Source organism: Lepidochelys kempii, chromosome 12, assembly GCF_965140285.1.
Source record: "Lepidochelys kempii isolate rLepKem1 chromosome 12, rLepKem1.hap1, whole genome shotgun sequence".
Classification (NCBI taxonomy): Eukaryota; Metazoa; Chordata; order Testudines; family Cheloniidae; genus Lepidochelys; species Lepidochelys kempii.
The window spans coordinates 37,704,580-37,921,035 of NC_136391.1; the positions used below are offsets into that span (position 1 = coordinate 37,704,580).

General features: G+C 48.8%; 5 protein-coding genes and 1 non-coding gene across 20 annotated transcripts; all 6 read right to left on the minus strand.

Annotated features, from left to right (window-relative positions):
* Positions 1 to 3,195: 3,195 nt before the first annotated feature.
* Positions 3,196 to 8,264, minus strand: LOC144929054 (meckelin-like). The gene is made up of 4 exons (XM_078848055.1): positions 8,111 to 8,264; positions 6,679 to 6,778; positions 5,157 to 5,299; positions 3,196 to 4,683 (listed from the first exon to the last, which is right to left on the minus strand). Exons 2-4 carry the CDS (start codon positions 6,764 to 6,766, stop codon positions 4,603 to 4,605), a joined length of 312 nt encoding a protein of 103 aa, XP_078704181.1. The 5' UTR covers positions 6,767 to 6,778; positions 8,111 to 8,264; the 3' UTR covers positions 3,196 to 4,602.
* A 1,664-nt stretch (positions 8,265 to 9,928) lies between these two features.
* On the minus strand, positions 9,929 to 23,013 carry LOC140896394 (meckelin). Of its 4 annotated transcripts, none has more exons than XR_013634500.1 (6): positions 17,823 to 23,013; positions 16,846 to 17,302; positions 16,057 to 16,159; positions 12,914 to 13,044; positions 11,120 to 11,857; positions 9,929 to 10,160 (listed from the first exon to the last, which is right to left on the minus strand). XR_013634500.1 is itself a non-coding variant. In XM_073308132.2 (6 exons), the coding sequence occupies exons 3-6, from the start codon at positions 16,915 to 16,917 to the stop codon at positions 11,663 to 11,665; spliced, it is 501 nt and encodes a 166-aa protein (XP_073164233.1). In that variant the 5' UTR covers positions 16,918 to 17,302; positions 17,823 to 17,921; positions 19,150 to 23,013; the 3' UTR covers positions 10,934 to 11,662. The 4 variants fall into 4 exon arrangements, 3 of the variants coding, with proteins under 3 accessions (XP_073164233.1, XP_073164234.1, XP_073164232.1); XM_073308132.2 differs by lacking the exon at positions 9,929 to 10,160 and having other exon boundaries at positions 10,934 to 11,857; positions 17,823 to 17,921; positions 19,150 to 23,013; XM_073308133.2 differs by lacking the exon at positions 9,929 to 10,160 and having other exon boundaries at positions 10,934 to 11,857; positions 16,846 to 16,944; positions 17,144 to 17,302.
* Positions 23,014 to 37,203: 14,190 nt separating this feature from the next.
* Positions 37,204 to 43,832, minus strand: LOC140896556 (extracellular calcium-sensing receptor). Of its 2 annotated transcripts, none has more exons than XM_078848056.1 (3): positions 43,390 to 43,832; positions 39,757 to 40,572; positions 37,204 to 38,847 (listed from the first exon to the last, which is right to left on the minus strand). In XM_078848056.1, exons 2-3 carry the CDS (start codon positions 39,950 to 39,952, stop codon positions 37,871 to 37,873), a joined length of 1,173 nt encoding a protein of 390 aa, XP_078704182.1. In that variant the 5' UTR covers positions 39,953 to 40,572; positions 43,390 to 43,832; the 3' UTR covers positions 37,204 to 37,870. The 2 variants fall into 2 exon arrangements, with proteins under 2 accessions (XP_078704182.1, XP_078704183.1); XM_078848057.1 differs by lacking the exon at positions 43,390 to 43,832 and adding an exon at positions 42,202 to 42,975.
* A 19,927-nt stretch (positions 43,833 to 63,759) lies between these two features.
* On the minus strand, positions 63,760 to 156,215 carry KIAA0513 (KIAA0513 ortholog). 8 transcript variants are annotated; one of them, XM_073308139.2, is made up of 14 exons: positions 156,121 to 156,209; positions 121,280 to 121,502; positions 96,530 to 97,069; positions 89,649 to 89,748; positions 89,107 to 89,180; positions 88,435 to 88,505; positions 85,794 to 86,001; positions 84,327 to 84,367; positions 83,649 to 83,736; positions 83,087 to 83,164; positions 75,317 to 75,346; positions 71,045 to 71,125; positions 69,971 to 70,065; positions 63,760 to 69,223 (listed from the first exon to the last, which is right to left on the minus strand). In XM_073308139.2, exons 3-14 carry the CDS (start codon positions 96,880 to 96,882, stop codon positions 69,174 to 69,176), a joined length of 1,269 nt encoding a protein of 422 aa, XP_073164240.1. In that variant the 5' UTR covers positions 96,883 to 97,069; positions 121,280 to 121,502; positions 156,121 to 156,209; the 3' UTR covers positions 63,760 to 69,173. The 8 variants fall into 8 exon arrangements, with proteins under 8 accessions (XP_073164240.1, XP_073164239.1, XP_073164237.1 ...); XM_073308138.2 differs by lacking the exon at positions 121,280 to 121,502 and adding an exon at positions 153,408 to 153,451 and having other exon boundaries at positions 156,121 to 156,206; XM_073308136.2 differs by lacking the exon at positions 121,280 to 121,502 and adding an exon at positions 153,403 to 153,451 and having other exon boundaries at positions 156,121 to 156,206.
* An 11,793-nt stretch (positions 156,216 to 168,008) lies between these two features.
* On the minus strand, positions 168,009 to 208,187 carry FBXO31 (F-box protein 31). 4 transcript variants are annotated; one of them, XM_078848132.1, is made up of 10 exons: positions 207,781 to 208,184; positions 199,309 to 199,380; positions 195,412 to 195,498; positions 188,934 to 189,010; positions 187,277 to 187,444; positions 186,008 to 186,082; positions 183,968 to 184,077; positions 178,296 to 178,449; positions 176,797 to 177,173; positions 168,009 to 175,422 (listed from the first exon to the last, which is right to left on the minus strand). In XM_078848132.1, the coding sequence occupies exons 1-10, from the start codon at positions 208,112 to 208,114 to the stop codon at positions 175,200 to 175,202; spliced, it is 1,677 nt and encodes a 558-aa protein (XP_078704258.1). In that variant the 5' UTR covers positions 208,115 to 208,184; the 3' UTR covers positions 168,009 to 175,199. The 4 variants fall into 4 exon arrangements, with proteins under 4 accessions (XP_078704258.1, XP_078704260.1, XP_078704259.1 ...); XM_078848134.1 differs by lacking the exon at positions 187,277 to 187,444 and having other exon boundaries at positions 207,781 to 208,187; XM_078848133.1 differs by lacking the exon at positions 195,412 to 195,498 and having other exon boundaries at positions 207,781 to 208,183.
* A 3,449-nt stretch (positions 208,188 to 211,636) lies between these two features.
* TRNAM-CAU (transfer RNA methionine (anticodon CAU)) lies at positions 211,637 to 211,709 on the minus strand. The gene has a single exon. It is a non-coding gene; the product is annotated as a tRNA-Met (tRNA).
* Positions 211,710 to 216,456: the final 4,747 nt, after the last annotated feature.

The window sequence follows — 216,456 nt, forward strand, 5'->3', positions numbered from 1 at the left end:
GTGGGCTCCAAGAATGGTAAGAGCTGACTGCACACAACAGCTAGGACCCATTAACACACAAACACCCCACCAAAAGACTTAACTAAGATCTAAGGAAACAGAGAGTCACCCTCCATGTTACCTCAGCTTGCAAGAGTAACACTACAGGTCCTCCACCCAGTAAAAGGGGCCTGCATTATAGAGGGTCTTAGACCACACGCTTGCCCAATTAGCTTGGGAACTGCCCAGAGAAAGGTGGAGTCTCCTGTATGCTGCATGGCAAATACAATCCCCAGAATGCATGGATGACAACTCCCAGCATCCCCTGGGAGCGTGCAATATAAAAAGAGTGCAGGATAATGGTAAGAAGGGTAGAGGGCCTCAACTTGGCCATCCTCATGTGTGCTAACCTTCCCCTGCCCCAAGCAGTAGGGTTGGAGCTCACAGGGTACTGAGCTGTTTGTAGCAGGCTGGCTGTGTGTCTGCATCAGTGGCATTTCCCTGCTGTTACTGTGCTGAAGTTTAGCCCTACTTTCCCTCTTTTAATATGTCCTCTCTTGTAATAAATCCCAGTTGTCATTTGTTACGTACCTCCACCCACGCTGAGCATGGTCTGAGGCATGAGATCCCTGCCCCAGGATAAAATTCAGGCTGTTCCCTTCAGCAGCCCCCACCCACCTCTGCCAAGTGAGAACAGCTGCTATTTGATGGGAGAGCAAGAGCTCTGTTTGCAGCAGCTCTGATTGGTTGTTCAGCCTCAGGAGGCAGGGAGCTGGGGCAGACAGCCAATCAGAGGGCTTAATTTTCTAGCGGGCTGGAGCGTTCTTAGGAGCCCCTTTCAGAACCCAGTCACGTGGAACAGCCTCCCTGAGCACTGGAAGCACAATAGGTGGTGCCCAAGGTGCCAGTGTGGCCAAGTGGCTAGAACACTAGACTAGGACTTGGGAGTCCTGGCTTCTATTCTTGGCCCTGCCACTGGTTTGCTGAGTGACCTCGGCAAACCACAGCCCTACTCTGTGCCTCAGTTTCCCCATTTGTAAAACAGGGATAAAGCTTTCCTTTGTAAAGCCCTTTGAGATTCACAGACAAAAAGCAGGGCGGGCTGTGCCCATCTGACATCTGAGCAACCTCCAGAGGGGCATTAAGTGCTGTGACTATCTCCTGCCATTCATTGCATTAGCCTCCTGAACTGGGTTCTGTGTCTGTCTATAATGGGGACTCCCCTTTCTCCACTTGCTGGGTGGGTGTTTGTTTTGCCCTGCGTTGTTAGTTGTGGCCAAACAGCCTTTTCGTCATGGGAGAGCCAGACTCAGCCAGCTGGGGGGTTTATGCGTCTTATGAAACCTGTTATGCAGGGCACAGCGCTGTGCAGCGCAATGGGCTTCCTGAGCAACAGGAAGCAGGAATTCTGACCGGGGTGCTGCTCCGCACAGCCACCAAGCTTTATGGAGTACATCAGAATGGCCTCGTTGGGTCAGACCAATGGTCCATGTAACCCAGGATCCTGTCTTGTGACTGTGGCCAGTGCCAGATGCTTCAGAGAGAATGAATAGAACAGGACAATTATCGGTGAGCCATCCCCATCACCCAGTCCCAGCTTCTGGCAGTCAGAGATTTAGGGACACCCGGATCATGGGGTTGTGTCCCTGATGATCTTGGCTAACAGCCATTGATTGATCTATCCTCCATCAACTTATCTAGTTGTTTGGTTTTTTTTTTAACCCAGTTAGACATTTGGCCTTCACAACATCCTATGGCAAGAAGCATGGGCAGCGCATGAATGCCCCATGTGGGGAGGCTAGTCCTCCAGCCCCCCCGTTTCTGTCCAAGGCCCTGCTCTTACCCTGCCCCTTCTCCCCCCCTTGCCTGCCAGAGCCTGAGGCCCCCACACCCAATAGCCAGAGGAGCCCTAGTTGAGCCACCCCAAGAACTGGCCCATCTGCCCGCCCCAGCTGCTCCAAAGCCCGGGCCACTGGCCCAAGCTGAGCTCCTGCGGCTTCGGGTGGTGAGGGGGAGAGAGGGTGTGGTCTCAAGGTGGAGCAGCGGTGGGGCCACAGCCTGGGTTAGGGGAGGCTTAGCTTTCCCTGACCTATTATATCCATCACCCATGGCAACAAGTTCCACAGGTTGCTATGCACTGGGTGAAGATGTGCTTCCTTAAGTTTGTTTTCAACCTGCTTTGTTTTAAAATGTTGTCAAGCTCCCTGGAAGTGGACAGGGGACATAGGGCTACACACCAGCCCATTTATTTACTGATTGTTATTTGCTTGTTTAGACCGCATTAGCAATAGAAAGCACCAGAACGGGTTTGAGGAGACCTGGGAGCGATCCCCAGCTCTGCCATTGACTCACTGAATGGCCTTGAGCACATCACCACTCCTGTCTGTCTCCATTTCCCCATGTAAAATGGAAGGCACCTAGGCTCCCTATACAATGCATGGGGCGAGATAGGTGCTTCAGAACAGGATCCACCATATTTACATCTCGGGGGTGTTTCTGAGGGGCTTTCACATGCTTGGCTGGAAGGTGACAGACATGCACAGCCCTAGAGTATGGTTCTGTAATTAATGGGTTCTCCCTAGAATGACTGTTGGAAAGAATAAAGCAACCTTGAGAGGAAAACTTTAAGGTCATATTATGAAATCAAGTGATTTGAAGGAGGTGAGCAGATTAGTGCCAGTTCACTCCTTCAGGAGCCTAGGGTTGTCTACACAGGGCCATCCAGGAAAGTTAATCTGAATTAACTAAAGAGGTGAATTTGAAGTGAATTAGTTATACCTCACTAAACCCCATATGAACACCCTCTTTCAGAATTAGCGTGGCCTTAATGCAGCATAGCTGAATTCACTGCCAGAGTGATTTAAATTAAACTGCATTAAAGCCACTTTAAATCTGAACAACAGAATCCACAAAGGGATTTAATGCAGTTTAATTAATCCACTTCAGATTCACCCCTTTAGTTAATTCGGATAAATTTTCCTGGATGTGGCTGTGTAGACAAGCCCTTATTAGTAAGAGCTCTAATGTGGAGACCTGCTGAGCTTTTACTCTGTTGATGTGACCTTCATAAATTGGGGACTATCTCATTCTGTACCCGTGAAATGGTGGTGGTGTTTTGAGACCATCAGTGAAGTTGGTGGTTTTTGTATTTTTTATTAAATGTAGTCACTGATTTAGAGAAAATTAAAACAGGCTTAAACCCAACACGTGGTTGTTTTAAAAAATAAATGTTCCTAGCAGCAAACACACTAAATCTTCATATATTCAAACCAAAACAAAGTGAAACAAGCACGGATCCTTTGCAGGAGGCTGTTTGCTATAGCCATGGGAGTCTCTGCCAATTTCAGCACTTGGTCACTCGTCCAGTTCTCTTTGTCCTAGAAACAGACAACACTTGCATCACAGCCCAAGTTGCTCTGGGATGGGCTGTTTCCTTCAGAAGTTTGGCTCCAGTGTAGGAAAGTGTCCCTATTCAGAAAAACACTTAAGCCCGTGCTTAATTTTAAGTGTGCCAGACTGTGTCCCTCCGAACTTGGGCCTGTTGATGGGTTGCCACTGGAATCCATGCTGTCAGTGCAAAACCAGCTGGAATTCCTGCATTTTGGCTGTGAATCCTGAGGCTCAGTCCAACCCTGGAATCAGAGCATGCGCTCCAGGTGGATCCCAGAGACAACGGCTGTGTGAAGTGAAATCAAAGCCCTGGCTTTAGCCTCAATCCTGCCCTGGAGGAATACAGGCTGTGTAACATAGCTGCTCTGTCTAATGCAGCTGCCCCTCTTCGTTTAAAGAAACAGCGCTATGTAGAATACAAATGAAAGGAATAGAAAAGCCCAGAATGATGCTGGACACACATCTGCCGGACACGCATCTGCCTGTGATTTACCTCCATTGGAGGTCAATAAACTATATTCTGCATAAGACTCGTGCCTAGTGAAGGAAAGGACTGAGCTGGTGTTTGAATTAGGTAGGGAGAGAGGATGTGTGAGGTGGTCTGTCCTCGGTATATCAGACCCCACTGAGCCCTTCTTGTAAATTACATTTGGGTTACCCTGCAGATTGCATCCATTGCCTGAGCTAAGCAGAACCCACCAGAGAGCTGTGCAGCTCAGATGCATTGTGTAGACAGCACATGGATTGCCATTCCCCTGCTCCTTTCAGATGTTTTCTGCTTCCTATTAAGAAACAAACAAAGCTGCTCCATAAAACCAGGGTCAGCGTCAGAGGGTGGCCTTTTGTCTCCCAATTAAAAATATACAAGCACCAAAAATCCCGTGGGCGTGGGTGTCTTATTCTGATGGCTAAATAACAGAGCAGGGTTTGATCAGCAGAAAGGAATCTTTCGGCTGTGAAATCAAAATACGCCTGGGAAACAACTTAAAGTGAGAAATAATAACAGTAGGGCTGCATGTTTCCTGGGCTGGTAGGAAGCACAGAGCTTTACCCATAGTAACTAGAGTGGAAAACTGCAGTGATCGTTCCATTCTCCCTTCACAGGCCAAGGACCGAGAAGGATCAAGGCTGCAAAGTCCTCGCTTCTAAAATTAGTTGTAGGGTCCTGGCATTCTTGCTTTGATGCTGGCACTGGGAAGAGGGGAGTAAGTGGCCACGGCTTCCTATTCACCTCTAGATCAGAAACTGCTTCTCTACTAGCGTTTTTGCTGCCAGATTTCTCCTTCCAAGCGCATGCCGCAGCATCTTCACCAACTGAAAGCAGAACAGAGCGTGTGGACAGCTGCAGACTCGGGCTAGCCAGAACCTGCCCTGGCAGCACCATAAAACCCCCACAGGCAGACCAAGCACTCTGAAGGATGCTGTTACACCACAGCCCTCACGGAAATGAACAATCTGATCAGAAGCTATGTTTTGCCACGGATTCCCAGTGTGAAGCGATTCTGACTATTCAACATGGCTGAACTCAGCCAAGCAGGGGATACACAGCAATAGTGGAGGGGCGTTTCAGCTGGGATGGGTTTCTGAGCCACTTTTAGAGACGGGTCTAAAAACGGAGGTGCATAAATGCCTATGATGTAATTATCTTGATTGTCGGCACTTGTTGGATCACTGTGCAGGCAAATCACTAGCTGTGATTAGCCTATTTGCAAATGAGGGCAGCATTTGGACACCTACTCGTTGTAGAAAACCTAGCACTTGGCATTAGCGCCTGCCGCAGGCTTTACCTTCTGCACAACAAAGGTGATGATTGTGGCCAGCATGAAATTCTGCGTTCCCAGGTCGACGACCGAGAAGAGCAGGGTGTCGAAGAGAAGCAAGGCCAGCTCGTTGTTGTAGAAGAGAGTCCTGCTGAACAAGGCACTGGCATCTGGGGGCAGGAAGAAGCTGCTTAGAGCATGGACGTCATGGACGACAGACGTCATGCCCCACAGGCGGGTGCATGAGGCCACGGTAGAGCCGTTAAACTCTGCTGAAGATACTGCTGTGGAGGGCACGACAGGCATGGCCCTATATACAGAGCCTGCAGGCATGATCCCAGCCCTAGCAACAGCACAGGGCTAAATCCGCCCCACCATGCTGCTCCTTCTGGACTGGGGAATACTTGATTTTTCCTGGGTGCATCCGGGGTGAAAGGAAGGCGGGGCAGGGTGGGGAGCACAGCTCCTGTGCTAAAAACAGGCTTGGTGCTGTCCATGGCTCTCCTTCCCCTTGGCTGGGGCAGGGAGAGTGCCCCCTCTTGTCTCAATGGGATGGGAGCCCCCAGCTCCTGCCAGGGCAGCATCCATTCCAGCAGGAGGTGAGAATGTTACAAAAATGCTTGCGGTGTCTGAACCCACAGGCAGCTGGGGCAGGTCCTCCTCAAGCTGGGCAGCCCTTGGGCATAGCTGGGGGTCACGGCCTCATGCATGGAAGACCAGGGCAGGTGGCTGAGTCAGCGACAGTGGGCTCTGGCACTGCACAAAGGGAGCAGAATCTGACCAAGAGAGCCCAGCCCCTATGTTGGCAGGAAGGTTTAAAGGCCCCTGTACCCTTGCAGGGCTCAAGTCCTACCTCTCAGATTCAGCTAGTAGAGAGCAGAGGACTCAGTCAGGTAGAATGAGAGATGCTCAGACCTGGCAGCTGCAGGAGGAAGGGGGAGCTGAGTGATCCTGGGTAGTGAGGTCTCGGGGATCTTAGAAGCCAATATCGTCCCTCCACTTGGGAACAAACGTTGGAAGTCTACAGTGGGGCACGCTCTGCCCACCCCTTCCCAACAGGTTGAGGTCTGTCACCCCATCTCCACCCCGGGCCAGCACTACCTGAATCAGCATGTGATGGATCCCAGTAGCTGTGACCGAATGGCACGAGTGACTGCAAGGCCTAGGTCAGGGGTTCTCAAACTGGAGTTCGGGTCCCCTCAGGGGGTCACGAGGTCATTACATGGGGGGTTGTGAGCTCTCAACCTCCGCCCCAAACCATGCTTGCCTCCAGCATTTATAATGGTGTTAAATATATGAAAAAGGGTGTTTAATTTTTGTTAGGGGGGTTGCACTCAGAGGTTTGTTATGTGAAAGGGGTCGCCAGTAAAAAAGTTTGAGACCCACTGGCTTAGGTGATTAACTCAGGACATTTCCAGTTTGCACAGAGCAGCTAACCCCTGAGCATCCCAGCCTGCAGCCACGCCTTGCTGATGTCTGCCAGCAATTAGAGGACCAGGAGGATTCACATCTGAGTAAATAAGCTCCCAAGAAGAGTGCAGCGAGCTACCTGTGTACAGAATGGACATGTCTACCGCTTCCTGGAACTCCATGTCCATGATGCCCTCCAAGAACTTGTCCTTCACGATGTAGTCCATATCTCTGTATGCCTGGGGGAGAAATGCCAGTGCTGTCAGTGGGGTTAGGAGAAGTAGTGATGCACATGGCAGCCTCACCATGGTGTCCAAATAGCTCAGTGGGCCAGAGAGAAGAACATAAGAATGGCCATACTGGGTCAGACCAATGGTCCATCTAGCTCAGAGCTCACCATCTTCCCAGAGAGCAGGGTTCCATTATGCTAGGCGCTGTATATGCAAACACTCAGCAAGAGAAACAGTTCTGGCCCCCCGAAAGGTTACAGTCTCCCTAGACAGGGCAACAGAAGCATTCACCCCATTTTACAGGTGGGCAACTGGGACCACTGATCAAAGGTATTTAGGCTCCTAACCTCCTTTGAAATCAAGGGGAGTTAGGAGCCTAAACACCTTGGAGGATCTGGCCCTAAGTGACTTGGCCAAGGTCACACAGGGAGTCCGTGACAAAGCTGGGAACTGAACCCCAGAACTCCTGGTCAACGCCTCATCGCTGACAGCATCCTCCTTCCCCCATTCGGGAAGTAGTGGTTCTGGGTAGATATCAGGAGGGGATTCTTTGTCATTCCAAGAGTGACTGGGATCAGGAGCCATCTGCAGGGAAGGCAGCAGGGTGCTAGGGAATGGGCACTCCACCGTGTTTGGAGTTATCGTGTACAAAGTACACTGGGGCAGTTCCTACCGTCAGGTCCATGCATGCAATGCCCGCGGGCTGCAGTGGGAGGCATAGTTGAGGTTGGGGTTTGGCCCCTGAACTGCAGATTTGAACAGATACTACCGACAAACCTCGTGGCTGCACCCCCTGATCTGCTGCATGTGACTTGCTTCACAGCCAGCCGGGGACGGGGGGGTCAGCTGAGCAAGAGGTTCCTTGGAGAGGTAGGCCCAACCTGGAGTCATTTAACCAACCCCCACCCCAGCTCTTTGGGCATTGGGACCTAAATCGGAGCCATGACCTCCAATTCAACCCTTGTTGGGGATGAGCAAGCTGCTGGCCTCGGTATCAGACACCAGACCTGGTGCTATGCCTGGTGTCCAGAGCACCTATAAAACTTTTTGCTCTCCTAAAGTGCCGTTTATCGGATAATTTCAAAGCCCTTCATGAATATCAACTAATTAAGCCTCAGAACTCGCCTGTGAGAAAGGGACGATCATCCTTATTTTACAGCTGGGGAAACTGAGGCACAGAGCGGGGCAGCGACTTACTGAAGGTCACACAGTGAGTCAGCGACAGAGACTAAATGAACCCAGGAGTCCCAGTTCCCAGTCTCTTACTCCAACCACTAGTTCCCACTAAAATCTTAGGGTGGACACAACCAGACCTTTGGAAAAGGCAAATAATGGGCTCACGTGTTCAAGGAATGAGCTGAGAAATCGATTCAAGGCGTAATAACTCCTTAGTCTTTGCTCATGTAGGTCGACCCTGACTCTCACGCCTCTCGGGCCCTGCAAAGAAGGTTCCCAGAAGCACTTTCAGTTCACAGTGGGAGCCCAGGGAGCTCAGCTCTCTGCTTCTGAGGAAAAATAATTTGTTTTCATTCAAATTTTCACTTTGGCAGCAGGGATATTGGCTCAATTTTCACCTGCTGCTTTGGAGCCTTTGGTTTGCATGGCAGACACCCACAACTGGGGAGTTTTCAGTTATGACCCACATATGCCAAGATGTAGTTACAAGCAGCTGGGCAGCCTGTAGTCCTTAAAGAAATGGAATCAAAGGGACTTTGCAAGCATGCACCTCAACTCAGGTGAGAGTGAGTGATGCTGGTGACAGGTGGAGCTGTGCAAAACTCATCCAATTGGGATCACGGAAGTTTGGGCAATTGTATTTGCTCATTTGATTTGAATTCAAACAAACACAAACCTCAGCTCAGCTAGCCAAGTTCTAGTGGTTTTGAGCATCAGAACCTGACTTGGGCAAGAACTTATCTGTCCCAAAGGTTCCTGCATCTGTGCAGACTTTCCAGTGTGTAACAGAGCATGACACCAGTGACACTTGCCTCATTTGGGGTTTCCTTTAGAAAGGGTCCCAAGTCACAATTGTCGAGTCTGGAATGGATGGCTTTGGATAAGGGGCGTTGTTGCTTCAGATCATTACAGAGAGATGGGTCAGCTGCAGGATTCAGATCTGAACCATGGTTTGGATTCCAGCCTCCACCTAGGAAGTTCAGCTGTGTTTGGATCTGGCTGTAATGAACCATGGACGAATCCGGGACCTCCAGCATCAAAATCACAAAACCCTACCCCACTTGGATTACAGGAATAAGGGACAGATCCTCAAAGGTATTTAGACTCCTAATTTCCATTGAAATCAACTGGATGTGAAGAAGGGTTCCGCCATAAGGAAGATATGACCAGTTACCAATGCAGTGGCCAGTTATTAATGTGTTACAAAGGGTTTAGGTTTAGACCATCTCCCGTTGTGCTTTGAAAGTTGTGCACCGTTCTCTGTTAGGGTGTCTCCTGGAGCAGGGAGTTCAGAAATGGGGATGGAGAGATGAAGAGCAGTAAGAAGGTAAAATGCATTTGACAGCTGGAGACACAGTTAGGGTTCCAGGCTACTCCAACTATTCTCTAGCATCATCACTAAGGAAGGGCTGGATTTATCGTCATCCTTTTTTTAAGGTGTGACTGTGCTGGAAAGGGTTCTGATTTTTTTCCAACACCAGCCTTCACAACGGTTCTGGTAATAACACTCACAGAACTCAACATCACTGCAGGTTTCTTCTGCTCCTGTCTGAGAAATCTCGAGAGCAGAGGATTGAAAACCAACCCATGTAAAGAAAAGCATGAAAAAGCCAACAGTAAGAAGCCTAGCTAGCCCTGCAAAGGGCAAAATACCTCTGTCAAGGGCTGCGTTATCTTGTCATACAGCTGCCTGGCTCTGTCAGTGAGAAGCACCTCGAAGGTCTGAATGTCAGAGTTGGCCTCCAGACCTCTTAGAGGACACAGGTTCTCCTGCCAAGGGAGACAACTAAAGTGTAATCAGGGAAAGGCAATAATACTGTCTGGCATCTCCATAGGGCCGTAGGTCCCAAGATCCCACAGTCCTCTGCAGAGTGATTCCAGAATCTGTGCACAAGGATCACGTCACCCACTGCTAAAGGCAAAGACGAAGGCCTCTGCATTAAAGAAAACATAAATGAGGCAAGTACTGCCTACCTCCTGTGCCTTGTGGTAAACCCTGCACTGGCCCCCCTACGGATGGCAGCCCTCCAGATGCAGAGACCAGCAGGTTCGAGAAGGAGTGACTAGGAAGTAAGGCCGAACAAGGTGGCTGGATTACCTCCTCTTTCCTGAGGCAGGCATGCATGGCATCCATGCCCACATCTGCATGGCCATGCACGCTCCGCCCATGGATGTAGAAGCCGTAGCATCCGTGCATCAGGATGAAGACAGACACCTGCAGGGATGGAGAATAGGACGTGGAGGATGAGAAGCTCATGACATTTCTGGAGGTCAAGCGCAGAAACGTGCAGTGTGCACCAGCCTCCTATGCTTCATGATGCCATGTCCCCCCTCTTCCAAACACGCTTTGTCTGTGGTGGACACACTGAGCTGCTGGCAATCTATGGAGTAGACTTGGGTTACATCCAGTGCTTATACACTCAGAGCAGCTCTTCATGGTAGTAAATCAACCCGGAGCAAGGGGAGTTGTGGCAGCAAAGGGAAGGAGAGCTGTTACTCACTCGTTTCCTCCTCAACCTCAGACCTGTTCCAAATCGCTCGTTTTCATAGACCATTAGTATAAAGAAACCAAAAAGGCTTTCTGGGCGCATGGGAAATCCAAGAGTGGATGAAGATGCAGAGTGGGTTCCTAGCCACGCCACCAGCGCAGGGAGGAAGCACAGTGACCAGGCATAAGAAGAAAGCTGATACGTAGTATAAAGTACCTGGTGGATGGGAGACTTTACCCGGCACTGCCCCCAGCCCTTTAGGGTCAGGCTGTCAGCTGGCCTCTGCTTTGTGCCAGCATGAAATTCGTATGCACACCACTGAGCATGCACACCTGCATCCACAGGCCTAACTGCCCAATGTGTGTGCACAGTGCGGGTTGCAAGGTGTGCAAATGTAAGGTTTGTGTGCACAGAGTGGTGCATGTCCAGATTTTGCGCACACCCCCAAGGGGAGTCTGGCTGGAAATTGAGCCCTTTCCTAGTCCGGTGGAAAGTAAATTAGAATCTTAGAGTTCCCCTGTTTTAGTTAACGAGGGTGTTATTAGGGAGACAAAGAAACAAAATCATTTTACAATATAATTTGCATCTTAACAGCACCTCTTTACATGTTCACTTGGTGTAAATTTGGTGCAGCTCCATTGACTTTAGTGCATGTGATCCATCGCTAACCCAGGGCAAGACTCACATTGCTCATAGAACAGAGATCTACGAACTGATGAATCTTGTCTTCCACAAACCGCTCGTAGATGCCTATGAAAAACACCACCTGCAGAAACAGCAACACACAGCTGCACTGTTGTGACTTAGCAGAAGTTTCACATAACATGTCCCGGGAAGCAAGACAATACAAAGTTTCCTTTCCTCCCACCTTTTCGGGAGCACTCATTTTTGTCCATCACCGTGGCTCACGGGGGTAACACTTTTGCCACCAGGCCACAAGTTCAAGTCCCACACAAGTACATAGGCTCAAAGCCAGTGCTGACAGATGTTCCAGGGTTTCAGGCATTAATGCTAGATTGGATGATGACCCAAAAGTCTTTTCCTTTTCTAATCTCCATCATTCGTGCCGTAGTAGAGGAGTGAAAGGATGAAATGCTAAACTCTTTCTTCTGCCCATCTTTGGGCTGCCTAGGTGGAGATTAAACCCACACCCTTAGGAAAACTTTGATATCTGGCTGTGCCTCCCCTATCTCAAAAAGGGTCTGATCCTGAGTGCTCTTGGCTTCTTTCACACCCTAAATTTCCCCAAAGCACTTTTCCAACATGACAGGCAGAGCATAACCTGTGCAATTCCCAGTGCCAGCCAGAGAGAAGCAGCAATCCCAAATCTAAGGACTGGGCTCCAGGCAGCCAGGTAAGTGTCAGTGCCGGGGTGCAGATCCAGGTTCAGGTCTCGTGATGCGATGTTTTTCAAGCCCACAACCTGAAATAAAAACAGGTGAAGTAAATCAGAACCCCTACGTGAGATGAGTTCTCCAGGGGCCGCGAGGCCCCTAAGCCCATTGTAGGTATGAATAAACAACAACTGGCCATGGCAAATCCTGGAAGGTTACAGCAAACCTGGACTGTTCCCTGAATTCCTAACCCTTCTGCAAAAGTCTCCAGCATATAAGGCTTTCAGGTCCCAGGGTGATGGACAGGGCATAGAAAGGTTCCTGCTTCCTGAGCTCTTGGGACCAAATTTTCAACCAGCCTCTAAATCAGTGCCCACAATCTCATGCCCACAATTTTTTTTCCACATACAAAAACTCCCACATTGATCTGTGCAAATGGTGTGCATAATTAACTGCCTAATTTGCAAGTGTAAAATGCTGTTTGGGTGCACAAATACAAGTCACTGCAGAGGCAAGAAATTGGAGGTGCAAAGGTAGAGATTGCTTCTGGAAAAGGACTTAACCAAGAAACGGGATTCTTCTCTCACTTCCCAAATTTTGCCAGGCTCTGAACGGTCCATACCCAGAGTACCATGCTACATAGGCTCTCAGTCCTTAAAAGGAGGCATTTAATAAACGACTATACACAACAGACACAATTAACCAGGCTTCCACAAAGCCTAAATTCTGGCTTTGTCTCCTTTCTTCACCAGTGACCATAACCTGGTTGACTCACTCTCTCCACAGCACACAGAGACATCTGGTGGCTGCGTGCTATAACTGCAAGCCCATCTCATTCCACAGAGGGCCAGTCACTGAGATGCCGCCTCATTACAGATGCTCAGACTGGTTGGGATTAAAATACAAAACATGTCTCATTCTCCCTGAACCCTTGCCCAAAGCTCAGTCGAAACCTCAAACAAGCCTCCGGTTCCCCTCCGTGATCAGAGCTGCAGACTGACACACAGAATGGTGGCAGTGCTTTTCCATGGTGTCACGTCCGGAATTATATCTGCAGAGCGCGCCAGGGACTATGGATGGGTTGGTGCCAGATCCCAGAGGTTACTTACTTCCTCCAGGTGTCTCTCTCCCCACCTCCCACGTACCTCCAGGAGCAGTAACACTGCGAACAGCTGAAGCGATGGATTCAATTTCCTATGAGTCTGGATCTCATTCCACTCATTGGCTATCAGGAAAGTTCTCCAAATACTCACAGAGGAAGTGGCCCTCTGCCCTCCTAAGGGGAAAACAACACACTGATTTCAATTTGCTTTATTTTAAAAACCGGCACAGGCTCCTAGGACACAAAGCTCCACACAGTTGGGTTTCCCTGAGCCTCACTTCCATTAATTTACCACTCTCGATATGAAATCGTTACTATCAGAGGTGAGCTAGCTCCCAAAATAGCCGCCTGCCAAGCTGCCACTGATTTCCCAGAAGTGCAGAGGATCTGGAAGTGCTTTATAAACACTAATTAGCCAAGTCAGCAGCAACGCAGTCCTGTGCTGTACAGCAGGGATTATCATCATGTTCTTCAAAAAAGGGCCTCTCTTTCTGGGCTTTCGACACCTCGGGTGGGGGGGATTTTCAGAAGTCCTCAAGTCACTTAGGCACAAGTTAGTGGGATTGTGCTTCTAAATCCCTTCTGCCCAGATATTAAAAAGTATTTAGCCATTGCTGCAGACAGGGCTGCTCAGCCCCACAGAGGAATCAGGCTCCTTAATCTCTTTAGAAAATGAGACTTCAACATTGCAATGCTGAGTACAGCTTAGCATGGGGAGTGTGGGGGTGAAATCCTGGCTGTGGAAGTCAATGGAAAAAGTCTCATTGGCTTTGGTAGGGTCAAGATTTCACCCAAGCTGAAACTGAGCACCTAAAAATGGAGGTAACCCCAAAGCAATTTCTGAAAATCTGACCCTAAGGGGACGTCCACACTGCAGTCAGACAAAAAGCTAGCTTTGCTGTAGCTAGCTCAAGTAACACTGGCCATGAAGCTGTAACAGCATGGGCAAGGTGCTCAGCACATACCTGGGGTCACAGAATCATAGAATATCAGGGTTGGAAGGGACCTCAGGAGGTCATCTAGTCCAACCCCCTGCTCAAAGCAGGACCAATCCCCAACTAAATCATCCCAGCCAGAGCTTTGTCAAGCCTGACTTAAAAACTTCTAAGGAAGGAGATTCCACCACCTCCCTAGGTAACGCATTCCAGTGTTTCACCACCCTCCTAGTGAAAAAGTTTTTCCTAATATCCAACCTAAACCTCCCCCACTGCAACTTGAGACCATTACTCCTTGTTCTGTCATCTGCTACCACTGAGAACAGTCTAGATCCATCCTCTTGGAACCCCCCTTTCAGGTAGTTGAAAGCAGCTATCAAATCCCCCCTCATTCTTCTGCAGACTAAACAATCCCAGTTCCCTCAACGTCTCCTCATAAGTCCTGTGTTCCAGTCCCCTAATCATTTTTGTTGCCCTCTGCTGGATGCTTTCCAATTTTTCCACAGCCTTCTTGTAGTGTGGGGCCCAAAACTGGACACAGTACTCCAGATGAGGCCTCACCAATGTCAAATAGATGGGAAGGATCACGTTCCCTCGATCTGCTGGCAATGCCCCTATTTATACAGCCCAAAATGCCATTAGCCTTCTTGGCAACAAGGGCACACTGCTGACTCATATCCAGCTTCTCGTCCACTGTAGCTCCTAGGTCCTTTTCTGCAAAACTGCTGCCGAGCCATTTGGTCCCTAGTCTGTAGCGGTGCATGGGATTCTTCCGTCCTAAGTGCAGGACTCTGCCCTTGTCCTTGTCGAACCTCATCAGATTTCTTTTGGCCCAATCATCTAATTTGTCTAGGTTCCTCTGTATCCTATCCCTACCCTCCCACGTATCTACCTCTCCTCCCAGTTTAGTGTCATCTGCAAACTTGCTAAGGGTGCAATCCACGCCATCCTGCAGATCATTAATGAAGCTATCGAACAAAACCGGCCCGAGGACCGACCCTTGGGGCACTCCGCTTGATACCGGCTGCCAACTAGACATGGAGCCATTGTTCCAGGCCGGCTTGGACAGCCCGTGCTGCCAGGCTGTGATGGCGCAACTTCACTGCTATTGTTTTTGGAGCTATTTAAATCAAAGCCATACCTCTGACTGCAATGTAGACGCACCCTGAGTGACTTCACTGAGGCGGCACAGTTAGTCACCCACCCAGTCAGGAATCGAACCCAGGAGCCCTGACCCCTCTCCCCCCAGGCTCAGTCGACCACGTTGCCCTCCCCTGCTTGCTAAGTGAAGGGGAGCCAATGAGCATTCCATTGATATTTCTGCAACACTGATGTTTGATAATATCCTTCAGCACTGAATCCTCAAGAGAGAAGTGGAAAGGGCACATGTGCAGGGCTGGCCCTCTGTGTGCGCGCATCAGGGTGGCTGGTCCCTGTGCCAGCTCGTGCCAGAACAGATGCTCCCAATTTGGTCAGTTAAGAGGGTGGGGCAGCACCTGGGGGCGGGGGTTATAAAGGAGCAGGGGAATCAGAGAGGGGAAGTCCTGATGAGAATCAGCGAGGAAAGGTCGGGGACTGCAGGGGGTCTCTGGGGAAAGCTGCCAGGAGCTCTCTGCAGGCCCCCTCTGAAAGGAGGAGGAATGATCAGGAAGCCAGTGGAGGGGCTAGCCAGCTGTCCATCCTGAGCCGGAGAGCCAAGGCCAGAGAAGGCTGAAGGCGGCAGAGAAGGATAGCGATGACTGCCGGCTCTCAGAGCCGGGGCGAGCGAGGGGCGCCAGGGACGCCGGGTGGAGCCCAGGTGCCGGGGGCTGTAGTTGGTGTATTGCCTGGGTTATTATGGTGTTGGGACTTCTTATGTGCCTGGGGCTTTTTTCTATCATAATTAACCCCACAAGGGCCATTTGCACAAAGAAAGACTGTATGGACTATTTCCGGGGACTCAGTAGGAGAGAAACGGAGGCAGGTTTTCAACCGAACACCTGGTCGAAAAGGGACCCTCTCCAGCCCAGTGAAAATGAGCGAGTGAGTGAGGGTGGGGGAGAGCGAACGACAGAGGGAGGGGGGGATGGAGTGAAAGGGGCGGGGCCTTGGAGACGGGGCGGGGCAAGGGCATTCGGTTTCGTTTGGTCAGAAAATTGGCAGCCCTAATTCATGCCGTGGCGTGCTGCAGGAGGTAGCTCCAGTCAGGGCTGCTCTATGACAGGGTGGTTTATAAACACAGAGGGCACAGAGAGTGAAAGGTTGAATTGACCTGCCGGTGCTTTAAATGCTGGTTTCTCCTTTGGCTTTTCCCAGGCTATCAGGAAGATGGAGACTGTTAGCTGGGTGATCAGGAGATGAAGCAAGTCCACAGCCTGAAATGAGAGCAACCAGAAAGGTTTAGCTCATTACCACACAGCCAGTCAGCATCGCAGTCTCACTCTAGCCAGGGCCGGTTCAGCCAAACCTGGGGACCCTCTGTGAAGCCATTTCTTTGGGGGGGGGGGGCTGCAAAAGCCCAGACCTTCTCCCACCTGCCCCAAACTGCAAACTGCTCATGAAGGAGAAGCAATCCCTGGGGCAGAGAGAGGTGCAGGCAGCTCAGATTAGGCAGGTAACTACTACAATGCTGTGGGAGGGTGTGTGGGGATGGAGCTCCGCATACGCTGACCCATACACCAAAACGCAAGCCACCGGGAGCACCAGAACTTCAACCAGCTGCGAAGCTCCGTGGCTGCAGGGCCAACAGCCTGTCTGAGCTGGCCCTGGCTTTAGCAAAGGGACCCCAGGAGCTGCCCAGAATCCCAAGCCAAAGGCCACAGCTAACTTACAGATAAGCTATGAGAACCTATGAGATCTCCTGAGAAGAGGCTGTTTCCAGGACTGTGGGCTTCAGACAGGCTGGAACTGCAAAGAAAACGGCATTTCCCCAGTATTTTGGCTTCTGACCTACTCTTAGGCGGGTTTTGAAACTTTTGAGACACGCTGTCCCACCCTCCCAGGCCGACCCCTGCCCCGCAGCAGCCAGTTCTGCCCTCTCTCCACACGCTCTCCTGCTTACCTTTAACACAAAAGCGCAGGACAAGTAGATAATAAAGTTGGTTTCTATTTGACTGCCTGCCGGGGGCACCATAACCTCAACCGCTGAAGACTGCTGACCCTGTGGATGGATTAAATGAATTTAGACAGAAGGAGAAAAAATTTTGTCATTTCTTGCAGATCAAGGAAAATCTGGGGTCACACTCCACCCATGGGCAGAGAACTGCTGCTCTAGCCCACTGTGTAGATTCCCCAGTGCTTTGTCTATCAGATTTTTAATATCCCAAGCAACTGGGCTTCCATCACTTGCTGCGGGGAACCTTTCCACAGTCCAGTTGATCTCCCTGGAGGAATGAGATGTTCCATCGTCTCTTTATTCCGAGCCTGCTTCAACCTGCAGCAATCTGGCTGGGCTTGATCCTGTGCTTTGGCACAGACTCTCCATGTCCCTGAAGGCAGGCATATAAAAAATTCAGACTCTGAAGATTTAAAAAAAAAACAAAAAAAAAAACAGGAGTACTTGTGGCACCTTAGAGACTAACAAATTTATTTGAGCATAAGCTTTCGTGGGCTGTGTGACTTGATACCAAATCTATCAAGCACCAAGCCAGCCAGATCACAGTGAGCCCCAGAACTAAGCCAAGAGGCCGAGTAGCTAGGGCAGGGGTTCTCAAACTTCAATGCAGCGTGACCCTTTTCTGATAACAAAAATTACTACATGACCCAAGGAGGGGGGACCAAAGCCTGAGCTCACCCGAGCCCCACTACCCCGGGTTGGGAGGCCAAAGCTGAGCCCCAGGTGGTTGGACATGGGCCCTGGGTGGTGGGACTCAAGCTTTGGCTTTGGCCTGGGCCCCAGCAAGTCTAAGTCAGCCCTGGCGACCCCATTAAAATGGGCTCGCAACCCACTTTGGGGTCCTGACCCACAGTTTGAGAACCGCTGAGCTAGGGACTCAGGAAAGAACCAGGCAAAATGCACAAAGAAACACAGCAACTCACCTTGAAAACAATGAGCCAATAAATTCCCATCCCCAGGGCGACCACGAAGAAGGTGTTGGCCAGGGCCCCAGCAAAGAAGGCAAAGAACTTGACTAAAATCTGGGGAAGGAAAAAGGAAATGGACAAATATTGGGAGGAGAAAAACCTTTATTATGTGTGTTGGCTTGGCCCTTGACCTTTGTCTTGGGGTCAACTGCTGGAACTTGGAATCCTTTTTACATCCAGAAGGATCTCAAAGAGCTTTACAGACCATGGGCCAATTCCAGCATGGATGTTAGCAGGAGCTGCACCTGTTTTTGCCAGGGATGAGTGTGGTCCTAAATGCAGCAATCACTCCCTCCAGTAGGAAATGTGTGTTAGATCAAGCAATTCCCGCACTGTGTATCTGAAACTCCTAATCAATAGCAGAGCAGCTTTCAGCTGGCTTAATGACATCATCTCAGAAGCTGCTGGATCAGCAACGCTAATGCAGCTGTATAATGGCCATGTGGAGAGTTAATGCAGGTGCCTCTGTCCCAGAGTAATAGGGAGGAATTTCCCCTCTCTCTAGTGCTTTCCATCCGAGGATCTCAGACACTTTATAGACACTAATGACTGAAACCTCTGACTCTATTTGGGGCTGGTGTTATTATTCCCATTTTACAGAGGGCAAAAATGAGGCAGGGACTGGTTAGAACCAGGAGTAGAACCCAGCGTTCTAATCCCCAGGTTTCTATTGTACCCACAACTTTGTGTATGGAGCTCTTAGCCCTGCCTTTGTGTCCGTACGCACTGTCCTTTAATCCCAGAGTAAAGAGCAGCTCGAGGTGAGGTTTAAAGAGATTGATTCAGAGGAGAGGGGGGAACCACAGGAAAGGGTAACCCCTCCAAACCCCAGAGAGGTGCATGGAAACAGAGTGTGGAGCAGACCAGGAATGGATGTACACAGTGGGAGCAGGGGAAACATAATAGATGTACCTGAGCTCACGGAGTCTGGATAGAACAAAATCAGTGGAGCAGGGAAGGAGTCAGAAAGTAGAGGCTACTTTGAACTGGATTCAGACCTGGATAGAAAGCTGGTGGAGTTGACCAAGGACATGGGTGTGATCCTGCTTCCTAATGACATACCAGTTGGGCTGAAGCATTTTAGACCTCATAAAATCTAGCAAGTAAGGACGGAGGAAGACCATGAGATAAGGAATTTACAATAGGCCAGTTGGGAATTGGGGAAACACTCAAGTATATTTGCAGTCTCAGAGTTGGGGTATCATCACATTCTGGCAATGTTCAGAAGGCAGCAATATGCAGTGTACAGGCACATATCCAACATTTATGATCTATTCCTTACTGTAAAGCTTATATTCTGAAGTCTAGACCTCCGCACCCAACTGCTGGTCTTCAGCAAGGCGTACAAGGCTGCCAGAGAGCCCAGGATGGCAAGTGCTATCTGTCAGAGAAAGAAGTTGTCATTCTTTCCAGAATTCAGAGGAGAAGGCAATCCATTGGAGGGATAGAATCACATCTTCACTTGCTTAGGCTGAACACCCACTCCTCAGGCAGTCAGGCCACATGGTAGAACGGTCCCTGTTCTGGCCTTAAAATCTATACATTTGTAAACAGGGTGACTAGGTGGTTACAAATCCAACCTGCATTCACTCATTAGCATACATGAGTCCTGTGCACATGTGAGTCACCGTTCCATATGATGTTCTGGAGGCTAAAAGCTCCTCTTACTACTGCGTTTTCAGGTCTCTGGCTTTCCCTCGTTGCTTATCATGGAGTCCAACCCAGATCCCCACGGGACCTCCTTTGGTGTCCTGACTGGGTGTCATGGCAGCCTTCTTTTTTATTTCTTGAAGGCTGAACACATGCAGCTCCCCAAGGCTTTCCACATCCATCATTCCCTTCATGCCCCAGAACAGCCTGGCTGACTCCTCCAGGCAGTTTCCCGCATCTGGGTGACCTGTGGCCCAGAGTGCAGTGTGTGCAAATGATTATTACTCACATCTGTGTCTCGCTGAGACGTTCCAGGACTGTATGTATATGACACTGCAAACGATACTTGGAAGGGAAAGAAAGTGAGCAAGGGAGGCAGCAGGAAGGCAGCGTAGGACTAGAGCTTGAATTGACAGCGCTGGCCGGGATTTCCAAAAGTGACGTATGATTTTGAGGGGGCCTCAATGGTGCAATTTTCAGAAATCGCTGCGCACCTGTCCTCGGAAAAATCAGCTGTGTTTAAGGTTGCACACCCCAAAAGTCACTAGTGACTTTGGAAATCATGACCCGTATGGGCTTTAACAACAATGGTGAGCATCACGGATGGTCCAGACCCGGAAATCTCAATACGTTTGTCTAACCAGACAATGAACTTGCCTGGCAAAGTCCTGGTGGAAACAGGCTGCCACCATTGCTCACAAAGACCTTGTCTACAGTGGCAAAAACATTACCCATAATTCACCCTAGTGATAGCAGCGGAAGCATAGTGTAGGCAGGACACAGAGGCTTTTACCACCATGTTGGCAGCATCTGCTCAGAACAAGAGACATCAGTGTGGTAAACATTTCAGAGTCCGCTTCTGCCCTGCCCCCAATATTGCATTGGCTACTGCTTGGGGAGCTGCCCGCCGGCGAATTATTTATTGTGTGTGTTTATGGTAGTGCCTAGAGCCTCCGACAGAGATTGGCGTACCAGGCACTGTGCAACCCCTAGGGAGAGACTGGCCCTGCCCCAGGGAGCTTACAGGGTAGCTGGACAAGACGGACCAAGGGTTGGAGGGGGAATAGAGATAGAGAGAGAAGTGAGTCACCCAAGATCACTGGTAGAGCCAGAAATAGAAGGCAGGTCTCCTGACTCCCAGTCCAGTGCTCTACCCACTAGACCATGGTGCTGACAGTTGCCAGGGCAGATGCATGCAGCCTTTGAGAAAGCTGATGGGCACAGTGAAATGTGCATGCCCCAGAAGATGGAATCAGTTGGGTGGTTGCCAGGTGTTTGTTCCTCTGGCAGGGTCAGACCATAAGTTCCCTCCGCCCCATCCCAGGTTGTTACAGGGGTTCCAGGCCCATTAATGTCACCAGCTGATGATTCAATGCTATGGTGATGGGTGCCCCATCTGTGGGATTTGTCACACAGCACTGGCAGGAGCATACAGCAAGTAATAATAGCTAAGCTGTCCCATGAATGAGGCACTTAGATGTCCGAGTGACCTAAACTGCACTGCTAATGAGTGTGGGCGCAAAGAGACAGGCCCGATTAAGGCAGGGCGGAGAACTCGGCCCTATGGGAGCAGCTGAGCTCACAGGGCAGGCATCTTTCTCTGGCTCAAAGAAATGAGCAACCTCTTCCAAAAAGGATGCCAGTGCTGCCTCAGAGACTGGCACGTGGGAAGCCCATGAGTGGCCGGTGACCCACTCATGCACCGCCCCAAACCCGTCCGACCAGGTCCAGGAACACGCAGGAGATTCCCCCCGTCTGAACAGCTTCAGCGCAGGTCTCCCACACCGGCCCCAGAGCCACCATCGGTCTTAGCCTCTTAATGCACAACTGCACACAGCCCCAGCCGCCAGCCTCCCACATGGCACAGAGGGCGAGTTTGTTACATTTCCTACCTGGCTGGCAAAGTGTGGGCTCAGGGAGAGGAGGCACAATTGAACTCAGTCTCAACCCGGACAACATCCGAGCTCATTCGCGGCTCTAATTATCACCTGCTGAAACAACAGCTGCCAAGTGCTGGGGAACTCAAAGGAAAGTCAACCAGGTCTTGTTGTTTCAGCTGCTTCATTTCACATTATTTCTCTCCCTCTCTCCCCCTCTCCCCCTCCTGCCAAGGGAATCCTGGGGTGCCACAAACTTGCCTGCGCTGTTGCAGTGCTATCTTGCTTCGCATACTTCACTGTCAACAGGAAAACAGACTGGTCTCCTGGGCTACTGGTTGGCAAGTCAACACTGCACAAGCCAGCGTAAGAGGGAAAAAACAGAGAGGGGTTATCTGGGGGACAGAGCAAATAATTGGAGAGACGAACAATGAATTTTAATGAAACCTCTGTAGGAAATGAGTGGAGGGAGTTGAGTTAATTGTGCAGAGCAGGATGGGGAGATTAGAATTCTTTTTGCACAGAAGATGGCGAGTCTCAGCACGAGGGGAGACGTATAGATCATGATCTCCTTGGGGAAGGTGATAAAGGAGGTGCTAGCTGTAAGTGGCAAGGAATACGCTAGAGAGGGGATGGCTGGTTATAAACACCATCTCCTCTGGGCAAACCAGGCTGTCTGGGAACCCAGGCTTTGGTCTCGCCGATGGGGCGGTCGGCGGGCGGTGCTGCAGAGCTGTCTGTATAGGCGATGAGGTTACCCATACAAATAGCTCAGCTGTGTTCTGCCAGCACTCCTGGGCACTACATTAACGCCAGGGTTGCTAGCCCTGTGTGGGTTCAAAATGCAGGTAGCTGGTCTGGCAGCTTGTGGGCACCAGGCATGGGGCTGTGCAAAATCCCCAGGTTAGGTAGAAGCAAAGCTTGCTGAGACTGCCACAGAGCATGCTGGGACTGTGTCCTAGGAGCCTACTGTCTGGTGGATCTCACTCACTGCTTGGCTGGGGGCACTAATCACATTGCATGGGAGCAGACCAAGGCCTGGACACACATTCCACAAAGATGCTTTTATTGGTCATTACCTAGCAAGTGGGTCATATATGGTAGGGCAGGTCCTCGCCCCTTACCTCGGGGCTCTCTGGCTCCACCTAGCTGTGTCTCTCTCTCTGCGCACTGGCTGTGGACTCCCCCCTAGGGGGTGGAGCTACAAGTCCCAGCATTCTAATTAAAGGGCCAGTCCTTATATTTTAACCCGCGGGATCCTGACACACTGCAGGGTTCAATCTCTTCCTGATGCCAGAGAAGAAAGGTTATTGAACCACCTACCACGATCAGTCTTTCAATTCTGTGTGCTCCGGGGCTTGCCCTCCTACAGAGCCAGCCACGCTGCACCTAATTTTCCTGGAGAAACTCCTGTAACATCCCTTCTTTGTGACAAATGTGGGGGAACAAAAATCGATGGCCGTCAAAGAGGCTGAGCCGGTGACTGTCCCAGTGGCCTGCCCATGCCCTTTACCTTAGGAGCAGCTCTGCTGCCAACGTGACAGATGCTGGTTGAATGGATAGGTTCCCTTGCCTGCCCGAGAGCCCATCAACTAGAAAGAATCTTCTTAGCCTCTGAGACCTCAGGGAAGCTGAAAGAAACATGCAGAGAGAAGGGTTAGCTGCATACACAGACGCACCATTTCTGGTAGCCAGGGCATTCAACCAAAATGCAATCTCAGAGAAGGGCTGCAAATGTAATGAGCACTGAGCTACCTATTTGCAGAGACACCATAAATGCCAGCTAGCTGCACACCCCACATATGAAGAACCAGGGATGAGAACACACATCTGCTCCAAGACAACTTACACACCCTTATAACCAGCCCTATCACATCCCGCCCATCAGCCTGTTCACTGGTAATAAGACTACCTAGCTCTCAGCTAGGGCTTTTCATCAGTCGATGTCAAAGTGCTTTACAAAGGAGGTCAGTGTCATTACCCCCATTTTACAGATGGGGAAATTGAGGCACAGAGAAGAGAAGAGACTTCCCCAAGGTCACCCAGGAGGCCAGCACCAGAGCCAGGAATAGAATGCATGTCTCCTGAGTCCCAGTAGCAGCAGAATTCCAGTCTAGCCCTCAGACTGAAATGAGAATGGCACAATGTCCTGCTTTTTGATAGCAATAAATTCTCTCTCCCTCCAACATGGAATTAGTTTTCCTGATCTGTGGCTTTCAGGCTCATTCTTCAGGCACTTTGCATGCCTGCATAGCCCCTAGAGCAATCCCATAGGAGTCAATGTAGACTCTCTGGAGTAAAATTCTAAACATGCTTAAGAGTTTGCAGGACTGAATTTGCTTTGGTTCTTTTTGCAGAACTTCATAAGGACAAATCCAAACCAACATAAATCTAGTGAGGAAGCTGGTAACCAACTTAGGTTCCTTACCAGATATAAGAGGTGGACAATATATAACATTGTTTTTTAAAATGAAATGTGTCTGTTTTCATGTTCACAAACTTCAGCACAAAAGGTCACATTTGGTGTGAGAATTTCTGCATTTGCAAAACCAAACCAAACAAACCCCACCATTTTGACAAGTGGAACCCAAAATGCATTGCATTTGCTTGAGCAAAGAGTAGGATCCCCCACCCCTATCACTAGCTGGCCTTAATGTTACTTTGCACTCACTTAGCCCCTTCCAAATGTTGTTATAACTATGCCAGATAGCCTCACTAGAAGGCAGGTATACATAGCATCATCCCCCATTTACAGATGGGCAGTCTGTGCTTCAGAGGTATTAAGGGCAAGAGTTTCAGACTCCTCCAGGCACAAAAACAGAATAAAAAATGCACACACATTTGTGTGCCTAAATTGTGTGCACATTTACCAAAATCTGCAAGAGCAAATATGCTAATTGTGCATGCAAGTGACTCAAAAGACTGGAACTGATGATAAGTATTCCCCCATTTGTGCACAACGATGGGTCTGAAAATCCAGACCCAAGGGACTTGGGCAAGTCCCCACAAGTCAGTCTGCAGTGTAGGTGTAACTGTGTCGGTTCCATGATAGTAGAGAGACAAGATGGGTGAGGTAATACCTTTCATTGGACCAACCAAGTCAGTATCAGAACCAGGATTACAAACTAGGTCTTTTGACTCTCAGTTCCATGGGCGGCGGGTGAACGTGCCACTGGGGGAGGCTAGCCCTCGACACCTCCCCCTCTGCCCGAGGCCCACCCCTTCCCTTCTGCCCCCCCCACCCAGAGCGCAGTCCCCCACACAACCGCTGGCCCCCCTGCACGGCCCCAGAGTGCCGGGCAGGCGGGTAGCGCAGCTAGAGCGGCCCAAGCCCCCGCACACCCAGCCCTGGGCCTTGCGCACATTGGCCCCAGCCTGCCTGCCCCAGCCTCTCGGCCACAGAATAGCAGGAAGGGAACTGGAATTAGACAGGAGTGGGCTTTGTGGTGGAGCGTGGGCAGGGCTACGCCAGGCTGTTTGGGGAGGCACCGCCTTCCCCTGCCTTTGCTATCCTCCACCCATGCTCAGTCCTCTGTCTGAGGCACTAAACTACAGCGTCTCCAGGAAAATCACTTCACAAAAGATTCCTGTTTGCAAAATAGCGATTGGAAAAAATGATCAAATTGAGAAGATAAATCCTAAACACACCAGCATGGACCTAATGTTTGAGAATCAGGTGTGATCGGAGCAGGCAGTACAAGGATTGCATAAGCAACCTGTGTATTGGTTCAAATGGCCAGCTAGCTATTGGCATATGGTAATTGTGCATGCAAATTAGGCACCCAATTGGACACACATTTTTGTGAGAATAAATTGCATTTTAAAGGTTTTCAATTTGAATAGAGAAAAGTTTCACTAATTACACAGGGATGGCCTTTTTCACTGAGCAGCATCAGTTTTACAGCCAAAGTCCTAGCCAGCAGGAGACGATCTTCCAGACAATGGAGGCCAGTTTCAAATTCCAGGGGCACAAAGTGGGTCTAAAAAGTCTTTCCTACGTCTATTTCAAGCAGATAAAGGTCTTAAGATTCATGACTCCGTTTTAAAAACACTAAAGGCTAATGGGCTGGAACATACTGCTGCCTCTCAATCACTCATTACACAAAGAAATAGGATCTGACAGGGAATAATCCACACAACAACCAACGTGACGTCATCTGTGCATGAGAATGAAATGTAAGGTCACCAGGCCAAGGCACAAAAGCGAGGGCCAATAGCCTGTGCGCTTGGGCCAGACACAAGCCTATGGGGATGCCAGAGCAAAAGAGCTTGAACAGGGGAACGGGTACGATGGATCAGCTGCACAAGACTTGGCCATGTGGTGGAAGCAGCCCAGAATTAACTTGCCATCAGCATGGTCAGTGAAAACAGGGAACATTTCATCACATGGCTAATGACTATTTGCATCGACCTAACTATGTTGACTTAACTCCACCTCCGCAAGAGGCATAGCGCTTAAGTCGGTGTAGCAGACAAGTTAGATAGGGATCAATATTTTAGTGTAGATGCTTACAGCAGAGATCCCTAAACAGTGGGGCGCGCCCCCCTAGGAACATTTGGGGGGGATATGGTGGGGCCTGGGCCAGCCTCCACATGGGGCGGGGAGGGAGCACCACCCAGCCTTGCCCGCAGCTCTGCTCTGGCCACGGCTCTGCTCCAGGCACCAGCCCCAGCCCCCGGCCATGGCTCCATTCCAGGCCCCTGTCTCAGCCCACTTAGCCCTGTCTGCCTCCCGCCCCCAGCTCTTAGCCCCGGCTCGGGGGAAGGGGGCGGTATGGACAAGGGTAAGGGTGGGCGCAACCATGAAAAGTGTAGGGATCACTGGCTTACAGAGTTAGGTCAACCTAACTCTGTAGTATAGAAAACAGCTCAACGAACGGTTTCAGAGTAACAGCCGTGTTAGTGTGTATTCGCAAGAAGAAAAGGAGGACTTGTGGCACCTTAGAGACTAACCAATTTATTTGAGCATAAGCTTTCGTGAGCTACACGAAAGCTTATGCTCACGAAAGCTTATGCTCAAATAAATTGGTTAGTCTCTAAGGTGCCACAGGTACTCCTTTTCTTTTAGCTCAGTGAATTTAATCCTGTGCTTGAGGGCTTTGCTGAATCACGGCAATAGAGAGTCTCTCTCCTCTCCGCATCCAGGAGACCTTTGTACTATCCTCATGCCAAATCTGTGATTAAGTGCCCCCACTCCTCCCAGCTCCATACCAGCATTACCACTGTGTCCCTTCCGTGATCTGTTCACTAATAATCACAGTTACCTCTATGCAGCTACCATGGTGCAAGGTTAGTTGCCCAGCCAGAATCAGGAATGGGAGGTGTGGGCACCAAAGCCTTGGGGCTAATATTGGCGTTATGGGTGACTAAATATCCCTGAGTTTGGGAAGGCTGGGTCCTGTGGTTAGCCAGTAAAATACAGATCACACACTGAACACTGGCTGTTACATTCTGTTCCCTGGCTCTACCAACGCACTTTGTACCCTGCAGGTTACAATAAGGACACAGGACAATGTCTTTTCATCACAGGAGCCATGCAGCAAGTAGCACCAAAGGCCTATGGGCAGATGATCACCTGAACTGAGCATTCAATTGCTGAGCACCCAGCGGGGGGTTTCCACCATCGTCTTTTACATGCAAAGGGTTTTTTTTTTAAATGATGCTTTGCAAACACTGACAAATTCAGCCTTGTGGGGAAATGACCTTGGCCCCCCCATCTCTGTTTGCTCATCTAAGAAATGGGAAAAAGACCAACATGGTCATCAGTGACTTTCAGGTGCCCATCTTGAGACAATTAGGTGTTAAGCAGCAACAGCTCCTCTCATCTTGAGTGAAAAGACAGGGTTCTAGGCGTCTCGAGTTGGGTGCCCAAAACTGGAGATACCCAGAATTAGAGGCTGCTTTTGAGCATTTTGGCCTAAGTGACTTGCCCAAAGCCACAGGGAATCAGGGCAGTGCCACGATTAGATCTGCTGACTCAGAGTCCCATGCATGAACCACTACACCACACCACCTGTCTGAACTACGGAGGCCTTTAGATGGCCAGCTAACAGACCGCCATGATTGGCTGCACACTCTCTGGTGCTTTATAATGCAAAACGACACCTGTTCAGTCTTTTTCCTGCAGATTTGCTGGATCCCTGCTCATTAAGAGCGGGCCCGTGGAGCGTAAATGTCAAAGCAAACCAGGCAGTCTGAGCTAGGCCCATTGCCTTACAAGGATTCATTAGTCCTGCCTGAGCTCTTGGCAGAACAGGTACTCGGCTAATGAGCTCCAGCACCGCTCCTCGCTGTGGTTGGGAGTAGCAGTGGATCCTTCCCAGCTAAACAGAAATATTAGGAGTCACAGAGAAATGTTCAAAGCTGAGAAGCAAAAGAAAATCAAGACAGGGAAACCAACGCTCTCGCCAATAGAGAATCTCACCCGGGCTATTCAGCTGCAGCTGGGGATTCGCTACAGGGACCGGCCACAGCCAGTTCCCCTTGTCACTGGAGAACTGCAGGAACATCTCGTAAAAGACGGGCTCAGGGACTCGTCTCAACAGGTTGGACACCTGTACAGTGCACTGTAAAATAAAACCATGACAATGCTATAACAAAGATGCTGTGTAATTAGCCTTCCTTTGCCCAGATGCAGCTTTATCTGCACCGCAGAGACTTGTTCCGTTTTTAAGCAGAAAAAGACCCTGCGATTTCCACTAACATTTACTGCCTGGGATTTGGGGGCTATTCAGCCCCTTAGATTACGCTCTGGTCTCGATTGAAAGTCTGGCCCTCAGAGAAAAATTCTCCTCTCCTATGCAGTTCGGCTTGATGAGACTCATTCCCAGCCTGGGGATTCCTGGGACACAGGGAATGTCAAAGCTAGACAGATAAGCCACTCGCCCAAGGACCCAGAGGACATCTGTGTCAGGGCAGAGACTAGATTCCCAGATCCCCAGTGCTGGCATACAGACACAGACGTATTAAACAGCAGTATCTGACTGTAAAGACCATGAAAAGATTGAGCATTATTTCAAAATTCATTAACCCCAGGGGGCAGAAGAGTCTTGGGCGCAAGGGAGGAAAATAAATCACTAGCTCTGGATCTGGGAACCCAGTGACTTATCATGGAGTTTCATTGCAACGCCTCCATGCAATTATTGCTGCAGACAACCAGCCTAGACCCTCATTTAGTGCTAGTTCAGAACACGGGAGGCAGGGCGGGGATGGCAGGAAGACGCAAATGTAACTTACAGACTGTTCGTAGGATGTCCCCAAGGAGTAGGCAGCATCGAGTGCACTCTTACAGGTCTGCACAGAGCTAGCAGAGGGACAAGGAAAGGCACTGAGACCAGGCAGTGGTGACGTGCACCAGAGATTCCCAACCCTGCTTCCTGGGACACCTCTGCGCTCCTGGGGCCATTGCTATGAGACCAGTGCTGTCAGTAGGCTGAGGAGACAGCCTCAGACTACACCCTGAGCCAGATCCTGCATGCCATAGGGTGATCAGTAGTGGGGATGGAGCCTCCCAGAAGCAGAAAGAGGGGAAGGTGGGTATGTGACACACGTTTCAGTTGGGGGTTCACTTTCTCCCCTCGCTCTGGCCTCTATTATCCACTTGGTGCAGACACCCAACGTGGTCCCAGGAACGTTAAGAGGTGGTATGTAGAGTGATCAAACAGCTGTATCAGTTAGAGCTGGAGCCTTCCCCACATCTTCCGGCCAATGCAGGATTGTTCCCTGCTGTCAATTGTCTACTGCTTTATCCCATCGTAGGTTTAAAGGTCCCAGGCAACGGCACTTCCACCATTTCCCTTGTGAGACTGCCACAAGGACTGCTCTCAAATAGTCAGCTCCCACTTTCAGCCCATTACCCCTTAGATAGCTATCTTACAGAGCTCCGATTCCTGTAGTACCCAGGCATCTCACAATCCTTTCACTGAATTTATCCCCACCACTCCTCCTTGGGAGGCAGGGCAGGGCTGCAATTCCCCATTTCACAGGTGGGGAACTGAGACAGAGAGAAGATCGCACCGGCAGTCTATGACAGAGAGACCTGAACCCAGGTCTCCCAAGTCCTAGGTTAATGCCCCACCCACCCGACTATCCTTCCTCTCTAGTGCAACTTCAATTCTCTTCTAGTTAAATTCCACTGTCCCAGCCTAACTAACCCCCCTTTAGTGTGACACCCTTCACACGTTTGCACTTACATGTCCCTTCGCCAGGCTGGACGTACTTTGTACTTGTGATCTGCACTCAGCAGTTAGACTTTCCAGCTCCTGGATTATTTTTGTTGCTTCTCCAATTTATCATCAGTAACTGGTAATTATCTCCACAGGGCTGTATGAAGACAGCCCATTCCCCGTCCGGTCTGTGGTGTGCAGCCTCTGCCCATGCAGCCCCCTAAAGCTCTGCTGGCCCTCGCCCCTATCCCATAGGGAATTCCTGTCTAATTTACTGCCCACTGTCACCCCTGCTTTCTGGGTTTGTCCCTCCCATTAAATATCTGTACCATGCTCCTAACCGCTCCAGGCCCCTTTTTACATCTCTGTCCTGATTGTAGCTCCTCCTAATTTAATTTGACCTGCAGTTTTCATCATTGTGCTGGTAACCCCCCCTTCCGGGTCTTTAATGAAGCTGTTGAATAAGAAGACCTCTAACACTAGCCCTTGGGATAACCCTGGAACACCTCCCCACAACTTGATATGCTGATTTTTATTATCCCCTTTTGTTTATGATTCTTCAGCCACCTTGCTCTCACTGTGTCCATGCTCATGCCCCAGCCAATTTGAATTAAGGTGGCGAGCAAGATATCATGTAGGAATTATTACATGGTTGCGGAGACCCAGTGGTTCAAAAGGGGGCCACAGTTCCGATAATGTTGGTGGATCAGACTAAATTTCAGCCCCTAGTTCTAGCAACTGAATCCCAGCACTGGTTACACATCACAGCAAGGAGAAAACAAAATTAACTCACCTGCAAAGTGCCACCTGTCACGTCCTCCCAGCCTAAGAAGTTTCCTTGGGCATCGTACTTTACAAGCTTAAAATTGATCTGGTCAGGGTAGGGAAGACAAAGTACAATCATCAAGTACAAAACTTTGCAGAAGAGCTTGGCAAGTCTAAGGTTTTTCCATGCCCAAGTGCAAGCAGATTTCATTTAGAGCACCCTTTGTTTTAGCTAAGGGAAGGTTTAACAAGGAGCCTGTTCTGAGCTCCCAGTTCAGTAAGATAAGTTTAGAGGAGCAGAGTCTCCTACAAAGAGAGGCAACTTGAGCTGTCCAGGACCCTGTGTGGACACCAAACAAGACCAGGAAAGGGTACAATACCCCAACCACAGCAGTTGAGGTTGAAAGTGAAGACAGGCAGGTTCTGAGAGAGGGCAGGAATGGGACTGGGGTTAATTAATAAAGAACATATGTATTATTTCTCATCTTTTAATTCATACACATAGCTCTGTATGTGTCTGTCTGTGCATCAGCCGTGATTTACCTTGGAGTTCTTTCCAAAGGAAAGTGGAGGCAGCCCTGTCTTGCTATAAAATAGCTTCGGAAGGTTCTGGCTTCTGAAAAGAAAATCAAATCCTATTTGTCCATTAGAAAGAAAGATCGATAGATAGAGATGAACAGTGATAATCAGTAACAGCTTGTCACCCAGTTCTGCAGGCACAGTGGGACTCACTCAGCCTTTGCATACAGGTCGTAGGCCCGGGTTTCCAAGGAGAAGGTGTTCAGAACAACCATGTTGGTTAGGAGCTCGCAGGCAGTCCGGTTGCAAGAGTTCTAGGGAGAGTGCAAATAAGGCAGGGTCGTAGCAAGGGAACGACGTGTGAGTTATCGCAGTACAATCCCTAGTGCGGGCACACTGAGTGGACGTTTTCAGAGAACTATCCACAATGACTCCAAGATCTCTTTCGTGAGCGGTAACAGCTCATTTAGACCCCATCATTTTAAATGTATAGTTGGGATTATGTTTTCCAATATGCTCAAAGAAAGACAGACCAAAAAAACTCTCCGTGGGAGAAAGCAGAGTGCGCCTGCCCGTCTGAGCACCTCCATCTTGGATCCCTTCAATCCCAGCCTGTCCCCTCTGTGCACAGACTTCCTACATGCAAAAGAGCGCGCTTGGACAAAGAACCCTAGCTACAAACACTATCTCAGGAGCTTATACAGCCCTGCACTGGAGTATCTGAGTGCCTCACAACATTTACCCTCCTAACACACTGTGGGGCAGGGCTGATATTCCCATTTTACAGGGGGCAAAATGAGGCACAGAGCAACTAAGTGATTTGCCCAAAGTCACACAGAAAGTCTGTGGCAAAACAGGGAACTAAAGCCCAGGTCTCCTGAGTCCCACGCTAGCTCCCTAACCAGTAGACCATCCTTCCTCTCTAAAGGATGTGATTGCAGAGCCATTGGCCATTATCTTTGAAAACTCATGGCCATCGGGGGAGGTCCTGGACGACTGGAAAAAGGCTAATGTAGTGCCCATCTTTAAAAATTTGGGCCAAAAGAAATCTGATGAGGTTCAACAAGGACAAGGGCAGAGTCCTGCACTTAGGACGGAAGAATCCCATGCACCGCTACAGGCTGGGGACCGAATGGCTAGGCAGCAGTTCTGTAGAAAAGGACCTAGGGATTACAGGGGACGAGAAGCTGGATATGAGTCAACAGTGTGCCCTTGTTGCCAAGAAGGCCAATGGCATTTTGGGATGTATAAGTGGGGCATTGCCAGCAGATAGAGGGACGTGATCGTTCCCCTCTATTCGACATTGGTGAGGCCTCATCTGGAGTACTGTGTCCAGTTTTGGGCCCCACACTACAAGCAGGATGTGGAAAAATTGGAAAGAGTCCAGCGGAGGGCAACAAAAATTATTCGGGGACTGGAACACATGACTTATGAGGAGAGGCTGAGGGAACTGGGATTGTTTAGTCTGCAGAAGAGAAGAATGAGGGGATTTGATAGCTGCTTTCAACTACCTGAAAGGGGGGTTCCAAAGAGGATGGCTCTAGACTGTTCTCAGTGGTAGCAGATGACAGAACAAGGAGTAATGGTCTCAAGTTGCAGCGGGGTAGGTTTAGGTTGGATATTAGGAAAAACTTTTTCACTAGGAGGGTGATGAATCACTGGAATGCGTTACCTAGGGAGGTGGTGGAATCTTCTTCCTTAGAAGTTTTTAAGGTCAGGCTTGACAAAGCCCTGGCTGGGATGATTTAGTTGGGGATTTGAGCAGGGGGTTGGACTGGATGATCTCCTGAAGTCCCTTCCAACCCTGATATTCTATGATTCTATGAAAGGGAGAGGAAACAGCCGAAGAGAGTAGCAGCAACATTACTTACATTACAAGCCAGAAAACTGCCATCAAGGAAGGTGGCCTCCCTGAGTGAGGTGGGCTGCCAGGAACTCTGCATGGAAGAGGATGTTCTGGCTGCAGAAGGTTCTTGGTAACACTGAGGGTCTGTCTACCTGGCAGTCAGAGCTGTGACATGTCGGTAACATGCACAAGCTAGCTTTGGTCTAGCTCAGGGGTGGGCAAACTTTTTGGCCTGAGGGCCATATCGGGGTTCCAAAACTGTATGGGGGACCGCGTAGGAAAGTCTGTGCCTCCGCAAACAGCCTGGCTCCCGCCCCAACTGCCCCCCTCAGAACCCCTGACCTATCCAAGCCCCCCTGCTCCTTGTCCCCTGATTGCCCCCTCCCAGGACCCCCCCACCCCTAACTGCCCCCCTGGGACTCCATCCCCTATCCAATCCCCCCTGCTCCCTGTCCCCTGACTGCCCCGACCCCTATCCACACCCCAACCCCCTGACAGGGCCCCCGGGTTTCCCATACCTATCCAACCCCCCCATACCCCTGACCCCTATCCGTACCCCTGACCAGCTCCCCGATACCCCACCCCCTACCCAACCCCGCCTGCTCCTTGTCCCCTGACTGCACCCCCACCCCCTGACAGGCCCCCCGGGACTCCCACACCTATCCAACCCCCCCCGTTTCCCCCCCGAAACCTCCACCCCATTCAACTGCCCCCTGCCCCGACTGCCCCCTGGGACCCCCTGCGCCTTATCCAACCCGTCCCCCCGCTCCTCGCCCCCTTACCAGGCCGCTCAGAGCACCAGGACTGGCAGCTGCGCCGCCCGGCTGGACCTTGCACCCCCGCCACCCAGAGCGCTGGCGGCCCAGCAAACTGAGGCTGCAGGGCTGGGGGACAGCAGGGAGGGGCCAGGGGCGAGCCTCCCCCGCCGGGAGCTCAAGGGCCGGGCAGGAGGGTGCCGCGGGCCACCTCACCTCTGGTCTAGCTAGATCGAATAACAGCAGCGGAGATGCAGCAGCAGAGGGTAGCCAGTGGAGTACCTACCCGGGCTGCCGGGGCGTCATTGCGATTGTTACTGGAGCTAGCTAGAGCCAAGTTAGCTCCGGTATGGCGTCTACATGTACTGCACCTCTCTGACTGCCGCGCAGGCATGCCGAGACAGGGAGAAGGGCCGGTTAGAATCCCGATTTGCACCTACACAAGCACCGCACGCCGACGCCTGGCCCCTCACGGTCCGGCCGTCAGCACGGACGCATCGCAGGCCTGGAAGACAGAGGAGCGTCAGCAGCTGCGGAAGGCGGGAGCTGGGGTTGCCAAGTTACCGCGCGATCAGCTCTGGGAGCACCCAAAGTTCTCGAACGCATCCAAAATTGGAGCCTGACCCTGCTCAGGTCTTCACTGTGGTAGGCCACACGGGCCCAGAGCAAGTCTGGTGAGTCACTGGAGCTGTGGGGAACTCTGCTAATGACTTCACTCCGCTCCAGCATGCAGCCTCCAGCTGGCAGAGTCAATGCAGACTGACCAGCATTAGCCAGAAGAGACTAAGGAGCACTGGGTTGGGCTGGCTTCATTTCCTCTGCGATTGAAGCTCTTGCACTAACACGTGGCAGAAACGCATAGCCAGGGACGCAGACAGGCTTTCCACTGGGCAGGTGCTTTTTAAAGCAAGTCACTACATTTGGATCTAGGTTTCAAAACACCCTCCCCACTCCGACAGGTCAGAGCTGGAGTTTTGGTTTGGCCCATTACAGAGCTGTGGGCCAGCTGCAAAATTCAGCTCCCAAGTTCTGGGGTGTTTGGCTCAGGGCCACCCTTAAATCAATCAGTTTTCAAGCATTTGGCATAGCCAGCTCCCACTCACCTGCAGGGCTTTTCACCAGGTGCTCCCCACACGGGCTGCACTGAAACGCCTCTGTGTCAAGGAACTGGCTGGGGCCACAGTTCCCTGGTGGAGTGGTGCTGCTCTCCATTTGGGCAGAGCAGCAAAGAGGGTAAAGCAGCCAGGCAGAGAGCAAACAGTAGCCCGCTAAAAAGCGAGACATTTTTTCTGAGCTCCAGCAGACGTCTGCCGAGCTTCCTTCCAAAGCCCTTCGCCTCTTGCTGGCTGTATGTGTAGATAACAGCATCCGTGGTTACCAGCACTGGCCACTGGTGTTACACAACAGAAAAACTGCTTCATTCAGCATGTACCTGGGGTAACTGAGAACACGGCGGAGACTTCCCTCTTCTGTGAGTGCAGGCTTGGGGACGGGAGGCTGAGAGCTGGAACGACCAACTCAAGGACAATCGGATCTTCGGGCTGGGCAGGGAAGCAAACAGGGGCAGTGCAACTTGCACAGTTAAACAGGCACGCAACCAACACGACCCCCTGGCACTAGGTGCCTGGGACAGACCAACAATGCAGCAGCAGACTGCTATTGTAAGGATCTTAACAGGGTGGGGTGGGGGGTTTTTTTATTTAATTTATTTATTTTACAGGAAATGGGTTTAGTAAAAAGGCAAATGTAAAATCTGTATCTGCCTTGCCCCTTCCTTAGAATCTTGCATTTGCTTGTAAAGTAGAGGAGAAGAATATCTCCGCTCTAAACAGTCTGTTCTCTGGCTTTAACCATTCAGTTACTTCACAGCTAGGGGGTTTATGTTTATGATTCCTCTCTATAGGAAGGAATGTTGGAGGCTGCTGGAATATGACTATTAGAGCTAGTAGGGGATGTCAGAGGAAGTTGGGGATGAGAAGAATATGGGTTATTCAGCTTGAGAATGGGACGGTTGCCTCTTTAAGACGTCTGCCAGTCTGCAGAGACAGCAGCCAGTTTGTTCTCTCAGCTGCAGCAGCTTGTTACAGAGGTGGGACACACACACTGTACTTCTCTCCTGGAGACTTACTTTTGTTCTTCTTTGTTTGTATTAATCTAAGACTCAGGTCAGTTCTGAAGGAGGATACATATTCTGCTCTCTGTGTATCGAAGCATGAGCGGAGAGGCAAGCAGCAGTAGTGGAAGTGAAGCTTAAAGAACAGGGAAACAGGACAGTAATGCAGAGAGAAGGCCAGACAAAGAAAGAGAGAAATGCAGAGTGTTGCCATGAGAAAGTGAAGGATCAGGAATAAACTCACTGATTCAGACTTGTTCTAGTATTCTCTGCCTTTATTGATCTATTCCATGAAGCAACAGCATTTACCATATTAACACATCCTCCACGAGACTCTTAAATATGAAACATTTACAATCTAGAGAGCTTGAGACCACATCTGCCTGTCAAGGTTCTTCCCCTTGAAACCTCCCTTGGTTTTCAGTTAGACTCACTCAGCCTCACTGGCTGAAGGTAGGCTTATGGTCAATTTAGTATATAAGGGTCCCAAAGCCTCTCTCTTTACCAGATGCTGGGCCAAATTCACCCCTGCCATAACTCCGAATGAAGCCAGTGGCATGGTACCAGATGTATAGTTGGCCCATTTAATGCAGTGTTGTCACTGCTGAATCAAATGAGGCACATTCGATGGGGTCCCAGCATTTGCCCAAAGCTGGAACGTAAGTGCATAGACATGCAATTCCCTCAGACGACACGTGGTGGGGCTACAAAACAATTAATATAGGACTGCTGCAAGAACAAGAGGATTAAAAGAGCAGCTCCACTCTCCTGCCCTCGGCCAGTACATTGGCCAGCAGCAGGGCAGTGCTGTGGACGCTGGTTTTGCAGTTCAATATTTACCAACGTCTTTGTGCTGAGCAAGTATTTCGCCAACAGGACACTGACGAAAAGGCTACCGGTGAAATAAAGGTGATGGGGCTAGCTCTCAGACATTGCTGTTGGCAGTCACTGGAGGCCTACAGAGTCACCTCCACTCCCACCCCAAACCTCAGTACAGTCTAAGCGGAGTTTCCCCAAAACTCTAAGGAAAGAAAGTGTGGCCCAGTGCCCAGGGTACCCGAACGGGAGTCGGGAGATTTGGAATCTAGCCCTGACTCTGCCCCAGATCCACTGCGGGGTCACCCGCATCACTGTAAAATAGTGATCATCATAATCACTGGGATTATGGTTGGGATTATGGTAGTGCCAAGAGGGCCTGCATGGGATCGGGGCCCCATGGTGCCAGACACTGCGCGCACGCACCCTGTAAGAGGCAACCCCTGCCCTGAAGAGCTTGCAATCTAAATAGACAAGACAGATAACGGATGAGCGAAAGGGAGTCTTTTGATCCCCATTTTACAGCTGGGGAAACTGGGGCACAGAGCGATTTAGTGACACGCTCAAGGTCACACAGGGAGTCTGTGGCCGAGACAGGAACTGAACCCAGATTTTCTGACTCCCAGTCCAACCATCAGGATTTCCTACCTTTTGCAAAGTACAGATGAAACACCCTCTATAAGTACAAAGTGTTGTAACAGGAGAGCGCTTTCCTGGAAAAGTTCCCTTTCCTGTTCACCACTGTGGGAAGCAGCAGGAGTAGGAGGGAGTACTACTAGGGATTTCTTACCCTTCCCCTTCCCCACCCTCCCACAGAAGAAGTGCAGAAGAAGAGGGGGAGATGGCAGTCCCCTTGAATGCAGAGTCAAACACTTATTTGATAACTGCCAGATCCAAGGTGATTGACACAGTGGACCTCATCCTAAAAGAGAGAGCCTGCGGTGTCAGAGGAGTGAAAGTACTTGGAAAGGCACTCGAAGAACGCAAATGACTGCTGATGAGTTTGTGACATAGGTAACTGCTAGGGATATGGGGGCAAATTCACTTTTTAACCCCAGGGAAGAATTTGGGTCATAATTTGTACCAAGGATCTCAGAACACTTAAACACCCCTTTGCACTTTTAGTTAAGCCTCACTACACCCCTGGGCATGTTGAGTATTACTAAGCCTATTTTACAGAGGAGGAAACTGAGGCATGGGGCGGGTAAGTGACTTGATCCTGATCACAGAGTGAGTCAGTGGCAGAGATGGGAATAGAACCCAGGAGTTCCCAGCTCTTAATGCTCTGCTCTAAATCACTAGACTATACTTGGGATGGAGCAGAATTCCACTACCCCCATCTGTGATCTAAGCCAATTAGGGGAGGAGGAATGGGGAAGTCACCTGATAAACCATCTATCCAATGCTTTTTCATCATCACGCCATAGATAGCTCGCGGCCTCCTGTGGATTACGCTTTCCGCGTTGTCCCTTTGCAAGGCGAGCAGGAGGGGCTGGTTCAGTGTACAGACGTATCTACTGAGGCAATGCTGCTCTCCATCTGGATAGCAAGATTGGCCTTTTCGGCCATCTTCTGGCAGTACTCGTACGTGGACCTCTTGATCCACTCGACTGTGTTGCGCTCTGGCCGGAAGAGAATGACATAGCATTTGTAGAGGAACAAGGCGGCCAGGGAGCTGTAGGCGGATAACAGGATAACGACGCCTAGGACGACATTCACCATCTTGCTTCTGCTGGAGTGCAGGACAGGGGTGACGGCGAGCCAGGTGACGAAGAAAATCATCATGGCGTAGGCAATGCCTTGGGCATCATTGAAGTTGGCTGGCAGGGACTGGCTTTTCATAGCACACGCCAGGGCACAGAAAGCGAGGAAACACAGGTACCCATTAACAAAAGAGGAGCCCAGACCTGCATCTCTGTGGCATTCCAGGAGTATACGGGGCTCCCCCGCTGGGTAAACTCTCCTGGCATCCGGGGGGTCTAGATAGACCCAAAGCATGCAGATGAGACACTGGATAAAGGGCCCCACTCCCATGATAATGAGATAGAGTCTCATCTGGAGCTTGCTTGGCCTCCCTACAGGACTTTCAAAGGAGCAGAGGTTCTGGATGGTCTTGGCAAGCACGCTGGAGAGGCAGAGAGCAAAGCTGATCCCAAACACTGGTTTCTGGAGTTTGCATTTCAGGCTAGTGGGTTCTCCTATGACCAAGAGGGTGCTGGAGAAAGCGCACAGGAAGCCTGCCATGTTGCAGTAGAATATGAACCCACCAGCAGTCTTGACAATGGGTGTGTCACCATGCCGGATGTACACGACCAGGACCAAGATGGTGAGCAACATCCCCAGGGCAGCCAAGCTCGCCAGGGATATGCTGATGGGTTCCAACCAGGACAGGTAGACGCAGCTCTTTGGCCAGCATGACGTGCTTCCCCTTTCTGACCATTCGCTCAAAGGGCAGGGCCAACAGTTCTGAATGGCTGGAAAGACAAGACAAGTCTCTATGACCGAGCAAGGGTTCCCTCTGTACTAGCTAAAAGATGGGGACACTGAAACAGGCCTGAAAAGGCTGACACCCCAAAGTCTCCTGCCGTCAAAGCAAACTGATGGCCCCCGCTCCCATCTCAGCAGGGACTGGCCCAAACCAAACTCTTTAGCCAAGTGATGGGACCTTGATCCTTCATTGTGGCCCCAAGTATGACTCTATCCATCAAGAGAAGGCCTATGGCACTATGACCTGGTGGTATGACTCCTCCCCATCCCCCAAACCTGGTGATCAGTATCCATCAGTGCACATCAGCATTGTATGGGTAAGCACCGCCACACCTTTACTCCTTGTGATATTACTGCAGTCCCAATACCTGTCCTTTTCTCCCCAGAATAAGCATGGTGGACTCTGCCAGTGATTCTTTAACAGGGAATTCCAACCAGCAATTACCCTCTGAGAGGGAAAACATCCCAGCTCATCTATTTCTGCTGCTGTTCTTGACCCTCCTTATATTCTGACTTCTCCTTGGTGCAAGTGTCTTCTTCTCTGCAGCTTCTGCTTGCAGGAACCATCTCCCTATATCTCTTCTCCCCAGTAACTCTTCATCTTATTTCAAGGCACATCTGAGACCATTTTCACCTTTTTCTGCACCTCTTAAATTTTTCTGCCCCTCTGTTCTTCTTTAACTCTAATTGCTCTGTTCAGCATTTTAAGAGACAAGTGCAAAAAAGGTGCATTACAGAAAGTAAAATTCTATTGGATTTATATTAATGGTTTAAATGTGGCAGGAGAAAAATAGAGAGCCCATTAAAAATATAGGTGGGAAAAATCTCATCTATTGGAAACACAGGAATTAAGTAGGTACTTTGTCAGATCTGCATGCCAAGGAACCTGGTATTACCCGAGCCGTTGCTGTAAGTCCCTGCTTCACACTTGTCACAGTCGTAGCAGCAGTTCAGAGGCAGAAAGTCATGGGGTTTCTTCCTCTGGCCAGGCTGACAGCTGCGCAGACAGGACGAGCTCAGCACCTGTGTGAAAAACAGACAGCCACGGGGCAGCCTGGGGCTCCTGTGATGTGCACAGAGCCCTGTTTCCATCCACCAGTCCCAGGCACCCAGGGGGCAGCCTGTTTCTCTGAAGGTTTAATTTAAGCCAGTGGAATCATTGCTACAATGGGGCACAGAGCTGGGTGTTAACAGAGCTGAAGGGTCACCTGACAAATGCATAATCAGAGTGCACAACACACAGGATGAAATGGAATTACGTGCATTCCTTGGCTTGTCCCTGCAGAGCCAAGCACTTGAGTCCCTTTTTGCCCAGAAGGCTACTTGCACCCCCCTTCTATTTTAGCTGGCGCTAACTAGACCCACCTGCCAGCATGACTCAGCAGTCATCACCCTGCATCCCAAAGCCGGGTTTTAGCACCTGACTCAGCTGAAGAGCCCTTGGTTCCTATACAGGGTCTGACAGTCTGTCACCCAACACAGGGACCTGTGTGGCACCGGGCTGGAAAACAAACAGGCTTTCCTTGGCAAGTCTGGAGTAGAAAATACCACTGCCCCCTCACCTCCCTTTGGCTGGAGTGGCACCAGCTGGTAGCATTCACTGCTTGGAGGGTCAGGACTCCATCTTCTGAGACAGTCCAGGAGAAAATGTCAAAAAGGTTCCAACTGGGCAGGATTAGAGGAGTGTAGTTGGAAAGAACAAAAGCTTCAAACTGGAGTACAGAGGGGAAGGAAATCATAGAAGATTAGGGTCAGAAGGAACCTCAGGAGGTCATCTAGTCCAACCCCCAATGATCAGACACGCCAGAACAGACCAGAACAATAGCAATATTCAGGAACCACAACTTCTGGGCAGGAAGGAAGGATTTTAAGCTTCAATCTGAGTTATGCATCTTGTTCCTCTGTAACACAGGGCAGGGCTTATGGGAATCGCATTTTGGTAAAAAACAACTAGAGCATCAGTTTAGTGTGTGAGCTGCTATGATATCTCAGCAATGGACACAAATGCAGATGGATTAGAAAAAAGATCTGGCTGGAAAATAATTCCAAACTTGAGATTTCACCTTTTTTTTTAATGGAGTTTCAAAGAAAAGGCTTTCATACTTCAACCCTTTCTTTGACCAACTCCAATAGAAAGATTGATCTTTTACCAGTGAACCATGTCCTGCCCTTGTAAACAGATATACCTGATGAGGTAATTGGTACAGGCTGGTCAAAAATGTTTAGTCCAAACCATTTTTCAATAAAAAATTCATTTTTGATACAAGAAAAATTTTCACAAAAGCCACTGCTTTTCATGGAAAATTGTAACTGTTCATTGAAAAACTGAGCACCTGAAAACTGAAAAGTTTTTGGGTTTCAGCTGAAAAATGAAAAATTTTGATTTGGAAAAGTCACCAAAAGAACCCCATGGGAACTGGCTGCATTACAGCCAGGGGCTCCAACGATGCACTGGAATGGCTCAGCAAGAGGGGATACTATGGTGCATCATGGGTGATGTAGTCCAGCCAGCAAGCCGAGCCCAGCCCATAGATAGGAAAGAGAATCCAAACTAAAACCCCCATGAGATATCACAGCAACATTTACAAACTGAAATTTTTAAACTTTTGGCTGAAAAATTCTAATTTTGATTTTTTGCTGAAAAAAGTCTACATTTTTCTGCGGAGAAAAAATAATCCACCCAGCTCTATTAATAGAGTCTGGATACTCTGTGTTTCACCCTCTTCTGCTAATTTGAGTGGCTTTCTTCTGGCATGCTAGTCTGATTTATACATTGGTTTAGATCGCCATGGCTGAACAGACTTGCACTTATCCGAAGGGCTGGGCTTACGTATTTTTTAACTTTTTTTATGCTGCTTAAAGAAAGCCTGAAAACTGTTTTACTTTAGAAATGCAGGTCTTGTTTTACCTTCTTTACCTGGAAGACTGTGGACAACTGGAGTGCAAGTAGCTTTATAACGCTAGAGGCAGCCAGGTGAGGGAAACTTGATTAAAGTAGATGGGAAGTGATTTTTATCCAGAGTATGAGAGCTCTACAATGTTCAATGCCTTTTTAAACTGAAATGCTTGAGGGAAAAGTTCTCCTTGTTAAACAGCCAGTGCCCAGCCAATTGAAAAAGTTCCCAGTCAACATCCCTGACACATCCAAGGAACGACTGAGCAAAAACAAGGAAGACAGTCCTAATATTTCTAAACAAAAACCAGAAAATAAAAACTCCTAGCAAAATAAAAAGTTTTTAAAACAACCCCATTTAAGTCTTCCCTCTACACATAAACTAAACAAGGGGACACAATACACTTTTCCCATTGCAGGTCACCCGTAAACAATAACCTGTATTTACCTGGGATTTAAAAGCATTAGAGTTTCCTATGTGGGCACAGAGAATTTTGTTGTCTTTGCAAAAGGCATCAATGGCCAGCTGCAACTTGCTGAAGAAAGTGGCCAGCTGGTAGATTACATCATCTGATGCCAACCTATGAAGGCATGTAGCACATGCATTGATGGGGTCCCGAGTGCAGTTCTTTTCTTCAAAAGGAAGATGTACTTCCAGGAAGGGTAGATAGTTAAAGCAGATCTGGTGCTGCAGGGAGCTATTGACTTCACAGTGATAGCAAAGTTGTCTAAACATGTACTCAAGTGACTCCTCCCCAGAGTCCTGATGACCTAGTGTTTGCAAGTATTCCAGGAACCCAGGGATAGTCCTAGCTCTCTTGTGCAGGGACATAATGCCATCATAGTGGTGAGGTACAGTAAAGAGTAATGGAGCTTTGGACCAGAAGCAACACAAAATCACTTGCTTTCCAGGGACACTTTCCACAAGCGACTTCTCGCGAAAGTTACCACTATAGTCAAAAATGACCGTCACGTTCCCCCTCGTCTTCATGATGCTGCTGTGCAAGGCCGTGGCGTTTGCAGAGCCCTGCTCATGCATCTCAAGGCAGAACTCGTCCTTGTCCTTCTGGGTGAAATTTCTGGCTATGCCTAATATTTCCTTTTCACTGGTCTGGATGACACCGAGCACATTCCAGCCCAAGAACTGGACGAGCATTGTCAAAGTCTCAACAGCTCCTTCGCCATCCAACTCAACCTCCTTGCTGTAAATCATCAATTGGTCATGAAGAACAAAGACCTGCAACACAAGGGCCATTCTGCTTTAAGCGTGGCATATCCCTCACCTGGGTGTTCTTTCATGACTAAAGCCAATAGGAGACCTGATCCTGGGAAGCACAGGAGGGCCTAGTCCTGCTTAGTTTATGAGATCTGATAAGATCACAGCCTGAGGTACAGTGGTACGCTTGCAAAGCCAAACATCCTTGGTGGGGCGCCATTAAAGTCAATGGATTGCCACCAGGGTTGTGGCCCAAACATCACTGCTTTTTTTCCAGCCAGAACAATTTATAAATTGTGACTGTGCACAAACAGGCGTGCACACACACACCTGACACAAACAGGAGTGCAGACATGCGGCACACCCATCCACACACCCCGACACATACATGCACACACTGCCATGCGCGTGCAAGCTTACCGTTGGCAAATACTTTGTAAAAAAGAAGACATTCCACTTATATCTCATGTTGTAAGTGGTGATGAGGGTGATGATTTGCTCCACTCCATTTTCATGGTTGGTCCAGATATGTTTGAGGTGGAAAAAGCTGCACGTGGGAGGCATTTCACAATGAGTAACAATTTTATAGCCCACACGGAGGTTGCTATCCGGAAACTGTGTCCCGGTTTGCAAAGCAAACCTTATTAACTGGGCCCAGATTAAGTCTTGCAAGCTGGGAAGACAGAAAACAGTCAAGACAACATGGCACGTTATGGACTATGTACTAGGTGCATCATGATGGAATTGCATTGCACAGGTGCAAACAAATGGATCTGGGGCAAAAACTCAATCATGTGCTTCGCTATCTGCAGCCCATTCAGCATCATTACTAACCAGCTATGAACATCCAAGCACACAGGATCTGCTCAATCCCATTTCTCTCTAGGCCATGGGGGGAGAATGATATGTTAACACTGGCATGAGAAGGCATGGAAAATTATCATTTATTATTATTTGTATTGCAGTAGTACATAGGAGTTGTGGTCACAGACCAGGACTGCATTATGGTAGATGCTGTACAAACAGAACAAAAAAACAATCCCTGCCCCAAAAGGCTTCCAATCTAAGGATTTAACAGGATTTCTACATTATAGCCATGCTGTTGGTCTCTATTAGTCGTTCCATTATTAACCCTTGCTTGTGGGCGTTATGAGATCGGCTGCAAAAGGTCAATCCAAGACAAAGACACAGACAGTTTCCAGAGGACACGTAGGAGCCATTGTTAAAATGTAAAGATTATTTAATCCTACTTATTTTGAATAAAAAGCTAGTAACAGTTTCATTCAAAGGGCATCTGACACTATTCAGCAAGTCATTCTCGAGGGCTAAGAATGGGGGAGTGCATTGTATTGAGATTGTACTGCTGTGGCAGGAACATATCCATTCCAACAGCATACAAATTGGATTCCCTCCTGCCTGTATGCTATTGGGATGTGCTGTAAAGCTAAGACAACCCTAGAGTAGCACTAAACTCATCAGCCAAAGAGAAAAATCTTGAAGATAAAATGGAGCTGGGAGACAAGCAAATGCAATGGATTAAACAACAACCTAACCGGCACTTTACCTGACATAGGAAGAGAAACAGACTTCAAATATCCCCAAGACATAGACGTCTCCCTCCTGTTCCCAGATTCCGTCGCAATCTTGGACTGACTCTTGAGCAGAAACCAGGTGTGTGACAGCTAGCAGAAGAGCCCAGCCAGCGATGGACATCTTGCAAAGTGTCCTCTGCCAGATTCTCTCCTGGAGGCTACACAAATAGGGACCTCCGCCCCACAAGCCACAGAATTTAAATAAAGCACCTGACTCTTCCCACACGCTCTCATCTGTCACCCCAGATGGTCCCAATGCTGGAGGCTTTAGTGGAAAAGATTTTTTAAAACTCCATAATGTTCTTAGTTTGGCGTAAATTCCCGACCTGCCCAGCTGGCGATTGTTGTGTATTGAGGCATTAAAACGTGTAGCTAGCTAGAATAGCTGCAGATTCATAGATTCTGAGGCCACCCCCCCCCCCACTGCAAACAGTCCATGTCTGGGTTGCAGAATTCGACTCTGGGAAACCAAATTGGAAGCAAAACCTCGGTAGAAAACCCTGCTAGAAAACGCCGCTCTCGGCAGTCGAGGGGGCTCAGTGCAGTGGTTGAGCCCCACTCATGCATACCAAACTCTCACCCCACCTTTACCCTGCATTCTGCGCATTTTGTAGTTTATGCAAACAGGAAACATCCTGTTCCGGAGCGATCTCCTCCTGGTTCAAACGACCTGTAGCCTTCAGGCCATGCAAAAGAGTTGGGGAGGTGGTGGGAGAGCCATGATGAGGCTAGGGAGCGGAATAGCTCATCCCGAGCCATTTGCAAAAGGACACAATTAGCAAAAAGGCAAATTCTGCGTTTAGCATTTTCAAAACAAAAATCTCTTCTCTGGATAGGTGCTGCTTCCAGAGACGAACCTGCCTCTCCTGGTGCCCGCCTGCCCCAGATAGAGGAGGGAAGATGAGTATTCATCACAGAGAAAGGGACCCCAGTGTATCTAAACCTTCTGTCTCCTCCATGTGTGCATGGAACCTGCAGGATGATTCTGCTGGGCTCCTGTCTCCTTCCCCTGCCCAGCAGTGGCTGCATCTTATGCCTGAACACTTCATTCTCCCTCCCACCAACGCACTGAGACTCATCTCCCTCAGCCTGAGCGCCAAGCTAGAAGGCCTCATCTCCTCTCCCACCAAGCTGGGATCTTCATGTGCTCAGCTCACCTCTTCCTCAGCACCAGCCCCACATCAGAGCATGGCACCTGTCCACCGGGGGCCTGACCTGAGAACCTCCTATCAAGCCTTCAGGAGCTGGCCTTTCCTTATTGGGATTCACACCTTAGCACCTACCAGGACCCAAAGGGTTAATTGAAACATTCCTTGAATGCGGCAGACCGGACCAGGCATATAACCAAGACATGCTTATTGGGTTCTAATGCAAAGCCACCAGATTCATAGATATTAAGGTCAGAAGGGACCATTATGATCATCTAGTCTGACCTCCTGCACAATGCAGGCCACCGAATCTCACCCACCCACTCCTGCGATAAACCTCTCACCTATATCTGAGCTATTGAAGTCCTCAAATCATGGTTTAAAGACTTCAAGGTGCAGAGAATCCTCCAGCAAGTGACCCGTGCCCCATGCTACAGAGGAAGGTGAAAAACCCCCAGGGCCTCTTCCAATCTGCCCTGGAGGAAAATTCCTTCCCGACCCCAAATATGGCGATCAGCTGAACCCTGAGCATGTGGGCAAGATTCACCAGCCAGATACCCAGGAAAGAATTCTCTGTAGTAACTCAGATCCCACCCCATCTAACATCCCATTACAGGCCATTGGGCCTATTTACCATGAATAGTTAAAGACCAATTAATTGCCAAAATCACAGCACAGTCAGTTGGTTGGCTTCACCCAAGCTCCCACACCACAATGTTATGTAAGAACAGCCCATTGGCCGACCTGAGCAGTTCAGTGTACCCCGATTCATTTATGTCAGACTGTTTATGTGACACGGGTCATGTATGGTTTCATTGGCAAACTACCACCACATTGGTCATTAATATTTTTGCGTGGCGTGTGTACGGGAACTGCCCAAGAGACCACACAAATATGAAGAAAATGTGATGCTCAAATGTGTTTACCAGACAAAGGACAGGCCTTTGCCTCCAGCCAGGTGTCATCAAAGTCCACTAGCAATCATGCATCCAGTGGCCATTCGTTTGCATTTTAGCAAACACCAGCCAGGGAAGGAACTAGCATGGAATTTCCTTCACCAGCAGACTTCATGTCTCCTGTCTCATGGCCTCAATGAACTTTACTTTTGGGGGAAACCTTGAGAGCAATCTGTGAAAGGTTGCCCCCAGGGTGCCACTGAGCTCACCTGATCCACCAGCCTGGGTTCTCTTTGCACTGTGTTGCTGTGACAGGTTCTCAAGCCCCCTTCCAGCACACACACAGGTAGGGACACACCCAGCGGCAATTTCACACAGAGGCTGAGATCAGCTCTGCATGGGAAAGCTCAGCTAAGGAACTGCCCAGAACTCAAGCGCACACCCCCTCTGGAGTGTAAACCCAAAATTATATAGTCTTGCACTGCCCAGAGAACTATACAGTGTAAGCTCATAAAATTTGCTCCCTCCCTCAATGGGGAGGAAGTTCTGCACAGCTTTTTGCCCCCCAGTTATGAATTCCACAAAATGGTTTTAGAGAAAATAAAAACAAGTTTATTAACTAAAAAAGATAGATATGAGTGATAAGGGATAGCAAACAGATTAAAGCAGATTACCTAGCAAATAAAACAAAAATGCAATATAAGCTTAAGATACTACAGAAACTGGTTTCAGAGTAACAGCCGTGTTAGTCTGTATTCGCAAAAAGAAAAGGAGTACTTGTGGCACCTTAGAGACTAACCAATTTATTTGAGCATAAGCTTTCATGAGCTACAGCTCACTTCATCGGATACTGCATGCATCCGATGAAGTGAGCTGTAGCTCACGAAAGCTTATGCTCAAATAAACTGGTTAGTCTCTAAGGTGCCACAGGTACTCCTTTTCTTTTTACAGAAACTGGTTAGTTTCTCACCCTAAATGCTGTTTTAGGCAGATTGCAGAGGTTCTTGAAGGCAAGCTGCACTTGCTTGCAGCTTAAACTCCACATATTTCCTTCACAGGCCAGACACCTTCCCAGCCTGGGCTCAGTCCTTCTTCCACCCCATCCCCCTTGGTCTGTGTCTAGATGTTCACAACAGTCATCTTGGGTGGGTATTCAGTGAAGAACAAACCCTGATTATGTCACTCCCCTGCCTTAAATAGGTTTTACATATGTCAGGAATCTTGTTTTCCAGTGTGGTTCCCCTCCTCACAGTGGAAAAATACATGATCACATGACCCTGCAGTGTCAAAGCAGCCATGAGTCCAAGGCCATTTATAGCATCCCAGGAAGGTGGGAGATTAGCATCTTCAAAGACCTACTGTTCTCCCTAATGGTCCACTGACTTGTTCCCAGCTAGCCAGCCAGACTGATTGCATTCTGTCTGATAGGTGTCTCCCAGGTGTAAACACTTTTGTAGTACAGCTGTATAGTCAATAGTCCTACCTTTAGATACAAAAATGATACATGCATACAAATAGGATAAACATATTCAGCAAATCATAACCTTTCCAATGATATCTCACATGACTTCTCTTGCATATAAGTATGCTATAATCATATTATAACAATATTTCTATAAAGAATATGGGGTGTAGTGTCACAGAATCAATTTCAAAGGTTCATTGGACTATAAAAGAGAGAGGCAAAGAACCCCAAGGTACTGTTCACCTAGAACAAAGGAACTGAGCACTTTGGACATGGTGGGAGGTCCCGTCCAAGGAGGTGGTCCGCCATCTTGCTGGAAGGCATGCAATAAGAATCTGCCCTTGAACTAAGACTGTGGTTTTGTAAAGCTTTGGTCTTTAGAAAAGTTTTGCACTTTGATTTGCTTGTAACCATTTCTAGCTCTATCCTTCATACCTGAACTCACTTAAAACCCTCTCTCCTTGTGCTAATAAACTTGTTTTACTTTTAATATAAAGCGACCCGGTGCTGTGTTTGAACATTTAACCCCAGTTAAAGTGCTAAGCTGAGCAGCTGCTCTCTTTAGAGGAGCTAACGAACCTTATCGTTCCTCTGAACAATCCAGGAGAGGGCTGGACATTGCAGAGCACATGGCTTGGGGGGAAATTCAGGGCTGGGAAGCACTGGGGGAGACCAGAGTGTGGCTGTGGTGAAACAAGCAGGCTGCTGGATCCAGAGCTGTTGTCCAGGGTTGCTTATCACATAGCTACTCAGTGCAGGCTTGTTTGGTGGATGGGAGCATCCAGGCAAGGGAGCTGCAGCAGCTGAGCATTTTAAGGCACCCAGGGGTAGAGGGCAGGAGTTGACACCACCTCTCACTGGTCTGGACTGCACCCCAGAATGTGGCAAGGAGCTTGAAGCCTTGGCACTTACGGGAAAAAACCCACTTCCCTTGTCAAGTGAGCACTTTTAATAAGGAATCACTGAGACACAATAAATATGGAAGCCAGAATGCCAGTGGTACAGTCACTTGGCAAGGTAAAGACACGTGTTAAGGAGCAAAATGGAGACCCCGTTTCAGAACTGGCTCTATTATAGTCAATATAAACAAACCCCTAGCGATTGTTCTGCAATCCAGTGAGCTTTCCGTCTGTCCCACCCTCATGCGTACAATCCCCAGCCACAGAAATCTATGTTTTCTTGTCAGGGCAACCCAAAACACACTAGACTGCATCTGCGGAGAGCTCTTCTCTTCCGCCACTGAGTGAACTTTCCACTGCATCTCGCAGCCTGGTTTCCACCGTTGCTTCCCCCTTTAAGCTCCCTGCCTTTGTACAACACATTTTCTCATAAGCAAAAGGCCAAGTAAGTGTCTATGCCCATGAGACTGCTGCACTGCAGGTCAGACCATAAAGGGCTAACGTGCGGCAAATCACTATGATTTAAATGAGCTGGTCCTATGAAGGTTGCGTTTTAACCCGCGAGTGAATTTAGTGATCAGCTGGCAGCTTGCACTGGATTGTACAGCAGGGACTTAATCAAACAGTGAATTGTGACCCCAACCCCAGTGGTTCTCAATCAGGGGTATGTGTACCCCTAGGAGTACACAAAGATCTTCCAGGGGGCACATCAACTCATCTAGATATTTGCCTAGTTTTACAACTGGCTACATGAAAAGCACGAGCAAAATGAGTACAAACTAAAATTTCATACAGACAAAACGAGAAAATCAGCTATTTTTCAGTACTAGTGTGGCTGTCACTTTTGTATTTTGTGGCTAATTTTGTAAACAAGTAATTTTTAAGTGAGGTGAAACTTGGGGGCACACAAGACAAATCAGACTCCTGAAAGGGGTACAGGAGTCTGGACAGGTTGAGAATCACTGCACTACACTACCAGTTCTCAACAAACGCCTCCCTGTGATGAAGCGGGAAGTTTCTGGAATATGTTTATGAGGCCTGTATGTGCCTCAGTTTCCCGCTGCACTTTGATTTCTTAAAAGTGTTAAGTCTGCTCTTGGGGGCAGCACAGGTCACGAGGTGGGGGTGTTGTCTGGCTATCTGGGCCGCAGCGAGCAGGGTGGTTAAGGAACCTGCTGAAAGCAACCCATATCAATGCAGAATCCCAGCAAGACAACGGAAAAGCCCCAATGACCAAACATTGACACCTAAGAAACAACCAGGAAGGAGGTTCTCCCCGCAACCCCCAGCAGGGAAGCTGAGCAAAGACCGCAGCTCAGGAACGAAGGAGTGAGATGTGACCAGCAGAGGATAAAGGGTGGGTTTCCGGAGGAAGCAGATCTTTCCTGGGACTCACTAAGGAGGTCAGAGAGAGACAGCCGGAACTAGAGTTCGCTACAGCTTGGCTGGTGACTTGTGCTGGCTTTTATTTCTCTGCTAACCTAAAGACTTCCCGTGCTGTGTTCCACTTGACTAATAAACCCTCCTCTTTTGAAAAGGGTGTTTGGGGGCACTGCAAACACTGGCTGGGGTGCATTAGTCCCTGAATAATGGGCAAGTCTCTGCCAGGAGTCTATTCCAGTTGGACACACTGGGCAGTGCTCAGGGTGTGAAGCTGGAGTGTTAGAGCTCAAGAGCTCAACCTAGGAGGGGGTGAGGCTGCGGGGCCTACCCCGAAATTAGACTGGGACTCCTTGGGGGTCTGCACATGGCAGGGGTTCCTCCAAGAGGCTGTTTACAAGCTAGAGGGGGGTGGGTAGCACAGATCCTGTGGATCCGTGACACAGCCCACCCCCAAACTTTCAACTATATTCAGTAGCCATGGCACTGAATCAACCCCATGGATGCAAACAGCCCTGAACATTGGTGGATTTGTTATTTGCAACACCATCCACAGTCTCCAATCCAGGTAGGACCCCCACTGTGCTAGGTGCTGTACCCTGCAAGATTTTGCCAACAAATCCCTGCCTCAGCACGCTGACAGTCTAACCAGGTAAGACAGACAAACGGTGAGAGAAAGGAAATACAGATGGGAAACTGAGGCACGGAGAGACAAAGTGACTTGCCCAAAGTCACACACAGAAGAAACCTGCATCAGCCAGTCACAGAGCCCGGGGCTCCAATCTGAGCCCAAACAGCAAGGGTAGATTAAGGCAAGAGCAAGTAAGAGGCTGGCCTGAGGGACAAGCTCTGAAGGGGTTGGCTCCAAAATTTTCTATAGGGGCCTCCAAAATTTGTAAGCCCATTTTCCTCTCCCCCTTCCCTTGCTTTGGGGCTTGATGGATTTATTTGGTTTGGACCAGGCTTTGCCTGAACCCAGCCCTGCAGGGGCCTTTACACAGCAAAAGCAAGCAGAATTACAAACAATTTGAGCAATTAACACCCAGCATCCCCACGTTCATTCCACCACCACCCCTTAGGCGGACATGTCCGTGGTGGTGGTGCTGCGGTCCAGTTGGATGATCAGATTGGCTTTGCTAGCAACCTTTTGGCAGTACGCGTATGTGGTTTTCTTGATCCACTCTGTAGTATTGCGATGGGGTCTGAACAACATAACGTAGCATCTCTGGAAAAACAGAAAGGCCAGGCCGCTGTAGGAAGACAGCAGGATAGACACAACGGCCACCATATCAACCATTCGCTCCTTTCCCGACTCCAGAGCTGGCATCACGGAGAGCCAGACAGCAAAGAAAGTCACCATCATTAAGGAGATGCCCTGGGAGTCACTGAAAATCTTAGGCAGAGAGTGGGTTTTGATGGCAGCTGTGAGGCAGCAGAAGGCCAGGGCACAGAGATACCCCATGCTGAAGGAGAAGCCGATGCCTGTTTCATTGAAGCACTCGATGACCAGGTAGTCTGCCTTCCTGGGGTAGGAACGCCTGACCCCAGGAGAGTCAAGGAGGAGCCACAGAAAGCAGATGATGCACTGCAGAGTGGGGAGGATGCCCAGAACAATCAGATAAAGGCTTGTCTGCAGCTTTGTCGGCCTTCCCACGGGAGTGGCGAAGGCAGCCAGAATCCGGACGCATTTGGCCAGGATGCTGGCGAGGCAGAGCGTGAAGCTCACCCCAAAGGCCGGCCAGCGAAGTTTGCACTTCCAACCTGTTGGCTCCCCAACGAAGAGGAACACGCTGGCAAAGGAGCCCAGCAGGCTGGCCATGTGGCAGTAAAATATGGGCCCCCCGGCAGCTTTGCCAATAGGGGTGTCTATGTGCTTCACATACAATGCCGTGACAGAAACAGTGAGGGCCATCCCCACTAGCGTTAGCATGATCAGCACAACGCTGGTGGGCTCGGACCAGAACAGGTACACCACGGCCTTCTTCCAGCAGAAGGCCTGGCCCCCGTGAGACCACTCATCCTGGGGACAAGACCAGCAGCTCTCCAAGGCTGGAATGCAAAACGACAAGCAGTTGAGGAGACATGTTTTCCATGCACTACGTAGAGGACTCTTCCAGTTCTTTATTACAATCACTGCCACTTATGCTCGCTCCCTGGGAGTCCTATGTCCCATCATCGTTCCAGCTAGAAGAAATTCTCTCTGCAAGCCGGTGGGGTAGCTCTAGAACAAAGGCTCCGAGACTTTTAAAACTAGGAGGCTCTTTAAGTCCATACCGAAGCATCTAAATCAGTGGCCTGAGCTTAGGCTGACCAGACAGCAAGTGTGAAAAATCGGGACGGGGGTGGGGGGTAATAGGAGCCTATAAAAGAAAAAGCCCCAAATATCAGGACTGTCCCTATCAAATTGGGACATCTGGTCACCCTGCCTGAGCTACTGAAAACTGCTGAGTCCCCAGCCACTCCCATTCGCCTCAGTTGCACCAAGACAATTGTGCAGTGCAGTGAGTGAAAAGCGGCCTTCCAGACCCCCGGAAAGGAGCAACTTGTATCCTGGAGCATGAGATCTGATCATCTGCACCTACCAGTGTTTAGAATGGCTGTAGAATTACCCAGCCCTTTCACAAGCTAGCCAGCTTCTCGGCATCTGGCAGGGCTCTAGGTTGCTCCTCAACTCAGGTGGGTGCCCACTGGGCCAGCAAGATAGACTCACCTGATCCGTTGCTGTATGTTCCAGGGCTGCAAACCTCACATGCATAACAGCAGCGTTGAGGCAAATCCGGGTGTAGCTTTTGCACTTCCCCTTGGCCACAGCCTCGGGAACAATGAGAGGGCAGGATCTGCAATTCAAACACAGACAGGGTTGTGGGCAAAGGCTACTGGGAAACAACAGAGAGGCCTATTGCCGTCTTGATGAAGGAGGATTTTCATTGACAGTATCAGGAACTGTACATCCAAACCCACCAGCCCTCTAGGGAACAGTTACCCCTTAGCGTGTCCAAGGGAGAGGTGGGAGCAACTGCCAGAGATGGGTCGGCGTCAGGAATCAGGGTGTGCGGCAGAGCCAGTCTCCAGGAAGCCAGACGAGCGCAGCCTGATTGGTAAGAAGAGGCAGCAGACTGGCTCTTAAGCTCAGCAGCAGTTTGGCAGCTGCTCAAAGCATTTGCCCCCAGCTGAGAATGTGTGTATGCTTGTTCCCTGCCCTGCCCCAGTCCAGCTCCTGCTCCGGACCCAGCCTTGTCTCCTGGATCCACCCTCTTCCTGCCTCAGGCCCCCTCACAGGGCTATATACCCAGCCACTTGATGCTGCCCAGCTGAGTCAGACAATTTCCCACACTTGCCTGCCTGGCTCCTACAAGTTGCCTCCTTCCCCTCACTCCCCCTATCTGAGTGGGACCTCCCAGGAGAAGGCCCAGTTCCAGTCTCTGGATCCAGCGCAGGTCTCCTACCTCCCATGTTTGCTCTCTGCGTGGAGGGAGCTGGGAGAGTGGGAGGCAGCGGCGAGAGGCTGGGATGTGGAGTCAGGATGGACGGGTTCCATCGCAGGCCCTGACACTTTGGTGAAGTCACTTGAAACTCTCTGGGCTGTAAGTTTCCCTGTCTGTGAAAGGTGGGTGAGGACCCTGACCCTCTCTTCGTGAGGAACACTGAAATCCTTCTACGAAAGGCTCAAGCAGTGGCCTTTATTGTCACAGGTGTGAGAGCGGCTTCACTCACCCTGATGGCTCCTCCGCCCCTCAGGCCCACAGTCCTCGCCACAGGGTCGTAGCTGTCGGAGGCCGCTCTCTGCACGTCTACGTCCAGCTGGGGGAGCTTCACTTCTCCGTCATCAGTGACGTTCCAGTAGAAGACCTCAAAGGGGTTTGGATTGATGGGCAGGAGGGGGGAATAGTGATCGATGAGAAACTGCTCCAACTGAAAGAGAGACAGAAACGAGAGCAGCTTGGACACCAGGTGCGCAAACCAAACAGAGCCAGAAGACACATCTGTGTGAACCAAAGATGCTACTGCAAGCAGAGGGAAACCTGCTGGTTTGCTGCTCCCGCTAGTATTAGGGGATGTAAAGAATCAATGATCTTGAAGCATGGGCGTGGCCATTTAATTCCAGTGGCATCTCTGAGACTGCTTTGGTTGAAATACAGTCACAGCGGCCCAATTCGCTGGACATTTTTGTTTGCCACATTCGCAAATCTGACCCAATTAGTTTTACTGGGTTAGATTTATAACAAGCAGCAGCATCTGCAGTTTAGTACAGACGCTGCCATGGGGCTCAGAATCAGCACTCTCAGTTGGCTGTTCCATGGCGTGGCTAAGAAACCAATTGTTAAAGGTTGTTTTGCAGTGTGAAATGGTACCTGTTCTCCATTGAAGTCAGAGCTGTTCTGTGGCTGGGATGGCGGGTAGTTCTGAGATCGTTCTTCTATTGCTCTCGCTAGCTTTTGCGTGAACAAATCCATGATGAAGATGACATCCAGATAGGCTAAGCGGTCCAGGCACAAATTGCACATGTTAATAGCTGGAGCTCCAGGACAAATGTCTTGCTCATGGTGGCTTAAACGTGCAGCACTGGTGTTGACTGGCACAGGGTTATTGAAGTTCCTGCAGGGGTGCTCTGAGCTGGGGTTGGCTGTGCACTGGTGACACACCTTGCGGAACAGATACCCGACGGTTGCATTTGCAGATCGGTGTGTATTCGTGTCCAGCAAATAGTCAAGAAACCCAGGAACCAGGCGAGGCCTCTGGTGCAGAGACCACACTCCCCGGAAAACTTTATACTCTAACCCAGCAAGTCCAAAAGTGACCCCATAGCAGCAGTGAATGATGTGTTTCTCCATAGTACGGTTTTCCTCTTGCCCTGCCCTTGACATGTAATACAGAGCAGATTCGTCCATCACCAGTGTGACATTTGATTTTGAGGAGGAAATCTTATCTATCAGTTTCCGACCATCAAAGATGCTCTGCTCTGTAAATTCGATGCATATCTCCCCTCGGTCGCTTTGTTCAAGGCCAGCAATGACATCCCTGAACTCTAACTCATACCGATGAATGAAGCCAACCAGGTTCCACTGGAAAGCTTTCAGCAGTCCCAGGATGCTTGGCAAGGCGCCTCTGAAATTCATCTTTAGCATGGAGTGGTGGATTCGAATCTGGGAAAGGTTAATTTCCACCTTAAAATAAAAAAAGCCTTGCATCAGTCGGACACTGAATTACAGCAACGCTTCCGCTTCTCAAACTGGAGGCACCGTGTCTGGCAAGAGGGGAGAGCGAGAGGAGGCTGTGGCTACATAACCCACCATACACTGAAGGAGCCTAACCGTGGGGTATGATCCATGGCTCTGCATTGCACAGCACACTGCAGACGTGAACAGACCCGGTCTTTCCACGCTGCCATCCAGTGCTTAATTTGTAATGGAAGAGGTGCTGGGGCTCAAGAAAAAAGTTTTTTTTAAACTTTCATATGCCAAGCCCACAGGTGCCGGGGCTATGAACTGCCAAGCCTAGAAGTGCCGGGGCTATGAACTGCCAAGCCCTGGCAGAAATTAAGCACTGCCACCATCAAACTTCCCACTTTTTCCTCTTAAATTTACCAGTGCTGCCCTGGAGAAGCTGAGGGCTGTCAGAGCATGCTGGGTACCGTCTTGCAGACAAAGTCTCTCAGCGAGAGTAAAAGTCTCTCTGGCTTAAAAGGGTGGGACTACAGAAATCATTAACTGGTTGATCATGGACCTCCCTTGTTCTCGGCAGAGTGGCAAAAGTTATGGTGATGGGACTTGATTGTTGTGAAGTTATGGTGATTAATGGATAGAGAGATTGTGACAGAGAGGAGCAGGGCTGATCCAACAGCCATAAATCTGACAAGGTTTTTAAAGACAAAGCCAACTAGAGTCACTTTCATTAGTAATACTCAGGACCCCCTGACACAGGGGCACTGGGAAGCTCTTAATAGCAGTATTAGAGATGCAGTATAAACTCCACAGAGCCTGGAGACAGGGCATTCATTTTATCCCACAGGAGAGGAAAGCTAGGGCAGACCACCGTTCCCTGCTCTCAGGTTGTAAGTAATAGAGCTGGCATGTGCTCTGTAATTAACCTCTGGTGTTTAGTGGCTGAACATTAGAACTTGAGAACTTTATTGGCGATCTTAAACTAATTACAGTAAAATCAGAATTAACACTGTGCAAGAGAGAAGCAGCAGTGGGTGGAAGGGACTACAGTAGGGGCAGGGGGGAGAAGGAGGGTATCATCCCTCCCAGTATCTGCTTGGTATGCTTTCCTTCCTCTACCTGCCGTTAATTGGCAGAGGCCACCACTCACCTGCAGCACGTTAACAAAGAGCGAGCGTGTTGGCTCCGTGCCTGCGTAGAAGATAGTCACAATGGTTTGTGCTCCTTCCCTGTGAGCCCTGTCCATTTCGTCGAGGATCTTCTCAGGGCAGCCTGGGGGCTGCTCGCAGTATGTAACCAGTTTATACCCCAAGGAGCCAGCCCCATCTGGGCTGGCATGCTGCACGACAAACCTGAATGCCTGGGCAAGGACGTACAGCTGGAGACTGGGAATCAAAGCAAAACAGGCCACTGTGTAAGGCTGCGTAAAATCCATGCTGCAAGTGACCTGGCAGATCTCATGGGGCGTGATTTCCACTGGTAAATACAGGCTTCCTAATACAGGACTCCTACTGATCTCTCCTTAAGAAGCTTTTCTTTTTCTTTCACAGGGCTGGTGTCACTGGGTCTTAGCATCTAGCAAGTAACTTGCTTAGAGGGGAACCCTGATTCTGTACCAATCTTCCCCTGCAAGGAAATTTAACATACAGTACTAGAGATGCTACAGGGCACATGTCTCTGGGACGCCTTGACCTGTATGACTGTTAATAGCTAAACCAACATGTCAAAACCAGCCAGCATGATGCCTCCAATGAGGCCACCAGAGACAGGCAAACAGGAGAGTAATAATTATATTTTAGATGCAACTTTCATGTAAATGGAGCCTATACACACAAGGGAATGTCATCATACACCATGGAAATGCAGCTACTTCTGGGGTGGAAAGCGATAAAGCAGCAGCCAGCTGGTACATATCACATTAGGTAACAGGATGGGCAGGTGGCAATTTTGGCCAAGGACAGCTGGGGAACTCCTATGTATATGGAAAAACTTCACAGGTTCATTGCTATCCACGCAGACTAGGCAGGATTTGGGTTTGTAAGGTCTCATCTGAAATACTCAGCATGTCTGCTTCAGCAGAACAAAGAGCCAGGTTGTCCCCCAATGGGATTTGGACCTGCAGCTCCAGGGCACCTAAAGGTGGCAAACCAGATGGGTTGGGCCACTCCCTGGTGGCCATCGCTTAAATAGTCAAGGGTTAAAAGTCACCAGCAGAGTTCATTGACAGCTTCATTGAGAGGAGGAGAGAAATCACAGAACTGGGCACTTGACTTTTCATCCCCTGCTGAATTGTCTTTCCCCAGAGCAGTTGGACAATCAGAGTTAGCCCTAAGCAGGGATCCCCCAAAACCCAGCCATGCACCTTCCCCTGACTGTAAACCCCCAGCTGGCCCATCTGCCTTAGCCCAGCTACCTGGCTTATTGTCCTCATCTTGCTTACTTCCCACTACCCCACTGCACATCCCCAGCAAAGACAGGGCTAGGTTAGAGAGCTCGGAGACTCCACGGCGTCTTACTCAAAACTGTCCGACTCGGTGTCGCAGACTCTGAACAGCCCCAGCGCGTACAGGTCTCCCTCCTTCGCCATGAGGGGCTCACACTCCTCTCCAGCAGCCCGGGTGGGGGCCAGTGGCAACTGCATACCCCCCAGAGCTAGCACGGCCAGCAGCTTGCAAAGCCCTAAGAGCGGCATGTTTAGTTTCTTGCTTTCAGCCGGTGCCCAAGGGTGGTGTGCAGGGAAAGGTCATTTATGGGAGAGGAACCACAGCATTTCAATAGAGGGCAGAGCACAGGGAGAGACTGAACTCAACAGGCAGGCGCTCCCCCCCGCCTAGGCTTTTGTACTAAACGCATCCCATCTTATTCAAAGGGCTGAAAGGTCACAGGGGCGAGGGAAGCAGGCCAAGTTCCCACCAAAAGGGGGTAGGGTTAGGAACTACCGTTAGAAAGTCTATAGCTGGGGTTTTACAATATCATTCTCAAGGGGGAAGACTCCTTACCCCTGCTGGTCAGAGCCACTGTACTGTGAACAATTGTGTTGTGCAAAGAGTTTCTAGTCATGTCCTGCAGATACTACAAATACAACTACCGCAGGGAATAGCATGGCTAGATTGCAATGCAGATGGGACCTAAGCATATTGTTACCTGGTCCCTGAACCAAGCTAAAGTCAGACAAATCAGGGGACGATTGTACTGTGGGGGAACCGGACCTCCCTGACAGTTCTACTGAGCACAGAAAATCTCCTGTTTTCCCCCTAGGGGAAAAAACATCCCCCCCACCCCCCCTTTGCTGTACAAGATTTCTCTCTAGTGCAAAAAGCATCTTCAATTTCCAACATCTCTTAATACTGTTGATTTAAATGAGCGGAACAGGAAAATGGACCCAGAACTTTGAAAGTTACCAAATATCTAGCTTCCCTTCTCAATTTGCGCCTCTCCCACTGTGTGCCCGGGACAAAATAGAGCCAAGATTACAGTCTCACTTTAGAAAGCGAGGGCCCTCTATCAAATGTGTGGCTATGCATCCTTGAGCAAGTCAGTTATATGGAAAAGAAAGTGGTCTCAAGTGGAAGCTCCGCTGGTGTTCAAATGAAGTCCAACTGTCTGGCCCCACGGTCAAAGTGAGAAGCAGAATTCTAGGCAGCCCATGTGTTTACACATGGTTTCAGCCTTAGCAGCGTGGCCCAGGGAAAGATCTAGGCCCACATCCATTGAAAGCAATGGAAAGACTCCCATCCACTTCAATGGGTTTTGAAACTTGCTTCCCGTGCCCGAGAAAGTGATACTAGGGCATCTGCTGTCTGGAAGAGTTGGGGCATTTCCTGTACAAAATATAGTAGCCAGCAAATATTGGACTGTGGCTCCTTAAACAAACCGTCACATCTATCCAGACAGGCTTCCGAACAACTGACCAGTTTCTGGAGGAAGCCGACTGCCCCGAAGCAGAACCGAGCTCTTGGTTACGTACACACTGTGCTGTAGAAATGGGATCAGTGTGTCCATGCCACTGCCATGCCATGGATCACGTGACTCGGGGGGCGTGTGTCAGGAGCTGAAAGTCACACGACCAGTGGAGTGGATCAGCTAACAGTGCACGTATATTGGAAGACAGAGCCTGCCTCTCAGACTGATCCTCTTTTTCCATATTGGCCATACGCAGAGTGGAAAACCAAGCTGCTCTCCACTCTCATGCTGGATGACAGAGGTTTTAAAAAGACACATGGACTTTCTTATAGAGCATGGATTGGTGTCTGCTGTGAAGTGGTGAGTAACCAATCAGTGATCAGCAATAAAAGGCATGATCTGTCACACTGTGCTCTCACATCTGCATTTGCCTATTTTTGAACAGTAATCAGACCATGGCCAAATTTATCCAAGTAGAAAGTCCTATAAAATGTCTAAGCAAGGGTGCAAGTCGATCTGTTCCCCGGCCCCCCCAACTGTGAAATATAGATAGTGCCCGACTGTGGCAGCTGTTTGTTCTTCTCCTTATAATTATTTCCGGTCATCCTTAATGTGAGACTGCACAAATCGGTCCTAGAAATGCCACAGAACTCCAGGGACTCCGCCTGGAAAGTGGTCTGCTCTTTAGCAGTGAGGTACTCAGGACACTGCAGACAGCTTCGAGGCCCTGATACGGCTCAGACAGGGTCTTGTCTACATGACAGGTACACCACCACCACAAGGTGAAGGCGTGGCTGCAGCAAGACCAGGCAAACCCACAGGAGCTGCAATTTAGATCCTAACGAGGGTCTGGCCAGGCTGGCTGCAGTGAGGGCTAGCTGCCCCGTACAAGCCTGCCCGGGAGCCTGGCTGAGTACTCCAGTTGCTGGGCCATGCTGGGTCCATGCTGCTGCACCTGCACTTCTATTGTTATCCGTTGCTAGCTAGTGTGGGTACGCCTGCCTGCACGGCAACCAGACCTTCATCTGCAGGTGGACGTACGCGAGCCAGAGTTTGGCAGCATGGCTAGTCCAGTAAAACCTCATTGTGGAGACACAACTTATTCTAGCAAAAGTTATTTTGCCGGTATGACTTATTACTAGTTCCCTGAACAAAATAATCAACAAGGAGGCAGGCTGGTTTAGTGGCTAGAACACCGGACTGGAATGCAGGAAAGCTGGGATCGATACCTGGCTCTTTCACTGGCCTGTTGGATAAGTCACATTTTGGCACCTGAGTTTCCCCATATTTATGGGGGTTAATGATACTGATCTTCTTTGTGAAGTGCTACGAGATCTACCGAAGACAAGAGCTGGAGGAGCCCGGGATTATTAACCGGCCAAAGGCCTTTTTTCCACAGCAAAACTAGGGCTTTTGCTGGCAGAGCTACAGGAGATTTTTGCATGCTCCGAACAGACGTCGTTATGCTGGCAAAAACTTTTAAGTGTAAACCAGGCCTTTACGCACATATCAGAATGGCCAGAGTGGGTCAAGCCAAAGGGCCATCTAGCCCAGTATCCTGTTGTCCGACAGTGGCTAATGCCAGGTGCCCTAGAGGGAATGAACAGAACAAGTAATCATCAAATGATCCATCCCACATTGCCCATTCCCAGCTTCTGGCAAACAGAGACTAGGGACACCATCCCTGCCCACCCTGGCTAATAGCCATTGATGGACCTACCCTCCATGAACTTACCTAGTTCTTTTTTGAATCCTGTGATAGTCTTGGCCTTCACAACAGCCTCTGACAAGGAGTTCCACAGGTTGACTGTGCGTTGTGTGAAAAAAATACTTCCTTTTGTTTTAAACCTGCTGTCTTTTAATTTCATTTGGTGACCCTTAGTTCTTGTGTTATGAGTAAATAACACTTCCTTATTTACTTTCTCCACACTGGTCATGATTTTATAGACCTTTATCATATCCCCCCTTAGCCATCTCTTTTCCAAGCTGAAAAGTCCCAGTCGTATTAATCTCTCCTCGTATGGCAGCTGTTCCATACCCCTTATTATTTTTGTTGGCCTTTTCTGAACCTTTTCCAATTCCAATACATCTTTTTTGAGATGGGGTGATCACAGCTGCACGCAGTATTCAAGATGAGGGGTACCATGGATTTATATAGAGGCAGTATGATATTTTCTGTCTTATTATCAATCCCTTTCTTAATGATTCCCAACATTGTTTGCCTTTTTGACTGCCACTGCACATTGAGTGGATGTTTTCAGAGAACTATCCACAATGACTCCAAGATCTCTTTCCTGAGAGGTAACAGCTAATTTAGACCCCATCATTTTATATATATATAGTTGGGTGGTGCCATTGACATCCTTAGTCACCGTCTGCGCTGATGTAGTCCTCAAGTGCCTAAAATTAAGCATATGAGGAAGTTTTTTCACCAGCATCATGAAGAATAGAGAGTACTGGGGGTCTGAGTTGAAAATGAGACACGTGATCCCCCACATTGTGTGGTTAAAACTACCTCGCCTGACGCGTTACCAGTCAGCCCTGTCAACACTAGGAAGCTGACTCATTGCTGAGAATAATTAGCAACTATAGTTCTCCATGAATACATGCTGAAATCTGTTTAATGGAAGAGTCAGGGCAAGCCAGGTGCTAGCCCTTGCAGGAAGCATTTTCCCAAGTCTCACATCCTACACCAGTGGTGTGGGCAAGGGGTTTGTCGCATCGACCCTAGCCCCGAACAGTTTTCAGCTCCAGTTCGACGAACATATTGCTGACATCTGTGATGACGCATGGGTAAGTCTCCTACTGGCTGAGGTGTTTAATGACACCAGCTCAAACCACTTGCACTAACGTGCTAAATTTTGCTCAGGTTCGCAGTGGGCAGATGCAATTCTAGTACTGGTGAAAGGAGCTGGCTTGACAACTCTATTGTACACGTCACCTATCCATGGAGCAGGGCTGCAGACTTTTCCCTAGCCTGTCCTCCCAACACACCTTGGAGGAACCAGTTCTAAGGGGAGAGGTTAGTTTAGTCTCAATAGCCCATAACTCTCTGCAGAGACTGCCGGCAGCCATGCGGCTTGTGGGTGCAACGTTGGTGTTATGGACACCTATCCAGCAGGAAATGGTCCAAGAACAACTTGTTTCACACTAGTCACTGAAGAGCTGACAAAAAGGGAGACGACTTGGCCAGTACCCACCAGTCAGGCTAAATTTGAAGCAGTGACCTAGAAGTGCAGAACTTCTGTTCCCATTGGAAACCATTTTCCTCCTGCCCACTCCCTCAGGAAATATTTTATAGCCCCACCATTCAGAGAAGAGGACAAGTTGCATCAGGTGTCGGGGCCCATGTGCACACACTGTGGTAGCTGGGGACTGTGGTGGGGACTTAAGCGGCTTACAAAGGAAATCTTGTGCTCAGTTTTGTTCAAGCCTATTGTATATGCAAAGCATCATCTGGGAACTGATTTTACTGGCAAGGACAATTACCATTTTTACAGGCGGAGGGAGAGGCGGCAGATGTATGGAAACGATATGGAAATAGGTTTGCAAGGCTAGTTTTGCAGATTATTCCCCACATGGATACAGGAGTTTTAAACAAGCTTCCTGGGTTAGATTTGCTAAACGGCAGGGGGAATATGAGACTTAAAGCCCATTATTCAAAGGAAATTCTTTTTATATCTTAACATTGAATAACTGCTGTTTAAAATACAGCAAAGTGAAATGTCCTGGGGCTTCTAAAAATCCCGTCTCCATGGTGGGATCTTCAGGCCATTCGCAAAAAGACTCAGTGCAGGGGAAAAATAAATTGGGCTTTGCTGCCTCGACAGCTCCAGGGCAAATGCTCATGCTTTCAAAAGGTGCAACAACATTATCGTTTGTAAAAAGCAGGTGAGCACAAGGAGGAGCGAGGAGGATGACTGAATGGAATGAGATGGGGGGAAATACTGCAAATAATCAGATGGGGAAAAGGTGGGGAGAATGGGGACATTGCTTCTGCACGCACTGACATTGCTACAAAACCCAAAACGCTCACCATGCTTAATATACAGTGAAGTGCTCAATGTAATAGTTGATTGTGAGTGGGGGGAAGGGGGGTTTAAAGACCATTTATTCTAATCCCTCACCACAGTCCAAAACAGGAATGCATAATTTAACCCCCTCGGTCTTCAGGCTTAAAATAGTCTCAAACAAATCCTTAAACCAAGATCCCTTGGGAAATCAAGTCACATGATCCCAGTACAACACATCAATTGTCTAACAATCACCCTCAGCCCATGATATGGCAGTAACAACGTTAAATACAGTGTCAAAGTCAAACTCAGACCAAATATATATATAATTATATTTATATAAAGAGTAAAATACGGCATTTGGAACCCCAATGGAAGCAAACATTTTGTAACGTGGGGCAATACATTTAAACATTTTCTTTGCATTTGCATACAATTTTTAATTTTATATTTTTTAGAAAAAATACACGTGCAAACAACATGTTTTCACTGCTAAACTTTTCTAGTGTTGGAAGAAAACAGCAGAATTCAGGAAAGAAAAAATGAGAGAGACAGACAGATTGAGATCAGACATACTGTACGCTACACTTTGATGACCATCAGCTACCAGCCAACTGCTGGAGCTGCCCCTATGTCCATTAACCCACCAATAAGCAGAATAAAATTCTAAGTGCAGGCTACATTCCTATAGCAGTGATTTCTCCCCAAACAATACAATTCTAGGCTAATACATCCCATACCAGCAATCCTTGGGAAAGCGACACAATCACTGAATTTCAGTTAGGTGATGCAACCTTCAAATTCATCCCCTTTGGGCACCAGGATGGAGCAGCGTGCGCGCTCCAGTTCTCTTTGGCCTGGCTTTGCCCCAAGTTCAGTAACACATCAGCACAATTACGGATAAGCACATCCCACAGGAGTCCGCCCGGGGGTTAGGTACCAGAAGTAATGTGTACAATCGAGATGCTTGGCCATGCTACACACTTCAGAACGAGGGGTTCAACCGCAGCGTATTTGCACAGATTGGAACCCTTCTCATTCCACCTCGGAGGTCTGCAATCATTCTTCATGTGTCTCAAGAGATCTCAAAGGGGAAAAACAGGCCATTTTGTCAAACTCCCTCTCCCAGGCTGAGTGCTGTCTTGGGATGCTGGTCATGTCGGCTGGGGGCTACTTTCCCTGATAGGCTAGTTAGTGGGCCTTCATCTCTTCTACTGCATCTCCAGGGTGAAATCTAAAACCAACCTCCACGGCTTGGGCAGCTCAAACCTGAAACTGACGTTGCCAAAGCCCTTTCTCCATGCGGCACAGAGGGGATTTTAGAATGGGTCTCACCACAGCCCCATCCCCCACTCATCACTGCACTTACTCTGGCTCAGAAACGCAAGACTCAGCCTATGCCAGAAACACTGACACACACCAAAGTCAACTCATTTCTACTTGGATCTGGAGGGTAGCGTTGGGGCACCTGGGGAAGGAAAAGCTCATTTCTGAAGCCTTAAGGCTGTCACAGTTTGTTTGTTTTTTTAAACAGGTGCTGCAGTTCCCAAGGCCGGTAATCACGGGGAGGGTTTGACTCAGCAGCTCCTTGCTATGGAGATGAGTCTCGCGACATTAAAATCCTCATCGCTCCATGACCTTGCATGGTGCTGAGGGGCAGGAGGTTACCCCCCAAGACACAGCTTTGAAGAAGAAAGGGGATAAAGTTCATAAACTAAAACAACGGATGGGAAAGGTTATTGGGTCTGGGGGCTCTGAGCCAGTCAAGTGCTTTTGTACATATGCGTGCAACTTTAATCACGTGATGTCAGTAGGTCTAGTCACATGCTTAAAGTTTTGCATATGGCTTGAGTGCGTCGGTGGCCCTGGCTAGTGGAGTCAAGATCTCTCTCCAAACCGGCTAGCTGGTCCGCAGACAATGGTCTCCTAACTTAACTTCAGTAGGGAACCAAGTCTCTCTTCCAGCAGAGCACTCTGGAGATCCTGGAGCAGAGGTATCCACTCCCAATCCAACAGCAAGCAAGGAGCTGACCTTTGCGTCCATATGCTGGACAGCCACAGGAGAGGAGATACAGCCCCATGAGTCAGGCTGGCCATCCGTCATGGACGGCTGCTGGATTGGGGGTGTCTGCCTCTTTTCCAAGTGGGGACAAGGACCCTACAAGGCTGGCATGACTCCCCTCTTACCTCCTCCTTGGGTGTCTCCGAGAGAGAGGGGTTATTGGGAAGCATCTGCCAAGCTTTCTGGGAGCCTGACTGCCCCAGTTCTCCCGCATTCCACAGGGGAGGGGAGTCTCAGGAGCCCCACAAGAGAGCAGTGATCAGGACCCTGTATTCCCCGGAGGTGTACTTGGCACAAAGCAGCTCTGACCTGAAAGGCTGAGGTAGGGGATTGTGACAGTGGGCGAGTGCACTTGGCAACTGGGCTGTGGGTGTCAAGGGCATTAGCTAGATAGCATGGGCAAAGAGAGGTGACTCTGGGAGGTGTAGGGAACACAGAGGTTTTTACTGTCTTATGCTACTCAGCTGTTCCCACTTAATATTGCAAAAAAAACCCCTAAAGCACGTTCTCCTTAGACTGCTCTGGGATCTCTCTCATTTGCACTTAGTCGTGGTTTCTGCCTTTTAACCCAGGACCGAAGCATGGACTTCTCCTATTAACACCATGACGAACAGCAAGTCTTAGTAGTAAGTAACTAACGACAACATGGACACATCAAAACTGGCATGGATCGGAAGAGGCAGATCGACTGCATTTGCAATCTGCAGGAACAGGATCGCCCACCCCAGAGCTCACGAACACAATATTTGGTCACATACCCAACATCGAATGCCGCTGCTTCCGACACTCCAAGGAGACTTTAGCACTTTTACAAACATCTATGTAGGACGTTTTTTCATTTCCCGAGCATCAGTCTAGGATTACTGGCTTGCTTTGGGGGCTAGGAATAATCACACAGCACACTTAAAAATCTCAACATGACTGGGAATATTCGCAGAGAGGTTACTCACGATGTTAAATACCAATCTATAGATTCAGGAAGTAACACTGCAGGGCCAACAAGTCAAGCGGCTGCAATAAAACAAACCTGCAACACTATGAATCTTACAGTACGTAACTGATGGCAGAGAGCAGCCCTGGACAAACATCCCTTGAAACGCAGGCTCATGTAAACACAGAAGTCAGCGAAGGTAATACTTTTGAAGAGAGACGAAGCATTGAACACAACCAGCAAGATAGTCACCTGAACACCACAACACAAGCAGCATTTCATTTTCTGGAGTAGACAACTGCACGATTTCTATTGGAAATTAGCGTGTGCTAGGCTGTAAATTCTTATTTGACAGCCACAGAGCATGTGACGGGGCTCACAGCTTGCCTGACTTTTGCATGCCTCTGTGCCGTGCTCCACAGCCTTTAACACGGGCTTCCGACGTGCCTTATTTTCCCAAGGGAGAAGCAAACCCATTTCCCTTGCATAACGCTTTTCTAGACGAAATTCCAGCATTGATCTCTAAAGTCCCTGAGTTTTGCTACAAGTTTCCCATTTTTATCTAGCCATCTGCCCCTACCAAAAAAAAAAAAAAAGGTTTATATAGTAAAGTCTGTGACCTCTTTTAAAGTCACTGGTATTATACCTAGATAATTCTAGTCACTCCATCCCTCTCTCAACACTTGACACCCAAGATCCACTGACACACACTGCATGCCACACTGGTAACAAGGGACCCAGAAAGAAATGAAAGTCTGTACTCTGCTCTACTGATTACAATATATCCAGGGAGGCTGGAGTCACTCAAGGCCAGGAATAAAATGAGTATTTACACAAGGCCATTTCAGGATGGCTCATGAAGCTGATTGGTACGGGAGGGGTCAGGAAGGAGAACCGAGGATGATTAGATTTGTGGGAAAATAATAAGATTAATATTTCGTTTCCACTTGGAACAAGAACAGCACAATCTGTATCATGGCACTGAGAAAGCCCAGAGGCCGAGTGACTCACTCGCACCCCGGAGGCGTGCAGGTCGTACCTGAACGGGACGTGTTATTTAAAAGTAGACAGACAGACATGCAGCAGTCTGGTCTGGTACGTCTGGAAGACCGGTGGCTGGAAGCGGTGGTTAGCAGGAAAATTAACCCGGGTTTCTTTTGCATTAGGGAAAGTCACAAGGACACGCCATGCTCCAATCATTTTTGGGTTGCCTCCTGCCCCAGAGTTCCTCCCCCACCTGGGGGCCAGACTCTCACATCCCATATATTTCCATGTCCCAGCCTTGAACTACACTCCCCAGCTCCACCAAGCAAACTGATATGGGGTGAAGCTCTGGGGAAGAGGGTAGCTGCCATTGCTGAGCAGCTCCCAGTGGGAAGGCGCCACCTGGAGGATTTTCAGAATTTAAAATCTGCAAGAGGAAAGGCAGAAGGGAGAAGGTCGTCCTGCTACAGCTTTACCATCTCTACCAACAGAAACCAAGCAAAGCAACCCCTCTCCTCCTCTCTCCAGCTGACGGACCACTACAGCTTCCCCCGCACAAGGCTGCCACCAGTCTATCCAGCGTACTAAGGAAGTTCCTTTATTTGCCCTCACACTGAGATGTACAAACGTCACCCGCGTTCCTTTGAAGCAAATACAGTAAAGTTCTCAAAGGGTCACCTTGGAAGAATCTTCGTATTAAAGGAGGGGGCTGGCTAGCCAGATGCTGCATTTCTCTGACTGCAGCAGAGACATCTGCATGAGTTTCTGTATGCCTGCTTATCACCCAGACCAAGAGGGACGTTTTCAGATAGATAATGAAATGCACTTTGATACAAAATCAGACTACCGACATCAAAGATGCTGCAGCGGCTCCGAGATCAGTCTCCTACCCTTTACCAGAGTGGTCCCATCTGCCCAGATTTTGTCACTAAAGAATTCTCTCCCTCTCTAGCCCCAATAACGGAAGCAATCAACATTTCCTTTTGGAAGGGCTGTACAAACTGCAAGGGCATCAGCCCATCTCACTGCAGAACGGCAGGTCAAACCAGAAGATGGGACAGATTGCTCTGATCTCAAGGCTGGTTCCTATTGCAGCAGCTGCTAATCTGCCAGAGCAAAAGGCATGGTGCAGCTGTCGTGGATAAACTTTCAATGCACGACGCACCACAAGGAGGACACAGCTCTTGATCTCGGAGCTGGGGGCCTTAAAGTCCTGTTTTCACCTGGATTAGCCACTGGGTACCAACCTTCTAAAGTAACAAGCCCATAGTGCTACCATTTTATTCCCTCCCTTTACACCCAACCCCCCACCCTGCCTACAGTATCTTTTGATCTCATCCGCTGTTGGCTACTGCAGCAGTCACATCAGGAAACAGTTTTCAGCAGCATGGCCAGTGCAAGGCACCTCCTTGGAGCCTGGGATACAGCAATCCTGCCCTTCCCCCGAGCCCACATAAACACACAGGGATCTTGAGCAGTTACTCCATTTTACAGACAAAAAACACCTCTTGGAATATTCGACTCGGACAATGTGACGGGGCTCTGGGATGACGGAGCATCTGAAAAGGGCTGCTTTTGTTGAGCTCCTATTTCTACGGGCTGCACGGCGCAGCGCTAAGGTTTGCTGACAATCATGCAGGTTTATTGCGGTGGTTTTACGTAGCCCATCTTCAGTTGCGGGTGGTCTCGGAGGAGTCCTCCCACTCCGCACCCACACCCACTGCCGCGCCTCTCCGCCTCGCTCCAAACGCCGGACACAGGCCAGATGGCTATTCGGCAGCCATTTGCTCAATGTGATCACTAAGCAGCTTGTTTTGCTCTGCAATGCAAAGAGAAAATGCGTTTGTGACGCCAGGGTTTATCGTTCTGATAAGATGAAAGGAGAGGGAGAGTGGGTCGCACATGTGGGGCAGATTCTGTCCTAAGGGCTCTGGGGGCTCTTTAAATAAATCAAGGCAGTGACACAACTAGCAAGGTAGCAACATTTTTGTTTTTTATTTGGTTTAGAAACTACTGGATGGGGAGTTCCCCCACGTGAGTCTTGAACTGTAAACAAACCAATGATCCACACAGCTAGATTGGGAGCTGGTGTGAAGTGGCATCTCTCCACTGTAATCGCCCCGAGCTACATTAATAGACCCCAGCTGGGGCTCCAACCCCATTGAAATCAACGGCAACGTGCCCCTTTGCACCAGCTGTGGATCTGGCCCTATTTACTCCAACGAAACTGCAGCAGTTCATACCAGCAGGGAATCTGGGGCCATTAACTTCACTGGCGCTATAGCAGTTGACCCCATCTGGGGGCCTGGTCCCATTGACTCCAACGGAGCTGCACTCCGAATCGGACCCAGCCGGTACATTAAGAAATGTGCCAAGCATTTCAGAAAGCGTCAGTGAAAATACGGTGAAATATTTGGACTTTGCCATAGAGTAGGAGGAGCCAGTGCTGGGAATGGAAGCCATCTTGGAATTCAATTACTTCCCCACCTCCTCCCCACCAGCCACGTTCCCTTCCCTCCAGGAGGTGGTGCTGGGCTCCCGCGCACAGCCCCCGGGCCTGCCCTACCTTCATCCAGGTTGCCGATCACGGCCTGCTTCTTCAGGAAGTCGTTGCAGAGCTTCTTGCTCAGGCCAAACGCCAACATGTTGTGAGTGAAGGTGCTGGGGAAGAGGCGAGACACATGGCACGGGCACTGCAAAGAGTCCCCTCCCTTCTCTCATGGGAAACTCCAGCAGGACTGCACCACTCCCCAACATTAGCCAGCAGGGCCGGCCCCAACCGCAGAACTCAGCTCTGGGACTCCCCGAAAGGCAGTGGTGTTGTGATCGGACACCCGTACAGTCCAGGGGTTGGAACAGGAGTCACGGGGGGAGAGGGGTTGGGCATTCCCTGCCCTTCCCGTATTGCTACACGGGGCAAGGGTCCTGGTCTGGAACAGGTGAAACCCCCTGCTCTAGAGTCCAGCGTACACCCCCTGATGGCTGCAAAGAGCCTCTCGCCTTCTCCACCAATCTGGGGGTGTCTGTTGAACTCTCCTCCTTTCCCCCACCCACCGCAGCCATCAAGCAAACCCCCCATTTCAGCCCCCACCTGACAAGAGCGACAAGGGCAAAGGGGAGGGTTCTTCCAACCCCAGCCCGAGCCACGGGCGAGAGGAACTTAGTGGATTTCTTCCTATCAAGGCTGGAGAATCCTCGTGTTTGCTCTTAGGAGGGAGTAGACATGAGGAAGAGGGGCTGGAAAACCCTGGACACTAGAATCCTGGTTCTGAGTATCTTTATATAGATTTTAAAAAAACCACTACAGTGTTTTCCATGAATGGACAGTCTCAGTACAGGAGTGAGAGCATTCGGCTCCACCACTGAAGCGGTTTAATCAAGGAAGGAAACACCAATAGCCCAGCAACCCCTTCACTTTGGCGTCAGTCTGTTCATCCCCTCGGGTAGACTGAATTTCCGGTCTTCATTATCAGAAAGAGACCCGACCCAAAGCCCTGAACCTGAATGCTCGGGCCCCGATCCAAGCTTCGCAGCTCTGTTCCCATCCATTTTTATTGAGATTTTTCCCATGACGACAATGGACAGGCTCCTTCTAGCCACCCAGATGCAGGCGTTATCAGTCAATTAGCGCGTGCCTTACCCAAGCTGCCCAAAAGTGATGTTCTCGTTAAACCGCAGGCTGTCGTCACGCTCCTCCTGGGTCATGTGACACCACTTCTCCCTGCAACCACAGGAAGAGATCTTATAGCGGGAAGTCACCGTGCAGCCTTCCCTCCCCACCCTCACATCCATCCAAACCCTGCGGGCTGCCGAGACCCTTGTAGGAACTGTGGAGCCGATGAAGATGAAGAATAGATCACAGCAGCTTGGAGGAGATTACAGGTGCAGAACACTTGCCTCCTTGCCCTGCTCTCTCTCTTCTGGGCAAACGGCTGAACCCTCCCCTAAGCTGGAGTTGGCAGATACTGTAGGTATTTACTGCAGTTGCGAGGGAAATCTGCACGACCTTGCTTTATTGTACATGAAAACGAGTCCCTACACCGATGGCAAATGGGTGAGCTTGAGAGGAGGGACACATCAGCACGCAGCTCTGAAATCTGCCGTTAATGCCACTGTTACTGGGAAGGGGGTGGGTGCTGGGGGTTTACCGTCTGGGAGCTGCAGTCCCTGAAAGCAGGAGCCCCGAAGGTAAAGTATTCACCCACATCTCAGGCCTGGTCTACATTCAAGCCTGCGCTAGTTTAAAGGGGGCGGGGGGTTTCATGGATTCAGTTAATTTGGTGTAACATCTGTGTTTAGGCCGGGTCCGTATCTAAAAATTAGATCCACTCAGCTACATGGCTCAGGGCTGTGAAAAATGTCATGCCCTGTGCGTCAGAGCTAGTTTGCCTTCGCCCCCGTTGCTGGTGTTGCTACCACCCCTTGCGAAGGTCGATTAACTACACTGCTGGAAAAAACCCCTTCTGTGGACGCAGGAAGCGTCTACACTCCAGTGCCGTGGCTGTGCTGCTGTGGTACAGACAGGGGCTTAGAGCAGGACTCAGTCAAGGTTCCCCCCAATCCCCCCCCAAAAAACAAGATGCAGAGAGATCTGGACTCCTGGATAACAAAAAAATAAACAAGGGAAAAGGCATTGATTATGCCTCTTTTTCCATGGGCAGCAGTCACACGACTCAGTTGGGCAACTACCTCGCTTACGATGCTGCGCTCTGCACTCCAGATCAGGCTGCACGGCATGTCACACCGGGCCACTGCGGGCGAGGTCCAACAGGCTTTGTGGACCGGCAATCATCAGATAGAAGGGAGCTGACAAATCAATGGAGTTTGATTCGAGGGCGTTTGAAATGAGACGCAAGAGCCCTCCCCGTGAGGATTACCGAGGGCTCAGTATGCAACGCTAGCCATGTAGCCCGCGTTCGCCGAGGAATATTTTGAGCTAGATGATGCAGTCTCAGTTCGTCTCTGGCAACTTCACCTTCAAAATAGTAAAGCTTTAAAACAATCTACGTGTGTTGAATTGGGGTCCCATTTGGGGGAACTGACAAAGCCTTGAAATAATGACAGGTTTCAGAGTAGCCGCCGTGTTAGTCTGTATCCGCAAAAAGAACAGGAGGACTTGTGGCACCTTAGAGACTAACCAATTTATTTGAGCATAAGCTTTCGTGGGCTACAGCTCACTTCATCGGATGCATGTTCCTTTGAAGTGCAAGCGCCATGGGGGATGATACCCAACAGCACTGGTGGATCAGCACCTTTTGGACTGTATTTTGAGCTCTTTACCCAACAAGTCTGCATCCACTCCCTTCTCTCCTTAGTGAGAAGCTCAGAGAAAAACTGAGTGGATTGCCAGATGCAATTACCTAGAATACACACAGCATTTGTGTTCTTGCCGAGCATTTCATTACTGGAGAACGTGACATTATTCCCAGGAGCTAGGTGCAAGTCCATCTAGACATGTTTGATCAAATACAAATCAGCCTATTGTACTTCGGTCATAGCCAGCACCGTTTTTGTATGCTCCCGCTCACATATTGCTGTGAAAGATTACTGTGTGCATTCAAAACTAACCAACAGTAGGAGGTTGTGGGGCTCCCCATACAGATGTTTTACAAGTAGGTCTTTCACAAAGCCACGATCATGCCAGGACACAAGTCATTCTAGGTATGTTCATTACACTCATGTAATACATGCATATGGGGAAGCCCGGAGGTCAGGGTTTCAGACAGTCCTCCACTAAACAGAAGTCCGGTGGGGTTACATACAAGGCTCAGAAGAGGATCAAGAAAAGGGAAGGAAAAAGGAACAGGAAGAAGAAATAACAGAGGAGAGACAAAAGGAGAATAAAAGGAACAGCACACAAACGTCCACCGCACATTTAACTCTCCTGCACCCTACCTGGAGTTGGAGGTGCTGCTTCAATTGGAAATAGATGGTGGCACTTGGGTATCTTTTCAGCAAATTCCACTGGGTCACCCTAACTAGAACAAGTGTCGATTCCTGCTAGGACTGGTGAATAGCCAGTTATCTCAGACTGCTTCCAGGTAGGGCCCAATCCAGTAAGCCCTTCCTCACATGTTCACTTCTTGTGAGACAGCTTTGCAAGATTGGGCCTATAAACTGCAAGGGATTTAGCTGCTTCAGTGGAGTTTGTGTGGCCAAATTCTGTGCCATACTAGAATGTTTAGGTGTATGTTTAAAAGCACAAAGTCTGTCAGGGTCAGGTTCACGATAGCAACCAAAATATGCACCTAAATCTGAAGGCTGCCAGGGGGTGGGCAGAAAAGAAAATCAGCAAGGTGCTTTGAACGCTGGAAGCAAAATTTGACAGATCTCATTGTCCCAGTTACAGAGGAAGCGTATTTAGGTTTTTCTGCCCTCCTCGTATATTCTTGCTGAGAGAAAACAAGATCAAAGTGACCAAGGGAGATTCATGATACTTCTAGGTCTAGGGTTAGGAATAACATGTTTGCAAAGGAAAAAATATGTCTCTACTTAAGTACATGGATCTTTATACTGGCACAAAAGGCCACTGTAAAGATCCATTTGTTTCTTCACTTAATCCCTATTAGAAGGGCATGTAGATTAGAGATTTGACTATATTATTTAAAATGTACTAGGGAAAGGATATTTCTGCAAAATGAGCTTCGAATATTATAGCTCCTCAGCAGGGCAATGCACCAGCAAGCTCAGGATGTTGGACTACCGAGAACTCCAGGTCTCAGCAGGTGCATGTCCAATTCTGGTCAGCAGTGTGATTTGTGATGTACGAGGGTTGAAGTTCACCCCACTCTGCATGCAGATAAGATGTACAAGGCCCTGTGCATCAGTAAAGTCCCATTTAATCTCGGCCTGTGCACGGGTAAATTTCACAATAGGCAACTAATCTGAGCAGTGCTCCGCTTACACAAATCGAGTCGATTTCCTTCCCCTAACAGACACTAGCTGCGCTTTCAAGAACTTATCTATGAACTCCAAATAGTCTTTTTTTCAGGTAGGCTTTTTTTGTTGTCACTTAAAACGATTTGTTCCAGGATCAGACATCAAGATCTACAATTTCTTTTTAAATCAAAGAATCTCTCCCCAGCCCCAGATTCCAGTCTGTTCTTGACTCTGATCCCCAGTAGATCATTTCTTGAACTTGTAAAGCTCAACAACATAACTCTCAGTGCAACTTGCTAGCTTCCCCTAATGGGCACTTTAAAAAATAAAACAAAAAAAACCCCATAAGTCACGATTTAAAGAAAAAATAAAATAAATAAAAAGGCAAGATTTCAAACCAGCAAAACATTTTCACAACCTGAAAGCAACAGCAGTGTTGGAAACGCACTAAGGCAGGGGATCGAATATACCTTGATTCAGAACCGCACAGGCATCAGGAACTGAACGCGAAAAAAGCAATGCTCACCAGACCACACCATTTCACAGAGTCAGTAGCAAAGGAAAAAATAAAATAAGGAAGAGAGGATAGAATGACATTCCCCGTCTATGCTAGGAGACTCAGTTTGTGTCCAAAAACTGCCCATGAAACTGGAGCATCACACAGTTGCCAGTGTATGAAATGGCACAAGAGAACAGAAGTACAAACCATCAACTCTATCCATCACGGACCTAGTTCATTACCGAGACACCCCAATGCAGTGGCCTGTGATTAAATTTTGTTTTAAAATCTACCACATCTGAGGATTCTGCATATAATTGTTTCCAGACAGTTTTCTTTTAGTCTCACTGCTAGCCCGGTCCCCGTTTCCTGCAGGTAGAGCCAGATCTGAATTTGTGCCCATTTCTCATTGGAACAGGTGGCATTTCTGAGCCCAACCTGCACCCGTGACATTTTACCATGGTGGCAAAGTTTGGACCTGAAGCGAGTCAATGCTACTGTAAAAATGCAACAAAGTAATGCGGACAGACACACCTCTTTTCCTCTTCCTCTCCAGTGTTCCCTCTGGAGTGGCAGCAGAAACAGGGTCAACAAAGGTTACATGTTAAAGATCATGCAAGATATATGGATGGAGAAAAAGAGAAGAACAGATGAAAGAAAGAAAAGTCATTATAGGCAGAGAGAAGAAAAAAGGATTTTTGTTATTTTTCTTTCCCCCTTGCAGGAAAATCGCCTTCCCGGTTATCTCAACTCTGCTCCTGTTCTTCCAAAGCAATTACCAAGCATGAAACCAAACATTCCTGCTACATGCCCCCAGCCGCCCTGGGGAAGGACTTTAGGCAGTTGTTGCTTTAGGGGTTTTCCTCCCCCAGAGGGCTGCGAACTGAGAGATACAAATCCAGCCTGGTGAGAAAAGGCGTTCACAAAAGCAGACTATCCCCTGGAGGCCTTTAAGAAAAGGAAGGTCAGGGGAAAGTGTCTCACTGCAGGGACCCAGTGTGTCTTTCTAGCCTGGTCAGAGGGGATCAGTGACTGCTGTGCACACTCAATGATCTCTCACCTCCAAGACTGCATCTCCAGAGCAGGTGAACAGTTCAAAGGGAAGCTCCCATCTATAAAGCAAGTCTTTGGAGTCGAACACCGAAAGGGACCAGTCTCTGGACAGAAGATGTTTTTCTCCTCACCTTAAATCCCCAAGGGCCAAACGCCAAGGTCCTTAACTCAGACAAACTCCCATCAGCTTCAACGAGAGTCTGCTGCAGGGTACGTCTACACTTGGAAGCGGAAGCGTGATTCCCAGCTGGAGGAGACATACTCATGCTATCCGGATGTGTGGAGTTGCAGCGGCACGAGCTGCGGGATGAGCTAGCCGGCTCGAGTACATACCTAGGGTCTCTGATGGGCACGTACTTGCGGTGGCAAAACCATCCCATTGCTCATGCTGCCATGGCTACCTTCTATTTTTAGCACGGTAGCTTGGGAGAGCTAGTGTGAGTTTATCTCCTCAAGCTGAGAATTGCAACCCCAGCTGCACGTATAGACACGCCCTCAGTCAGGACGTCAGAGTAGGCCAGACCCTAGGGAGTAACCAGGAGACCAGAACCCAGTCTGAACCAATGCCTGAGAAAATGAACGACATCAAGATCGCGCCTTTTCTTTGCCGAGCCAAACCTTAACTGAGGCACCGACACTGTTGCTAATGCAATGGACTAGTTTAAGCCCTTTTCATGTTATGCACTGGAAACCTTACAAGGAACTATATAACGTGGTGAGAGTCTTGGTCTGAGCACTGGACTGGGAGCCAGGAGCTTGCAGGTTCTAATCCCGTCCCTGACACAATCACTTCCCTCCACCTCAGTGTCCCAACCTGTACCATGGGGATGAGAATGCTTGTCTGCCTCCCAGGCATCTGCAAAGATTAATGTTTGTAAAATGCTTTGAGAATGAAGAGCCCAAGGTGTAATAAGATGAATTTCGTAGTGCCTACGGAAATGCAGCTATGATCTTTAAAGCACAGAGATCTTTAGAAACAGACACCCACACCACAGGCCAGGCCAGGCGGGCTGTAAATCCTGAAGGGGTTTTACATCTGCATGTGACTTTTGCATGAGGCCCCTCCATAGTTCCTGGTAAAAGGACAGATGGCCACGGCCTGCTTTGATTGCTCAGATTCAATCCTCCATCACAATTATATGAAAGGAAGCTGCAGCCTCACTGTGTCACGATTCCCTTTACAATCCATTGCACATGTGAGATGCTGGAGGCATTCAATCCCGTAGGAGAAACCCTGAAATAGGTACACGCTCCTGCATTAATGATCACAGCTGGAAGACACTGCAGGTTCCTAGAACCGGTATTCTGATGGTATCAATCACTGGTAGCTATGATAAGAAGCTGCTGGTGAATCTCTTCTTGTGCCATTCAGAGGTAATTCACCCTATTTTCATCTCAGTCCTCTCTATGAAGCAGTGAGTGCCACGTCTGCATGCCACCTTACCTTGCATCCACATGGAGCAGGCAGAGCCGGAACCAAGCCTGTTGCTTCGCCCCCTGATTCCTAACTTAAAAGGACTTGCAGTGGTTTTATTTTAGTTGCAGAGACTGTGCCGTCCCTGTCTGAAGGGCTGCGATGAGCAGATCTGGCTGTCTCCGAGCCCTGCCAGGACCAAGGTGTCTCAGCAGTTTGCATGCTAAATTTTGGAAACTGTGGCCATGTGCAATGTGATCCTGGCAACCACTTGTTTTTGCATGGTGTTCATCAGCCAACTGCACATCTGCAGCATGTTCACAGTCAACTACAGAAGTGCCTGGATAGAGAATGGGATCCAATTTAGGAACATACAATATTCTTTTCCAAGACCAGAAACTCACGTGCAATGCTCAGACTGCTGCACGTCTGCAGAGTTCACCTGTTGGGGGGTTTGGATCTCAAATGAATTCTTTTCTTTTTGAAAAGAAGAAAACCCGGCTTGTCAGCTTTTATATTTTAACTATATTCATGGATTCATAAATTTTAAGACCAGACAAGACAGGACAAGGATCACCTAGCCTGATCTGCTCATATCGCAGGCTATTCAATTTCACCCAGTTATGCTTGTGTTCTACCAAACAACTTGCATTTGGCTAAAGCTTACCCTCCGGAAAGGTATCCACTGTTCACTGGAAGACACCCAGAGATGCAGAAACCATCACTTCCCTTGGTAGTTTGTTCCCATAGTAAAATCACCCTCACTGTTAAAAATTTGTGCCTAATTCCCATTTTGCATTGGTCTGGCTGCAGCTTCCTTAGGCCTTTCTCTACTGGGTTAATGAGCCCTTTGGCACCCAGGAAAGCATTTATACGCTGTCATCAAGTCATCTTTCAATCTTCTTTGTGATCAGCTAGACAGACTGACCTCGAAGTCTCTTATGGCAAGGCTTTTTCTTCAGCCGTTGATTCCTTTTTGAAACGGTTCTCTGCACCCTCTCCAATTTTTTCAACATCTTTTTTAAAATGTGATCACAATTGTGTGCAGCGTTCCAGCATCGGTCTCATCAGTGCCAGATACAGAGATAAAATCACATCCCCAGAGCTACTCCCCTGTTTATACACTCATGGATAGCACCAGCCCTTTTGGCCAGAGCCTTGCACTGGGAACTCCTGTTCAGTGCTTGTCCACTCTGACCCAGAAACCCTTTTCCGAGTCACTGCTTTCTGGGATACACTCGCCCATTCCGCAGGTCTGGCCCTCATTCCTTGACTTTGCATTTGGCTGTATTAAAACACACTTTGCTTGAATGGGTCCAGTTTACCGACCGATCCAGATCTCTCTGTATAACTTCCCTCTCCTCATCTTATTTGCCAATCTTTCTGTCATCTGAAAATTTTATCGAAAGCAATTGGATATTTACTGCTAGATCATTGATAAAAACGTTGAATAGTGTCAAGCCTAGTACCGCTGCCTGAGGAATCCCACTAGAAACACACCTTCTCAATGATTCATCGCTGACCGCTGGTTTATGAGATCTGTCAGTCAGTTCTTAAACTATTTAATGTGCGCTTCATTGATATTCTATAGTGCTAATTTATTAATCAGAATAGCATGCAGTACCACATCAAACGCCTTACAAAAGCCTAAATGTATTATTATCTACGCAGTAATCTTTATCAACCAAATTTGATAAATTTGATAATCTCAAAGAATTAAATCAGGTTTGTTTGACAAGATCTATTTCCCATGAAAGCCTGCTGACTCGCATTAATTATATTCCTATCCTTTAATTCAATTCCATATCAACTTTTACATTATTTTGGATACCAGGTTAATTGGCCTGACCTGGGTCTTCGTGCTTGCCCTTTTTGAATACTGCCAGAACATTAGTATTCTCTCAATCTTTTGGAATTTCCCTGATATTGCAATGTTTATTAAAAATCTAACATAAACAGCCCAGAAAAATCTCCTCAGCCAACTCTTTTAGGACTCTGGGGTGAAGTTATCTGGACCTGCTGATTGAAATATGTTTATGCCTCATAGATGATGTTTAACATTCTCCTAAGTCACTAATGGAGAGGAAATAACTTTATCCTGCTGTCTGTCTGATTTGGGAATTTTCTTTGATCAGCCTAGGACTTATCTTGAAGTTTTCAGTGACAAAACTACTGCCCAGAGCTATAACCATAGGGTATGTTTACAGCATCCCAAAGCTGCTTATGTTCACCAGGGGAATCTCAGTCCCCAGGAGATGTCTGTAACACTAAAAGGTTCCTTACAGCAAAGTTTCGGTAGCAGAGTTTAGCATAGCATTTACAGAGCAGTAAGAATGAAGAGCTGGGTCTCCCAAGTGGTTACTAAGTTAATTCCAATAGAGGGATGACCTCTTCACTGGGGGAAAATTAACAAGGACTGCTGAGAAGCAACCGCTTTTAAAAAAAAACTATGGGGACAAAGTAAGATGACTAAGCACAGCAGAGAAGAGTTTCCAAGGAGATTTAGACTCAAGATTCAATCCATTACCTCTGGATTCCTGCCTACAAACAGGAATGAGTGTCAAATGCACCTCTGGTGTAAGCAGGTGTAATGCATTCCCATCAAGTACCGCACCTACAAACGTCAGGGCTCAATTTTGGCTTGAGTACTAGAAAAAGGGCCTTCACGCTATCACTTATGTCTTGGACAGTCTCTAACCAATACCACAAATTAGGCTAAGTCATTCCTGCCTTACCCCGAGTTGGCAATGTACCCTGCTTTCTCATACCCCATAGGAGTCTCTGAATGACGCCCTAGCCCATGCTAGAAAGCACACATCCCTGCAGAGCTGCTGAAACCCTGGAGACCCTTCACCAGAGTTGTGCGCGGGGGGGAGCGAGATAGTAGTGAACAGAATGCTACAAAGCTGTAGCGGGAATTAGCCCAGTTTGAGGCTTAATGACGCCACAAAAAGCCTTGGTGCCATACATATCAAGAGTGCAACTTATATCCCTCCCCACAACAGAAGGGAAGGGAAGTAGGGGGTGTGTGTGTTTGTGTCTGTCTGTCTGTAGGTACCAGTGACAGCACACATGAAAACACCCCACAGTACCCAGGCACTGACTGACTGGGAGCAGAGTTTATGGCCCACCTTCCAGTTGCCTTCTGACAAAGGTCAGTCACTAAAATACTGTGTCCATTTCTTAACGTTTGACTTCTACAGTAGCCTGAGCCCTTCATCCCTCAGGAAGGGTAAACGCTTTGCAAACTAGACGCGTGCGCCAGAGAAACGCATGCAGCTCTGGGGTGGGCACAGCATGCTGCATAACAGCATGGGGAGATGTACCAGTAGGGGCCATTTGAGCTAAGACAGTAGGACAAACCATTCCTCTCCCATGAATTAGCATCCTGCCTGTGGGGCAGGGACACAGGGGGTTAAGGTCTCACTCCCAATCAGCACAGCCCTCACTGTACAGGTGCCATGAAAGAATGAGGAGCTGAAACAAGAGTTGAAACTGCAGTTCCAGGGGGAATCTTGGAATTGCCAGCCTGAGGCTTAGATTCCCGAGCTACCGCCCCTCAAGCCAGCGCGACCATAGTTTGTCAAACTCAGTAAGGTTTAGCCTTACAGGTCAGCTTGTTGCACAAGCAGCCACGGATGAAGATCCAGAAATGCCTTTGTGAATAACATCCTTGGGTCTAGCTGGGATACTCAAAGCCCCTTTTGTAGATACTGGACTCTACCATGGCCAATCACCCGCTGGGTACCAGATTTGAACGAAGGGATATTGATACAGAAGGGCTCAAACCAACGCAGAATGTTACTCTGAGTCTAGAGGGCTTCCCCTTGGCCTTCCTTGGAGCTGCTACAACAAAACCACAGCGATGCTTTCTGTTGATTTCGGACTGTCCTTTAATTAAAGCTAAAAGGTAAGCCACTGAATCTGATATTTTTACAGTGTCCCAAAGTGAGTTGCAGGACGCTGCTCATTTAAAATCTGCTTTCCCTGCTAGGATTTATATTTTCATTCGGCAAGCCCTGCAAAGGCTCACATTACGCTGCTGGCCTTTCCTACCTTCCCAGAGGTGCCACATGAGACGCTGCAGCTTTTCAAAACCTCAACAATATTTGCAATACCCCTGGCCACAGCTCAGAAAACGTATGAATTACATATATGTTTTGTTTTTGCCGACAAGGAAAATCAGCCATCCGGTTAGCTCAGAAAGGCATTCTCATCACAGAGCAGCTGCCAAAGGCACATGACCTTGCGAGACATTCGCTGCTGCTAATTTCATGCTTCATAAATGCAAGTTGTATTAATGTTCAGTAGGATCTTTCATTGGTCTGTGTTTAAAAAGTACTGAAAACATGCCAGTCTTTTCCAGTCCATCAGGGCACTTCATATCTGGTAAGTAGCTGAGTCCTTGATTGCAACACTTGGCATTTTTCAACCACAGATCTCAAAGCACTCTACAAAGGTAAGGAAGCATTGTCCCCGTTTCAGAGGTATGGAAATTGTGGCAAAGACCTGCTTCACCCAAGGTCACACACTGAGTCAGTGGAAGAGCAGGAACAGAAGCCAGGTCTCCGGACTCCCAATCCAGTGCCTTATGCACATCGCCATGCTATCTTTCTTAAAGGGACATTGTCAGGTTAAAAAAAATTTCTTTTAAAGTAAGTGACCCCACCTTCTGTTATAAGCAACATTTCAGAAGACTAAGTCAGAGAGAATTTTAAAAAATAAATTGATTCCTCACCATTTATGAAGCTTATTTCAACATTTAATTGAGTAACTTGAAAGGCGAATTTCACTTCTCTTCTGAGTCGATTTCATTTCTACTTCTCCTCTGCCTGTACCATGCTGCCATTGCCCTTTCCCAACACTACAGAGGATTTTGCAATCCTAGCAACGAAACCTCCCATATAATTTTATCATTTCCCTGAAAGGTCTCTATTAACACAGCTCTCGTAAGACTTGCATTTAAAAAAGTAAATAAAACAGTCAAAAAAACCTCACTAGATTTTGGACCCAAGCTCTGCGACTGTGTCCCTTTAAAAGCAATTAAAAACAAGAAAACCTCTGAGATCCCAAATCCTCAACAGGATAAATGTTTAGACTTAAATTACACATGTGTCTGTATTCAAAAAGAACACTGGAAAATGTATTATTTCCTTGGCTTAGCTGCCTAGACTCAAGCTCAGGGTTCTACTTCCATAGCAGTCTTGTAATCAAACACGTAAGGCAGAGCATTTCCCTGCAATCTGCTTCTGTTTCGGGAGATCAAGTCAACAGTGGCAGGGCGAAAGCAGGACTTTGGGTTCAGGTCTTGGCAGGTAAGTAAAAGGAGACTGATCATGATCTATTTGCTATACAAACATAGCTGTTTTGGAGAGATGATTTCAATGGATTTCTCCTGTCCCAAAGGCACATGGCCTCTGTAACAGCCATGGGAACTGCACAGCTGAACCCATCTAAGCCTATGGTAACCAAGCCCCTCTATGCTCTGTGCCAAGTGCAGAGACAGGGCCTTCAGAGAGAATGCCTGGAGGAGGGGGCAGGCTCTTTTCACTGTACTCCTCCCCCCTAATGCTCCACCCGGGATTCCAAGCACCTCGGACCTTCATGCAGTTAATTTCTAGCATTAGCCATGGCAACTGCCTTTGCAGTGCAGCAGGATTTAAACAGCTATCCGCTGGGTGGACTTCTCAGCAAACAGCTGCAGCGGGAAGGGTCTAACCTGTCATCTCCACTGTTGGTGGGGCTGGGGAGTTTGAGAGTGAAGCATGGGCAGTTTTCCCCCTGCCTTCCAGCTCTCCCTTGCCAAGGGCAGCCAGGATTTAATGTTCACGCCCTACCTGGTGGTGGGAGATCTCTTCCTCCTCTCACAATGGACAGCATCGAAAAAGGCTGCATTCCAAAATCTCAGGGTGTGCCTAAAAAACAGGGAGAAGGCATTGGAGACCGCGTGTTGCATGGGAGAACACGACCGCCACCCCAGCGCACCTCTGAGCGACCGCGGGGCATTAGTACGCGGGGTCCTGCCAAAGTGCCTTCTACACAGATTCAGCCTTTGGCTTCTATGCACACAGCATGCTGCAAAGAGAAGTCAGCTTTACTGAGCTGTTAATTCCTGGTTTTGGGGGGTTTTGGTCAGTGGCTGCGTTGACAGATCTCATTGTTTGGGGGGTAGGGGAAAGGCAAAGTCAACTTTGCATGCGTGAAGAGTAGAATACTTGGATCAGGCACATGGCTGAGTTATGGGGAACGGCAGCATGTCACTCAGCCAGCATAGCAGGACCAGCACAGGGCCTGGGTTCCCCCTCATACTGCTGGTGCTGTGCAAGTGGATGCTCATGCCAGCTGACTCAGAAGTACCAGGCACAGCGCTCCAGCTGAAGGTGGATAACCAGTCTTTACCAGATAGGCTGCTGCTTCAGATGCATATATAAATAGATCTTCTCTCCCTTCTTCTCCTCTTCCTCCTCCTCGGGGCTGTACAAGGAAACTGTCGGGAAGCAGAGTTGCACACCAAGGCTGTGAGGCGGCTGAGCTGTACGAACACAAACTTCGTACTGCTCAGCTACTCACCCCACCCCCCCAAGCAGTCACCCCGAGGTATCAAGGAAAAAAAAATCCACTCAGACCATCCCAAACGGTCTTTGTTTTTCAACCTCATGGCTGCTACTTGAGCAAAAGGAGCAGGTCCATTAGCTCAGGGGCAGTAACAAACTCAAACCTCTATATGGGGACACACCACACTGTGTGCGTGTGCAGGTTACATTCACCACCACAAAGCACCACGCTGCGTGTGTGCAGATTACATTCAGCATCCAAAGGATGCTACTGCGGAACGGGAGATGCTACTGCGCTGAACAATGGATTGGAAAAACTTCCTCTGGTTTCTCTGCAGCTTCCTGAAGTGCCTCTGCAAACCGCACTGAGAAGTTGTCAGTCATTCCCCATGGCAATTTCACTCTCCCAGTCACTTTACATGACGCTGGCTGTGCCAGGGGATTTCACACCGTGTCTGCGCCCCACCCTAAGATCCTGGGGATCCCTTTGCTAAAGCCATTGGTTTGCGGCCGCGCTGCTTACCTGTCTTCCGCAGCTTCTCCTTCGGTTTGTCTTCCCCCTCCCTACAGCAAAGAAACCGTGCCAGTCAGCTCCGCCCTCTCAGAAACCGATGCCCTACTGCAGCCAGCTCCCCCTCCTATCAGCCCACATAACTAACCCATTCAGCCTGCTGGCATCCACCTCCCCCATCACAGCCACTGGGACGAGACTCAGTGGTGAGACAAGAGGCTGACTGAGAGGTGCTAGCCATGGCCAATGTACGCTGGAGCCCTTGGGAGAGTTTCTCCCAGTAACTTCATGCCCAAGCAGGCTATTTCCCCAGAATGTCTCCCAGTGCTTTGCAGCCCCACTTGCCTCTCTGAAGTAGGCAAGCATATTATCCCCATTCTGCAGAATGGAAAACCAAGACACAGGGAGGCTGGTTTGCCCAAGGTCACCCAGGGAGTCTGTGGCAGAGCCAGGAATGCAATCCAGCTCTCCTGACTTCCGGTCCCATGACTAACCATTGGAGAACACTCTGGCATCACCACCCTTGCAGAGTTGGGGCAATCAGTCAGAAAGCTCCTGGAAGGTTGTTACCCTTCTCTCCGTGTTGGGCGTTCTCACACTTTCATAGAATTATAGAATATCAGGGTTGGAAGGGACCTCAAGAGGTCATCTAGTCCAACCCCCTGCTCAAAGCAGCACCAATCCCCAATTTTTGGCCCACATCCCTAAATGGCCCCCTCAAGGATTGAACTCACAACCCTGTGTTTAGCAGGCCAATGCTCAAACCACTGAGCTATCCCTCCCCACACTGAGGGAGTCACATCTAAATGGAGAGGGTGTCGTGGGGACGCCTGCATGCCTATTCGTGATCACATGGGCCTCCTTCCTCCGCTCCCATTGGTGGTCAAACATCACCTCGCTGGCGTTTAGTGCATTTGTAGTTTAAGGAACTTTACGGGCTGGAACTGAGGCACAGCACGTGGCCTGCCAAATCTCTTCCGCACACTGGCACGTTCTTCTCTGGGCTGTTGATGGTCCACAGAGCAGTTTGCGAACCACTGCGCTACACCCAAAGAAATCCATCTCCAGAGCCCACCTGTCTCAGCACGCAGATAAGGACAGACATCCAGGTCTCACTCCAGAGAAGCCCACGTAATGTTAAGAGCTACAACTGGGGAGCCTGAATTAAGAGCTCTCACAGACCTAGGGTCCTTGTGCTGGATGGAAGCATACCTATCCATGTGTCTGTCTCAGGCTCTAGTGACTGCAAGCTGGGTGAACACGGTAGAGGGAAGATAAAGCCCTGACAGGTAACTGAGGTCCTCCTTTAGCCAGCTGAGTAGAGGCACCTGCTTTCCGGGCAGGAGGTCGCCTGTCCTATCCCAGATAGCACGCGCATGCGTCTGGCTGACAGCCATGCGGTTGGCACGGCCTGTTTGTCCAGCCCACGGCACCCGCCCCCTACACAGGGCGTTTGAGCACTGATGCAGCAAAACTCACTCGCTTTTTTTGCCCATGGGTCCCTTGAGCTTGGTTTCCAGCCCCCCGAAGAAGCCCCTCACATTCTCAGTCTTCGCTGACGTGTTCTTCAAGAGTCGCTCTGCAATGTCTTTTTTCTCAGCCAGCCAGCTGTTTGCGGACTTCAGGTACGAGTCGATACTCCCCATGGGCTTCTCCTTCGCCTCTGTGGGCAGCACCTGGGCTTTACCTACAGGAGAAACGGGAGGTTTCTAGAAATGGCTCTTTTAAGGGATCCCAGGAGAACCAAATCTAGGCTGCCCCCTACTGCAAAGGTGGGTGCACAGTGTTAGCTACAAGCACCTCAAGTCCTTACTCCCAGAAAGGAGACAAAGATGCCCAGTTTTTAGCCACATGGAGACTAAACCAACAAGGCAAATCCCCCATGTCAGCATCTCCGCCTCGCTGGGATGCATCCTTCGCTTTAAAGCCAACAGCGTGTGCATGATGGCTAGCATCTCCTGAACCAACAGGTGGTGAAAGACAGACGGCCGAGGGGTTTGGCATCCTCATAGCTAGAGAGCAGAGAGATTCTCTTGGCTGCCGCAAGAACAGTCAAAGGGGGAACAGCCGCTCGATTTGCAGCGGAGGCTCTGGGGGTGCTGGGACGTCACTGATCTGAGATCTAGCGCAGTGGTTCCAAATGACTGTGCCCCTTTCAGGAGTCTGATTTGTCTTGCGTACCCCCAAGTTCCACCACACGTAAAATCTTGGGCTTCAGCCCTGAGTGGTGGGACTTGGGCTTTTGGCTTTCTGCCCTGGGCCCCAGCGAGTTTAACACCGGCCCTGGCGACCCCATTAAAACGAACTCGCCCACAGTTGGAGAACTGCTGATATAGTATATAGAGCAGTATAAACAAGTCTTTGTCTGTATGAAATTTTAGTTTGTGCTGACTTCACTAATGCTTTTTAGGTAGCCTGTTGTAAAGCTAGGCAAATATCTAGATGAGTTGATGTGCCCCCTGGAAGACGTCTGCATGCCCCCAGGGGTACATGTACCCCTCGTTGAGAACCACTGATCTAGAGGAACATTCTTTCCAGCAACCCACCGGATAGTTTATGAATGCCATTTCCCCTCTCCTCCACATTCTCCACACAGAGATAAGCCATTCACTCTCCAGCCCCCACATGGCTCAGGGTCTCCCAATAGGTTCCCCATCTATTTCCTTTAGGACAAACTAATCACCATCTCACTGTGCTACAAGGCCGCATGAGCCCATCTCCACTCTCTAAGACAGTTTAATAGTATTCTCTAGCTGGCAGAGGGACATGAACAGCGATACAGAGAAACTCAGCAATTAAAAGAAGCTGGCCCCAGTCATGGGGGAAAAAAAAAAAGCTGTCACTGGACATTGATTTCTTATTTGAAAAGCGCCAAGCTCAGCAGAATCAGAGGAGCCTGGATTCCTAACAGGGGGAATCGTTGAGCCTCACGAGTCCATTTTAACCTGCGCTCACAAACTTTGAAACGGAGCAAACTCAATAGTGCAGCACTGCCATGACCCCATCACGCTGCGCTGAGCTGATGACACTGGCCTTAGAATCTGTGTGTTTCCTGGCCAAACACACAGGAACGGGGACCCTCTAATAATAAAGGAGAGATGTTTACAACAGCCGGATTCCCCTTCTACTGCGGGTAGAGAAAGCTTGTGCCGCAGACCCAGGTTTCAATATTTATCTCTCATGGCTCCCAGCGTCCCAACAGCCAAGCACTGCTGTAACACCAGATGACATCTCTTCTGTTGAATGGACAAGGACTCACTGGGGTTTCTCCCCCCTTGGGCATTTGTGGTAAGACAGTGAGCACCAAGGGGTTTAAAAGCAGCCGTGAGCTGCCAGACTGGGACATCTGGAGCACACACAATACACTGAGAAACATGCTCCCCTCTCTCTGCATACACATAACTCACAGTAGCATTAATGACAGTCATGCACAGGAAGAGAGGGAAGACCCCTCAATGCCATAACAACGCCAGGCTCCCAAACACCGCTCTGCTCATGCCAGTGACTGCGATGCCAATTCCACCTCCGCGCTGGGCATTTGGGTCAGGAGCAGCACACGCAGCCAGAGGAACACGGACAAGGAGAGAGAGAAGCGAGGAAGCTCCTGTTTTTTAAATGGATGCAATTTTCTGTTGAAAATAGCTCCGAAGGCTGAAGAGTTCTCTGTTTAACAGTGCGTTGGATTTAGACCAAGATTTTCAGAAGTGACTAGTGATTGGGGGTGCCTCAGTTTCTGGGCATCCAACCAGAGTCCCAGGAAGGAGGCCTGATTTTAAGGAGGTCCTGAGGCCCCCCGCACTCTGAAAAATCAAGCCGCTGAAGTGTCTCAAATTTGCTACCCACAAATCACTAGTTAATTTTGAAAACTTTGACCTTTAGTTTCTTAAACTTTAGTTCGGAAATTCAGCAGATACCATTCTCAGTGACCGCCTCCCAATCCCAAATCAAGCAGATGTTTCCCCTTGGGATGAGGGACGTCATCCTAGAGCCAGCTGTGCCCCTCCGAGTGAATACACATCTGTTCAAACAACCCACCCTCACACTTATTCTGCAAGTCATTTCAAGTCCCCCGCTCCTTCAGCCAAAATGAGAAAGGCACCCATGTGCACAAGCCGCTTACCGATGTGATAGTAAGTGAAACACATGGTCATTAGATTTTTGGCAGGACCAAAGTCATCCATCTGGTGACACCTAAAATGGGTGGGGGAAGAGAGACAAAGGGAATTAGCAGCCACATCTATAGCAGCATAGCAGAACTGCCAGATACCCAGAGATACTAGATGTTTTGGTACCAGGCCACCTCTGCCATAGCGTCCGCTTAACCATACTCACCATCCCCTTACTGTAGATTCCATTTGGGAAATGTCAGACTGACTGCATCCCATCTGCTCAGAGCCCCACCCACCCCAGCATTACCTTCTCTAAATCCTCCTACCGACCAAGGACCAGCTCCCCCCACTGCTTTACACTAAATCAGACACACTGCTTCCAAGCAGCACCGTGCATTCACACTGGAGATGCTGCCAACTGACACATGGCCCTCAAAGCAATTTTGGTGCAATACAGCTGGCTCAAAAGGTGCTTCCAGAGACGCTGCTCTGCAGTTCAACTGGGGACAGACAGCGATTCAGTTAGCACCGGTTGCTGACTTTGTACTTAGCTGAGGCTGGTCTCCTGGAACTAGGTGGCATGGAAGCAAAGCGTCCCTCTGATGGCTCGGTGAGCAGATTACAAGAGGGCTCAGTTGTGAAAAAGGAAAATCAACCCCGCTTTGATATCTGCCATTACTTACTCGAACAGCACCACCGCGAAGGACTGCACCAGCCGATAGAAAGTCTGCTCCGAGACGCACTTGGAGTTACAGCGCTGCAAAGACAAACGAAGCCGACACACATCAGTCTTAGCGCTGCTTCCTCTCCGTTGCTACTGAAAGCGCAAGCTCCGAAGAACTGATGTGAGCGCTCCCAGAGAATTCGCCACAGTGGGGCTGGGACACTGGTTTGACGGCGTGGAACTTCACTTAGGAGCTGTGGGGTTTTGATGAGTTATTTTGATTTTTTTTTTTTAAATGAAACTGACGGCTTCTCTCTAACATTCCACTGCCCAGTGATTGATACAGTCGCATTTTTAATGCAATTCAAAACATACATCTCTTTGCCCCCAGCTCTCCCCACTGAGATTAGGCCCATTCTCCAAACACACCACTATGCTGTTCTAACAGATGTCCAGGAGACCCACCCTCCTGCACCAACTGTCCCCATCACCAGAGCCAGGCACCCTCAACTGCTTTGACACAGAGGAGTTAGCATCCGGCAGCTGTTCTCCCCTGCTCACCTGAGCACTGACATATCTTGCAAACCACTCCCTGCCTTTTCCGTTCTCTCCACTGCACAGCTCCCCAAACTTGGCCTTCTCTTCTTGGTCCAGGTCCTCCCTGGAACAGACAAAAAAAACCAAACACACTTTAAATTCCCTTCCCATGCTGAGCTGCTCAGAAAATCCCTGTAGCCTGTGAAAAAAGCAGAGGTATTCGGAGAGCCAGGAGCAGACCCTTGCGGGAAAGGATCCACGAGTTCTATCAAGGACACAATCAATCAATGACACAGCTGTATCACCGGGGCTACATGTACAGAACACATCTGTATTGTCATGCACAAACCTGCTGCTCAGGCTGCTTCCTGGCCTCTCCATTCTGCTCCTGGTCTTCACTAATAGACGCAATACGCCGGGGGGGGGGGAAGGGAGAGGGCAATTTTTTTGTTCAGTATATCACAAATCACCAAGGGTATGTCTATACTGCAACATGAGCCCAAGCTTAAATCTAATCCCCCTTGAGACTATGCCGCAATTGCGCTAACTCAGGGCTCAGACGCAGGGTCCCAGGACGCTGCGAGGCTGGAGGGTCCGAGCTCGAGTTAAGCCGGGACCCAGGGTCCGAGCCCTATTGCTTTGCAGTGTAGACTTAGCCCCGCTTGACTCCGGTCCTGGGAGTCAGCCGGAAGTATCCCACAATTCCATGGGACAGATTCATAGTCCTCTCTATCCCAACAATCTGCAATGCACTCTATTGAAAACGGAAGCCACCCCCCGTGCTTTGCACATGGCAGCAGCTCAGGCTGGCATCGACCCGTTCTCTTCTGATCACCAATCTGCAAGCATGCTGCCAGAGAGCCGCCTGGGTTTGCAATGCAGAGCAAACCCATCGAGCCTTCTGCTGCTTCCTGGTAACATGCAGGGCGGGCAGTAAAGTCTTCCCACAGTGCACCACGTCCGAGGGCTAGGGCGGCCATATTTCGGTGGCTAGGGACTCAGACATGGTTACTTTAACTAAGGTCTGCGCACGTCAGTGTGGACACCAGAGCCCTAGGTTCGAGCACGGATTAGAAAAAATGTAGGGTTAAAATCCAACGTCAATGTTCAAGCCCAGGGTTCCCTAACACAGGCCAGCTGCCTCAAGTCCCACTAACCCTGGGCTTACACTGCAGTGTAGACATACCCGGAGTCACACATTTATCTTGCAGTAACCCCTAGAGGTCCCAATTATTGACTTTTGCTAAACAATGTACAAATACATGGTAAAGATACAGTCCAAGGAGGTTACACTGGCAGTACGGATTAATGACAAGACACGAGCGGGGGATGAATATTTCTCACCAATGCAGGGAAAGGAGGTATCGTGTGAGTATTACACTTATTGGTCTACCTGCTGAAAGACACCACGACTATTAATATAGCATCAGAGGCAGAACGTGGCATTTTACAGGAGTAGCAACACATGCTGTCTGGCCAAGAGCTCTTGGACAACTCCTAAATCATTTCAGATGGGCACGTCACCTTCCTTAGCCAGGGAAGGGCTGAGAGAGGTACCAGAATTTCTTTACACACCATAAGCAGTGTATAAAGTGCTCTGTGGTGGAAGTAAGAGGCGAGACACCCCCGCGCAATACAGTGGCTGAAGCATAGGGAGTAAGCTGTTCATGAATATCAGGCAGGGGATAACCAACACCAGCGTCTCTCGGTGTTTGGAACCGAGATGGCTGCACGGAAGAGGGGAGTGGGCAAAGCAGCACTGCTGAGTGGGAGTGTGATGCATTTTAATTGGGGCCTCTTTGGCGAACAGTTTTAATTTAGTTTTAAAAAAAACCCAAAGCAAACAAAGTCACTGGGACTATGAGGAGCCGAGGTTTCTGCTCTGGGTTTGGATGATGCAGCATTGCAGTCCCCATGCAATAGCACTTGTAAATGAGATAGAAACATTACAGATCTCAGGGGCTTCTCCAGTGCCAAGAAAGCGTGTTTCTTAGTGAAAAGGATAGCCAGCACAGAGGCAGCCAAGTGGGTTTTCTCCTGTGTCGAGTGCTCAGACTGGCCAGGAACCTTTTGAAAGTGAACCAAGAGCTCTGCTCTCAAGAGCTATTCACTCAGCAACTCAGCTAGGGCAAAACCCTCACCGGAAACAGAAAGGGAGCTTCTCCCTGCATCGCAGGGACGAGGAACGCCTGCTCTTTCGGCCTCCCGGTTTGCACTCTTCACACACACAGTGCCTGGGGAGACTAGTGCATTGACCAGTGCTGCAGGAGTCTACTGGTTTGCTGGAACCTCAGGGTAGCGCGGACGTGAGTGAGAGTGCAAGGTGGTAACTGACCTGCACGCTAGCTGGAAATAGACTGACTGCACATTTAGAGTTTCTACCCTCAGGAAGGGCAATGTGCCCAACCTCCATTGCCAAGTGCTACCTAGAGAGTTTTAACTGGACTGTAGACTCAGACTCATAGACATTAAGGTCAAAAGGGACCATTATGATCATCTAGTCGGACCTTCTGCACAATGCAGGCCACCGAATCTCACCCACCCACTCCTGCAATAAACCTCTCACCTATGTCTGAGCTACTGAAGTCCTCAAATCATGGTTTAAAGACTTCAAGGTGCAGAGAATCCTCCAGCAAGTAACTGGTGTCCCATGCTGCAGAGGAAGGCGAAAAACCCCAAGAACCTCTTCCAATCTGCCCTGGAGGAAAATTCCTTCCCGACCCCAAATATGGCGATCAGCTGAGCCCTGAGCATATGGGCAAGATTCACCAGCCAGATACCCAGGAAAGAATTCTCTGTAGTAACTCAGATCTCACACCATCTAACATCCCATCACAGGCCATTGGGCCTATTTACCATGAATAGTTAAAGATCAATTAATTGCCAAAATGAGGCTATCCCATCATACCATCTCCTCCATAAACTTATTGAGTTTAATCTTGAAGCCAGATAGGTCTTTTCCCCCACTGCTTCCCTTGGAAGGCTGTTCCAGAACTTCACTCCTCTGATGGATTCTGCCCCTGCTAGGTTCACAAAGTCACTCTGAGACCCTGGGTTTAGTAATGATTGATGCACTTTATTCTCAGGCTCGTTCCCACCACTGTTTCACCACGTACAAGTAACCCTTCACCGTCTGCAGGCACGCGGGAGGAGAGAGCTACCTCCCTGCTTCCATTCTCTGCCTTTTCTCTTTCCTGCTGCTCTCCTCTGGCTTCCTTCCCCTCAGACTTTTATGCAGCCCCAGGCTAATTAGCTAAGGTAGCAGCTGCCTCCGCCTCCCCAGTTAGGGCAGGTTATCTCAAGACCACTCTCATTTGTTCACCTAACAAGGAGCAGGCATGACAGAGGGCTGAATCTGCAACCCTTTGCCCAGCACCCTGTCACAAGGACTCAAACCTTCCAGAGCTCCCATCACTCTTAAATTTTGTCGACACTACAGAAGTGAGCTGGGTGTGCCAGATGCAGCCTCAAGCTTTGGTTAAACAGGCAAAGGGGTCAATGTCCCTCGCCACTAAACAGCTTCTAGGGCACAGTTACTGCCACTGCTTGCTGCAATGGGCCTAGCCCCTAAACACCAGCAAGACAATCATGTTAAATCCGGTCCAAATTGGAGTTTATATTCCCCAGGCATATGCGCTCCCAGGAGCCCCTGGGTATTGGGGAAATGAAGAAAGATTCATGACATCAATACTAAAAATTCTGGTCAGTTTCCATTTGAGACAGAGAGACAGTTCTCAGCTTGGATCTGGGACGTCTCTGCAAGGAGAGAGACCAACTTCTGTTGGTGGAAGACACAAGCTTCCGAGCTCCACAGAGCTCTTCTTCAGGTCTAGGAAAGGTAGTCCTAGCGTCCCAGTTAATACAAGGTGGAACAGATTGGTTAGCGTAAGTAGTTCACACATTGTCAAAGACCATTCAAGGTGCAGTGGTTCTGCAGTCACGGGACTAAAAAAAGGGGGGGGGGGGAGGATTAATGGGTTATCGATTGTTGCAATAAGCCATAAACCCAGTGTCTTTTTAGGACCATGATTTTTAGTGTCTAGCAAAGCAGGTTTCCTTTGAGGACAAGGACTGAGAGGTCAGACATGGAGTGACCGTTTTCTGGAAAGTGCTCACCCACAGGTGATAGAGTGTTTTTGTCTTATCATCTGTTGTTGTGAGAGGTCGTTCAAGTGTGTAGTGATTATTTAACTTAACCCACATAAATGTTATTGGGGCATTTAGTCCACTAGATGAGGTCCAGTGCATGTGACAGGCATGCGCAGGACCTAGGGATCTCGAAAGGTGTTTTGTGGGCGGGTATGCACTCCGTATCTGACCTCACTGTCCTCATCCCCAAAGGAAACCTGCACAACATCTTCAAAAGACGAGCCTGGGAGCTTAAGTAACTTTGCTAGGGCCTAAAATTGGATATCAGGCAGAACGTTTTTCCTGTCTGCATAGTTAACCTCTGGAATGGCTCTCCAAGGGACGTTGAGGAATCCCTGTCATTGGGGGTTTTTAAGAACAGGTTGGACAAACCCCTGCCAGGGAGAGTCTAGGTCCTGCCTCAGGGCAGGGGTTGCATTAGACCGCTCAATATCCCTTTCAGCCCCACATTTCTATGACGAGAGGCTGGATGGCATCTCCTGCACCAGTGGGCCTGAAGAAAACTCTAATCCCCACTAACTCTGATCTCTCCAGGACATTTGGCTCTTCCAAAAAAACTTGACAATGTTTCGGCAGTCGCAGTGCCCCAATCACTGCTTCTGACCAGTATTGTCCTCCTGGCACCTTGCATCTGCCCCCAGTCTGCCTCTTGCATCCATCTGCTGTCTCTTGTCTTAAGCTATGGCTACACTAGCCCTTTTGTCAGTAAAACGTATATCGTTCAGGAGTGTGAAAAAACACCCCCCGACCGACAGAAGTGCTGGTGTGGACAGGGCTATGTAGGGAGGTGGTTTAACTATGCAGACGGGAGAGCTCTCCCCTGTCGGCACAGAGCGGCTACACAGGAAGCCTTACAGTGGCACAGCCCCATCAGTACAGCTGTGCCGCTGTAAGGTCTCTAGTGTAGACACTGCCTTTTTGTCCTGTGTTTGTACAGCACCTAGCACAATGGGGCCTGGTCTAGGATTGGGGCTGCTAGATGCTACAGTAACGTAAACAAATAATAAAATGCTCCCTTCAGCCACTTCATTACCTACCACCTTCGGGGAGCATCAGATAGAAAGGACAGGCCTCTGTGACCCCCTACAGTCTGGACCCCAAATGCCCTGGTCCCATATACCTTTCAGGATTTATCCGCACTGAACACTACCTCCCCAGCCCAGAGGGATGCAGGAACTGGGCCAGTTTCTCCTGTACAATTGACACGATGGAAGAGGCTCCATCTGCCACCCCGACCCCTCCGGCAGCTTCAATCCCCTGTCCAAGAAGCATTTTGTCCCAGACAGCCCCCTAGCTGTGCTCTGAATCCTTCCAGCTGCCCTGCAGCAACACCTCGCTCTCCCTTCCAGCCTGCATCCAACTCAGCGGTTCAGCAAAGCTGCTTTGGCAGTCTCTTGTTACCAAGCACACCGCATCCAGCGCAATCCCCAGGTGTGGTAACCTCCCAGTTGGGCTGCTTTATGGCTGTGCTGACAGGCTGCCCTGTTCCCTTTCCCTGTTTCGAACTGCTCTTTTGCTCTCAAGATGAAGGAAGGAACCGAGTGCTGATTTCCAGAGCAGAAATTCCACAGCAACGACTGAATCACCCGAGCAAAACAATTAGCTCTGCCTATTGCTTCCCACCAGACGATCTGCTCAATCACACTGGATGCGCTGAACCGGAATATTACACAGACCGAAACAAGTACGCCTTGCTGTCGGGATCAAAGGGCCAGAGGCATCTGTCGCTGACAAACAGCAAACAGACCCCCACGTGCGTTGTATCCCCTGACATTTAGATTAGCGAGAAAGCCTATATCAGAGCCTGGGCAGCGCGGAGATCTGCAGCAGGGCGAGAATGGAGTGCGGTACACAGCCCCTCCAGCTTCAGACACAGACCCATCATAACTAGATGCAGAAAGCTCCCCCCATTCCTCTCTGCCAACCCCCTTCACTCCCGGATCCTACACCAGGCTAAGTAGAGTGATTGAATCTGGCAGCCGTGCCCGCAGTAAGTCAGCACCGCGGGCAGGCAATCAGAGGGGGACGTGCCATTCCAGGCATCACCGTCTGAGGAAGAGCTGCACGCGGGGGACACACTCGATGCCTCAGCGGCTCCAGTGTACGGCATGACACGATGTCAAAGGCGTGAGGGCATGCACCCCTAGGCCATGCAGCACAGAAAAAGGCCAGCACGTGAGGGCAAGGAGGGGAAACAATAAGTCTGGTTAATTTCAGCCCTGTTGGAAGGAGGACGGGAACTTTCACAACCTGATCTCCCTCTGTATGGCTACCGCCCTTTCCATCGGAGGGTCTTCAAGCGCTTTACAAGCATGAGTGAATTTAGCCTCAACCTCTCATCCCCACTCGTGAGATAAGGAACTATCCCATTTTACAGAACGATGAAACGGAGGTACAGAGAAGGAAAGGGACTTGCCCCAGGTCACAGGGGGAGTCAGTGGCAGAAGCAGGAGTAAGTTGATCTTGGCCTCCTGAATCCCAGTCTCTAGTTCCTCTAACACTGTGTGGAGGGGAAAAAATCTACATTTGCCAAATGCAGAAGGGGGGAGAATTTAAGCTTTGAAAAAGGGTGAACAGAGAAAAGTCATGTCAGTGAAAGTTCCTCTGGAGGAGGGGGCAGCTTCGTTATTCCCCACACCTTTCCAGCATGCACCTCTGCACAGGGCAATCCCCACCAGGTCTGGCTCCTTCCATCCTGCCCCATCCCAGCATGCACCTCTGCAGAGGACAACCCACACCAGGCCTGGCTCACTCACCCTCCACTGAAGATCTTCTCCACGTACTGCCTCATGAACTCCCGGCGCTCCACCATCACCTCGTCCTTGGCTGACTCCGTGCTCTGGTTGGACGAGAAGGACTCAATGGACGAGGAGCGGCGGTAGTTGTTCCAGCTGTGATGGCTGGGCGAATCCCCCATGTCGTTCTCACTGTCGGCCGACTCCGTGGTGTCACTCTCCTCTCCTACAGCCGCCGGGTCCCCCAGGTCCTCCAGTAACCCATTGCCACTGGAGGGTTGAGGGGGCAAGGGAGGGGACTCAGCGGGGACGGAGGCAGGGGGCTCGGAATCAAAGTCAATGAGGTTCCCCACCGGAACGTCAGTGGCCTCCATGGCTTGTAGAGCGGGTGTGCAGGGGGCAGGTACCAGGGCGGGAGGCTGCTTTACTGTGACTCGATTTCCCTTTCGCCCATCAGTGAGATTTCGAGGCCATCTGCAGCACAGTGTGTCAAAGACGCTCCTAGGATAAGCCGGCTAGAGCTGGTAAGTCCCCTCAAGGTTCCAGGCTATCAGAAGGCGTCTGAAAGGCAAGATACAACCACCACTGAAAGGACAGCCCAGGGAATTGGCATCATGGAGCCACTCGATGGGGTCATGACAGCCCCAGCCAGAGCAGCAGCAGGCCCAGAACCTTCCATCCCTCTTTATCCTCCCAGTGACTGACACTTATTCAGCCAATTCCCACTCTCCTCCACCAACAGTGGTTACTAGCAGGACAGGGAGACTGACTGGCACCGGTGCTGGCTTTGCAGCATTTATTAATGACATCTAAACAAACCAACCAACCCACCTATCGGGCAGTTGCAGCTTTTCCCCGAATTCGCCCATTTCGCCTGTTAATTTAATTAGCTCAGGCACCGCTGGCTTTTTGCTGCGTTGCTGTATGCGCTGAATCATAGAATATCAGGGTTGGAAGGGACCTCAGGAGGTCATCTAGTCCAACCCCCTGCTCAAAGCAGGACCAACACCAACTAAATCATCTCAGCCAGGGCTTTGTCAAGCCGGGACTCTAAGGATGGAGAGTCTACCGCCTCCCTAGGTAACCCATTCCAGTGCTTCACCACCCTCCTAGTGAAATAGTGTTTCCTAATATCCAACCGAGACCTCCCCCACTGCAACTTGAGACCATTGCTCCTTGTTCTCTCATCTGCCACCACTGAGAACAGCCAAGCTCCAGCCTCTCTGGAACCCCCCTTCAGATAGCCGAAGGCTGCTATCAGATCCCCCCTCACTTTTCTCTTCTGCAGAATAAACAACCCCACTTCCCTCAGCCTCTCCTCCTAAGTCATGTGCCCCAGCCCCCTAATCATTTTCGTTGCCCTCCGCTGGACTCTCTCCAATTTGTCCACATTCCTTCTGTAGTGGGGGGACCAAAACTGGCCACAATACTCCAGGTGTGGCCTCACCACGGCCTCCACTCCCAGACCGTTTATTGGGTTGCAACAGGCCACAAATGTTTACAAAGGGATCCTGAGCACGAAAAGGTTGAGAACCACTGCAATAAAACATATGACCCCTCCTATCTTCTCTCTCTACTACCCTGGGAACGACAACTACATGGCATAATAGCAAAGTCGGCAGATTTTACTCTCCATTAGCTTTCTCAGAACTGTATTTAGAGCAGGGTGGGGGTCTGATCCTGGGAGGTGCTCAGTACCAATGGTTCCCATTGACTCGTCTGAGAGCCAGGAGAGCTCAGCACCATACAAGCCCAGACCTTCTTTTGATGAGCCCAGGAAACAAGTCACTAATTTTGATTTGCTAAGGATAACAACGCAGCTGAGTGAAACCAGGCATGGCACAAGTGCCAGAAGGGAGCCGGGGAAGGACACACTGACCTCTGTGGTGGTACACGGGGATCGGGAAAGAATACTGAGTAACTCACGTCTCAGTGTGCAGCACAGACTGACAGTGTTGGGAAAAGGAAAACAAGTCCTTGACTGGGACACAGGCTTTCACTGGTGAATTCGGGTCAGTGACAGAATCTGTGCCTGCTTCAGACACACAGGAACAGGGTCTGAATGATCAACTTCACGTACAGATTTATCAACATAAGGTTAATTTTTAGCACTGACTGATACAAGCCGGGTTGCCTTTGATCTTCATGGCGTTTCGCAGACATTGAACCAGTCCTCAGCTCTGCAGCAGGTATTCTAATCCCTGCTTCCAGCCAGTGAAACCAAGGCACAAAGAGGTCATTTGACATGCCCGAGGCTGGACAGTGAGTCAGTGTCAGAGCTGAATTCAGTAGGGTGCTCATTCCCAGTTCTGCATCTGGCCTGCACACCTCTCCATCTGCCATCGATTTCTGTCACAGGACCAGGGGAGGGGGGAAAACAGGCTTTTACTTACCACCCAGGCTGACTCACTCACCTTTAATTCTCGGACCCAAGGGGTCACAGCTAATTCTGATGGGCAGGGGGCTCTGGGGAAGACCGTTCAGGCAGCAGCAAAGGCTATTACAGCCAACCAGTACCTGTCCTGTGAGGAATGGAGCCCTCATCTAACCTAAACGGGGCTGGGCTGATCAGTGCCTGTCCCTCTTAGCAGGCTGGGAAAAGCCTCTCACTGAAATCTAAGGCCAAGGTGGGAAGGAGCGTCTTAGATAGCTCCCGTCTCTTCGTAACACTTCTGGGGAGGGGCGGATGTGCTGGCCACACAGCACTTTGCTTTTCATTCTAAAGAGACAGTGAGGAGTGCTCCTCCTGGGTAAGGGCAGCTCCTGTATAAGGCCTCAGGAGCTCAGACATACCCTGCTTGTCGCAGTTCCACACTCTACCAGCAGGCGTCACTGCATGGGGGCAGTGGGGGGGAGATAATCCTAATCTGAGCAACACAAGCTTTACCAGTGAACCAACTGAGACTGAATTCTTGTCTATACAGGAATGTGGCACTGGTTCAATTTAAAATCAGTTTTTAAACCAATTTAGTTAAACTGGTGCAGCTGATATGGACATTCCTGTTTTGGTTCAAGAGTGGCTTATTTCAGTTTAGCTTCACCTGTTCCCAGTTGATTTACGCTGACCTGGAAAAATTCACTTTCAAGCCCAAACGAGTGCACATCTACACAGGGGTTTGAACCGGTTCAACTGAATCAGTGTAAATTCACACCTTAGGTTAAACTGGTGCAACCTTCTTCTGTAGACAAGGCCTAAGCCTCCTGGAGCATTTGTTTTGGGATACGAGTGCGTGGCACCTCTCCACATTTCTCCCTGAAACTCCTTGTCAATCCAACTCTCACCAACTCTTGGGATTGTCTTCCCACTGACTGCAGCAGGCATTGGAGCAAACCCTTAAGGAGCAGTAAGGAGTAATGGCCCCTTAGAAAGACGATAGGTGAGGGGAGAATCCCTCCTGATGGCAGAAACATCGCAGAGGCCTCAACCCTTCCTTGGAGAGCCAGGGAGAAAGCAGGGCCATGTTATGCCTTCCTAGAGATGGATGAACCACACAGCCAACCTGCCATCACCCCCCTATTGCAGAGACACAAGGAATCCCCCCTGAAAAATGAGGGAGACAAAGCTCTACCAGGGTCTGAGATCTGAAAAACTCTACAGTCTCCCCTCTTCAAAGTGTTGGTCTCGGGCTCTCGCTCCCCTCCCAAACTGGGCACGTATGCACATACTCTCTCTAAAACTCCATCAGACAGTGGATGCTGAATGGACTAAGCAGAGCTTGTTCCCAGCAATGCACCAAGCGAAGGATTGCCCTGCAGACAGACCTTCCGCATCAGAGACAAAGTAGCAGCTTCATTCCCAAGGAGCTAGTTTGACCCAAAGGAGAGAAACAGACAGCAGAGAATGCGTTCTGACAAGCAAACCAAGTACAAACAGAAAAGCTGCAGCAGCGAGAGAGACAGGCCCCACAACCCAGATCAACAGAAGCAAGTACGACCCAACCACCTTGATATACATCATGCGCAACACTGCGCGGACCACGTGCAGAGCTAGAAAAGGCAATCACAGAAATCCCTGCATGCCGGCCTCAGTCCAGACACACATATCCCCAATGCCCGCCAACCCCGAGAGTAAAAGCATTTATTTTTAAAAGTACTGTTGTTACTAATCCTGTGTATTGTGGGTAGCAACTAAGAACCAACCAAGAATGGGTCCCCCACTGTGCTAGGCACTGTACAGACCCAAACTACCAGACAATCCCAATCCCTGCCCTGAACAATTGAACAATCGTTTACAATTGAAATAGACAAGACAGAAGCAGCTAGGGGACTGGGGTATAACACACAAGCAGAGTGAATGACGTGATGGCAAATGGCATGTTGGTGTCACAATTGTTCTCCTCGGGGTAGGAACTAGTGGATCCAGGCGCACAACTGGAGCACACATCACACTCTTTCACCGTTTTAACCCTGGCCTTACCACATTGTGCTTCTCATCGCCTTTGTTTATCAGTATTACTTGCTGCATCCACCTAATTTAGATTAGTAAAACCAGAGTTGGACTGGGCTGGTTGAACAAGATGGTACTTTCCCCTGGGGGATGAGTTTTGTATGCCAGAACCTCAGCTTTTGCTATAATTATAATATATATAATTATGAGATATTTTCCCAGAAGGTAACGAGAGGATTTAGCCACGCAACCCCTGTTAAAATAAATGGTTGTCTTTGAAAATCTCAACCTAAAGTCTCCAGCACGCATAGGTAAGGCGATGCTCTTGGATGGGTCACCGGCAATGAGGATCAAACCTTGGATCTCAGGATCTAAACACATGAGCCACTACTGCCAGAACTAAAGAACCAGGCTCCTCAGTTCAAAGGCTGGAGCAGACGTGAACAGCTGGTCCCAAACTAGTCCCTCAAGGTATGCGTGCACAGCAGCTGGGAGCGTGCTGCCGAGCCCAGGTAGACAGACAGGTGCTAGCCCTGAAAATAGTGGTGTGGCCATGGCAGCAATCCCTCCCAATCCCCTGGATATGTCCTCGGGCAGCTAGCCCAAACCACCCTGAACACACTGCTATTTTTTAGTTTGCTTGCTCGAGCAGAGCCAGCGTCTGTCTTCCCATGCTGTGAAGCACCCTCTCAAGTGTGGTACAGAGACCCTAAGGGGAGAGGGGAGCATGCCGCACTATGTTAGAGCCCAGACCCCAAGATCATAGAATCATAGAATATCAGGGTTGAAAGGGACCTCAGGAGGTCATCTAGTCCAACCCCCTGCTCAAAGCAGGATCAATCCCCAACTAAATCATCCCAGCCAGGGCTTTGCCAAGCCTGACCTTAAAAACTTCTAAGGAAGGAGATTCCACCATCTCCCTAGATAACGCATTCCAGTGCTTCACCACCCTCCTAGTGAAAAAGTTTTTCCTAATATCCAACCTAAACCTCCCCCACTGCAACTTGAGACCATTACTCCTTGTTCTGTCATCTGCTACCACTGAGAACAGTCTAGAGCCATCCTCTTTGGAACCCCCTTTCAGGTAGTTGAAAGCAGCTATCAAATCCCCCCTCATTCTTCTCTTCTGCAGACTAAACAATCCCAGTTCCCTTAGCCTCTCCTCATACGTCATGCGTTCCAGTCCCCGAATCATTTTTGTTGCCCTCCGCTGGACTCTTTCCAATTTTTGCACATCCTTCTTGTAGTGTGGGGCCCAAAACTGGACACAGTACTCCAGATGAGGCCTCACCAAGGTTGAACAGAGGGGAACGATCACATCCCTCAATCTGCTGGCAATGCCCCTACTTATACATCCCAAAATGCCATTGACCTTCTTGGCAACAACGACACTGTTGACTCATATCCAGCTTCTTGTCCCCTGTAATCCCTAGGTCCTTTTCTGCAGAACTGCTGCTGAGCCATTCGGTCCCTAGTCTGTAGTGGTGCATGGGATTCTTCCGTCCTAAGTGCAGGACTCTGCCCTTGCCCTTGTTGAACCTCACCGGATTTCTTTTGGCCCAATCCTCTAATTTGGCTAGGGCCCTCTGTATCCTATCCCTACCCTCCAGCGTATCTATCTCTCCTCCCAGTTTAGTGTCATCTGCAAACTTGCTGAGGGTGCAATCCACACCATCCTCCAGATCATTTATGAATATATTGAACAAAACCGGCCCCAGGACCGACCCTTGGTGCACTCCCTTTGATACTGGCTGCCACCTACACATGGAGCCATTGATCACTACCCGTTGAGCCCAACAATCTAGCCAACTTTCTACCCACCTTATCGTCCACTCATTCAGCCCATACTTCTTTAACTTACTGGCAAGAATACTGTGGGAGACCGTGTCAAAAGCTTTGCTAAATTAAAGGAACAACACGTCCACCGCTTTCCCCTCATCCACAGAGCCAGTTATCTCATCATAGAAGGCAATTAGATTAGTCAGGCATGACTTGCCCTTGGTGAATCCATGCTGACTGTTCCTGATCACTTTCCTCTCCTCTAAGATGAGCTCTGTGGAGTTTGAAAGCTGTCATGGAACCGACTATCTAATATCCTGGGACCGACACAGCTACAACAACCCTGCAAACAACAACAAGGGGGCGTACATCTGCGCCATTCCCCCCACATCGGGCCCCAGGGGCAGGGATCTACCCTTTTAACAGTCTCTAAAGTCGGGTCTGGCACGTATAAATAAAACAAATTACAGTAAGTAGCGTTAGCATCTGTGATTAGTTGGCAGCTACTGCAAGACCTCTTGGGAGATGTCTGTCTGAGGTACTTATACGGTCCCCATTACAGCTCACAAACTTGAACGCATTTATCCTCACACACCTCTCTGAGGCAAGGCAGTGCTATTAGCCTCCTTGCACAGATGGAAAATAGGCACAGAGGAGCTAAGTGACTTGCCCAAGGTCACACAGAGAGTCTGTGGCAAGAGCATGGAATTGAACAGCCTGGGACTCTGGAGCCCCAGGCTAGCACCCTAAACACTGGGACCATCCTTCCTCTCTGTCATGTTGATATAAACTCTAATGAAGTTCCAGTAGCAAGAAGAACTTGCCATTAAATATGTAGGGACTCTCACCGAGTCTTCCTTGCTGTGTTTTTCAGGGACCAGCTAACTCTGGCGAGCAGGTGCCATATAATGCATTAGTGCCACTCCCAGTAACTGCTAAATGCTTCCCACTCGGCAGAAGCACCTGTGTGAAGAGCCAATGTATTAAGAGCACTGATGATGCACCAGCAAGGTCACGGGCCAAAGCCCAGACTCTCTTGCAAATGTGGGGGAGGGAGGGCACCACATTCCCAATGACACAACTAACTGCCTGACCCTCCCCATGGGGCCAGGTCTGCCCACCTTGTCACCCGGAGTTACACAGGAAAAACGCCGCCATTAAACGTTGTCGTCTCCCAAAACAGCAGAGCCATTTTTTACCGAACTGCTGTGATGTGTTTTAGCTTATTGCCAGCAGGAGTGTGGAGTGGGGACTCCTACCTATTGGCTGGGCTTGGGTCCTTCTCTGATCTGCCTTCTGCTGCAGAGGAAAGGGAAAACCGCTTGCTGGCATCCCATCCCCAGAGGGTCCCGTCTCCAGGCGGTGGGAGAGACAGCCTTTAGGTGAATCCCTTTTCCTGCCGATCAGCCCCTGTCGCATCCCATTCCTTAACTGGGAAGGACAGGGACTTCTTCTTTTAAAGCTCCAGGGGTGGAGGAAAGATTCTCATACCTCTTTGCCAATGAGTAACGTCAATCTGATCATCGTGATCAATTCCTGGCTCAAAGATGGCTGCCTCTCCCTTTCCGTCATTAACCCAACACAGCAGGCCACCACCTTGGCCACGCGTCTCATCTCATCGGCCGAGGAGAAAGCTTCCAGATGTGGGGTTCTCTTTTGGCATGCAGGACATCTTCATGAGTGAGAGCAGTACAATGAGCAGACGGCGCCATCTCCTGCCCTCCATTCTTAATGGGCTCCCGTCATCGAGGCCACCAACTAACTCCAATCACCTCCAGCGCGGACACTCCTGTCCACATTGGTTAGGTTCCTCCTAAAGGCTCCCCACACAGAAGGGGATTCCTCTCTGCCCCCCATGACGCATTCCCTCCTCCTACCTGCCCCATTCTACACACCCGAACACTTCCCTGATTCAATCCCCAGCCCTGCCCTCAATATACCGGCATGTCTACACTGCAAGACGGGGGCGTTCTTAACTCAGGTTAACATAGCAGTGCAGACACGGCAGCAAATTAGCTTTTAACTTGGATTAGCAGCTTGAGCTCAAGCCTATAGACTAGCCTGGGGTTGAATTTGAGTTGCTAACCTGAGTTAAAAGCCGAGTTGTCACATCTTCACTGTTATTTTAATCCACGCTACCTAACCCTAGTGAAAAAACGCACCTTTTTTACAGTGTGGACATAAACCAAAAGAGAGAGAGGACTCCAGAGGTAAGTTTTCAATTGCCCTGCCTCCCAGTAGGGGAGGCAGGGCAATTGGGGACTAATAGGATCCATCTGTGTACACACTGTTGCTATTAAATCAGGAGCAACAAAAAAAACACTGGGGAGGAGAGAATTTCTGTTTCTTGGGCGCACAGACCCATCCAAGAAGCCCCAGCCAAAAGCACAAGAGACAGGCTATGGGGGAAGAAACTGGCTACCTGCCCATTATAAACACCACTCTGTACACAGAGAGCCTTTGGTCCCACCCATTCAGCTACACCAGCTGCTCAGCAGCTACACCCAGTAATCTGCTAATTGCATGGCCAGCTGCAATCACCAATAATAAGCACCTTCAAAGTGCTGCTGTTTCAGGGGACATCAGACAGCAGCTGCTCGAGCCACCAAGATGGTTGTCCCCCGCACCCAATTCCTCTGCTTTAATGGTCTGCCCCAAACCCAGGACAGCTCCCCACCTGCTTCGACAAAAGCGGCTACAGCCGGCTCTCCTCTGAGCTGGGACAGCGCTGCTCCAACAGGCGGATCATCATCGGACACACACAAGGTCTCTCCACCAGCCTCAGAGACGCCGGGAGCGAGCCGCGGACCCAGACCTGGCCTTTCCGCATAGCGGTGCAGAGCCCGAGTTCTAGTCACGCCATTGAGCACTTCGTTTACCGTGGGCTGTTCCACACAATCCCAGGCTGTATTTTAACAGGCTTGGAGCATGTAACACATGAACTAGAGACAGGCCCCAGGATCCAAACTCTAAACGGCCCCAAGCGTCGCACTTGAGTTCTGTGACTTATGCCCGTCTCTCCCCACAGAGATGTGCCATATTTTTACATGCTCAGGTCACATTATCAAAACTGGCTGTTTTTAATTTGCCCCCCCCCCCAAGTCACATGCAAACATTCCCACCAAAAAGGACACAGGAGGTAGCCCAGCGTAACACAAAGGACAATCTAAAGGCTGCAATTTGCTTTGTTTTATTAGATTTCTATTCCCCAGAATGGCACACTAGGAATTAAACTGACAAGGCAACCTGGCCATGAATAAAGCCAGGCTCTTTTCCCTCCGACATGCACAGCATCTCATACCACAAGCAAGGGCAGCGTTCAGTTGAGAGACATCCCCCACTCCACAAAAGGTTGTTTAACTTTGGAGATCCACTTTCCTGTACTGGGAGAAGCAAATATACCCTATTCACAGGTTAACTCCGCTCGCCCGGCACACATTCCGTAGGCTTTCCAGACCTCATCTGCCCATTTCCAAAGACACTGGGTCAAGAGTTTCAGAAGCGACTACTGATTTTGGGTGCCCAGCTTGAGACCCCTGAAAGGGGCCTGATGTTCAATGAGCAGGAGTGCAGCCAAAATTGCTCGATACCCACCAAAAGCAGAGTTCAAGGGTCAGTTTCCCCCCCTTCAGGAGCTAATGACTGAAAAGACCTACAATCAAGTGCAGAATCCAGGTAGAAGTTCTGCAGTAGGGTGTTAACAGCATCAACTGTTCTGGGGAAAGACTGAATTCTGAAAACAAGATTTGCAAACGTGTGTGTCCAGAGTAATCATATTCAGCCACTGAGCTAGGATATTATGCTCTTTTTTAAAAATATGCTTTTTATTTCAATCTTTAATGGAATAAAAGCTCTTGGAGAGCAACAGCATCTCTCCCCCAGTAAAAACAGATGGGCATTGGGCCACTCAATGAAAGCCAATAACTCACTAATTCAATTTAATATGTAGGAAACCTCCATGCAAAAGATCAACAAAAATGCATTGCAGAACGCAGAGCCAAAGATGAAACCAAATTTTATTCAGTATACATGCAAGACTGAGACATGGCCTCTTAGAGAGGTAGCTGCTTAATTAGGATGAGGTTAGAAAAGGAAGATCACAGCTATTTATTTAGGTTTTTAAAAACATCCATCCAACTCTGTTTTGCTCCCATTTAGCTGCACTTCCTGGAACACGACAGCTACACATTAAGAGCACTTTTCAATCTCAGCACAATTATTCTCAGACAGACTATTCTGTGGCCTGTGTTGTGCCGGAGGTTGGACTAGATGATCATAATGGTCCCTTCTGACCTAAATATCTATGAATCTATGAATAGGGTCTTCTGCACCAGCCTGCACTCGGAGTCCTATCAATCCTGTACGATGCAGATCGGAAAGATATGCAAAGATTCCTAGCATTGAGCAAGTACAGCTTAGGGACAGAGATAGTCAAGGTTTGGGAAGCTGAGCATTAAGTAAAAAAGATCAAAGATCCCTCATTTTGACACTGTTCAGCTTTAAACCACTGAAAAGGTTCATACCACATGGCTGGAAATGCACAACCAGTAGCCTAGCACTGTCCCCGTGCCATTCATCACTCACACTCGCACACTCCCACTCTCACGCGCACTCACACACAGAATAGCAGGACTCTCCTCTTAAACAGCTCCCTGTAACAAACAGCTATATAGAACACTTTCCTCAGAACTGGTTAATACAAAATCTCACTACATTAGACATCATTATCTGCTTCTCAGCAGGATAAAGGTCCTATGATGGTACCCTGGGCAGTGCCAGGCTTCTCCCTGGGAGAAGTCAGGCCTATAAAGAACCGAACGGATCATCTAGTGCAACACACTACATCTAATTCAAGTTTTCCTGCAAAACACTGTAACAGGCTAACAAACACTCGTCTAGAACAGGGGTGGGCAAAACACAGTCCTCAGGCCGCATCTGGCCTGTCGAACATTTCTGTCCAGCCCACCAGGCTCTTTGGCTGCCCCCTCGTGATCTTCAGGCTGCTAAAAGTCCCTCAGTGCAGTGGGGCGCTCAGGCAGGCTGCCTGCCTACGTCGCTCCTAGAAGTGGCCAGCTGCCGCTGGCATGTCTCTGTGCACCCCTGGCGGGGGGTGGGGGTTCTGCACACTGCCACCGCTCCCAGCACCGTCCTCACAGCTCCCTTTGGCTGGTTTGCTGCGCGGCCGGTGCTTGCAGACACGGGCAGCGCACAGAGACCTGCTGCCCCCCTCCCCCAAAGGGCATACAGAGACGTCCCAGCAGCAGCCGGCCGCAGCTGCTTCCAGGAGCTGCATGGGGCCACAGCAGGCAGGAAGCTTCCCTGAGCCCTGCTGTGCCACCAGCAGGGAGCCGCCTGCGGTAAACGCCTCCCAGCCAGAACCTGCGCTTCGCCCCCCGAATCCCCTGCCCCAGCCCGGAGCCCCAGCCTGCACCAAACTCCCCCCAAAGCCCACACCCCTCACCTGCACCCCAACACTTTGCACCAGCCCGGAGCTTCCTCCTGTACCCAAACTCCCTCCCAGACCCTGCACCCCTCCATTAATACAATAGAAATGTGCAGCCCGTGACAACTTACCAAAATTGGTGGAATGGCCCCCCCTGTGAAAATTATTGCCCACTCCTGGTCTAGAACATACTTCCACACACCTACTGTCAGATGGCGTTAATGTTATCTCCAGTGAATGAGCTAAGTTGGAATCTGCTGAATCAACTGAGGCAAGGTGGCTTGTTCCCCTGCCTGGACATAGAAGTGGAAGTGACCCTCTGGGGAGAAAGGATCTAGTGTGTGGGCTGGGCTGGGCAGTCCTAAGGGAGGATCCATGGGAGCAATCAAGCCGGGAAAGAAGCCGGGGAAAAAAGGTTTGAGCTGAATATTGTTAAAACTGTGCATTAAGAAAAACAAACTTGTGGAGGACGGGGTGAATTTCTACCGTAAATGGCTTGCAGTCTCTGGGAGTAGGCTCAGAAAGGTACCTGCCCACAGAAAGCCAATAAAGATTTTTAATGGCTCACTGGGTATCTGACTATACTGTTCTTTCATAAAATGTCATTCAGCAACAAAAGAAGTTTTTCTACATTTCTAGCTGCTCTGAGTTTGTGCCTAAATCATGTTTTGAAAAAACAGACCAGCCCAAACACTCAGGAAAGGTCCCTTCCTAGCACTGCTCAGCACTTTCATTGTAGGATCTTGAAGGACTTTACAAACACGAATTAAACCTTAGCACCCGCATAATGCAGGAAACCACACCAGCTCCACAGACGAAAACAGAGGCAAAGAGAAGTGAATGAACTTGCTTCTATGACGCACTGAAAGTCAGTGGCAGAGCCAGGAATCGAAGTCAAGAGTCTTGTCTTCTATTTCCCTGCTCCTACCTTTAGGGTATGTTTCCCTCCTTCCCCCCATCACCAATAATTCCATGGGAAAATTTAGATCAAATCAGACACGTTCCACAACTTCCAAAATACATCTGGGAACAGCAAAGCCTGTGGATTCAGAGGCACATGGTTCTTTTCAACTGGATTATGATTCCCATTCTGAGTTTAGTAGTGAACTGAAATGGAAAGGGACTTCCCAATTGGTTCATTTACAGGATTATGAAATAGATTCTTGGAGTTTATCATATCTGTTAGGTACTGCAATTTCAGGGCTGCTTTCTAAACAAAAAAATTACAGTTCCACTAGCCGAACAAGGTCAGCGGAACATATAGCTGGCTGCAAACCTGCTTGGGGATCAAGCTAACACCCAGGAGTACATCTGCCTCCTCAGAGGCAGAGGAAAATTGGAATACATACGCTAATCAGCTTCTTCCCACTGAAAACCCAAGAGTGAAACAGCAGCAGCAGAGAAATAGTTGGCTGGAGCCGACTTAAATTCAGCTGTCTTGGGTCTGTGGGTTTCACCACATAAGAGGATTTTCTAATCCCAGCTGACATTCTAAAACAGAGTCTGCTTTATCATTAGAGTATCCTGAAGGGGAAAGGAAATGGGAATCTTTTCCAAGTGCTTTTCAGGTTCAGGTTGATGACTTTGCAATGCAGCAGTGCATGGTGGGCCTGACCTAACCGCTGTTAGTGGGCTAATGGAAGTTGCATCTTAACCCCTTACTATATAAATTAAAGTTAACAGGGAAGATGCAGCATTGACATTCATCCATTTCTAGTTTAAAGGTACCCTCACTGTCTTAACCACTTTTTTTTTTAAACTGCCTTTGCTACCTTAATCACCTCAATTATCAAAACAGTAAAAACAATGGAAGTGGAATGACTTTTTATCGTTGATGCAGTTTATCTTTTTGCCCCTCTCAGCTTGGGCAATGGAAAGAGACAGGCTGTGGTCATTTACTGGACAATTATACTCCCTTTGGAGCATTGCGCCAGGGCAGGAGTACCAGGAGCACCAGGCTGCTTAAACACATTCCAAGAGGAACGATGTACTTTTAAATACACTGATGCCAACCTTAAGGGTTGCGAATGGCCTAGTTCCATTAATCAGGCTAAGTCTGACCAGTGGTGGCCTTTTAAACCAAGAGGGATAAGTTAGCTCAACCTTTACGTGCCCAGCTAACCACAGATATAGCCTGCCCGTCTTTAAGGGTCATCTCAGACAACACCACATCCAGGGGGCCAATGAAAAGCAAGCCACTGGAGCTGTCCAGTGTGCTGTTTCTCCATTTCAGTTTCCAGCACTCCTTCCCCCATGAGCCCCAGTCCAGATTCCAGTCCATATGTGAATCAGTGACTAGCAACCAGACCCTCATATTCTCTAGAGCTGAACACGCCCTGGGGAGCGAGATTACACCTGGCTCCCCCAACAGGGTCAATGGCACACACTAGCTGCAAGGCCAGCGTAAGGTGTATGGGAGAGGAGAAGATGCAGGGCCTTCTTCTGTGGATTCTACTTTTCCCAGCATAGCTACTGGGCAAGCAGATGCAGTGCTACTGTCTCCACGTGATAGGGGGCCTCCCCCATCCCCTGGAAGGACCATCGCTAAGGTAAGCAGGTAGCTCAGTATCCACCACTAGTGACCCCTCTGCCAAGATTGCAACAGCGGTGCTAATTCTGGTGTACGATACAATTCCCCCCCACACCATTTTAAAGACAAAGAACAGCACATGAACCCTGGGACGTGAACCAAATTTCATCCCAACATCTAATACCAGGGATCCTTCTCCTTCTAAAAGGGTGTCATAAATATAAAGGGAAGGGTAAACACCTTTAAATCCCTCCTGGCCAGAGGAAAAACCCTTTCACCTGTAAAGGGTTAAGAAGCTAAAATAACCTCGCTAGCACCTGACCAAAATGACCAATGAGGAGACAAGATACTTTCAAAGCTGGACGGGTGGGGAAACAAAGGACTCTCTCCGCTTATGTGATGCTTTTGCCGGGACCAGAGCAGGAATGCAGGTCAGAACTCCTGTAAAGAGTTAGTAAGCAATCTAGTTAGATATGTGTTAGATTCTGTTTTGTTTAAATGGCTGATAAAATAAGTTGTGCTGAATGGAATGTAGATTCCTGTTTTTGTGTCTTTTTGTAACTTAAGGTTTTGCCTAGAGGGATTCTCTATGTTTTGAATCCGATTACCCTGTAAGGTGTTTACCATCCTGATTTTACAGAGGTGATTCTTTTACTTTTTCTTTAATTAAAATAATTCTTCTAAGAACCTGATTTCTGTTCATTGTTCTTAAGATCCAAGGGTTTGGGTCTGTGTTCACCTGTGCAAATTGGTGAGGATTTTTTAATCAAGCCTTCCCCAGGAAAGGGGGTGTAGTGCATTTCCAAGGGGGCACTTCCCCAGTCATTATTGTTAGACACTTTGGTCGTGGCAGTGTTTAACCTAAGCTGGTAAGAATAAGTTTAGGGGGTCTTTCATGCTGGTCCCCACATCTGTACCCTAGAGTTCAGAGTGGGGAAGGAACCTTGACAAAGGGCATCAAAGCTGTTTAATTCAGGTCATACCATTCCCCTCCCTAACAAGGGCTAACATTAAAACTTCTACTGCTCCAAGCCACCATGCAATTAAAACTTCTGGCTGCCTCCCATCTGCAGGCAGAAAACAATATAGCCAGAGGAGAATCTGCTCCCTTTAGAAGCTAGTAAAATCTAGAGAGGGGATATTGCAATAAAGCCACGGGAGAAGAACGGTATTGAGTTACCCTGTAAGGCAGGCTTTGGGAGCAGAGAGCGCTTGAAAAGAATCCAAGTGAAGACAGACCAGGGAAGCAGACTTAGACTTCACAGATTCGTAGAGTGTAAGGCCAGAAAGCACCATTAAATCATCTAGTCTAACCTCCTCTATATCACAGGCCATAGAATTTCACCCACTACCCCTGTAAAACTTGTGTTTTATTCAAACATCTCATCCAGAATTGGATACGAGTGGGAGCTTTTATATCCGTTCTAACAAGGCCTACGCTACTGATCAATTGCTTTGCTGGCATCAGAACGTTAAGATCAGAGTTGACCAAGTAAACCTTGGTTGTTGAGAGCACAGAAAGCCAGAAGAATGCCTGACAGCTCTTTAGCGATGATGAAATTTCCGAAAGGCCAATGCTAGGTCTGACGCATCCATTTGTCTACTGGTACACTGCTGGAGAGGAAATTGCATCGAAGAATGAAGAAAAGCTGCCACCACCTGTGGATTTCCTAATCAAGAGTGACATGAAATATACCCCAGCTCTCAGCAGCAGCTCGTAATAAGACTTTTGTTGATCCAACACCGCAGCTCGGGGGAAGAGGGTGCAGTACAGTGTAATGCATGGCAGTAATGGTATAAATACAGGTGTTGCAATAACCCTGTGCATTTCGCGAGATGAAAGTATTGCCAGCTCTCAAATGCACAACGTTTGCCAAGTGCCTTATGCTGGAGTTGGTACCAAAAGATACAAACAAAGGTAGGTTTCTCTGTACAGTGCCTAGCACAATGGGGTCTTGCTCCATGAGTGGGGGTCCCCTAGGTGCTACTGCAATACAAACAGCAACAGGCTTTGTCCCCGGCAAAGTAGAGTCTAACAGACACGGAGAAGGTCAGATGTACTGGGTGACCCAGAAGAAGGGGTTAAGATAGAACATTACATTTAACTGACGAAGGGTTTGGCAGTGTGGGCCACAGAGAGGAGAGTCACTCTAGGAGGATCTGACAGAGAACAGGGTGGAGGCAGGCACGCTGGAGTTGGAATGACTTCCCACGGCTAGTGGTTCAATGCAGGGATGCACAGAGAAGAGAGCTGGGAAAGAAACAAAGGAGGCCTTGAGGCTGGTATCATTGCTTGGGGGGGGGGGGGGGGGAAGCAGAGGCAGGGAGATGCAGTGGGAAAGCAGATCTGAATCCAGCCCAGGCAGAGCTGTGCAGATCCTTGAGTGGCAGGCAAAGGGAATGAGCAAGTGGATGGGTTCAAAGAGCACAGTGCTTAAATCAGAGCAACAGGCCAGAAGGTAATTTTATAAGTTTCACTTTGGATGGGCTGGAGCATGATGGCGACTTGGAATTTCCCGGCTCCCAATCCTGTGCTCAGCACATACTTTTCCAACGTAGACATGGCCTTTTCTGACATGGCCTTTGCAGTCAGACACTTTCACTCCCGCAGCGACACGAGACGGAATTACCCACCTTGAAACTTTACAGATTGTGATTGAATCGCTCTGCGACAGCCGTGAGCGGGAGGAGAATTCTGGGCCTGCATATGCAAATGAGCAGGACACAGCCCAGTACCCCAAATGAAGACTGAGTCATTCATGAGGTACAGAACCAACTTTAATGTTATAACGAAAGAGAAAAGGGAACTGAACAAAAACAAGCTCATTCACTAGCCCAGCAGGAAGACAAAGAAACCAAGATTTAAAACCACTGGCTGGAAAACCGTTGGAGGAGCAGGATTAGAGAGGAAAGTGATGCAGATGCCATGGTAATGCTAGCAACCAGGAGATTAAGTTCCTTTTAATTATCCTTTTCCCCCTCAATGGAAGGAAGTGCAGCTTAGAAACTCATTTACAAAAACAGCACAATCCATTTTTAAAAAGTTAAAGGTCAAGGCTTCTTGGCCAATACATCAATTATAAAATGGAACCCAAGGCTCAGTCTCCGCAGATTAAATAAAAAAGGAGTTTAACAAGGGTGTTCAATTTAGTTACATCAGCTTGGTCTGATCCGCGTAGGACAGAACACAACCTTAAAAAAGGATGAGTTTTAGCCCAGCTAGAGACGACTGGGTTTAACATCCGGGACTGAACTGTTTAGATTGCATAGAGAGGAAACCAAGTCACCCTGCCAAGGTCACACAGATCATGGACATCAGGTAACACATGAGAAAGCCAAAGGAAATCCTGCACAACAAGCGTTGGCGGCAGAGAAGTGGGTCTCCTGGGAGGACCAACACCCACTGCAAGATTCTGAGTAAGGAAATAAAACAATCACCAACATGACCTTCACGCTCAACAAGAGCCTTCATACCTGGCTTGCACACAGGTCAGCACCAGGCCTATGCACCACTTATCATTGACAGCCACAGTCTTAAATGGTGAACAGGCCGCATGCAGGCCCTTTGCACAGGGTAGATTGAAGAACGACATTGAGGAGGTTTTTTTCCTGCAGCCCTCAGGTAAATGGATTAAGCCTCTCCAGAACTGGGTTAGAGGCTTTAGGCCTAGCAGCACACACAGCCAACTCAGGCATCTACAAGCAGAAGATAACTTCAGGTGTAAGACCCTCCTTGCAGCCAGTGGGCCCAGAGAGAGTGGTCTGCACCTCTCAGCAACTTGCCGGTGGTGCTTTCCTAGCCATTGATCTCTCCCCCCGCTAGGAATTTCTTCAGGTCCCTGTTGGATACTGAGTCAAAGCAAACAGCAGATCCATGTTAATATGCATCAGTGACAGCAGAAGTCCCTTTGTGAAGCCCTGAATTTTGTAAACCCACTATTGTATGCGATGGAGAATCAGGACTCCTGGGTTCCACTCCCAACTCTGCCAACAACTCGTTCTGCAACTTTGGGACAAATCCCTTATTCTCTGTGCTGCGTTTTAGCTGTCTGTAAAATGAGGATAAAAAGCCCAAATATTCAAGAGAAATTATGGTCTGTACACAGCCTTGACCCTTGTGCCCAAGTCAGGGCTGGTGTGCACTAACCCGAATTCTCTCGGCTTCAAGGATTGCTTTTGAAGATGCAAGACAACACTTCTGTACCTCGCTCGCGGCTTACCACAGCATTTTGCGATCCTCACATAAAGACGTTGCAGCAGCTCAGAGTATATTATTCTGAAGAGCTCTGGCACTACAATGGAAATACAAAGAGCAGAGCAGGGCACTGGATGCTTCATTGCCCTGGAACCTGAAACACACACTGTGCTACAGGTCGGCGCGAGGCAGGGAACTTGTGAAAGATTACTAGGCAGATTAACGCAGCCCAGCTGCAGAATTGTCAAACCCCACTACAGCGAGAGGCCCCAGCATCAGACAAGAGAGAAAACTGCTCCCGTCTCATCACAATTAGCATCTGCGATTAAAGCAGCTGCTTTTGCTCCCCATCTGCGTTTGTTTAAAAGGCCACTTGACCCCGCCCACCAGTGTCCCTTCTTATCACTGGAATTATAAACTTGAGTCATCCCTTCTGTGCGGGTGCAATTTGCATAATTATGACACTGGAACCCACACTCACACCTGCAAGCTCCATGGAGACCACATTCCAGCCCTGAAGCCAGAGGCTATTAAAAGCTGGAATTAAAATGAAGCAACCTGTCGCTGCTTTCTTCGCACACAAAGCAGCCACAAGACCAGCTTGGACCCATGCTCTCCCCAACCACTGATGCAGCCAGCTGGCAATCTCCTGGCAAGTAATATTCCTTCAGATATCTGCAGCGCTCCTCACTTTGCCTCTACGAGACGAGAAACACTAGCTTCTCCAGTTTACAGCGGATAGCAAGCAGATGCTCAATACGCAGGGGTTTTCAGCATTGAGCGCATGCAAAAACGTGCATGCCCTCATGAGGGCAATTCCTGCAACTGCGCTAACAACTGCGGTAGGCGTGCAAACAAGGAAAACATAGCGCACCATCAGGCCAAGCCTATTCAGCCCCGGCAGAACTCTGAATCACTCTGTTGCAAGTTTTCAGCACGGACTGGAGAGGTGTGTCTGAGCACAGAAAGGGGCAGCGTGGCCTAGTGCAGTGTTTCTCCACGCCCTGGCGCCGATCTCTGAGCTCTCCCTGACACAGATTAGGAAGGCAGCAAGCCGGTCCCTGGTATTAAAAAGCATTGTCTAAGCAGACTCAAAGCATGGACGAGCAGCCTGGGTTCTACCACCAACTCTGCCACCGACGCGTCGCCTCCCTGTGCCTCAGTTTCCAAATTGTAAAACGGGGACATTTACTTGCTTCACGGGAGGGCAATCCACGCTGTGCCACTGATTTTATGTACTCTCGTTGCTGGTTACGAAGATTGGCTCGGGCCAGCTTTCTCCCTTGAAACACGCCTTCCCCTCCTACTGGACCCGGCAGCGACATCTGAATCCTAGAATCGGAGCAATTCCCTCTGGAGGGGATCGCCATGCCGCAGGACTCGCTGCCGGATCAGGCAAGAGGAGAACACGAACAGTTTAAGGCCTGATTCTCTACCTAAAACTTAGGTCTATCTAGCTAAGTCGCTTGGGGGTGTGAAAAATTTCACACTGAGCACCACAGTTAGGTCGACCTAACTCCTCGCATAGAGATGGCTGGGTCAATGGACTCCTTCTGTCGACCTAGTTACCGCTTCTTGGAAAGCCAGATTACCTGTGATGATGGAAAAACCGCTCGTGTCATTGTAGGAAGCATCCACCTGGCAATGGTGCAGCTGCAGCATAGACATACCCACAGAATAAAGGGCCGCACAAAGGGACGTCTTACGCCTGGCCGCATTTCTCTGCCTGTAACACAATAACTTTTGGACGGAACTCTGCACCCGAAATTTCCAAAGTTCCAAAATTTCAAGGAACGTTCTAGGCGAGGAAAATTGGTGAAAATCAGAAAACTGGCAAGGGGGAAATGAGGGACACATGGAGCTCCTGGCATTCGGTTAGCAGGCTCAGTAGTTTCAACCAGGTCTACAACCATCTACAGATCAAAGAACCGGTTGATGGCGCCATTCCAGCCTGGCGCGCTTCCCAGGACACAGTTTAACATGTTGACACCCTAAATGACCTACCTCCCAGAAAGACAGACAGAAAAGAAAGAAGAATGGTGGGGCAAGGGGGGCACACAGAGCCCTCATACAGTGGAGAAATGGGAGACCAGGGTATGGGGGACGGGGATGCAGAACCCTTGCCATGGTAGGGAAGAAGGAAACAGGAGGCCCAGGGAAGGGATGGGAAGGGGGAACAAGGGGGCACAGAGAGCTCTTGGCATGGAGGTTCAGTGGGAGACAATGGTATTGGGGGAGAAGGACATGGGGGACACAGAGCTTGCTCCATGGGGGTACCCAGAGATCCTGCTACATAGGAGAGGAGGCACACTGAGCTCCTTGCAGGAGGAAGAAGGTGGGGGGTTGCAGGGAGTCCCTGACAGAGGGGGATTAGAGGTGGTGTCCAGGGAGCTTCAGAGGAGGGTGAGGAAGGGAGGGATTCAAGGAGCCCCAGGTGTGTGCAATGGGTCCAACCAACAGAAGCAACAAAGCGTGCCACCCTCTAGTAATGATATCATCTAACTCTGTGGGGCAAAGCAAGTCTTCGTGCACGATGCTGACATGCAGGCAAAGCCAGGAGAGAGGGACATAAAAGGTTCACAATCCATTTAAACCCTGGTCTACATTTAAAAATCAGATTAGACCTAGCTACTTCGCTCCCTGAGCGCCGTAGTTAGGTCGCTCAACCCCCTGGTTTAGACACGGCTAGGTCAACAGAAGCACCATTCTGTCAACCTAGCTACTGCCTCTTGGAGAGACGAATTAACTTCATCAACACAGCAGCATCTACACTGCTGCACTACCGCAGCACCAGAATGGGGCTGTTGTAGTGTAGACATGGCCTAAAAGGTCCCCGTGCGACTTCCCCAAATGGGTAGATCATCTCCAGGAGACCCAACATTTCCTTTCACTCTTGCTCTCATTAGCACCATCTGTGAATAAATCAGAGAGACATTAAACTGAATTCCTTTCTCCACAGGCACTCTCCCCTTCCCCACGTAATCGAATCATAGAATATCAGAGTTGGAAGGGACCTCAGGAGGTCACCTAGTCCAACCCCCCGCTCAAAGCAGGACCAATCCCCAATTTTTGCCCCAGATCCCTAAATGGCCCCCTCAAGGATTGAACTCACAACTCTGGGTTTAGCAGGCCAATGCTCAAACCACTGAGCTATCCCTCCCCCTAATTTTCATTCCAAATCTACTGAACACACATTTTAATAATTTGAGAAACAGTTCTGCACATACCTAACACTCCTGCAGCCTCCTGTGTGACTTACAGTACCCCCAACTCCAACCATTCACCTCCCAGCAAAGCCCAATGAAAGCAGGAAGATAGACCCTGTCAGAAGCTAAGGCCTGGTCTACACTGAAGAGTTAGGTCAACAAAGCTACATTGGTCAGGGATGTGAAAAAGGATGTACACCCCTGACTGGTACAGTTATGCTGACCTAACCCCGAGTGCAGACACAGCTGTGTCGATGGAAAAATGCTTCTACGGATGTAGCCACAGTCCTTTGGGGAGGTGGTGTTCCTACAGAGATAGGAAAGCCCCTTCCTCCATTCCAGACTGTCTCCTCTATGAGCTTATGCCAACATAGCTATGCCCATATAGTCTCCACAGATCAGAGACAGCCTAAATAGTTGCAGAAAAGACAGTAGAGCATCTCGCCCAGCTGCATCAGAACTACCCTGCCTCATTCCTCCTGCATCCCATCAACCCCTCTTCCTTTCCTGCATCACACCCTCATTGCAAGTAATTGCACCCCTTAGGGTAAAGGGAGGAACAAACAGAGCCTGAGACACAGAGGCAAGAGCCAATTATGTCAATGACCTGCCATCATTTACTTCTGACAAGTAAAACTCTCTGAATTGCAAAGGAAATCAACCGTCCGTCACCAATCAGTCGCAGGCCCTAGTAGCCATTAAAAGACACATATTTAGTCTTTCTGCCGTGATGAGCTATATCCCCGTCTAAGCTAGAAAGGGAAACGTTTAAGGGATGTGATCAGGCTCAACACTGGGGACCAAATTCTGCTTGTACACCAGTGTAAATCTGGAGTAACTCCATTGGCTCCTGCAGGTTTATACTGGTGTGAGCCCACAGAATTTGGCCCAACGCCCCAATAACCTTGTCTATGTCACCAACAGCCCTCTAAATCATTAAAACTGGAAGGCTTCATATGCTAACTTACTTGTCACTATTAATGCTGTTTGCTGACGCTTGCTCTCAGACAATAAAATAGAAATTCAATCAATTCCGGTTTGTTTTTTTGGTCTATTTCCCCACTACCAACATATGGCTGCAATGCTTGGGTTGCAGACACTACAGAGATCCTTAACTCCAGTGGAAGCAATTTTTTTTTTAAGTAAAAAAAATAAATAAAATGATGAAGGTTTCATAAAACCCTTCCCTCAAACCTTTGGGGCTGAACCGAACCTGAAAGCAACTGTTTAAATAAATGTACCTACATAATATAATCTACATACAAAACACCAAATAATTTTTCAAACAATGTTTAAAAATTACAGAACCCGTCACTATTTCATAACTATGCTAGTACGCCTGCAGGAAGATGCTATTTTGATATTTCACAGGCCTGGGAAGTGCAGGAAGACATTGGCAATCCAGCTCACCATTGGCATGCAAAAGGGGAAGTGGCAACAGCAGTAAGAATTCCGAGCTCTTATCTCGCACTTTCCATGAGTAGACCCCAAAGCACTTCACAAAGAAGGTCACAATATCATTGTCTCCATTTCACAGATGGGGAAACTGAGGCCCGGGCAGACTAATTACTGTTCACTGTAAACTAAACTCTATTCATTTCCTTTTTAAGGGTGACCCAGTCCACCCCTTTTCTTTTAAAGACATGGCTAATTCAACCTTGAAAATTAAAGCAGATTTGATTTTTTAAAGAAGGGAGCTATCCTGCAATTCTGCAAGTCTCTTGCTTTTCTTGTGCACCCCAACCGCATCATTTCCGTTATGTCAACACCAGATATCAGACGCCAGGGGAGGGAGAGACAGGAGCCCAGGTTGACCTCGCTAAGCCATTTGATGACCCAGCTACTTTAATAGCTTTAATAGCTGCAGCCCCTTAAATGAAAATATTTTTAACAAGCTTTTAACGCACTTGAGCTCTCAGAAGTAAGCTCAGACATTGACTAATTTGAACGGCTGCCTCCAGCCTTTTATTGAGTTACTGGGATATTACTCCAAGAAGCTGATCAGCAAAGCTGGAAGCATGTCACTGAAGCACAATTCTGCCAGTGCCTCGGGATAAGATTTCAGATCATGAGTTTCCCACGCCTGGCCTGTCCGTGCACAAAAGTACCTCTCAGCCAGGAAGAGGAGAAAGAGAGAAGCTGTAATTGACTGCTCCAGACTGCACCAGTGGGGTTTGAAGGGAGTGCAATCCAGCCATCTGCAGCCCACTGCATTAGTACAATGAGAAGATTTTAAAGGGACAAGGGTGTTTTGCAAGGGGGATCCCCAGTGGAAAGAGAACAGAGGAAAATCTCACACATACCCTGAACCAAATAATTCAGACCAATCTGCAAATGCTGCGCTTCTCAGATGAAAACCAAGATCTCTACAGTTCCAGACTGTCCCCCATGCGCCAGGCTCTAAGGCAGAGGCTGCCCCTGCTTTGGCACTCAGTCATTTCCCTTCCTTATCACCTCACTTAGATTTTACCTGTGGTGAATAAGTCTCAAAGCGCCTTTGTTCCCTGGGCTGTTCTGCTTGTTCAGTGACAGGTTATTAGCGCTCAGAGAGGCTCTTATCTGACTTCACAGGAGCAACGGGGACTTGGGAACAAGCAGTGGAACACCATGGATAATCTTGAAGCTGCAATCCCTCTCTCAGGAGCTCATATGCACCTAATCCCGCCCCCCCATACACCCCCCCCCCCATCTCCTTTCCCCAGGCCTGCCCAGCACTCATTGCATGTCAGCTCAAAGAGGAAGGAAGGTGCATGGGGTGGGTGGAGAAGAACAGGGACGGGGCGGGGGTGGGGGAGAGAGGGAACCGGTGTGCAATTTTGACAGGGTTCACTTCAGTGGGTTTCTGTTCCCAAGCACAGCACACTCCAGACAACAATGCAACTAAACTCCCCACCAGCAAACCTTAAAGAGAGCAAAACACAAAGCAGGGGCATTGCCTCTCTGCAAAACTAGCCAAGCTACACTAGTCAGAATCAGCAGCGGTTTACCTCTTCCACTCAGGAGTCTGAGAACCGAACCAATATACTTATAGGGCATCATCTCGCATGCTGGGCTTAGATGGTGTACTGATGGACAGCATGCCAACCCTTAAACCAGACAGACAGTCCAACTATGAATAAAGCATTTCATGCATCTTTAAGTTTAGCAAAGTTAAAATAAATCTGTCTGGCTCTCTGGTGATCTCGTTTGAAAGCAATGCAATTACTGTAACTACCGCGGGTCATAAATTACCTGCTTTGCCACTTGCCTGGTGATCCACTTCAGGAAAATGAAGAAGAGGAGACAGGGAGAAACGTCCAACTCTAGGCAGCTGTTGAGGGGGGGGGGAGGGAACAATCCAACAGCAAGGGGTAGATGCTCAGCGCAGTGCGCAAAGCAATTCAGCAGCCTCCAGAGCTGCGTGTCTGTGAATCCTCGTGCATCCGTCTCCATATCAGCCACACGCGTGCACACCCTGTTGATCATGATAGGCTCTTGTCAGTTTCCCCACCCCCTGCCTTCCAATTAGCAAGTGGCACACAACATATTCACTGACTCAGCTAATAATTTCTCTCTTTCACTTAAAGGTCAAACGCCGAGGGATTTCTTTTATAATGCCGTTTTCTGAGCAGAGAACGAGCAGCACGTCCCAGAGTTACCAAAAGGTTTGACATTTTAATTCCATCAAAGCAGTAAATAGGGGGACGTCAAGGGGTCTGAAAGCATTCCCCCACCCCCAGCAAGGGGCTATGTGAATTGTGCGTCACTAACAAGCCGGGAACCCACCCCACCATCCTCCGCAAAGCACTAAAGTGAGAGGTTAGCAGACAGAGGGTTTTATTGTTCCCTCTACAGCACTTGCACCTCCCTGTGGGGAGCGGGGGGGGGGCGGGGGGGGGTGGAGGTGGAAATGTGGATTCAAAAGAGCAAGTGAGAGCGTGGGACCCTTGAAAAGGGCAGAAACGGCACATCCAGAGTTTGAAATGTTGAGTTTTTTCTTTGAAAAAAAATCACCACTCTTCCCAGCCCCCTGTAGAAACAATGGGTGCAGATTTCAGAGTAACAGCCGTGTTAGTCTGTATTCGCAAAAAGAAAAGGAGTACTTGTGGCACCTTAGAGACTAACCAATTTATTTGAGCATGAGCTTTCGCGAGCTACAGCTCACTTCTTTCCACAGCAGGGATATGCGACCACTCTGCCCTTCCTACCCCATGCAGCAGGGAAGGGGCCCTAGAAAGGAGAAGGCTGAGAATCTCTGCAACGGAGCAAACCCTGCATCTGACAGAAGCGACACTGCACCATCTAGGAGCCTGTTTTATTGTATTTATAAAGAAGCAGGACATCAGGGAGGCTTTACTGATGAAGCACCACTTAACTAGCCCCTTCACTTCCATTTTTTATTCTAGCATCTTCCTTCTCTTTCTATTGGTATTCTTTGCTCTCTACTCCCACAGGACAGTACAGCAGCTACTCAGAGTTTTGTGGTCACTAGCAAGCAATAAACATAGCTACTGAACTGACTTCACAGATCTCCGCAAAAGCCCCGCTCTACCACCAGCTCCTGTTACAAGGGAGAACCTCTTCTCTCGCCACAGGATTAGGACTTTGTACTAATTAGAGCTGCAGCCACTAGAGGGCGACACAAACACGACCCAATCGAGGGCAGCGAACCATGTAGCACTGACGAGTTCCGTCCTCGCGCTTGGAGAGCCATCTCGAGCCCTGTCCTCACTGAGAGTAAAATCATGCTCGCTGTGCCTGTGTGTAAAGCAGTACCATTCTTCTCCCAGGGCAGCCAGAGACTGAGGACAGCACGTATTCCTCCACCCCAGCCCTGGCAGATGAATCCCAACACGGGAGCAGCTGGGACATTTGTAACTCCTCCTTCTAGAGTAAAATTCTTCAAGTCTCCCAAGAGGTAGGGAGCGAAAGCAGCACAAGTCCCAACCCCCATCTCACAGGAACTGGACAGGACACTATGCCGAATCCCAGATCTAAAGGCCAACGGACTGTCCACTCAACCAAGGGATCCGGTGGGAGAATTGTTCATGAGCTGTACATACATTTGATCAAAATCACCGGGGGAGACACGCCTAGGCCCTGTTGGTCAAGTTAGATTTCCTTAGAAATTTCCTACAGATCCTCAGCAACCAGCTGTGCTTTAAAGCGCATTGCTCCCTTAGCAGCCTGCTCAGCATGGCTGCTCTCAGCTGTCCCAGAGCTTAGCCTCGAGGAGGGAGAGAGGACTCAGCATCAAGCCCAGGATCTTACATACACACCGATGTATGTAAGCCACTTGTTAGGGCACCTTATACTTCCCCCTCTCTGTATCTGATCCACGGAGAATGCCAGTCTGGTACAGCCTCTGGGCTCTTCCGCTCAAGCGGTAGACACTCCTGCTTTCAGCTGTGGTGGCTCCCGGTGTCAAACAAGATGGCAGCTGTCATGGAAGCACTTCAAAAGGCCACAGCCCTGTTTAATACACCTTCTGCCAAAGCCTCATCCTTGAAGTAGAGGGCATTCAGCACTGCAGTTAGCATCACTCTCATGATGGAGGGCCTCTCACTGCCACCCAGCTCCACATCACAGCAAACACGATCCTCTAGAAGGCTTTCCAGTACTTTTCAGTAACCCTGTGCATCGAACTCCAGCATCAGGGAACCTCTGTTCTGAGAGCTCAGACACCCCTCTAATGCATGGTTTTAAAAGGCACCTTGCTGCTGTACATGGTGCAGCATGGGGCTTGAAGTTACCGATCCAGAGATACATTTTTCCACCCTAAAATGCTTTTTAAAAAAGAAATATCACACACGCGAACGTGGCCAGTAGTTCCGAGCAGAAAACCAAATGTGTCAGTAATTTACTACTTTCCACTGATTAAAATGATCATTAACTTGTCCATTGCAAAGACCATTTAAAAAAATTATCCAAACGCAAAGCTTTTATATAACAAAGCTATGCAACCACACCTTATCTTAGTTACACCCCTTCCCCCCACCACGCTCATCCCACTTTTGTCTGTGATCACTTGTTTTCAGGTCTTAACTTCCATTGTAAGATATTTGATGCCCAGATAGCAGATCCCAGTTTAATCTCAGTTCTGCTGCTGTAAATCCACAGTAACTTAAATCGAGTGACCCCAGATTTGCATCAGAGTCACACAGATCAGAGACTGGCCCCATGTCTTATTTGTTCTGTGAACTGCTATTCATGTTCAAGGCACTGTATCAGTGCACACATCAATTCATCTGTGTTCTCTCTCTATGACACTGCAGAGCCACCAGCCAGGAGCAGAAGGAACAATGGTATTTCAATCGCTTCTCCCCCCCACCCCCGCAACTTTGACATTTCATCCCTAAAATCATTAGTTTCTTCCAAAAAGGAAATAAAGAGCCAACAGCCCAGTCAACCTAATGTCCCATGCATACCTGCAGGAACAGGTGACGAACCTGAGCTGTCCATCTCTACTGTGTATCAAGCTTGGTTATTAGTACAGAGATAGAAGAGATTCCATAGCGAGTTACAGAAATATATTTGCAGCCAGAAGTTCCCCTCCCAATTCCTTCTCACGTTAAGCCTTACCTTGAAAACAACTGCATGGAAAACAAAACAGACTTACCCGCCTTTTGCTAATCCGCGGTGTATTTGAATCCAGAGGATTACTCAATATCTGACAGCCCCGGCAACTATAAACTCACTGGGGCATGTGGGAGATTATTTCTGGTAATGTTTTCTTCCCCCGCCTCCTCCCCAAACCCTGAAGTAGGCTCAGGAAGGGGGCAGGTAGCAAAAGAGAAAAATGCCAGATTGCAGAAACTAAGATGTGATTCTGTGAGACAGTACAGCTAACATTCCAATTCCCCAGCATTGCTGGATGTGCCAGAAGGAACTAGACAATGGAAGGAACACTAATTTCATACTGAACGTCCTCGGAAGGAACAACATGGACCTATGATATCTTCAGATAAAAACCAAGATGTATTTTTTATTCCAGGCTTGTTTCAACTTGTACACCCTTCCTGCTAAAAAAAAAAAAAAAAAACAAAAAAACAGTCACAGGAAGAGTGCCCCTCAGGCCCTTTGCAGCATCTTGCAGAGTCGCGTCATCTTCATTGTCTTATTTCCATAAGAGGATCAGCTACTTTTCTGCTATTAAATAGGCTGCACCATGCAAAGAAAATTCAAGGTTCACAGTGCCTGTCAGTCCAAAGTTACTGAACAAACTATACACATAGGAATCCCTTGCAGCCACTTCCAGGGTAGAACATTACAGCAGTTTCATAGCACACAAGAACACTCCATGAGTGTTTTCAGGCCGGAAATGAAGGGTACTTTGATTGAAAGCATTAGGAAGGAGGTAGATTGACAGTCTGTATTTACCCACATTGAAATTTGGTCAAGGGCACTGGGGATAACCCCCAGTTCTTGCCAAAAAAGACCCTGGGGACTTCAGCTCCAGCCAGCGTACAGGACTTCGGCTTTGATGATGCCTCCAAAACAGCAGCAGCAGCCCAGGCATCAGAGCGCCGAGAGAACAGTGACACCTAGAGAATGAACCAGCTCCTCTTCCCGAGTCTCCCATCCAAGTACCAGCCCAGCCCGATCAGGCTAGGTGTAGAAGATCTCAGGTGGTCACCAGTGGCAAGGTGCAATTCTGCAGTGAAAGTCCTTTTCAGTTAGGCGCAAGACAAGCCATCAAGAAGTCACAACAAGGCGCAATGAGCCATGACAGACAAGCTTTTCCTAAACTCTAAACTCAAACAATTATGGCACTGTCCTAATGAGTCCTGGTGGGATTAGTGCAGCATTTGAGCCTACTCCATGGAATTGGACACAACTGGATAACCATAGAAGACCCTTCCAACTCAACCATCTAGGAGATGAAGAGCCCTCCAAATGGGACTGGTAATGAGCTAAGTAATGGAGCTGATCACCTCTAGGTGATTCATTCAAATACAGCCTGCGTTAGTAATAACTAGACATCATTTGCTGGTCAATGGCCGGCCAGAGGACTTTGTGAAATGAATTAGTCATCTAAATTCATTGCCCAATGGGCAAATCTCACACATCACCACCACCACCGGGCACCTTCACTCGCAACTCAACGAAGAGCACAACCATTTGCATGGGCCTGGAGACATCATCATTAGAGCTGGTCATCCCATGCATAAGATTGAGGCACGTCACAGTACACTGCATGAGGAAGCTTGCACGGCTGCCATCGGCTATGCGCACACATTTTAGGGGGTTCACGGAAGGCTCCAGTTTCCAGGGCCAACAATACAGTGGTTAAGTTAGTTTGTTTTTCTGTGTGTTCACAATTAATACATAAGGAGAAGAAGAGAAGAAAGTCCCCCTCTGCTACAACTGTGCTTTTGACAGCAGAACAAGAGAGTCCTCAGCATTCAAACAGATTCAAGCGTATATTTTACACTTCGTTTTGTTGCCTCTAAAGGCTGCTCGCTAATGAAGATTCTGGGGGTGGGTTTAGTCTGTCATACTCAATAAGCAACCTATGTTTTTTGTACAGTGACAGCAAGGAAGAGTTCCAAGAATAGGCATGATCCAAGTCTGCTTTCAATGGCCAAGTTCACATCTTCCAAAGCTGGTTCGAGAACACAGGGCAAGAGAGAAAGAGGAGGAACTGATTAAGAGCAGCCAGAACAGCTAGATGCACTTCAGTTGCACAGGAGGCAGCTAGCAGGGGATTTGCACAGGACCTCTTCCATAAAAGTTACCCTAAGCACTGCTAATTTAGGTCACATGCCCCCTAGCAGAATGAGAAGCATATTACACGCTGCCTCACTGCAAGGTGAGAGAGGCTTCGGGACAGCCTGCCCCATGAAACATCAGGATTGCCAAGTGAAAGATGTGACACAAACTCCTGTTGCAATAAACTGCAAGCGATACAAGAGGGCAAAATACCCAGGAGTCTGTATCACTGGATTTTGTAAAATCCATACCCCCCCTCTGCTCAATATTTCACCCGGCTCGACAGTGAACGATTGAGTGCTTCAATAAAGGACTGAAAAACGGGCCTTAGCTGAAAAAGCCCATGTTGCCTGGACTGACCCCAGCACGTCTCCAAAGTCTAGCTACACCGAAGTGGAGCTGCTCTGAGTTCTGAACCCAGTTGTTTGCAGGTGTGGTTTGGTTTTAGCACAGATAACCCTTAAGTGGCAAGGGCCCTGGACAGCTCCAAATCTGCACAGGGCTGAACACACCAATGGCATCCGAACATAATGCTGAGAACCTGCACATGCTGGCTGCTGCATCACTGCAGGACCCTTGGCTCAACTTGGGCTCATTGACTGCTCCATACATAATTTTGTAAAGTGACAGCATCAAGTTAAGCACCAAATTATACTCACCCTAAAGTCCAGGAGACTTTTTTAGAAGAGAAAGGAACGTGTTCATCTGTCTACACATTCCACTTCATGGAGAGTTTTAAAGGAAACAAAATATTTGGCAGTACCACCCTTATGGATTAAAACCCACTGGAGATGACAAGCCCTGACTCCACATTGGAAAGCAATCATCAGATCCATTGCTCTCTAATGTGCCCGTCCCTATGGTATTCCAGATGCCAATTTAACACCTCCCAGGCTATATGCAAACATACATAAACACCCATTGCAATAGTGTGTTACAATGTGATTACACTGCCAGTCAGGAGGGGCACTCTTAAAAAAAATAATCAAGATATGCCATTGTTCCACCATATCCCTCCAGAAAACTCTCCTAATCCAAAGTATGTCTGCGGAATTAAGCTGGCATCTCCCTCACCAAATGTCCCTGGTTACATAGACTCACTGTGAGGCCTTAGGAAAGTCCATTAGCTTAGCTTCCTTCTATTGCTGTTTTGACATCTTTTAAGTGGGGTAACAGCACTTCCCTGTACCAGAGGGATTTGTGGAGGCATTAATTAAAATCGTTAAAGCCCACAGATTCTTGGAAGAAGGTGTTACAGAAATGTTGCCATGCATGACAGTCAATTGCATTATCTTGCCAGCCGACTACGGTGTCTTGCACTGCGGGTTCGTGGGGTTTGAAATGAGAATGATGTGATACATGGACACCAAGAGTAATACAAAAGATGTTTGTATGTGACCTAAATTAGATCCCACCTAGTGCATTGTTCCGTCAGTGCAACCTTCTTCTCGACTGTATGTCCTGACCAGAGTCTGGAATAATTTTAAAATGTGCCAAGCAATGGAGCTTCCATCACTTCTCATGGGAGGTTAGCCCACAAACTAATAGATCTCACCACCAAGGAAGCTCTTCTTGATAGTTTGTAAATTTCCCTTGTCTTAAATGTACTCCTAGTTGTTCTTCCTTTTATCATGGCAAATTCCTCTCTCTCTGGGATTCTCAGCCCTTTCAAGATTTTCATTCTTCTACCCTGAGATCTCTGCCCCCAGACTGCTGTCCGTTGTGCACACAACTACCAGACTGATGTGTAATTGCACACACAAGTTAGGTATTGGGCATGCATTGTGTGCACCCTAACTGTTTGAAAACCAGGCTCATGGCTCAGTGCTGGAACTAGGGGTGCTACCTCACCCCCAAACTGGAAGTGGTTTCCATCCTATCCAGGGTTTACAGTTTGGTTCAATGGCTCTCAGCACCCCCCACTATACAAGTTGTTCCAGCATCCCTAGGCTCATGCTAGATAGTCAACTATGCAAAACCACCTCCAGCCTTTGCAAAGAAAAGTTACATACACACACGCACACACAGAATGATACATAGAAAGCGCACATATTTATTCAAGTGCTAGTATTCTTGTAATATTAACTGCTTTACAAAGGAGAACTTCCCCCATTACCAAAGGTTTTTCTCTATTATGGACAGCTGTCATACAGCATGCATGAAAAGATCAGCAAGTGACTCATCCGCCTTAATCAAGTTAGGATGAAAGCGTTACATTTACCATCAGCCTCCACACAATCTGCAGAGTGCAAAAGTTATACTAAACAAGTGGGAAATGGCTAATCCCATTCATAACACATTTTGGTACACGTACGCAAACTTGCTTAGATGTCGTCTAACACAACAACGTACTCATGATTTTAATCAGCTGCCAAATTTAAGACACTCATCACATGTTGCATTTACATTGTAAATCAGATCACATCAATTCCTCTATCTAGGTTGCTTTTTTGTACATCAACATTACCTTCCTCTCTATTTGCAACATGCAGAATCTGTAAACTGCCTTCATCCAAGTCAACAGCAGCCATTCCCACAGCCCAAAACCAATTGCCCAGGCTAACTGAGTTGGAAAGATGCATCTCAGTGCTAAGAATTCAGCACATCTTGGAAGTCTGTGGCAATAATTAAAATCAGGAGAAACACAAAAGCTGCTCTTCTGTCTCTTCCTTGCACTAACATATCAGTTACCTCTCCCAGAAGCTGTTCCATTTGCTAATGGACTCAGACGCTTCAACTTGAATGAAAGTCAGGACAGTGAGGTGGGAAGGGGGAAGAGAATGTAACAAACGAGAAAGCTTGGGATAGGATCGTGACGCTGGCAGACCAGGTGCCAGCTTATGCCAAGGCTCTTAGGGCTCACTGAAGACTGACAAATGCTCAGCTAGAAAGCAGTCTGGCTCCCCGTGTGTTAGCATTGTTAGAACAGATGTTAAGTTTACAAGAATGTGTTGAATGTTTAGACTTTATGAAATGCTTGTAAATTCCTGCATGCGTTATCTTACAATATCTGTATCTTACATTATAAGGTAAGATTTCAGTGTTTGCTCTGAAACTGGAAAACGCCCCGCCCAGTCAGGAGAGAAGCATTACCAAGTGTGAAATACTAGTTTACGACAAGAGATGTCATCTTCCGGCCAACAAAACAAGGCCTACACACATCAGACAAGCCACCGTGGAACATCAGTTGGCAGAAGACTTTGATCGCTTTCCCCACACCATGAAGAGGGGACGTGCACAAAAGCTCGTCCCATCACAGTTTGAACTCAAAAGGAAGGGAATAAAAATTCCCGTCAAGGAGAAATCATCATCACTGGGCCGCTTGGAATTCGGCGAGGGCAAAATTTTAAGCATAAGCAAGGGATCCCCAAGCTGCTTGGCTTTAGCTAGCTCTAAAGGGCACACAGAGCTTGCGTATCATAGCAGCTATTACACTTTTGGAACCTAAGACTGTAGCTCATTTTTGTGGATAGGTTTACCTGCTTTAACCTTGTAAATAACTCACTTCTTTTTCCTACTTAATGAATCTTTAGTTAGTTTATTACAGACTGGCTACAAGTGTTGTCTTTGGTGAGAGATCTAAGGTACAATTTCCTGGGGAAAGTGACTGGTCCTTTGGGACTGGGAGTGACCTGAATCTTGGTGTGGTTTTCGGTGTAAGGGACAATGTATCGCCAAGGCAAGCTTGCCTGGGTGGCAAGATAGACTGGAGTGCCCAAGGGGACCGTCTGTGACTCCATGTTAAGGCTTGAGGAGTTCACATTTGATACTTGGTTGCTGAAATCTAAGTCTAGACCACACAACCAGTTGGGAGATGGTGCCCTGTTTCTTGACAGTCTGCCCTGAGGTTGGAACCCACGGTCGAGAGTCACTGCAGACTGTTTAACAAGGATCTCCCACCATCCTTAATTCATCCCTGTTTTTGCTACAAGTATTCCAGGTGCCTGAGAAGAGCAGATAAGCTTGTATATATCAATGTGCTTGACCCCAGAGTGCATGCTGACAACTTTCCGGCAGTGCTGAAATGACAAGACTAGAAGCTTTTTGGGGCAGGAACGATCTTTCTGTTCTGCGTTTGTACAGCATCTAGCACAATGAGTTCCTGGCCCACGACTGGCCTTCCCTGCAGTGCTACCACAATACAAAAAAAAAAAAAAGGATAAAAGCAAGGGATGTAAGTGTTTCTACTCTAGGAGAGCATGGGGGTGTAATTAATTCTCTTTTGCTGTGGAAGCAAATGATGCCACAATCAAAATTATGGCGTCAGGAGGCAAAAGCAGCAAGTGGGGCACAAGTGGGGTATGGAGCAACAAACCTGGTTTCCATGTGTGGGGTCTCAGTGACATCACAACGGCAGAGAAATGCAGGAACTAGGAAATATTAGCAGGGCTGTTTCTCAACAAAGCTTTCTTTGAAGCAATCTAAGTAGTATCAATAGCTCCTTAGCAATAAGGAGCTTCCCTCTGAAAGCTTTAGACAGGGATATGCAGTGCAGTCGTAGCCGTATCTTTTATTGGAACAGCTCCTGTTGGAGGGAGAGAGAGAGAGAGACAAGCGTTTGAGGCACACACAGATCTCTCTCTCTCACCAACAGAAGCTGGTCCAGTACAAGATAATACTTCACTCAACTTGTGTCTCTGATAGGCAGCAGACCATGCAGCAAATGTGCAATGAGATTTCGTTACTGGGCATCGACAGCAAATTCAGGGAAAGAAATGAAGCCAACTTTGATCCATATGAAACTTTGACAGCTGAGATGGCCCTGCCTGTCAAAGAGATACCTAGGAAAAGCAGGCAGCTAACTGCCTAATTAAATGCATGGAGTAGCTGTGTGCTAAAGCGTAAGGGTTGCACTGGCAAGTGACAACTTATCCTTATCTTAGTGCTGCTTGTCACAGAGACAGGTCTCACTCCATTGGTTACAAAGACATTAAATGAGGTCTGTAGATGCTGTATCTTAGCCTTTCAACTGTCAAAAAAAGCCTCACTTAAATATAACTCTCCAGAGGGGTAGGTGAGTATGAGGTTTAAGTACGGCTTGTAAAGATCCTCCGAGTTCCTTGAATGAAGGGTGCTATATAAAGTATTATTAATCACACTTTATCACTTAATATTATGAAGGCAGGAAAACATGGCCACAGCAAGGGGAAATACCCTCAGATTGTCTAACCCAGTGGCTCTCAACCAGGGGTACGGGTACCCCTGTGGGGTACGCAGAGGTCTTCCAGGGGGTCCATCAACTCATCGAGATATTTGCCTAGTTTTACAACAGGCTACATAAAAAGCACATGCAAAGTCAGTACAAAGAAAAATTTCCTACAGACAATGACTTGTTTATACTGCTCTATACACTGAAATGTAAGTACAATATTTATAGTCCAATTGTTTTATTTTATAATTATATGGAAAAATGAGAAAGTCAGCCATTTTTCACTCATAGTTTGCTGTGGCATTTTTATATCTGATTTTGTAAGCAAGTCGTTAAGTGAGGTGAGACTTGGGGGTACGTGAGACAAATCAGACTCCTGAAAGGGACACAGTAATCTGGAGAGGTTGAGAGCCACTGGTTTAACCCACTATTTCTTAACCAGAGGGATGCAACACTCGGGGATGAAGGGTCACATAAGATGGGGGGAGCGGGGAGGGTTTGCAAGGATTTTATTACACGCTAAAGCAAAGAGACTCACTCCCTGTACACCCTGACCTTTCAAGGTCAAGTATTCTCAGTCAACCTCTCCAAACACACGTGCAAATAAATTATACAGGCATATCACTGTTAATATTGATAACATTTTTTACTCTTAAAGTAAATGTAAGAGGATGACAAACATTGTACTTACAGAAAGGGTTGCCACCTGAAAAGGCTGAGAAACAGTGGTCTACACTATGGCACTAATGCTATTCTTCCAAATAATATAGTGCTAGGGGCTAAACCCTCTAACAGGCACATTAAAATGGAGAGAGACAGGCTAGGTCGTATATGACAGTGGTGTCAAGGACCTGATTTTCAGAAGTGGTGAGCATCTATAATTTCAATGGGGGTTGTGGGTGCTCAGCACCTATGAAAAATATCAGGCCTTGCATCATTACCTAGCTGTTATATGACAGAAGCAGATGGTAGGAGCAGAATCTATCAGTGGGTTAGTATGCTGGGCTCCTTGGGGTAGAGAACTTCTACATCTGTAAAGCTAAACCACACAAAAATTAAGCTCTTCTTCATGAGTTACAGTACATGGCATATAAATATGTAGAAAAGGGAATTTAATTTACTATTACCTTAAGCAATCTCTGTGCACAGACTGCAAGGAAAAAATCCCTTTTCCTTCCATAAATACGAAGACATTTCTGAAAATTATTAAGCAAGTTACTTTTGCTCATTTCAGTCCCTTTTTATTCAGTAAGGAGTTGTTTTGTTTTGGGCTTTTTTGGCCAAAACACGAAAGCAAAACAAGGAAGTCGGACTTAATACCAAAAAGCGACACACTACTAATTAGGCGCAGGCAATGGATCAATAATGTAATGCTGCACTTGGACATTCTTAAAATGCTTTACAAAAATGGCTTGGAACTACCTCTCTTTTATAAAGGTGGAAAGGGAAGCAGAGAGTTGAAATGACTTGTCCAAGGTCACATGATGAGTCAGTGACGGAGCTTGGACTGGGACCCAGGTCTCATATCTTCAACCCCAAGACGACACTGCCTCTCCAGTGTATTACATCCTGGACTCAACTCCTGTTTAGATCACAACGACAACATACACAAAAGCAAAAATGAGATAGGTGGCACTAACCCGGTCTCTGTTCAGCCAAACTACAGAAGCATTGTACAATTTGAGGCAAGTAGGGTACATGCTCAGAAGTAGTCCAGGTCACCAGTGGGGGAATGCAAGTTAAGACTGAAGGTCATGAGAAGACCAGGACCAAAGCAGAAGGGGAGGCTGAAGGGCAGGACTGAAGAGCACTGGCAAAGCCAGTAGGCTAGGAAGCCTGGAAGGACCAGGTAAGTGCTGCAGGTCAAAACCAAAGAAACTGCCACACTGGGTGAGATCAACCATCCATCTAGACCAGTGGTTCTCAACCAGGGGTCCAAGGCCCCCTGGGGGGGCCGCGAGCTGGTTTGAGGGGGGTCCACCAAGCACAGCTGGTGTTAAGACTCGCTAGGGCCCAGGGCAGAAAGCTGAAGCCCCACCATGCAGAACTGCAGCCTGGGGCCCTGAGCTCCAGCACCTGGGGCTGAAGCCTGAGCAAATTAGTTTTGTGGTGCCCCCTGTGGCGTGGGCCCCGGGGCAATTGCCCTGGATCCTACCCTTAATGCCAGCTGTCAATTTTATCTGGAGAAAAACAATTGTTGTGGTACAAGTGGGCTATGGAGTTTTTATAGCATGGGGGGGGGGCCCCACTCAGAAAGAAAAAGGTTGAAAAACCCTGATCTCGGCCATGCACCTCTGCCTTCAGACAGCCCCAGATGCATCTCCATAATGGCCATCAGTTAAGCTTACACAATACCCACCCAACCCAGGACTGTCTAGAATCAGTGCAATTATTTCTTCATTTTTCTGGGCACAAAGTTCATTCACAAAGATCAAGGGCTTGAACCTCAGAACGATTTTACAAAACCTAGCACGATTCAAATGTTCTCCTTCAGTTCCTAAAAAATCCAGAGTTCGCTGTTCCAATTTGAACATCTTCCTGCAGACTCGGAAACCCCTACCCTAGGGCCCTGTGCACAGGACAATCAGAAACTGAAACTGAAACGTAAATAGATTGGGCTGTTTATTTTTGAACTGCCCCGCCTGAAGTACAGGGGTAGGGGTGTGTAAGATTCTTTCCATACTCATAAACGAAACTATGACGAGCAAAGGAAAGGCACTGCTTTGCATCTGTGCTTTTAAAATGTCCTCCCTTAAAAACTTGAATCACTGGTTAAAAAGTCTGATGGTGTTTTCAGAAGGATTGCATTGCACGTTTTTATGAACTGAAATTTTCAGAGGTGCTAGGGACTCACTGACTCCTGTGAATGATGCCAAGAGCTCAACCCTTTTGAAAATCAAGCCATTTACTTCCCGACCTAATTGTGGACCTTAGAGCCTCACTTTTAAAGCGTTGATCTAGCGAAAGCCAGCATTCACCCCAGCCGTTCAGAACGGCTACTATTTATCCCACTAACGTCTAGTTTTGAATGTAACAGGGCTTCTGTTTCAGGGTTTTTCCTAAACGTTCTCTGGCTTGTTTTACATGCCAGACGAAGGCAGGCAGGGACGCTGGAAGCAAGGAGCTCTGCTGTCAATCAGCTGCCTAGCCTGAGGGATGGGAATCGTCAAGGAACATTTTATCAGATTAACAATGAAGCAAGGGCAATTTCATGTTTAATAACAATGGGACTGAACAGTCTTTGCTCACAGGATTCATTTAAAAAAAAAAAAAACACACCTTTTAATCTGAGGTAAGTAATTAACCGCTAAGCAATGCCCAGAAGACAGGGTCTGGTGCTACAAAACACAGAGAACAACTCCTCCAGAAGTCAATGGGAGATGAGCATACTCACCACTTTGCAGGATTGAGTTTTTACTGAGGATATGCTTTTAAAAGACCCACCCTGGAGCTACGGGCAGAGATACAAACTTTACCACTGGCCCTGTCAGCTGAGGCAAGTCAAAGACCAGAATCTAGTTTCACCCTGGTCCACCAGAAATGCACCAGTCATCTTGGATTAAATAAAAAGCAGCTTCAAGGACACATCTCATGCAACAATTTTGAGCCCTGCGAGCCTGAGTCAGCTGACCCACAGCCATGCCATGACTCTCTGACTGCAGTGGAGTCTAAGAGTCTAACGCAGGGGGATCTGAATTCAGGTCCCTTATTGCCCTAGGACTGGCAGGGGGCTGGGAACGCTGCAGAGGTAGTAGCCGGAAAGGGAAGGAGAAAATGGAAACTTTGTATAATTCCTGCAACCTCCTCCTCTTGGGTGAATGGCCGGCTCTGGAAGCAGCTACATTCACCTCTCCTGAGCCAAGACTGTGTAAAGCCAGGGTCTCTATGAGCATAGGACCTAGGCAGGGCACAAATAGAGGAGGGAGTGGCCACCAGCCCATTGGGAACTAGGTAGACCAGTGGCCCCAACATGGTGCCCGCGGGTGCCATGGCACCCACCGGGGCATTTATGTGCGCCTGCCTACTGAGAAGGGTGCGCTTCTGGCGAACAACCCGCCGCCGAGGAGCACGGCCGCCAGGCAACCCGCCGCCATAGCTGGTCGTCCAGCGCCCGCCACACTTTTCTGGGAACACGAATATGCTACAGCAACAGAAAAGCTGGGGACCACGGAGGCAGACCATCAAATAGCCATGGCATGACGTCTGCCTGGCTACTGAGCAGTCTCCCAAGGGAAGTGATGGAAACGCCAGACTTAAAATTGGGCTGGACAAAGCATTAGAAAAGATCTTGTGGGGAACTACCCCGCCCTGGCCAAGGAATGGACTAGATGGGACCTGATAGAGACTAAAAAGATCGGTCCTCCATGGAAATCAGGATAAGTGCACACAGTACTGGGTTTACAATGTGCCACAGGGGCCCGTCAGTCGGCCAGGCGCTGCACTTCACTTGCACTGCCAGCCCAGGGGCCACCGCAGGCTGGCTCCTCTCCAGCCCCTCCCCAGTGCTCCTCTCGGCTGTCCGGCCACCCCAGGTATCCCTGCCCCGTCCTGTCCCATCTCCTCCGCCCACTCGCTCCTCCGCCAGCTGGGCTGGGGGGCTCTCGGGGGGGTCACGTCCCACCAGGGTCTGCCTGCCCCACTCCCCAGCATGGCTCTGGGCGGTCTTACTCCGCCCGCCACCTCCCGGGGCTGAGCCGCCCAGGACCAGTGCAGGGGCCGGGTCATTCTCGGCCAGCATGGAGGCTTGGTGGGCTCATCTGGGCCCCAGGCAAGGGGGTTTGAGGAAGCCCAGCCTGGGCAGATCCCTCCCACTCTGATCCCCGACCGGCCCCAGCTATGATGCTGGCTCAGCCCAGACAAGGCCAATAGCCCCCGCCCAGCAGGCCGGTGAGCGTGGCTGGGGGCAGGCAGGGCGGGGGCAGTGGGTCTCTGGGGGTGGCGCTGGGCAGTGGGGGTCTGTGTGAGGTACTCTTGGGCCCCAGGGGGAATGAAAACAGCCCAGGTCCCCCTCCTGCAGCGTTCTTTGCTTCCCTGCAGAAAGTGAAGGAGGAACGGGGGGGGGGGTGTGATTGGGAATGTTCATGGCATAGTTTGGGGGGCACTGTCCCCCAATAGAGGCAAGGGGTGGGGGCCACATGGGGTGCAAGGTCACATGCCACTCCCACGCCCCAATTTCTGTGAACGCAGAGCTGCACAGCCTGGCTGAAAAGAGAAGGTGCTGCCCAGCTCCCTGGACTGCAGCCGGACACCACCCTCTGGGTCCTAGTGCTGGGGGCCATCCTTCTTTTTCTCCAGGAACTCCTCACTTAACGCTGTAGTTCTGTTCCTGAAAAATGCGACGTCAAGTGAAATGATGTTAAGCGAATCCAATTTCCCCATAAGAATGAATGTAAATGGGGCGGGGGGGTTAGGTCCAGGGACAAAGGGTTGTTGCCATACAGTCCAGTGCTATGGTTGGGAGGGGCCCCCGCCTCACCCCACACAGGCGCAGCCCTTTGGCCCTGGAGACAATGAGGCAGGCAAGGCGGCTGAAGGTCCTGTAGGCTCGAAGCACATTGCGCAGCAGGAGCAGCAGCTTCCCCTACTCTGCAAGCACCGGGGGGGGGGGGCTCAACCTTCAGCCCGCCCACTCCACCCCTTCCCCCAAACCCCCACCCTTAACCCACCTCTTCTTCCCCCCCTTTTACTCCACACTCCACGTCCTCGTTCCTGCCCCCTCCCTCCTGCCCACGGCAATCAGCTGGCTTGCAACGTTCAGGGAGCAGGAGGATGTGGGAGGAGCGAGGATGCAGTGCGCAGGCTCCCCATCCCTCCCCTGTCTTCTGCCCGCGGCAATCAACTGGCTTGCGGCGTTCAGGAGGCAGGAGAGGGAGGGGGAGCCTGCGCGCCACGTCCTGGCTCCTCCCTCCTGAACGCTGCAAGCCAGCTGATTGCTGTGGGCAGGAGGCAGGGGAAAGAGGGGGAGCCTGCACGCCATGTCCTCGCTCCTCCCTCGTGAACGCCGCAAGCCAGCTGATTGCTGTGGGCAGGAGGCGGGGGGAGAAGCGGGAGTACACTGATCTGCAGGGTCTGCCAGCGGGGGGGGGGGGGGAGGCACTGGGGAGGACGTGGGGGAGTGTAGGGGAGCTGCCAGCTGTGAACAAAGCAGGCAGCCGAACGACATTATACCGAAGCATTGCACAACTTTAAATGGAGCATGTTCTGTAATGGAGCAGGGACGTAAGATTGAAACAACGTTAAGCAAGAGGACGTTAAGTGTGGAGTTACTGTATAACAGTGAGTGCCCGCTGTGGGGAAAGAAGGGACAGGGATGGAGAGGGGAAGGGGGATGGGACGGGGAAGAGAAGGGGACAGGGGAAGCGGGGACAGGGGAGAAGGAAGGGGGTGGGATGGGGAGGAGATGGAGCAGAGGGGAAGGGGAAGAGAAGGGGTTAGGGGGACCAGCATGCAGATCCCTTGGCAGCAGCTGGGGCTCCCCTGTTAAGCAGGTCCATCAAACCCTCACCCTGACATGCCCCACCTCCCCTGCATCTGTACCACCCCAATGAGCCCCCCCAGACACCCTCCCCACTGAGTCCCAACCACCTAGACTCCAACCCAAATGAATCCCACCTCCCCTGCACCGATCCTCCTCCCCCCAACCCCGCTGAGTTCCAACCACTTTCACTTGGTCCCCCCTGCAGACTTCCATTACCCCTGCACCTGGAACCTCCCTTTCCATCCAGATCCCCCACTGAGCTGCCTGCACCCAGATTGCCCCACACAGAACCCTCTTACCCCCCTTCCGGATCCCCCCACACTAAGTCCCTCTGCACTTGGATCCTGCTGCCAGGTTGACCCTCCCTGCCCACATCTGGTGTGCCTGGTGCAAAAGGGGCAGGGCCCCAGGGTGTTTCTGTGGCAGGCATGGCCCTTGTGCTGTATCAGGGTCAGGTTCAGCCTCACTGCCAAGTCCCTGCCCCAAGAGGGCGGGGGAGGCTGCAGGATATTCTCCCACTTCCATTCAGCCAGTGGCCTGTACTCCCCACTGCCATGGTGGAGCGTTCACATTTACTTATTGTAAAAAAAAAAAAAAAAAAAGGCAGAATTTTAAAATATTATGCACAGAATTTGATGCAGAATTCCCTCAGGAATATGGGGCACTGTACAGCTGTGATGGTGGGACTGTGAAGGGGGTACTGGACAGTAGGGGGATCTGTGGCTGGGGAAGCTGGGCAGGGGGTATGGTGTGCAGGGTGCTGTGCAGTTGTGGTGGGAGGTCAGCGAGAGGGGTCTCTGGGCTGGGGGGTGCTGGGCATAGCAGGTCCGTGGGCACTGGGCATAGGGATCTGCAGGGGAAGTCTCTGGTGAGGGAACGCTGGGCATAAGGGCAGGGTGACAATGTGGAAGGGGCACGCTGGCAGATCAGGGCTGGGCAGGCCAGTGTGCGTCTAGCAGTTGTGGGTTTGTAAACAGTGCCCTTGGGCTGGGCTGAGTGGGGCCACTCCCACTGTGCTGTGCCTCATTGCCGCCAGCCGGCCCCTCGCTCTGCGGACCACCCCCCATCACATGCCCCATTTCCCCAATGGGAGCCCACAAATATATTTGGCGCAGGGCCCACAAAAAGTTAATCCGGCCCTGAGTTTGCATGACCTGTATATACCTTGGGTGGACTCCTGTCCATGGAGGTTAAACCAGGCAATAGCTGACAAAGGATCATTATAGAACTATGTTGTTCCCTTGTCCATTACTGGGAGAAGGGCCTCCTAGATTGGAAAAAGAAAAGGAGTACTCGTGGCACCTTAGAGACTAACCAATTTATTTGAGCATAAGCTTTCGTGAGCTACAGCTCACTTCATCGGATGCATACGGTGGAAAATACAGAAGATGGTTTTATACACACAGACCATGAAAAAATGGGTGTTTATCACTACAAAAGGATTTGTTTATCACCACCTGGATTTGTGCTGGAAATGGCCCACCTTGATTATCATACACATTGTAAGGAGAGTGATCACTTTAGATAAGCTATTACCAGCAGGAGAGTGGGGTGGGGAGTGAGAAAACCTTTTGTAGTGATAAACACCCATTTTTTCATGGTCTGTGTGTATAAAAACATTATCTGTATTTTCCACAGTACGCTTCCGATGAAGTGAGCTGCAGCTCACGAAAGCTTATGCTCAGATAAATTGGTGAGTCTCTAAGGTGCCACAAGTACTCCTTTTCTTTTTGCGAATATAGACTAACACGGCTGCTACTCTGACACCTAGACTGGAAAGCGTTTGCAGTTTCTGAGGCGAGCATTCCCCGGTCAAATCTCAGCAGGTTGCGATGCAAAGAGGAGCTGCAGGCCAGGACAGAACGTGAGTAAAGGCCACATACTGAGCAGCAGCTGCCGAACACACCTAATCAGGGCCATGGGCAAAGGAGAGACATGACAGGCTTTATCAGAACAAAGAGAACCCCAGAAGGGCGATCTCTCCTTGGGAGATATGCCAGGGGTCTTTTAACAGCAGCGCAATTCAGATGACAATCAGACTGTGCCCTGGATTGTCGAATTCACACTTGGCCACAGTGATATGAGCATCTGTGATCTTTAGACTCAGTGACAGCAGCACACTGTATCTGGGAAGAGAAAACTGACTCAGAAATAGCTCAACACTTGATTCAAAACAGAGCTGCCACCCTGCTATTAACACAGGTTGGCAAATGCACACCCCAGTCCTTTGCTCATTACTTTGGCTCCCTGCTGAACACTGGGTTCAGTTCTCATCTTCCAAGCACACGGTGGGGCTGACTTGAGCTGTCTAAACACGACAGCCTCTCGACACCCCCACAAGCACCATCTCCCTCCACATCTGTCTTATGGAAGCTGTCAGAGACCCACCACAGTGCGCTCTATGCAGTCTCCAACACTCAGTGCCTAAGAAACAGTCAACCTCAAGGGTGAGGTTGGAGAGAGCTCTGTCATCAGCTAGCCCAACGAGCGCAGAATTCTCTTTCCTGGGGGATCGGAATGATCATGAATCTAGCCACTGTCAAGCAAAAGGCAAAAACTCCCTTTCTAGCCTTCCTACCACAAGACAAACAATCCCACAATGGAGGGACTGAAGGGAGAGAAGACAGAGATCCTCATTACAGTAGCTTTTGTAAGCCCACAATGATGAGCATGGTATAAATGCCCTAGACTTAAAGTGAAAAAAGGATCAGATCAGAGTGACAAGACAGGAAAAGTTACCTTCTTTTATATAGTAATTTTGTTGGTCTGAAGTTCATATCCGCTGTATTAATTCTGTTGTGATGAAGCCAAATAGTTCCATCTTTTAACAGCTCTTCACCACAAAAATTCACGTACCTTTTGGCGGCCAGGCATGCATGATATCACACAGACAAATGCCACTGCAAGGAATGTTTGGCTTTGGTGGAGTTATCACTTGTGCTCCAGGAGGAAATAGGTCACTTCCTGCCATGCAAATGAAAGCAGTTCTCTTTCTCCTTCCTTCAAGTGTTCCCTCCCTGCACATATGTTTTTGGCTTGCAGGCTCTCTGGGTCACAGTCCATATCTACTGGTGTATTCACACAGCACCAAGCCCAAAGAGTCCTCCATCCCAACTGGGGTCAGTGGATGCTACCGTAACATCAATGTTACAGAATGATTTCATACTATACTGGTCAAACACATGTCCCTGAAACGAATAACCTCCACACAATGGGAAAGATCTAACCTTCGCCAGAGTTTATAGGCTGTTACTTTTACAATCAGCTATAAAGATAAAGATCAGCATCCGATGAAGGAAAGCTTATGCTCAAATAAATTGGTTAGTCTCTAAGGTGCCACAAATACTCCTTTTCTTTTTAGCTATAAAGAGGCAACTCACTCAACAAAGAGAAAAGAGCAAATGCCACAGGAGAGGGATGCCTATTAACAGACACTGCTCAGCTCATTAACAGAAGAGAACAGCTGATGACTCCATAGAATGCAGCAGCTCAGACAGATGCTAAAAAGAACTCGGCAAGATCCCAGTGGTGCATTCAGGGCAGAAGGGTTGCTTTCTCTACACGCACAAGGTTACATCTTTGCTAATTCTGTTCACCTCTTCTCACCAGCCTGACACTTTCTGTAAGTGTGAAGTTCACATGAATCACGATCAGCTGGCTTTGCTCCTGGCTTTGCTGCCTGAAGTCTATGTTAGCAAGAAGGGGAACTTGCCAATGCTTTAACCACACCGACGGCAGGCACTGGATCAATGACTGTCGGGGTCACGATGAACTCCTCACTACACGTGTACATGCAAACTGTTGCAGGCTTTCTTGCATCTCCAACTGGCAGGAGACTGTCTCAGATGAGAGGACTGAGGCACCATGATCCAGTGTCTCATTACCTCCAGATAAGAGTACTGCAAACCTCTTTCAGCGTGCAGCCATCACAGAGCAGCTGAAGTCACTGGAGAGCGCGGAAGCAATGACGGGCCAATGCAAACGCTTCATACCCGCCCTCAGTGACACACCCCTGACTCCCTGCTTGCTTCAGAAATGAACTCAATGGCTTGGCCTTCGAATCCTTGTTAATGAGACAGTAAGCTCTTTAGGGCAGGGAATTTTTGTTCTGTGTTTGTACAGCACCTAGCACAAAGGGTGCCTGGCCCATGGCCAGGCTTCTAAGCGTTAGTGCCATACAAATACACTACAACTGGTCCTACCCTGTTAAGTCCTTACAATGGGACCTGGCTATTCAAAGACTCTCTCAACCTCCCCAACCACCATACACCTTTGGGACAATCCTGTGGAGAGCAGAGATCCAGGTGTAGACCACCAGATACCTGGAGCACAGCCTCTGCGAGTGGACCCCTGTAGTGGAATTCCTCCCCAGACTTGATTGCGTTCAGCTGCACACAGTCTAACCACAGGAATGATGGTCATCAAAAGAACATTGCACATGCACATCCCTGAAGCTCCGGGAAACAGACAAAAGCACACCCTTTCATGGACTGTACCGAGCCCAATAATCTGTGTTGGGCTAAAGTGTATCTTCCAGAAAGACATCCAGATCTTGGTCTGAAGACACCAAGAGATGGAAAATTCACCACCTCCCTTGCTAGTTTGTTCCCTTGGTCTATCACCCTCCCTGCTAAAAAACTGGACCTAATTTCTAATTTGAATTTGGCTGACTTCATGCCATTGATTCTTGTTCTGCCCTTCTCTGCTAGATTAAACATCCCTTTAGTTTAGTACCTGGTATCTTCTTTCAATGAAGGTACTTATATACTGTAATCAACTCTTCACTGGAACCTTTATATTCCCTCTTCCCCCATATGCATTGTTCCATGCTAAGGTCTGATCCTGGCAAGCTGCTTTGTACGTGGGCAGAAATCTGTGGAGTGGCCTGGAGGACTGGAACCTACTGAAATATCCTCAGCAAGAGATTTCCATTGCAGTTTTCATTCCAGGTAACCCAACTCCCGTAAGTATCAAACACCTCTTTGCACAACTTTCTCTGAACCTTTAGCCTCTTCCGGCAGTTCACAAGGGTTATTTGTCCTGTCTACTGAACTGCCCATCTCGGAGGACAGCCAGCAGATTGTGTGCAGCACATGGTGTCATCTGCAATTCATCTGCGTACGTTTAAAAGTCTACACACCAATAACCCCTCCACATAAACAGTTTACAGGGATCACTTTTGCTTCCCAGCTAACCTTGAACAACAGAGCACCATGAATAACTCAAAATACAACTGTGAAAAACAACAAAGTGAATGTATGATGCATTTCCTGCTTTTTTCATTGCTTGATCAGTGACACATTGCAAATTGCAGTTAACTTGCAATGAACGTCCCAGCTATTGCAGAGAAGTAACTAATGCTGTATGATTAGCCCCCCTGCAGAACTGCAGCCAGGGCTAACCGCATTATGGACCAGTGGCTAGGCTACCAGTTTTGAACTTGGAAGACTCTGCCCGTGACTCCCGTGTGATGGCAGAATGGGTACACGTTTTAGAAGCTCTTTGGGGACAGGGACGATCAATATTTGTGACGGGCCTATCCAGCAAGCTGCTAGCACTAAACAAATACTAACCACATCAACCAATTTGCAATGCTCCAGGATAGCTCAGAATTCCACTAGCTTGACTGTGCTGTGGCAAACCTGCATCTTTAGGCGGAGCATTAACGGACAATGCAGCAGATGCAAGGTCTACAGACTAATCTCTGCACAGCCTCCAGCGCAGGGCTTTCAGAAGAAATTATCCAGTGAAACAATGGGAACTTTATTTCTCTGACAGTTAGTGATCTTTAATGCTTTCAACACAAGGCAAGCTGCGGATTCACGATCAGGAGCCAAGGACCCACCTGGTCTTGGTCCGGAAAGGTTTTGTTCTAACAAACAGAGGGTTGTTTTTTTCCTGCAGCGCAAACAGCAAGAAACGTCCAACGGTGCAAAGGCACAGAAGAAAACGCGATAACCACCATTAGCTGGCGAAAGGTTGGATGAGGCTTGCTCGGCAGAGCTTGCTACTGCATCTTACTTACATACCCGCCTCCTCTGTTCTTAAATTTGCCCTGCAGCTCTAGATGGGCTGCCACAGTTACTTTTCAGTCCTGCTGGGAGTGCTGATCTCATTCAAAGGGTGACAGGCTGCAACAATGCATTCCAACCATTGGATGGTCTAGTTACTAGGCTAGGATTTGAGCCAGTGACAACTCACGGGGGTGGGGGGGAATTAACAAAGCTGCTACTCCAAGCGCCTACACTTATCTTTTCTTTTTTTAATTCAAGCGTCACAGCTCTTGCGTATAATGTATTTTTTAAATAAATTTTATAACGGTTTGATATCAATCTGTTTCCCTGCAATAAGGGGGTGGGAATTAACCTGATGAAAACCTCTCTCTCTCTCTATCAGCAATGCCTCAGGGCATGCAAACCTAATCCAAAGAACATAATTTGATGCGGTTTCTGTATCGAAGGAAAGCTCCAGTCTCTGCACAGGAACAGCAATGCTGCAAATTACAGGCCAAGGTAACAGACAGTCAAACTGGGTTACATGCTTACGGTCAGACTATGTGTATTCGAATAGCAAAACATCTTAACCCGCACATCCTTCAACCTCCGAGACTTTTATTAGTCTTATATTGAGGGGTCTGGTAACCTTTCCACTATCCATCACAAGTTCAAATGCAAACTAGGTTAGTACCAGTTAAAAAGTCTTTACCATCTAATGGCTATTTGCTGGCCTGGGAGATATAAATTGGTGGGATTCAACACAGAAGTCGCTGTCACAAATGCCAGTATTGCCATCAACACCATTCCTGGCATGGAAAGTGAATTATTCAAGTTCAGGTTGAAGGGGCAGCCTGAGGGAGGTTTGCACTGTCCTTGCTGCATCTGTTCTGTGCAGGAGGAAACGAATTCAGATTCCAGAGCTGCCAAACAGGCTAGCAATGTCACTTGGTTTTAAAGTATTTACTTTGAGGAAGAGGAAGAAAAATCTTGGTAAACAATTTAATTTGCCTGTCCCTTGGCATCTGTAGCAATGTCAGCCCAGCAGAATTACTCTGACAGGTCTCTCTGTTGGTTTCATAGACAAGAAAAAAGAAACCATGTCATGCAAGATTTTGCACAGCGTGAAACCTGACTGGCCAAACCACTATACTGCTACAAGAACAAACCAGTTTTTCTTCAGCAAATCTCTCACTTCTCTTCAACAAGATCTGGTGCTGGCATTCCTGTCACTTCCTTCTTCTGGGGGAGATATGCAATAGGCATTAAGAAAAGGAGTACTTTTGGCACCTTAGAGACTAACAAATTTATTTGAAAATAAGCTTGCTGATACACCGCACCCTGCACGATTTAAAGCTTCCCTTTCCCTGCATGACACAATTGGCTTTCAAAAACAAGACTCGGGATCTTGCTTTAAAGCTTCACATGCCCGATTAAATAACATTTCCAAATTAACAAGGCCACATTCATCCCTAGGGTAAGCTCCATTGGCTGCAAGGGAGTTTAAACCAGACAGTGGACCAAATGCATCTTTATGAGCATGCCATGCCCACCATCAAATAGGTTTGTTAGGAATTAAAAAGATGAGGGGCATACTGCCCAGTGGCGAGGGCACAAGGCTAGGATTTGAGTAACCTGCGTTGTATTCCCAGCTGCCAGCCACCTACCGCGAGACAACGGGCAAGCCACTTCACCACTTTCTGCCCCCCCTACTTTGCCCTGCCAATCTTTGCCCGTCCCATCTATTTAGAGCAGAGGTGGGCAAACTATGGCCCGTGGGCCACATCCGCCTCCTGCCCGGCCCCTGAGCTCCTGGCCTGGGAGGCTAGCCCCCGGCCTCTCCCCCCGCAGCCTCAGCACTCCATGCTGCCGGTGTAGTATATTAAACTGCTCCGTGTAGGAAGGTGCTACTGGTAGCAGTTACAGAGAGCGATTTACTACACTGCACCAGTGCAATGCTCTGGGCAGCTGGGCAACACTCTGGCCACCGGTGCTCTGTGCTGCACGGTAAGGGGGCAGGTAGGGTTGGATAGAGGGCAGGGGAGTTCAAGGTGGTGGTCAGGGGTGTGAATGGGGTCGGGGCGGTCAGAGGGTGTGGAACAGGGGGGTTGAATGGGGGCAGTGGTCCCGGGGGGGGAGGGGGGGTCAGGAAGGAGAGGAGGGTTGGATGGGGCAGCGGGGGGCAGGAGTTCCGTGAGCGGGGGGGGAAGATGGATGGGGCAGTGGTCCCGCGGAGGGGTGCGGCCGTCAGGGGGCGAGACGCAAGGAGGGGTGGGGACACAGGCCCAGCCTCCCCTAACCGGCCCTCCATACAATTTCCGAAACCCAATGTGGCCCTCAGGCCAAAACGTTTGCCTGTCCCTGATTTAGAGCGTAACCTCTTTGGGACGGCAACCCTCTATCACAGGGGTGGCCAAACCGCTGCTCGTGGCTCTTTTGCAGTTGAAGTACAGCTTGGGGGGCTCCCCCTCCATCCTCCACCTACCAGACTGCGGGGGAAAGCTCAGGGCTTCTATCCTGCAGTGGAGTGATGAGGCTAGGGGGCTTCTGCCAGAGATGACTGGTGCCTGCTGGGGGGGTTGATTTAAAGCTCCCCCACCGTTTGAGTCATGCCCCCCCTCTTATCCTCAGTGGCCCCTCCCTGTAACTCGCAGGTGTTAGCTGGGAGCTGAAGGGAGGGGCTGCTGCTTTAGCTCCAAGGGGAGAGGCAACAGCAAAAGCAGTGGGCCTCCCTGTAGCTCCCAACTGTTTGCTGTCATGCAGGGAAGCGGCCCTGCGGCACCATGTGACTGAGCGGGGCCAGCAAACCCCGGCAGAAATCTGGGCGAGGGGTACCCGCCCCCCCACCCCACACACGTCGCCACTGGCTTCTGCCTAGCGGGGAAGGAGGTCTCAGGGCTTCAGCCCCGACAGACGCACCTTACACAGCTGAAGCCCCGAGTCCCGGCAGGCACACTCCAGCTCTCCAACTTCTGAAGATCGTCGTGTGTGGCTCAGAGGGCCAATAAGTTTGGCCACCCTTGGTCTATGGTGTCATTTCACATCATCCAGCACAAGGGTGCCCCAATCACTGTTGGGGACAACCAGTGGTCTATTAGCAGAGAATTGATAAAGTACTGGGCTCAGCATGAAGCAAAGGACCTTTCAGTAGAGGGAAATAAGAGAAAGGATGCAGCAATGTGTATAAACAACTAAAACAGAAGCCAAAAGGAATTGCTTTTCTTCAGATTAGTACCTCCAAAGCGACTACACTTCTCTTAGGGGAAAAAAAAAACACCCTAGCTGCACTCCTGCTTTACTCATTTTAACAATCTATTATTAATGCCCTTGTCTCTAATGAACCATGCTGCGGCACTCAGATTTAATATTTGAAAACCACTTGGCCCAGCAGCAAAGGTAGCAATCTTTCCAAAGAGCATTTCCTTCCAGATTTGTCAAACTCTCACAAACAAACTCGGCAGGAAGAATTGTTTTATCATCACAATTTCAAACAGGCAACAATTTTCTAAATAATTTGGGAAAGTGACTTTTTTTTTGCGGGGGGGCTGAGAACACTTCAGAAGAAGATGTTTCTATGTTCCCGTCACTTAGAAAAAGGTGAAATTCGCCCACACAACTAAGTGTTCAAGAGAGACTGCCCAAAGACGAGAACAACAAGAGTGCTGCAGGGCAGGATTGAAGTGCATTGGCAGAGCTGTGGGGTCCCACAGAATCATAGAATATCAGGGTTGGAAGGGACCTCAGGAGATCACCTAGTCCAACCCCCTGCTCAAAGCAGGACAAATCCCCAATTTTTGCACCAGATCCCTAAATGGCGCCCTCAAGGATTGAACTCACAACCCTGGGTTTAGCAGGCCAATGCTCAAACCACTGAGCTATCCCTCCCGCAAAGCCAGTTCCTTCAATCCAGAGCTGAACCAGCAACCTAAGGATTCCCAGGAGAATTAAGCTTTCAGTCCTCCGCTCTACCATACTGCAAGGTGATAAGTTCCCTTGGCTCCCATATAGATTCAGTAGGAGCTGAAAGTGCCGATCACCTGAGAGGAGGCACCCAGCTTCCGTAAGGATTAGCCATTATTGAAATCAAAGACCAGAATTGCAGAGATACAACAAGTGGGGACTGAGGTGCATCTGCAGAGAGAGATGAAGACTTGCATAGCTCCTGCCCATGTTATACTTGTCCGAAGCCAACAGCAGGGACCTCATTTCCATAAGCACTCATCCTGTGAGATGTTTTATAAAAACAACCTCAATACACTTCAAACAACATCAGTCTAAGTGTCTGTGACACACTGTATCTCGGGAGAACATCCTGCACCCCCATGTTCATCCTTACAATATGACTGTGTGGTATCCAATGCAAAAGTTTGTCACGTCAGGTGTCTTTGGAAGGCTCATGATGCACTGAGCATTGTTGTTATAATAATGTTATAGGCTGTAATTTCATGTATATAGTTATGAGGCTGAAAATGTGTCCTCACGGCTTAACACAAGACCGGGTAAAAACTCTCCAAGAGCAGAGGGGCAGTTCACACCTGGTCAGGGCACGTATGGGACAAAGCCAGCCCAGCCTCACAGGAACAGAGGACACTGGCCTAGCCAGCAACAAAGGATCTGTTGGACTCTTGAGTCATCCCTTCCTCCCCACCTTCCCTTGGTCACTCAGGGACTACAATGAGGTAATGTTCACCTGACACTGAAGGGGGGGGGGGCAAAGCCAAGAGGGAAGAAAGAACATGATAAAAGGGAAAGACTTTGCCATGCTCTTCCTCTCTCTTCCACCTCCATCTACAGACACCACCACCAAGCGACTGAAGTGCTGATCAAAGGGGAGAGCCTGACTGAAGGGCAACTAACCAACCTTTGGTGAGAAGCATCTAAGTTTGTAAGGGCACTGAAAGTGTTAAGATCAGCTTAGAATGAGTTTTGCTTTCATTTCATTTGACCAAATCCGACTACTTGTGCTTTGACTTATAATCACTTAAAATCTATCTTTTGTAGTTAATACATTTGTTTATTCTACCTGAAGCAGTGCATTTGGTTTGAAGCGTGTCAGAGACTCCCCTTGGGATAACAAGCCTGGTGCATATCAATTTCTTTGTTAAACTGACGAACTCATATAAGCTTGCAGCGTCCTGCGAGCATAACTGGACTCTGCAAGACGGAGGTTCCTACGGTTGTGTCTGGGACTGGAGATATTGGCCTGTGTCATTCGGTAGCATAATCCAAACAGCTTACATGCCAGAGGCTGTGCGTGAACAGCCCAGGAGTGGGGGTTCTCACAGCAGAGCAGGCCAAGGCTGGCTCCCAGAGTCAAGGATTGGAGATGCCTAGCAGACCACTGGTCCAGATAACACCAGGGGAACGTCACAGTGTCTAAATTATTCTGACCATACACAGATAAACAGTTGCGAAATGAAGTCAAATAAACAGCAATATCCTGATGTCAGAAACATTAATGAAACATCATTGTATTTTTTCAGATAACTCCTGTTACTCTAATTATACAGCACAGTATGTGCAAATAGCATGTCTGTACAGTTGTAACTGTATGTATCTAAAATCCACATGACAGGTCTATTTCAGAGACATTCCCCCTGGCCCTGTGAAAGCACAAGTCACAATAGAACTGTCTTGTGACACCACTGCAGGGCAAGGCACGGCACTTTCAGGTCAGCATTCCAGAGCTTAAGAACATTCAACTAATTTGCAATTTGCCCATCTCAGTCTCCCTTAGCCACTTCCAAGTAAAGGCTTAACCAAGCTGAGAAGGAAGTATTTGTTACTGTACATCATGCCTTAGGGCTTGATCCTGCAAGGTGTTCTACGGGGGAAACCCATACACCTGCACTGAGTCCCAGCGGAGTCAACAGACCTCAGTACAGGCATTCAGGGATATCTCAGATTGCAGTGCCAAGGCTTAAGATATTAAATTCTCTAGAGCAGAAGCCCTGTTTCTTTCTGAGGACAACACTTAGCAGAATGGGTCCCCAATTCTGATCGGTACTTCTGGGGGAACCGTAAAATAAAAGAACCACCAACATGCATCAGTCCCTAACAGCTGTGGAGCCTAAATCCACCCCTTCTCTCTCTTTCCCACCCAGCACAAACTGTACTCCTCTTCCCGCCCCTCCAGAACACTTCCACAAAATTCAACCCTGAAGAGCAGGCAAACTTTCCAACCAACGCTCCCTCCCCATTTCCAGTCCACACTCACAGCAGCTGCAGAACGACCTATCAGTTCAACCGCAGCATCGCTGGCACGTATTACACTATTTTAAAAAAACTGCAAGTTACAAGACTAACATGACAGCTTCTCCTGAAGTCATTTCCGCAAAATTTAGGCCTAGTCTACACTTAAGTTTTGCCACTCTAGCCAACCAGAAAGCCCCTCCGAGTGTAGATGTAGCTTAGACCTGGAAGGGGACACACACACACACAAAAAAAACATCACCACAAAAAAGTGCTCTTCCTGGTATAGCTTATACCAATTACCCAAGAAAACTAAAGCTATGTCTACACTAGGAGTGCTTTGCCAGCATAGGAATCTGGCATAGTGTATCAGCAAAGCATTACCTAGTGTGGGTGTTTTTGCATTTTTGCTCGTATCACTTATTCCAGATTCCCCACACCCCCGCCCTCCAAGTGAAACACACCATACCAATAAAACTGCAGTTTTGCCAGTATATTTGCATCTACACTAGGGCTTTTTCCAGTATAAAAGTGTCATAAAAAAAGCACTTAGCCCCAGATTACTGCTAAATATTAGGGTAGTAGATTAATCGCAGTTAACTCACAGAATTAACTAAAAAAAAATTAACTGCAATTAAAAAAATGAATTGCAATTAATCGCACTGTTAAACAGAATACCAACTGAAATTTATTAAATATTTTGGATGTTTTTCAACATTTTAAAATATATTGATTTCTATTACAACACAGAATACAAAGTGAACAGTGCTCACTTTATATTTTTTTATTACAAATATTTGCACTGTAATAAAAATACTATTTTTCAATTCACCTCATACAAGTACTGTTGTGCAATCTCTTTATCATGAAAGTGTAAATTACAAATGTAGATTTTTTTGCTATGTAATTGCACTCAAAAACAAAACAACGGAAAACTTTAGAGCCTACAAGTCCACTCAGTCCTACTTCTCGTTCAGCCAATTGCTACGACAAACAAGTTTGTTTACATTGATGGGAGATAATGCTGCCTGCTTATTTACAATGTCACCTGAAAGTGAGAAAAGGTGTTCACATGGCACTGTTGTAGCTGGCGTTGTAAGGTATTTACATACCAGATATGCTAAACATTCATATGCCCCTTCATGTTTCGGCCACCATTCCAGAGGACATGGTTCCATACTGATGATGCTTGTTAAAAAAAATTATGCACTAAATTTGTGACTGAACTCCTTGGGGGAGAATTGTGTGTCTCCTGTTCTGTTTTACCCGCATTCTGCCATAAATTTCATGTTACAGCAGTCTCAGATGATGACTCAGCACATGTTCATTTTAAGAACACTTTCACAGCAGATTTGACAAAATGCAAAGAAGGTACCAAGGTGAGATTTCTAAGGATAGATACAGCACTCGACCCAAGGTTTAAGAATCTGAAGTGCCTTCCAAAATCTGAGAGGGACGAGGTGTGGAGCGTGCTTTCAGAACTCTAAAAAGAGCAACACTCCAATGCGGAAACTACAGAACCAGAACCACCAAAAAAGAAAATCAACCTTCTGTTGGTGGCATCTGACTCAGATGATGAACATGCATCAGTCCACTCTGTTTTGTTATCGAGCGGAACCCGTCATCAGCATGGACGCATGTATCCTGGAATGGTGGCTGAAGCATGAAGGGACATATGAAGCTTTAGCATATCTGGCACATAAATACCTTGCAACACCGGCTACAACAGTCCCATAAGAACACCTGTTCTCACTTTCAGGTGATATTGTAAACACGAAGCTGGCAGCATCATCTCCTGCAAATTGGAACACAGTTTGTTTGTCTGAGTGATTGACTGAAGTAGGACTGAGTGGACTTCTAGGTTCTAAAGTTTTACACTGTTTTATTTTTGAATGCAGTTATTTTTGTACATAATTCTACATTTGTAAGTTCAACTTTCATTACAAAGATTGCACTACAGTACTTGTATGAGCTGAATTGAAATATACTATTTCTTTTGTTTTTTACAGTGCAAATATTTGTAATCAAAAACAAATATAAAGTGAGCACTGTAAACTTTGCATTCTGTGTTGTAACTGAAATCAATATACTTGAAAATGTAGAAAACATCAAAAAATATTTAAATGGTATTCTATTATTGTTTAATCGCACAATTGATTTTTTTTGCTACTACTAAATATCTAAGAACTACAAGTTGTAGCGTCTGGGATCCTCCCTTTACCGCCGCCTACAGAAAGTTGTCAGAGCATGGAACTAACAGAGAGAAGATCCGATCATCTGGACAGTCAGAGGCACTTTGTAGGAATTAAGAGTAATTAGGAATGAAAGGTCTTTGTGAAAACAAAGCCACAGTTGTGCGGTGCCAAAAGGCTAGTTATGGCTAATTTATTTTTTTAGAAAGCTTCTTAGCTAAAAATAAATTGAATTTCACTGTGCTAAACCTGGAAACTCTTGGTCAAGGTTCCTTCCCCACTCTGAACTCTAGGGTACAGATGTGGGGACCTGCATGAAAGACCCCCTAAGCTTATTCTTACCAGCTTAGGTTAAAAACTTTCCCAAGGTATAAACTTTGCCTTGTCCTTGAACCCTATGCTGCCACCACCAAGCGTATTAAACAAAGAAAAGGGAAAGAGACCACCTGGAGACGTCTTCCTGCAAAATATCCCCCCAAGCCCTAACCCCCTTTCCTGGAGAAGGCTTGATAAAAATCCTCACCAATTTGTACAGGTGAACACAGACCCAAACCCTTGGATCTTAAGAACAATGAAAAATCAATCAGGTTCTTAAAAGAAGAATTTTAATTAAAGAAAAGGTAAGAGAGTCACCTCTGTAAAATCAGGATGGTAAATACCTTACAGGGCAGTCAGCTTCAAACCATAGAGAATCCCTCTAGGCAAAACCTTAAGTTACAAAAAGACACAAAAACAGGAATATACATTCCATTCAGCACAGCTTATTTTACCAGCCATTAAACAAAACGAAATCTAACGCATTTCTGGCTAGATTACTTACTAACTAACAGAAGTTCTGAGACTGCATTCCTGATCTGTTCCTGGCAAAAGCATCAAGTGGACAGACAAACCCTTTTTTCCCCCCCACCCCCCACTCCCAATTTGAAAGTATCTTGTCTCCTCATTGGTCATTTTGGTCAGGTGCCAACGAGGTTATCTTAGCTTCTTAACCCTTTACAAGTGAAAGGGTTTTGCCTCTGGCCAGGAGGGATTTTTATAGCACTGTATACAGAAAGGTGGTTACCCTTCCCTTTATTTTTATGACACTCTTAAATATGAATCTGCCTCCAGTCTGGGTCTATTACATGAAGATCCAGTGGCACAGTGGACTTTACTGTATCAAATCAAGCACTGATTCATATGAGGAAACCACATGCAAGTCCCCCCTAGAAGAGAGCACACAGCTAAAGGTGTGTCTACATTGCAACTGGGATTGCGGCTCTCAGGGTGGGAAGACAGAACCCAACTGAGACGCAAGTGAACATGCTAAAACGAGCAATGTGGATGTGGCAGCGTGGGCTCTCAAGCCCACCCAACTGCCGGGATCGGAGCTCAAGTGAACTAGCCAGAGTCTCCACTGGAGCCACGAGGCCCACACTATTTTTAGCGCACTGGCTCAAGCCCTACTGGTGCAAGTCTGTCCGTCTGGGCTGGGAGAGTCACCCCTAGCTGCCACGCAAACACCCCCTAAGGGTACACCGACCTTGCATTCAAACCTCGTTTGGATTCAGCACTTGTACCCACCATTCAATTGCTTTAGTGCTGGTAGTCACTGGGGAAACCCACTTTCTGTGGCTTGCTACCCAGGAAGAAACCTCTCTCTGTAACGGAAGCGTCTAGCTATGAGCAGCACCCGTTTCCATTGGGCTCTGTAATATTCTATGCCATGTTAGACCCCCACCTCCGTTCCAGGGGACAGTCACCTCCAGCGCAGCTAACCGGGTGGAGAAGTGGGAAGAAATGCAGAGACCCACAAGGTCCAGCTCCTGCTTTCCTAAGGTTTGCCTAGACAGCTACAGGGCATGTCACCTGCACCCAGTGCCCCGCTCTCCCCAGCCGCAAGGGACTGGAAGCTACACACGTCTCTGGTTCCAACTGCAAGTGGGCCCTGCCCGAACCCATCCTGCCTCCCCACCTCCCCGCAAGTCATTCCAGAGCAGGGACAAGGGGGCCACACCCCCACCTCCCCCCGGGACACGCCTCCTACAGCTCCCGTCTGCCCCGTGGGGATGAGGGGGCACAAGCGCCCAACCACCCCGCCCAGACCCCCGGGGTCCCCTGCCCATCACCTCCCTCTCGCATGATGCAGTCACCGGAGAGCCACTGCACAGCCACCGGCATCGTGCAAAGGGCTCCCACTGCCGGGGCCCGGCACACACCCTGACACCGGTGTCCAAGGTGCCTGCCCGGGGGGGGACCCCTGAAAATCCTCCCCACAGCCCGCTGCCGCCCCCCCCCGTGCACAGCTCCCCCCCGTGCACAGCACCCCGGGCTCCCCTGCCCCCCCGTGCACAGCGCCCCAGGCTCCCCACTGTGCACAGCACCCCCCCGTACCTCCCCCTGTGCACAGCGCCCCCCCCCATGCACAGCGCCCCGGGCTCCCCCGCCCCTCCCGTGCACAGCACCCCGGGCTCCCCACTGTGCACAGCACCCCCCCCATATCTCCCCCCGTGCACAGCGCCCCCCCCCGTGCACAGCGCCCCGGGCTCCCCCATGCACAGCACCCCCCCATACCTCCCCCCGTGCACAGCGCCCCCCGCCATGCACAGCGCCCCGGGCTCCCCCGCCCCTCCCGTGCACAGCGCCCCAGGCTCCCCACTGTGCACAGCACCCCCCGTACCTCCCCCTGTGCACAGCGCCCCCCCCATGCACAGCGCCCCGGGCTCCCCCGCCCCTCCCGTGCACAGCACTCCGGGCTCCCCACTGTGCACAGCACCCCCCCCGTACCTCCCCCCGTGCACAGCGCCCCGGGCTCCCCCGCCCCCCCCGTGCACAGCGCCCCCCCGTACCTCCCCCCGTGCACAGCGCCCCCCCCGTGCACAGCGCCCCGGGCTCCCCCGCCCCTCCCGTGCACAGCACTCCGGGCTCCCCACTGTGCACAGCGCCCCCCCCGTACCTCCCCCCGTGCACAGCGCCCCGGGCTCCCCACTATGCACAGCGCCCCCCCCGTACCTCCCCCCGTGCACAGCGCCCCGGGCTCCCCACTATGCACAGCGCCCCCCCCGTACCTCCCCCCGTGCACAGCGCCCCGGGCTCCCCACTATGCACAGCGCCCCCCCCGTACCTCCCCCCGTGCACAGCGCCCCGGGCTCCCCACTATGCACAGCGCCCCCCCCGTACCTCCCCCCGTGCACAGCGCCCCGGGCTCCCCCGCCCCCCCCGTGCACAGCGCCCCGGGCTCCCCACTATGCACAGCACCCCCCCCGTACCCCCCCGTGCACAGCGCCCCCCCCGTGCACAGCGCCCTCCCGTACCTCCCCCCGTGCACAGCGCCCCGGGCTCCCCCCCCCCAGTGCACAGCGCCCCCGAGGTCCCTGCGCCCCCCCCCACTCACTCACCCGCGCAGCCGCCTGGGCCCGGCCTCCGCGCCCCGCTCGCAGCGCCAGCACCGCGCAGACTCCGAGCCCGGGGCAGCAGGCGGCGAACCTGCCGCCACGTGAGATGGGCGGGGCGGGGGGCGCGCCCAGCTGGGGGGGCGGGGCTTCCCCATGGGGGCGGGGCTTCGGCTTCCCTGGCCTGCCCCCAGACGAGCTCGGCCGGCGCCGCCTGCCGTCCCCCTGCGCAGGGTGCACCGCCCCCAACCCACCCCCGCCCCACAGGCTCCCCCGACCCCATCTCAGCCCTGCCCTGCAGTGCCCCAGGGGCTCCCCTCCTGCCCTGCAGCACTACAGTACTGCCCTGCTTCCCTCCCCTCTCTGCCCCCACATCCGACCCCCACTGATTACAAACGCTGGTCTCCCCGCTCAGCTCCCTGCTGTAACTTTATCCACACCCCCTTCCCCTGTCTCCCTGGTTGGGGCCTGTGCTGCAATGTTACAGGCCTTCCCCTGCTCAGTTATAGAGTTTAGCTTCACTGGTTTATTGAAAATCTAGATTCAGGTGAAGTAAGATCAACATGCCACGCTCCCTCCTCTTTTCTGTAATTCAGAAGACCTTGCCGTAGCTTTTAAAGTGAGATAAGCAAAGGCCATGGGCACTGGAGAACTAGGAACAGGTTGTTCTGAGCTTTATTGAATTTATTAAGAACTTCTTTAGCTGATTCTGCTCAGAAAAGTGCTTCTTGCTTTTCCAAACAAACCCAGGCTTTTCTAGTTGGTCCCTGTGCTTAGAGAGAGCAGCGTTCTGAGAGTTCAGCCTGACAACTTGTTCATTGGGGGATCGCAGATGTGGTCCCTAGAATTTCTTCTTCTCTGTGTAGTAAACTTTTTTCTAAAGGTGCACTATTTTAATTAAGGGATGGCTGGCTGATTAAAAAGCAGAGAACTAAAGTTCCTTACCCATCATTAATAATACCTGAGATGATTAGATTTTTATTGAAACCACCATTTTTTTGTGTAGATTGCAAACTTGTCTTTAAAAAAAAGAAAAGCAGGATGCATGCCTATGGGGCACTATGTAAATAAATATCTAATTTACTGTCCCACCATCTCCCAAAGGGGGGTAGGGCACTACTCTTCCTACTGCATTCATCTTGGACACTAAAAATAGATGTCAGTTTCACCTTCTGGATCCGGTGGTCTAATAGCTCAGTGTAATGTTTGGGTTGCAAGCACCCTGGGGGAAATCTAAACCACCAAAAAACATTTCATGGAAACATTTTTGGTAATTAGATTTTGTAAGAGCTCTTATATCAGCTACATTTTAGAGCTAAATTACCTTCCACTGTCCATTTAAAGTCTTGAACATAGCGTGACGTATTCGTGCAGTTTTACTCCTGTGAAAGCTATTCTGGTTTAGTCAGCTTGCTCTCTCTATGCAGCTGGATACATTTGATTATATCATTTCTCCTTTGAATTGGTAAACCTTAAGACTAAGTCTGCAGAAGATATGTACAGCAGTGCTCAACCCGCCCCATTTTCTGAATCCTCTACATTGGCAGTTTGTAGAGAGAGCTAAAGGCAGATCCCACAGCTCCTGTTTTGATTTACCAGTATGGGTTTTGATGTTTATAAGCCAACAGAAATGGCGATGAAGCAATTCAGCATACAGCCCTAGGCACATTCGTCTTGCTTAAGGTCTCTACCACATAGCATGCTCTGTATTTTAGGAGTGCAATAATAAATATATTGCACATGCAGGAAAGATTAGACTAAGCCTGTGTCTATAATCCTGTAATTCCATCCTGCTGGTCAGAGTCTGACACTCATTTTCTGGCCGTAAAATGGAAAGCTGTAAAATGGAATTGCCCAAGAATTGATGTCTACCACCCCACCCATGGCATTAAAAAAAAAATATCCACCCCCGTAACTGGCCTGTGTACTAACCCAAACAGTAACCTAGGTATGACACTTCTTGGAATACCCAGAAGTGTGAGTCACCTTGTTACCAGCTGCCTTCAACATGAGGGAGGCTGGCCTGTACCAGCTCGTCGTTAGCTCCCTAATTCAACCAGCCCATCCACCTCTTCAAACACTCTCCTCTGGGCTATGCCATCCCTGCCTTGCAGCTTGACAATAGATGCGCCCCAGCTCTCAAGTCCCTTCAAAAAGAATGCCCCTCTGGTGTCCAACTCCTGATCACTGGATACCCACAGAAATCCCACCTCCTCTTGTTCCCAAAGAAGCAGTCCCCCGCAGTTTACCAGTTTCACCTTAGCCCACCACTCCTGGATCGCGCACAGTGCCCAAGTTCAATGATAGTAAAACAAAACAAAATGTATTTAAGAAAGAGCAGAGATTCAAATCAGAACAAGCGTGAGTGACGGAAACAAATCGTTACATTCCAAACAAAGTAATTCAATGCAAATTAGGGCCTACACTTAATAATAGTTACCTTTCTGAGCTAATAAAGTGGATTCTCACCCCCCAAATTCAATCTTTTGCAGCACCTGGTAGCCCCAAGGAGCCAGGACACCAGTTGTTCATGAAGCATCCCACCCATCCAGGTACCTCCTCAATGAATGAATGCAGAGTGTCTTTCTCCATGCTTCAGAGTAACAGCCGCGTTAGTTTGTATTCGCAAAAAGAAAAGGAGTACTTGTGGCACCTTAGAGACTAACCAATTTATTTGAGCATAAGCTTTCGTGAGCTACAGCTCACTTCATCGGATGCATACTGTGGTCTTCTGCAGTTTCCACAGTATGCATCCGATGAAGTGAGCTGTAGCTCACGAAAGCTTATGCTCAAATAAATTGGTTAGTCTCTAAGGTGCCACAAGTACTCCTTTTCTTTTCTCCATGCTGTGATATACTGAATCAGTCTCATGTCTTTATTCATGGATCGGGCGCTCCCCTCGCTGTCCTGTCTTTCCGTTTCACTTCCAAGTGGTTTCAACATTTATAGTTTTTCTTTGCTGGTTTTCCACTGACTGGTCTGGGTGGGTGCAAAGGTGGACCACTGAGCAAGACATTATATTATTGGCTAATCAGGGAGGGGCTGGCACCGAGACATACAATTCCCTGATGACTCCAAACCATAAGGGCATAATTTTCACTGTAGTTACATTATTCCTTAAATATTACCCATACACACATCTCACAATGATTATGAGTATTGCTAAGTTACAAGCTTTCAGTAGTGACCTCACATGCTACCCTTTATGGATGACTACCACAAAAGCTGTGCATTAGGTGTCAGGAGTTTGTCAGGTCTGAGACAGGCACTGTTTGTAAAGAACAGCAAGGTCTTTGCCAGTTGACACCAATGGATTCTACAAATATACACAGTAGAACTTCAATTTTATGTGCAAACAGGTAAGTGAACCATTTTTCCAGAGTGGAGATCACCTAACAAAAGTGATGTGCATGAAGAAGAAGTCGACACCTCTTTACATTCCAATGCGTTCACTGCATTGGAAATCACTTTGCAGTGGGTTGAAGGAAGGACAAGAAGAAAGTGATGCAATGCAACATATGCACCGCAACTACTGTCATTCTGAGATATTCAACTGTATGAACTCCTCACTCTGCAATTAGTTCATAAAATAGGGGTTCCTATGATAGTAAGAAACACTCTCCGCCCAGAGGAGCTTACAATCTAACTAGAGGAGACAAAGGGTGAGGGGAAACCAAGGCACAAAGGTGAAGCACCTTTCTCGCTCATGGTGTTACAGCAGGTTATCGAGACAACAAGAATAGGATCCACATCTCCAGCGCCCCGAGCCAGCTGTCCATTGACTGCACTGCCTTTCTAAATTGTAAGTCAACCACCTTCCCCGAGTCTCTCTGCGTCTTATCTGTGTCTGTCTTTTACAGGTGCTCTCTTTAATTTATTCTGTGCAGGACCAGCTCCTAACAAATAATACATTGCACAAATCTTTTCCATCTACGTGGCACATACACACTGCAGCATTTTCCAGTGTGGGGGGAAAAAACAGCAATATGGATTTAATGTTTACGTTCAGCTGCCACGTGATGTGTGATAGGAAACAGGGCCAACTTGGCACTTTTGCCCACGACTAAAAAAAATATCATCCAAGATATGATGCATGTGGGGAACAAACGTGTTATCTAGGCTTGAGCCCTTAAGAGACAAGAACAAAAGCGACTAAAGGAAACAAAGGGGACCCTCCGAAATATATAGAAATAATGACAAAGATCTCTCCCTCCATAATCACAAGAAATTAAATCTCAGTCTCATTCATTCAAGTGGTTTCCTGAGCTCTTAAATCAAGCCTCTCAACCACCCGGGGCACTCTAGAGCTTCACTTGACCTCAGTCCCACCCTAATTTGTTTTAAATTAGCACCAGCAGGAATGGGGCTGAGCAGCCCAGCTCTAAAGAACAGAGATTTTGCTCCTACATCATGGATTAAGTGAGTCTAAGAGAGACAGATAAGATAAGACATTGCAATGTAGCCCTAATACCTTATGAACTGGAGTTGGGTAAATCACCTGAGGCAAGTAAACAGGCTGATGCAAGAGAAAGCTTCATGCATAACTAGGGTATTAAGGGGAAAGGATCAGATTGAAAGGTCACACTGAGTCACTAGGAAAGGGTGTGTTTGCAGTGGGAAGAGGTGCAAACTTGCCCAACCATGAGCCGTCAAGACTGTCTCCACTCCCTGGACTATGGGTGGTGATGCAGGAAAGTGATGCAGAAAAGATGAGAAGTTGGGGATGGGGGAAGGAGAGGCCAGGCAAGCCACAAAGAAAAGTTATACGGAGAGGAGGAGGAGGAGGAGGAGGAAAGAGGGGAAGGCCAGAGGAAGAGAAAGATCAGGCGGAGATGAATTTAGAAAGAAAATCTAAACCAGATTGCCCTGTCTAGCTTGGGAGAAATAGGGGAGAACACTGGACCACAGGCTTAGTGTGATCAGAGCAGGGAGCTGGGCCCAGCCCCCTGGGACAGAAGCCACTACTGCAGGATGAGTGTGGGGTGGGCTTGTTCTCCAAAAGACACCCACCCACAGGTCCTCCCCTTAGTGGTTTTCACCCTTGGTTTCATGCTACTTGTGAGCATTCTTAAACTTGTCTCCACGGTAATATTTTTGGAAGGCAGGGGGCGGGGCTCAGTTCCAGATTTTGCCCCAAGCCTGCCAAAACCTCTGGGCAACCTTGGAGAACACACACGTGCACAGCACCTAGAAATGGTAAAAATACAACACTGATAGCAGATGTCCATGTAGCTTGATTCATTATCAGTCAGGAGGCAGGTTGGTTGGGGAGACGGCGCAGCTTGAGCACCCTGCTCCGTCGGAGTCTGCTTAGGCTCCTAGAAATATTTAGTTTACACGCTGCATGCTCAGACACTTACTGCGATCTAGTGTTTTGTAACACGTTAGCTAATGGTATAATAATGCTCAGTACACAGGCACGGGCAGAGTCCTGATTGCATTGTTTCATAAGCCTCATCACAAGTAGTGCGCTCTCTCGTAGGCGGAAAGCTCTAGGTCCCTGTGGCACGGCTTCCTGCACCAGCCCAGCATGCTATGCTCCCAGAAGCACTGAATTCATGCTGTGGGCCTCAGTCTTGGAGCACCTGTTGTTGCAGCTAGAGCACAGGGAGTCTGCAAAAGCCAGTTGTTGAGGATATCGGCCTTTGTCAGGGTCGATTCTGGAATGACATTCAGCAAGGTGGCTCTGAAATCGGGGCTTTGAGACAGACCGGAGTAGCCTGGGGAACAGCACAGCTGCCACGTGGGTCAACTTGGGCTCAGAAGCCAACTCAAGATCCCTGTCTACCCTGCCCCACAAAGAACCTGGAGGTTTTTGCTGCCAGAAGGGAGCTGGCTGGCCTGATCTCAGAGCGCCCCCTGCTGGTTTATCTGCGCAATTATTGCAACAGCTGCCTCTGGAAGTGTTCCAAGGTCAACTTCTTACTCCGTTACACAGGATTAAATTTGAACTAACTACATTAACATCAATGAATTCACTTTGGATTTACACAAGTAACAAAAAGGCAGTTGGTCCTCAAGCCCTAGTAGAGCCATTGGCAAGCCAGAGAACAAGGGCTTTTTATCTTATAATTTACATTTTTGTTTTTCAACTGGCTTTTTAATGCCAGGGGGTAGTCAATAGGCAGCCTGAGGGCCAAGTCCGGACCACCCAGATGCTTTTGAATGGGCCCCAAAATCTTATTTACTTATCATTACTGGTTTTTTAATCATTATTTTCTCTGGAGTCTGGACCTCGAGTATACCTTGACCAATAAATTTGGGCCTTGACAAAAAATAATTGACTACCCCTGCCTCAGAGAGTTAATTATTGGGTTGAAATGCCACGAGATCTCATTTTCTCATTGTACTTTAGTCCCTGCATGGTAGAAATATCCTGGAAAGATCATATTTCATATTATTTTGTCACTGAGGCAAAACAAAAAGCCCACGAAAACCAAATACAGTAGAACCCAGTGATGCTGAAACTAGGGATGCTGCTGCACCCCCTGGCTTGAAGTACTAATAACAAACAACAAATACATGGTTTCCATCATCAGCACCCCCACCCTAAAAATTGTTCCAGTACCCCTGGTAGAACCCAAGAGCAGTGGAAGCGCCCTAAACGTGGGGGGGGGCCCCCACAGGCACTTGAACCATGGCCGTGTCCCCTGCGCTGCACCACCCCCACAGCCTCACCCCCACACCGCCCCTTCGCCCCTTGCGTGCCTCCTCTCCCCCCCCACGACTGCTCCCGCTTGCTCCTCTCCACCCACTCCCCCTTGTCGCTTGCCCTTATGGCCCATAAAAAGTAGGAGGGCTTAGGAGGCCATGGCCCCTTCTCTCCCCCACTCCCCATTCCGGCACCTCTGGTAGAACCCCATTTATCTGACCCCTCCATTATCTGAACAAACAGCACACAGGGCCAGAAGGGAATGATCTGTGGCCGCTAGAGGGCCCATTCTCCAGATTATCTGAATTTTTGATTATCCAATCTGGCACAGGGTCCCAGTTACATCGGATAAACGGGGTTCTGCTGTACACAGATAGAAGCAGATTTATGGGGATTTTCTGAACAGTGAGAACACGCAGCCCTAAGGCCTGATTCTGTTATAGAGAGGGATTCTTGGTCATGCTCAGAAAAGGGACAGACTCCCACAGAATGCAATACTGCAGGTCAGGCTTGAAGTGCAAAAGCACAGCTGTTCAGGGGAGCCCAGAACTGCACTATCAGGGGGTGCAGTCAGTCAGGATTACGGCGCACTGACAAAGCTGTAGGGGAGGGACATATCTGCAGTAGCAGGGGGACGGTCCTGCAGGTTAGAACGGCAGCGCATCAGCAGAGCTGCATGGAGGGCCCGTGACTGGATTAGCAGGGGTTGCTGTAGGTCAGGGATGAGACATCAGCAGAGCGGTGTGGGGAGCCCCAGGCTGGAATGGCAGAGTTCTGAGAATTAGGGCTGAGCGGTGTAGGGAGAACGCGTACCGCACCTGTTTGCACTGTCTTTGATTATAGACAGTACTCGCAGTGCCTCATTTTCACAACCACGTTCACACACACTTGCCTTTTCATTTCTCAAGGAACGAGACCCTTTTCGAGGCACAGTCGATCCTGGGAACGGTGACCTGTTTCCACCTGTATCTCCAAGAAGTTGAGCGCAAGTTGCGTTCTGCCAAAGAGGATGACGACACGTAACGGAGGCAGTTTCTCTTTTGGACGCCCCTTCTTCTGCCTCCACTCTGCCAGCCTCTCCACCTCTTCCACTAGGTCTAGTTTGCTTCCAGGGAACGCTCTGTCTCAGGAGCTGGATCAAGAGCTTGCTTGGGCTTGTGTATCTCTGGGTTGAAAGCATCCCTCAAGCTGCACATGGTTTTTCTTCCCCCATTGCTAACACAGAGGAAAGACGCTAACAACCCCTGGGGCAGAGCAATGAAAAAACACGAAGTTCACGGACCTCGATTCCTTGTCTTCAAAGCTCTTCATGAGCCCTGGTGGAAGTCATTGAAACCCAGGAGGGGAACAGCTCAGTGAGCGCCATCCCCCAAGGGGCGGCGAATCCTCAGGCTTTGCTGTCATTTTCATAGAGGTTTTTTTTAAAATGTTCCCCCCATTTTCTAACTTGCTCTTGTGGATTCTGGTGCTTTCACAGCCCAGATCTGCTGTGCTTACATCCAGAACCAACCCACTGCAAAAGCTAGGGGGCTTTTTGCATTGTGTGGATGAAACCTCCCCATGGCCCTTAAAACAGGTCGGAGAAGACGTGTCATGCCTCAGAGCAGGAACAAATTCCCCATTTTCAGTCTTGTTCCGGTAAAAATCTCTGGGAGAGGAAATGCTGCCGCTGTCTGTGTCTGCCCTAGGTACCTGAATCATTCACCCTGGCCAGAATTCTGGGTAGCTCTAGGCTGACCAGATAGCAAGTGTCAAAAATTGGGACAGGAGGTGGGGGGCATAATAGGTGCTATGTGAGAAAGACCCAAAAATCAGGACTGTCCCTATAAAATTGGGACATCTGGTCAACCTAGCTAGCTCACACTGGGACTTATAAATGGTGTATTCAGAAGACAAAGAGCCCCACTCCTGCCAGCCTTACTCAGCTGCTCCAACTGATGCCTCTGGGCCTGCTCCATGAAGAAGAGGTCCAGGCTCAGGCTCAGAGTTCATAGATCCCAAGGCCAGAAGGGACCATTCTGATCATCCACCCTGACCCCCTGTGTAGCACAGGGCAGAGAATGTCCCCAAAACAATTCCCAAAGCAGATCTTTTAGAAAACTCATCCCATCTTTATTTAAAAATGGTCAGTGATGGAGAATCCACCACAACCCTTGGTAAATCGTTCCAATGGTTAATTACCCTCACTGGTAAAAAATTACACCTCATTTCCAGTCTGAATTTGTCTCACTTCAATTTCCAGCCATTGGATGGTGTTAGACCTTTCTCTGCTAGATTGAAGACCCCATTATTAAATACTTGTTCCCCATGCTGATACTTAAAGACTGATCAAATCACCCCTTACTCTTCTCTTTGTGAGGCTCAGTGAGCTCAACAATTTTAGGTTAGCACTAGAAGGCATGTTTTCTAATCCTTTAATTCCAGTGGCTCGTCTTTGAACCCTCTCCAATCAACCAACATCCTTCTTGAATTGTGGGCTTCAGAAAGAAACAAAGAATTTGCCTGACAGAGATGAGACAAACAGAAAGAACCAGCCCAAACAATGCAGTTGGCTGCCCATAGAGGTCTAATGCTTTGGGAGGAAACAGTTGAGAAACAGTAAAAGCAGGCACTAACCTCATGTGGAATGCTTTTGTGTTGATAGCAATCACCTTCTCACAGAAAAAGCTGAACACTTTGGTCCCTCCTTATAGTTACCACATTTACAACTGTACACACGAGGGACCTTTTTCTTTCATGATAATGGTCAGTAATAAATCACATCTCCAAGAGCTTTTATACCTTTGACAGTCAGAAAAAAAACATACATCACAGAAATGTAGGCCTGGAAAGGACCTTGAGGGGTTGCCAGGTCTGACCAAAGGAACCCGTCTGTTCTGGAAGTTCATGCCTGAACCAAAGCCATATTCTCCATTCTTGGGCAGCTGGCTCAGGGGGGCAGGCTGTGCGTGTCTGTCTGTAGCTCCCCCAGCACCAGCCCCAACCTCTGAGCAGCGTGAGCTGGTCCATCCTCTCAAAGTAGCAGCAAATCAGATGTCCAGTGAGGATCACTAGTCCATTCCTCGTGGCAAGGAAGGAGAAGGGAGGGGCACAGCAAGGAATGGCTCGTTTTGGTGTCACAAGTGGCTGGTGTTTGGGAGATACCACCACTTACTTCTATTACTCAAGTGGAGAGGCTGCAGGCCCAGGGCACGTTCAGGTCCCACTGAGGGGGTCTCTCTAGAAGGAGGCCAGTTAAAATCAAAGAACCGCCTGATGAAATCTGGAATATCTGCACTAGCCCCTGTGAGAAGTGTCTCCTTTCGGCAATACACATAGATGGAACTTCGTCCCACCCCCTTCACTCCCCACCCCACCTTGGGGGTTTATCATACTTTCTGGGGCTGGGAGAGCAGGAGCCACATTGCAGCCTAGACTTTGCAACCATTCAGAAAACATTTCAGGGGTGGAGAACTGATTGATCATGGCCAGGACTCATCCTGGCTAAATATCCGGAACAGCACTGCCCAGGACAGGATGGGGGGGATGGCATTGGGAGTGTACACCATTCACTATTTCCGAGGGACTTCCATGGTGGCCCCAGACACCAAGAGAAAGGCACAACTCTAGAGGAGAGAATCTGAACTCATGGCCCTTCTATTCAAGGGCAGTGCTTGTTTCTCTAAGATACCATGTGAATACACTAATCAGTGAGTCAGTCACCAAGGACTACGAGAAAACAACAGTTTCCAGAGGAGAACTGTCTAAACAGAGGTGCTAAACTTCTTAGAGTGCCATAATTTGAAATACTTCCAAACTGGTCGATCAGTAGGTGATTGCAGGGGCAGTTCATGACAATTTCATGAGGGCCAGAGGATCAGATTTTCCGTAGCTCTGCACCAAAAATAGTTTAAGTATCAGAAAATAATGAGCAACTCATTGTTGGGAGACTGTATTGAAGTCACCCTTTGACCAAATGACCCAACATTTCTGCCACAAACTCTGTCCTGCCCTTGTTGTTGCATACCAGTTTTCAAGACAATTTCCCCTGTGCACATTGATTTTAGAGCCATTTGAAAATTAAATAGTTCCTTATTGGGCACCCTGTAGCTGAGGAACCCCTGGATCAAATGACCCCAGACTTGCATCACTTTTAGCTATGCTAGAGTGCTTTGAAGGATCGTCCGTTAAACCAGAAGCTTTGCTCTTGTGGCAAAACTCCCCAAAGAAGGCCCTGCAGAGTGTAACCTGTGTGCACAACATGTGCTCAGAAAGCTGCCCCAGGCAGGATTTGAACTGTATATGAGCGTCGCTCAGGTTCAAGGGCCACAGCCTGGCACCTTAAGCCATTTACTCTGACCTCAAGCTACCTGCCAACATTCTGGCTTGCGGCGGAGCTCCTGTCCCGCTGCAGACGAGCAAAATGATTCATACATCAGCTTGGCCCCACTGGAGATTCCACTTTTGTCCTGAATAACATTGAAAATGTTGCTTCCCCAAAAGAGTGGTAGGGTCTGGAAACCAGCTGAGATCAAACCTGAGTGGATGATATCAGTGTGGCAAGGATCCGAAGCCTTGTTTGTGCCCCAGTAGGTGCAAAAAGACACAGAATGGTAAAAAGGTTGATGATGTGAAACGTAAGGGGATGGTAACTTGGTACTCTTCACTCAAATGAGCCCAAATTTGAACCAGAAATCCCACCATAACTCCCAGTGAGGCAAAGCAAATTTTAACATAAAAGTTTGAGTAGGTATGTGGATTTTAGAGCAGTTAAGGGGAAATGTCAGCAGTTAAATAGTATGCTAGTCTCACCCTTTATATTATAGTGCTATAGCCCCCACAGTATGCCCTTAACAAGACAGAGGTCCATGTTTACACTCCTATAAGTTTTACCATTTTGAAGCGCTTTCTAAAGAGCGAATTTCAATACCAAACCAAAATACATACCGCAGACTTACATTTTCAAGAGTTTTGGATGCTTTAAGACACCTTTTGAAAATCAGGCCGCATTCAAAGCGCTGATATAACCTATCCTCTGAAAATCAGGTGCCTTTAAAAAGGTCTCTCAAACTAGGCACCCACAAAATCAGTAGTCACTCCTGAAAGTTTAGGCACTAAACAAATTTTACAGATCTCCTTGCATCAACTCTTTCATCCCTCATCTGAGCCCAGGGGAAACGGACACGTTGGGGTAACAACTTTCAGACCTTTAAATGTGCTGAAGGTGTAACAGCCACATTTCTATGGAAAAAACAGACAAGACTAAGTTCACAAAATTTTTGTTTTTATTTTTTAAATTGGAAAAGGCTCCTTGGGTAATCATGATAGGTGTAAAAGTCACACACACACACACTCACTTTGTTCACACAGCTTTCTATCCGACACCTGGGATGCAGCGGGCAAGCACTGCAAAATCACTGCTGTCTTTTGCAGAACAATCCTTTTCCTCCCCAAACCAAATACAAGCAGAGGCAAAAAATCCCCCTCCACCCCCACAAAAGGACACAAACTGGGACAGGTGCATTGTTTAAACTACAGTTCTGATTTTTCATGTTAATGTTTGTAGCATAAGAGGTTTAAGTGCCAGAAAGGGAGGATCAAGCAGCATTTCAGAAAGAAAGTTCACCTTTCCTCTCTCTGCTACCATTTGTAGAAGGCAAATAGCTGGCGTGTTACTTATATTGTGTCATAGGATGCACATGGCACTTTACAAACACTTAGGACAACAATGGTATTGACACCAGATATGAACCGTACTCTGAAAGGCCAGTTGGAGACTGTAGTCTGTGCCACATGAAATTGTTAATGAAGGATACACACAGGAATATCTAGGGGAAGGAAGGGGGGGCAGAAAAAAAAATCAACCAACAAAGGGCATATTGCTTTGATAAAGCAAATGAACACAACTAACTTAAGTGCTTTTTTGTCAAGATTGAAAATTAGAGTGCAGCCCAAACAAAAAACCCCATACATAATTACACATTTTAATTTAGCACACACACACAAAAACCAGTTGCACTCACATTTACATAAGTTACCTCATTCTTCAGATTGAGCTCAAGTACGTTCCACTGCTTGTCTGCCTGGGACCACAAATACCAACATGCAATCCTGTGGCAGCTGGACACAATGAAAGAAGTTTGGCCATGTGAGTAGCCATCTACACACACAAAATTATATATTATCTTCTAAGCTAGCAATCTGAGATCAAACAGCCCCATTTCAACACATGAAGCCAGCACTTGCATTATGCTCAGTGATTAGTTTTAAATAAAAATAAAAAAAAATGCTCCTTAAATTAAGAGTCATCCAGTAAAGTAAAAATTGAGCCTGTTTCATTTTTCTCCAGCTGTTTGCTTCTCCACAGCACGTCTTCTGTAGAAGTTACCTCCTTTCCCCTATCATTTCCTAAGGAGCTGCATCTCTTCCCTTGATACCTCGTGCCAGAATTGCTGCAGCCACACTGTTCAAAACAGACAGCAACTGCAGGGGAAAGTGGATACCCAAAGCTACACATTTGCATTCTCCCTAAGTAAACAGAACTTTACAAGTCTATCTGGACTGCCAAAAACCTTCTGTACCAGTGCAGAGTCCTGTTGGGTCACAGCAGTTTACAGCTAAAAAGAATTCCAGCCCAACACATGGACATCTTACTCGTCGTTACAGGTTCTATGAAGTTTCTTGGATGTGATATTGAGCTAGAAATAAACCCACATTCAGGAAAGTCTCCAAGGGTGTGACAGAGTTTCCAGCTGCTTCATGGGCATCTCTGATTCCTAATGTTCATGCACTATCCTGAGTGTGCTTCCATGGAAACACCTGTTAGAGGATGCTGAGCCACGGTTTGTCCAGTAGCTGCTAGGTCAGGTTGCAGTGCAGATTGCAGGGGTTTGGTTTATGTATTCCTCGGCGCTATTGCCAGCAGAGCATTCCTAGACCAACAGACTGACCAGTCAGAGTCTATTTCCTGTCTGCACACAGAGCACTTTCCCCAAAGGCTTTACATTGTCACAGAAGAGACACAGGGTGCCTTAAGTCTCCATCTCAGCCTCCTCTAACAGGTGTTTCCCTTCAAGCACCACTCACAGGACAGTGCACGAACACTGGGAAACAGAGATGCCCCCAGAAAGGTGGGAACTCTGTCGCACCGTAGAAGATGCAAACTCCACCACATGGCTCCTCATCTTGGGCCAGCTCAGACACGCAGACCCCTCCCTTGTAAGCAACTGCTCCTCCCAAGGACAAGTGCCTTCACCCCAGAGGAACACAGCGCCTGGAAACACTGTACCACCCCCCACCCAATGACAATTCTTCAACTAACCCACAAGAGAGGCCCATCAACCTCCCAATACCAAGTGACAGGATTCCACACGCTTGAAGTGCACTTATGCTGCGCAACGCTGCTGATTAGAGAAAACCCTTCCCACAACCAGACGCTTCCGCACTCCAGCTTTCACTATGCCACTGTAGCACAGGTGATTATTGGCATTATCACAGTATCTAGGAGCCCCAGTCACGGAGCAGGACCCCACTGTGCTAGGCACTGTACAAACTTGGAACATGCTTACTTCCCCCGCCGCAGATTCAGACACCCCTGAGAAGTTCTCCTGTGCTACCAGCCACAACAGCCGACCCTGCTTTTCTACAGGCTCCCCATGGGCCAAGCAGAGGGCTGGCAGAGGCATCTGGAGCCACTCAGAGAGGGCCCGATCCTGCAAGCATTCTGGGCATGAGCCAAAACCCACTGATGTCATTGGGGAGTCTTTCCATCGACTCCAATGGGCTTTGGATCGGTCCCCCCATGAGCACAGAGGGCTTGCAGCAGCAGCCCTTTGCTTTTGGTAAAATACTTGGAGACCATTGGCTTGGCGGGACTAGACTAGTGCAGAGTCCCGTTAATGCAGGGTAAAATATCATCTCGACCTGGACGAAAAGCAAGGGGCCTCCTGAACGGGAGGAGAGCTCGGAGTAAGACTATCTATCCCCCCACCGCCAGTGATCAGTTCAGGTGGAGAGACCAGTAAGTTTTTCAAGCTGCTGTACAGTACAGAGCGGTTATGCCACCATTTAAATACTTTTAAACAGGGGTTTCACACCCCAGTTTTCAGGGGCACAACAGACCATCCTCCATCCGCAAGTGACCGGTCTAGTGCGAGCGTCAGCACACCTTTGCTAGGACGCAAGCACCGTAATGCTCGGGAGACGATGCCAAGCCAGAGGCTTCCCCCGCCAGGAGTGACGCTGTTTTCCAGTTGTTGTAAAAACCCGTTGTCAGGGATCAACCCTATCCACAGCTTTACGATTTCACAGTAATGCAGAGGGTCTTGCTGGGCCCCATCTGCAGTAACTGGCGTTCTCCAGAGGGGAAAAAAAAATCCTTGATTAGTCACTGGCTATGTTGCCAGTAGGACTCAGGAAGCTGGCCGGGGACAGGATATAAAATCTCGCCCTCCAGGGCATGTTACAGCCTGCAGGAATCAGTGCAGCCAGACTAGACCTCTGACACGATCACTTGTGTACGCTGTCATGGGAGTAGGCGCTAGGTCCATGGCCAGACCCCTCCGTGACTGGCAAGACACCGCTTAAAATTACCACCCCACCAATGAGACTGCCCCACTGAACCTGCTGATGTTTTCGTGTAGCTTACGCCTTCGAAGTGCCCCTCCTCTCTCTCTCTGCCCTTCTGCAGCCTGACTCTGAAAACGGCTGTGTCAAACTCTTCATGGCACCTTTTCTTTCTTCTACCTTTCCGTGAAAAACACGGGTACACCTTGGTCCAAAGGCCCCTACACAGACTGTAGCCTGGGAGGCCACTGCTCCCCAGAGGTGAAGTACCAATTGCCATGGCTTCAGACCTCCGCCAACTTTCCATTCACACAGGGCCAGATCAAAGGGAATTCGCCTCTGAAATGTCACAAGCTTGAAGGGCTTTTTTTGGCATGAGCCCGGATTCCAGTCACTGTCTCTCCAGCAAGAGAATGAAAACCACGATGTGCCAGCAGTTCGGCCAGGTATGTTCCGACACTGAAGTTAGTCGGGCACCCTATAAAAGAAAGGAGCTTCTAAAAGGGCAGAGCAGTCTCTGCATAGCCCTCTCCCTGGGTGCGGAGCTGGCTACCGTGCCAAGCACATCTCGAGTTCAAAGGGCATCCATGGAAGAACTCGAAAGCTGCCATTAAAATATTACGCAGACACACGCTCTAAGGGGGGCACTGCGCCAGTCTGGAGATCAGACGCTGCTGGGCAAGTGCCGACAGCATAACAAGAGGACTCGAACACAAGCATCAAGACTATATTTGTGAACAGCCCCCCCCCATCTTCCACGGCATGATGTCCTGGGGCCACAGGTTACAAAAGCAGGGTTCCCCCTGCCCCAACTCCGCAGCCAGACTTAAATACGGGGCAGTCTAAGTGGCAATCACGACCCATAACATCATTCTAATAAATCTTGGTGTACACATTCTCTTTACACATTCCCCCAACTGGGTACATAACACACGAGGGATTGGTTCTACTCTGAGATCGGCTACCGAGTCAATATAAGGGTCTATGTTTGATGGAACAACTCCAAAGGAGTCACGAGTCTCTCAGGTCAAGTGCCCATATTGTATTAAATGCAGGTTCATTTTTAAGTGCTACTGTGGAAACAATTCAGGAGAGTCTGTTAAGGGCCAGATTTTTGATTTCCATATGTAAATTAGGGCAGTTATGGACACATTTTTGCCTTAGAAATTAGACCTGAAAATGGCTGCTCAAACTCACACCTGCAGACACCTAATTAGCCTGCACAACTGCACCTACAATAGCCAGTGCTTCTTTTTGCTTGTGCATTTGCACAGGTGCAGCTCTGAGCGTCTGGTGTGAAGGACACAAAGGAAATTCAGAACTAAGGTTGAGAAGCTGGTTTTAGCCTGTGCCCACACACCAATGACCAGAGAAATAAACACCCTGCCAGCATTCCACAGCCTTAGCAATGGTGTGGGACGAAAGCTAATTCTCCCTCCTGCTGGGGTAGAAAGAGGCATAGCCCCTCAAGCTACACTGAGCCTGCCTCGTTTGTATAGGTTATCCAGACAAACACTACTAACATTCCAGAGGCCCTCTCACTCTGATGTGTGCCTCGGTATGGTTCACGCTAGGGACAATTGAGTAGGAAGGCAAGGAGAAGTGCCCAGAATTTCTCTCTGATCCACATAGATTCATGCAACTTGATACAACAGGGATTAGTCCCATGAGTGACACAACCTGCTGTTCTGAGCCACTGAGGGACACCACTGTTCATGTGCAGCTCAGGAAGGGAATGATGTGAAGGCTGAAGTCGGAGAAGCAGCAACAAAACTGCAACAGGAGGGAATAAGTTTCCTGTTATCAGTGAAATCAGCCAATCAGCTAGTCTCTCCCACAAAAGCAGCACAAAATCATCCCACCCCATTGCGCATGTATTCCTGCTTACAAACGGAGGTCTGGAAGGTCAGAGGTGGAAAGGGGGAGAACTTGCAAGACAAGGAGTCGTCCCACAGATGGAGACGCTCTGATGGGGGTTGAAAGACGCAATCTTTAACAGTCTTCCTCCTCTCCAAAAGGGATTGGGAAAAAAGAAAGGCTTGACTCCAAGTAAAATTTGCGTCCCTTATATCCCCGCTCCCACAATCTGCCCCAAAAGAAGCTGTTGGGGAGATCGCTTCTATAATAGCTGACAAGTGATCAATAGCAGGAGACACGTTAAAATGCACAGTTATCCATCAGCTGCCTCACAGCTGCGGTTCTCCCAGCCCCTGATCCCAGGCTCAAGGCAAAGAGATGGAGGAAACTGGAAAAGGAAGGCAGTTCCCTTGATATGTTATACCTCTACTCCTTCTTCATTCAGTTGCGGATTCCTGCATCTCTTTCTACCCAAGACTGAAGAGAACAAAAGTGTCTGGAAAACTTTTGATCTGTGGATGAGAGAGATGGGGCTCAAACCATAATCCTTCTGCTGCACAGTTACCTGCTGCCTGACTTACAGTCAGCTACCAGTCACTTTAACGGGTCTCTGAGGCAAGCAGCTCCTTTGCTTTCGAAGCAGAACACTGCCAGGTAGGAGATGGTGGTTGGAATTCTGGACTCCTTCCCACCTACCTGCACCTTCCAGCAGAGCTCAGATAGCTATGTTAAGAGTAGCTACAGGAAATTAAGAGCAAAAGCTTCCTGAGATAGCAGCAGTGATTGTGATTTGGGACAACATAGGAGTGAGGGGTGTCACTAGAAGAGAAATCCGTGTTAGGTAGGGGAAAGAATACAAGAACCCTGCAGTATGGGGACAGGGGAAGCCATGAGAGACAGAAGTCGACAGGGGCCACTGAAAAATAAACAAAACGTTCCCAGTGAAGTGTCAGTAAAGCCGCTGAGAGGCACCAGAATGAACCACAGCACCATGGAATTCCTAACTGCTTCCTTTACATTGCCCAGGGGGAAACAACACATCACCGGCACTGGCCTAGCCAGAAATCACATTTCACAGCGGCTGCCATCCAGAGAGCGTGCAGAGGTGACAGTCAGAAATTCATCATATTTAGAGGATTTTTAGTTCTTTAAAACGAGAACTTTAAAAGTCTTTAAAAAGAGCCACTTAAAATGAGTTAAAACTGCAGAAGACTCTCCTCCAATCTGAACTGGTTTTGTTTGGAGTTCCATACTGGGGCCCTATAAAGGGAGCTATGATTCCCCCTTGGCCTCTAGTCAGAATCAGACTAGAGTCCAAGAGGGCCATGTGGGCAGCGAGCTCTGGGAGGAAGCACGAGGGTACCTGTGGAGCTGTTTGCAGTGGAAATCCCTTCTCTTACTGTTGAATCCCACTTTGATTCCCAAACCAAGTGCAGAGCTACCTCAGGTTTTTCCATCAAGGCTGCATTATAAGGAAGGGCCCTGGAGGGGGCGAAACACACATTAGTCATTTTTGAGCCACGCAATAAATTGGCAGGTAATTTGCAGGTGGGGGTGTGGGGTTTTTGGGTGGTGATCAAGTCTTCAAATGGTTAGATTGGGCCGGTTGCAGGAAAGATTTAACACGACACTTCACTGAAGGGTTTGCCTTCCGCAGGGATGTGCCAATGGCTAGAGCAGAGAGCACGTATATAGCACGTCCGCTATATCGATTTACACGTTCCTCAACATTGGCCTCTAAGGAATTTTGCTCTGATACATTCTTTTAAAAATGCAAGCATGCTCATTTCCCTCCTGTGTAGGTTCCCTCTCACTATGCAGAGCTGTGTCGCAGGCTATATAGAAAGTACTGCCAGGGAGCAGTGTGGGATTCTGTTTATATTCTAACAGGGATGTGTAGACTTTGGCAAAAAGGTCTTATTGAAAAGTGCATGCTTTTGTTCAGAGGTACCACAGGCAAGGGTTCTGTCCTTGGCAGGAGAGAGCAGAAGCCTTCTTCACAATCCCTCCTCTGTCCACCAGGGGCCGCCTGTCAAGTCGTCATCGACTGAATGTTTCTGAGCATTTCATCGAAGGCCTCTCGGGACGGTGCTGCGGCATTCTGGAAAGAGACCTTGATCCTGCTGTAGAGGCTGAAGGATTTCAGCTCCAGCCAGATGAACCCAAAACGATCGTCGTCGAAGAGAATGAAGATGCCTGGCGTTCGCTCAGGGCTGGTGAAGCCATGTCCGGCAATGAGCCCCGTGCCATAGAAACTACAGAGAGGGAGAGAAGCAGGAAAAACAACAACATGAACTGCATCATTGTGGCAGCTTCAGATGAATTTACTGTACCAGAGCAAACGTGAGGTCCATCTAGACCAGCCACCAGCGGCTAGGACCTGATGGTTCAGAGGAAAATCAAACGACCCCAGAATGCACCTGAGTAGATGTGCCATGCTGCACAAAGGGGGAGTTTTATCTGCTGACTTTGAAGCAATCAGTTCACGCCCTGAAGCATGAAGGGCCATTGCCTCCATCTTCACAAGCATGAGAACAATGCTACAAACACTCACCTGCTCCTTTAAGTGCAGCTACAGTATCTGACTAAGCTAAGGATCGGTACATGGAAGCTAACCTAACATCCCTGCAGCTATACACACGAGGATTTGACTTCAGTTTCAAGGATCAAACCAGACTAAACAAAGGCTGATAGGCTGGGGGCATGAGACCTGCGTAACCAGGCCACATCCTGGCTGTGGAGGAAAGGTGGGTAAAGTTCAGTGCAAAGCCCTTCGCATGCAGTGAGAAGGGCACATCTGAACAGCGCGTTGCTTCTTGTTTGGAATCCGGCCTTTGGGGATTCCTGGAATGACCCGCTGCAAGTTAGTTAGCACAGATGTTTGGCTGAGGATCATTTCTGTTTGGATCCAGACTCTTTCCCCCCACCCCTTCACTTAGCAAGGTGCCTCACTGAAGACAGCACCCTCACTATCTAAAAATAAATCATGCTGCAAGCTGCTCTGCATCCCCACAGATCCCATTCATTGAGGGTGCTGAGCACCTTGCAGGATTCGGCTCAAAGCGCACAAGCCCTGAAGCAGAGTCCGAGGGAAAGGGCAGCACATTCCCATGGTCTTGGGAGACAAGTGTGATGCACAGGTAGGAAGGACCCAGCTAGGGAGGATCCTGAGGAACAGGGAGAAAAGGGGCAAGTGGCTCATGGAGAAACAGAGCAATAAAGGTAAAATACGGGAAGGATTATGCCCTATGGCACGATTGGGGCAGGATCTGCAGGGGAGGTGAGATAGAGACAACCCTCCTGTCCCCGCTTGCTATCTGCCAGGAGGTAAAAGGAGCAAAGGAGATTGCACTAGATGGAGCCATAGAGGCTGGAGTACTGATAAGAGATGGTAAGCTCAGACTGAGTGCTGAGGCAGGGGGCATCATGCTTTGGGTATCAATGCAGAAAGGCTCTGGGGGGTTTTCACCCCTATATTTTCCCCTGGGGTGCACGCTGGATGTCCTGTCTGGGCAGGGGAGGGGCAACGAGGGAGCAGTGCTAATAACTGGGCCTCTTTCTGAGCAGGTCTCAGTTGCTTGCGTGGGGGCAGGGTGTGTGGGAAAGGCCGATTAACCACATTCATTTACCACATCCGGCAGGTCCGGGGATAATCCTCGTTCCTCGATATGACTCCCACAGGCAGCACAAAGGGTTGTGAGGTTGGTGCCGACTCCTGGGCTGCTGCTGCCCCCGCAGCCTCTGTCCCCTCAGCCCCAGCGTCATCCCTCTGCACAGGCTGCTCCGCTTGCTGCGAGTCGCCCTGTCGGGAGCGGCCCTCCCCTTCGCCCTGCCCTTCCTCCTCCTCCTGCTGCTGCTGCTGCTCCCGGCGCACCTGCTCCTGCACCTCCAGGACGATGCGGGAGAGCTCATTGAAGTTGCGCAGGTTCTCGATGTCAGGGAGCTGGATGGGGTGCGCCAGGTCGATCTCCACCGTCTGCTGGCCAGCTGGGATATTGGGATCTCCCTGCAGCAAGGAACAGAAACCACGCTTCAGGACACCACGGAACAGAGCTCATGCCAAAAGCTCAGACACTGGTACCCCTGCAGCTGGCCAGCAAGTTTCCTCCACCCTGGCAATGCCCAGTTCCACAACAGCGCCCCCTGCTTGTCAATTAAAAGGTCCCACCCAAATCCCAGCAGCACATGGCCCTGGACCTGCCTGCAACACCCCTGCACCTGGGATATGGCACCAAGGCCCAGCCTGTATGTGGAGACTTTATCAGAAGAGATGGGACAAACCGAGTGACGTGTCAGGGTGGGCCTGCAAGGTTGAAAGGGATGGCTGCTAGTGTCTGTGAGGGGCGGGGGAAATCTCAGTTACAGGTAATCTGCTCCGAGAAGCACATAACCAGATGTTCCCACAGAATGGACTGGGGGTGGGAGGAAGGCGTCTTGGATTCAAAAGCATTTCACAGGCCAGCAGAAGCTCTGCATGGTAGGATTTCGCTGCTGCGCAGGCAGAAGACAGGACAGATAGTAGCCCAGCATTCTGGAAAACCCTAGCATTGGGACTATTTGCCTAGATGGCATTTCCCCAAAGGCAAAGAACAGCCAGGCTAACGAGTGTCTCCCCCCTCCCGCCCCCAGGAAATTGTACGTTCTTCTACATAACAATGAATTTATTCCCACCAATTCCCTAGGTAAGTTGGTTCTGCTGTGACAAAGTTATTATACCCTTCTCTAAGTTACTTATCTGACCCCAGTCACCATAGTATTGAGCGCTTTATTCTCACAGCATCCCGGTGCTATTATCCCCATTTTACAGATAGGAAACTGAGGCACAAGTCAGTGTAATACCCAGACCTCTAAACCCCAGCAAAGTCAACGGAAGCTAGGAGCCCAAATCTGGGCCTTAGTGACTTGTCCAAGGTCACACAGGGCCAAGCAGGTAACGGAACCCAGGTCTCCCAGATCCTAGTCTTGTTCCCTAACCATTGCATCATCCCTCCCTACCCCAGACAATCACCTCTATCACACAGATCCCTGAAACAAGAGAAAGAAAGAAAGGCTGTAGTTTACTACCCTGATTTCAAGGCAGTTGGAACCCGTCAGGGAGCTCAGGAGAGAGAAAAAAAAAAACACTCACAGTTATTTTAGTCCCTTTGGCTTTCTTCCCATGAAAACTCAGCATGACAATCTCCAGGCCATGGCTCCCATAAGTTCCCTTGAAGAGACCCGGCTTTAAGAGGTCATCAGCGCTGCTAGGAGGCAGGTAGATGCGTCGGTACGTCAAGCAGTTGCTGCAGAACAGAAGCTGGTCAGGCCATTTACAAGAAAACAATGCGATATTGATTCTTCGCCAAGAACTTAGGCTACCCTCCACTCCCCTTGCCTGCCTTGGATCTTCTAAAGAGGTCTGTTAAAAAAAGGGGCAAGATCTTCACTTTCTGGTATTTTAAAAGCACTCAAGATTTTGTATAGCACACATCCACCTACCCCACCTCTCCCAACCCCCCTTCCCCACCTCCAAAGAGTCCGTTTGGCTAAGAGATCTATCAATCTGCAAAGGCTGTACTTGTACCTAAGCTACAGCATGTCAACCCACCCCTATTTCTGGCAGCACCAGAGGAACCCAAGGTGAGTGGAGCCTATTTAAATATCTGTTGAAGCAATTAACTTCTGATAGCTTTGAAAATGACATTTACTGCTAGTTGGTACGTTCCCAGAAGCTGGCACTGTGTAATTTGTGTTTAGCGCAGTATAAAGCATATTTTGTGCTAAAATATATAATCAGCAGATGGCCTGCAGGGATCATTGATATTCACATCATTTTAAAATTCAGTAAGATACATTTATTCATGTCTGAACATTGGTGACATCAGAGCAGACCTTTTGGAAGCCTTCTCAAACCATTGCTAGCTTTGAACACTCAACAGCTGCTGCACATCCTCTCTATCTCCTCACTGGTTGTCCCCTACGACGACCCATAACCATTCCTTCCATGATCAGTTTTTCAGGGTTATTTTAATCTCCATGCCTGATACAACCCAAGTACATAAGTTTGGGCCTGTTGATTTCGAAGAGAAGGGGCAGCTTCTCTCCAATAGTATTTCTAACAGACATTTGTGTTTTCCATCCAGAAGATCTGCAAGAGTCTTCGCCAGCACCACATCTCAAAAGCTTCCATTTTCTTCTTGTCAGCAACATCAGTTTCCTATGATTCACAATCATAGGTCGCTATCGAGAAAATTAAGCTTTTCACCAGTTCAACCTTTGTATATTGAGACACCATGGTTTTTCCAAACTTTTGTAAGGGAGGCCATTGCTGACAAGCTGGTCCTCGTTGTCTTCTGATTTCGTTGGAACAGCCTTCTCGATTGAATATTTATGATCCCAGATAGTTTAATTCATCTAGTGGCTCTACAACTTGACTTAATCGTGCTGTCCACGTGCATTCCATTTTTGTTAATCACATCAAGGTGCATGCATTTCATTTTCACCTCATTCAGGGATAGTGTATATTAAAAACAGACTCCAACATTCCTTGCATTCCCTCAGTGGTTGTAGCAAAGAGCATTGTCTCATCACCTATCTGAGGTTGGTTAAGAGGTGTCTACCAATGGGAATCTCAGCTCCATCCACTTTGTCAAAACCTCCCAAGGCTTATCTCATAGCAAGTTGTGTACACATGCTTGGGGACAGAAAACACATACTTGACTCTCACCCCGTCCAGTGTAAAACCAGTTGCTATCACCCGCTGCTGTTCGCACTCTGGTCTGCTGTTGACAGTAGAGACTTGCAATGAGTTCAACGAGATGCTTTGGAATCCCCACGTCTGTTGGAATCCTCCGAGAATAGTCAGGTCAGAGGGTATTAACACTTTTGAGTCATCAATGAAACACGATTAGTGGGAGATTATACTTCCTGCATTTTTCAATGACGCAACAGATGTTCACAATTTGATCATGCATGCCTCATCCCTCTCTGAAATCATCCTGTTGTGAGGGAAGTTCTGCTTTTATCCTTTGCTTTGTGCAATCCTGGATTATCTAGAGCAAAACTTGGCTTGTGTGCGACAACAAGATGATACTATTCTTATTACACTTATGTAATCTTTTTTTGGTAAGGACAGAAAGATTGGATTCCTTTTGTCCAGCCAATTTCTAGTCATCCACACAGCACTGCAAATTTACCACAAGATCAATAACGCAGTCACCAATCACTTCAACAGTTTTGCTGGTACACTATCTACCCATGGTGCTTTCCTTGGCTTCGCTTTCACAATAGCATGCACGATTTGTTTTTCCAGGATCGATGGCTCCACCTCCATACTCTCTGTATTACAGAGTGGCTCTAAGGAAGGATACAGATTTGCACAATATCATCTCCACTGACATTTGATAACATCACCTTCAGTGAGGGTTCCACCATCATGATCTCTTATTGTGTCTGCTGACAGGGAAAATTTTTGTAAGTCTAACCACTCTAAACATACCTTTTGTTTCCTCTTTTTGGCTCTCAACCTCTGTGCATTTTGCCCTTCTGCATTTGCTCGTCTCATCTAATCTGCTTTTGGAGGTGTAGGCTCAGTTCTTTGTACTCGCACCTTCGTTTTTCAGTCTCCAAGCCATTCTTTTTCACTCTACATTGTTATTCTGCCAGCTCAATCATCATCATCTCTGTCAGCCACGCTGCGATCCAATGCTGACTTTTCAGAATATGTGCTTTGGCAGCTTTGAGCAGGAGTTTTCATTTTATTCCAAAGTGAGTTTGGGGTGTTCTCCTCTTTCTCCTGTACTATTGCCTCAAACCTGTTCTGGACAGAAGTCCCATAGTTTTTGTTGATTCTGGACAGATCCAAACGTAGTAGACCTGCCAAACATCTTATCTTTCAAGTTTTCATTTTATGTTTGAGGCTAACAGCTGACTGCCTGACCCACACGGTGTGCACTCAGGAAAGTCTTTATCCATTAGACCATGATGCTTCCCAGGGGTTTCCAGGGCTGTGAGGCACCTTGCTTCCACCTCCCCTTGTCTGTGCCTGCTGTGGGTCAGTTCCAACACCATCAGCCTCTGACAACACAAGCACTGCCCTCCAGGTCTCCGCAGGCACTATTCTCTCTTCACAGGTCAACGAGAGGCATACACCAACCCTCAAGTCCTCCAGGCATCTCACTGCAGTGCCCCACCCTTGATGCACTGGACATTTACAGAATTCTCAGATCCTCTGTTCCCAAAAGAACCAGGACACCTCAGCTTACCAGATACACTACAGAACTCAGCTCTGCTTAGATTTGCACTTAGATTTGTTGGCAGCTAAAGCAAGTTTAACAAAGAACAGAGATTCAAATGTACTGGAAAGAAAGGGTTACATATAAAACACAATCATAACTTGCATACTAGAGCCTAAACTTAACTCACAAGATGCCCTGCTGTCTAACCGTGACCTTAAGAGCCACTGGCAGAGGGCCCACTGTAGTGTAACTCATATCAGGCCTGACATACTCATTACACTCAACACGTTGAAGTTGCAGCATGTCTAAAAGGTGTCATGTAAGATACCACCCATACACTGGCGACCCACTGGTCACAGAAATCATTGTGTGATGTATGTATGGGTAGTGCATTAAGAGTAACGTATGGGAGCTGGAAATATATTCTTAAAATGCCTTTGGGAGGCAAAGGACAATGGAAGTTTCTTTCCATATCCAATAAACAAAGCCAACAAGCAGCAGTTTAGTAAGAACACCAGAGGACAAAGTCTGCACCCCAGGACAACTTCCTGGCTCTTGAGGCACAGACTATGGGTAATATAAAGGGAGCAATTAGACATCCGAGTTCTCTATCACTTGGGGAACAGCACCATTTTATTCTGTGAACAGTGACTCCCCCTGCCCTGGAGGGTTGGAGATGCTGGTAACTTGATGTGAGTAAGAAAACTGCTTAGGCCAAGACTGAACCTTGCTACGATTAAGCTTTAGTCACTAGAAAGCGTGCTTTATTTTGTTTCGTCTGTAACCATACCTCTCTTTCTCTTGCTTAGTATCACTTAGATCTCTGTCCTTTGTTGTTAAACTTACTCTTGTTTTATTACAAAACCCTCTCAGTGCTGTGTATTAAAGTGAAGTGTGAGTCTTCAGACTGACCTAACAGGCTGATGTGCTCGGTCTCTTTGGAGGCAGCAAATCTAATAATTTCCACATGTCCAGCAAGAGGGTCTGAACACTGCAGAGACATCTCTGGGGGAACTCACATTGTTACCTGCAAGGCAAGCAGCATCTTGAAGAGTTTGCTGGCAAGGCAGACAGACATGTGTGTCAAGAAGCTGATACAGCTTAGTGGCAGCAAAGCTCTCACTTGCTGAGGAAGAGGGGTAACAAGTGGTTCACAGCCCTGGATGTCCTGAGCAGGATGTCACACTAATTAAATCTATCTTACCCAAATTCTTCTCCCAGAGTTTCTCCTGGCTGTGATCCTTTTTAATGAAATAAACCCACTGTCAACTTACCTCCTAGGTGAAAGATGCAGATTGAGTCTCTGTAGCTGCAGTTATAGTCCGAAAAATCCATTGTTTTCACTTGCAAGCAGAATAAACCTGCTTGTGTTTTCCTATCTGTAATTTCCCCTGGAGACTTTGCAATCACTTGATTAGCATTTCGCTCAGAGTGTAAATATCCCCTGTAAATACTTCACAATGAAGTATACAATACTCAATTTACATGTAGACAGAAACTTCTGCCTGAAAGAGACTTGTTTACCACTTCTGGTGGCTGGCCCCAACTCACAGACTTTATAAAGATGATTTCCAGCATATGCGTACACACACCCCTTACATATTATCTGTACATACATTTTGCAATGACAATGACGACCAGTGTGACACAGGCTTTCAGTAGAGACCTTACACAACACTGTGGTGAACTAGTACGTAGATCCCAGACCCAGGGGATCTCTGGAAACTTTATGCACCCAGTGTCCTCTGGTAGTCAGCATCAAGAGCTCCCTGAGACAAACACTCAATCTCCTTTATTGCTGCATTGTTACCAAGTCAATTTGGTTCCTAGCCATACTGTCAGGTGACATCCACATGCATAACATCTAGGGTGTTGGGTGAAGACGGTGTTTGTAAGGACCAACTGATTACAGCAGCAGAATTCAACTAAACCCCTTCCTCTCTCCTTTTATAAACCCAGACCACTGTTTCCCACTACTTCTTTATGAGAGCTTACAGCTCCAACTTTCACATTCAGGTCCTCAATCACAAAGGAGATCTCTTTGCTTGGCGTTTTAATGAGCGTCTTCCTAAGCCACTCACAGAATCCTGTGCTGGGGACTGCACCTTGCTGTGGTGGGAAGGCTTGTACAATTTTAAGATCACACAAAATCAAATGACCCAAAGCCATCTACTGGGCACACAGCTATTCCAAGTAACCGTATGGCCTATCACTGTGTCCCCCTGCTGCATCTTATCTTTCACTACGCTTACAGTAAGGAACTGTCTTACCATGTGTTTGTACAGGGCTCAGTGAAACAGGGCCCAATCCAAATTAAGGTCCTGGGGTACTATCATAATCCAGATGATGGACCAGATGAAGACTATTACATACATTCATTGTCTGTGCAGAAAATACCATCCTCTCTACAAACACAGCAGAGGCCCCTAAAACAGGAGCCTGTGGAAGGGAAAAGATCCACTCACATGTGTTGCAACAAGGTTATCAGTTAACCAGGAAGACCAATCCAACAATACAGCAGTGAACTGGGCCAAGTTCAGGTGCCCCTAACCCCGATATTTAGGAAAGAGCTGGGTCTCCTTACTCGTATTGGCTGGTGTAGATGAACTTCATCAAGATGAGCTCTTGCATGTGCTCATGGAAGATATCCTCCAGAGTCCGGCCCCATTCTTCCCTCAGCCACGTCCGGAATTCCTGCAGCGCGCACACAGAGGAGAGACATGTAAAACCAATGAGCCACTCGCAGACAATTTATAATTGGGACGGTGCCTTAGCTGCACAGCATCACTCTTGGCCTTGCAACAAAATTCATGTAGATGGTCAGCGAGGAAAAAGCCCATGCGCCCAGCTGGTTATGGAAACAAAAATACCTACTACTTTATACAGTCCTTCTCATCCCCCACCCTCACGGCCCTTCATGAAAGGGGAGCAGGACCACTACCCCCATGTGAATGACAAAGAAACTGGAGCACAGAGTGGAAGTGACTTGTCAGACTGGGAATGGGACCCAAGTCCTTGTTGTCTCGGTCCTGACCCCATCCCCTGGATCATGCTACATGATGTATTGATCATCAGAAAGGAGGAAGACTCAAAAACACTAGAAGATTGAGGAAAATAAAATTCCATTGACTTGTAGAATTTGTGCTCCTAAATCCCAGGCTCTGGGAAACCTGTCTCAACAGCAGCTCTAAGCAATCTCTGAAAAGCTACTACTTTAAAGTGAGTTACAATTTCATGACAACAGCATCCCTACTGAAGATATCAGCCTCTCAAGCGATCTTCTGAACCTGCATTCTTTACCTTCTAAATACAGAACCACCAGTTACTACGCTCTCTCTCACACTTACCCAACACACTGTTTCCAAAGGACTGTATGCACATTATTCATCTGCTATGGAACTGACCAAAATCTTACCTCTGCAATACATCAGTCCTCTACCAGTAAATCACTGGGGGGAAAGGTTGGTTTTTTAGCTTCACAGATGGAACAGTTTCAAGTATGAAAACTCAGAGTCAGATTTTAGCTAGATGGACTCCTAACTGAACTTCTCAGCAATGAGCATCCCTACACTGTGCAGCAGTTAACAGAGAAGCTCTCTCATGACACATCTGCTTTCTCCTCTTGACAGGCAGAGCTGCTGTATTTAATTATATTACTCCTGCACTGCTAACCAAGGTTTTAATCCCTCATCTCAGCAGACAGGCAGTAAAAGGAGCAGCTCTTACCATAATTACAAGAAAACAAGGCACGCAAGCATGACTGATATTTAATATCGTGCCTGTTTGTGACAGGCCTAACTTCACACAGGTCTCGGCACCCTGTGAGAGCTGTGAAGAACGTGAAGGCTGCTTGCATTATTCCAGACTGGGCCGCCGAACCGCAACCCGAAGGGTCTGACATGGCATAGGAAGAACAAGGACACTGTGGTCCAAATCTTGCCACATGCTGAGAAGCGAGCGGGGAGCTGAGGATTGCTCATTGTCTTGTAACCTTGGCACACAGACAGAAACGGTCCTTCTCGCACGCCGTTGTGTTTGGCTATTGCAGCACATATGGTGCGGCAAAGCAACCAATAGTGCTCCAGTATTACAGAGGTCTCCCCACAAGGTGGCTGTATAGTCTGAGTACTGAGCTGGTCCGCTGAACTGGAGTGTGAAGCCAAGCCTTACCCAGTAGCAGAAGAGGTTCCTTTGGATCGTGCAATACACAACACAAATATGCATGTGATGATTTTCAAAGGGCAGCCCAAGGGCCAAGTGCAGCCCGTACCTGACGGTCTCCTTGCAACAGCAGGAGGAGGATAAATTTGGTCTGCTACAAGTTTTACCAAGGGCAAATTCAAACCACAAGTTATTTCTATCCATTAGAAAAGCCCCAAGGACAGAAATTGCCACTGATCAGCCAGCTTTGTTTTTTTCCCCAATACCTGTAAAATTACACACAAGTGGGCGCCTTAGGAGTCGTATCCCAGCTCCCATCATGACCATCCAGATCACAAAGATTTGGGACCTGACAGTAACATCACACCCTGCTGAGCCTCACGAACACAGTTAATCCCAGTGTATTTAGATGGCTAGGCAAGTGACAGACTCTTTCTGGCCAGGCTGGAAGGGACGCTGTTACCTCTTGCCTTCCTCCTGACATCCGATGGTGATCTGTCTGGTTGCACTTCGTGGAGAACTCGTCCTTCTTTACGATCTGCAGTTATTGGGGAGGAGAGCTCAAGTTAGCAGCAGATGGATGTAGCAACGTAACAAAGGCTGCGTCAAACAGAATCCTAATGGGACAACTGGATGGCAAGATTTACGCAGTTTGCCAACCCCTCCAGGCTGCACTGATGAAACAGTGGGACTCCACAGGTGATGGCTAGAGATAATGGAGACAAAGGCTGAAGCACTCGATGCAGCAGCTCCATGCTCTGAGGAAAGGGAGCGAGTTGGCATCATTCCAAGGGAGATACCCAATGTCAAGCTGCCTTCCACATTTAAGCCCCTTGTTTCAAGGAGCAGAATCTCCCTCGAATTTGTTCCTTAAACATCCCACCTACCCCATGGCTTATCCCAAGTACCCTCCCCAAGGCCCCTACACGGGATGACAGGTCACTTGGACACATCAGTGCATGGGACCATTTATATACACTCCTTCCCTTGACTCCCCCACCATACTTTATAACTGGTGCCCCCACGCTGGCTGATCCATCCTCTCCAATGCAGGGGCACCAACTGAAAGCAAGAGCTCAATGTGCTATCAGCCTAGAGATCAGAACTGATCAAGAGATGGCCTAAATCAGTGGTTCTCAACTTTTTCAGACTACTGTGCCCCTTTCAGGATTCTGATTTGTCTTGTGTACCCCCAAGTTTCACCTCACTTAAAAACTACACTTAAAAACTTGCTTACAAAATCAGCCATAAAAATGCAAAAAAAAAGTGTCATAGCACAGTATTGCCGACTTTCTCATTTTTATGATATAATTATAAATCAATTGGAATGTAAATATTGTACTTACGTTTCAGTGTATAGTATGTAGAGCAGTATAAATAAGTCATTATCTGAATGAAATTTTAGTTTGCACTGACTTGGCTAGTGTTTTTTAGGTAGCTTTTTGTAAAACTAGATAAGTTGAAGTATCCCCTGGGGTATGCGTACCCCTGGTTAAGAACCACTGGCCTAAACAATCCCTTGCAGTCACTAAAGGAAAGCCAATTGAGCAGATGCACAGAGAAAAGCCTTGCACGTGACCCATCACGGTAGTGACGTCACATTCTCAACCACTGGGTACTTTTGTTTACAGGCCCAGGGAATACAAACTCTTCCTCAGTGCCTGGTGCCCAGGTTAAGCAGCCAGACTCACCTGTGTGTGGGGAGGGGAGGGAGGCACAGGCTGGAGCTCACCTGGATATGGCCATTGTGTGGCCCCTTGTGGCCGTACATACACTCGACAGTCGCACTTTTCCTCTCCATTAAGTGAATCCGGAAAAGGGGCTTGAACCTCATTGGGTCATCCACATGAGGGTCATGAGGGGGCAAGTACATCCAGCCAATGATAAACAAGCCATCTACCTGCGAAGAGGTGGGAGAAGCAAATGGAGTCAATGCTCCCCCGTCCTTCATTCATTGGGCAGCAGCTGTTACCTCAGCCCCAGAACCTCTACAGTTAGGGAGCAAGGTGGTTCTCCCGCAGGACACTGAGGAGCTGTTCTCAACAATCGGATGCATTTCCAGTGCTAGACAGCTGCTTTCTGATGCCCAGATCCCAGCCCAAACAGACACAGTGCAGCCTCTGTGAGGGGGAAGAATCACCCTTTATAGGGCTTTGTTTCATGGGATAAGCATTCACTTCTATTACTGCAAGCAGCTTGGTGCCAGATACGCATTGGGCTTTGGAGAGAGAGATTATGCTGAGGCTAGTCAAGCTTTAATTGGTTTGTGACGAGCTCATGCTGCCAGTGATTCTCTTACCGGGAGGACTTCTAGTCTCCATAATTATGTCTGGCTTTTGGATGATGAATTGTTGTGTGCTATTACTCACTGCCAGTAAGGAAAGCAATGATCCCCTTCACTTGCTAAGACGCGTAAAAGAGCCAGCCTTTCTTTCTGCAAACCTCATTGAATCCTCACCCCACAAAGGTAAAGTGGCTTTGAAGAGCAAATATTCTTTAATGGAGATTTCTCCTGAAGACCCAAGGAGAGATCAGTACTGCAGTCTCTCTTCACAAGCTAACAGTATTGAACAACTAAACCAGTGGAACTCATTGCCAGGGGATGTGATGGCAAAAACCATAACTGGGTTAAAAATACAACTAGGTCCATTGATGGCTATTAGCCAAGATGATCAGGAATGCAGTGCCATGCTTGGGGTGACTCTAAACATCGGAATGCCAGAAGCCATGAACGAGAGACAGGGTAGAGCACTCTGAAACTGCCCTTCCCATGTACACTCCCCGTGGAACTCTGGTACGGTCACACTGCTGCAGCCAGATGCTCTTGATATAACGCTCTGGAACACATATTTCTATAAGAGAGCCTTGTGCTCAAAGGTTAACAAACTCAATGGGTTTAGTACGTTAAACTGGCCAATCCATGATCCTTGGTGCAGAGGATATCAGAAGGCATCAGGCAAGCCTCTATCCTCAGCCTTTCAGAGTAATCCCAATAATCCTAAATCCAGAGAGGCAAATGACATTCAGCAGCTCTTCTGCTTCTCTAGACTTGGTCTCATTGTGGTCCTAACACAAAGCTCACTGAAGTCAGTGGAAACGTTTCCATTGAATTCAGTGGCTTTGGATCAGGCCCAGCCAGTATCATTATGTCTGATGTACTGCTCTTCAGGGACTAGTCACTCTGCAGGTAAAGGTATCACGTACTGTGGCAAAGAGGCTATGAGGCAGCCAAGTGACCTGCATATGGAGCATCTTAACCCAACTCTTCCTAATGCAACCCAGTGAACGCCAACTTATGCCAAAGGCAGAAGCATAAAAGTTTTAAAGGAGCTTGTATGAAATTGTTGCCAGAAGCTGATGCAACAAACCTAGCACATCTCTGTACTCACCACCACGTTCAGCAGTCCCCCATATGGCCCGATGTCCGGCTGCCATAGTCCCAAGATGAGTCGGTATCGGTGCAGCACTAGGGAATAGGAGACAGAGCAAGACATTTCACAAACAACACAGCAAGAGGGATTTGAGGGGAGAGGAGGAGGCTGCCATAAAACTGCACAGGTTGTCGACTGACACCCCCTCAAACAGGGTCCTTACTGGGGTTGGGAGAGAGAATCCCAGTTCTCCCAAACCCAGGGAGAGGGGCCAATTCTGAAGACTTTCAAAAAGCTGTCACATGAAGCCTACTGCAAACGCACACTATTCTCCTGCACAGCTTCACGCCCAGCTGGGAGCAGCGGTAAGAGCTAGCTTTTAAAGGATTTACAAAGGCAGCGATCCAAGGACCCAACTGGCGAATAACTTTCCATCAGAAAATCCTCTCATTGAGATCTGTCGATAGGCATCACATGCTCTGCTTGGAGCCTACAAGTGCAGGCTATCCACTTCCCTGACCACAAGTAAGATGCTCTCGACACCAGACAGCTCCGATTTCATAAAGCTGCGAATGCGGGGGGGATCCAGAACATACAAGTAGGGGGGAGCAGGGAAAGCAAACAGTGTTTGCTTTAAGAGACCATCCCCTTCTTGTCCTACCAGACAGACGCACCCCCATGCCTCCACTTAAGTACCTGATCCTCGTCAGATTCAACCACTAAGGTGGCAACTGGCAGCACACACGTCACATAGCTCCTGAGCGCAGCATCCGATGACCAGGTGTCATTACAGATTTGACACATACAGAAGACCTTGAAGAAATCTCAATAGGTTACTGCATTTCAACGTTTCCTCAAAGCTGCTCCCAAGCCTTGTGTACTGTACCATATCTTGTACTTTGGATCCCCTTCTCGGAGCTAGTTAAGATTTAAATCCTATGGAAAAAGGGGGCAGAAGTAGGAAAGTTTTCCACAAACTGCAAACACAGGTGATTCTTTGAACACTGACACATACAGCCTGCTGCAGACAGGAGTCATAAGGAACTGAAGGTGTCCACTACACCATATGCCTGCCTTCCGTGGAGAATACAGAGGCTGTTCATCTCAGATTCTAAACATAAGCATCAGCTGACCCATAATATGAGAGTACATTTACATGAACAAAGGACATAGGACTGGAAGGGACCTCCTGGGTCACCACGTCGAGCCCTCTCCATCACAAGTAACCATGTCATCATAGGAGTAGAGAGGTTATTGTACCTCTGTATTTGGCACTGGTATGGCCACAGCTGGAATCCTGCGTAAAGTTCTGGTGTTCACAATTGAAGGATGTTGATAAACTGGAGAGGGTTCAGAGAAGAGCCATAAGAATGATTAAGGGATTAGAAAACCTGCCTGATAGTGATAGACCCAAGGAGCTCAACCTATGTAGTTTAACAAAGAGAAGGTTAAGGGATGACTTGATCTGTAAGTATCTACATGGAAAACAAATATTTTATAATGTGCTCTTCAGCCGAGCAGAGAAAGGTCTAACACGATCCAACAGCTGGAAGTTGAAGCTAGACAAATTCAGACCGGAAATTTTTAATTTAACTAGGCCAGACTGAGCTGGAGCGAATCCTGTTACTGGAAGAGTTTAAGCCCAAAGTGGATGTGTTAAAAAGTAATTGTAAAGCACTACACAGGAATATTTTCATTATTTAAATGCCACAGCAAAGAGGTGTATTTGGGATCAAGGACACTGCCGAGGGCTGTTAAGTGCCAAACAGCCCCATGCTCAGGAAGAACTGGAAAAGCAACAGGAGAAATAAGAAATAGGAATGATTGGCCCAATTTCACTCAGCCCATGGAGTCAAACTCTAATAGCAAACTGCATGAAGGATACAAAGTGGATCAGATTTAAAATCGTCTAAGTGCAGTTACTATGCACATACCATTTAATACACAAGAAACCCCACTCACTGATACCTGCCTCCTCCACCTGGTTTGTGTACACAGCTGATAAACGCCAGTGGCTTTTAAGATTATAACTGAAAACCTGACGTTAAGCTGTTGAACGCAGACAGCGCTGAACTGGAGGAAGAAAAGCTCTTCCATTAGAACCATCTTCAGGGCTAATGCTCCAGATGAGAGTCTTGTCTTAATGCCAGACTTTTAAGTATAAGAAAGTGCCTGTTCAAAAGAGGAAAGACTTGTACTGAACAAGGTTCATAGACTTGGTTTCTGGGTAATCAGCCAGCTCCAGATTAGTTCAAGGAAGGCCATGTTTGCTTAGGGAAAGTGGCTGACTCACAGCAACATCCAGATCAGTGAGTCTGACACAATCACCCTTGAACTTTGATTCAAATCTGTTCAGCCTTCCAATGGCAGGCAAATCTAACTGAGCAGTCAGAGGCTTAGATGCCCTCCTCTCGCCAGTAATGTGAACGGCTTTTTAACAGCTGTTCAGAGCCAGAAAACTCCCTGATCAGCTGAATGGGAATAGACTGTTGCCAGACAGACCCTGCAACCTGAGCAGCATTGAAAACTAACTGCAGTCTCCCCACCCCCTCCCTGGAACTTGCTAACAACCCCCTTTGGAGGCAGGCAAAGTGTCTCAGGTGGATAGCGGATGGTCTGCATCTTGGGGGGCGATGGGGGGGCGGCTTTGTATTTTCTCCAGGAAAATGCTAACCTTTGGGCTTCTTACCCGTGATGGCTTCATTTCAGACTGTGAGCAGCGCTGCAGTGCCCAAGCCTCAGGCAGCCCAGCAGGTGAATTCCCTGCAGTCAAGACCTGGTTAGTTACAGCTCTGATACCCACAAATGGGGGAGATTAGGGATGACCCTGCCAGATCTCTCCTGATTCTGGATGGAAGCACCACACCTCTCTCCTTTCCAATGGGCTCCCCTCCTCTCTTTGTGCCTCCAAAGAGGTGGGGGAAGATAGAGATGCTCCCTAAGAAGGGGTCCCTTTGGGCTATAGGCCCCTTTCCCCATCAAGGGGATCTGTGTAGGGATTTCCTTCTGGTGGTCCTGAGCCAGGTTCAGCTTTTCTGGCTCCAATGCATGCTGCCCCTGGTCAGGAGAGGTTACCTCTAGTAGGGTGATGGATGTTTCCAGTCTCAGCAGCTCATTCAAGCAGCCAACAAGGGGCGGCCAATAAGCATCAACTGTGGCAATGTCTGCAACAGAGGGCTTGTCTACACAGGGGTGCTCTTGTGAAGTGAGCTGGAGTGTGAGTTTAAAGCAGGATAGCTATTCCCAGAGAGAGAACAGCACAGAGATGCTGTGATAGCCCTGGAGATATTCTTCAGAAGGGGATGGGGAACACTTCAGATGCCATGAACATTAACTAAATATTCTCTCATCACCAGCATCCGGCTTCTACCACCTGGTGACTTTAAACACAAATACTGGAGTTTTCAGTGAAATCTGCAATCTCCAGAGTGAGGGGAGGGGAACAAATGAAAGGAAGCTAAATCAATGACCCATCACAGCTGTGTCTGCGATTCTTTAAGGCTCATCCGCAGAGGAAACAGGGATCAGACGGTGGTCATTTGGGAGGGTGGGGGGGACAACCAAGAAGTTCACCATTGGGGAAACAGCCTGAAACACAACTTCAGAGCTGCTGAAAACGACACACTCGCTATATCAGTTATTCACTAAATCAGTAAAGCTATTCTGATTCCTGCTGGGCAGCTTGGCGTCCCCGTTTCATTTCCTTCCAGGTGGAGAACTGGGCTGGTGGGTGCATCAGAAGGTCCAACTCAGACATGATATCGCCACAGGTTCCTGTTATGAAATGGTCACTGCTTTGCCAGGCTACTTCACTCATCCTAGTTCACGCTGAAGTCATCAGTTCCAGGGCTGCTTCAAACCCTCTTTGGCTGGCTGAAACGCAATGGCCGCCTTTAAGACTTTAGTGCAGGTGAGTCCATAGCATCCACACCACGTTAGCACATGCCATGAAACCGCACTCCCAAGCACCAGTGAGTTAGTATCTCCATCCTGCATTACCCTCCTCTGCAAAATAACCATGCTATCATCCCCAGATCAACAGCAGAGGTGGCTTTATACATACCCCCAAGGACAAAGCAAAACTGGTTTCTCTCACTCAAGTTCATTCATCAGATCAAAGTCCCACCATGTTCCAGACCCAGAGCATTAGACTCTTGGGCCTTGCTATTCTTCCCTTGATACATTAATCGTGGTGAGAGTTATGTTTACTCATGGAGAAAGGACAGTTTGTTGGGCATAGATGCTCCATTGGAGAGTACATCACAGGCTCTGAAATGCTATGGAAACCTGCTCTCTTTAGAGCTGTTTGCAGCGCAGAGCATGGAAAGGTATTCTGGCATACTGGGAAGTGTGCTAACAGAGCAGAGGACGGTACTGGGACTCTCATATTTTGCAACAATAAAGGCTGAATTTGTAGTTTTCCAATAGCACAAGGATGGCACCTGATTTGGATAAAGTGACATAAATCACATCATTCAGATCAAGTCTGAGTATGGCAAGCAGGAGTCTACAGTCTCTGTAGATCTATTCAGGTTCTTATACCGCATCCCTCACCATGGTATCAGAACACTCTCTCCATTAAAAGCAAAGGTGGCCATAGACTGACTAGGCTTGGCAAAACACCCCGGGGGGGGGGGGGAAAGAGTGGTTAGTTTTGGTTTTTTGTTTGTCTTTTTTACAATTTTGACTGTGATCAATATTTTTAAGCTTCTTTTTATTTTTCATCTGTTTAAATTTTCACAGCCGTGCAAAATTTTGGGTTTTAAGCATTTTTCATTGAGTTAAATTTTCACAGTCACCAGAAATTATGGGAAGGGTCGGACAATCTTTATTTAATGACAACAGATGTTGAGATTCAAAAAGCTACACAAAGTTAACACACAAAACGTCAACATCACATGTCAAAACTATACAGAGAGTAAATATCCTTCAGTCAAACTAAAATTCTCAAGCAGCCTTTTCTCTTACTTTGCCTGGCTGTAAATTTCTTATCAGCATCATTGGAAATATTTTTCATTCGTTTGCGTGTGTATGGTAGATAGTTTACCAATAAAACACTAACTTTTCCAAGCCTAACTACAGCACAGAACTTGGGGTCACGTTTGGACTGCAGGCTGCACTAGAAGACACCAAGGTAAAGGTGATCCCGAATGTATTGCCTGTGAGCGAACCATAGCTGATTACTCCAGGGTAACTCTTTATTTTCAGTAAGCTACATGCACCCAAGGAAACTTGAGTTTAAAGGTCCCATAAGTAACAGAATCATGGAGCTTTCTAGCATAAATTTTGATTCCTAAACAGGTTCAGATTTTCAGGGTGTACATAAGCAGAGACCCCCAGTGCTCATTCACACACTGGCAGAGTTCACATTCTATCAAGGTTACATTTCAGGAGCTCTCCCTACAGGAGGAGGATAGGTCTATCAGTGGCTATTAGCCAAGATGATCTGGGATGCAAACCCATGCTCTGAGTCCCTAAACCTCTGACTGCCAAAAGCTGAGGATGGATCACTCAATAATTGCCCTGTTCCAGTCATTCCCGCTGAAGCATCTGGCACTGGGCACTGTCCAAAGACAGGACACTGAGCTAGACAGTGTCATTGTCTGACCCAGTATGACCGTTCTTATGAAACTTCCCTTTGTTAGGTTTAAATAAAAATCCTGAAGTCCAGAGTGTTTTTTAATTTTATTGGGGGGAGGGAGCAAGAAGGAATTCCCCTCTGTAAACAACATGCCTCCAGCAGTGATACCTGGGCTGCCAAGTCCAGTGATCTCCCACCTACATATCAGAGAGAGGGGGACTACAGTTCAGAGAAATCTATGGGAAAGTTTCAGAACTGACAACACTTAGACTCATCCAGGGAGATGAATAAAGGGGACATATCTGCTCACACCCAAGAAAAAGCTAACCGGTAACACCCATGTTCCTAGCTTTGCCTATCTAGGGAAGTGGTTTCTCGGCTTGCGGACCAGTCAGCACAAAGCAGTGGCCCATGTGACATCCTCAGGGCCAGAAAGGTAGTATTGGATGCGACCCACAATGGTAAATAGGTTGAGAAACGCTGATCTAGAGTCTGTTAGTGTCATTTCTGGGGCTGGATGGAATTGGCCTCAAGAGCAATGCAAGCAGCGCTCCTCCTTCCCCTAATGGCAAGCTGGAATGTGTTATCTCCACCATACACCCAAGCCCACTGCCCTGGAGAGCATCTGCTACCTATACCTAGTTAGTTTCCACCACAGAAAACCATGAATAGGATGCTCTCCTAACCCCCAGCACTTCACCAGAGGGGTGAATACTATTGTCCCTATGTTACAACTACCTAAGGTGTCATCTTAGAGGGTCAGAACAAAGTACATGAGAACCAAATCACGGGAAAGCCTGGGTGACAGCTCTCCTTATTCTGCCCCCGAAGTAGTGGTTTGCAGTAACTTCACACGCCATGCAGCGCCTCGTGTGAGTTCAGTGCAGAAAGCGTTTGCCAATGGGAGGTACGTACGGCAGGTGTAAACATCTCTGTACTCCATGTGTTCGTAGTCGGGAAGGATTTTCATAAAACGCCCCGACTTCACTCGTGGATTTATACCTGGACAGACACAGCAGGGTAAGTACCAGAGAAGTTGATTCCCCTCTGACCATCACATAATGTTAATCCGAACCAACCAGACAGGGAGGTCAAGTCCCTTGTTGATTTAAGGCGCACTTCTTCAGCCCCCAGCCCAGATCAGACACTCAGAAGAATTCGGCACATTTTATGATTCCCTCATAAGTTATCGATGTCACCGAACAAATTCTGAATGGAGTCTGCGCTTATCTTAGTCTACGCAGGACAAGAGCAACCAAAGGTTTTTTCCTCTTTTCACTCTTCGATCCAGCTAATTGTTTTCGAAACACCATCTAGCATCTGTTTCATTATGCCCTCTAAGATCTTGGGTTTGGCTTTGTTCCCAATTGTCTTAGCGTAGCATGTAGAATAGAACAAACATTCATTGTTTGCACCTTCAAGCCTGAATTCTGCCAACAGTTCCAAATAAATTTTGCTGTAACTAAAGAGTTCTACATGACACTAGAGAACAAGGACACAGCACCAGGCAATTCTTTCAGGAAAGCTGAGCAAGAAAGCACCAGTAGGTTTGTAAACAGAGATTTTTGCTGAATCTAAACTGATTGCAAGCCAAGGATTTCATATCCCTGCAACCAGGGTAAGGTTCAGGAAAGGAAGAATGAGCTGACAAGTGTTCTGACTCTGCCGAAGTCTGAAGAAATGGCACAGGTCAGGATTCAGATTGCCAGATGCGTGGCAAGAGATTATTTACAAATGGAATAGAGTCTATAGCATGCTTTCTACCGCGTAAAACACTATGTTCTAAAGAGCTAAATGCTCACCAAGGACCTATTCCAGTGGAAGGAGACTAATGAGGTTACCTATATTAAGAGGTGCTTTCGTAATGGCGGGATTGAACCAGGAACCTCTGGAGCTTAGTGCATGAGCCTCTACCGCATGAGCTAAAAGCCAACTGGCTGTTAGGTAAGGCTGTGGAGCCAGACTCATTTTATCTCTCTCTTTAAGTGGTCTCAGTGCCACCAGATGGGACAGAACACCACACCCAGAAGGTGTGCGGGTTACACTTTGAAGTGTAAAGAATCAGTGGGAAAAGTTGCAAAAACAGGACCATATCAGGTACGTGATTAATAGATAGTTTGTAACTATACCACCATTCTGGCTACGAGAAAAGCCACACTGCACAGCAAAGAAGGGTCTGAAATGACTGAGGTTTCCTTACACACTTTCGAGTTCCCCTGTGTGGCCTCCTAGGGAGGTAAGTGGTACCATTCCCATTTTACAGATAGAGAAACTGAAGCATGGGGAGGTGAAGTTACTTGGGTCAAGGCCACACTGCAATGGTCTCAGAGCCTGGATCAGAATTCAGGATTCCTGGCTCCCAACACGAGGTTAAATGCACAAGGCCACCACTGCCTCTGACAGTCAGATAAAGCACAAGGTCCATTTGAAAGGAGCCAGACATCCTGGGACCAGCAAAGCGCACTCAGGACTCTCACTCTGGTGATGTACAAAGACAAATGCTTTCATTTTTAACAAGCTGAGCCCTGCTTCTTGTAAAGGGCCATGGAACTGCAGACCAACCACTGGAGCCAATGGTTTGTCATTGCTGATTTCCAAAAGATTCTGGGTTGTTCCATCTCCTGCTAGACTAATTCAGCAACAGCCTTGGGGACCCATGAAATGCCTGGGTCCCTTGATTTTGGTGGCAAGGACAGATCAATTCACTACTGTGGGGCTTGTGTCATCCAGGCTGCTGCTGGGATTGTCACAAGCACTCTCCCAGCTGGTATCTGCAGCTGAACCAGCTCCTGTGTTAAACAGCCAATGTAGCTTCTGACCCATTAGCATGAGAGGCAGCTTGATCTTGTTAAGTAGGGAACTCCTATATTCAAATGCCAGTTCAGGGTCAAGTCCCTAATCTGCCTCTTCCTTCCCCACCCCCGTAAAATGGGGATGAAACTCACCTACCTCCCAGGGGCCTTGTGCTGACCAAGGAGTTTGTGTCTGTAAAGCACTCACATGCAAGTGGCAACACTCATCATAACGCATGGGCTGCAGCTGCTTATTTGGAGTTGTGTCCTGGAAACAAGTTGTGATGCTGTATGGAATCTGGGGGACACTTGAGACATTATGAGTATCAATATTGTAAAATTGTAATGAGTTATGCCAGGTAGGCCATGTAAGGTATCTGAAAAAATATTATAATTTGCCAGATATGATAATCTCATTTTTGTGTTTGTATTGAGTTATAGATATGTCTGTCTGTATTTCAAACTTGTGCTATGCTTTGGGTGACACCCACAGACAGTTTGGCATCAGCACTGCCAAGTCTGCTTGATGGCCCATTAAGGACCATCAGCTGTACAACTGATCCATTGAGAGAAGACGGATACACCTTATGACTCAGCAAGGCACACAGGGACATGCCTATGGACAGAACCCTAAGGCTTTCAAGCCATGTGCTGGGCAGCGTGTGTTTCAAACAAAGGAAGTGCAGGCCACATGGCAAAAGACTGTAAAAGGCAGCTGCTCTTCTCCATTTTGTCTTCAATCCTACTTCTTACTTCTGGAGGAACTTTGCTACGAACGGAAGCTCTGAACAAAGGACTGAATGACCCATCCAAGCTGTGGATGTATTCCAGAAGGACTTTCAAGCCAGCAAACTCACCAATACTGCTAGGAACCTGATATATGGACTTTGAAGTCTTTGTATGTATGTGACTGTTTTACCATTTAACATCTCTCTTTCTTTATAATAAACCTTTAGTTTTGGACACTAAAGGACTGGCTGGCAGCATGGTATATTGGGTAAGATCCAATCCTATACTGACCTGGTAACATGGCTGACCCTTTGGGGTCAAAAGAACATTCTGTATATGTGAGCAGAGTTATTTTAAGTAACTGCTCACTGAACTGGACCTAGGTGCTGATTGGGAGCCAGAATGCAATAAAGGGGGCTGTGAGATTCCTTTTTTGCTTCTTGATAACCAGTGTGGGGGATGAGAAGCACAGTTTGAGACTGGTTGGGGAGTTTAATTTCAGTGTTACCCACCAGTCTTGGGAATATCTGCTCTCCATTTTGCAGCCTGCCCTGACCTTGGCATTTCCATTGAGGGCTGCCCCAAGCACCACGGGTCACACACGTGTTGGCACTTCTGTACAGACCCAGCACAGTCGGGTCCTCCTTCTCCTGCACAAGATGGTTTGGAATGCAGGGGGCGGGGTGACGAGAGTAAAGGAACAGATAACCTCCCCATTCCCCTCTGTGTCAAGTTGCAATAGGTGTTCCACAGAGAATCATTGCCCTGACCTTCCCCTACGGAAGTTATACATAACAATGGAGTTATGGTGGACAGAAGTTGCTTACACTGGGGGAAGGGAGTCAAACATTGTTTCAGAGGACCACACAAAGATAAAGCCTGCTCTGATGAATACAGGTTACCCACGGGCCAGAAAGGGGCAAACCAAACAGCTGAAGATACTTTTACAATCCTACTGACAGATTAAAAACTGTCCTCAGATTTGGGTGAGCGGTTACCAGTTGCTAAACACACTAGCCACAAACTAATACCTATTTCCAGAAACCCTCAGACTCTGTAGTTTCTTCCAATCAAAGGGGTATGGAGAGGCAACAGCGATTCTTGTTATCTGTCTGGCATTAAAATGCTGTGGTAGTCAGACTCGTTACAGCTTTAGAAATGAAATCTCTGCCACGAAATACAGAGTCTGTGTTTCAAATGCCCAGGACAGAGATTCAGTGCAAATTTACTTTTAAAAATGTAACTAAACAAGAACAGGAGTATACAGACCTGCACTGACTTCATCACTTACGTTTGGCATAGACATCTCGACAGGACACTCCTGTGATCTCCAGTTTCCGTAAGTTCTCGCAGACACCATACTCTGCAGTGACAGACAGAAAGGAGTTAAGAGCTAATAAAATGAGTGATTGTGTGAAAAGGTTTGGGCTGTCCACAGAGCTCCAGGATACCTACAACTGCAGCAAGAATTTAGGCAGCTTTAAATTCAATCCAATGTATTTTATTTAAAGTACAATCTTGCAAATTGCTGTATTTGTTAACAAATATTCTTGTTGCTGTTCTTCAGAAGCAGCAGAGGAAAGTTGGATGGCATTCCTTTCCAGACTAGATTCTCAGATTCCCTAGTACATTTTACAAGTGATGGCTACTTGCAATCTATTGTGGCAACTCCTTGCTGATAAATTACGGGCACTTACACCTAGAATCGGTGGCAGAATGAAGTGGGGAAAATGACCCATCCAAACTGGGAATCTGTCAGTAGAGCAAACCATCATTGCAACCAGGTGTTATTCACTCCCACTAATTTGTCCTACAAGCAAGACTGTTTATTAAGACTCACGGAAAATGGCCACATTTCAGAGTACTGAAAGATCTATAACTAAGATTATTTTAAAAGAATAAGTCTGTTTCATAACCCCAAATTGTTAAGAGAATGTAACGTGTCTGCATGTACAATTACACTTGCAAACAAATCAGACTGAAATTGGTCCATTCTTTGCAGATGCCTTTGACTGTTTTGTTTTCAATGCATTCTATTAGTGATGCAGAGATCTTAAAAGCCTTTTCAAAATTTTAAAAGCAACTTTAAAGCACGAAATGAGAGACTTCAGTCCAGGTTCAGAAGGCAAGCATTAAACTTTAATTCTTAAAAATATAGCAGACAAGTACCAGCAAATAATTCAATGAAAGAAATCCTGTAACACCAAGAGAAGAGGGAAAAACGTATCAAACAGCAACAAAAATAGAGCTTAGTGCCAAAAGCAAATCAGTCCTCAGCAGGGAAAATCCACACACTGAAAACCTCAAATGCACCTCTGAAAAATCAGACATCAGCTTCCTTTAGCAGAAGATTAAAGCACCTGATAGCTCCCTGCATCTGCTAGATATCTGATATCAAGTTTGTCCTTAAAGAACCCCAGAGAAGCCATCTGATCTGAAACCCACCCTCACACAAGGGACAGTGTCGATCAAGCTTCCTTGAATTTATGATTAACTATTGCTGCCTGTTACTGGTATCTATTCCTAATAACTTGCTCTGTACTCCGATTTCAATATAGGCCAAATGAGAGAAAGCAGACATCCGCCCGGCTCAACTCAATCATGCTCTTACTATATATATGCTCTATGTACATATATGTTTGGCTAGGGTATGCAATGTAGCTTGACAGAACACCCACAAGACACACACGTGTTTTCTAAGGATGACTTGGGTTACTGTAGAAATGAATGTGAACAATCTCTTGCTATGAGAAGCGAGTTGAATAAAGACAGGAAGGGGACAAGAGGGAAAAACACAGATTCCCCTCCGTAAAAACTTCAACTGATGTCAGTGGGAGCTTGCCACTGACATCAGCAAGAGCAGGACGAAGCCCTAGTTGTTTAGGATGTGAGATGGGGAGGAAGTACAATTAGCTAGTGAGTAAACAGCAAAGCTTCCAGGAACGCACTTCCAGCCTAGCACAAAACAAGCAATTTAGTGCTGGGCTAGAGCCAACTGAATGTATGCAGCAATTTTGCAGATCTGTGAAATCAAAGCTATATTCAAAGCTGGAAATTTGGACCCAGCCCACAAACAAGCCCACGTCCCTCCCGCCACTCTATCAGACATTATAATGCTTTTAATGCTAGCCTGTGTCTTGTTTGGTAATAATATCAGGGAGAGGTGAAAAGCAATAGGCTTTTGCAGCTGATCTGCGATTCAGGAAATTACAGGCCTTCAGGAGAGGCGAGAAGCAACACTGACACAGCCTGTAGTTCGGAGAACAGTTGGTTCTTATACTAAAGAAGAACTTCACCTGCCTACAAAGCCAGCAAGGGGGCCACTAATGTCAGCTGCACACTTTCTGCAGCAAGTGATGCAGCTAGATTAAATTGGATACTGTCATCTGAAGTCACAGACTGCATTGGGAAAAAAACCACGCAGGGATGTCACAGGTCCAGCTGAGCGCCTCTTTTGGCCACTCACCAGATTGCTATGCGGGGATGCCACCACTGAATCCTGCGGGTGTTTTAAGCCCCTGGAGTCTGAACATAGTCTAGGTACTGCCACCGTTGTAAGGTCTCTAGATGCACTCTTAGGGTGCGGATCTTCTCTTTGGCACACCCCACAACAACTGTAATCACATGGCCCCCTGCCCAGCCCTCAGAACCAGTGCTGACCCCTCAGACTATCCCTACAGCTTAAACTCGCCCTTTCCATGAACCCCAGTAATAACTTAATCAGAATTCCTAAATTCTACATAGGTTCCCCAAATCATCACAAGACAACTCTGCCCAGATGACATTTTTCTGTTTTATTCTTTATTAGGTCAGGATATTTGTGTGATAACATTCTCTCTTCCTCATCAGGTTACCTGCTCCTGATGCCTCAAAATTCTCAAATGCTCCTCATCGTAGTATCTAAGAGGTGCTAATCCAGTCTGAATTCGTGAAATCACTGATTGTCATGCACAGAAATCACGACGTAAATTGGAAAAAATCATCCAATGGTTTCTAACAAGTGGTCTTGTCAAATAGCAGGAGACAGACTACCTAAAAGCAGAACTATCACTAGGTCTGGTGTATTTTACAAGTTTCACAGTTTGGGTTTAACTGGATCTTTCCCAAAAGAGTCAGCGTCTTCTCAAACATTAGCAACTTCCAAAAAACAATTCCAGTGTGATTAATTTTCATTGCCATTTGACATTAGCCACACAAATCCTGCAATAATTTCATCTTGTTTGCTAGCAAGAATGTAATCTTAGCTGGTGAAATTCCTATAAGTCATGATCCTGCTCTCCTCAGTGATCTAAACTACAACCAAAAGCCCATACTGGCTTTGCTTAACTGTGGATGGATAGAACACTTAAGTTTTTTCTTCAAGGGCTGTCATGGTGATGAAAGGTATGAAATTACAGATTGTGAAGACCAAACTCCCCTACCACTCCCACATCCAAATCCCAACAATTATTAAATCCAAGAAAGCTTGCCAGTGCATGGACAACACTATTTATTCTTGATGCTAGAAAAGATAAAGGGGAGGTTAAACTAAGATAAGAGCTATGTAATGCTGCAATTCAGCTACAGAAAAAAAAATACTGTTTTGCTTTCCCTGACAATCAAATGGGAGGTTTCCAGAAAATCCTGCTTCGCTGCAAGTAAGGCTCTTTTAAAGAGAAATTCTCAACGCGCCAGTTCATCAAGGAAATTAAATATTGAAAATGTTCTAAAGCGTTAATATGGATGGAAATTCACAACCACAGAGAGTAACTGCTCATAATCCTGCTTCAAAAGGAAGGATAGAACTTGATTATGAAATTCTCATTCTACTAGCTGGGAAGGTTGTTCTCTTATGTTAACAGGACTCGGAAGATTTACTCAACGCATGGCAAATATACCAGCACTGCCATGCCCTGTGGAATTTGAAGTATTAAACAGTGCACTGTTTATTATGGCCTGCACTTAAGCATAACATTGTCAGCCTCCTAGTTTACACATTTGTAAGTGAACCATACTATATCTTTTGCTTTCAGATAATGCTCTCCTCCCTTCCTGGTTTCACTCTACCTGCTCTTCTATAACAGATCATGGCACATCTTATTCTGCAATTTTCTGTTTGCACTTCTCCTCCCCCCGATTATATCCCTTTCTGCACCTTATGTTCTCTACTCTTCCTACAACTAAATTTTTCCTATAGTAAAGGATTGGAATTGCAGCAGGTATTACCACTACCCTCCTGAAAAGTCATGAAGGGTTTGGAAGTGCTTTTCAAGCAAGTCTTTAGTAGCGCGCAAGGAAATAGGCAGTGGGGCAGGTAAGGTAATGTCTTTACACAAAAAAATATTTGTGAACCTAAAGAACCAAGGACACCAAACTTCATTCTCCACTTTTATGCCACATTAAGGCTAATTGTTACTAGCAACTAAGTCTTTTAATTCCATGCCTACATAAGCACAACATTAGCAGCCTGAAAGACTGTATATGATAAGGTGCTGAGAAGTGGCTGTAGGTCTAGCATGGATGCACAAACCATGGCAAGGCCAGACACGTTATTCAGTACGCAATCAGAGGGGGGTCAGTGGAAAACATTTTGCACTGGGAATGGGGAGACCTGGCTTCTATTCACAGCTCTAGATCACTCCCCCACTCTTCCACCCCCCCATACGACTCAGCTTCCACATCTGTAGAACAGATACCCACCTTTGTAAAGTGTTCTGAGATCTACAGCAGACTAATCTACAGGTGATAAATGTAACACAAAGCCTGCCCCATGATGACTATTTAACAATTTATATTTTCTCCCCAACCCCGTTTCAACAAAAACAAAACGTTAGAGTATTTTAATTTGTGAATTCTAGATCTGGTTACTATGATCCACCAGTGAAATTTCCTAGACAGGTGACCTGATGTGGTGTGTTATTTCAATATAAAACTAGTGACCACTTAAACTACAAGCATATATGGTCATGGGTTAATCAAGGAAAGTCAAGTCAAAAGCCAAAGTGCATGGGAAAGTGATTGCAACACTCCACTTGCCAAACAAGCAGGTCAGAGAAACAGTTTATCCCGAACAGTCACAATGATAAAAGGGCATCATCCCAAAAGTAGCTGGCTACAAACATTGCAAAACTAGCTCATGTTTCCCCACGGTCATTCTCCAATTTCAGAGCCACAGCCAAAAGCAATTGTGTGTAGCCTGAAGGGGAGGATCCCCCTACTCAAACTACTGCTCCAGTGACTGCAATAAAATTGAGTCTGCCTGCAATCGCACTAAACCAAGGTGTCAAAAAACTCATTTGGTTGGGAGGGCTGATTTACATTTTTAATTATAGACTATGGCTACAAAGTTAGGGCTGTTTATAACCCTTGATCCACAGCAGTGATCTCATGACAAAAGCAGATATGCACAAAAATTAAGGGTAAAAAAAGACAAGTATGTAGCACTGCAGTATTCAGCATCTCTTAGCAGAGAGAATGTTAAAAGCACTCGCACAACCACCTGTCCCTTGTTTAGTTGGGCGCTTGTGCATGCACAAGTGAGAACCACACAAGCAACCAAGAAGGCAGACTTGCATAACTAATCAGGAAGTACAGATCCGTGATGTGCTCAATGGCTTCAGAGTTAATGTGTTACTGTTAGGAATAGGAGCATGTTATTGAATTGAATTCACCCTTTGCTCTATTTCTAGGCCCTTATAATTTCACCAAAATTATACTTTTCTGCCTAAACTGTCATAGGCTAGGTCTCAGCCCAAACTGATGCTTATTTTTATAGATCACACCTAACTAGGACCGTCTTCCCTTTTCGATGTTTGAAAGTCATGCAACCTAATACTCACTACTACATGGAGACAACATGCGAAGACGCAGAGTTCCAGATACACATATACGGACACGAGTCCAACATGGCTACAACACTGCATGGAACTCCACACAATTCCAAGCAGCTGATTTATTCCTACGATCAGGAATTCAATTAAACCCAGAGCGTGTGTTTATTTGAATGTATATTCTCATATACAAGGAGAGCATTACTTGAATATATGCAATGGTACTACTAAGAAGAGACCAGGAGATGGTGAAGTAATGACCCTAACACAAAGTTATCAATGAGATTTTATACTTGTGCAGTCTGAAAATTCAAGATTACAGTTCCCACACCATTGGTAATAGCCACATTACATCTACCAAAGATGAAATAATTGACATTATATACAGCAACACAAAATGATAGATACAGCACATGAACAGGGCCAAATTACAGTTTCTGGGGAAACCATAACTGGATTTCCTGAAAGAAGAGTTTAAAGTCTAATTCCTAAGGTCGCAGTTACAGTGCTGTGAGAACTTCATGAACTCCTCAGGAGGAGACTGACTCTTACCTGTCTAAAGCACCGTGCATGCTTTTGGTATAGGAAGTGCTCCAGTGGATTGGACTAGGGGGTCGATCTAATTCACCACCTTATCTCTGATACCAGATGCTTAAGAGAATACAAGGAACTGTAATGGACAGTTATGTAATACTAATGTGTTGGTAGAAGTAGTTTCTTTCTACACCTTGCCAGTTACTGTTTGGTTTATGCCCTGAAGGGAGGGGTTGTTATACACAAAAGTTTTCAATCCTGTCTAATGCAACTGTGAATGCTCTTATCATACATAGTAGTCTCATTTTCCTTTGAATGATAAGTTCTTGGTCTCAATGATACATACTGAAAGTGAGATTCCCAGATCTTTTATGAGTTGTGTAAATAAATATACTTCCTTGTATCAATTTTAAATCTGGTTTCTTTTAATATTATTATCGAGTGTCTCTTTGTATTTTAAGAAAGAGTAAATGGCATTGTATAAAACGAATACCAGTTATACTCATATGTGAGAACTTTGCCAAGGCCACAACCCACAAAAACCAAACCCTTATGACCTAGAAGAAATCTGTGTGTGAAATTTACCAATACAGGTATAGATTCTTCTTGCCCACTCTTATAACGACAACTAAAAAGTGGATAGTACGTTTTTCCCCCCCCTTCTCCCCACAAAATATTATATCCCTGGAACATGTTAGGCTGAAAAAACAGCTTATAACTTCTTGGGAACAGTCTTCACTGCTTTGTGTGATCCATGGGTTTTCATCAGTTCTGACAAGCACCCTCAGCTGCCCTCAAGTGCAGATAAGGAACCATCCATCCCCTGCAGCCATGGATGCTATCCTTAATGCATCTGAGCACTACCTTTCTGTTTGATGACACAGAGTGCAGCTGCCTAGCGTGCTCAGACACTCCAACTAGATGCACTCGCTGGCATATCCAAAATGTTAATATATATCTACAGGTTTCAGAGTGACAACCGTGTTAGTCTGTATCCGATGAAGTGAGCTGTAGCTCATGAAAGCTTATGCTCAAATAAATTGGCTAGTCTCTAAGGTGCCACAAGTACTCCTTTTCTTTTTGCGAAGATATATCTATGACATCATAGCTGGCTGCAAATGCACCACATAGCAAGAGATGCGATGGGTACCAAGCTGGGAGAAGCAGAAGCAAGTTAGGCAATTTGGAGGGTGTCAGGGCAACTGGGTTAGCAGACGGGGGGACAGGCAGTGGGGTGCCTGCAAAGCAAAGGGCAAGGAGTAAAAAGCATGCATTACATTTTGGTAGGACGGGACTGGGGCTCTGAAGATGGACATGTCACTGAATATGCAGCAGGGTGTCTCTACAGGGGATGTGGTAGGGAGGTTCCCTAGGAAGATGGGAGGGTTGGCACCCAGACTGACCCACTCACCAGCACCAACCAGAAAGCTAGTACCATTCTCCTTGCTACAGGGCTGGCACCCACCCAACTACACACACAGGGGTCCCTAACCCAGGCCAGGCAACTAGTGTCAGCACCCCACCTCCCCCTACACACTATATCCCAGGATGCCCCTACTTTACCCACAGGCCCCTACCTTCCTCAGCTGTCTACCCCCAGAGACCACCTTCCCCCCATGTTTCCCTGTCCCGGTGGGCCTTTCCAGAGCCTCACACCTGCAGAGTCAGCCCCATGGGGACCCCTCGCCCCCACCCCGGGTCTGGCCCATCCAGTGCCCCCATGGGAACCCCTCGCCCCCAGCGCCCCCGCCCCGGGTCTGGCCCATCCAGCGCCCCCATGGGAACCCCTTGCCCCCAGCGCCCCCGCCCCGGGTCTGGCCCATCCAGCGCCCCCATGGGAACCCCTCGCCCCCAGCGCCCCCTCCCCGCGTCTGGCCCATCCAGCGCCCCCATGGGGACCCCTCGCTCCCCACGCCCCCTCCCCAGGTCTGGCCCATCCAGCGCCCCCATGGGAACCCCTTGCCCCCAGCGCCCCCGCCCCGGGTCTGGCCCATCCAGCGCCCCCATGGGAACCCCTCGCCCCCAGCGCCCCCTCCCCGCGTCTGGCCCATCCAGCGCCCCCATGGGAACCCCTCGCCCCCCGCGCCCCCTCCCCGCGTCTGGCCCATCCAGCGCCCCCATGGGAACCCCTCGCCCCCCGCACCCCCTCCCCGCGTCTGGCCCATCCAGCGCCCCCATGGGGACCCCTCGCCCCCCGCACCCCCTCCCCGCGTCTGGCCCATCCAGCGCCCCCATGGGGACCCCTCGCCCCCCGCGCCCCCTCCCCGCGTCTGGCCCATCCAGCGCCCCCATGGGGACCCCTCGCCCCCAGCGCCCCCGCCCCGGGTCTGGCCCATCCAGCGCCCCCATGGGGACCCCTCGCCCCCCGCGCCCCCTCCCCGCGTCTGGCCCATGTACCACCCGGCGGCCCCAGGCGGTACCTTCCCGGCAGCGCCGCCGCCAGATCGTGTCGGTGCGGAGGATGCGGCGGAAGGCGCTGCAGACCCGGGCCAGGCTGGGCAGGTCGGTGCCGGGCAGGGAGCCGAAGATCTGCACCAGGAGCTCGGGGGGCAGCTCCAGCAGGGAGAGCGGGGCCCGGGCGGCCGGGTCCGGAGCCTGCCCTTGTCCCAGCCGGGCTCCCTCGATCCGCTCCTCCTCGGCGTCCGTGTCGGGCTCGCTGTCGGCCGGGCCCTCCCGCCGCTGCTCCCGCTGCGCCCCGCGCCGCCGGCAGCCCCGCGACGGCCCCACCCCACACAGCCGCGCGCACACCGCCATGACCGGCCGGCGACTGGCGGAGGGCGGCCGCCGGCCGCGGCCCGCACGCGCAGGGCCCGCCCGCCAGCGGGCTCAGCCAATCGCCACCCGCGCTGGGGAGCTGACCTCGGCGCGCCACAAGACGGCGACACGCCCCTTACAGACGTAACCACGCCCGCTGTCACTTTCGCCGCGCCTACTAACTGTCTCCAACCCGGCCGTCACATTCACCACGCCCCCTCGCCGCATGACACGCCCACAACCAGCGACCACGCCCAGCGAGCGGCAGGCCGCGCCCCCTCGTTCAAACGCAGTCCCCGTTGCCCGGCTGGGGTCTGCGAGACCCGGCCCCGGCCCCTCTCCCCCCGGGGGCTGCGAGACCCGGCCCAACGCAGACCCGGCCCGCCCCGGCCTCTCCCCCCGGGGGCTGCGAGACCCGGCCCAACGCAGACCCGGCCCGCCCCGGCCTCTCCCCCGGGGCGCTGCGAGACCCGGCCCCGGCCCCTCTCCCCCCGGGGGCTGCGAGAGCCGCCCCAGGGCTAACGCAGACCCGGCCCCGGCCCCTCTCCCCCCGGGGGCTGCGAGACCCGGCCCCGGCCCCGGCCCCTCTCCCCCCGGGGGCTGCGAGACCCGGCCCAACGCAGACCCGGCCCGCCCCGGCCTCTCCCCCGGGGGGCTGCGAGACCCGGCCCAGGGCTAACGCAGACCCGGCCTCTCCCCCCGGGGGCTGCGAGACCCGGCCCCGGCCCCTCTCCCCCCGGGGGCTGCGAGACCCGGCCCAGGGCTAACGCAGACCCGGCCTCTCCCCCGGGGGGCTGCGAGACCCGGCCCCGGCCCCTCTCCCCCCGGGGGCTGCGAGACCCGGCCCAGGGCTAACGCAGACCCGGCCTCTCCCCCCGGGGGCTGCGAGACCCGGCCCCTCTCCCCCCGGGGGCTGCGAGACCCGGCCCAGGGCTAACGCAGACCCGGCCTCTCCCCCGGGGGGCTGCGAGACCCGGCCCCGGCCCCTCTCCCCCCGGGGGCTGCGAGACCCGGCCCAACGCAGACCTGGCCCGCCCCGGCCTCTCCCCCGGGGGGCTGCGAGACCCGGCCCCGGCCCCTCTCCCCCCGGGCTCTGCGAGACCCGGCCCAACGCAGACCCGGCCCGCCCCGACCTCTCCCCCGGGGGGCTGCGAGACCCGGCCCCGGCCCCTCTCCCCCCGGGGGCTGCGAGACCCGGCCCAGGGCTAACGCAGACCCGGCCTCTCCCCCCGGGGGCTGCGAGACCCGGCCCAGGGCTAACGCAGACCCGGCCCGCCCCGGCCTCTCCCCCGGGGGCTGCGAGACCCGGCCCCGGCCCCGGCCCCTCTCCCCCCCGGGGGCTGCGAGACCCGGCCCAGGGCTAACGCAGACCCGGCCTCTCCCCCCGGGGGGCTGCGAGACCCGGCCCAACGCAGACCCGGCCCGCCCCGGCCTCTCCCCCGGGGGGCTGCGAGACCCGGCCCCGGCCCCTCTCCCCCCGGGGGCTGCGAGACCCGGCCCAGGGCTAACGCAGACCCGGCCCGCCCCGGCCTCTCCCCCGGGGGCTGCGAGACCCGGCCCCGGCCCCTCTCCCCCCGGGGGCTGCGAGACCCGGTCCAGGGCTAACGCAGACCCGGCCTCTCCCCCGGGGGGCTGCGAGACCCGGCCCCGGCCCCTCTCCCCCCGGGGGCTGCGAGACCCGGCCCAACGCAGACCCGGCCCGCCCCGGCCTCTCCCCCGGGGGGCTGCGAGACCCGGCCCCAGCCCCTCTCCCCCCGGGCTCTGCGAGACCCGGCCCAACGCAGACCCGGCCCGCCCCGACCTCTCCCCCGGGGGGCTGCGAGACCCGGACCCGGCCCCTCTCCCCCCCGGGGGCTGCGAGACCCGGCCCAGGGCTAACGCAGACCCGGCCCGCCCCGGCCTCTCCCCCGGGGGCTGCGAGACCCGGCCCAGGGCTAACGCAGACCCGGCCTCTCCCCCGGGGGGCTGCGAGACCCGGCCCCGGCCCCTCTCCCCCCGGGGGCTGCGAGACCCGGCCCAACGCAGACCCGGCCCGCCCCGGCCTCTCCCCCGGGGGGCTGCGAGACCCGGCCCCTCTCCCCCCGGGCTCTGCGAGACCCGGCCCAACGCAGACCCGGCCCGCCCCGACCTCTCCCCCGGGGGGCTGCGAGACCCGGCCCCGGCCCCTCTCCCCCCGGGGGCTGCGAGACCCGGCCCAGGGCTAACGCAGACCCGGCCCGCCCTGGCCTCTCCCCCGGGGGCTGCGAGACCCGGCCCCGGCCCCTCTCCCCCCGGGGGCTGCGAGACCCGGCCCAGGGCTAACGCAGACCCGGCCTCTCCCCCGGGGGGCTGCGAGACCCGGCCCCGGCCCCTCTCCCCCCGGGGGCTGCGAGACCCGGCCCGCCCCGGCCTCTCCCCCGGGGGGCTGCGAGACCCGGCCCCGGCCCCTCTCCCCCCGGGGGCTGCGAGACCCGGCCCAACGCAGACCCCGCTGGCCCCGGCCTCTCCCCCGGTGTCTGCGAGAGCCCGCCCCAGCTGTTAGAATCATAGACTATCAGGGTTGGAAGGGACCCCTGAAGGTCATCTGGTCCAACCCCCTGCTCGAAGCAGGACCAATTCCCAGTTAAATCATCCCAGCCAGGGCTTTGTCAAGCCTGACTTTAAAAACCTCTAAGGAAGGAGATTCTACCACCTCCCTAGGCAACGCATTCCAGTGTTTCACCACCCTCCGAGTGAAAAAGTTTTTCCGAATATCCAACCTAAACCTCCCCCACCGCAACTTGTTATGGACCTGGACCCTCTCACGTGGTGGGGGTGTAACTCGGGTCACAGGGAAGCCCACCGGATTCCGTTTGAAAGTTTCCTTGCCACATTTGATCATAAATATAAGCCCGGGCGCTGAGTAATAAGCCCTGCAGCAGCAAGGAAGGACAGGCGTGGCCCTGAGCAAGGACAGCCTTGGGGGGCCTGTGCCCCTGGAGCTTCCCCCTGCCGCTAGGGCCAGGAGCCAAACACCCCTGCTGACTTCTGCAAGCTCTGCTCTGCCCCTCTGTAGCAGGGTGCAGAACTCAGGGGAACTTCCGTATCACCCCAGGGTGCCAGCCCCCAGCCGCAGCCGGGGCCCGCGACTGCTCTGCGCCCTGGCTGGTTGCATCGCCCCACTTTTGCGGCTCACCCTGCAAGCCAGCAGCTAGCTCTGTCCACCCGCGTTGCGGGGCGGGAGCTGTCTGCCTCCTCCCCTGACTGTTGAGTCCTGGTTTACACTATAAACTTCTCTCGGTGTAATTAGGGTGCTCTGGGGTGCGGAAAACCCGGCTCCCTCTGCACTGGATTTCACCAGCGCCTCCTGGTTCCCGTGTCCGGATCCTGCCGCCCCCGCCCCCCTTTGCAACAGTCTCTGCAGGGCCTGTTGGCTGCTTGGAAAGCAGGGCGTTAGGGCCGCTGCATGGCTGGTCTCATGTCCTTCCTCCCGACAGTGCAAAAGCTCTTGATCGCACTCGCTGCATAACGAATGTAACAGCCAGGAAAGGAAAAAACTCAGGCTGCCCCGTGTGAGGATCGAACTCACGACCTTCAGATTATGAGACTGACGCGCTACCTACTGCGCTAACGAGGCTCCTTGAGAAAATAGTCTTCAAAGAGTCCTTTTAGTCTTTTCCTCCCTAATGGTGGTTTGGGTTGGAATGTTACTATCTTTTGTTTACTTAGTATGAGATCTCCAGCGACCATAAAGAACAGCACTGAAACGCTGAGAGGGGGTTCTGCTTTTGCAAATGACTTCTCCCCTTGCTATGGCTTTCTGCGAAGAATCCTTTTTCTTTCGTAATCCAGGCATTTAAACATTTTTGCTACTTAAAGGAGGGCTGTGGGGGCTCAGGAATATCTGGGCAGCTGCACTCTGCAGAGAAGCAGCACAGTGCTTCAGGATACCTATTCATATTATTTGCAAGGGAACAAGATGGTCTCCCTCTAAACATTAAAAATTAAAACGAATCTTATGTTTGCTTCACCTCATGAAGTGTCAGTATTAGATTTTGAGCTCTCTGAAGTAGGAACAAACTTTGCAGTAGTTGTTGGTATAATGCTTAGTACAATAGGGACTATAGAGGGAAATCCTAGCCCCATTGACGTTAATGGGACTTTTGCCATTGACTTCAATGGAGCCAAGATTTCTCCCCTAATTGGGGTCTTTCAGAGTTGACAATAAATAAAAAAAAAAATAACCTACACTTAATATACTGGATCATTATATCCTCACCCTATAAATTAATGGCTGGAGGTGCCCCAGATGGAGAAATAGTAGTTACTTCCATAATGCTGCCATCTCCCCCATGCTCATTTACAAACAAAACACTAGCTCAAGAACTCAACCAAAATGCAACTGGTCTGTGAGCAGGCAGGCGTGAGTGGGATTGCTGGACATTTTGCTAGCAGGAGGCGGATGCTCTGTTGATGGGAGCTATTGTGGAGGATGCAACTCAAATAGGCCTGGAACATGCATTTCGTTTTTGGTTGCATGCTCCTGCGTCAGATGCTGAAGGGGCAGCTGAGCTTGTCTGTGACATAGGGCCAACATTTTCAAAAGTAGCCATTGATTTTGGGTGCCCATCTTTAAAGTTTTGGGCTTGATTTTCAGATAAGCTTGGCCCCCACAGCTCTGATTTCAATGCATGGCAGCTGTGGGTGCTGTGAACTTCTGAAAGTCAGGCCCAAGGGGATGTTACATTGAACACCCAGAGCCTGAATCGCCCCAAACCAGTATCCACTTTCGGAAATGTGGCTGCACGGGAGGCATAAGAGGGATGGAGGAGCCAAACCTCTGCTTTCTATATGGATCAAATCACATGGCCCTCTTGGTTCATCATGCTACCCTCCGGTCCTCACACTGAGGCACACAAGAGTTCTGGTGCTGCTGGTCTAGAGGAGTTTGTAGCCACTATGTAGCCATTAAGGGTCACTGGGTGCAGGGGAAAAAGCAGCAAAGGGACACATGGCATGGACTCAGTTGGGGACTAAAACAAAGGATATCTTTGGGACATTAGTCCATGCTGAAACTTTGCAGTACAAGATTGATACGGCCTTCCTCCTTCGGTTTTTCTGGGTTTGCCACTATTTTCTTCTCTCTCTCTCTCCTCTGACCCTGCTCCCTACTATATCCCTACCCTGTCACCCCTGACCCCCACAGGCTCCCTGCCTCCGATATAATGTTATCCTAAACAATCCCTTGGCTGCAAGGAGTTATCCATCACTCAATGATCAGAGCTGCTGCTTTCTCCCAAGTCTCTTGACAACTAGGCTTTTCATCAATGAAAGCACCTTCCTTCAGTTTCACCCCCTGAAACTGTTCAAGCCAGCAGAGGGCAGGCTGGTCCATGGTGATACCAGGTGGCTTCTTATGAGCTGAGGCAGAAGAAGGCAAGGGAGAGAGAGGCAATGACTCACTAACAGAAAGAGGTGGTGGCTGTCTCCACTCTGCATTTGTTTCACCTGTCAGGTAGCCTGGCTTAGGGATATGCGCATGGAACTGGGAGCCAGGAATACATGAGTAAAAAGAAAAGGAGTACTTGTGGCACCTTAGAGACTAACCAATTTATTTGAGCATAAGCTTTCGTGAGCTACAGCTCACTTCATCGGATGCATACTGTGGAAAGTGTAGAAGATCTTTTTATGTACACACAAAGCATAAAAAAATACCTCCTCCCACCCCACTCTCCTGCTGGTAATAGCTTATCTAAAGTGATCACTGTGTATGATAATCAAGGTGGGCCATTTCCAGCACAAATCCAGGGTTTAACAAGAACGTCGGGGGGGGGGGGAGGTAAAAACAAGGGGAAATAGGTTACCTTGCATAATGACTTAGCCACTCCCAGTCTCTATTCAAGCCTAAGTTAATTGTATCCAATTTGCAAATGAATTCCAATTCAACAGTTTCTCGCTGGAGTCTGGATTTGAAGTTTTTTTGTTGTAATATAGCAACTTTCATGTCTGTAATCGCGTGACCAGAGAGATTGAAGTGTTCTCTGACTGGTTTATGAATGTTATAATTCTTGACATCTGATTTGTGTCCATTTATTCTTTTACATAGGGACTGTCCAGTTTGACCAATGTACATGGCAGAGGGGCATTGCTGGCACATGATGGCATATATCACATTGGTGGATGTGCAGTGCTCATCCCACTCTGGGCCGTATGCAAAACGCAGTGAAGTCAATGGCAGGCAGTGGGCTTTAGACAAGGCCCTATGGGATCTTGGACCAGACATTTGGCCTCCCTATCTGTTTAAAATATAAGGATTTTAAATCCTCCCCCATTGGGATGGGGGATCAAAGACTGCAGCTAAAGATACAAGGGGTAAGGATAAATATGCTGTATTATTCACTTACATCACTCACGTGCTCTCTGGTACTACCAAGTACTTGAACATCCTTAATGCCTGGCACAAAAGTTACTTGCCGTGTTCTGGAGTAATAGCCCCTAAGGCTTCAGTTTCAGTATTACAGTCTGCAGTGCTTGGAGCTGTGTTACTGTAGTACCTTTGAATAAGGGATGTACTGAAAGGTGAAGCATGTCAGTTTCATTTCTCTCTAGCAATAAAAGGGCCTGATATAGCTCCCACTGAAGTCAGTTAAAGTCTTTCCATAGACTTTAAAGGGCTTTGAAACAGGCTCTAAATTGATGGCCCCATTTTCTGGAATCCTGCAGGGGTCTACACCTTCCCTGGCTCTGGGACAGGATGTGCTGCCGCCTGATGGCGCAACTGGCCAATTATAATTGGAATAACTATGCCAGAGGATTGTTTATTTGCCAGTTGGCGAGAGAAAGAGGAGGGCTGTAAGTCAGGTAAAGACAGACAAACAAGTCCTCTTTGAAACCCCTCCTCTCCACAATGATTGTAACAGGGCATCTCATGATGTAAACCTGCACTGCAGTTTCTGCCTTGTATTATGTGGCCTTGGGGAAAGGATTCTTTGGAGAACAGCCATTTATGGCTCATCACTCCAGACTAGGAATACATCCTCAAGGACTGTACAGTTTTGTTTATTGCATCTTGATTCCAGATGTTCCTCATTCTCTGGGAGATAGCTTTTTTCCTCCTGATTTTAGCAATCACCAGCTTTTGCTATTCTAGCGGGGCTCTGATCTCATCAGACCTTCCAGGATAAGCTGGTCAATGTGCAGATGCGGGATCTCCAAGGAAAACCCAGAGTTCTGCAGAAATTGCATTTGATGACTCAGTGGCTATTTTCTCTTTGTGTCAATGCTGAGCCAAATGCCATTGCATGGTGCAATGGGTTGCTGAACTTATGGAGGTGCTGTTTGTCCAATGAGCTGTAAGACTGATTGATCACCTGTGGTCCTAATCATGTGCAGTCATTAAAGACTGTGGCAATCTCACAAGCAAAGGGTTGTTATTTCTGGTGTCTTGGCCAGATTCCAGTCTGAGTAATTACATTCTGCCTGTCTAAATCCTCTAGCAGGTTCAGTTCTGAGAAGCATTATGTAGTGTTTAGATCACGGGGCTGGGAGTCAGGTGCTCTGGCTATACTACAGAGTAACAGTTGTGTACTTGTCGCCAAGTCATGAACCTGTCAATGCCTCCGCTTCTCAATCTGTAAAATGAGAATGATATTTACCCACCACACAGGCAGTTGTGAGACTTAATTATTATTTGTAAAGAGCTGGGAGATGCTTGAATTCAAGGTGTGCTAAACAGAGTGGAAAATATTATTATGCAAGACATTATTCCACAAACCCACACATACAGAGTATACAGTTTATCATGCTTGCAAAGGGAGTGTGGTTCCTTTGGGATGACCAGAGCTATATAAATGTAAATTATTCGTTCCCAGATGCCAACGATCAGCTGACTCACAGTACTGTCACAGAAAACAACTTCATCTTCAAAAGTGATTTTTGAGGCCAAGAAATGTTTGCTCAAGCACCAGCATCATTAACTGATGTCAATATACGTGGTACCGGGGAGCAGTGCTTTTTGTGCTAAACTCTCTGCAGAGCCAGCTTGGGGAGCACAAAGCATTGCTGTTTTGCACTCCTCAGAAGAATTGCTATTGCTTTTTGTTATTCTTAATTCCTTGCTGAGCAAGTGCAAAAGTTATGGGGCAGAGGATTTCCAAGAAGAAATTTAAACTCCTGAGGATTTTCCTCACAGGATTATAACAATTTTAAGGCAAATGTAAGGGCTACAGTTCTCAATAGAACTGTTCTAAATGATCACAAACACTAGCTGTCTCAATCCTGGTACCAGAAAATCTGTATAAGTTGGGAATGGCTGTACCTTTGTATTCAATATATTCAAGACGGTCAGTGAGCTTTGACTAATGTAAAAGGTCAGGTTTACATCA

What these genes read in the sequence shown, in the direction of transcription:
- LOC140896394 (XM_073308132.2), bottom strand. Translation starts at nt 16,917, where the DNA reads ATGGTGCCCCCGGCAGGCAGTCAAATAGAAACCAACTTTATTATCTAC. An exon ending in AGCATTTAAAGCACCGGCAG is followed by an intron (nt 13,045 to 16,056) that starts GTCAATTCAACC and finishes TTTTCCCCTTAG; the next exon opens with GAGGGCAGAGGGCCACTTCC. An exon ending in CAGTGTTACTGCTCCTGGAG is followed by an intron (nt 11,858 to 12,913) that starts GTACGTGGGAGG and finishes TTTTTATTTCAG; the next exon opens with GTTGTGGGCTTGAAAAACAT.
- LOC144929054 (XM_078848055.1), bottom strand. Translation starts at nt 6,766, where the DNA reads ATGGACTACATCGTGAAGGACAAGTTCTTGGAGGGCATCATGGACATG. An exon ending in CATGTCCATTCTGTACACAG is followed by an intron (nt 5,300 to 6,678) that starts GTAGCTCGCTGC and finishes TCCTGCCCCCAG; the next exon opens with ATGCCAGTGCCTTGTTCAGC. An exon ending in TCACCTTTGTTGTGCAGAAG is followed by an intron (nt 4,684 to 5,156) that starts GTAAAGCCTGCG and finishes TTCTGCTTTCAG; the next exon opens with TTGGTGAAGATGCTGCGGCA.
- LOC140896556 (XM_078848056.1), bottom strand. Translation starts at nt 39,952, where the DNA reads ATGGAAACAGGGCTCTGTGCACATCACAGGAGCCCCAGGCTGCCCCGT. An exon ending in GACTTACAGCAACGGCTCGG is followed by an intron (nt 38,848 to 39,756) that starts GTAATACCAGGT and finishes TTGTCTTTCCAG; the next exon opens with CCATTCAGAACTGTTGGCCC.
- KIAA0513 (XM_073308135.2), bottom strand. Translation starts at nt 96,882, where the DNA reads ATGGAGGCCACTGACGTTCCGGTGGGGAACCTCATTGACTTTGATTCC. An exon ending in CAAGATATGTCAGTGCTCAG is followed by an intron (nt 89,181 to 89,648) that starts GTGAGCAGGGGA and finishes TTGTCTTTGCAG; the next exon opens with CGCTGTAACTCCAAGTGCGT. An exon ending in TTTCACTTACTATCACATCG is followed by an intron (nt 86,002 to 88,434) that starts GTAAGCGGCTTG and finishes TTTCTCCTGTAG; the next exon opens with GTAAAGCCCAGGTGCTGCCC.
- FBXO31 (XM_078848132.1), bottom strand. Translation starts at nt 208,114, where the DNA reads ATGGCGGTGTGCGCGCGGCTGTGTGGGGTGGGGCCGTCGCGGGGCTGC. An exon ending in TGTCAGGAGGAAGGCAAGAG is followed by an intron (nt 184,078 to 186,007) that starts GTAACAGCGTCC and finishes TGCGCGCTGCAG; the next exon opens with GAATTCCGGACGTGGCTGAG. An exon ending in CCCCGGACCTGCCGGATGTG is followed by an intron (nt 175,423 to 176,796) that starts GTAAATGAATGT and finishes CCCTCTCTGTAG; the next exon opens with TTTCTATGGCACGGGGCTCA.